This window comes from Azolla caroliniana, unplaced genomic scaffold (genome assembly GCF_043228905.1).
Source record: "Azolla caroliniana isolate FFs.n. ecotype wild unplaced genomic scaffold, voAzoCaro1.0.p SCAF_6, whole genome shotgun sequence".
Lineage (NCBI taxonomy): Eukaryota > Viridiplantae > Streptophyta > Polypodiopsida > Salviniales > Salviniaceae > Azolla > Azolla caroliniana.
The window spans coordinates 1,735,076-2,023,433 of NW_028230441.1; the positions used below are offsets into that span (position 1 = coordinate 1,735,076).

General features: G+C 37.2%; 24 protein-coding genes and 1 long non-coding RNA gene across 39 annotated transcripts; 18 read left to right on the plus strand and 7 right to left on the minus strand.

The window, feature by feature from the left end:
• The first annotated feature begins 386 nt into the window (after window positions 1–386).
• LOC147862471 (appr-1-p processing enzyme family protein) lies at window positions 387–9,229 on the plus strand. The gene is made up of 14 exons (XM_087321453.1): window positions 387–985; window positions 2,847–2,924; window positions 3,052–3,107; window positions 5,082–5,201; window positions 5,293–5,363; window positions 5,446–5,539; window positions 6,063–6,281; window positions 6,372–6,620; window positions 7,030–7,138; window positions 7,380–7,447; window positions 7,610–7,679; window positions 8,434–8,508; window positions 8,635–8,726; window positions 8,900–9,229. The coding sequence occupies exons 1-14, from the start codon at window positions 716–718 to the stop codon at window positions 8,970–8,972; spliced, it is 1,644 nt and encodes a 547-aa protein (XP_087177579.1). The 5' UTR covers window positions 387–715; the 3' UTR covers window positions 8,973–9,229.
• A 6,629-nt stretch (window positions 9,230–15,858) lies between these two features.
• LOC147862472 (calcineurin B-like protein 7) lies at window positions 15,859–24,501 on the plus strand. Of its 2 annotated transcripts, none has more exons than XM_087321875.1 (8): window positions 15,859–16,057; window positions 20,240–20,388; window positions 21,247–21,306; window positions 22,422–22,530; window positions 22,779–22,831; window positions 23,661–23,741; window positions 23,881–23,993; window positions 24,093–24,501. In XM_087321875.1, the coding sequence occupies exons 2-8, from the start codon at window positions 20,293–20,295 to the stop codon at window positions 24,157–24,159; spliced, it is 579 nt and encodes a 192-aa protein (XP_087178001.1). In that variant the 5' UTR covers window positions 15,859–16,057; window positions 20,240–20,292; the 3' UTR covers window positions 24,160–24,501. The 2 variants fall into 2 exon arrangements, with proteins under 2 accessions (XP_087178001.1, XP_087178002.1); XM_087321876.1 differs by lacking the exon at window positions 15,859–16,057 and adding an exon at window positions 21,081–21,163 and having other exon boundaries at window positions 20,241–20,388.
• Window positions 24,502–25,984: 1,483 nt separating this feature from the next.
• On the minus strand, window positions 25,985–27,579 carry LOC147862473 (uncharacterized). Its single transcript, XM_087321877.1, has 3 exons — window positions 27,165–27,579; window positions 26,388–26,533; window positions 25,985–26,266 (listed from the first exon to the last, which is right to left on the minus strand). The coding sequence occupies exons 1-3, from the start codon at window positions 27,369–27,371 to the stop codon at window positions 26,197–26,199; spliced, it is 423 nt and encodes a 140-aa protein (XP_087178003.1). The 5' UTR covers window positions 27,372–27,579; the 3' UTR covers window positions 25,985–26,196.
• Window positions 27,580–37,290: 9,711 nt separating this feature from the next.
• Window positions 37,291–39,163, plus strand: LOC147862474 (uncharacterized). The gene is made up of 3 exons (XM_087321281.1): window positions 37,291–37,440; window positions 37,606–37,681; window positions 38,293–39,163. Exons 1-3 carry the CDS (start codon window positions 37,399–37,401, stop codon window positions 38,925–38,927), a joined length of 753 nt encoding a protein of 250 aa, XP_087177407.1. The 5' UTR covers window positions 37,291–37,398; the 3' UTR covers window positions 38,928–39,163.
• A 1,008-nt stretch (window positions 39,164–40,171) lies between these two features.
• Window positions 40,172–47,481, minus strand: LOC147862475 (mitogen-activated protein kinase 4b). 2 transcript variants are annotated; one of them, XM_087321278.1, is made up of 7 exons: window positions 46,665–47,481; window positions 44,989–45,118; window positions 42,013–42,150; window positions 41,452–41,784; window positions 40,891–41,074; window positions 40,424–40,605; window positions 40,172–40,338 (listed from the first exon to the last, which is right to left on the minus strand). In XM_087321278.1, the coding sequence occupies exons 1-6, from the start codon at window positions 46,817–46,819 to the stop codon at window positions 40,430–40,432; spliced, it is 1,116 nt and encodes a 371-aa protein (XP_087177404.1). In that variant the 5' UTR covers window positions 46,820–47,481; the 3' UTR covers window positions 40,172–40,338; window positions 40,424–40,429. The 2 variants fall into 2 exon arrangements, with proteins under 2 accessions (XP_087177404.1, XP_087177405.1); XM_087321279.1 differs by having other exon boundaries at window positions 40,418–40,605.
• Window positions 47,482–69,565: 22,084 nt separating this feature from the next.
• LOC147862476 (BTB/POZ domain-containing protein) lies at window positions 69,566–78,882 on the minus strand. Its single transcript, XM_087320882.1, has 12 exons — window positions 78,499–78,882; window positions 76,635–76,818; window positions 74,935–75,003; window positions 74,623–74,721; window positions 73,892–73,971; window positions 72,944–73,805; window positions 71,890–72,575; window positions 71,696–71,780; window positions 71,545–71,596; window positions 70,251–70,300; window positions 70,091–70,138; window positions 69,566–69,891 (listed from the first exon to the last, which is right to left on the minus strand). Exons 1-12 carry the CDS (start codon window positions 78,783–78,785, stop codon window positions 69,715–69,717), a joined length of 2,679 nt encoding a protein of 892 aa, XP_087177008.1. The 5' UTR covers window positions 78,786–78,882; the 3' UTR covers window positions 69,566–69,714.
• A 4,206-nt stretch (window positions 78,883–83,088) lies between these two features.
• LOC147862477 (two-component response regulator ORR21-like) lies at window positions 83,089–88,630 on the minus strand. Its single transcript, XM_087320996.1, has 6 exons — window positions 87,250–88,630; window positions 86,203–86,355; window positions 85,432–85,773; window positions 85,033–85,109; window positions 83,611–84,642; window positions 83,089–83,529 (listed from the first exon to the last, which is right to left on the minus strand). The coding sequence occupies exons 1-6, from the start codon at window positions 87,416–87,418 to the stop codon at window positions 83,443–83,445; spliced, it is 1,860 nt and encodes a 619-aa protein (XP_087177122.1). The 5' UTR covers window positions 87,419–88,630; the 3' UTR covers window positions 83,089–83,442.
• Window positions 88,631–101,771: 13,141 nt separating this feature from the next.
• NSF (AAA-type ATPase family protein) lies at window positions 101,772–113,049 on the plus strand. The gene is made up of 21 exons (XM_087320815.1): window positions 101,772–102,121; window positions 102,597–102,692; window positions 102,779–102,863; window positions 102,935–102,985; window positions 105,363–105,530; window positions 105,620–105,774; window positions 105,873–105,981; window positions 107,328–107,427; window positions 108,129–108,184; window positions 108,775–108,840; window positions 108,916–108,998; window positions 109,106–109,239; window positions 109,403–109,613; window positions 109,699–109,830; window positions 110,441–110,501; window positions 110,583–110,642; window positions 110,805–110,863; window positions 110,940–111,027; window positions 111,114–111,236; window positions 112,269–112,334; window positions 112,426–113,049. The coding sequence occupies exons 1-21, from the start codon at window positions 101,922–101,924 to the stop codon at window positions 112,561–112,563; spliced, it is 2,241 nt and encodes a 746-aa protein (XP_087176941.1). The 5' UTR covers window positions 101,772–101,921; the 3' UTR covers window positions 112,564–113,049.
• Window positions 113,050–114,590: 1,541 nt separating this feature from the next.
• Window positions 114,591–118,095, plus strand: LOC147862479 (pentatricopeptide repeat-containing protein At3g03580-like). Its single transcript, XM_087321455.1, has one exon. It carries the CDS (start codon window positions 114,869–114,871, stop codon window positions 117,584–117,586), a length of 2,718 nt encoding a protein of 905 aa, XP_087177581.1. The 5' UTR covers window positions 114,591–114,868; the 3' UTR covers window positions 117,587–118,095.
• Window positions 118,096–119,929: 1,834 nt separating this feature from the next.
• Window positions 119,930–123,166, plus strand: LOC147862480 (vignain-like). The gene is made up of 5 exons (XM_087321393.1): window positions 119,930–120,533; window positions 120,708–120,949; window positions 121,101–121,241; window positions 121,447–121,998; window positions 122,883–123,166. Exons 1-5 carry the CDS (start codon window positions 120,017–120,019, stop codon window positions 122,994–122,996), a joined length of 1,566 nt encoding a protein of 521 aa, XP_087177519.1. The 5' UTR covers window positions 119,930–120,016; the 3' UTR covers window positions 122,997–123,166.
• A 2,095-nt stretch (window positions 123,167–125,261) lies between these two features.
• Window positions 125,262–127,832, plus strand: LOC147862481 (pentatricopeptide repeat-containing protein CRR2, chloroplastic-like). The gene has a single exon (XM_087321392.1). The coding sequence runs from the start codon at window positions 125,786–125,788 to the stop codon at window positions 127,676–127,678; it is 1,893 nt and encodes a 630-aa protein (XP_087177518.1). The 5' UTR covers window positions 125,262–125,785; the 3' UTR covers window positions 127,679–127,832.
• Window positions 127,833–135,628: 7,796 nt separating this feature from the next.
• Window positions 135,629–139,917, plus strand: LOC147862482 (putative L-ascorbate peroxidase 4, peroxisomal). Its single transcript, XM_087321394.1, has 9 exons — window positions 135,629–135,834; window positions 136,645–136,769; window positions 137,562–137,611; window positions 137,859–137,924; window positions 138,036–138,084; window positions 138,327–138,409; window positions 138,496–138,575; window positions 139,365–139,467; window positions 139,550–139,917. Exons 1-9 carry the CDS (start codon window positions 135,722–135,724, stop codon window positions 139,751–139,753), a joined length of 873 nt encoding a protein of 290 aa, XP_087177520.1. The 5' UTR covers window positions 135,629–135,721; the 3' UTR covers window positions 139,754–139,917.
• Window positions 139,918–141,956: 2,039 nt separating this feature from the next.
• Window positions 141,957–149,845, plus strand: LOC147862483 (pre-mRNA-processing factor 39-1-like). The gene is made up of 14 exons (XM_087321391.1): window positions 141,957–141,977; window positions 143,338–143,592; window positions 144,402–144,487; window positions 144,813–145,042; window positions 145,685–145,852; window positions 145,937–146,324; window positions 146,415–146,558; window positions 147,136–147,288; window positions 147,369–147,485; window positions 147,761–147,841; window positions 147,980–148,129; window positions 148,217–148,555; window positions 148,811–148,930; window positions 149,391–149,845. The coding sequence occupies exons 2-14, from the start codon at window positions 143,352–143,354 to the stop codon at window positions 149,490–149,492; spliced, it is 2,319 nt and encodes a 772-aa protein (XP_087177517.1). The 5' UTR covers window positions 141,957–141,977; window positions 143,338–143,351; the 3' UTR covers window positions 149,493–149,845.
• A 2,283-nt stretch (window positions 149,846–152,128) lies between these two features.
• LOC147862484 (pentatricopeptide repeat-containing protein At2g03880, mitochondrial-like) lies at window positions 152,129–156,944 on the plus strand. The gene is made up of 3 exons (XM_087321390.1): window positions 152,129–152,395; window positions 153,555–153,634; window positions 153,735–156,944. The coding sequence occupies exons 1-3, from the start codon at window positions 152,200–152,202 to the stop codon at window positions 156,678–156,680; spliced, it is 3,222 nt and encodes a 1,073-aa protein (XP_087177516.1). The 5' UTR covers window positions 152,129–152,199; the 3' UTR covers window positions 156,681–156,944.
• Window positions 156,945–159,077: 2,133 nt separating this feature from the next.
• On the minus strand, window positions 159,078–163,895 carry LOC147862485 (guard cell S-type anion channel SLAC1-like). Of its 3 annotated transcripts, XM_087321695.1 has the most exons (5): window positions 163,750–163,895; window positions 162,793–163,635; window positions 160,614–161,384; window positions 160,342–160,373; window positions 159,078–159,647 (listed from the first exon to the last, which is right to left on the minus strand). In XM_087321695.1, the coding sequence occupies exons 2-5, from the start codon at window positions 163,627–163,629 to the stop codon at window positions 159,374–159,376; spliced, it is 1,914 nt and encodes a 637-aa protein (XP_087177821.1). In that variant the 5' UTR covers window positions 163,630–163,635; window positions 163,750–163,895; the 3' UTR covers window positions 159,078–159,373. The 3 variants fall into 3 exon arrangements, with proteins under 3 accessions (XP_087177821.1, XP_087177820.1, XP_087177822.1); XM_087321694.1 differs by having other exon boundaries at window positions 162,793–163,895; XM_087321696.1 differs by having other exon boundaries at window positions 159,079–159,647; window positions 161,235–161,384; window positions 162,793–163,895.
• A 2,720-nt stretch (window positions 163,896–166,615) lies between these two features.
• Window positions 166,616–174,601, minus strand: LOC147862486 (uncharacterized). The gene is made up of 7 exons (XM_087320848.1): window positions 174,320–174,601; window positions 171,145–171,699; window positions 170,326–170,978; window positions 168,758–170,027; window positions 168,029–168,138; window positions 167,662–167,803; window positions 166,616–167,447 (listed from the first exon to the last, which is right to left on the minus strand). The coding sequence occupies exons 1-7, from the start codon at window positions 174,477–174,479 to the stop codon at window positions 166,669–166,671; spliced, it is 3,669 nt and encodes a 1,222-aa protein (XP_087176974.1). The 5' UTR covers window positions 174,480–174,601; the 3' UTR covers window positions 166,616–166,668.
• A 4,037-nt stretch (window positions 174,602–178,638) lies between these two features.
• LOC147862487 (histidinol-phosphate aminotransferase 1, chloroplastic-like) lies at window positions 178,639–188,502 on the plus strand. The gene is made up of 9 exons (XM_087321176.1): window positions 178,639–179,135; window positions 180,114–180,197; window positions 180,314–180,468; window positions 180,557–180,654; window positions 180,734–180,842; window positions 180,931–181,088; window positions 186,041–186,183; window positions 187,269–187,409; window positions 188,148–188,502. The coding sequence occupies exons 1-9, from the start codon at window positions 178,644–178,646 to the stop codon at window positions 188,280–188,282; spliced, it is 1,515 nt and encodes a 504-aa protein (XP_087177302.1). The 5' UTR covers window positions 178,639–178,643; the 3' UTR covers window positions 188,283–188,502.
• Window positions 188,503–189,438: 936 nt separating this feature from the next.
• On the plus strand, window positions 189,439–194,883 carry LOC147862488 (hypothetical protein At1g04090-like). Of its 9 annotated transcripts, XR_015529967.1 has the most exons (5): window positions 189,439–189,756; window positions 189,918–190,007; window positions 190,566–190,622; window positions 190,972–191,732; window positions 191,948–192,060. XR_015529967.1 is itself a non-coding variant. In XM_087321559.1 (4 exons), exon 4 carries the CDS (start codon window positions 193,043–193,045, stop codon window positions 194,768–194,770), a length of 1,728 nt encoding a protein of 575 aa, XP_087177685.1. In that variant the 5' UTR covers window positions 189,439–189,756; window positions 189,918–190,061; window positions 190,566–190,622; window positions 192,907–193,042; the 3' UTR covers window positions 194,771–194,883. The 9 variants fall into 9 exon arrangements, 7 of the variants coding, with proteins under 7 accessions (XP_087177685.1, XP_087177687.1, XP_087177682.1 ...); XM_087321559.1 differs by lacking the exons at window positions 190,972–191,732; window positions 191,948–192,060 and adding an exon at window positions 192,907–194,883 and having other exon boundaries at window positions 189,918–190,061; XM_087321561.1 differs by lacking the exons at window positions 190,972–191,732; window positions 191,948–192,060 and adding an exon at window positions 193,028–194,883 and having other exon boundaries at window positions 189,918–190,061.
• Window positions 194,884–196,547: 1,664 nt separating this feature from the next.
• On the plus strand, window positions 196,548–207,834 carry FTSH11 (FTSH protease 11). Of its 2 annotated transcripts, XM_087321122.1 has the most exons (18): window positions 196,548–197,547; window positions 197,638–198,028; window positions 198,989–199,142; window positions 199,227–199,319; window positions 200,909–200,997; window positions 201,131–201,257; window positions 204,155–204,274; window positions 204,437–204,487; window positions 204,586–204,647; window positions 204,953–205,010; window positions 205,092–205,217; window positions 205,295–205,375; window positions 205,479–205,608; window positions 205,715–205,863; window positions 206,201–206,482; window positions 207,008–207,106; window positions 207,197–207,250; window positions 207,521–207,834. In XM_087321122.1, the coding sequence occupies exons 1-18, from the start codon at window positions 196,746–196,748 to the stop codon at window positions 207,656–207,658; spliced, it is 3,006 nt and encodes a 1,001-aa protein (XP_087177248.1). In that variant the 5' UTR covers window positions 196,548–196,745; the 3' UTR covers window positions 207,659–207,834. The 2 variants fall into 2 exon arrangements, with proteins under 2 accessions (XP_087177248.1, XP_087177247.1); XM_087321121.1 differs by having other exon boundaries at window positions 196,548–198,028.
• Window positions 207,835–211,265: 3,431 nt separating this feature from the next.
• Window positions 211,266–214,947, plus strand: LOC147862490 (peroxidase 66-like). Its single transcript, XM_087321827.1, has 4 exons — window positions 211,266–211,516; window positions 211,888–212,079; window positions 212,486–212,663; window positions 214,361–214,947. Exons 1-4 carry the CDS (start codon window positions 211,304–211,306, stop codon window positions 214,762–214,764), a joined length of 987 nt encoding a protein of 328 aa, XP_087177953.1. The 5' UTR covers window positions 211,266–211,303; the 3' UTR covers window positions 214,765–214,947.
• A 7,346-nt stretch (window positions 214,948–222,293) lies between these two features.
• Window positions 222,294–226,830, plus strand: LOC147862491 (uncharacterized). The gene is made up of 6 exons (XM_087321123.1): window positions 222,294–223,093; window positions 224,572–224,752; window positions 224,880–225,045; window positions 225,776–225,946; window positions 226,030–226,184; window positions 226,414–226,830. Exons 1-6 carry the CDS (start codon window positions 222,541–222,543, stop codon window positions 226,661–226,663), a joined length of 1,476 nt encoding a protein of 491 aa, XP_087177249.1. The 5' UTR covers window positions 222,294–222,540; the 3' UTR covers window positions 226,664–226,830.
• A 2,411-nt stretch (window positions 226,831–229,241) lies between these two features.
• On the plus strand, window positions 229,242–232,133 carry LOC147862492 (transcription factor bHLH115-like). Of its 2 annotated transcripts, none has more exons than XM_087320891.1 (5): window positions 229,242–229,519; window positions 230,434–230,496; window positions 230,661–230,738; window positions 231,329–231,503; window positions 231,577–232,133. In XM_087320891.1, the coding sequence occupies exons 1-5, from the start codon at window positions 229,404–229,406 to the stop codon at window positions 231,826–231,828; spliced, it is 684 nt and encodes a 227-aa protein (XP_087177017.1). In that variant the 5' UTR covers window positions 229,242–229,403; the 3' UTR covers window positions 231,829–232,133. The 2 variants fall into 2 exon arrangements, with proteins under 2 accessions (XP_087177017.1, XP_087177018.1); XM_087320892.1 differs by having other exon boundaries at window positions 229,244–229,519; window positions 231,329–231,491.
• Window positions 232,134–235,648: 3,515 nt separating this feature from the next.
• LOC147862493 (uncharacterized) lies at window positions 235,649–237,297 on the plus strand. Its single transcript, XR_015529919.1, has 2 exons — window positions 235,649–236,050; window positions 236,102–237,297. It is a non-coding gene; the product is annotated as an uncharacterized LOC147862493 (long non-coding RNA).
• Window positions 237,298–237,595: 298 nt separating this feature from the next.
• LOC147862494 (uncharacterized) lies at window positions 237,596–250,211 on the minus strand. Its single transcript, XM_087320890.1, has 3 exons — window positions 249,874–250,211; window positions 249,090–249,223; window positions 237,596–239,790 (listed from the first exon to the last, which is right to left on the minus strand). The coding sequence occupies exons 1-3, from the start codon at window positions 250,062–250,064 to the stop codon at window positions 238,013–238,015; spliced, it is 2,103 nt and encodes a 700-aa protein (XP_087177016.1). The 5' UTR covers window positions 250,065–250,211; the 3' UTR covers window positions 237,596–238,012.
• Window positions 250,212–256,621: 6,410 nt separating this feature from the next.
• LOC147862495 (glycosyltransferase BC10-like) lies at window positions 256,622–260,770 on the plus strand. Its single transcript, XM_087320960.1, has 3 exons — window positions 256,622–256,692; window positions 256,951–258,111; window positions 259,614–260,770. Exons 2-3 carry the CDS (start codon window positions 257,512–257,514, stop codon window positions 260,250–260,252), a joined length of 1,239 nt encoding a protein of 412 aa, XP_087177086.1. The 5' UTR covers window positions 256,622–256,692; window positions 256,951–257,511; the 3' UTR covers window positions 260,253–260,770.
• Window positions 260,771–288,358: the final 27,588 nt, after the last annotated feature.

Consider the following 288,358-nt stretch of genomic DNA (forward strand, 5'->3'; position numbering starts at 1 on the left):
AAATCATGTGACACAACTAAATCCAACTTGCAATCGACATAAGATATATGAATAGATTAGTGTCTAGGAGTAAATCCTCTTCTATGGTGCTCAAAAGTGAGTGAGACTCGACGAGTACCACCACCAACACCTATATAATCGATCTTGGCACGACAAGGCAATGTTGATGTTGGGTTTGAGAAAACAACATTGGCCTTGTTTCTTAAAACACCCGTGGGAACTTCCAACTTACATTTATAATTTGACAGAAATAACTGAAGAAATCTACCAAATTCCTCACGATCAGCTTTGATACCATGGCCGGTCACTAAAGAAAAATTTCCCCGAACACAAGACCATGGTTTTGAGTTGTGTTACATGGACTTCTTTTTTTGGTAGACCAGACCATCCATAAACACATCACTAGAGAAGAGTCAGTAAACTTTCCGCTCCCTCAGTGGATTTTTTTTCCTTGGTTTCAAGTCTGAATCTTAGCGGTATTTTGCCCAAATCCTTCAAGCCCCACATCGATTTTCATCGGGCACATCGAGAAATCAAGGTCTCAGACTTACATTTTACCCCAGATGTTCAAATGAGGGGAGGATCTAGGGTTTCAGACATACATTTTGAGCTCACAGTTCAATGATTAGATTGAAGATCTCTCTGTAGGGGAGATGACCCTCGGCTTATTTTTACCGATAATGTGAAGATTCGTCATTGTCATCTTCTAGGTGACATGGATTCTTCAAGAGGAGTTTCTAGCAGTATAATTGATAATTCTATCGTGAAGCTAGATCAAGTTCCTCGGTGGAGCGATGCTGATTATAATGTTTCCGATGATGGATCGGGTTCGGGAGACCCTCTTTCGTCTTCAAATGATCATGATCTTACAGAAGTAACCACTTCACGATTTCCACTCGATCATGGCATCAATTCGAAGCTTTACCTATGGCGTGGAACCCCATGGAACCTTGACATCGATGCTGTCGTCAATTCTTCGAATGAGGTATGGACCAATCTGAACTTTAATGGTTCTCACTATGCATTATGGTTTTTATGTTATTGGGTTCTTTGCAGCATGATATGGTATGGTCAATTCATCTGTTGGAAGTCTGAATACCAATGAAATGGTGTAGGTATCTCCAAGATAGTTTTCATTATTGGACGTAGTGGTGCATCCATTGGTTATGGGCTGCATTATTAGATGCATTGGCTTCATCCATTGATTTGTGTCTATGGAATTTTGCGAGCATTCGTTATGGATTGAATTCCTTTATTGGATCCATTGGTTTGGGCCTATGGAATGGTGTAAAGATCCATTATGGATTTAATTATTGTAAACATTCATCTTTTTGGGGCATTCATGCCTATTGAATGGTGTAACAATCTCATTATAGTTCTCATAATGGGATTCATTGTTTTGAGGCATCAATCCCTATAGCATGGTGTAAGGATTGAGCTTTGGTTTTTGTTATTAGATGCATTGTTCTGTTCACTCGTAATTGCCTTTGGAATGGTGTGAGGATACATCATGATTTTCATATTGAATGCACTGGTTTCATTCATTAATTTGGGGCGTAAATGACTGTGGGATGATGTATGAATTTATCATGGTTTCCATTATTGGATTCGTTGGTTTCAATCATTGGTTTGAGGCATCCATGTCCCTATGAAACAGTATGATGATCCATTATGGTTTTCATTGGTTATATTCATTGATTTAAAGCATCAATGCATATGGAATTGTGTGAGGATCTATTGTGGTTTTCATCATTGGATCAATGCATATTCATTTGTTTGAGACATCAATGCCTACTGGTGTACGGATTCATTCTTATTTCAGTATTAGATACATCAATACATCCATTGGCCAGAGGCAGTAATGCATATGGAAAGATCTAATAATATATTATGATATCCATTGTTTGAGGCATTAAGGCCTATGGTATGATCTAAGATCAATTATCGTATCCATTGGTTTGAGGCATCAAAGCCTATGGAATGGTGTAAGGATACATCATAGTTTTTTTTAATGGGTTCATTCGTATCATTCATTGGTTTGATGCGTCAATGCCCATCAAATGGTTTGAACTCCATTATGGTTCTTTTGATTGGATGCATTGGTTTCATTTATTAATTTGATGTACTGCTTTTGTTTTCTTGAGGCATCAATGCCCATTGAATGCCATGAAGATCCATTATGGTTTTCTTTATCGGGTCCATTTTCATTGTTTTGAGGCATCAATGCTCATTGAATATTTTAAGATTCATTTTGAGGCAGTGGTTTCATCCATCGATCTGAGCCATCAATGCATTGATACTTGCCTCATTATAGTTGACACTCAATCAATCAATTTGTGATCATGTATGATAAAACTGAATGAGTTTTTGCAATCCTTTACCAGAACTGTCCTTCAAAAGGCATGATTGATTTATCCTAGCTGCCTTCTAGAGTGTTGTGAAACCATCGTGGTTTACTTATTTGTCTTTGCCATCTTTTCATTACACTTGAAATTTACTACAAAAATTACTATCTTTCATGTGTTATTGGAATAAAAAGGCCAACCCTATATTGTTGAAGCCCGCAAATATTGCGATTGATTTAGTTGCATGGCCACATTGAACAAATGTAATTACTATATACTTATGTCTGAGACCTATAGTTCTCAAATTCAAATTGAGAATGAAGAACATAAGTGTATTGGGAATTGGGCCATGAACCTTTTTCTGTTCAATGCTAGTTTTATATGTGGACATTGAGTACATGTACTATGACATATGAGAATAAATAATACATGCTAGCAACACTTAACGAATGACCACTAATTAAGTTTTTATATCTAATTTAAACTGTTCCTCGCTAACAGAATCTTGATGAGATGCATAGCAGTCCAGGATTACATGCTGCAGCAGGGCCAGGACTTGCTGAGGAATGTTCAACATTGGTTTGTTTCATTAGTCCTAAAGCCTAAGTTTATAAAAGAAATAGGAATAAATAGAGTTGTATGTATACTTTGTTTGCTTGTATTATAAATGTTAACCATTTTTATGAAATGTCTAATCTTAAAACAGGGTGGCTGTAGAACTGGTATCGCTAAAGTAACCAACGCTTATGACTTGCCAGCAAGGTAAAAGGTGTACGTTTTGTTTTTTTATTTCTGTCCACATCATAGACATTTTATTTTCCTTAGATATTGATTTTTTTCTTATCAAGTCAAAACATGAATTAAAAGTATAATCAGCTATGTTAGCTATGTTAGCTATGTTAGCTTGTGCCCATTCTTATATTCGACGAGGAATTTATAGAACTCTCCATGATCCTGCTCTTACTTGTCTATTAGCTGCATCCTCAGCTGAATAGGATGTATTTATATTCCTCTTAAAAGACGTTAATATATCTTTCTTTCGTTCAAACTTTACTTTTCCATGTTGCTTAATGACATGCTATTAGAGCATCATGCTCTTTTAATCCCAAATTGTGTTTTAGTATCTTTGGGCCTAGTCACTTTTTAGGGTTTCCTATTGCAGTTTTGCAGATCAGTCAACTGGCTGCGGTTTGTTCAGATTGGACCCATGTTCACTAGATTCTCTCAAAATTCTCTCAGCTTAGCTATTTGAACACACAAGCCATTATTCAGGCTCCGGATTTCTTCAGCTTTGTCCTCCTACAACTCATATGTTTGTCAGTTATGTATTCTGGAGGATCTTTGTTGAGTTGCAATTGTTGGACTTGAAGGGTGTACAGATTCATTAGAATTCCTTGTTGGAGGTTGGTATGTAGCATAGCATTGCTTCTAGTTGATGCTCATTTCTCATCGTTCCTTTTATATCCGGTCATGTTAAAACTTGTGCAGTCTTTTTTATACTTAGTCAGCAGAGCTGATTGGAACTTCTACAACACAATTCTCTTAAAAAAGAACCTAGATTATTCCAACTTAAATAGAAATTGCAGTGTGGTAGTTAACTGCCTGAGTTCAGGGTTTAGTTCTAGAACAACCTGCAGAACTCATCACTTCTTAAGCATAATATCTCACGCTTTTTCAATGGTGCATGTATGGGTGAATCGGTTGTATTATGTTTGGAGTTCTCTAATTGTTGCATGTATGAATGGATTGCTTGGGACATTATTGATGTTCTCACAAAAGAACCATGTGACGTTATTTTTCTTATGATCAACTAATCCATTTTAAGCTTTAAAGTGAATAGAAAATATGGTCGAGGATTAATATTCACGGTGAAATTTTAGGAGGGACTATATGTTCCAAGAACTCCACAATGAACTTGCTGTATGTGGCAAACCGAAGTCTGTTGAGAATTGAGATATTTCAATTTGACTGTTACTGAAGCTTCTCGAATATTCATGCTTTCAACCCCCTTGTTATTGAGTTGTAATTCTGTCACCATAGAGGTGTTGTGCCATACACCGAAGAAACCCACACCATTAAAACAGATATCACACACCCATGATGGGCCTAGTCATGCTTCAACCCACAATGCAAACGTTATGAAGCACAAGCTCTACCACTAGACCATCATGTGAACAGCCGTGGCCTCCTTGATCTAGATTGAAGTAAGCTAAGTCTTCCATTCCGTTATCTAGTGAGTATTGTTGTGGTCTTTACAAATAGAAAGGGAACTTCAGTAGTTTCTGTTAGAGGTTGACTAATCATTAAGCAAAATATAAGGAAAGAGAGACCAAAGAAAGGAAAGAGCGGTGCCAGACCACCTGACCACCCCCTAGAGATGGCGTGAGATGGACCCGAATCTCCTTGATGTCGCATGCCACTGAATGTTGATATGGTTGGTTTCCATGAGCATCGCATGTGCTTAGCCGAAAAGAGCCATAGCCACATTGACAGAGTCTTGACGTAGGGCCATCTTCCTCTCTTTAGAAGGTAGCTAGCCTTCTTATATAGGCATCAATGTACTTTTATCTTCAAAAACCATATATACAAAGCTAGAGTTTTTTAACATCTTCCCTCATGTTGATTGTGATAATCAATCTTTGTTCATGGGAAGACCTCATATATTTTACTTTCAAAAATGTTTGATTTTTGTGGATGCACATTTCTGACAAATTATTTTGCCTTACAAATAAACAGGAAAGTTATTCACACAGTTGGCCCAAGGTATGCACCAAAGTACCATACAGCTGCAGAGAATGCTTTAAGTCACTGCTACCGCTCATGTCTTGAGACATTAATTGAACTTGGCCTTACAAGGTTTACCTAATTTTATCTTTTGATAATTTAGACCGAATTTGTGAACATTTTTCTTTCTTTAATTGAATCTTCTAAGTTGTGCCATGTTCAGCATTGCCTTTGGGTGTATCTATACAGAATCAAAGGGTTATCCACGTGAAGAAGCAGCTCATGTTGCAATAAGTAAGTAAATTCATTGTATGACATAGAAACTATGGAGTTTGTTGAGTTATGCATTTGTAATGATTATGAAGAGTATTTTCAGGAACCGTACGCCGGATTCTAGAAAAATATCAAGGAAGAATCTCTGCTGTAGTATTTTGCACTTCCACAACATCAGATACAGAGATTTACAAACGGTGCTGATATGGAAAATAACTGGTTTAATCTCTTAAAAGTGTGCACGATCATACTTGTATGCACACATGCTTTATGACAAACAAATTTATAGATTCATTGAAGACATGGATATCACACCCACACCCTGCGGCTATCTAGATATTAACATATGAACACTCCCATGTGATATTTGGACTCTTGCATCTATATACATATGAATACATACATACATACATATGCACGTATGTATGTACGTATGTATATGCAAACATGCATTCATAATCTTCTATCTTATCCAGCTGATCAAGGCCCTGTGTTGCACATGTACTACACTAACACTCCCATGTGATATTTAGACACTTGCCTATATGTACATATAAAAACATACATACATATGCACATATGTATGTATGTATACCAAACATTCATTCATAACCTTCTATCTTATCCAGCTGATCATGGCCCTTTGTTGCACATGTACTATATCAATCCAAAATGTTTGCATTCATGGTGCACTGAAATGCCTTCTTTCAATATTTGCAGGCTTCTTCCTCTATATTTTCCCAGAAACAAATCAGAAGAAGAAATGGCTCGATCAAAGCTTCCCCAAGATGTTGGGGATGAGAATGGGGAGACCAATATCTCTGAGCGTAGAATCAGAATTACAGCTCTTCCAGTGCCCTTGACATCATTTCCAAGCTACATTCCAAGCATCAATGATCAAGAAGCTAATGGAAATGATACACAAATTGCTTCCACTAGGTCTCTGCTATCAGGATATGCTTAACAAAATATTCAAAATGGCAAAAACAATCAGTTTTGTGCTGATTATTAGTTCTTTTCATCATGCAGAACTTTATCACTGGATGCATTTATTGATCCTTTATTCATGACAATGATGAAGGATCCTGACCAGAGAAGGAAAGAGCAGTGGGAAAGAGTTGCACAAGCACAAGCTGGATGGACCTGGGCAAAATGGTTAGGTTTAGGTAATATCGGTGGACCGCCCCTCACGGTCGCAGAAGAAGATTCACTTCATGCTCGGTATCTTGCACGGTCCAATTCAGTAAACCTCACAGAGATTGCAGAAATGAAAATTCTGTGAGTTTTTGTCTCATGTGATGCCATTATCTAACAACCAATGATATGTTCCATACATGTAGGAAGAAACTGTTGAGTTTTCTTTATTTTGCCAAATGCTGCTAAATATTTTGGCTATTTGGTCCAAATGTCATTGGTCAAACCTCCCTCGAGCAATTATGTGTGCTATTTGAGCATTATGGTCTATTCATCCCTTTTGTCTCAATTATATGCTCAATTCATCCCTTCTCTCTCTCTCTCATACACACGCGCATCTTGACCAGGGTTGTTTGTGGAAATAATGAAAACTTAAGGTTTTTTTATGAAGTAAAGAAAAGATTGTGGGATATTTTGGATTTTTTTATCTAATTATATTTGTGATTGGGAGTTTCTGCCCCATTAACACACAATGGAGTTGATTTTTTATTAGGTATCGTGGTGGAGTTGACGCTGAAGGACGGCCTGTTATGGTGATTGTTGGAGCACATTTTTTGCTACGTTGTCTTGACTTGGAACGATTTGTGCTATATGTTGTGAAGGTATTATTTTCTTTAGAAAACAAAATCAATTGAGTATCTATATTTGCTTTGGGCCTTATCCTGATGGCATATTACTTGTCTCTATTGAATTAAATTATATTGTGACTCACTTCCATTTGGTTCTAATTGTTCTTCTATGTAGTGCATGGCTGGAATCTCCTCATATGTCAAGGGTTATACTTTGCCATTTGTTAATTCTTCGTTTATAAGTTTTCATTTTGTAATACATCTTTCCTTGCAGGAATTTGAGCAACTGATACAAAGGCCTTATTCAATCGTCTATTTCCATTCTGCAGCGGCATTACAAATGTAAACTTTAATATATATATATATATATATATAAGATTCTTTTTTTCCTGGATTGTCAAAGTCATTAGGATTTTTTTATAATTTGTTGTTTTTGGTTTTGGAAAAAAAAAGGTTGATGATAATGGTTATTTTAATTTAGTTTGCAATTTGGTTTTAAGACAGGCAACCTGACTTGGGATGGATGAAGCGCATTCAACAGATATTGGGTCGAAAACATAGAAAGAATTTGCATGTATGAATCTTTTACGTATTGAATTGGATAGGTCTTTTTGTTTCTCAGATGATTGTTTCCTCCTTTTGTTTTGTTAGCTTTATTCACGCAAGTCTGCAATAAGATAAATTGTTTTCTGGTAGCCAAATCTTAAAACTGAGGTCCTCTTTTTATCACTCTTCACATCTTATGTGTTTTTAGCACTAGTTTTCTCATTCTCTAATGTCAGCCACTTCTTTCCAAACAAAAGGTCATATTATTAGATTCACATATCTTTGATGATTATCTGCCTTATATCCAGACATTTTCAACGCTTGTGTGAAGTATTTTACTTCCCAGGCACTCTTTTCCTCTTCATACTCTGAATTTTTCTACATATATAGGTATTCATTGGTTCCACGTCTCCCTTGTGAATCCATAATCATCCCCTTTGGAGGAATCTTCTCTTCTAAATGACCTCTTGCTTTTGATGTTTCCTGAAGGCTGTGTGATGCTGATATGTGCTCACTCCTTTCATGTACAATACTGATGTGATGCAAGAACAACTCATGCATTATGTGATACAAGGAACAACTCATGCATTATGTGATACAAGGAACAACTCCTGAAAGTAGTTATTTGATACAAGGTACAACTCATGACAGTTGTGAACGTTATACAAGATGCAATTCATTAAAATAGTTGTCCAAGAGCTTCAAAATGTATAGCTAAGTAAATAAACCTCTGGTGTGGCCATATTAACCGCTCATCTCTGTCTTTTTCTTATTTAAAAAAGGCTATATATGTTCTTCATCCTACCCTTGGTTTGAAGACGGTTGTTCTGGCATTGCAGCTTTTCGTTGAACCGGAGGTAAGAACAACATTTGACGTTTTCCATTGAAAATGGTAAAGATAATGAACAAAATTCTCATTTTTCTATGGAAATGGTAGCAAATGATTTAATTAAAAGTCTTTTTCTCACTATGCATTGATAAAGGTGTGGCGGAAGATTGTATATGTGGAGCGACTCTTGCAGCTTTTCCGATATGTACCACGGGAACAGCTCACAATTCCCGATTTTGTTTTCCAGTAAGCACATTGTTTTCACATTTCAAAGAAATAAACGAAAACAAAATAGTCTTGAAAGGAATTTCAAATACTTTGAAAAAAAGAATCAAAAGAAAATAAATAAAATAAGTATATATATATAGTGGAAAATAATTTCAAAAGTAGCTGTTGACTTGAACTTATGATTGGTGCAGGCATGATTTGGAGGTTAATGGTGGGAAGGGTGTTATAGATCCTAGAACAAGATATATCACAAACAGGCCCTAGTAATTATTATATATCATGTACGGTTTGTCTCATATTAAGATTTTAATATTACTTGTTTTTTTTTTCCAAAAAAAATATTTTTGATTTGATCAGCTATATATTTGTTAGTATTCTTTATGACAAGGTTTTGATGTTTTATTGAGTTATCTCTTTATCATTATTCCTTCTTGTTTGTTACATACCAATGTATCAGGCAATGTTATGATATTTAATTTCATTCTTTATTCATTTAAAAGGCTCGTCATGTGTTTGTTTAATTATGTTCCGAGTCATGTTTGTATGACTGGTCTTTGATTTATTATTTTCAAAGTAATGTTTTTATGTAAATATGCCTTTCATAATTGTAGGAAATAAAATATGTTACCAAGACTTTCATCGCCTAGAAAGATTTCACTTAGTTAAATTTGCATTATTGGAAAAATCTCCTTCCGAAGATTCCTAGTGTTCAAAAAGATTCTGTCCTTTCCGGTTGAGTTTTTCATTATAATGGGTAATATGATTGAGCATTTTCGATTGTACTTAGTGGTAATATTTCCCCTGCACATTAGTAAGAGTGTTTGCTTTTTACTGCTTTGTTTGCAAGGCTCACACATGTCAATCACATAGATGTGTTGAGGTTACATTAATAGAACTCTATTTGAGTTCTCAATCATTGTAATCACTATAGAATCGGGGTGATGCTGACTATGGTCAGAGACTCTTAATGGTTGCTTTGAGTTCTCAATCGTTATGATGATTGTGCCGGAGTGGCACTCAATGTGGTAAGTGTTTATTCGTGGTTGGTTGCTTGCCCAACAATGCCTCCAAAGTTCTTGTTGATCAAGCTCTATGGTTGAGCTGGCTTGCAGTATTGCATTCTTGCTTATGGATGGTTTGCACTATATTGGTACATAATTGTAGAATTTCACATGTTGTACCTCTTGTTCACAAATTGGCATACATTGCTTGTTTACATGGAAGAGGACATTGTTGCGTCACACCACCTTTTGTTGTATTGAGTCCCACAATCAATAGCTAGAGTTGATGTTGATGTAGATAGTGTATCCTAAGAAGATACGTCGCTTGAACATTGGGTTAGTCAATATGTGTGAATAGGCTTCACATCCAAAGATTTAGAGACGATCATAATTTAGTTTCTTTTTGGACCATAACTCTTGCTATATCTATGGTTCAAAGGCCTTTGAGAGAAAAAATTCATCACATATATCATTGTAAGTAGTGCCTCTGCCCAAAACCCTTGTCCCAACCTTGTGTGTTTGGCATTGGTATGATCCATTCTTGAATTGTTTTGTTCATTTTTCAATTTCTTCTAATGTTGCATCCCTATTTGTTCAAGGAATTCAACAAAGGTTATTCTCCCCCGTTTTCTATGCATAGGATATTTTGTTGATATCTCAACTCATCAACATAACGCATCATCCATATGATGAAGGTGGGGAAAGCTTTGTCCTTTGTCTTGAGCAAATACATTGAGAATTTTTTTGTCATTTCGTTGATGAATGAAATGAATCCTAATGGTTCCTCCTAGAGACCAGTGTGGCATTTGTCCACAAATATCATAGCGAACCAGCTCTAGCAGCTTCCTCGATCTTTCGTAATGCAAGGTATGTGATGTCATCATTGCTTATCATATTGACAATGTTCGCAAAAGTTGAACTTAGAGTTGTTCAAACGGGGAATGTATCCCTTTTTCAATAGCTCCTTCATTCCATAATATGGCATGTATGTGATCCTTCCATGTTAGTAAGGAGGATTTGGTGGCTTGGTCACATATATCGTTAAGTCCCTCTGTAGAACTGTCAGTCCCTTTAAACCTTTAGTAGAAGTTGGCTTTGGTGGTATGGACTAGACTTTGTAACAGTTGGATGATAGTCCCATTCACACTCCACAAAGTTCTTCTGCCATGCTCCTACCCATAACTTCGTCCTATAAGACCATTTTTTATAGATTACAGTTGCTCACATAGATAGTACACCGAACATTAAGAATCCACAAGACATGGGCTTCCAATCCCACGATAGAACGTGAAGAGTGAAGTTGTCAACGGTCGATAGCTCACCTACATTGCGGTAAAGTAATCATAATGAGTTATAGAAGCAAATCTATAATGAAGAGCACCAATCATGGCCCAACCAACCTGGTCATGTAGGAAAATAAAGATTCGCGTCATACGAAGGGCGCCACAATGGGGATGAAAGAATTGGATGAAGCATATTTTCGACTGAGAAGGGCACTACCTAAAATCCATGTCATGGTCAAATCTATAATTGTGGTGCTCTCGGTGAGGCTATGACAACATGGTGTTCCAATGTGGATCCTAAAGTAGCTTGGTTGGGTGACCTACACGACATAATTCAACATGATAAGGAGCTTGTTCAAGCAACATGGATCAACATGACATGAAGGTCACTTGATTCAAGACAGATTTTCTCAATAATCTACATACTCAATACAACATGAATCCCCTCGATGGCCAACTCAATGGCACATCCAATTGCAAGAAAGAACTCCAAAATATCAATATCTTTGGGAACACATGGGAGGTGAAATGTGCAACAAGGTTTTTTGGCTCATGTTCCCTTTTCATTGTATCTAGACTAATCCCTTTAGTACCAATGCCAATTCAAATGTCAGCGAAACACATGAGAAACATCCACTTAGGATCCCCCTAACCTAATGAGTGTGCACCTCTTGGGTGAGTCAATTGGTAGACTAGTGGGATGGCAAGGTTATGTCTCCCATTATAGTGGTATTCTTTGCAAACTCCTTCTGATTGTCTTAGATCATGTCTTATATGATGTGCTATCTTAAATTCTCATGTGTAGTACGAGTGTAGGATTATAATTTGTATCTAGAGACCAAGCACTAGTCAGCTCGTGGGGATATTATTGAGTTCAAAGGAAAGTCTTCCAAAGTGGTCATATGCATGGGAATCGGGATGTAAGATTTAGGGCATAGTTCATAGAAACTCGGTAATAACGTGATGATTTAGATAGGGTTTAGGATGATGATTGAGATAGTGCTTTGGATGTCAAGGTCAAGTATATAACTATATTGGTTGGTCAATGTAATCATGACCCTAATAGTCATATGCATGGGAATAGGGGTGTAAGATTTAGGGCATAGTTCATAGTTCATGACCCTAATAGTTCATATGCATGAGCTACTTTACCCAAGACAATCTCACATTGAGCTTCGTTGATACAAATTCTAAGTCTTGTGTGTGTGCTATCTTAAATTCCTCATGTGTAGTACGAGTGTAGGATTATAATTTGTACCCAATATAGTAATTTTAATTAAATATGTTGTATTTAAAGTGTCAGCCGTATTTCATGATGTTTTAGATCAGTTTTTCATGTCTTGGAACATAGTAACTAAGATGCATACCTACTACAATTTTGTTAATGAAAGCTCTATACAAATTTTATGTGCTTTGGAGGTTATTGGAAAAATATCAATGAAGGTTCCAACTTTTGTCACTATGAAATTATACACATGATTAAAATAACTTATGTTCCTTAATTAAGGTAAGCCAAAAATCTATCCATCCATCGAGATCTAATCTTAATATTTAACCACAATACTTCCATGCCTTGGTTCTCAAAAATGTACATATTCTTATAGCATTACGTATTATTTTATGTGGCATATATTATTGTTGTGAATTAAACATTTCAAATTGAGTATATATCATAAAAGGAAGCACATGCTAGTATTCAAAGATGAGTGACTTGGTATGAATTTAAAATAGTATTCATGTTAGTGATCTATTTATTGTTAAAAGGCTTACACAAGAATCTGACAAAGGTTGTACACACAATGTGCTACTTTTCGCATTTACTATTGTAACATTATGTAAAGTGCCTCAAGTCATTGTACATAGGAGTGTTTGGATTTGGGCCTTGCTTTGCACTCATACAACTCATATAAATACACTACTTTAGGGAGGGGGTCACCCTATGAGTGGCGAACATTTACTAAGTGATAGGACCACAACAATTTATTTTTTGTTTGGGATATTTTCAATGAATTAATTCACTACTTTGACAAAGAAGCGTCACCCAACAACATGCTCCTCAAGTTACAAGGGAATTCTATGTGTGCCCATGGTTGAGCACATTCTCTTGAGGAGAAAATGTCATTTATAAAGATATTGCATGGAATATTATTTGCTATTTATAGTGGTAATTATCATGATAAGGTATAAATGATTGTAAAATATATCCTCCCAATTGGACGATATGACATAATTAATCATAGATCCGAAACCATATCTCATTAACATCCAAACTAAGTAATTGGCATGATGATGTCGAATGTGAAGTTACCTCAAGGTTTGATGTTGATCAAAGGTTACAGTAAGACTTCATTGGCTTAGACAGAGCTAAAGCTTGTTGGGAATCAAATTCACCATTTTTCATTGGGTCTACAATATCCACAATGTTGCACACATTTGGGAGGGTGACACCAAGCTCAAGGTCATACATTTTTAATTAGTGCTACAATATCCACAATGTTGTACACCTCTATAGGTTTTAGTAAGGCAATTTGCAACTTTCAATCCTTTCAACTTGCATGGAGAGAGTTCATGTACATGGACAATTGCTACTACAACTTTCACATTCATGTGCTACAACATTGACACAACTTTGTCCTAGATTAATTGGTTCATTTTCTTGGAAACATCTTCAGCTCTTGTTAGATTCCTTATTCTTCATAGAAGATCTTAAATTCATTGGAATATTTGTAGTTTAAGGGCATGTAGGAAACCAATTAAGCCCATACACATGGGACAAACCTATAGAGATGGTGGTCTGGGAGACTTAGGTGTTGGGCTATATTAAGGGTGCAAGCTACCTACCGTTGTCATTACAACATCTTCAAATATTGGTGAGAATTCTTCCTTTAAGTTATTATGCCTACAACATCCACCAATTTTTGGCATCTACTACTAAAAAATACACGTTTGTGACATGGTTTTAGATTGTCAACATCACAAGCTAAATTGAGATCCAATATATTGGGTCAAGTTGGTGGGTTCCTTCCTATCAAATGGGCTTCCATTGTCCTTCTAAATCAAAACATCTTGGATTTGATTTTTTGATAGGGGGAACTTGTTCCATCAAACTTCTAGACCTCTCAAGCTTCCTCTTCTTAGATATGTGAAGTCCCCTTGGAAGCTTCTTGTGTATGATGAACCACACTCAACGTGTTTGGTGTCATGGTGGATGTCTTCATGACATTTGGGTTCCACATTATCCAAACTCTTCCCCTTCTTCCCAACAATGAAATCTTACACCAAGACTACAAGAAGGACGAGATATACTCACCACATCGCTCCAATTTGGCACAACACGCAACGAATACAAAGAGATAGTACACTACATTTAATAAAAAAATGTTAGAAATGATGAGTTCACTAGTCAATAGAATAGATACAACAACATGTACAAGAGTTGTTGCTATCTCACTCTTCAAATCTCTACAACTTCATGAAGACGAACCCTCTCCAAGTCATACATCTCTCATATTTATGCTAACACTTGCCCAACTCATTCACCATTTATTTGTTTCATGTGTCCTTGGTATATCGCCCGTTCAACCAAAGCTAAGCAATTTAGGCCACCTAAGCACATTAGCTTCGGTGGTCTTTGGAGGATATGTTTTTTCTTCGATAGGAATAAAACCTTTGAAGGCGTAAAGTTAGCGTAATTATTTATTTCCTTATGCATGGGAGCAATGGTCAACGATACTCAGAGTTCATGCATACTTGATAACAAAGAGAGATAGATTATATTATCGTCTTCAAAGGTCAAAGAGAGAGAGAGAGAGAGAGAGAGAGAGAGAGAGAGAGAGAGAGAGAGAGAGAGAGAGAGAGAGAGAGAGAGAGAGAAATGTTTTGTCACCTTTTCAATGGGTTTTCATTGAAGGTGATAGAGTTTTACCATCCCCATAGTATAAGTTTGTGTTTGATTATTTGAGGTACTTGGGCATGTGGTATATTTGGAACTTGCAGAATGGTTTCTTATTTGATGGGCTTTCTGGAGTATCTCAACAAATATGTAGGATCAGAGGAATGTTGATTTGGCAGTTTTCACAGTTGTGTTGTATGGGAACTTTGTCCCCAGATAAGTTACATTTGTGTCGTTTTGTATTGCAGCACCTTAGAAGGTTGCCCTTGCCACATCGCTACTTTTGAAGTAGTTTTGATAGCAAGGTTTTTTTGTATTGTCATGTTGTTTGAATATAAAAATATATGTAGGAAAAAAGAAAGAGAGAGAGAGAGAGAGAGAGAGAGAGAGAGAGAGAGAGAGAGAGAGGTACAGATGGATGTGGATGTAGCTCCCTTGGTAAGGTTGCCAATGGAAACCAGGTGGTCATGGGTTCAACCCCTACATTCCACAGTGGCATCTAGTGAAATAGAGATATATATGAAGTGTATAATAGAGAGGTGAGGAAATTGGGTTTCGAACCCAAGACATAGTGCTTGTAGTGTTATCGACTTACCACTAGGGTAAGCTAATTACGATAATAATAATAATAATAAAAAGAGAGAGAGGTACAAGGTCAATCGTGTAAGGATGTTGTAACTTCTGTGACCTCTAATCTAATTTGGCCCAAAAGCTCATGGTGTGTGTCTATCATAGTGAAATCACGGGAGAGACACTGATAACAAAACCCGAAGACTCTCTCATTGGGCATGATTCATGAAGAAAGAGAGAGCGCGTGATATGGGCATGAGAAACATGTGCAAAAGAGTCCGTCCCATTGCGTTCATAGTGATAATGATACATTCATTTTCAATCATAACAGGTAGCTTAGCTAAAATAAGATATTTGATTTACATGGGATTTTTAAAAAGTTAAATGCTTTTTGGTGGTGACCTTTCTCCTTCATTCTCTTTCCTCTGTTCCCCCTCTCCTCTCTTTTTCTCTGATCTGAATCATATCTTGCTGTCTCGCGTTATGGGCATACGCCCAAATGATTGTCCACCACATGGCATCAGAGGTCGTGCCTTCTCTTCTTTCATCTAGATCAACCTTAGATGGTCGTCGAACCTCTTCCCCCTCCATATTCCCACTATGGTATGTAAAATCTTCTTCTTTTTAGTCTGGTTTTCTTTGTCTCTAATCATTACCTTCAATGTGGCTCTTTTTTGTTTTCCTTTTCAATTTTGATTTCTTGTATCTGATCATCTTTTTCTTTTCTTTTTTCTTTTCTTCCTCTTCTCTGTTGTGTCCGTGAATACTTATAAGAGATTTTTATGACCTGTTAATAAGGCATTTTTCATGCGGAATTAAGCATTTTAGGCTCGTTTTCGTTACACGTGCAATTTTCCTTAACAAAATAAATTACCCTAGAGAAATTTGAAAATTGGGACACATTGTTTGACACTTGAAACTGTGCTTAACAAGAAATTTCTGGGTAAAGTTTGAGATTTGGCCACATTGTAAAATAAATCATCCTAGAGAATTTTGAAATTTCTGACACATTGTTTGACACTTGTAACTGTGCTTAACAAGACATTTCTGGGTAAAGTTTGAGATATGGCCACATTGTTTCCTCTTGAAATTGTAGTTTCTTTTCTGGCTGTTTTTTTTCTTCTCTATGAGAGATTTGTAGAGAATTGAGATGCAGGCACATTATTTTGCTTGTAGTTTTAGGTAAGTTTTCCCTTACTTTTTGGTGTGTATAATTTATTAAGAATAGATTCTCAAGAGAGTCAAGATGGCGGTTGTATTTTTTCCACTTATAATTTAATTTTCTTTTGGCATGTATGATCAACTAACCATAGGATTTCTGAGAGGATTAAGATGGTAGAAATTTGTAATTTCCTTTTGTATAGATTTCCAAGAGAATTACAATGGGCACAGCATTTCCACTTGTAATTTCTTTTCTTTCGGCATTTATGATTTATTAACAATAGATTTCCTGGAGAATTAAGATAGTGGTCACATTGTTTCCTTTTGTAATTTCCGTATCTTTTAGCATCTGTGATTGATTAACCATAGATTTCCTAGAGCATTAAGATAGTGCCGATTTGTAATTTTCTTTCATCCATGATTGATTAACAGTATATTTCCAAGAGAATTATGATGTAAGCACATTGTTTCCACTTGTAATCTCATTTCTTTCAGCATCCATAATTGATTAACAATAGTTTTCCTAAGAATTAAGATGCAAGCACATTGTTTCTATTGGTATTTCCTTTCTTTCAGCATCAATGATTGATTTGTAATTGAGATGGTAGGGTACATTGTTTCTCCTCATAATTTCCTTTATTTTAGTTTGTATGGTTTATTAGTAGTAGATTTCCAAGAATTTTAAGGAGTGGGCACATTTTTTCTACTTGTAATTTCCTTTAGAATCTATAATTGGTTAACAAGGAGACCGAATTTGACATATGGAACCAAATCAACATATGGTCTTGTATGTGACTCCTTACTAAGAAGGGGGGTTATTTCTTCATAGTAAAAACTCTCCATGTGAAAATAACACGCATATGTGCTCACAATTCGTAGTGGAGAATAGGAGATTTCAGTATGACACTTAATTTATCATGCCCGTGTACATGTCATCATACTTTTCACGAATTACCTTATATGCCGAACATGCAAGAAGTAACTGATATCTTCATACTCTAGTAATGATGACATGATGCTACCCCAACACCTAACTTGTGTGATTGAGTTCAAAGAAGTGTTAAGGCACTTGGAGAGCAAAAGATTGTGGGGTTAGTAAGATGCAGTTGAAAAGGTTTTGGCATCTTTGCCTTGTATTGGACCCAACTTTGAGGGTTAACATTTGCAAAGTAATATTCCAATTTTGACATCCTTTTAGCATCGTGCAACTTCATCCTTAGTGCCTCTAGTAATCTATCCTTAATGATCACATACTTCATAGCATCACCAAGAGCTCCAAAAGATCTTTTGCTCCCCATCTTATAAACCATTTCACAATGGCAAGCACCTAGCTAGACGAGAGGATTTTGTTCTTGGTTTTTTGTACATTGCATCCTATGTTCTGAGCCTGTTTTGCCAATTTATGAATGGGTATATTCTTGACCTTTGTGGTATACTTGTATACTGTACACATGGCAAGCACCTCTATCGGTGGAGCATTTGTTCCTAATAGGATGACAAGATAGGATGTTGAGGATTTAACTCCCAATTGTCTATGTAAGAACAAAATTTGAATTTTCTCTATTTCATTCCATGCGCTAAGTGAGATAGTGTCACCCTGCACTTCCACGCCATGAAGCAACACTTGGACCACCATATCATTAAATAGCATCGATCTTACTTCCCATCCTCAGGTATTAATTTTGTTGCATTGATTCTCACACACATAATAACTATTCCAACCCACTTGAAGTCCAGACTCATAGCATACATTCCACCTATTTGTCATTGGGACATTAATACCAATTTGAAGCTTTGCACCACTGGTATTGGTTCTCCCTTGTATGTACTAGTGGGCTAGTATCTTCATTGTGTTGCCTTTATTACTGTCTACATTAATAGCTTGCCCGCTGATCCGACAGAATGTCTCCAATAATACATCAAGTAAATGTTGCTTAGCATCTGAAGTATATGAAATTAACACGTCATCAGCATATAGAAGTATAAAATAAGTTCTTGCATGATTTTTGGCCCATCTAATCCTTCTTCTGTTGCAGCCTTGTTTACTATTAATGTTGCATATCATCTCAAGTATATGAAATTAACACATCATCAGCATATAGTAGTATAAAATAAGTTCTTGCATGAGTTTTGGGCCATCTAATCCTTCTTCTTTTGCAGCCTTGTTTACTATTTCTTCTATTTTATTGATGAGTAGACCAAAGAACGGGGAGAAAGTGGACGCCCTTGCTTGACTCCTATTTCGCTCAAGAAATCCATCGAGAAACGACCATCCATTTTCAATTGGCATCTAACTTGCTCATATAATTGTGCTATAGCTATCTATATTCTAATGGCATTCCAATCTCTATGATTCTTTTCCAAAGCTCTCTCCTTGGTACAATGTCGAAGACTTTAGTGAAGTCCTCAAAACAACAGCATAACGTTTTCCCTTGAAGCTGACTTTCTTCCATAATTACTCTTAGTGTAACCAAATGATTCACATTTGAAAGTTTTGGTTAAAGCTTGCTGCTCATTTGTGATTATGTTCATACCATGAGCTAATCTTTTGTTCCATGATAGTGCCATATAACTTGCCCATAACAAAGTTAACCATGATAGTTCGATAGTTGGAAACCAAATTTTTATCTCCTTTATGGATTGGTTTTATCTAATTCATGAACCAATCTTCCGGAAACTTTGCTTGATAGCTTGACCCAAATAGTTGCTATTTGTTGGTGAGTTTGTGATCTTGTCCATTTCAAGACTGACTTGTCATTAAATTTGCATCTGCTGATTTTCCATTGGACATCTTCTTTGCCCCTCTATTGACTTCTTCAATAGAAACCAATGCATTATATGGTGTTTCCACACTCATTTTTACAGGTATTATCCTGGCATGCACGAAAAGGTTATGTACATATTCTTGAAGAGTGATAGGGCTAAAGAAAGTTATGATTGTTCTTTGTTGATGAGCTTGTGTGGTTGTATTATTGTCCTTGACAACTTCTCCTTTTGTCTTGAGTTCTAGCTAGAAGAGCCCCAAAAGCTGTTAGTCCTCACATTTGATTAGCTGCATAATCTTCCTAAGGTACCATTTACTTCCATTAACTAAGGCTGTGACATTGTTAGCTTAGATGGATTGAAACTTCTGCCGTCAAAAAATCTCCAATATTGGCTGTTCCAAGATGGAGAGGTCTCTAAAGCAAGGAAAGCACCTTCGTTACTAGGATAACGAGGAAATCTCCAATATTGGCTAATCCAAGATGTAGGGGTCTTTAAGCAAGGAAAGTGCCATTGTTGCCATGATCCACATGGATATGGCCTACGTACATGATAATTTGATATTGCCCAATCTATTGTGATCCCTCCCAAATTTTGTGGTAAGGAGTCTACTTGTGTAATTTTTTCATTGACTTCTGGCATGGGAGAGAAGGGAGGCAGTGCCAAAGAAGGCTATGATGATTCTTTGCTGATGAGGTTTCTTGGCTAGATTGTTGTTCTCCAACTACTTCTCTCTATGTCTTGTTGTATATGTATGCCATGTGATTGGAACCGTTCTTGCATTTTAGCATGTGTGATCAACCCTGCTTTTGGAACTATGTGTGCATGATATGATTACTAATATATCATGGATTCTGGCAGGTCCAGGTGCTGGGAAAACATATGGTCATGTTGTTACTTGACGATCCTCAGACATGCCATACAGCTTTTTATGGGTTGCTTTGGTTCAAGACAATTGCCCCGGCCTCCTGGATATGAAGATCCTGTGCTCTTGTCTACCGAAACATCTTGTAAGTCTGTTTTTAGTTCCATAAAAGTCTCAAATTTATATTCTAGATGTCCCTGTTTACAACAGCATCTGAACTCATCTGAATTAATTGCATGTGGGATGTCATTCTTTTGTTGTTTGTCCCTGTTTTTGTATGTTAAATCTAAGAAAAGCGCATTTGGATCTTGTGATTGCAATACGAAGCTTGATACATTGATGAAAAATTGGAATGCCCTAACTGAACTTGAACCTAAATGGGATTTAGTGCAATAGCATTAGAATGCAAACTGATCTCAAACTGAAGTATAAGCTTCTAATGGAGCTGGATTTCAGGGACTAGGAACTCGGATGCAGCGAGAATCTAATTATACAATCACATAGGTGGAGCATCAGATCATATCTGCTACCATGCAATGGCATCCATTCACCTATAAAGCCTAGCTAGTTTCATAGGAGTTTGGGAATGTTTTATTTGGTGATAAATATATATATATATATATATATATAAGAAGAGTTTTTGTTTACAGATTCTTACTCTGTATTCTTCCAAACCTATCGCCAGTTGCAAAACTGGTTATTTGCATTGGAAATTCTTTTTTAGAGTTTGTTTGATGGATTATATTATTGATGGTTTATGACTCTGAAATTTTTTTCAATTTATTTAAAAAGGTACTAACATCACATCATTTTTTCGTCTTTTCTTCTGTGTATTAGTTAGTGTCAGTGAGATCGAAGCACTCTATGAACTGTTTAAAAAACTCAGTAGTTCTATGTTCGATGATGGACTAATTCACAAGGTGCCTCGTATAGCTTTGTTTAAAAAAGAGTTTTTTAGTTGCCATTTTTGTCTGTTAAAACTTTGATTATTTGTTTTTTAAAGGAGGAGTTTCAGCTTGCTCTTTTCCGGAATAGCAGGATGCAAAATCTTTTCGCCGACAGGGTAAAAATATTTGTAAATACTCTTCGAGTTGAAACTTTTGATGGTCCATGTAATCAAACTAATCTAGATTAGCCTGGGAAAAAGTATATATATATAACTATTAATGAAGACTTAGTTTAAGTTGCTGGGTGAAAATACAATGGACCTCCAAAATCTCTTCATCAATATTATGAAGTTCAAAACATTGATTGATCAGCTTTAACCTTGTCCTTCTGTCCAAAATGGATTTCATGGTATTACAGCTTGGGGGGGAGGGGGATTTGTGGATATTTCATGAAGTCTGGAGATCATGAAGAGAGAAATTCTGAGAGTTCTCATAAGGATAATTGTGGTTGTGGCTGGTGTTGGTGTTGGTGTTTCCAGGAGACATTTCCAATAGTTTCCATAAGCAATTTCAGAAGAGATTGCTATTTCTAGAGACCAAGTATAACTTTTTTTAGGAGCTTTTCTGAAGGGATTGGATATATTTCTGATCCAAATCTGGAGAAATATGGTGGTGGTTGTCTTTGGGGAATTTAGAGACATATATTTGTTGCTTGTTATTATTCACTTACAAAATATATAGTAGTTTGAATGTGTTTTGGTTTTATGCACCACAAAACGCGACTCTAGAAATCTTATTATATGTTGAAATCTTGAAGCAAAATATTTCTCACCCCCATATAAATACGTCTACATTGTAATAGTGGCTAGGAGTGCATCCTGTATATTGTTTCAATGGGCCAGATCACAGCACTTGGTCGATCTTGTACCTTAGATTATAACATGTCTATATGTTCCATACTCTTGAAAACAAGTGCTGGGAAAGTCCGCTGACATACTATTTTGAGTTTAAATGGGGCAGAAATAGCAGGTGGGTGCTTCTAAAACAAACCAAGGTAGAAAATGAAGAACCAGATTGAAGCCAAAGATTTAGCTCTAGTAGATACACCCTACCGGGTGCTTCGGAAGTGAAAGAAATGGGATAATGTCATATCATATTTCAATATTTTGCTTATTTTAGTCGATAAAGATTGTAGAAATAACCCCATAAACTGTCTGTGAATTATGTGTATTATGGTATAATAACATTTAGTTAACATATATTTCTAGCTGAAGTCATAGTTTGTGTTCAGGTGTTTGATTTATTTGATGTGAAGAGAAATGGTGTTATTGATTCTGGGGAGTTTGTACGTTCATTGAGCGTATTTCATCCCAATGCTCAGATTGAAGTCAAAATCGATTGTGAGTCAATTTGTTTCTAGTGCTTCTAGTGATCTGCATTTTAAAGTAGTTCAAGGATGCATTTTGAAGGGAATACTGACTCTATTCAGGAAATTATTGAAACTTATCAGAGTTTATGTATTGCTTTTCTACTTACCTATTCTCTGGACATGTCATTTCAAAGCATTCTGAAATTTCTTTTCATATCCTGCACATCATGAAAAAAAATTACATTCAAAGTATTGGCATGTTTTTCCCCTTTTTGTCAGTTGCCTTCAGGCTCTTTGATTTAAGGCAAACTGGCTTCATTGAACGTGAGGAGGTATGATTATTTTGAGATCATAACAATTTTTTTTATTAAGTAGTGAATGCTGGCATAATTGTTGAGAAGTTGCTACTTTTGTGAAGAGTGAGGATTCAAGTCCCTCTTTGTACAATTTGAAATATTTTGTGATCTGGGGAAAATTCATGTTAATTTGGATCAGAATATAGCCAACATTTTTGCATAAAATTCTCTCAAAAAACTAGGCATAGGCTAGTGTAGGGCTTGCAATTGTGTTCGTAACAATAATGATCTATATAGGTTACAAAATTTGAAATTGTTCTCTTCTACATGATTGGTTTCAAGGCAAAAACGAAACTCTAACAAGTTGTATTTGAGAGAAGTCAATACAGGATATGATGTGGCATCATATCATCAGTGCCCTTCTTCATATTTAATATTTTCATTACAAAAAGGTAAACATGACATCATAGTAATCCATCTGACATTTGTAAAACCAATCATATGTACTTGGTTTGTTTCTCTAGTGTAATACACCTTTTTATGATCTCAAAGTATACAAAGAGTGAGAGTGAATGAGTGAAATAAGTACATATTTTTATTAATTTTGTGGTAGACTGAATGCCATCCATGGGACAGAGCTTATAGCCCACAGCAAGAAGTAAATTTGGATTCTCTCAAAAAAATTATGAATGTGAGAAGATAGAGATGCATGCAACAATCAGTCCATAGTATGGCTATAGCTACTGTGAGGTCATTATTGTGATGCATTGATATACTGTAGGGGCATGAAGGGATTTGGATCCTCTTACTACTACTAGGATAATTTCGTTAAGTTAAAGAGAGTCTGATGCATGAATGCATGCAGGTTGAGAAGATGGTTGTAGCGATACTATCCGAATCTGAAGTGCAACTGACAGATGATGTAATTAAAGCCATTTTGGATCAGGTGTGAACTCCAATGCTGTCATTACATTGTAAAAACATTTTTTTCATATTCATTCATGTAGTAAATTTATTATGGTGTTTTGTCATGGCATGACATTTGCAAAATATTTAGTTTAAAAAGATATGTTTTGTGATGTCAGACATTCGCTGAAGCCGACACAAAGAATGATGGAAAGATCGATCATGAGGAGTGGAAGGCATTTGTATTGAAAAATCCATCGTTGATGAGAGTGATGACTCTACCATATCTCAAGTAAGATATTGCTTTTCTTGTTTTTTTTACAAAATGAGAAAATAATGATGAGAATTTTTTTTAAATCCTTAGCTAAATCTTTTATTCCCCTTTCTACAGGGATGTCACAGTTAACTTTCCGAGTTTCGTTTTCAACTCTGAAGTTGAAGAAACTGAAGTGAATTGATATGGATGACATTGGTCTGTCCACAGTAGTATACAGTATTATTAAACCATCATTCTTTGTTATCATGTCGTACACGTAATATATGATAAATTCATTTTAGGAGATCCCTTCTTTTTGGGGAATTACACAAAAAGCTTTGTATATTACATTTTACTGGCTTGAACTGTATCAAAGTTTTATCAATTATTGACTATGACCTTACCATTCACTTCCATGTCAATAGATCCCTTTCAAAGAGAGCTTATTGATTTCTATTGGTTAGTGTAATGACATTGTAGCAATGCACAATTCTATGTATTTATGTTTGTTTGGGAATAAAAAATAAAAAATCTGGTTGAGAGTTTTGATGTGTGTTATGCTGGTTAGCCGAGAGATTATATGTTTGAGATTTCAAATCATATTCTTTTTCAATTGAGTTTTATGTTATGGTATCAATCAAAGAGATTAAACTTACACCAGCCATCTGGCCTGAAAAAAATTAAAAGTTAATAGATTCTACTTAAGAGGTAATATGAACAATGAATGACCTTGGTACGTTCTCAGGTATCATAGAATATATGACCATTGTATTTATAAGAGCCAGTATCAACAATACCCTGGGAATTTTCTGAGATTTCGATTTAATATCATAATGGTCACAATGTAACATAGGACCCCTTGAACATAACAAACGTGTCTTATTTAGCACAATCATGCTTTAAATTGGCACAATGAAGCCTTTTTGGAGGCATACTTGCCATTGTTTATTTATTAACAACACATCATTGGTGTTCTCTGATTTTTCTTTCCTTAACAATTATTAAGTTTATGAAAATAAACATTAATGCACCCCATCTATTGCATTTTTGGCATTCTAGAGTTATAATTTGAATGTCATTTCACTTATTGTATTATTTCCTCTTTTCCATTATACTTTGAACTATTTTCTTGTAGTTCTATTCATATGCGCCATGGAAGCTTTCAAATTCATCATTGCTAAGAAAAGATTGCCAAAGTTTTAGAACTTTTCCTTACGTGAATGCACATTCATTTTTGTTCACCTTTGTTGTATTTTCATCCCAAAGTCTTTTACAACAATCTTTTATGTATTGTTTCATTTTTTCCATTACATTTTGTGGTATTTTCTAGTCATTCTATCCATATGCACCATGGGAGCAGGAGCTTTCAAATTCATCATGCACAATAAATAAATTGTCCAGAGTTGTAGGTCTTTATCCTTGCATGAATGCACATCCATTTTGTTCACCTTTGTTGTATTTTAGTCCCAATCCTAAAGGCTTGTACAACAATCTTTGAACAGTTGAGATTGCACCAAACCTGTTCTGACGGGTTGGTAAACACACCAAGAGTAGAGTTTATTAGGCTTGAGCACCTGTGCCATTAAACCATACACCACCTGCTCCTGGCCATGTGTTTTAAAACGTTTTTTATTGGTGGTAGCATTTCGGGTGAGATTTCTATAAATGTGTCCTTAAGCCTATCTCATGAAGATTTTTGGCCATGTATTTTAAAATGTTCTTGATTCGTGTCAACATTCAGGGAGACATTCCTATAAATGTGTCCTAAGCTTATCCCATGGACATCCACCTTGACCTCTTGCTTATCCCATGAATATTTCACACGATGTCTTTTCATAGGGTTTCGGGTGTGTATGGTGTTTGCTAATTTCAGAAAACCTCTGCCACAAATAACATATAAATCATCATCACTGAGGATATGGGGAAAAAACCAGTAATTCAAATTGTTCGCTTAAAACATAAGTTTGATGTTTGAATAAACCCTTCTCATTAGATGAACCATTAAAAGCTAAAACATTACACTAGTAGAATGAAAAACATTACACTTTTCTCAGGTTTACCTTGAGATAAACCACAACCTTAAGTGTATATACAAGAGAGTTTATTACAACTTCACTAGGTGTTACAAATATAAACACCATAACAGTAGACACGTGCTCGTAGTATCCTTAAGATGGGATTCATAAAGTAGGTAGATTGATAGTAGACACTTTCATATGTTGCTTGGAAAGCATTGAAATCATATCTCATACATACCTTCCCCGAAGAAGGGCAAGATTGCGCTTGCTCTAGTGTCTGGCATGTAATAGCTATAGGGACAAAAAGTGAAACAATTAGAGGGAAATCAAACATGTGTTACTTAACATTAATCCTAAGAAATAAATCAACAACAATTGCAAATATTGAAATGGTATCAATTCTGACTCTTACTTTGACCTTGATGGAGGGTAAAAGTGAGGACCCTCGTCAAGGCCCTCACATACAACCTCACCACAATCAGTTCGGTAGCAAACAATCCCCGTTGATTCATCTATAAAGACGTTAGGAACATCGCTACAATTGTCATCATTAAGGACCTGAACAAACACATCAATATATCAGATGGTATACAACGGCTCATGGTTGTCTATTAAACGGTATTTCTCAGGCTTGCATCAAATAAAAAATTATTCAGATTGACCAGGATAATAGCATATGGAATATCATCACAATCAATGAACCAGTTTGCTATTCTTGCCCTCAGCATAGTTACTCTGGTGAAATTTTTGTTGCATGAGCCTTACTTTGTATATCATATATGGTCAAATGAACCTCAATAATTCACAATGTTACAGGGTCACCATTGCATTATCTTAGTACGTAGAAACCCTAAATGTTATAGAATGAAAACACATGGTATCAAAGAGTATAAACGACCCAAAATCAGTCAAGGGGCCTTTATCATGTAAAACAACCCTAAATTGTAGTTGGTATCAAAAGGATGGAGCATATATCTGTGCAATAAACCTGTCATCAAGAACTATATTATAGAAGACCCTGATTCTACAAAGTTGCTAACAGTTCTTTACCATGAGAAAAAATTCAACACCAAACTACCAAATAAAAAAACAGTAGCGAACAGCCAACAAATTTTTTAAAGTTCATTATATCATTCAAAACCACTCTAAAAACCATGCAACTGGAGATCTAGGGAAGAGAGTATCTAACCTTGGATGGGACTCCCTCAATCTTTGTTTGAGAATAGTTTGTGGCCGGGATGGAGGAGGCACTAGGTATAACACGCAAAGTGTGTTTCCCTCGAGTTTCTGATGTGAAATGACAGAACTTTGTGGCTGAGTTCCTTGATGGTTTAGATAAAGATGAACGACTGGTAATAATAGGGCATGGTGTGATGATACTTTGGATTGCCGCCATTTCTAATAATAATGATCAAAACTCCACTGTAAAAATTGATCTGCATAGAAACTAGTTCTCAATTCTTCGTAGATTAACACTAGATTATAAGGCAAAAATATCCAAACACTGATATCTACAGTACTTATCAAAACATCCTCGAGTTTCCCAAAATGACCAGACACTCCGGATGTCTGTAGTATCAGATTTATGTGCTGCCAATAGGTATTCAGGTACTTCTTGCAAAGCTAAAGGGTATTCCCGTAAATACACATGAAGTTACAGGCATTATATGGTTTTTGATCCTCTGGTTAGGTCATAAAATAGATATAAGAAAACCCTAGCTATCCATTTTCTAGACTCAAATACGCAATCTATAGAGTAGGAAACTGCCAAAACCCTAATTTCACAAAAGAAAAAAAAAAATGATAGATGCAAAAACCCTAGTTTGCCTACTTGACGCTTCTGTACACTCATGTGGGCAATTTATAAGCTCTATGAAAGCCCTAAACATAAAGGATGGAAATTAGGGTTTGATGAGATCAAACCAGGAATTATATAGCGCAAAACCCTAATTTACAGATTGGAGAATAGATGACCTGAGTATGAAAATCCTAACCCTAACCCTAACCATGAACATGACCCTATATATGGGGGGGGACAGAAACTAGCCCGGAAACTAAGGTGTGACGCGAAATCAAAACAGACGTCTCTAAGAGAAGGTGGAAACCTGTGAGCAGATTAGGAAATATATGAGCTGTCTCTGAAAATCCCAAACCTCACCGAGAGCACGACCCTGTCCATGACGACTACCCTAATACTAACTGATTATGGGAGAACAGAAACAGAAACTGACCTGGAAAGTAGAAGTCCTGCACCAGAAGACGGAGAAGAAGGGGAAGAAGAAGAAGAGATAAGGCAATTTTAACTTAAAACAAAGAAAACCTAAAAAACGCGGAAGAACGAGAGGAAGAGGAAGATAAATAAATAAATAATACATACATATATGCATGTGTGTATTATTTATTTATTTATTTATTTATTTATCTATTTATCTATTTATCTATCTATTTATTTATTTATTTATTTATTTATTTATTTATTTATTTATTTATTTATTTATTTATTTATTTATGAAACTGACCTGAATGTTTTGAGGTATTTACAAGAATAGGGCTCACCTAAAATCAAAGACGAAGAAGAAAGAAGAACCTTATGTCCACGAAAGCAAACCTCAATAATTTACTGAAACACACACACATACACACACACACACAAAATAAGGCGTTGCTTGCTCGGCACGTGAGTCTTGTGTTTTTTTTAAGTAAGGCATGCTCCACGAAATGTAAGGTTTTTTATACAACCCTTTATCATTCTATAATTAAGTTACTCTTTATGTTACGGATGTTGGAGGGCGATATATATATATATATATATATGTATAATATGAGTATGATGCGTTCGAAAGCACTCATTTACGAAGAATATAGATGTCATAGTATGATCCCTACATCTAAGTTAGCCACATGCCACAAACATTTGATTGAATGAAAGGGGATCCATTCTCCTCCTCACATACACATGAACCAAGAATATATTCATCATGTGTGTATAATTACCATCATGTTGTTGCGATCACCTTATCGACAATTCAATAAATAGGAACACCCATTTTCTTGAAAACTACTCGGGACCATAGGGAAAATCCTCAAGCGCGTCTTTTCACACTATCATACTCATTGGTTCCAATATATCTTTCATAGGAATATCGACATGCATAATCACGTTTTTGTCCTCAATACACTTTTGCACAAAACGTGAACATTGATGTTACATAAAAGAGTTTAAACTCTACATTTGTTCCAACCTCTCTAGGATGTCATTTTTATGCACCTTGGTAACCAACTATTTAGTCGTTGGTTAGTGTCACATCATTGTTATGTTAGTCCAATCCAAGTGGCATTCTTAATGTGGTTAAGAACAAACATGTTTTTGTGTGCAATGGTTGCCAGTCACAATTAAGAGGACGCAACATTCACAACAAAGCTTCTCACATAGAAGACACTACAATGGCTTACAACACGATTTTTGTATGATTTGACACACTAGTACTTTTGAAACTTGTCCTAATCTAATCTTTAGACAACGCCACTACATTGCAACACAATTATAGGTAATGACAACAAATTGTTTTCTTTAAAAAATATGTTAAGAACACATATTTTTGTACCAAACACTAGAATTTATACGGGTCCCATAAATTACAATGATGGCGTCCACAATGATCTCTAAGCTTACATTATCTAAGGATGTTGATGGAGGGAACATAATAATGATTAATTATTTGTATAATAAGGTGTTTTTCATGCTACGATGATGGTATTGTGCATCACTCTAGTCATCCATGGGTAATTGGTGAAGTGTGTTAATGATGTGTGACAATTTGGAAAGCACATATGGAGATAACTATAGGGAGGATATGATGATAAGCTACGACTTTTGTTGAGTTCTTTGTAACAAATTACAATAAACAATTTATTTTTAGTAGCACTTTACACTATTACAAGGAGCTCCATATGAGGTATAAAAATACCACAAAAAACCAATGGTGTATGAGGCTATGCACAAAAGCATTGAAAGAATATTTCAACAAGAGACGATGATGGAATGACTACTTGAGAGACTCCTTCAAGAAGAAGAATTCATTTAGAGTGAGAGTGTTGATTAAAAACGTCATGGAGCAAGAGACAACAATGCAATGGCGCCCAAAGAGAATGCTTGAAGAAGAAGAATTCATTTAGAGGGACATATCATGGTGCTAGAGATAATCATGCAATGGTTGTAGAAGAGAATGCTTGAAGAAGAAGAATTCAATTTAGAGGGACATGTCATGGAGCTATAGACAATCATGCAACGATAGTCCGAGAGAATGCTTGAAGCAGAAGAATTCATTTAGAGTGTTTGTTTGAAGACCTTAACAACATTATTTGTACACTTGAATGTCTCGAGAAAAGCAACATGCACTTCTCATTTGAGCTCATTGCTATTTTTAATGGAAAAGTCATTTCACCTTATTGGGGGTGGCATTCAATTGAGTGCTTTGTCTAATGCCCAATTTCCCTTCCTCACATCTCTTAATTTTTCTAATTTACTTATTGAAATTTAAGCTAATGAATAATCCACCACATATTGGTGAGGTAACAGGTTCACGCGTTACTACTTTTCAAATGTTCGAGAGATTCACGAGTAAAGTAAACATGCGTGCATTATAATCAAGTATGGAACCACATCGATTGAGACAAGCCTAATGAAGGTTGTAAGACTCCTAATTAGAGAGAAACTTTTGGGTCTAATGGTTACGCCTTTTATTCTCTTTCCCTATGTGCTAAAGTCCCATAATTTTGATTTGTTGCTTGCTATCAATTAGCATGGAATAAGGCGTGAAGACTAAGAACCAAGTAGTTTGCCTCTAATTAGATGTACGCCTCCCCAAACATGGCCACTATATCTTGCCTGCATTGAGTTTTCCCAAAATGACTAGCAAACTAGGATATATGAAGAAAACAATTTGCTTCTATTTCAAGGTTATTCCTTATTATATATGACACCCCCTAAAACTCAAACCTAAACCATAGATATTAGTTTGTGTAGAGTGCATTCATTAGTTATTCTCAAACTTCGAGATACTTATACTATCGTAGGAAATGGTACATTATCGTGAAGAAATGTTCAACCATTATAAAAAAAATACCAACATTGTCAAGGTGGCATAAAGTTGGTGTCACATACTTGCTACGTGAGAACCTAAGAGTGTTAAAATGTTACATCAATGACAAAAATGTAAGAGTGCTTATTGACGACCATGATAATGCTTAGTGTGTACAATAAATTGACAAAAAAACTCAAGTATAATTGACAAAAATTTGGAATATAAGTTTTTTATTGGAAACCAATTACAAAAAGATATTGCGTGCTCTAGCACAATGCAATAGCATTACCTTTATTCGTTATAGAAGCTACTCGACACATCCTCACAAATAATTTCTTATTGATTCACCACACTACCATGTTGAAATTTCGTATCTACACATTACAATGGTGTGATAAAGATTTTGTTTTCCAACATTAAGGTTTTGGGCTGATGGGTGGGGGTTCATCACAAGACTCTTATAGTTTAAGTTCAAAATCATCACGGAGGTATTTACTCCTACATAAACATCACGGGAGTATTTACTCCTACATAAACTCCTATAGTTTAAGTTCAAAATCATCACGGGGGTATTAAAATTCATTGGAGATGAAGGATTAGAACTCTTTTTAATATAGGATCATGATGGGCAATGGAAATGTCAGAGAGGAAAATAATGTTTGTCAAGTCCATGAAGCCAACTTAGACTTCGATTATTACATAATGTATTGCCTATATCATGGTGTTATCGAGAGATTATATATAACTTGATTGAAATAATTTTGTAACAACTATAATTCATTCTTGAAGATAAGTTCAATGTGAGTGAAAGGTTCCTTTGTGGGGTTCTATAAAATTAGGAGGTTTTAAGGTTCTTGATGACTTTGGATGTTTCTTTTGCATAATTTTAAATGGCCACACATAGGGATAGTCATTAGATATGACAAATACATTATTTAAGGGGATTATCTACTTCCGTAATTTGATAAAACTAGCTCTAGTAAAAAACCAAAGACAAGATAAATCATTAGGTTTCTTCGAATACTTGACGCGCTTGGGGAGAAAGTTAGGTTGGTATCGTGAGAAGTGTGCCAACAAGTGGGCCCATGTAGCTATCGATTCAGCCTTCATGGATAGAACCAAGGGCAGGATATGGAACTCATCCCTTCCCAAGCAGGTCAAAGTGTTTTTCTGGTTAATCACCCATCGGGCTGTTCCAACAGGAGAGTGGCTTGGGAATAGAGGTGGCATGAGTAGTTGCAAGGCCTGTAGTGCGAGCTTGGAGGACATCGCACATTGTTTGTGGTGCTTCCCACGAGCCCAAGAAAATTGCCTGAGGAGCTTAAGAATCTTGGCTCGGTTCGGGGTTGAGGTTCATGTATTGAGTGCATCAATCACTTGGTTGGCCACTGAATCGGCTTTGTGGTTTCAAGGGTGGAATGGAAATGGTCCTTCTTTAAAGGTGATGCAAGGAATTGTACAACCAACGCAAGGAGGTTCATTCTTCTTACATGAACGCTACGTGGACATATGGTTATTAGTGGTCAGCCTTACGGTTTGCCAAGTGTGGGTATCTAGGTGCAAGGAGACTTTCGCAGGTAAACGAACCCCACCGGCTAAGAATTTAATGATGATCTGGTTTAATCTCATTTCTACGTTACGAGGAGAGTTTGAAAGTCTTCAAGGGCCCTCTGACACAAGTGAAGAAGCTAGAGCTCGGTTCCTTCAAAATGGAGCGGTTCATCGATGCTGCAGATGGTGGATGGTAAAGCGAAGTGGAATTATCAACCACCACGGTGGTTGTTCCCTCCGAGTGTACCTAACATCTAGATGGATGCTGCCATGAGAAGTGAATGGAGAACGTCTATGATGAATTTGGGTTGTATGAGGCTCACATGGAGAGTATGCGTTCGGGTAATGCTATACACATCAAATAATGTGGTGTTTTGGAGTTGTTTTTGTTGTTTCCTCTACACATATTGTTTTCTTTTGACATGCAAGATGGCTTGTGAGATATGAGTTGAAAATTATGCTATGTACATTGCCTTAACTAATGGAAGTAGTTTTTTTTTTGGAAAAAAAAGGACCAAAGACAATACATACTCCCAGTTTAGGAATTGAGTTCTATTTACGTGAATAAATGTGTCACTATATGTTTCCATGCGATATGCATATGTGTGCTTGGAAATAACATATACTATAAACAAGAACAAAGCCATGTTTTCATTGGAAAAGGGGATAAGTAATAAATATAACAAAAGGTACATAATTATTCGAAAGAAATCAATGATTTGATCCGAGGATTCACAGGGAAGAGTGTGACATTACCCAAAAGGCACAATAAGGCCAATCCATACCCTTGGCATATGGTGGTATAAAGACCATTAGTTATGTATGTACCATGGACAAGCATACGATTTGTATGAATCACTTTGGTACGTATTGATACACCTATGCCATATGGTATCAAGTTATACACGTCATATTCTTTATTTTAATGTGTCTGAAACTTTTGCAATGTAATGGTTTCACATTGTACTTTAGCACGCAAACTCTGGGTAGCAATTGGAACAATGGTATGGGAGCTTGCATACATTTGAGTACTATAATTTCATGTTTTTTAATTTATCACATCATACAACTTTACACGATCCCCATTGAATATTGGATGGCCATGGGTGTACTTCAAATGCACTAGAGATGATACTGATACATTAACATGTAAGTGGGGCAACATGACATAGGAATAGAGACAATGAGAAAGAAAAAGACAAACAAGGACCGTGGGTTGTCATGTGCAATCCTTACATTATGAGTGGTGAGATTTGACCCTATGCATTGATTAAAATATGACTTACCAATAAGGTATGTGGGCTTAAGAGAGAGACTAAATAGGGGCCTAAGTACAAAAGTTGTCTTGATGCTCGTCTCCTCCTGAAGAAGGGATATTCATACTTTGAAGCACAAGTCTCCATGTGCAAATAAGGCAAACACATACGAGCTCAACCTTCCAAGTGTGGCACTGAAGAGAGAGATACATGCATGCATAGACACACACAAAGCTCAAACAATTTTGAGATAATGATAAGATTGTTGAGTAGAGAGGGTGATCAATCCTTACACTCCACAATGGCATCTAGTGAATTAGTGAACTTGGCAAGACAAAACCCCATGTATATATGTTACCCAATATACTACCAAATTTATATCTTATTTGTGCAATATACATTCCTTGACGTATATTTAGTTTCTTAGGGCTCTCACGGTTTATCTTCTTCTATAATAGAGGAGATCACTTAATTTGATCATTCAAGTTGGTGAGTGGAGCTACATTTACCAGACTTTTCGCTATCTAGAGGATAAACACTAAATGCATAGTTGTGGGAATGAACCTATGAGCCTATTTGGTTGGCATCTCACTTATTGAGGTGTATCATAAGGCATTTTTTTGGCACCACTTACCGAATATTGTTTAGTTCAATGATCCAAAAAGCAACGACTTTTAGTGAATTTTGACATTATTACATGAGTGTCATTGCAATGTCCCCTTCCATTCACAACACGTGAGATGACAACTTATTTCAACTTTGTAGTTGGTGGGTTCTTGGCATTTGGCTTATTGAGTTGTATAAGAAGGTCAATATTGCACTTCCAATATAGTCCACTTCAATGACTTACAAGTTACAACAACATTTGTTGGTGAATTTTGAGAATGCATAGTTGCTTACTAAGTAAATAATGGAACTTTATCTCAATAAATATGTTTGTACTCTAAGATCCCATTCAAATGTAACTCTCAATCCGTATATGTCCCAAGTACTATATTCTCCAAAGAGTCAATTCCTTGTGCAAATAGCGGTTGGTACACCCTGAAGCTCTCATCCGCCCAGTACTTGGCCATGCACACTTCTTCAATGTGGGAGTCACTAAGGGTGATGCCTAGAGACACTTGCTAAATTTAGCAAAAAAATCTATGCTTGTAGACATCAACAACACAACATTACACACCAAATCATATTGTTGAAATCTTGCATTGAAACAATGCTATACGAGACTTTAAACATCCCAATTAATTTGATCTAACATCTTCTAAGTTGATTTATAAACTTTATGATGTAGTCATAGAGCTTGACTATAAACATTCTTTCAAGATAATCCTCCTAAAATCAAGGTTTATGAACAACTTTACATAAACCCGAGATTGGAAACAATATCATTGCATAACTAATAACCAGATGTTACATATAAACTATGATTCTTATTATACATGTATTATATCCTCATTCTCGAGTTCACTTTGTTATCGAAGAAAATAATCACTGTAGCACAAGACTACTAAATTTGTGCACCAAAAGCATCATCGATGAAAATGCTAAATAAAACTCATATAATAACAATAAACAATCCTTTATGCCTATTATTTTTGTCTTCTTTTTTTTTCTTTCAAAAATAGTTATTTTTGTCTTATATCTACCTAGGCAAAGTTTGCATCGGAACTATGCAATGCACTCAAATTGACTGGCACATCAATCAATGAAACGATAAGCTTGAAACTTTGTTCTTGACAACATTATTATGAAAAAAAGTAAACTTGAAACTTGATCAATGAACCCTTCTCAAAATTCTACAAGAAGATAGAATATATAAAAGTTTACCAAGAAACAAGGGTGGAGAAGAACATGATGTGGCAATTGTCACCGAAAACAACTCATACATGACAAGTAGGACAATCGAAAAGAGCCGGAAACCTAGTGACAATGTGGGATTTGAACTTGGTACTTGAGTGGAAAGGTTCTCATGGATAGATAATTTCTACATGCAATTTTTTTATTTATGAAGTAGAGTAGAGTTCAAATGGGGGGGAGGGGGGATACCCAAAACTAGGCATGTTGCATAGCAAGAGCATCCCCAAGAGAAGAAGTCTTAGACCTTATGGGTTGTAAACTCATTGAGCTTTAGGTATTGGGGGGCCGACAAAAATGCACAAGAGATCGTCCACCTCCAGTTTTTACCGGACAAGTTAAAATGTTCGACCCCGAGTGGCGAAAGATAGAGGGGAGAGCTGCAGATGAAGGGGTTTCAAAGATAAGGCAATGCTTATTGTATTGAATGTGAGTATCCATCCATCTGCATATGCAAATGCAAGAGAGGAAAAGAAAGGAGTGAGAGGCATTGACTTTTTGATAGGGGGGGGGGGGGGGGGGGGGGGGGCTGGGTTGTCACCTCCTAGGGCTAACTAAGGCTTCTTGGAACTTGAGACTTTGCTTGGATTGTAGGGGTACTAACTACTATGTATGTATGTAAATATATACTACATACATATCTATATGTTCAGAATGTGTGTGTGTGTGTGTAGGAGTTGAAAGGAGGATATAGGGTTAGAGTTTAGAGTTTGGAGTTAGGTTAAAGTTAGTAAAGCTTAATAGTCAGGCCATTAATGTTAGGGTTACAGTAGTTGAGGTTGAGGTTAGGGTTAGGGTTAGGGTTAGACAGGTGGATTGGAGCTTTGGAGTTAGTAGTAGTATGGGTGGGGTGGGGGGGGTGCATGAATGAATGAGTGAATGATGGGTGTCTATGGCAGGCAGACATTTGTACAAGAAAATGAGAGGCAGCATGCTATGCTCTCTCTCTCTCTCTCTCTGAAGAGGATGGGTGAGGAACAAAGAAGCATGACTGCTACTTTAACTACTGCTACAGAGGAATTTCTTCTTCTTCTTCTTTTGAGACAAGAGTGAGTGAATATAATAATACTCTGTTCCACAGAAAAGAAGAAGAAGCAGAAAGCCAAACGTGAAAAAAGCTTCTCTTCCATTTGTATAGCACACACACGCCTTCTTCTCTTCCCGCCTTCTACCTCTCAAAGAGCCAAAAAAAAAACACCAGGGAAACAGAGAAAGCAAGAAAACAGCTCTTAAAGAGTTATTCTAATGCTATACATATCTACTGTATTGTAGTAATTTGTATACATATACTGCTACTACATACACACACGCTCGTGGGTACTTTTTTTGACAAGGTTTTTTTCTTCCTCTTCTTGAGCCCTGCTCCATATACAGAGAGAGAGAGAGAGAGAGAGAGAGAGAGAGAGAGAGAGAGAGAAAAGAAGAGAACAGGGGAGAGGCAGCTTTGTTTATTATCTTTTGGGTACTCTGCTGTCTCTCTCTCTCTCAACGATATAAAATTTCTTCATGACTTACTTATTCATGGCAGAAACCCTGTTCCTCAGATGTTGTTTTCCCTTCTCTCGTCTTTGAGTAAGAACCCTCCTCTGCTGCTTCTCCATTTCTTCTTTCTGTCTCTGTATCTCTCTGTCTCCCTCAGCCATAGAGGAAGCTCTCTGCCTTCTTTTCATTTACAACAATGACAAAGGCAGACTCCTTCCAATTACCAACCAAAAGAGAGGTCTCTGTATCATATACCACATAAATGCATTCAAACTGCATTCTCATTCATAGTCATATACACGTACTTATACCTAGACAACTTATATGCAAGCTTATACATACACATACATGCGTACTGTATCTGCACGTTGCCTTGTCTCAACCTGTTCTCCTTGGTTTGCAGAATGTAGTGCTGAAGGTATTCATACATTGTGAACAATGCCAGAAGCAAGTCAAGAAGGTCCTTAAGAAGTTGGATGGTAGAGTAACATCATTTTCATATTTATTATCCCATTGATTAATGCATTTAGCATCACTAGCAATAACATCATGTAGCAGTATAACATGGAATCACTGGAAACGTTTTAGAATCATTAGCTATAATTAATGGCAGCTTTAACTTAGCACACAACAATTAATGGATATGCCTCCTTGCAATGTTATGTTATGTTATGCTAAGCTTAGTCTCTGCATTTTCAATGGCTAGAACACTGGGAATTGTAGGTCATTCCATTCTTAGGAGTTATGATGTACATATGCCTTGCTTTATGTAGCATGGATAGGTAATAGAATTATTAGCAAATAAAAATATAATTAAAATAATCAATGACAACATCTAGATTCAACTGCCTTCATTAATGGAAGCATAATTATCAGCAAGCAATCACTGAAAATGGAAGGCTATGTCACGCCTTAACTTACCTTATGATTTCTCGTCATGTCATGTCATGTGATTTCATGCATTGCTATCTAATGTAATTTCATGCTATGCAAGGTCTGGTCATGTTATCTCGAGTGCCATGATATATGGTCTGTGAGCTATGCATCTTTCATTGGTGAGCAATCAGAAGTTATGTGACACTTTTTACAGGGATAGAATCCATTGTGATCGATGCCGAGCTCAGCAAGGTATCAGTGGTTGGGACTGTCCCTGCAAGCACCCTTGTTAAGAAGCTAGGTAAAGCAGGCAAATTTGCAGCACCGTGGAGCCCTATCCCTGCCTCTTCCTTCATATCAGCATCAAATAGAGATCAAAAGAAAGATCACTTCCCCAACATCACAAACATTAACAAAGTTTCAGCGAAGCAGCTCCTGGATTATGATACCATCGCCATGCCCAAAATGAGTAGCACCCATGAGAACATCCCGAGGATTAGCAATTTTGCCAACAACTTGAATGAACAAAACAACAAGTATCTTAACTACATGTTAGGGTCTGATCTGAATGATCTTAACAACAGTACTACTATTAACAGTAACAAGAAAGTTAAAGGGGGGAAAAGAGTTCCATTCGGAGGAGCTTCAGGTGTAGGGGTAGGAGGACCTTTGTTTCTTTCTCATCATGTTCATAATAATGACCTCTTCATGAACACTAATAATACTAATCATGCCATGGTATCTTCCAAGATCATGAGCATTTCGGGCTATAGGAACAGTATGGAGTCTGTAGAGTTTGCTACTAGCATGTTTAGTGATGAGAATGCCAATAATTGTAGCATAATGTGAATCTGCCTAGCCTCATCCATCTCATCAGTTCACATCAACAGAACACACTAGAAAAAACAAAATATTTTAGTTTTCTTGGGTGAGCACCGAGTGCTGTGGTCTTACCTCCTTTGTTATTCATAGCATTGTTTTATAAGTCTGTTTTTATGTAAGTGCTTTACATGTCATATTTGCTTGACAATGCTGAAACTTTACAATGTATACACAAGTAATTCAATCACTGATACTAGTTTCTTGTTTCAATCAGTCATAACATATACTAGTTAATGAGGGCTTCTGAGTAACAGTGTGTATCGTAGTAGTGATCTCAGTGGCTATCCTTGTGTAAGTTATATTCTCATAGATTCCCATGGGGTTGAACATATCCCTTTGGTAACGACCTTTATAAATTGTGATATTGTTGTATAAATCTATGGAGTGTGATACCAAAATCTAAAGAAGATTAAAATGTCAGTACTTGTTTAACAGCATTCATGATTTACAGATTCTACAAAGTAATTCTTGATGGGTACTCAAGGTACTATCAGAGAGGCCAGAGTTAAACTGTAATTGTGTTGACAAGTAATGCAAGTAACCCAGTTCTTGGCACTATTTTTCCTGTACCATTGCATTGCATTTCTCTTCTGACAGTGACTATCATAGGTCTACCTGGCTCAAGCAAAGTGATTACTCAAAAGCATAGGAAAAGGAAAAATTAAAGACACTTCAAAATCTTTACAAAAGTTAGTGATGTTCACATTTTTTTAATACATATACAAAACAATCCTCGGTTTTAATAAAACTGAGTCATGAAGTGATAATCTTTTCAAATTAGAGAATTGTCATGTGCAGTGAAATTATGCAGCTTATACTTGTCTTTAAAAGCAAATGTGATTGACAATTGAAATTATGCCTCTTACACTTGTCTTAACAGGCAATAGTGATGAACCAATAATGTTCATTGCAATCAATGTGGCTTGCTAAAACACTTGTGACAATGCAATGTGGCTGGGGAAGCAGCCAAAATCATCAATCAGTCTTGCAGGAACAAGTAGTGTTTATTGCATTGTAACCATACGTGCAGTGCAGACTAACCTTAGTTAGCAGTTTGTAAGGTCAAATTGAAGAAAGCATAAATCTGTCTAGAGAATAATCAACAATTAAGAGCGGTTCGTAGGTAGAATAGATAATTCAGTTCATTTCTAAATCACATGACAACCCACGCACATATGCACAAATCACATAGCAAAGATAAAATTGCCTGTCAGCAAATAAACAGAAGATTAATTGACCACCCAATGAAGCCTGACCATGTATTCTTTAAGTCAAAAGTAAATTCCAGGAGAAAATTTGGACCAATGGAACCCATTCGCAAAAAGTCTGAATTGGTCAAGGCCAATCAAATAGTCTCCATCAGGAAATGTACAAACTCCTGTTCGGAATTGATCAAATAAATTATTTTAGACAAAATATGACTGAAAGGGTCCAACTGAAGCAAGTGGCATCTTTACAATTACATCTCATCACTCCATCATGTTTTGTGTATTGTAGCTGACAGCTTCTTGCCAAATCAGTTCCTTGATGTGGTCCTCTGTGAAAGAAGGTTGCTCAAAATCAAAGTTGAAAGGTGCATGGCAACTGGGCTCATCATTAATGTCATGAAGACTAGCAAGATATGGGTGACTTAAAGCTTCCTCAACTGCAAAAACATAATAGAACATATGCATTAAATCTATACATATGGAAGGTTTAGCCAGTGCTAATAGATATAGACTGGAATGGATGTGGACATCCTTTCTATAACACTTGTTCTTAATACCGCAAAATACTTTTAGCATTTTTGGGATAGATTCCATAATATCTATAAGCAGTACTACAGTGTTGATTTAAAACTTTTATGAGAACTTGACAGTATTCTGGAAAATATCCAAATACATGGGGGTATTTTGGGCATGTTTTCTTTCCATTTCCTTAACCGCATTACCTGTTATACGTCTTGCTGGATCAAATAATAGCATCTTGTCAATGAGATCTATAGCTTCTGCATTAATGTGAGGAAACTTTTGAGAAAGTGGTTGACGATCATAGTGAGGGAGCTGCCTCACATACCTACGAGCATTGTCACTCCTCAAAAACCCAAGGTCTGCATCGCTTGGAGACCCAATCAGCTGCATGCCAAAAAATAATCATTATTATCCAAAACAACGAATGTGCAATGGGTGGAACAATCATCAATTTCTAAGAGTGCATTACGGTTACCAAACTTGAGACTATATTCCTCCAAAACCTAGTAATCATTATCTACCTAACATCATACTGCAAAACCAAGTAACGTTTTTAACTACTTAAGACCATACACAAGACTATGTATAAAGCTAATATATGGTTCAGCCAAAAAGGAATATTGCCCCTAATCCTAGTCCTCTTTTTAGCATTCTTATCGGGGGAACCAATGATTAACCTTTACAATTTAGGATTCTATACTCAAATATTCTGCAGGAGTCACCAACGTGAAACCTAGCAACCATATGTAATACACGCATACCTGTGTGATCAAATTGAGCTGCTGGACATAATCTCTTCCTGGAAAGAGGGGTTCTCTTTTCAAGATCTCCATAAAGATGCAGCCCACTGACCAAATATCAATGGCTGCAGTGTATTCAGAACAATTCAGGAGCAGTTCAGGGGCTCGATACCAGCGTGTCACCACATACTCAGTCATGAAGTCTGTCTCAGATGTTGTTCGTGCAAGCCCAAAATCACATATCTTTAGGTCACAGTTAGCATTTAGAAGTAAATTGCTTGGCTTCAAGTCACGATGTAGAATATTTGAGGAGTGAATATATTTCAGGCCACGTAACAGCTGGTATAAAAAGTACTGCCCAAAAAGAACACTAATGTAAGCTTGACCTTTGTACATCATTATGTTATGTTTAATGCAAACAAAGAAATGCTTGATTCCTAAGCAGCAAATGATTATCTTGTCTTGGGCAAGAAGTGTTGGGTGGCTGATGTTGTATGGTACCAACACTCATCAGTTTTTTGTGATAAGAGAAATTTCAGTAATCAATCATTTATGCACAAAAAGAGAAACAAAGACCCAAACCTGACAATGATCTTCTGTCAATGGCTGATTGGATTTGATAATTTGATGAAGATCTGTATCCATGAGCTCATAAACAATATATACATCATTGAAATGGCTCCTATCTGGAGGTTGAATGATGTCTCTTATCGCAATTATCTGCATCACAACACATCTGTCACTGGTCAGACTAGCAGTCTACTCATTGTGAATTTAATACTGGAGTTTGAGTGATTGTTTATATGTATAAACATACACGTAGGTATTTTGCTAACAAATAGTACACAATAGTCTCATCGAGGCATCGTCATCCCTCACAGAATACCACACTCACTAATTAGTAAGAAATCCATGAAGCTTCAAAATCTAATACCCCAAAACTGAAATCTGAAGCAATCACTATCTTCCTTGGACTCTATTAAGCATGTATATACTGCAATGAAACTTTATTAAGCATTCATGTGCACCCACCTCCAGAACTGTAATTGCAGATGAGCTCAACACACTTAAATGTTTTATCCTCTGAATGCTAATCTTTCCACACAAGACATCTAAAATGCAGAGACTTAATAACATCCAACTAACAACCAAAAAGAAGCTTCAAGAGAAGAAGCACAAGAAGGTGAAGAGCCTACAAGTAGAACATGTAAATTTAGACCTCTATTATTTGCAACAGCCCAACATTCATTTTGTAATATGCATTAACTCTTTTTGAAATCAATTCAAATCAACGTAGATCCAGTGTTTCCCGTTAAATTGGAGCGAAAGGTATCATACTTCTTTAAATTTTAGTCTAAATCTAGTTTCCGTAGTTGGTATACATGTCAAAATTCAAACATCTGTTTGATTTCCATTACTTATGGCTCAATTTTTCAACCAAGCTTATTGAGATAGGCCAAATTGGGAATGCTTCCTACCCGTCTATATGTATATCAAATAGCTTGAAATCATGAATAGATAATGTAGCATATTCGTTTCTAATATTCAAGGAAACTTGATAGTGTTAATAATTTTACCAGAAGGCCAATTATTGTCCCCTCCCCCACCCCCAAAAAAATCTTACCACATTAGCTGCAATGAGTCGATCGACCAGCTGAAACCTCGAAGGTTTTTTGAGCATAAAACCAGATAGGTGCTTTTCAGTTACTGGCCTTAGAAAAACATGGATGATATCATTCAACCATAAACTACTAGTGAACTACCCTTCCAAAGTTGTTCTCAAGGCAACGTTCAAAACTCTGTGATAAAGACGATCAAAATCCTCAAATTACCTACTCACCCCCTTTTAATGGACTAGGCTCAGGGGATACACCTTGTAAATAGCATCACAGACCAAGGACAGCTCAACTTCTTCTTTTTCTCTACGTTAGGACATAAAAATATAACGCACAAAATACCAGTTTTGTACATTCAGTGGTAGAACAACTATCTAAGCCGTGAGTAATGCCTACATGCTCCGATTGTCCTTCATGAAGTGACCCAAAGCCAGTGAAGAAAATAATAATGATTCCCTGAGCTGGCTCCAAAATTATTAACAAAAGGGAGGAAATGGACTGAGTTTAATTGTTTTATGTGCATGAGACTCTGCATTAAATTTGACAATTAGAAACTGTTAAAATTTCAACTTATTGGCCATTACATTTGGGGTTCTTATTGGCTCAAAGAGGTTTGAGTGCCACTAGAAACTGAAACTGTTAAAATTTCAACTGAACCCCAGAGAGTGGTGTGCAAGTGATCCTGGAGTCCTAAATCGAGAACAGGATTTTTTTATCTTCTCATTCATTCAGAAATGTAGTAAAAGATTCATACTTGCAAGGCTCATAGATTATAGAAAGTGTCCAGCTAGCCCATACGTTATATGTAATAACAATATCCCAAAAATATTTAGCTCCTAGAAACAACTCATTATTTAACATATGATCCACTGCACTCTTTAAGCTATGGTCATGACCCTGAAACCCAAAGGTCTACATTGAATCCCCTCATGATAACAAATAAAACAATGAAGATGAGGTTAGGACTGGCATGAGAAGGCAGTGCTTAGAGATATGATATGAGCTCCATTCATCTTCTGTAGTAAGTTCATGAAGCTTCTGCAGATCCTCCTTTGGATTGGACAATTATCCTTCTTAGTTGCTAGACACATACAACAAAGCAAACTGAATTTTGCTAAGCCTGGATGATTTTGGTTCAACAAATTGCTTGTATTGATCTAGATAGCTGCTGCGTCTTCTGCACTCTGATAGCTAAAACTGGGTGGGGGTCCACTTTTACCAAGCAATGCCACAAACTCAAATATTTACAAGGGCAGCAACTCCCTTACAGAAATTAGCCATAAAATCCACAACCTAGGTATGAGTCCATGATCACCAAAAATCATTCAAAGACAAGTGATTCACAGAGTTTGATTGCAACCAGTACCCTCCTCTCCTCAAGGGACCAACCATCTAGGAGAGTGATGCACCCAAGCATTCTATACGAACCCCCCCTCCCTCTGCATAATTGAACAGACAGAGTAAGCACATATGTCCATACAACCCAAAGTTACTAAGCAAAAGCTTTACTAAAATGGATGAGGAATCTTTGCTAAAAGCTAGAAGAGCTAGGTCAATTCCGAGAATGCACATAAGAAAAGGAGAAACAAACAGATTGGAAATTCAAAAAACCTGATTCGCATAGGTTGTTTTACACCAAACTTAAATGGGAAACTATAGAATCTAGATCTGAAAATTGTTGCTTCCAGTTGTCAGAAATGTGAAAGAGAGCCAGTAATATAAACTAAAAAGAACTGAATTGGACATCAATTAGAAAAACTCCTTGATGACTACAGGCTCCTATCTTTAGGGTACATGTAAAAAGAAATATAACTGGCTGAAAATATATAACATGCAATTATATTTATGTCATCACCTTTTAAATGCTTGTTCCTGTGAATATTGAGATAAAAATTTCACATAATGCAAAATAAAAACTTAGGGAATAGACAAACAACTGTACGTTTTCATGATCCATGTGACGTAAAAGCTTGATTTCGCGTAGGGTACGTTTTGCATCAATTCTGTTATCAAATGCATTTCCAATCTTTTTAATTGCCACCTCCTCCCCAGTTTCTCGATTGATAGCCGAGCTAAAAAGAGACAGAAGGCCACAATATTAAAAAAACAGAATTATGTTTTTTTTATTACAATAGAGAATAGACTTCAATAAAATATGTGAAATTATCAAAGACGTAATGAACCAAAAAGAAACTGAGCACATCCATACATCCAATTCTTAATTTCCTAAAATTGACAAAATTGATACAACAGCTTTAGTTTCATCATGCATCATCTATTTTGCAAAACAACTATATCACTCTGAATCACTATATTCTGTTTCTATAACTATCACAGTATCCCCATACAGCCCAACATCTTGAACCTTGCATAGTGTCCGCTTACAAGCTGTTATACATTACTTGTATACATGTCAAAACATCTATGTAGTTCTAGATTACTACATTTTTATTCTTCTATTTCTATCTCACAGTATCCGCATGATGCCAAAGCTTATTTACATGTCGAAATAACCACATAATTCCTAAATTTTACATTTAATTCTTCAGTTTCCCAAAGTTATCCACATACAAACCATCCTGCCTCCTTCACTTCCCGATTTAGCTGTATAATTCTGAATCAGTACATATTCGATTTCCAAAGTTACCCTCCAAAGTTACCCAGTATAGAAACCCATCAGGTCTCGTTTACTCATCGAAACAACTGTATGGTTCTGAAACACTACATTTCTTATTCTAAAGCATTACCCATCATGCCTTATCTTCTTGACAAAGCAACAGTGTGGTTCAGAATAACTAAATTTTCTTTTTCCAAGGTATTAACGATCATGCCAAATTTTATAGTCAACACAACTATATGGTTCTGAATCATTATATTTTCCTTCACTTTAAGTTATGAAATTTCTCCTTATTTGCTTGTCCAAACAACAGCTACTTGATAACGTACCATTTCACTTCTCCTTATTTTCTTATCAAGTATGGTTCTGAATCACTACGTACTTTTCTTCTATATTATAGCCCATCACAGCTCATTTACTAGTCAAATTTATTGTATGACTCTGAAGCACTGCATTTTCTTCTTCTAAAGTTACTTGATAACGTCCCATTTCACTTGTCAAAACAACTGTATGTTTCAGAAAAGCTACTTTTCCTTCCTCTGAAATTACCCATCATACCTCGCTGACTTGTAAAGAACCACCCAAGACATCTGTACAGTTCCAAATCACTACATGTCTTTCTCGCATACAAATCATCACAAAAATGAGGTTATAAATCATATATAATCTTTTTTACTTCTTTCTCACATACAGACCACTACTGTAAAAGAAGTAAAGAAGAAAATATAGTGATTAATAACCATATTTTCATGTTCTTTGGCATGTAAGAAAAACATTTATAGAGGAAAAGCACATAGTGATTCTCAGATACAAATCCCCATACAAAATCGCCACAAAACCATAGTGATTCTCAGCAATCTGGTTAAGGAATGCTAGCATTTCCAAATCCCTGCATGGTGTTACTGTATTTGTATTTCTCACATACAAACCATCATGAAGGAAAATTTATGGTTGCGAAACTGATCTAAAATAAGAAATCTAAAGAAATGGCAGAAAATTACCAAACAATGCCATAAGCTCCCCGGCCAATGGGACGAAGGGGCGGAACATACTTGTTTGTGACTTCGAAGAGATTTCCAAATATGTTATACTTTATATAGGCACCGCCATAGGTAGGCACACCTTGAATGTTACCTTCAGCAGATGAGGAAGCCATGTTATTGTGATCAAAAGCCTAAATTAATAAGGCGTAAATACCTGTGTGATAGAGCTGCAAAACCCTAAATCTCTGTATAATAGAAAGGAAACGGCCTAAGCACCTGTAATATAGTAGAAAAACTCTAAAGTTGGTGGAGAATAGAATGGCAAAACCCTAAATCTGTATAGGATAGACGAGTAGATCGAGCGCCAAGCTAGCAAAGCTGTGACTAAATCTGTATCGACTATAAGTGAAACCCCCTTAAAAATGCGTATAATAGAATAGAAAACGCCTCAGCCTGTGTATCATGGAACTGGAAATATCTAAATCTGTGTACGACAGAGTAGCGAACCCTTAAATCTGTGCAGAATGGACCACCACAACCCTAGCGGAAGCCAGCAGATCAAGTCTCAAATCGCAAAACCTGTGTAGAATGCAATTGCATAACCCTAAATCTGTGCAGTCTAGAGAGTGACAAGCCCCCTAGATCTTAGTCATTCTAGCAGAAGAGAACACCGTACTGATAAGCTACCTGAAGAATGGACAGACACCCTCTTGTCCTCTGCTATGGAGGGGGTGCCAGAAAGGAATGAATGGATTGAAGGGAAGGAAAACCCTAGCTAATATATGTCTGCAAACAGAGCTTGGCTCTGCAGGTATAAAAGAGGAAGACGCTTTCGTAGATGCTAAGACAGCAGAGCAAGCACACTAACAGTCAAACAGACGTGTATGTATGTATATATATATACATACATATGTATGTATGTATGTATGCATGTATGTATGTACGTATGTATGTATGTATGCATGTAGCTGAAAATGCACGTGGGCAATTTGTCTTCCATTTGACTAGTAGTGATAAGCCATAGCCATGGAGTCTAATGTTGTTGGCGGCTCCTGCTCCTGCTGCTGCTGATGATGATGGTGCCCGAGTGGGTCATGGATGGCCTCGATGACCTGCCACTCCCGACCATCTCCGGTCAATAAGACTCCGATCAAGAGTCTCCGTCTGGTCACTAGATAGCTCCCCTTGAGAGCGAGTTGTAGAACCGGCCGAGTCGAGCCCACCTCGTCCGCTACCCCGAGCCTTGTACTCTCTTCTTCATCGACCTCCCCGGAAGTTCCGCACTCGTATCGTAACAACTTGACTTGAGATTGTGGGTTGGGTGCCACATTGATTCCATGCGCACCCTCGAGTTTGCGCTTTGAACCCCCTAAAGCATTGACTCACTCAAGGAACGCATGCCTTGTCGGGTGCCCACATCAATCCCATCTGCACTCTCGAGTTTGCACTCTAAAACCTAAAACATTGACTTGCTTATAGGAACACATGGCTCATCGGGTGCAATATCGACTCGAGGTGTAGTCTCCAATCGATAGTTTGAACACCCTATATGTATTATAGGCTCGTCTAGTAAAATAATCACTTCGAGTTTTTTTTTTCCAAACAACATATTCTTCCATTAGTTTTAAAATGGCATATTAGATACAAAATACAAAATAGAGAAGCGACAATTCTTCCCAACCCGTCTTGTGTAAGACAATGGCTAGCCATTGATCTTTCATTTGATAGAAATGATTGAGCACTTCCTCAATTTTCCCCATTCTCAGCATCTCGAGTATCACCACAGACTTTCAAGCCAGAACCAAGTACAAATGTATTTGGCAAGATATTATGTGTTTGCATTTCCTTCATGAGGTTTAGTGCTTCCTCACCATGCTCATGGTCTACATCTTTGACTGGCAACTTGTCAAAAACTCGACGTGCTACTTCAATCAATCCAATTGCCAACAAGAAGATCTTTGTCAAATCCTTAATTGCTTCAAGTTTTGTGGGGTTTTAATCTTTATTTGGCGTGGTTTCTAATTTCAACTTCAAAAGGGATTTGATAGAATGATGGCATTCATTGGGTGAAGAATCAAAATTGGGCACGATATTGATATGAGTTCTTCTCTCGGGTGTAGTATCAATGCAAATTTCCTATTAGAACCGCAACATTATCAAACCTATTTCTTCTTAGGGTGTATTAAAAACGTGGATTCTTGTTTGGATACAATAGCAATACAAGCTCTCCATCGGATGACAAGTGCAATATGTATTATGATACAATATCTGTGTTGGTTAGTAAATGTACAACTATTCGCATGAATCCCTCCTCCTCGATGGAAGTGCCACCCATCCCAATCTACGAGCAATAGTTAGGATGTAGCTCGTATCTTTGTGAAGCGATTCATATGTCAATTAGCATGTAGTTTGGGTAACCGTTGGGCTCATATATGTAAGCAGAAGTGTGCTTTATTGCTCATTCTACTCTTCATATTCATTGGTCATGGATATGTCAATATCTACGAATGGGTTATATCTTACTCATGGGCTCCCGACCCATCAATGTGTTGTTACCATTGAGCATAGTTTGGAATATGTTGAAGCTTCCAAGTGTCTACTTGGTCTTGGATTGGGACATATGGTTGGGTTGGCATGACACATAAGTTTTGTTCCGTTTACTAACACGATTAGTTTACTGGTGTTAAGTACACAATTAGAAGATATTCCCCAAATACTTAATGATTATTCGTGTTGTGACCCAACTTCTGTCATAGCCTATGTTTATGTGCCCTTTGGATTCATTGACCAAAAGATTGGGTTTATGTGTTCTCTCATATGTTATATCCATTCTTGATTGACAATAGACACAAACCAATTATCATAGATGACGTAAGTGTTTAGTCTACACACTTGCAAATCATATGCTGTAGTGTTTTTTTGTGTCTTTGATGAATATACAAAATTTTATCATGTGGTCACGTGCATTGGAGGTTTTTATTGAGATGCACACCTACATGGCACTCTCTTTGTTCTTTGTTAGTGTTGCTATAGAGGGGCAATGATTTTGCATTTGGAGTGACAATTTTTTGGAAAGCTCAAACAAATATACTTAGAAAATACACGTTTAGGCATGACGGTGGTGTCCAAAAAATTGCTATTATTTTAATTGTGCACCGACCCCTTATAATATATGGAATCGAGACATGAATTTACAATCACACGCAAGAAGAGGAAATCAAAGATTCTTGTTTATAATTCACATTGTGCAAGGAGGTGTCATAGTTATAGTCTCCTCGATGAACTTAGAATCTACAAAATCATGGTAACATCATACAAGTAAGAAAGAGTGCAAAACGATGTGTAGAACTTAAAGTGCGTGCAAACCCCTCTCCCTCTCGTTCATTCAATTACATGCACATGATACTACACTGTTATGATCTTATGAAGGTATTGATTTCATGCATTTCAATAATTTATTAGGGTATTTTGAGATGTGTGGGTTTAGTAGGATTGATCTATAATTACTCATCTTGATCGCTCTACTTGCTTCTTAATTCGTTGATGCTTCTTCCTCATACTTATGCTACGTTTAAATGAGAAATAAAGGACGACTACATTGAATATCTTTTGCTCTTATTATTTGCATGAAAATAATAGTTAGAATTCACAATTAAGCTCATGAAAATAATGAAAATAATAGTTAGAATTGTCTTATGCTTGTGAGCTTTTCTAAACATGAGATAACAATACAATTATATTGAGTTAAATAGAATCCGTGTTCTGAATATTCACAATCTTTGCTAAATATGCCTACAAGTGTTTTGAGGTGAATAAGTTTTTTGTACTAATCGCGATGTACGTTATTGTGCTTAGATTAACAAACTTCATAGGTCAACGGAGGAATGAGGGGGAAAAGCTACACAATTTGATGAATGAAAGAGAAAGCTAAGGAAATATATTTTCGCCAAGTTTCAAGGAAGAAACCACCCAAAATAGTGTGAAGAGGAAAGGAAAACACAAGTTGAAGTCCTAACACGTAGAAACTCTTTGTCTTCATCATCATCGAGGAACAAGAGGTGCCGAGAAATAAGAAGAATAGTAGAAGGTCAAGGGCTACAAACGCGATAGCTCAATTGGGAGTTGATTGAGATCTAATGAATACGCGTGTAGCACGAGGTCATGATGTTTGACTTGCATTGCAACAAGCAAAAATCATTGAGGTATCTAATTCCAAGTTTGTATATATGGTGTCCCTTATGCTACTTTAAACCAATAAACTACTTCATCAATGTTCATCTTTTGTTACTAACGAGCTATTAATAATTATTAAGCCCATTAGTCAGCAACGAAAAATCAGGAAATGACCATTATTTGAAATCGAGAAATGATTGTAAATGGAAGAAATTCGACTTCCTTTGACATATTGGAAAAACCCAAATTTTGATTTTGAGGAAGGTCAAAGTGGCTATGGAGACACTTTAAAATAATAAAAATCAATGTTTGAGAAACTCAAAAGAGCAACTCTCCTCCATTGATGGAGGACTTGATAAAATACATGATGAATGTATTGTCACTTACTATGTATAGCACCAAAACAAACATAGTCAATAACGGAGGGCTAGGATGTCTCTTCATTTCTTGCACACAAAAGGGTTTAAATGGCATAACTAGTGGTTGATTGGCGTGAGGCTTGATACAACCATAACTAGTCACTAATTTAGTCCGGGCTAATATAAAACATTCCTCAGGTATAATTTATAAAGTTAACGTCAACTCTCCCTTGGATAGTTTTAAGAATCACAAGATATACTCTTGATAAAAACTAGAATAAAACATTCAAAATTTCTTCTACCCAAAGTTGTATTTATGATCGCAATTATCATGTGCTAGCCACATCCCATATGACTCGGGGCAATGTTGCTACTTTAAATATTAATATTTACATGTGAGCAACCTTTTAATAAAACATAAAAGGGCACATTGATAAGAGAGTCATCTTAGGAGGATGACTAATACTCACACGACTTGCAAATCACAAATGTGATGCTTTTGTCCATTATTTGTGGAAATGAGAGTCTCAATGTTTAGAAAATAGAAAAATAGAAAAATTGGCAAAAAAACTATCAATTTGTAGAACTACAAATACAACCAATTAAAACATGGTGCATGCGTTTTCCAACTCTAGGATTTTAAAGGCCCTTGATTTGAAACATGCCTAGAAAACAATAGCTTACTTGGATTTCAAATATTGTTCGAGATTACAAAGGCACAAATTGTGTAGTAATTTCAATTTAAGCCCATTGAGATGAAAGTAGGATAAAATATTAGGATACCATAAATGTGGTTACCGGTTTTGCACATGTAGCTTTTTTTTATAAAACTTTATCGATACCCACTTGTACAAACAAAAAAGCATATAGAGATTGCAACATGAGCAATTATTTCCATCAAACCACGACCATTCTACTTTGCCAAGGTTTGGCCTGAATGCCTTGATATCTAAGAAGTAAATGTTGCAGTTTTTTTGAAAACCACAATTTGAAACTCTGTGGTAATCAAATATATGGATAAAAAGGAGGTTCATGCACAAATACGAATCGTCAATGTATTAGTTTATCATGCCTTTATTTTATGTAAAAGATAGATTGAGATACGACTTCCCAATCATGTTTTTACCGTCCAAATTTCTTTACTTCTAAACACACAAGTGGCCCAAACTAAAACATAAACAAATATTTGTCTTAATTGCATACAATCAAATGCATAGTGAGAACCCTCAACAAGGAAAGATGTTGCAACATGAATATTGAAAAGAATCTTTTGTTTTTAGGAGGGTGGTGATCTCTTAATATCCAAAATAGAATGAAAGGAAATCAACATGCCCTATGCAAATGGTGGAGCCTATTGACTAATTTGGTGCAATGCGCAAACCTTTATTGACTGTTGATATATGGGTTCTAGTACAAGAATCTAATAATAAAGTAATGCTTAACATTGGATATTATAGTCCTTTAGCAATTCAATGCGCATATAGTTTCCCCGACTAAATTAGAGTGGTCGACACAACAACAATGCCTTTATGTTTAGGAATTAAAATAAGTTATTGATTGAAATGCCCATAAATAATGGGTTATGTTGAACAATTGGCTAACACTTGCACTTACTCTCACAAATGAAGGGTTTATTATAACAAACAATAACAATTGTGATGCTAATAAGCACCCTTAGTATTTGTGCCTAAACATTTACTTGTAACAAAGAATCATTGTTATCTATCAGACAAATCTAAAAAAATAACTTCATATTGGCCTCACTACATTACCAAAAATCAGTCAATGAGGATTATTAAATGAGAGAGTTGGTTGTGTCAAGTAAAATAGTATGATGTGATCCTATTGATGATCTGGACACATGGCCTGAGTTTGTAATGCATACATATAATGCAATAGGCATGATTGTAGTTAACATTTCAAGTCGTTAGTACTCCACGAGCCTCATGCTTCGCTACAAAGGAAAGAAAGTCTATGATGAAGAACAACTCATCATTGCATTGCACACTACATTTACATGAATCATAGTAAAATATTGGTACACATTTCTCTAGATTGACATGCCTAGACAATGGTAATTTCTTACGACTGATTGTGATTTCTCATAATGAGCTACTTTATGTGCAACGGGTCATGACCAATTTAAAATTTCTCACAGTGGCCAATGCTTAACATCGTACTATCTATAACCACACGACGATGTGACATATCAACTTATGATTAAATAGACCAAAACACTCATAATGTGCTTAAACTACAATTTCAATGCAATATCTTTTTACGAAATTTTATTGCATGTAAGATACCCCTCTTGCTTGAAGAGATTATTAACAATGTATTGCCGGTTTAAATTCCTCAAAGATTCATAATAGTTTCTTTCTTACGCCTTTGCAATGCACCAAACTTTAACCTTTGTAAATGATGATCACTTGGTGTAAGCATGTTTCTTCCTCGAACATGTGTCTTCCTATGGAGATATGCTTTTACATCAAAATCATTCTTTTGAGATTGAATTGACATGTACTCTATTCTAGGAGACATGAGTAGGAACAAGTGTCAATCATTCCTATGTCCCCTATAGTAAATGTTAATCACGACACAAATAAATCTTAACTACTCTTTACTCGAGGAATGTATTTGAAAGACCTTAATACTTCATCCATGTGCTTATTGCAATAGACACTCGAGTACTAAGGAATGAAACCTTGACATGGGTGTTTTGTTTTGGGTTATTCAAAGTGTTTAAAGAGACCGAAAGAGAGATTAGAAGATGTAAGTTCAAGGTCAGCTTTTTACTTAAATTTCAAGAAGGAATAGACAAAGCTTAAAGGTGACTCGTATATTCTTACATTTCCCTCGGGTCTTTTCACACCTAAGTCATCACTAAGTTCCATTTCTTTCATGTTCTTCTTTATCGTCCCTCTTTCCTTGTGCTAAGTTGTTTCTTGAGCATTGACATCAATGCTCTTGCTTTAGAAACAAGGAAATGATGTCAATGCCACACACTTAACAATAAGCTAACCGTGATGTGTTTCTTGTGCATTACTTTTTATGTATTGTGTTTTCATTGAAGATTACACAACTCCTCAAAGAGGACCACAGAAGGGCATCTTTTCACTTCAAGGTATAGAGGGACTCCTTTATTCAACAAATAGCTAAGGAGTAGTTGGTAAGAAGAACCACCATTTATGTCTTGCAGTCATGAGGTGATGTTGTGGAAGAGAGCATAATAATGATACACTATTGGATCATTAAATTCATCCTTTCAATGATGACATTTTAAGATAGCATATAGAGGTAAGTTAATTCCCTTGGCAAACCATGAGAAAAAAATAGATTAAGGCACCGTCTATATGGTGGAGGGAAAAATATCACATTTTATTGCTAATGCCATCAATGAAGGAACCCCGAGATCCTTATTATTGTTAGATAGGAATTAGATATGTCCTTATCACCCAAGGAGGGTCACTCAAAATGAAAGAGCTAAGTTTGTCTCTCATACATGCTATGATCACATATATATCAAATGACAAAAATCAAGAAAAGAAAATACCTCTTTCATACAAGGGTGCACATTCCCAGTTTGCTTATGTGGACCAAGCAAAAGTGGAACAAAGAAACATCAAGATGTTTGGCCAATACAAGCATATAGTTAGAAACACCTCAAACATGCATAGTATAAAGGATATGGGTTTAAGTTTAGTCATGATTGATGAGGCTAGATTCCTTTGTTAGTTTCTAACACATGTTACTCACAACATCCTGACTATCATATGCACAATATTGCTCTAACATTTAGTTAAGACATGACACAACCCCTTAAACAAAAAGATTGGGCCATTGCTCCTTAAGTGTATGATGCATTGCCAACATCTAGAATGTTGCAAAAATGATCATATGGCAAAGAACTAGATAACATAACTTTACGCAATAGATTACATAAATGATGTGTTATGTATGTGTGTGTGTTTGAGAGAGGAGAGGGAATGCCTAGATGATGTAACTTGGTTGATAATGTTGTTTGATAGAGATTAGGAGGTTGTGCGTTCTACTCGCACATTCCATAGTGGCACCTAGAATTTTTGTGTGTGTGTGTGTGTGTGTGAGAGAGAGAGAGAGAGAGAGAGAGAGAGAGAGAGAGGAGAAAAACGCGATGACGTTCCAAGAGTAGTGTTGAAACATGTTTTTGATGTAACTTTGTACTCAGAACTCCATTTTTTATGATTTTTTGCTCCTTGCGAAGCTCATTTAGAGGGCTTTTCAAGGATTATTTGGATGTAATGTTTCGTTATCGTTACAAGAAGATACAAGTAAAAGTGTCATCGTCTCAAGTTAGTTCTCTCAATCTCTATTAGGATGGCTGACACAACAACAGGAAGTGAGTTGATGATTGTGATGGATGTGGAAGTGATGATGATTATGAAAATTACAGGAGGCAAAAGTGTATTGATTCTACAGAACATGAGAAAACATCATATTTTGCTATTCTTGGTGGGAAAGATGTTATTGGAGATGATTAGGATATTGATAATCGTCGTGATTTTGTTAAAGCTTTGCTTTCCGATTTTATAGAAAAAAGTGAGAAAGATGCTAAAGATTGTGTGGAGGAGGATGTTGTCGGGATGGTGATGGAGACCAACTCTATGTTAGCAACTTTTGACAGATTGTATGATCGTGGTGTTATTTTGTATTTCACTAACAAACTTCCTTTGGTATAATGGATTAAGCAGTGGTTGAATTCATTCATAATCCCTAATTGTGTTGAGGATGTGTATGTGGGTCCAAAAGGTTTCTATGATGTAGTTTTTCGATCGTCAGAACACCGTACGGTTTTGATGGCAAAGGTACTAATCTTTTTTGATAGAAGATTAGTGCATGTAATAGAATGGGTTCCAGTGGTGGATTATAAAGATTTATTAAAACAACAATGTCCAATTTGGGTGACCGTTGATTGTAGTAACTCATTATTTTGGGATTTACTACCATGATTGATGCCCCAAATTGGTAAAGTTTTGGTTGCGCTTCATGTTAATTCGTTGAACAAATGTAGATTTTGCATGTTATGGGATACAAGTTGTAAACTTACAGGATGGTTGAGTATCTATACATCTCGATTTGGTCGATTTGGTTTTAAGCTTCAATGGGAAACTTTTGTAGGACATTGTTTTGATTGTGGTAAATTGGGGCATTTTATGGCTGAATGCCAATATCATGGTGAACTATCCCTAGAAAATAATGTCAAAGGGAAAAATAAAGAATATGTTGAGAAGAATATTGTCTCAATGGTTGATATGGTCATGGATGAGGGAACATCTCATGGGTTAGAGCGAGATCCTAAAGTTCATGGTCATGTTAGAGGTGTTGGGGAGGAGAATGGAGTATGTAATAATGATGGCACAAATGTTGAAGATGGAGAGTGGCATCAAGTGAAGCATAAGATAAAAGGGAAGGGTATTGTCATACAAAGGGAATCAAAAAATACTAATGGTACGACATTACCAAAAGATAATTTGAGATTGAAGGAGGGGTTTAAGAATAATCATTGGCAGAAACAAGTGCGTAATCAAAGATTGTCCAACCAATTACAATTCGATTCTTTAGGAAGGGTGGTACGACCTCAATTAAAGTCCTCGTAGAGCTAGACAAATATTGGTGGAAGGGATGTAGTACACACAAATCTTTATGCAGCTCTTGAACAAGTAGTAAGTACATTCATGAATACACTTGCTCATAAAGAGCAAGTTCTTACCAAAGGTGTTAAATGAAAGTGATATCATGGAATGTGAGAGGGGCATCTTCTCCTCATAAGAGATATATATTATGGAAAACTTTATTTGATAAAAATTGGGATGTTTTATGTGCTGTTGAACATAAGTGTCATGATTTAGCAGGATCTGTGTTACATTTGCGTGGATATTCCGCATATTATGTAGGATAGTTATCACATCATTATTTAGGGGTTGCCATGATTATTCGTGATTCGTTTTGTCCACATATAGTCTATAATGATCCATATGGAGGTTTTTTGGTGATGGAAGTCAAATATTTTGAAGAGTTGATATGGTTGGTAGGAATCTATGCACCCAATAATGTTAATCAGCGCATTGAGTTATGGTCTTCAATGTATCCACAGTTATTAGTGGGATGTGTTGGTTTGTTAATGGGTGATTTTAATATGTGTGTTGATGCTTCACAATCTACTTCATGATTCTCATTGATGGATTCTCTTGAGCAAGCAGTTTGGGACAAATTGGCATCAGAGGTTTTGAAGTTGGATGTATGGAAATGGTTGCATCAAGATGAGGTTGGGTTTACATTTCAGTTTATGCAATACAAGGAAACATGAAGTAGGTCAAATAGAATGTATGTTATGCATGATGAGTCCTTTTTGCCAGAGATGCTTAATATGTCAATTATGGAAGAGGTTGTGACATCAAATCATTTTTCCATATGTTTTGAGTTTAATAAACATGGGGTAGATATGTACAAAACATTGCTTCAACGAGTTCCTTTGAGGTTTAATTCTTCTTTATTATTACATTCTTTATTTTATGCCTATATGCAACAAATTTTTGACATGTTTTCAGAACAAGTTATTTCAAAAGGATAGCATGCATGGGATACAACACTACAAAACATCAATGATATTCATCGTATGTATGGTATGACTAATGTTAAAAGACGTAAGAACTTGATTGAAAAGTTTTCATATATTCTTACGCGGTGCAATGTATTATTGATGAATAATCCACATGATGAAGAGCTTTTGGATGTTCAAGTTCAAGTACAGGACATTGTGAAGAAATTGTCTTATCAAAGTTATCAACAGACAAGACCACGTCAATTAAAGGAGGGATTTATAGAAAATCAATCACAATCTCATACGTTTTTTCAAGGATTAAGACCACCATATGCTCGTTCAAATGTGGTACAAATTAAGATAGGGAATAACATTGTTGTAGACCTAGTCAAGGTTATTGAGTTATGTATTACTCATTTTAAGAATTTGATTGGGCTAGAGTTGATTATTAATGAGGATGTCTTGAACGCATGACAAGAGTTTTATAATGTAAGTGGGAGTGTTGTGAATACAAATATTTGTCAAGAATTGGATGCTGATTTTGAAGAAGCTGAGGTGGAAAAGGTATTGTTACATCTTCCAAATGGTAAAAGCCCTAGCTGGGATGGTGTTACAAATGAAGTTTTTAAGAAGTATGCTAACATGCTTAAGAGTTCATTCACACAAATGTTTCAACAATGTTGGGATTCTGGTTTCATGCTTGAGAGCTGGAAGGTGGGCTTAATCAAATTGATACCAAATGTACCATCTTCGGAGTCATTTCATCAATGGAGGCCTATTTCATTGATGGGAGGGTTGTACAAAGTGTTTGCAAAGATATTATCCAACAAACTTAAGAAGTTCTTACCTCAACTTATTTATCCATCTCAATATGGTTTTATTATAGGTAGAAATACATTGCATAATGTTTTGATTGTTCAAATGGCGACTGATTATGCTCGACATACACATCAAGAAATGGTTATGGTGCAATTAGATTTGGAAAAAGCATATGATCATGTTAATTGGTCTTTCCTTTCAGGTGTGATGTATAATATGGGGTTTGGTCCTCGTATGTGTCGACTTATCTTTTTGCTAGGGCAAAATGCAACCTCTCGTGTGATGCTTAATAGTACAGTCACTCTGGAAGTGTTTCTTACTAGATCCGTGCGGCAAGGATGTCCACTAAGCCCATTGTTATTTGCTATTGTTACACATCCTTTGTTACTAATGTTGTCAAATCTTGAGGCCAGTGGTGATATTGTGGGTTTGCATATTCCTTCTGGTGGACAGTTGGTGGCACAAGCATTGGCAGATGATTCTTTTATGTTTTTACAAGACGCACGCGCGAACCTTCGCGACATCATTTGGTGAACCCAACGTGAAGAGCAGCAGGGGAGGACGAAGATGGATGGCGAATATCTCATGGAGGCAATGTCAAAAAGGATGATGGAGTTTCTAAGAGAAGGGAAAAGACGAAATGAAGCCCAACAAGCCGTCGATAGCGTAGTCGAGCGAGTGAGCTATTTCAACGGCGCTGAAGTCCAAAGTTTCCTAAAAGTCTACAATGCGGAGATGGATTCAAGAGGTGTGGACAAATCTATGAGGCTAGAGTACTTTTGTTGGGTGGTGTCTCAACCGATCTTCAAAGATGTAAAAGAGCTTCTAGAAGCTCATGATTCATGGGCGACTTTCGAGAAGACTCTATTGGAGGAATATGGCTATGAGAGACTGAAGGGACGAGATCGATGCAACTTCGACCAATGGGTGACATCAACGAAGGCCCACCAAGGCGCGACACAAGCATTTGTAGACTTCGAGCATCATTTTTCTCAACTCTCAGAGCGGGAACAAAGATTAGTGGGGGTCGATAAGGTCCTTATGTTCGTGAAGTCAATCGATCGAATGGAAAGGATGTCCATCGGCCTCAAACTCGAAGAAGATGATGGTGCAAATGGCCTCATTGAGGATTGGAGCAAAGTGGAAAGTGTATACCGACTACACGATAAGGGGCGAGCGAGAATAGCGACGACAACAAGACGGCCCATGAGGGACGATCGAAGAGGGGTGAGATGCAGCAACGCGCCACAAACAAAAGAAATAAAGCTTAAAAGGGAGACAAAACCGAGGCGAATGGTGATCGAGGAAGAAGAGACCTCCCAACAAATGCGGGTTAATGAAGTGGCCGATACAAAGGCTCAGGTTCGGTATGACGGTACCGAGAGAGAAGGTGCGAAACAAGTCACCTTCTTGTCTTACGAAGAAACGACGGCCAAGGAGGAGGCCGATGACTCGAGGACGGCGAACGCCACTTCGAGGGAGGATAAATGTTTCGGAACACGCATTGTGTACGAAACATCGGGTGATGAAGGTGCAAGCATGAGAAAAGCTTGCATGATTGAGGGAGATAAAGTGTTTGAGTCCGATGTGATTGAGGAGTCGACGACGGATAGCCATGTCGACATGGCTATGGATGAGTCGACGACGGATAGCCATGTCGACACTTTCTCCACGCTTGTTCCAGAGATTTCGGCGGTTGCGCCCGTGTGCCAACGTGAGACTGGAGAGATGGAAGGTGGTGACGGGAAGACGAAGGCCCAACACAAAGAGGAAGAAGATCGAGGAAGAAAGGATATCCCCAAACCTATTCTAGAGACTTCGGCGGTTGTGCACGTGCACCAACGTGAGACCGGAGAGACGGAATGTGTCGACGGAAAAGCGGACGACCAGAAGGGTGATGAGGAAGACAAGGTAAATGTGCATGAACGAAGGGATTCCTTCACACTGGTTCCGGAGACTTCGGCAGTCGAGACTGTGTGTCGACATAAGACTGAAGATAAAGGAGGTGGCAGAGAGGAGACAATATGGCTAGAGGCGAGCATACACAAAGGGAAGGATGTGGCCGATGAGGAGGCCAAGGATGAAGCCCTAGTTGAGTTCGATGGAGAGGCGGCATGCGGGAAAGAAGGAAGAGTCGAGAACCGGTCGAACCGGAAGACGATCCGGCTAGGATTCCGGCCCGAACGAAGGAAGATCCACATGGGAGTCGATCGACCGGGGCCGACCCGACCGAAACCTGATTCGGCCGAAATTGATCGGACAATCCCGATCCAAAAGGGGGCCGACCTGGCAGGAATCAATCGGTCGAGCCTGACTCGGCGAAATGCGAATGCAAACGAAGGCCAACAGAGCCAAGAAGTGATCGGCGGAGACCGATCCGGACAAGGGCAAACCCGGCCTAATCAGAGATTGACACGAACGATCCACAATACCCAGTTGAAGACGGTGAGCGCAAGGAGTGGCCAAGAGTCCAATCGAAGGACACGTGCGGTGGACGAAGGAAGAGCGGTCGGATCGACGACATCGTTCGGTAGATCTACTACAACCGACCGGGGAAGAAGGTGTGAGCACCGGATATGGTGGATCGGGTGGTTACAGTGGTTTAGTTGGAAAGATTGGGCATACTCAAAGTGGAAGACGAAGTTAGACAAGGTCGACGAGCGTGCGGAGGAACTCGGTTGATCACCATTGCCAAAGATCTCACCTCTTCACCTTTCTTGGCACATACCGGAGGATGTGCGGGTTTGGTGGGGGTGGATGTCGTGACGATTTTCGGCTACAGTGTGAAACCGAGTGAGACGAATAAACCAAGGATGTGCATCATTGCACATACACTTAGCAAATAAGCCTCCTAAGGCCTAGTGGCACTTGAGTTCATATAGAGGGGTGCAAGCAAGGTTTGAACCTTGCACCTCTAAGATACAAGATAATTGCCTTACCACTAGGACAACTATCATATAGTGTAGATTTTATGTATTTACTTTTCATATATGTATTATAGATGAAACAACCATTAGAAAACCATGTGCACAAAACCATGGTCCTAAACCCATGGTTTGTGCATGACATAAGCAAAACCGTGTGCACAAAACCATGGTTTTAGCCCATGGTTTGTGCATGTCACAAGCATGGAAAGACCTATAAAAGCCTCTAGTTGGGCTTGTGTAAGGGGGGCTCAATATGTGATATCACCAACACCACTATCATCAATATAATTATATTTGTCTTTATCTTCTTCATGTTTTTCTACTTCTCAAGTGTACAATCTTTCTTCTTCTCAAGTGAACAAATTTCATCCAATCTTACATTAATCGTCATCTAGCATCGATAATTCTGCGAACGTCCTCCCCAGTCCAAGACCCCAGTGGTCGCTCGAGTAGCACACGCACACGCGAATCTTCGCGACAGCGTAATGCTTTCATGTTTGATAATAGAGATGGGGTGAAAGCCTATATAAAGAAGCTTAAAAGTATTCTCATGTGGAATTTTTGGATGTTAGAGCATGTGGGGATCATTTCCTCAAATGCATATACAGAACGTCCCTCTCCCTACATAGGCATATGATAGGTAGAGTAGACTAAGAAGTGTTGTAACTAAGTGGATTTTACATACAATTAATATAATTGTGTGCTTTTACCAGAGAGAGAGAGAGAGAGAGAGAGAGAGTATTCACATGAGTCTCTTGGATGGCTATCATCTAAGTCTGAAGAAGAATGGAAAATATACAAATATGATAATGGGTGGTGGCAGATCTTACAACGTAGTTGGCATTCTAAATTTCCACTTGTAGCAAAGGTCTTCATTTGGAGAGTTTGATGGGAGGGTTGCCTTTGGGATTAGCTCTAAAGCGTCGTGAACTAGCAACGGGTAATTGCTTTTTTTGCATTGTTCAAATAGAAGATAATACTTATCGATTTATACAATGTCCGATTGCTTGTCAGATTTGGAGTTACATTTCTTAAATTTGCCAAGTTTTATCGCAGTGTTATTTGACATTTAGACAGTGGGTGTTTGCACAATTTACACAGGTTGACCCAAAATCAGAGATGGAGATTGTTTTTCTATTTATGAGATATTGGGGATTGCGTCATAATTGGAACATGCGCAAAACTTTTTTATTCGATGGTAAACATGGAGTGAAAGCATATCTACGAAAGTTGAAGGGAGTACTAATGTGACAATTTTTTCTTTATTAGAGCAAGTGGAAATTCTTTCCTTGGTGGAGTGTTTGTCTTGCCTATTGGCAATTCAACATGTTCCACTACCCATGTAGTGTAGTTAATGGGTGACCATACTCCATTGTCACACCAATAATAAATAGTGTTTTTTACACACATTTATTAATATAATTGTGTGTTTTCACCAAAAAGAGAGAGAGAGAGAGTATTCACAAGAAAATAATAACTCACAACTAACAAGGGAGAGGAGAAAGTGTTTATCTAGTCACCTTCTCTCTATATTCTTTTACTACATCTACCTCATGGGAAATAGGAGGGAACTTAACTACCTACAAATCATGTGTCATACAAGTTAAATCTTATGAAACATTAGTTATATTACGTAGTGGTGGAGGTGTGTCAACACACTTTGTGGTCTTAGGGTGTATTCACACCATAGGGAAGTTGAGTTTGATTCTCAACACAATATGGTAAGTATTCTATAACACATAATCTCATTCTCAAATAATGCAAGAAGATCCACACACGCTTAAAATGTTTGATGAAAATATGGAGTGATGGACATTTGCAATCTCATAATTTTGATCCATTTTGCTCACTACACAAGTGCATTCAACACCAACACGGTTACAAATGTTTAAGACATGCCATTGCCCTACTAAGGATATTGTATTAGTGGGATAAAGTGTCTCATTCTGTTTTGTCCATGTACAGTTTTCAAGTAATATACTAAGGCGAATTTTTCAAAAAAGAGAGAGTATATTATGGGGATTGTCTTCATATACTAGTGTATGTCATTAAAGGCATATGAATTGAGAAGAAGGCATAATTAGTGAAATACAAGGCAAACATATGATGGGGATTGTCTTCATATACTAGTGTATGTCATCACAGGCATATGAATTGAGAAGAAGGCATAAAAGAAGCAAGCTTATGCGTATAAAATCAAATCTTGTTTTAAGGGTTTTGTTAATTATTGGTTGGACATGCTTGACTTTGTAAAGATCAAGAAGGAATAGAGGTCCTCTCCCTTTCTTGAGTCAATGGGCCTCCACATAAGATGGAACTATTACGTCCCTACTAGGATTCATATATAACATTCTCATATGCAAAATTTTATAACTAACAGAAGGAGTTTTTTTTGTTGGAAAAACGAAGAACGAACAGAGGTTTTCCCTATGCAATATTGAAATTATAGAGGTTTTCCCTTTATATACCTTAATTAAAAAGGTATTGTTAGAATTATCATTATATGCTACTTTATGTAAGGAAAAGCATAATAATCAAGGTGAAAAACGACAAAGAATAGATGAATGTGATGCCCCCTTAGATAAATAGGCAGATTGATAGTCGTCATCTTTGTAAGTTTGTATGACATGGGTGACCACACCATTCACTAAGGTCAACAACGTTAGTTGGACAACTAGACAAGGACATTAAAAGTTTATACCATATATTCTAATAGTTTAAAAATGTTTCCTCTCTTTCTCTTTTCCTTGGTCTTAGTGGGACATTTCATAACATACTCCAATTTTATTTATGTTTCTACACCAAAATTCACTTCATTACATACTCAATATTGTTTTTTGTCATGTTTCAACATCGATTTAAGTTATAGAAAGTTTCAAACCAAAGTTGGTGATCTTTGCTACATCTATGGTTTGTTTTTCTTTGTCCGAAAGAGGCTTGTGATGACCATGGGCGCTGACAGTGAGATGGTAAGTGAAGCTCTATCATTGATGTTTAACTAGGAAAGCAATTATCAATCTATATTGTCTACTTGACAATAATATATTGTCATTTCACATGTGATGATCTCTACCTCATTTATGTATACTCCATAAAGGCTTCTATCTTTAGATCACCTTGAAAGAATACTTCTAACAATGTGGTCATTAATGCATACACTGGCATATTCTTTGGTTGCAGTATCCCTATGAGGATTAATCATTCCAATCTAGAATATTGGTCATAGGCCAATTGAACTGCTCTTTATTATGTGGCATAACTAACAGGCAATGGCCTTGTAATATAAAAGAGATTTTTAAGCTTTCCAACCTATATAAATTGTGACACACTCATGTAAAAAGGGCTTTTTGGTGCCCCAACTTAAATCTATCATTTCGTTATCATTCTTTTACATTCCCATTAGTTAGGAGAGATTTTTACAGAAAGACTATAAAAGATGGCTTATATATAAATGGGGGAATCACCCCCTAGCCGAGTTCAAGAATATGAGACCGCCTATGTATTCTCTCCTACTACTTTTACTTAATGTAAGTAGGTATCTAGAGCTATAAACTAGTGGCAAATATCGACGACCAACATGATCCCAATCCTTTGGGCTTCAACGGAGGGAGAATGGGAGGTGAGTAGGAAACAACGAGCATGCGGGCTGGTAGTTCTAGCTTGGGTCATTTCCTCCGTGCGTCACCATCAATGTGTTCCTTCATTTCTGTCAAAAGCGTAAGCGGGCAGATACCACGTCAAAAGAAATGATTATGTGTGTTCGTGTTATGATGATAGAATATTGCTTAAGAGAGATGATGTAACAATGGTTATTATAACTTTTTACCTCATGACATGAGATTGCCTTGAGTATCGTATATGTACATAAGAGGAACAAAGAGGAAACTTCTATGCCATCTTTGATAATGTATAATCAAGTTTTGAGGGTAACACAATTATAACAGGAAATATTTAATATGGACAAGATGAAAAAGCATCGAATCATGTGGGATCATTGCAACACGAAAGCATCTTGCCAAATATGGTCACTTATTTTTTACCTAGAAGAAACATTCACACTATTTTCTAAGCAACATAATCGAGATGAGGTGTCTTACAACACAATGATTTCTGGGTATGTGCGGAATAATAAAGGTTTTTTAGCTTTGCACAACCATGAAGTATGATATGTGCATGTATTTTAGATGTGGAAACCTGGAAGAAACATTCACTGTCTTGCAGCATAATCCAGAGGTGGTGTCTTACAACGCAATGATTTTGTTGTATGTGCAGAATAATGAAGGTTTTGTTGGGAGACAGGTCCCTCCGGATGGGAAGGGAGAAGAACAATGCCGATGAACAAACTCGGCTGAGGCCAGAGCCGGATGGTGCAGACCCGGTGAGAACCGGATGAGGAGTACCCGGCTACGGAAAGCCGGATGGTGCAGACCCGGTGAAGACCGAATGAGGAGTACCCGGATACGGAGAGCCGGATGTTGCAGACCCGGTGAGAACCGGATGAGGAGTACCCGGCTATGGAGAGCCGGATGCTGCAGACCCGGTGAGGAATGCTCACCGGATGAAGAGACATATTCGTAAATATGTTTTTGAGAGTCCATCGAGGCTATATTTGTAAATAGCCGAAAAGTCATATCAGTATAAATATGACTTAGGGCAAACTTTTAGGTTACTGTTGTTGTTATTCTTGTCTATGCGAGATCAGAGTGCGTAACAGTATACAAAGAGTGAGAGAGAGAGGAAGAGGTCATTGCCTCTGATTGTAACCGTCGCCTGTGGCGAGGATCGTGACCACGAGGTCGTTGCCTCCGTGAACTCACTGTTGTACATTCTAACATAGTGATAGTTTGCAGCCTGTGGGCTGCCATGGTTTTTCCCTTAGTTTGGGTTTTCCACGTAAACATCCTGTGTACCCTTCTCTTCTTTGTGTTGTGTTTTATTTCCCATTTTCTGTGTATGATTCTAAGCTCGGTTGTGGCCGAGCGTTGCGCATAAGGAGCGTTTTAGTTCCCGTTAGGTTTTTCAGCTTTGAAACATTTGAGCAACAAATGTGTGTAGTTGGTTGACCTTATTGATAGCATGTACCTGCTTTGGCAATATAGATAGGGGGAAATTGTGCTCGAATGAAGCTATGAAATTGGATCTTGATACAATAGTAGGATATGCATTGATGTCAAGCATGAATGTTGAAAGTCACATAGTGGAGGCTATATATCTCCCAATTCATCTCTCATTTTTGTAAAATAAGTGGGTTGTATTTTGTAGCAGATATGCTTTTTAAAACTAATGGAAGGATATCTTGTTTAGAAAAAAAAACTTGTCTCAGGGGCGATTGATCACACATCCATCCTATGTGGTAGGTTGATCTTGTCCAAGGGACGTCATAGTTGCACATTGGGATCTTATGAAGAACTTCACAAAAACGTGTGCATTATGAATTGGGAGTGAGACAGTTTAGATAAACCTGGGTCTAGGGATAGAACGCATGCAATATACTTAAGATTCAGGTACATACATGTCAACTTAGGTCCTTGTTAGCTATTTATATGAAAAGATAGCATGCACATTGCAAATGCTATCTTTTCATATATGATTCACATGAAAAGATAACATTTTCAATATTCCTTGTTGGCAATCATCCTATTTTATTAGCCATAATGTTCATTTGGGTAATGTTTCAAGATAATGTGAGAAATAAATATAAAGAAGGTGAAAACAATGAAAGTGGATTGAAAATACAAGTTCAAATTACAAAGAAGATTTAAACAGCAAAAGTCCGTGCTAGATTGTAAACTCAAAGTCTCGATTAAAAGCAAACGTACATCCAAGAGGTTACGTGTCCCTTTACAACCAAAGACACCAATATATTCTTTGAAACAAAGGATTATATTCCACGTACTCATTGCAACTTACATGGACATGGTCTCAATAAAAAAGCCTTTCAATGATAATTTGATGTGTAAAGGAGATATTCCCAGAAAAAGAACAATATAGAATTCCATTTCCTAAACTATTATCACATTCTATATTGAATATATGCTTCCATTAGTTAAGCAATGTACAAAGGATAATTTACAACTCATATCTTACAAGACATCTTGCATGTCGAAGGAAAACAATATTTGTAGATGAAACAACAAAAAAAACAACTCCAAAGCACCACATCATTCGATGTGTATAGCATTACTCGAACACATATTCTCCACGTGAGCCTCATACAAACAGAATTCAGCATAGATGTCCTCCATTCACTCCTCATGGCAGCACCCATCTAGATGTTAGGTACACTTGGAGGGAACAACCACCGTGGTGGTTGATAATTCCACTTTCCTTTACCATCCATTATCTGCAGCATCGACGAACCGCTCCATTTCAGCAAGAAACGAGCTCTGGCTTCTTCATTTGCGTCAAATGGCCCTTGAAGACTTTCAAACTCACCTCGCAACGTAGAAATAAGATTGAACCAGATCATCATTAAATTCTCAGTCAGTGGGGTTCGTTTACCTGCAAAAGTCTCCTTGCACCTAGATACCCACACTTGCCAGACCGTAAGGCCGACCACTAATACCCATATGTCCACGCAACGTTCCTGTAAGAAGAATAAACCTCCTTGCGTTGGTTGCACAGATCCTTGCATCACCTTTAAAGAAGGACTCTTACATGTTTATATGTTTGCGAAATGACATGAAGTATAATTACAAGCTCTTATAATGGCTTAAGATTAAAAATAAACAAAAGACATTGTTACTTACTTCCCAGCTTGAAACTTGTGAAAAATGTCATAATTCGATAAAACATTATAGGTATTCCCATGTCGAATTTCAAGCTTTCCTTGCGATTGAGATATCTCTAGAATCACGTAGATGCCATACAAATCTACTCCGATGAGTCTGTCCTTCTATATTTGGATAGATGGCTTTTTGAATACGTTCTTTCAGAGGAAATTCCTTGGTTCGGACTTCCGCAATTATTTGTTGTGATTCGACGTATTGACCGTTCCTAATCGTAAGTAGACTTTGTGCGGGAATGGTGAAGCTTTGTAGATTACTACGACTCTTAATGAGGATGAGTAGTTCATTCCTCCATGTCCACATGTTGCTTTATATAAGAGAATGCATATGCTTTTCCACTAAAGCCTTTCCTTGCTCTTTGCCATGCAATACCAATTTGGATGCTAACAACGTGATGATGATGACCCAATCCATGGGATACTTTGCTCTAGTGTGAACTTGTCTTATTTATAGAGCCCTATGTCATCATCAACAAATCTTATTTTTTGTGCTCCATGCCATCATTAATAAGTTTGCAAGATTTTACATACCCATGGTTGGCCTTGGCGATACACAAGGCATCAAAAATGTTTCTTATGGACAAAGCAATTTGATTGATGATGATTCATCCATCTTTGATGCGTGAATCTAAATTGTCAATCGTGTTCCAGCATTTCAGCAAGATAATTTTGTTATCTTCACATGAATTCAATGTTTCCTCATTCAACTAATAGCTAATTGTCTCTCACATGTGGACTAATTTCTATCCTTTTAATTTAACAGAAAGTATTGACCCCAAGTTATTTAGACAAAGAAACAAAATCTAAACATGTTCATTAGAAAGATCATATTGCTGAAAGTGCATCATAACATAAGGAACATTTACCATGAAAAATTAACCCTTTTGTAGCTTTTATAACTTGTGGTCAATCAGGCTGTCCTTCCTACTAAATAGAAATGCTTCAATTTAACACAGGCAAGTAGAAGACATTTACCAGATTATAAGAAACTCTAAAATATTTTCTTTTCTTCAAACAAAGGGGAATGAATGACATAAAAATAACTATGTTATTTAACATTAACTGATGGTTAAATCTGTCCCTGATTATACATATGAGCTCCAAATGACATCCCCAAACTGAGCTTGCAAAGGCTTGTTTTATGCGAGTTGAAGTTCCAAAATTACATGATTAACTAACAGATGATCCGCTGCTTTTACTAGCCATAGAACTTTTCCTCAATCCTTGCATCTTTCAAATTGAGGAAACACTACAATCATTATTATACATCCATATACGAAGAGGAATCATAACAATATTACCATCATTAGGAAAATCATACAAAGGTACATAAAAGAAATGGATGTTAAGTTACAAGATGAGAAAGGGAGGAGTCAAACTCCATCGTATATGTCACTTCATAAGAAAGAGTTTTAACCCACACTCAAACTAGCTGAACCACTGCTGCAACTCGCAATGAACCACCTTGTAGAAGGTCTGGAAGTTCATCAAATAAGAAGGCTGTCCGCCAGCCCCAACCTTTCGGTGACTTTGGAAGTAATGTGCCTGCTTGAGTCAAACTGCCAAATATCATCACCTCTCTCTTTGCAGGGCATATCAACTGGAAAAGCAATGAGTATTATTTGCATAATTAGAAGAGATTCCTTTATATTGAAAAAAGAAGAAAAAAATATTCTTGGTCTGAAAAAATGTGATCTAGATTCCAAGCATATATAGATGGCAACTGCTCGCTTTTGTATTTAGCACAAGTGACATTGTTCATACGATACAAAATGCCTGGCAACATCACTAAACCTTACCTGGTATCGAGCAGTAACCTTTTCCCTAGTGTCTGTGTATAGGGAAACCTGAAAGGGAAGAAAACGCTTTTCAGAGACAAGCATAAAAATACCAGCCTTTATTCCAAACACATGTGGTTTTGGTATATCTTGTGGCACCCTCTCTAGATTCCAGACTTACTTTTCGATGGACATCCATATTTTCAGCTCGACGCCTATGAAGGAAAAGACCTGCATTAAGTCAACAGACAAATTAAAAACTAACGTTTGCCCAGTACTTGTAAGCATGCATTAAGATTTCTTGTAAATGGAGCACTTCTCCAAATTCTGCTGTGATGAACTTTTGATCCACAGAATGAAGAGATAATCAAACATAAGAAGAGGGACGCAAAATAAAGACTCTCCATTACAAGATGATCTTTGAATCATGAGCTCACATAAGGGATGTCTGTATCCATATCTTGGACGAACCTTAGACCTGGCACTGAGCCTCACAAGTGGGAGCTTTAGTGTGGTGTTGATGAGAAGCGCAAGGGATTTTGTCGGGAAAAAGAGTTCATAAGTGAATCACTGGATATTTATATCCTTAATTCCATGTCCTGACAGAGCTATGCTTAAAAACACATAATCATCCATGAACCGGGTCCAATGACTAGAGTATCCAGTTTCATCGATTCTTCTAATCTTCTTAAATTTACCTAAACCCAAGAACGTATTTTTCTGGAAGAAACCTTGAACACTTGCATTCTTCTTCTATTTCTCATCAGCATTTTTTTGGTGGGATTGCCTTAGATTTCTCCTATTAAACAAGAAAAACGTTTTTATATAATTTAATATTTTTTTAATTTTCTGATTTATGTCAGCGATGTACAGTCTTGTTTTCAGAACTGTACTAACTCCTAAAAGAATATTTTGTACACTGAATGGGATCCTTGGACACAATTCCCACTCAGCATTAAATACGTATTTATGAGGCCATGACTTAGCTGACCCATCAGGATTTAAGGCTCTTCTTCTACGAGCATATCCTATCTATCGTGAACAGCATGTGTGTGAGTATGTGCACTCCAACCTTGTAAATTTTTTTATAAGCAGTGGGCTTTTGTTTTGCAAACAGCTTTTGCTTTCTTTAATCTCTCTTGTGTATTAAACCCTCAGTTCCGATTGGGAGTCTCAAACATGCAAGTATGGCAACAGTTTAAACTTTTTGGCATACATGAAACATCCATTTATGGGCATGGAATTATGTTTTGCGATCTCGGACTGAACCAAGCATGGATGGATATACAGTTCTCAGATGACCAAGTATGCGATCTATTTTTATTCAACAAGACCCGGGATAAATTTTCCCTTACAGTGTCATATAAGGCCAGTTTTCTCCTAGGCATATCTTGCATCATTTAGTAAAAGCAGGGATACCCATCATTTGGTATATGTATGCTGGCAATATCATACAATGATAATTTTCAACTTACCGAGTGTTCGACGACCTTGTGGATCTTCATCGTGGAAAGCTTGGACACTGATCTGAAACATGAATATAATAAAAATGGGAACAGTTAGCCTTTCAGAAGTCCTTTAAAAGATATGCAACTGATAACTATTGCAGTTATACTTCATACTAACCTTCCAAAGTGATCCAGCATAAAATGATTCAGCAGAGTGTTTTGACTGACCATCAGCAAGTCGATGGACATTCTCGAATTCCACACTGAAATAGCGAAATAAATTCTTTATAATTTCTTTCTGAGATCTCTTTCATTCAATGGTATTCAGTAAATTGAATTTAGACTCGAGAAAGAAAACAGAAAATTAGATACCCAAAGCGAAAAGGAGGAAAGGTCCTCAAAGGAGTTTCTAAATCAAGAGAAATTGAGTCACTTGATTCCCAGTCTTCACCCCATGCTTGTTCTGATTCTACATTTTGAGAGGTATGGCCAGGGCTTTCAATTGCTCTGCTAGTTTCTCCCATCACCCGTCCAAATTGATCATCCATGTTTCCAGACTGATTACAATGCATTGGAGCATTACCATTTCCACCTTGTGTAAGGCTAACAACAGTGGGCAAACCATCAGCCGAATTAGCAGGCATTCCCATGGTATTCAAATCAATCCTTGCATCCGATTGATCATTTCCAGTGCTTGGTTGATTTGGACGATTTCCGAATCCAGTAAATGGGATCCTTGTGAACATAAAGCGCGATGGAGACCATGTACCTCCTGGAGGACCAAATGTTGATCCACGACCAATGCCAGCTAATCCATCAACAGGACCCCGGACATGTACTCTAGCTTGCACTGGTGCAATGTTGCCAACACCTGTTTGCATATCAATATGAAAACCAGCAGCAGCTGGATTCCTATCCTGATCTTCCCGATAAAAATTTGAAGGTATTCTACAGTTAGAATAGCTGTATGACTGCTTGCAAGTGCAGGATGTCGCAAACAAACTACATGTTTTGCATGTTTCTGAGGCAATTGTAAGCACATGCTGCTTGAGGAGTGTCTGTTTACACAAGTTAAACGTTAATATACCTCATCTCAATAGAAAAGCCAAATTTAGAGCATCGAAAACTGCAAAATACCCTGATTTTTTCTGATTTTCCCAAATGCCCCTTGATCCTTGGTCAACCCCTGAAAGAGCAATTACAGGTGCTATTTGAGCAAGTATTCAATCGAGCGATCCTGACTTTCTCAATCATTTGTGCTATTTCAGTATGGTATGGTTCCTTCATCTCTTATTTATCCCTTTCAAGGATTGATCAAGGGTGTTTCTGAAGTAAAGAAAAACTCAGGAGCGTTTCGGGAAAATGAAGAAAGATCCAGAGGTATTTTGGAGATTTTCTATGTAAGATAAAACATCATTCAACCTACTTGCAGCCAGAGTCCATCAGAAACAGCTTTACAAGGGAAGCCTAGTTCCTCTAGTCGAGCTCTGACATGTAATAATTCATCGAATCCCATGTGACAATACAATACACCTCCACCTTCAAACACACCTATGAAAGCTTCCCAATCTTCAGGGTTAGCCCATCCTGACTGATTTACATAGGCCTTCAAACGTCTTCTTCCAACCAACCTTCCACCCCAAGAGAGTCCAGAAAATGGTAGCACTTCCCTAGGCCAGTCACTTTGTGAGTATCTTCCAGCAGTGTTGCTTGAACCTTGGCTACTGGAGCAATTCTGTGGTTGATCCCTAAAGCTCACCGTTGAATAGCAATTCACAGGAGCAACAAAGTAATCACTTTCTTGCCCATCATGGCTAGAGCAAGCCTCTCCACGTGTGCCTGTTTGCATATTTTTCCTGGTTTCTCTTAATGGGGTGCATATATTCCCTACCTCCACCTCAATTTGAGATTTACTAGGTGATCCTGGCTTCTCACTTCTATAAACACACAGCATACCTGAAACTTGTCTAGGGTCATATTCTTGATTCCCTTTCATGCTAGAGTCAACCTCATTACAGAAATCTACAACTGCGTCTGCTAAATCTAATACTATGTTTTGGATTGCATGTGCATCATCACAAGCGCCTGCCTTTTTTTTCAAGGTTTTCGGTAACTTTGATGTTGATTTCATTCTATCTTCAACAAAACATTCATACTCTTTGGGCTGGATAGAGTAAAATGAATGTGGATCCCCACCATTCACAACTACAGTACCAGATAGTGATTGGGGCGGATCAATCTCAAACAATGTGCCCCTTGAAATAAGCACACTAAGAGCCAGCTCAAACCTGGTCAAGTTTCGACACAATTATCAGATTGAATTTATGCACGCCCATAGAAACTGAGTTATTAGAAAAAATGTTTCTGGCTGAACCTTTTCTCTTCGTTAGTCACCCAGAGTTCATCTGAAGTCAACAATGTGCGTAAAGTTTGTATTGAAAGCTTCGGAAGAATCTGATATCACGTAACGCACAAATAATACTGTAATGATTGTCAATATCAGGTATAATACAACCAGAAAATAAAATTGAAACCTATTGTATTTAGTTCTGCATGACTTGCTAGCTGCAATTAAGAATATCTGCAAAATATATGGAGGAAGTTCTTCATTTCAGCTTTGGTGAAGATCATATCAATACACTCCCGATATTTAGAGTTGGGGGACAACTAATCGTATAATATACAATCTTGATGTTGTTCAGATTGAGTACTTGATATGTGCAGGGAAAACCTAATACTGGGAAGTTATTGTAAGACCTAATAACAGCATAAGAAAGTAGCTGAGAGAAGTACTCTCCACATAACATTCATTTCAAGTTGTGCTTTTAGCTACTGGGACATACATTTAGACTTCCGCAGCTATTTAATATATGAGAAAAGCTCCATAATACTCCGATTTTTTCTTTATTTCCCAACAAATGCCCACACATTTTCATGGTTTTTTGTTAAATGTACTTCAGAATACCAAAAACTTAGTGGTATAAGAGGAAATAAAGGAAAACTTGAGAGTATTTAAGATTTTACTCTCTTTGTATTATATTTTCATATATTACAACTTTATGGTTTTGAATCCACCCAAATAAACTTCCAAAAACATCCACGTACTTCTTTCAGTTCAACAGCACCTCCTCGACATAGATATCCCCAACAAGCTTTCCGCACTCGTTCTCCATATATACCATAGTCTTGGCTTTCTGCAAATGCCTGTCAAACACAAGTAGAGCTTGATATTGAGAAAACTCCTCACTTTGAAAGTTTTGAATAGAAGAGCAAACAAAACTAAATATTCTTTCACAAGTATAAATTCAAGTTCCAAGTCGCAAATATTAGTAATTAAACAAAATCAGGGAAAATATGAAAAAAACATAGTAATACAATGAAACTTTTTTGTATTTCAAACTACTTCAATGTGATCACCTGATAAGATAGAAAATTGTCGGTCCATATCTCTGAGATAATGAATTCAGTACAAATTGCACAAAGATCCTGCAAATTGAGTTCAATTCCAATTAGTTAACATACAAAATCCTGGACTCTGAAAAATTTGCATGTGAAACTTATATTTATCAGTTTGAAAAAAACAATGCCTTAATGAGGCCAAAATAGTCAGACCAAAAATTATATTTCACAGCATGTGTATGCCTATCTCAACCTCTAACTGATGTGACAATGTCCTGATCTGCCCTATTACACTGCAAAGTGCATAAAATAGATGTGAGATAATTTTTCTTCTGATTCCATCCCTCGATCGCACAGTTGGCAGATCTGTTCTTCCAAAGATGTACATCTTACCCATCTCAATTTCTAACTTATGTGGCCCTCAATAGCTTTATCACATAGTGGAGAACATTAAAATAGTAAATATAAACAGCACAATGATAAATCGATCATATGACGTGTAAAAGGAGTGTTTTACAGTGGGCCATCTTCCTACTAAGAGGTGTTGTGGGGCTGGTCCACGCTCTTTCATCATCCAGTACTCAATAGCTCTATCACATGGTGGAGAACATTAAAAATTAGAGGTGTATAAATATAAAAGGCACAATGATAATCAATTATGTGACATGTAAAAGGAGTGCTTAACACTGGACCCTCTTCCTACTAAAAGATGTTGTGGGGCTGATCCACGCTCCTTCGTCATCCAGTACTCAATAGCTCTATCACATTGTGGAGAACATTAAAAAGTAGATGTGTATAAATATAAAAGGCACAATGATAAATCAATCATGTGACGTGTAAAAGGACTGTTTTACAGTGGGCCATCTTCCTACTAAGAGGTATTGTGGGGCTGATCCATTGTCTCTGAGCATCCAATTTAATGATATCAGTTCAGATGACCTATACTTCTCCACTTCGGTCATCGGTCATGTTTAGATATGGACAATCCAAGTTATACTGGAAAGCGGGTAGTATGTTTACACTTCTGCCACAAACTCTTGCATCATTCTTGCATATTATCCAATTTAATGATATCAATTTGGATCACCCCATTCCTTTCCACTTTGTCCATATTTAGACGCAATCCAGACCATATTGGAATGGGGGTACTGCATTTATACTCATGCCATTTTATTGGAATGAGCAAGTTGTTTTCATGACATAAGTGCCAACCTAAAGTACCTTTGTTAAGGAGCTCCCATAATTATTCAATTTCTTTAGAATTACAAAAATTCATGCAACTTCCTAGAAATAACTTTAATGACAACTTGATAATAGATCAGATTACATGATATGCACCTAAAACTAACAAGGGGGTGTCACATGTGTAGCCATAGAGACTAGAAACTGCTCTCCGTACTCGGTATGAAAATATTAAGACTAAGGTTTTCGAACTTCCTAGAAAGACAAACATTATAATCTTCTAGAATCTATAAATGATACCACAATTTTTCTTCTAGTAACAAGATGGATATTGTTAACTCTTGGGTCTTAGCAGCCACATTGTGTGCTGAAAATGGGTTCCTGTGAGCTCGCTGATTTCAGAACAATCACAAACTGACTTTACTCAAGTTTAGCACATGAAATGAACTAATATTTGTCACATGATAAACTAATAGCACAACATTTTTTCACAACAACAAATAGCAGAAAATTGTAGACAAAAGAAATAAAGATACCCGTAAATCAAGAAAGGACGCTGCTGCTAAAACTCTGAAAGCATTCCCATCATTTAACTTAGGTTGATGTCCATATAAATATGCCAGGGCAATGCCAACTGCCTCTCCATTGACATTTTCATCATCAATATGAAGAGTTATTTCCGGTGCACCAGCTTCTTTCCATGGACCTTGGAGCATGTTCCTGCATAGAAAAAATATATCATATAGCAACTATAGATGTCTATTTTTTCTGATATCAGTTACCCAACAGCCATGCACAGTGACCCACCAAAAATACAGTTTTGTACTACGAGAAAACCGAACTGCAAGAGAAGAGAGGATGAGGCAATGGTATGAATAGGTAAGTATTTCCAGAATCTTTGGCTATTTGGAAGGAACACAAACGCATCATTTGGAAGGGCTTGTATATGAAATAACAAGGTTGACATCTGTTTAATGGCGATTTCTTTGATCCATACAACATTTTAGGGAGGAAAAAACCAGGTATCTTAATGTATAAAACTTTCCAGATTGCACATAACAGATTCTTTCAGCAACAAGTGATCTATAAACCATTTTAGGCTCAAATAATAGATTTCATAATCTATAAGCCTTTTAAAGGAAAAAAAATGATTATTGATCAATTATTTCCACCAGCATATTATCTATTGCCCCTTTTAGGAAGAAAATAAACACACTCCTTACTCTTATAAGCATTTTCAGGCTGTAAAATGACATGTTTCTTTGATCTATAATTCCTTTTAGACATCAAGTACCGTATCACTCAGCCGCAAATGAGCTATTAACCATTGTAGGCAGCAAATAACCAAAAAATGTTAGCATTACCAGAAAACTGAGACAGATTATATCAATAAGCCCATTTAGACACCTAAAAGAGCAAACAAATTTCTTTCAACTATAGGCCACAACAAATAGTTTTCTTGAGCCACAAGTCAATTTGAAGTCATTCTAGGCAGAAACTGACAGTGACCTTCAGCCACACTTGATTTATAATCCCTTTTAGGCATCAGGAGACATGTGTATATTAGAGATTATATTATATACGTTTCATATAGATTTCTTTGATCTAACTTCTTAGTCATCAAACAGCAGTATTTGGAAGCATTTATCTACAAAATACGGTTTTGGAATGTATTTTGGACAAACTTCTTTAATCCAAAAGCCTTTGTAAGCAGTGAACAACAGATTATTAATGTCTAATCCCTTTTTAGGTATCAAGATATCAGATTTCTTCAGCCAAATTTTGATATATATGTCCTTGTGAATAAAGAAGTAGCTGATTTTTAAGAAATATATAAGATATTTCAGGTGGCAGAATAAACAACAGATTTCTTAATCAATAGACGGTTTTATGCATCAACCTACCAGAGCCAGAATTCAACTCATAAGCTCTTGTAAACAGATAATCAACTGATTTCCAATCATTCTATCAGCTCTTTAGTGCAGCGAAAACAACTAAAGTCCTTTTTAGACACTAAAATAGCAGATTTCTTCAGCCAAAGTTCGATCTATAAGCCCTTGAAAACAGAAAAAACAACTGATATCTAAATCTATAAGAGGGATGTTAAAAAACAGAACTTGATCAATAACGAAACAACATATTTTGTTAAATCTATAACCCCTTTAAGCATCAAAACAGCATATTTACTAATCTATAATCCTTTGTAGTAAGCATCAAAACAACAGATTCCTTACTGTACAATCCCATTGAAGCATCGAAACAACAGATTTCTAAATTTATGCTCTCTTTTGAACTTCAAAATAAAAGAATTCTTCAACCGAAGTTCGATGGATAACCTCTCCAAGAAGAACAGAAAGAACAAAAGGCAAAGGAAAACTTTATGCTAATGGCAGTTTCCACCTGAAAACAGAGCTACGAGAGAGGATGAGACGGTGCAGGGAATAAGAAGACCCCATGGCGTGGAGCAGGATGTCTGAAAAAGAACCAGAATTCCATCCTTCTGTTTGTACGTGTTCACAGAGGGAAGAAAGGTTGCTACAATCCAACGTACGATTCTCTTCGCTGCTTTCTTCGTCGGATATTGCCGAAGAAGATGATGCAGAAGCGAGTGTTAGCACAGCATTGTTGCTTGCCATCAGTCTCTGTGAGGCAGAAAGATGTGGCTTCATCGATCCATCTGATCGCATATTTTGGATAGATTTTCCGTGTATGTATGTTATAGAATTTCCGACAGATTCTTCTATCTTTCTCTCTTTCTTCGTGATGATGGGGATGGAGGCAATGGGGATGGGGATGTGGATGAAGAACGAACAATGAACAATGAACAATGAACAACGAAAGGGGTGCTAGGGATAGATCGCTGGTCTTGATCGACGCTAGGGTTTCCTGCGATTTGACAGTAGTCAGGTGGGGTTTGGCGATGGCGAAGAAGAAGAAGAAGAATGGTGATGATGGTGGTTTATGATATTTATGACGATACCCCTGTCCTACCATTCATGAGATTACTCAGAAAAAAATACCCCTCCCTCTTCTCCCACCATGGAAGGGCTACCCACATACATTGCATACATCCACTCTTCATCATGCCATGCTCCTCCTCTCTCTCGTTCCCTCTTCCTATTCTACTCGTGGCGATGGCAATGGCAATGGTGATGGCGATGGTGATAGTGATAGTGATAGTGATCGTCAAAGTGATAGTGATAGTGATAGTGGTGGTGATGGTGATGGTGGTGGCAGAGTAGAGTTGTCATTGAGGATATTTATCAAATACCCTTAACATTTAGATCATATAATGTAGAGAGAAAGAGTGTGAGATAGATAGACAAGATAAAGAGGAAGAAGAAAAAGATTGAGCATATTAACGTCTCTAAAGAGGCAAGTGTGGCCAAAAGACCAGAACAATATACATCAGAAATGGAATTTAACGAACACTAAATAAATATAAGAAAGGCACTGATTGTATTGTTCTGCATACAATTGATGCTTCCCAATTATGACTCTTATTTGTTTGTGTAGCATGTGCCTTGTTCTTCTCTCCAGTGGTGTGGATATCGTCTAGCCTTGAGGTGTTCAATTCTCGCCAAGGCAAGCCAAACTACCTCTTGTGTACTCCGTTTGGACCTAAGCGAGATGCAGGACATGAGGTATGCATACAATTGAAGTTAAGGTCAATGCTCATGTGTTGTTCTCGTTAGTTTACAAGTGACAAGTGCCTACCATTCATTCTTATCGATGCATGCTTCTAAAGTCCAATGATATAGATCCAAAAACTTTTAGACATCAAATTGTAGAACATTCAACATTGTACAATAGTTCGAAGTCAAACCCCTCTTAAAATAGGCATGGGAAATACATTTGAGAAAGTTTGCTTGGATCTAGGGCAACGACCCTCGAGGGATTGGTGACGGGTGTATTGCTTGAAGGATTGCTATTTTGATCGAATCACTTTATCTCTTCAATTTTAATTTAGGGTATTTGAAAGAAATTCACTTCTTTGTGGCATTTCAATGGACAATCCATTGATATTGTCTATTGTGGGCAAATTGGCAAACAAGTAGTAGGTACGCTTCTTCATTTAGGTGTCAAGCTTTTGTTGATATTCTTGGGCTTTTCCTCTCTATGGTCCATATATACAATTCTTTACGTTTCTTTGACATACCCATTACACACACTTAACACATCCTTAATATAGCACAGTCACTAATGACACCTAATCATTGCCCCAACACCATTAGCCATTTGAGAGCATTTTCACCTCTGAGAATAAGACAAGATAACGAATCGTTCCTATATACCATCAACCGAAACTAATTGTTATCAATACCATTAATTAAAATCAATAAATATCAATTGCTTTAAACTAATCACTTCTTGTACCAATCGTTAAAACTAACCATTGCCATTACCATGAACTTAAATTAATGGCACTAAGAATACTTCTAACATAAATAATTAGTTTTATACCATGAACATCATCCCTTAATATTGCAATTATGTTAAATATAAACCCCTATAATACTCAACAAGAAAGCAATCTACGTTATGATTGGGACCTATGCTCATTATAAAGCTTAAGTTAATGTACTACAAGGTATTATGTGGGGGGATATGTTGACAATATGGTGATTTTATATCACATAGGTTATAATACTTCACAAGGATTTTTAAATTAAGATATGAAATTTGTTTCTCGGAAAACATATGCAAACTAGTCGATTTCTAAAGTAACGAATCATACATAAATCATTTGATGGTCTCATTTATTCATTCCCAATTGCATCCAATTGGTGGACAAACATGTTTTCTAATTTTCTTGATCGGCATTCACAAGTAGGTAAGTATAGGTACTTATATGCACAATGCAAGATATGACATGCATTTATCCACCCTTCCTCAAAAACAGTGACTAGGTGCACCGTGCATGTGGGTTTCACTCAATCACAATATTGCAGCTAAAACCCAAAGTGTTAAAATGGAGCATGCTCTAAGAGCTAATAATACCCCTCTTCTAGGGGTATCATACCTATAATCTTCTATGCACGATTAATCCTATCAAATATCATATTTGATACATGGGAGGTTTAACATTTTTGGTAATACATAAAACCTTTTCTTGCTCTACATCAAAGGTAGCATGGCTAAATGTAGCCATCTCAATGCCTAACAAAGTTGAATTTGTTGGCATGTAGTAAATCAACTTCATTCATTGTATACAGACAAGTGGATGTATAGGGATGTTCCACTCATCAAAATCCAGCTTACATGTGCAAGTGACTTACACAACATGGGTAAGCTCTTTCAATTTGGAAATGATGTGCATATACTTCATTTGAATTCCCCCCTATGGTTCAGCCACATGTTGCACAATTTATAGTGAAACAGAAGCACCTCAATAACCATTACCTAACTCACTCTCATTTTATAAAAAACGAGGCTTTTTAAGCTGTGTTACTTCTAGACATAAATTGGAATTCCAACTATTATTCGTAGATAGTTGACATGGTCCGTTGTCATTGTTCCATCTTGTAGATCATCAAATATGTATTCAAGGCATGAATTTCTTAAATGCCATTTTCTTGTTATCTTGATAATTTAAGCATAATTCCCTATAAACCAACATGGAATTTAGCATCCTATATTGTAACTTGTAAGGCATAAGATATTGAATTGCATGTTGTGTTCACACCTTCATTTTGTGTGTGTTGTCTGTTCCATTTCCCACGTTGGTAATGTGTGCCTAGAGCTTTCCAGACCCACCAACATGGAATTTAGCATCCTATATTGTAACTTGTAAGGCATAAGATATTGAATTGCATGTTGTGTTCACACCTTCATTTTGTGTGTGTTGTCTGTTCCATTTCCCACCCTGGTAATGTGTGCCTAGAGCTATCCAGACTCATCTCTTTCAAAATAGTGATGATGTTCCATGGGCATTCAATGCACGAACTACATGCCAATGCTTCCAAGTTTCTTTTATGAGATACACAAGAATTAATCTACTAAAGTCCATGCACACAACACAACTAGACTTGTGGAGTTCTCACTCGAATGTGTCTACTAGCAACATAACCTTCATTAATTTGAAGAAATGACAAGTTCACATGCACCTAAGTAGTTAGTTGTACAATAGGCTCATTACTAAGGAATGTTGACATATAATTAGGTTTTCCCTATATACATAGGAAAGGCTAATTATGAGTATGATGTTGTCAAGGTGATACACATATTGATCCTATTGGGGTGAGATAAATAAAAAGAAAGGAAATGAGTGATTTAAGGTTTTCTTTCGAGAATGTTTGAGCAAGCACAACAATACCCCCTCTCCAAAGAGGGTATCTCATTTGAGTGTTCTCCACTAACATATAATTATTATATTCAAAATACAATGGTTTGTCGTGATAATGTTTGGTTTTTCAGGATGGGTGGCATTGTTGCCAAGCATATACAAACTAGATTCTTAAAGACTCTTAAGAGCCCCTACACAGTATTTTCAGATGCTTGATCAATTATAAGATGCTTTTGACTCTCTCACAACATTGTGTCGTATTTTACATCACAAGTGACAACATGCACTAATTAAATGTCATCTTCATAATGGCACAACGGACATTGACATACCCTTAGAATAGTACTTTAAAGTGCAAAGAAATTGATTCTAAACCCACTCACATCTGCTTTTAGAGTAAAATGCCAACATATGTTATAGAAGAATTTCTTCCTAAAGAAACTTATTCAGCTGCGATCATTTTATGCACAACACAAGGGGGGGCACAAACTAAATGGTGTCACGCGTATTGTGATGTCCAAATAAAACATTGTTTTACACTGTTCACTTTGGCATTTTGCCATTGATGTAGATAATTCAAAAGTTACATTACACTCCAAAAAAATATTTACCTGCAAACGACGCCCTCTTACAATGTATATTGTAATTTGTAACATTTACATAAATACCAGCAATTAATATTTTTGACAGTTATAACGCATATATGGTTACAATATATGTGCTTAATTCGCACTGTGAACCTCATTGCCTTTATACATATAACACTAGCATTATGTATCCCAAATATGTTCACAGTAGAAAGAAAAAGAATGTCCATGCACAGCTGTGTGTATCTTATCTGTTAAATGTAAGAAAGTTAACCATGGAAAAGAAGACGAAAATGTGTCCATAATGAGGATAGAGCATCAACTATCTAAAGATTGACCAGATGCACAACCCATGAGATTCGATCAATGAGCAACAAATTCCACTCCATCGATGCTTTTGAATATAGATATATATATTCCAGATTCGAGGCTAGCTATAATCAATTCAAAGAATATCTATCTATAGATAGATTACTTTGCATACATGTTATTGTTGTCCAAAGCATAACCTTGAGCTACTAGATCTCGCTCGGACAGGCCCATCACCTCGTGTTGTTGCTGCAAAAAAAGCAAATTTCGTTAGCAATACTCCAAATCTTTTGCAAAACCCAACAGTAATTTCATCCATCCTCCAAGTACCTGGTTTATGTAGCTTGACAACAGATCATCTATGGCTGCAGCTGAAAATGATCCTGACAACCCATTAACTTGAGGTTTTAAGTCCACAGCCCAGTTTGATCCTTTCTCTTGCAGTCCCCCTCCAACTTCCATAGCTGGATTGTTTGAAAGGGGGAGGTTCTGAATGTATTGTGAATTTGAGACCGATGTAATCCTCTGTCCACAAGGTTGATTGTATCCAGTATCATTCCATTCTTGCCAATTGTCCAATCCTGAACCTAATCTAGTCGAGAGAATGCTGTTCGATGATGCTGCTTGCAAATTGGAGTCATTGGAATCAAATAAAAGATGGTTTTGCCCAGGGATGTTTATGCTTATCTCATTCCCATGAGAAATAGATGTAGCTAGTATATTCGACGTCATCGATGTCATCGGAATGCTATAAATTCCGATATCGGATGATGAATGATAAACTCTAGAAGAATCCGGTTCAACAGTAGAAGCGAGCTCACAACATGATCCCAAATGAGGTGGTGGTGCATTAATGGTTACTTGACTTGGTGTTAGAGAACTCATCCTGCCAGACAATACCTTCTGCCCATTAGCATCTGTATCTGATAACATACCAGCAGAAATTTGTGAACTATTCTGTTGAAGCATTTGCATCATTAAATGATTGTTGGTATGAGCCAACATCCCGCCATCATTGGCAGTTTGTCCAGATGCTTTTGGTATAGAAGGTAACCTATTGTTGTGACTCTTGTCAAAGAAAGCTAATTGACCCGCATTGATTGTTGAACTATTAAGTAAACCATGGGGTATTTTTCCAACAGAGATGCTATTATTGGAACCATGAAGTGCTGCAATCTGTCCAAGTAGATGGTTTTTTGAACTTTTCCTATCTAGTAGACCTGTCTGGAGGGATGACGCCATTGCTTGTGTTGGAAAATGAGTTTGAAAATCCCCAAGCCCTAGATATCTTTCATCCATGGAGCCAAATTTTGTTTGTTGATGGGGAGGTCCACTTAGCCTCTTCAAGTATAAGCGATATTTCTGTAATCATGACCAAAAATTCATTCATGATCTTAGCCAGCACATAGACAAACTCATCTTACAACATCGACAAGTTAACACTTAAAATTAATTCACATTATCCTGGACTGTAAAACCAATTAATGAAAATGTAAAATCTACTTCATTCAAAGCTATAATGCAAAATCAACCATTAACAAGTCAATCTCAAGAATCATCTATTATTATGGAGGGGCAAGATGATGATTCTAGAACGTGAACATAAATCCATAAATGCACAATCCATATTAAAAAGAAGAAGGCATGATGAGTCGCCGAAGAATGCTCTGAATCCATTGAAATGAATGCACAGAATGCCGTTCAATGCAATGTGCAAAAATATTTACGTGGAAATAAAAATACTTCACAAACCTGCAAATGACTGGCAACGTTTTCCCTCGTCAAACCTCGAACATCCATCAGTTCCAAGATTCGTTTCGGAACAGCTTCTGTACAAACATAAAGTAACATTACAAGTCACCCTCGCACTCTCTCACATATGCACAGAAGAAAGGGTTTCTAAGCGTATGTTTACATATTAGCAACATCTAGAAGGGTACAACGATAAACCCTAAACAACAGATTTAGAGGTAAAGATAGCTTCAATGATAAAGCCTAAACCACAGATTGACTGCCTTCTGGTCATTAAACTTCCACAGATAACTTTCTAGTCGAAGTGTTACATCTATCTCTTGTTTCAAATGCATATACTGACAAAGATATAAACATTCCATCTACAATATGCAAATAGAGATAATAAAGGAAGCTTACTATCAATTCCTAGTTGGTCCACAGCACTGACAAATTTTTGGTGTAAATCGACAGACCATACTACTCTCTGTTTCTTTGAAGAAGATGGGTCCTCATTTTCTACTTCGGCCTCATCTTCTTCCTCCAGTGCATCCTTCCTCTTTTTGGAACACTTCAACGAATCACTCCCATGGTTATCTCCCCCGTCATTCACCCTATTCCTCCCGTCATCTTTTCTCTTCCTGACCACATGCTGCCAAATTACTTTCAGTTCCTCGATCCTTACGGGCTTCAACAAGTAATCACATGCTCCATGCTTGATTCCTTTCATTACCGCATTTGTTTCTCCATTGGCAGACAACACTGTTCAAACAATGTCCAATATATTTTGCATTAAGAGGGAAATTTTTACATGTTACTGCTGAGGCCCACACAATAAATATTGAATATATATGTGAATAATATTCAATATATTTTGTATTCAAATTGCATTTTTCCAAGTTTCCACTCAAGTTCAAAATCTCCACAAATATACATATCCAAACAATGTTCAATACATATTGTATCCCGTGCATTTTAGGTCAAATAATATGCAATGTATGTTCAAACCAATACTTGAATATGGTTTACATTTTATATTGAAGGGGTTTTTCAAGTTCCTACTGAGGGTTTTCTTTCCATCTTAAGTACAAATCACTGTGCATTAGTAATACCGATGAAGGTATTTTTCCATCTTAAGAACAAATCATGACAATTGTATATTTGAATACCCATGAAGCAAAGGTAACTTACTGATCACGGGAAGGTCCATTTCTAGACCCACAAGCTCAAGTAGTTTGAAGCCATCCATATCTGGCATGTGGACATCACTGATGACCACATCAAAACCATCTTTATTTTCTCGCAGGATTTTGAGAGCATCAGCTGCTCTCTCACATGTTGTTACTGCATATATACACATTTAGAAAAACCTTAGAAAAACCATTTTATAGATGAAAACAAGTGAGCAAGGGGTATAGTTATAGTCTTCTTTAGAGACCATCAATGATCGGCCAACCCCTTGGGGTTCATTCCAAGAACTCATCGAACAAATTTAAACCTTAAGCCATAGAAAAAACATGTGAAACAGGAAGATACTTATATACTTGACACAGTTGTAGAGACACTATCAAAAACACTGTTGGATTCATTTCAAGAGTGCCTCAACACAAATGTGAAACATAGAGAATATTGAAAATCAAACCTAGCCATAGTATATCAAACAAACCTTAGAGGACTATAGAATATTAAATAACAAAATACCCTTGGTTTCATCTTAATAAGGCCTCAAAACAAACAGAGCAAAAAAACCCTTGGAGGACTATAGAATATCAAATAACAAGTAACCCCTTAATTTCATCTTAATAAGGCCTCAAAATAAGCATATAAACAGAGCGACAATGAAAAAGAGTTCCTACTTTCATCACAATACTTCACTCAAAATTCTTTTCTAAGATGGCCATCCAGAGTGCATTTTCTTTTCTACGTAAATTGCAAAGACAAATTTCAATCACATAAAACAGACGGGGAGAGAGAGAGAGAGAGAGATCTATATACATATACACATTACAATTCTAGAAACCATATAAAAACATAAATTTATTGTATTTGTTCCTTTCTTGTTTTGCATAAAGTCCTCTTATTTCTACATAAGCACCTACAACATAAGATAAGGATATAAATATGGCTAGATATACACAGAGAAATTAGCTTCAAAACCTTCTTATAACATAATTTTTTTATTTGTTTTCCAGCCTAATTGCAAAAACATAAGGATTAAGTGTGCATTTGTATGTGTACCTTTGTAGTGGCACTGTTGTAGCATCTTTCCAAGAATGAGCAAACACACACGATCGTCATCAACTGCCAAGACACGCAATCCAGCAGGAAACACCTCCGTTTCTTCTCTGAATTTCTCGTTCATTTTTTTACCGTGGGTTAACAAGGCTAACTCCGTCTCAGCTCCCATAATTGCTCATTAAAGTTAAAGAAACCTTTTGATATGAGGTCAAGAAGAAACGAGACTGAAGATATATGTTACATGTGTAGATAGAAGTATTAATTCTTGATATGACGCACAAATGATCAGATAAGAAGGTTTTAAGCTGAAGCCTGAATCTAATCAATGTGGGCATTCAAGCATAAAAGCCTCATATTGATGAGGATGTGAGGAAATTTGAACTAAAGAGTCCAAATGATGATGATGATTTAGAGAGAGATAGAGGGAGGGATCATAATGCTCTTTGACGTGGCTAGTAAATTATATCAAGCTTTAATGGTGAAATAAATAAAAAGGCAGTAAAGAAAGAGATGAATGAATGAGGGAAAAGCACACAACAGGTGGAGAATGGGGCTCACTATCAGGAAGTGGTGGTTAAAGAGCAAAAAGAAAAAAGCAAACGCAACAGAAAGGACCATGTATATATTTAGACGCAATAATGGAGGAATAGAAGACAAAAAAGAACACAAAAACAAAAGTACAAAAGTTGGGTGGCACCTGAGAAGGACAAAACCCTAAAAAAGGTTCTCTATATCTCTGTCTCTCTTTGTCGCAGACAAACCCCTAAAGCAATATCCCTGTATCTCTAAAACCCTAAATTTTGATCTCTTCGTAAAGGAAACAAACCCTTATAAAAGGAAAACTCTGTGCGCCTCTATAATCCGAGAAAGTTTATCTCCTTATCTCAGGAGGCAACACTAAAAATGATGTTTCTGTCTCCCTAAAAACCCTAAAAAGGGAACCTTTCTTCATTCTGTTTCACCGAAAGACCCCCACTCTTTCGGTTTCAGAAAAACCCCATCAGAATGATCCTTCTATCACTATCATTGTCGCTCTTTCTTGTCTGTTTCAACTGCGCGAGACAAGAACCATAAAAAAATAATCATTCTGTCACTTTCACTGTCTCTCCTTCTCTGTCTATTTCATAGGGGAAGGCAAGACACTCAAAATCATATCTGTTTCTGTCTCTGTATACCTCTGTCTCTCTCTCACTCTCTCGACGGAGGAACCAAAAACCGAATTATTGGTAATCCTCTCTATCTATCTACCTATCTCTCTGTCTCTTTCTCGACTTAGACATGAAAACCCTAATTGTCTTCCTTTTCTCTCAATCGAGAACCAAAACAAAACAAAAACTCAATTCTGTCTCCTCCACTCTCAATTCTCAATCTCTCTCGATTCAGAGAACGAAAACCCTGTGATTGTATCCCCTCAACCGAGAACAGAGAGAATCCCTACAAATCAAAATGCTCTGCCGCGTTTTCTGTTTTCCTCGCTCGCATCAGCGTGGGAGAAACCAGAAACCCTAAAAACAATCAGTTACCGGAAACCCTAAAACTATTAGTTTTTGTGGGTGTGCTACTACTTAAATGAAATGAAAATGATTGAAGAAGAAGAAGATGATGATGATGATAATGATGATGAAAGAGTTACATGTTTTTTTGGGTCGCTTGTCTTCTTGGCTTCCCAAACGGCCAATTCTGCCTATGTGGTCTCTTTGATGATACCATACATACATACATACATACACACACACACATACATACATACATACACACACACATACATACATACATACACACACACATACATACATACATAATATGAGTGGAGTGCCTTTGTAATGTAACAACAAGTCGACATTATTAATGCCAAAGATTGATTGAAAGATAGAGCAATGGTAAAGACTGTCACCTTTTGACAACCAATGTGTTCGATCGATCACGATTGGCCATCCAATTCATTGTAACACTCGCAGATCCATCCATCCATCATTGCCCTTGACATGAGAACTGTCAACAACATTTCTTTCCCTTTTGCAAGTGGAGTCGATGCAACCCACATGTTTGCCCATGGGTAGTGTGTCAATCATCTACCTTGAGATGAGGATTCTTGGGAGCATGCTTTCTGTTTGCGGTCGGATTAGTGCAACAGTCCTGTTGAATATCTGTTGTGTGTGTGCTCGATCAATCATCAACATGTAACGTAAATCATATATCATGGAGAGTGGGAAATGCAAAGTGTGTGCTTTCAATGGGTCTCAATGCACAAACTCGAGCAAACATCGTCCTTTGTATACGATTGATCTTGATGTGAAAATTTAGAGAGAATTAGACATAGGTACATATATTTTGGCATATATCATTTTTGTGTGATCAATCGATTATCAATGTTTGATGTAAAACCATTTATCTTAGAGAGCCAGCTTTCTTTCTGTCTCCATACAAAAACTCGAGTGAAACTCATATGCATTTGATTAATCAGCAACACATAACGTAAATCATCAAGCTTCATGCATTATATCACATAATCTATGACATTTACTTGTCTCCCCCCCCCCCCCCCCCCACACACACACACAAAAAAGCACTTCATTTTTTTATGTTGTCATGCCATACCATCTCAACAAGCTCCAATTTTCATCGTTTTGATCCCTCATAAGTAATTGTGAAGGGTAGAGTTTTGCTTCGAGAACATCTCATATATTATTGAAGCTTACTTGTGTAATGGTAAAGTTGGTGTCTATGACCATAGGTAACCTTGGCAAGTTGTGTCCTCAAGGAGATGTTTGATGTTATGCTTGTTAAATAGCATTCAACTAATGTACTAACACTAACCATACTTTTGCTGCTCAAGGTTGCCTTAAATTAATTAAATATAGGCTTTTGTGAAATGATTACAATGTTTTAAAGAAGTGGCTTAAATATACAATTTCACTTTTGGCAACCAGAGAGAGATTACAGTGTAATTTGAAAAGACATAACATGCTAAAAGAAGACTATAAAAACAACAATTATATGATGTACGTAATGAGCAAATGCAAGTGCATGAGCATAAAAATACGCATCTATTATGAATTATTTTAGATACAAGCATTCACATAGATGCATTCAATGTGTACAAACATAGACCCACTTATTTCAGTGCATACAAACACAATACAAAATTCACTGGATGATAAATCAATTATTATCAGCACATCGTGATAAAAACACTTTTCTGATATACATAATGAGCAAGTGTTAGGTGTTTGTTGTACTCTTGACCATCTACGCTTCTCAGGAACGAACATTGACATCATCGTGGATAAACAACATTATGAGACAAAATATGTAGATCCTATGAAAGAGTCTTGTGACCCATAATGTGAAAGATGACAACGAAAATGGCTTAAATGTAATGGAAGTATAAAAACACCAACTTTTTGGTTTTTTCCACTTATTCTTCTCTTTCATAACTTAGACTCGAGTCTCTCTCCTAACTATCATGACACTACAAAATCTCATACATTTTAGGGGGACTTGAACCCATACCCTCCATTTTACATATATTTTATATATTCAAATGTGGAGATGATGGCAACTAACTCTTTGTCATATATAGGATAACTCACATATGGTGTCAATTGTCGTGATCATCTAATTGGGATATAATGATGCCTAAAGCAAAGTCATATATATGAGTTTTCATGATGAACAATTTTGTCATATCGACGTGCATGAGAACAATAGATGTGTTGGATTCTTTCTTGAGTTTGCCTAATGTTTTTGTGCATCTAGAATCCACTAGAACACTCGATATTTGCTAGTGAGAGAAATTATCAATTGAGAGAGAATGGAGAACGCAAATATGAACTAGCATACACATTTTGGAGACGCCTTGTTGCATGAAACAAAACATGTCATCTTATAGATGTCGACCAAAGGCAAATGTGCGACGTGATCGACTAATTTTTGAGACTTGCATTTGAATAGGGGTTGGAATTGGTTAAAGGATACCATTTCAAGGATGTTGGGGCACTCTCAAGTGGGCACGTTTATCATGTATCTTCACATGTTCTTCAAAAAATAATCCATGATGCGGACACCAACAGTTCCGCGATGCTAGTTCTAGAGTTTTTGAACACTTTTTTTATTCCCAAAAAATATCCTCCATTGGTATTAAACTTAAAATGGCCAAAGGCAATATACAAAATAGTCCACTATTACAATGAATATTGCAACATATTTTACTCGAAAACTCTTGAACACTCATGTAGTTGCAGCAATCTAGCCACATTTAACATCCATATCAAGCAAGGAATTACCACCAACAACATTGGTTTAAAAAAAAAAACCCGCTTTTTCCAAGCTGAATATGGATGTTAAGTGCTCAACCATTGCATTATCACAACATTTTGATGATATCTTGAGGGAACGGTCCATCCGAGATGTAGATCAACCTATTTTGGAAGAGGATCCTTTTTCAAACGTGAATCGATTAATATTACAATGCCTTGTTTTCTTCTTGGAACTTGTGATTTCTTCCTTAGCCTCTTTCGCCAATCATTGGAGGTTTTTGTTGTCACATGTTCATCTATTATTGACCCATCCATCAGGAATGTGTAAATTGTGCATGACTTGACACGAATGGGTTTTAAAAAGGCAGTGAATTTGTTGGCTATAGGCCTTGTTCCCTGCTGAAGTTCAAACTTTGCACACCAAGAAAGACCATATGCTTTCTCATGTTAAGAGCTTTACAAAAAAGAAAATTCAAAACTGTAGTCAGTTATGAAATTGGACCAATGGATATTGTTGATGATTTAGGTCATGGTACAATTGGTGGGGATGGACACCAAGTGGCTGACATGCATGACCATGTATTCTACAAAGATAATACATTCTCTCGTAAGAACCATTCCTATTCAAACTTTCATAGATGAAAGCCAAAACTAGATTGAATTGGAAAAGAGAGTATGAAGTAATAAAAATAAAAGGGATTTATATCATGAAAGAGGGGCAACAATCATATTTCAAATGAATGAATGAATTGCTTGAGCTCCTCCAAATTTATGGTAAACTATCTTTGGGCTACCTTCCATGAACTAATGGTCAAACTAAACGTGGCAATCAAACTACCAAGCAATATCCTCGTTGTTTCATCGACTACCAGAATATGTTGGGGTTCACTTCTCTACAAATTTTGGAGTTTGTGGGAAATATATTTGTTCATTTGTCAATAGGATATTCTCTGTTATTTGTAAGAAGACATTATTTTTGGAGAAAGATCAATCATCCTAAGTCTGCAAAAATCATATCAAAATTATCGGCTTCAAATCCAAGGCACCCTTTCTTTCTAGGCAAGAAGGTTGCAAATCGTCATTGACCCAACTCATAAACAGAAAACCCATCGTTTGCAAATTGTCATCGTCAAAACCCATAAACAGAAAACATTAAATTCACTTCCTTCTCCATCTCCACAAAAGGCCAACCACACATTGAAATTTTACTTCAACTTTCAACACGACATTGTTTATGAGGTTCGTAAAGAGCCTTGTACATCTTTACGAGCATATGAGCATCATTTGAACACATGTTGGAGCTCACTAACTCAAACCGATTCATGTTCGTGGATGCTCTTCAACTCTTGTTTTTTCTAGAGCTTCTCATAAAGCTAAAAGTTAGAAAAACGGTGGTGGTGTGGGTAGATACTCGGTGGCAGTTAGTTAACATGGTTGGACTGGATCGACTAGTATGAGAGGCATTAGAGCTTCTTATATGCATGTATGGAAGTAAAGAGTTGGGAAGATGTCAACAATTGGTAAGTGGCATCATGTGTGGTGTGGTATGAGGTAGTTCGAGCAGAAGCGCATCACGATCTGTGCCAAGCAGGAAGGTGATCTATCGATATGGTGGAGGAGCAACGACGTTCGGCCAACGTGGAGCGTGTGAACACGGCCAAAGACCATATATATTTTATGCCCATACATACATACATATAATATACATACATACATACATACATACATACGCGACGTGTCTATTATGACACAAATCATAAAGACGGTTGGTGAGGGAAACTTGGCCATAGACGATGTAGGTTGCTTAGAGAAAGCGTGTACGATCTACACCGTCGAATTTCGATAAGGAAGAAGGCGCGAAAAATAAAGTTGTGCTGAGGTCGCCCAACCTTGTCAGAGGTTGCCCAACCGAAATATATTTTTAAAAGGGTTGCCCAACCATCTCAATAAAAGATGCAGGTCGCCCAACCATTTATTTTTAAAATAGTTGGGTGACTAGTTTAAGCAAGTTGCCCAACTGCTTTAGGGTTTATATTGAGTTGGTCACCCAGCCAACTCAATAAAAGATGCAGGTTGCCCAACCGATGACTATAAAAGCTTGAAACCTGTCATTATCTCTCATATTTTCAAACGAGATTGACAGGTTTCTTTTGCCGGTAAAGAGTTGGGCGTCATGCGGCCTGCAATCGATATACACAACAATCAATCTCCTCCATCACTATTCCTAGGTATGTACTAAACCCTATTACATGACTTTTTATGTTTTTTTTACATGTGGTAGGAATAGTTGAGGGATTAGGGTTTGGAGTAGTTGAGGAATTTTGTTTCTTGTTGAGGGATTACAATGATAAGTAGGTTGAGTTGGTCACCCAACCAACTCAATAAAAGTTTATTCAATCATCTTTCTTTTTCATGTTTGTTTTTACAATAATCTCTCTCTTCTTAGCTGAAATATCTCTCTTTTTTTCATGTACTTCTACAACAAATTTTGTATTCATAAATCTCTAATTTGTTTTTGTTTATGTATTACTTTGTACACAATCTCAAGCATTCTGTATCATAATATTTTCTATTGTATTTCTTTATAAATCTCTAATTTGTTTTTGTTTATGTATTACTTTGTACACAATCTCAAGCATTCTGTATCAGAATATTGAGAGGATTCCAGGAAAAACAGGGATATTAACAATCTCTCCGTTCTTCACATTATGTTTGTAATAATATTTCTTGTCTTTCCATAATAATCTTTCTTTTCCATGTATGCGTTTTATGCACAATTAAATGGGTTTTCATCACATCGGGGTACAATATCCATCATCCCTGATGTGGGCTATGATGATGATTTTTGCTTGTTTTTTGGGATTCGGTTTGCATTGCTAGAAACTTAGGTTATAGCTGAAATTATAGAAAAATACTAGCCATTTTTGGGGGGATTTTGGGTTTCATTCGACATTGTTATAACTTAGACAAATGTTGAAATTCGAATTAATGTAAAACTATTCACCTTTAGGGACTAGGGCCTCATCCAACACAAACTTAATCATGTAAAAAGTACTCATTTTATAGGACATTGGGATTTGAGTCTCATTCATACTTAATCTAATTATTGCAACATGATAAGTAAGATATAACATATGGGGAGATTTGGAAGTGAGGGATTAGGGTTTAGGGTTTAGGGTTTAATGATTTGCTTGCTTAAACTTAATATTGTGTGTGTTTGAGTATTAAATTCAAAAAATGTTTGATTACTTGAATGGTGGTAGATGGCTTCCAAGTCCAAGTACAAAGATTGGTGGGATTTCGATAACAATGACATATATCAAACTCAAGAGCAGTATGTCACGAACCAATCTACCCTAATACTGGTTTAGGGTTTGATGCATGTATGTTGACTCGTGATTTGCTAAAGGGTCTTTGTTAGAAGACATTGGCGAAGTTCGTCAACCGACATGTGTACGAGTGGGGACAGAATGGATCAGAAACATGCACCTCAGATCGAGCCCATACATGCCATGGCAACATTCGACCAAGATGCTCCTCCAAATGGTATGTGGATTTGGTGTCGTTGCAATATGTCAATCTTTATGCCAATCTTAAATATATAACACATACATAAGGAACAGATGCTCCTCGCCCAGACTCATTGTATAAGGTTGGAAGAGATGCAAATGGGAACAAGGCATGTGCGTGTATCTATACTGAGTATTGCCGCCTCTCGCCAAGGTGGTATCGCAAAAAAGTGACATGGAATCACATTTACATAGGGAACATGGAATAGACATAATCCTACCACGAGGGATGCGTAGAAAGGAGGAGGAGGGTATTTCGGGGGCATGCTTTAATAGCTATGAGAGTCAAAGATCACTCAAAAGATTCATGGACCTTGAAATAAAGTACAACAGAAATCAGCAAACATATATCCGGAAGTTGAAGGTTAGGGTTGTTTCGAGGTACAACTCTATTCTTGCTGAACTCCGTCTTGACATAGAGGTAGAGTTCGTGGCGCGATTTATGGACAACGAAATGGTCGACATCACGTATTGCACATCCCACTCAGCCAAATTGTTGGGATTGTGGCTTTTACGTGATGAAGAGTATCCAAATGCTGGTGGGGGAGTTCTTACAAGGATGGATATCTTCGACTTTTGTAAGTGTAATTGCAATGCCTTATTCATGTGGATTGTGTATAGATGTGTTCTTATACATATTTGGTGACAAGGCATTGAGATGTGGTTCACCAAACGCGAAGTGGATTCACTTCAGATTCATGTGTAGGAGTGGGCACGAAGGGTACTAGGATTTGCACTTGTGACCGATGGTTCCATATTGTAAATTTTGTGAATGTTGTTTTCAACACAGATTTTGCTATAGAGCTGATGTTGTAACTATATTTTGGAATCCACACAAATTTTGTATAGCGAGAATCGACTCATTGTATATCACGATTACTTATTAATGGAAATGTTGTTTACAACAAGTGTTTATCTCAAGTTGATTTGTTGTTTTAAACCAATCACAAGTTGTGATCTAAAGTTGATTTGTTGTTTTAAACCAATCTAAGTTGTGAGCTAAAGTTGATTTGTTGTTTTAAACCAATCTAAGTTGTGATCTAAAGTTGATTTGTTGTTTTAAAAGTTTCTCAAGTTGTGATCTCCAATAGATTTGATGTTTTAACCAATCTCAAGTTGGTTTGTTGTTTTAAACCAATCTCAAATGTAAACCAATTGATTCGCGAAAAAGCTAATCTCTTCGAAAGAGCTTATTTGAAAAAGTTGTTTTAAACCAATCTATCTCCCAACCCTTGTAAAAAACATCAATGGGAATAAACCAAGTTGCCCAAACCTTTAAAATTAATTCTCTTTTGATATGGTCACCTAACCAGGTTGCCCAAACCTCTTAAAATTAATTCTCTTTTAATATGGTCACCTAACCAGGTTGCCCAAACCTCTTAAAATTAATTCTCTTTTAATATGGTCACCCAACTAGGTTGCCCAAACCTCTTAAAATTAATTCTCTTTTAATATGATCACCCAACCAGGTTGCCCAAACCTCTTAAAATTAATTCTATGTTGATATGATCACCCAACCAGGTTGCCCAAACCTCATAATCCAGGTCGCCCAACCTATTACCTAAACGGCCAAAAAACCGGTCATATTAATATGTAAATTAATCACATTTTAAGTCACATTAAACCCTTCACCATCATTTTAATTAGAGTTGATTCCATCTCCAATCAATTACCTTTTAAGATCAGATTCAATTAATCACATTCTCTGTCTTAATCAAGTTCTTATAATCACATTCTCTATCTTAATCACGTTCTTATAATCACATTCTCTATCTTAATTAGGTTCAATTAATTACATTCTCTAGCTTAATCAGATTCTTATAATCATCGTCTCTATCTTAATCATAATCATTGTCTTAATCAAATTCCCTTAATCACATTCTCTAGTTAAATTACCTCTGATTAATCACTACTAGAAAACCAAGTTGTCGAGATGAATCCAAATGAAATAGATTTCATCACGTCCTTGTATGATTCTGAGGATGGTTATGCATCACCATGCTCCGCAACCATCGACGAAGACTTGGATTCGTCTACATCCGAAGACTATGAGTCGGCTTCATCCATGTTGACCGGCAAAGACTTAAAAGCCGGATAAAGTCCATAATGGGAAAGGGATAATTATTTTAGAACCAGGAGTAGTTATCTATAATATTTTGAGAAGCAAACGGACAGACCCGGAATCGGTATGCCGATCAAGATCCAGACCGGTTCGTGGCCAGTTGCCGATTAGCACCGGTTTGTAACCAGAGTCGGTGACCTATGAAAGGACCCGGTTAGATTGTAATCAAATAACGGTTAATTAATGAAAGTGTTGTTGTTCTACATCTTGTTTAATCTTTGAAGCTTTAGTAAATTACCGTTTTGTGCTTAATAGAATCTATCTTACGCGTGTATTATGATCATTAACCACGCTGGTTAGGAATACGTTTGTATCACGGTCTATGCCTACCCCACTTGCACCACCCCTTTGGTGAAGTGTCCTAGAGGGACACCCTGTGTTAGGGCTAGTCTTGCCCCGAGGAGTAACACAATTTTTGGCGACCATGATTCCTGCTCAAGCACAGTGAACAACGAGGGGCATGGATGACTAGACCAACAAACGACCCAGTAACGGAGCAAGCGAGACGACTCACTGAAAGACTGCGGAAGCACGAAGCGTACCACCAGACGGTAGAAGAAATCCGCGCGGATCGATCCTTTTCAAAGGTGATCCGGCGAGTGGCCACGGAGTCACTCTGTTTGCAGCAAAATTCTCATCCAGACGAAGGAAGTAGTTTAAGTAGTTTGAAGGAAGAGGAATCCATCCTGCAGGCATTAGCAGCGGGAGAAGGTGATTCGGAACCATTTTCGGCATTTGAATCGGATTTGGACGACGAGTACAGTGCACATTCGAATTACCGCAGCAATCACGACACCCCGAACAGACCGGAGGACCAGGAATAAGATAATATACCGACACCAGAACCGACGATAACAGAACTGGAAGCTTTAGGAAGGCACGAGGCGAATCAACCTCCAACACCGCCACGTGAGCCTTTGAAGGAGGAGGAGGGAAGACCTTCAACGCCGAAAAAAGAGGAGGAAAGTCCTCTGACATCGCCTCCAAAAAAGAGGAGGAAAGATCTCTGACACCGCCTCCGAGAAAAGAGGAGGAAAAATCTCTAACACCGCCTCCAACAGAAGAGGAGGAGAGACTTCCGTCACCACCAGCTCGAGTTCTGACACCGGACGATGATATGCCGTTCCAATATCCCAGGTACCGGGATGATCCGGATGCGGAAGCCCATGTGTATGAATTTCTACAAACATGGGAAACAAACCATGTGTCGTAACGCTTAAACGCCACCAAAGCAGAACGATCGAAGATTGTAGGGTTCGGCATGACTTTGGAAGGACCAGCCGTGCGATGGCGCTTGACGCACCTTCCCGGCACCATCACTACGTTTGAGGACTTGAAAACCAGATTTTTACAATTCTTCCACAAGGAGGTGGATCAACGAGAGATGGTCAGCCTATTCTACACCATACGGTAGGAACCTACGGAAACCAGCAATTCGTAATCCGGTTCCAGCGGATGCACAACCAGCTAAGTTGGGCACCACCGGAAGCAAAAGCTAAAGCAATATTCCTAGCAACACTCTGTGAACCCCTACGTACGGTGTGCGCAGTCATTGATTTTCACACCAGCATGATTGACCAGGTCATAGACCGGATCGGGTCAAGGAGATGGAGAAAACAATCTCGTGGCTAACAATGGGGGCACTCCAATGTGCATTACCGACAGAAGAAGACCTACGTTTTCGGCAAGCTATACAATGTACGACTTGTCTCAATGTCGGGCACTCTGCAATAGAATGTACCATGCAATCACAATGCATGTTATGCCATTCTAGGTCGCACACAATGGACCGATGTGAATATAACTTACTGAACTAGCAAGCGGCACCAGTAAGACAAATCAATACCCGCAGCGACCGGGAAGAGGAAGAAGAACATTGGCATCGAGACGAGTGTTACCGGCCAGTACAGGATGTCCGGTATAGCGACAGAAGGGACACTTATGATCGGGACCGATATGACAGGTACTGGGATTATAATGGTGACCGTTCTGATCGCAATCACTCTCCTAGTTACAACCGGAGGAGAGAGGATCAACGCGGGGATTACGAAGAAAGCATTCATCTCGACGTAGAAAGCATTCGTCTCGATGTGGGTGTACTTTTCATGTGAACACTCGAATGAATGGCGGGGTTGACCATGGGACAATGACCCTTTCAATATATGGACCTCATACGGGTCATGTACTGGGAAGTAGACCATATGTGTACTATTTGCCAGTGGCCCCAAATGTTATAAGTTGTTGTAGAGATGACCTTTTTGATGTTGGTTGCGCACGACATGTGGCACGAATGAGCATGCGTAAGGAAGCATATCATAAGTCCAAGGCTAGTCCATTAGACCTTGTGAGTTATAAGTTCTTTATGATACCAAAGGAGGTCAATAACATGGCCAACAAGTTAAAATTTGGGAGTGCCATGTCAGGGGTTGATTGGTCTTTGATGATGCACGATGCCTATGCCCTCCGAGATCTTGGGAAGGTGGCTCATGTCCAACCCTACTTGCTTGGTGAATATGGATCTCCCGCAAGGCAATCGTTCATCTTGGTGCTCCAAGATGAATGGATGTTAGAGATGTGTGAGCAATTGTCAATAAACAACTCTTGGGCAATCGACTCCACGTTTAAAACAAACCAATTTGGCTTGCCATTATATGCAGTTGTGGCCCCAAATGCCATGGGAGTTGGTATCCCATTATGGTACATGATATGTAGTTCTGATAAGGGGTCTAACCATGAGCAAGTAGCTTTAGAAACTTGCTTGAGAGTCATATTCGCACGGATGCCCAATGTGAGGCCAAATGCCATAGTCATCGATAAAAGTTGGACATCATATAATGCCATAAGTAATGTGGTTGCAATAGACCGATTATCTTGGATAGTTACAAATGGGCAAAGGTCGCAAACACATTGTCGACTTTTGTTGTGTCACTTCCACGTAAAAAAAACATGGTTGGACAACTTGTTGCCAAAGGTAAGTGCAACTGAGAGAAACCATCTTTATAATTGGATGTGCCAACTCGTGCAATGCATTACGGAATCCACATTCAATGCCCAATGTGAGGAATTAAAGGTAGAATATGCAAACAAGCCAGGTGTTTGGCAATATATAGAAGGAGGATGGTGTGGCTTGACATGTGTGTCGAGGAAATTGTGGCCCAAATTTGGTAGAATGTTCAACTACGGACATGTTGACACTACCAATCTTGTGGAGAGACATTGGCAGTTTATCAAATATACAACCTTAAGAGGGAGGATAAACTGATCAATTACCGATATTGTGCATGTTTTAATCGGGGACAATCAAATTGGCACTTGCATCGGGGGTACTGTTATTGAATGGTACAAGCAACAACAATAAATATGTGAGAGTGGTAGATTTGCACCACTTGCAAATTGTAGGGATCAAACAACGAGACTTAAAGAGGCCGAAAGGATACTAGAGAGGTATGAAACTAATGATGCGACAATGCATATTGTGGACGAGCCCCGATATTGGTTAAAAATATTGAGCTTGACAAAACCGAATGTATGGTATAATGTATCGCTCCAATGTTCATATCGTGATTGCCAAGACCCTATGAGTAAATGTAAGCATATACTCGGCATCAGGATGATTATTGAGAGGCACATGCCACATCTAAGTGGGTTGTTGCCTTTTATAGATCATACAACCCGTATGCGCAATGACCATTTCAAAGAGACAGAAGTGGAGACAGAGGTAGAACCAGTCGAGGAGACAAACCCTATAACATCACAAATGGAGGAATGAGAGTTGAAAATACAAACGGTTGAGGAGGCTATTCAATGTCTTAGGCAAGGGTTACGATCCCTCGACTGTGCAACAATTTTGGCATGTATGGAGTCCATTGAAGAAATAGGTCAGACGTTGGTGTATCACCTAGGTGCACCGAAACCAACCAATGAAGAAGACCATGGATCCATAGGGTGTAAGCAAGCAATTGGTGCAAAAATAGCTTGAATGGTTTTGTGGACCGGTGCATTTGGGTTTACAATGTTTCAAGTGGATTTATGTTGATTTATGAGTGCATTTGGGAGTATGTCATATGTTGATTTATGTTTTAACATAAGTATGGTAAAGATCGTCGATTTTGAATCATTTAAGGTTGGATTTTGTGAGTGTTTGATATGTTATTGTAAGTTTTAAGGGTAATGAACAAGCTTATTTGAAGATTTTGGTCGAAATGATACATTTGGTTGGGCAACCTACAACGGTTGGGCGACCAATCGGTTGGGCAACCTGCAAATGTTAAAGTTGGGTGACCTAAAACGGTTGGGTGACTTGCAACAGTCAGAGTTGGGCGACCTCTGACAACTTTTTTTTCCGCGCGTTCTTCCTTATCGAAATCTGACGGTGCAGATCGCATGCGCCTTCCTCTAAGCGACCTGCACCGTCTGTGGCCGCGATTCCCTCGCCAACCCTCTTTATGATTTGATGCAGAATTGACACGAGCATACATACGTACGTACATACATACATACATACATACATACATACATACATACATACATACGTATATTAAGAGTCTCCTCCATCGCTGCCATTGCCTTCACTTCCACGTTGGATCTGAGTCGACAGCGGCTGCAGAAGAAGAAGAAGAAGAAGAAGAAGAAGAAGAAGAAGAGGAAGAAGACTAAGCAGAAGAAAGGAGGAGACGAACGAAGAGGAAAAGCATAGATTCATCGAGGCCCTATCCTCCCGCCATGTATACAGGATCGGACAGAAGATATGGCCACAACAGCAATGCGAATTCTTCTCTCACCCTGGCCGTGGTAAACACTCCCAGCTCTGATGAAGCTCTTACTAACTGTGGATTCTGCAACCCTCGGCAGGTTCCTTTGTTTGATTCCGGATTCGCACTTGTCACGTCGCCCAGTGGCTTCTCTACGGTTTTTACAGTCAGATATCCTTTTTTTAGTCCCTTTGTTATCCCAATGACGATGTGATCTCTTGATTTGTCGTTTGTTTTCGAGTATGCAACATATGTACGTGTACCTGAGTGATAGAGAGAGAGGGAGGGAGGGAGGGAGGGAGAAATTGCACGAAATGAGAAATCATTGTAGTGTAAATAAAAATTCAAGAAGGAGCTACTAGAGACAAATTGACCACCTATGGGACCAATGAGAAATGTTATCACATGGTGTGCATGTGTCAATGTCCAAGAATTACTAATTAAGGCTGAGATTGAGAGTGCACATTGCGACTGAGAGAGATGTAACATAAAACTCATTGATGTAACATAAAACAATGCTAAAGCCATATCACTCTACATATAAGATGAGGAGGACATATATGTACTTGTATCAATGTACGTAAACCAAGGCTAAACACCATCTCATTCTATAAATAAGAGGCTTTTTCCTTAACCATTCTCATACGGGGCATCCATCAATCGAGGAAGGCACATTTGGTTTAAACATTGCACAGCGTAAATGCCTGAAAGTTTCTCAAAGGGATTTGATCTCAGTGTCCAGGTAATTGACATTTGATATGTTTTAAATTCTGTTTTTTATTAAGCTTTTTGTTGTGGAAACCATTGATATATTGCATTATTTTCCAGATTCATTCCACCTGAAGTGGGATTCAAGTTGATTTTGCTTAATCTTGAAATAGACTTTGTAAAAAATCGTGGCAATAGGGAGGAGGTATGTTGTAGTGTATTTTTATGAAGTGAGTTTTATTATCGCATGGCCTGATCATTTGTATCCATCAACAGCTTGATGCAGTTAATCTGGGGAAACGGATACAACAGAAATTCAGTGGCCAGGTGGTTCCTCGTCTGATTTATTGTTTTCTATATAAGATTGTCCAAATGCAATGAACATGAAGCTATTTCTGATTTGCTCATTAATTTTCACTGGTAATTTCTCACTAACATTTATCTTTTATGTGGAAATTAGCATTAAAACATTTGATCTTTCAGAGGATCTAAGTTAGTCATAATTTCGTAATCCTCTTCCATATGAGAAATCAATTGGATTCACTTATTCTTCCACATCCATGGTGTGAATAGAGGTGACTTAGATTTTTTTCTTCTGCCTCTGACATGCTCTTAAACATACTCTTGGCCACTTAAGGATGTGAATAGGTATGAACTATTTCTTCTTTGATTTGCATGAACTATTTTCTATGCTGTGCATAGAGTTTATGGTATTTCATCCCTGAGAATGAGTAGCGATGCCATTGTATTATTTGTACATGAGGGCAAAACATAGAGGAGATGAGTGAAAGAGCTAGAAGGTAAAATCCTAGTTCAGGAAAATTGGTTCTCAGAGATATTAAAGTTTATTTTCAGCAGTAAGGGAGGATAGAACAAAGTAATAAGATGTGGGAAATTCTCAGACAAGGATATCAACAATATAGTGTGTAGCTCACGAGCATATATGCCTTTGTTACGAGTATGATCAAACAATTTGGAGCTTTATGCCTTTGCAACAAGTATGATCAAAAAATTTCGAACTTTCTATCTCCATAAGTAAATGATTCTACCAAATAGTATTACACATGGAGAGTCTATTCTTTATACTTGATTCTTGATTTTATGCACATTGGATGTCTGATTGTACACCCTCACCCACATTTTTCTCCCAATCCAAGAGTAGCATTTTCATCTGAACCCTTGATAGAATTTTACAAGTCCACATGCAACCAATACAGTTATGATGTAAAAGTGACCTATCACATTTGAAAACATCAGGAATTGAATGTGGTATGGCTAGTCCCACTAAAAATAGTGTGTATGCCGTTCATGATTGGTGGATTACAGGATCATGCAGTTGCCTACTTGTCTGAGTGCTTGATCATGCAATCAAGGCTGGGTCTGGTGGCTGCTCATTCTGAGTAGGACGAGCAGATAATGATGATAGTGGTCGTCTCTTCTCTTGGGTGATGGTTGCGAGCAGGTAGGTGAGCAAGAAGGAAAGAGGGATGTAATAGAGAAAAGGGTTTGCGGGGAATGAAGATGTAGGAAAACTTAGGGACAAAAAAGAAAAAGGTGAAATGAAAAATTTTGTTGACAAAAGGAGAAGGAAAAGATTCTGCCAAGAAGGGGAATTGTAAGGGGCAAGATATGTACATGTGCGCCATAAGCGTTATCGGCCATTATGCTCACAGTTTTGTTAGTTTCCACTCTTCATTTTTGTCTCACTGTTTTGGCTGCAGTGCTGGTAGGTGTCCTCCCTTCCTGCAAATTGAGAAAAGCATCAAAACTACAGAGGTTAGAGCACCTAGACTTAGACTTGTTGCTAATTTTTTGGGGCATTGACATTTTTTCGTCAGTAGATTGTATATGGGACAATCTCTTTCGTTGCCTCTAGTAGCCTAGGGAGGACTTCCAGTAAGGTGTAGGTGCAGTTTGTTTTGTGTTCCACTCTAACAAGAGAGTGGTGATGGTATGAATTGAGGCCCTCCTTAGATATGCAATGTTTCCTGTTGTTTCCTTCAGGGAATGCAAATTGCTTAGGCACCCATTTATGTACCATACCAACTGCCTTACCTCTGGGTGTGTGCTTGACTAGTTTTCATGTCGATTGTAGTGTTCTCGTTGTTTTCTCCACTTGTTGCATTTCCTTTGAACCATCTTGGGCTTTTATGAGCTATTTTGGGACCTCCCATAGTCCATGTTGTCTATGACCTTGCTCATTGCATTTGGGATTCTTCTATTTTTGCATTCAGGTTGACTTCGAGGGTGTAAAACTAGGTCTTCTCTCGGGGCTCGTGGGGTTGGGTTTCCATTGGCTTCTCATTTATGTGGCTTGTGGGAACTTGGCAAAGTTCCCTTTTCTCGAAGTGCAGTTTTAATAAAGTCAAGCATGCTAAAGCATCCATCTGATACTTGTAGGTTTGAATAGAAAAAAACTTGCAATTATTCACTAGAATAATTTAGACAAGTTAATCACGTAATGCCATTTTCTACCTGGCAGATGCATTTCTATTTGAAGTAAAGCCAATTAGAGTAGATGATTCCTGCTTAGACATGAAGAGGAATTCATTCAGCTGGAGTCGAGGGAGAATTGGTCTGAGAATAATGAATCTACTTGCATAGAAAATAAAAGATTATAAAGAGATGCTACATGGGAAACTTCAAAGGGAGCTAAGGTTTTCTTTTTCATATTCCTGTTCTGACTTTATTCATTTGTATGAAGGTTTTCACGGTTGGTCAACTGGTGCTCCTGGATTTTCTGGGATCTAACTACACCTTAACTGTCACCCAGACTGTTATCAATGAACAGTCTGAAGTTGAGACTTCCAGAGGAATGCTGGTCAATGTGACCTCTTTCTTTTTTGAATCATCTCCGTCATCTGGCATAAAGGTGCGAATGATTAGTATTAATATAATTATGGTTTGATGGTACAGATAAATTGATGGATCTTTATGTAATTGAGGAACTCTGTATTTCAGATCGTGAATCAACGTGGAGGTACTAATAGCAACTTGTTCAAGCAAAAGGATTTTAACTTCCAGAAACTTGGAATTGGAGGGCTTGATGCTGAATTTCAAGATATTTTTCGACGAGCATTTGCATCAAGGGTCTTTCCAACTCATGTGATACGGAAGTGAGTTTATTGTGACTTTTTACATTATCAATGTTTTCTGCTCATGTGGATGGTTGATTAATGGCTTTTGACTATATATTAATTCACGCCATATGCAGGTTGGGGATCAACCCTGTCAAAGGTTTACTTCTTCATGGTCCTCCCGGAACAGGAAAAACATTGATTGCTAGGCAGATAGGGAAGATGCTAAATGGTCGTGAGCCAAAGGTGATTGTGCTATTTGACAGTCATATATATGATATGAATGTCTACTGATATTTAATAGGTAAATCGAATATGTTTGTGTAGAAGTGCACTTTCTGTGCAACAAGTTAGATGATTAAAAATGTTACTTAGACCTAGAAAAAAGATAGAGAAGAGAAGAATGTTATATTATACTATTAGGGTAACAATGCAAACTTCTTAGACTCCAAATACAAACACAACTCCATAGAACTCCTTTTCTTCTTATCACTCTAAATGACAAGACTTTCCTTCTTCCTTCCTTCTACCAAGCCCTGTCTCACTTCTTGTAGACCTTCGATTCTTCTTTTTTCCCTTTTTCCTTATGGCTAAGAATCCTCCCATATTTACAGGTTTTTGGTTGCGTTATTCTTGCTTTTAACACTTGAGTCTATATGAGGAGTTTTTATACCCACTATTTCTCCTCTGTAATCCCAAATTTGTCACACAAGATATTTTTGGAAACCTCTCATTATCAACTTTTTTATGCATCTTTTCTTTTGAAATTTGGATATTGGATGAAGAAGTTATGAGCTTTTTATCTATCTAAATCTTCGTATCCATGCCTTGCTTTTTCCACTTTTTGACAAACGCAGCAAACTTTATCCCTTCAAGTTCCTTCCTTCTTTGATTGTTATCGTACTTGAACCTTTCATATCTCGCTCTATTCTTGGACATCTTAGCATCCAACATATTTGCAACAATCTTTTCTTACGAACAAAAACAGACTTCACAATATTCAAAATGGAATTAAAGTTAGGCCTATTGAGAGGTTTTCTGTTAAATAAATTACAATTGGAGAAGGTTTCTTTCCATACACATTTAGCTGGAAATTATAAAGCTTTTATTTCATTTGATAATCTTCAGAGATCTGACTTGAATCTGTAGCTGTGTTATAAGAACCTTATGGTAGATGTTCAGTGTGAGATGGACTTCCCTTGACGGCCTAAGCTGTGCATAATTGTATTGAGATCACAAACATCTCAAGGCATGAGATGCCAGAGATTGTGGGAATATAGTGCCATGTTCAAATCAAAAAAATAATGAGAAGAGTCATCATTTCATCAGGAGAGGACCATCATACCTTCTCCTTGCATTGCATTCACTGTGAATGTTTCCTCCCCATAATGGCAATTTGCGTACTTATGTCGTACTAACTGGTCTTTATTTTCTAGAAGATTGTAATGAAACCATAGGTATGTATTGTTTCTGTCATCTCTATACCGGTGCATTTATTTTTTATATATAGCAAACTAGAAATCCATAATATTTGCTTACTTTAACTTGTGTAATGCACAGCTTTATGTTACTATATGTATTTTGAATTTCAGGTTGTTAATGGACCTGAAGTTCTTAGTAAATTTGTTGGCGAGACAGAAAAAAATGTTCGTGATCTATTCGCAGATGCAGAAAATGATCAAAAAACCCGTGGTATGATTACCATCTCTGAATCATCATGAAACAATTCAACAAAAAATATGTAATCTGAGTTCATCTGATTCATGCACATCATTTCATTTTCTCATACAATATTATATACCCGTTTTGTGTTTATGTTGGCATGGGAATGTATGCTTTTGAAGTTTTTAAGTTGATAAATGTCACGCGACTTGCATCTAAGTATCCATTGCATTATGTTATCATTTAAAATCAATGTAGAGCACTTGTCTAATGACCCAAAGATGTCTATTGGTCTTGTTGTATAGATTTTCTCTAAGGCAGGGATGAAAAAACCGTTATGTTGTAGATGGACGGGTGTTAGTTTCCATTCTTGCTGCAAATCATCCAGATCATCTGAATCTGAAAGTAATATTATAACTGAAGATAGAATCTATTTAGCTAATGATTTTACAACCTAGCAAATTCACGATGAGGCATCTATATGTTTCACTTAGAAGGGAGATCAGAAAGTAATATAATAGTTGAATATAATCTCTAATAAGGTGATGGCTGTTTAGCATTTTCTGATATTGATGTGCACAACCTGGCAATGTATTGACAAAGCATCTATATATCTCACTTGGGAGGGAGGAATGTGATTCATCAAGGCATTTTAGCCTGTTGGATATCCTGTTGTATCTTTATTTACAGTTAAAGAGAAGTATTTGTAACTGCTACATTTGTGCTGACAGGTGATCAAAGTGACTTGCACATCATTATCTTTGATGAGATTGATGCCATTTGCAAGGTGATTTTTCTTCTTTTACTCTCTGGAATGGTTTTGAAGTAATTATTTACAAGGAAAAACATTCATTAGCAAAAATCATCAGAAATGTTTTTCAAGTTTAAGGTCATTTTAAGGTCACAACACATTTTAAGGTCATAGGAATCCTGCCATACACTCTACACATTAAAACAGGCATGCAAGTGAATTGGTTAAATGTGATTTGAGTCAAAATGTCTTAAAGCCCACAAGATGTACATCATTAAGATCTTCATGCACAAGCTAAGTACGTCCCTTATAAAGAAATCTACCTCATGAATCTGAATCGAGGAGACATTTAAAAATGGCATGCATAGTACGTTCTGTTTATGTACATCGCATACTGTATAATCACATTTGAGGCCAATAAGAACAGGTCATCTTTGCAATTGTTTGTTTTGATACACTGAGCTGCGAAGAATGCCATGTAAAGTATGATTTACATTTGGCTTTATTTAATATACTGTAAGGTTTTTATGCTTTCTTTTAAGAAAAATACAATTGTATTCCATAAATCTGTAAGACCTGGAGTTATTTTTATTTATTCACTCTTTAATCTTGGGTTTGCATGCCAGACCAGAGGTTCAACAAGAGATGGGACGGGAGTACATGACAGTATTGTAAATCAACTGCTTACAAAGGTAGACAAATTAGCACAACTATTATGAATTATATGCTATAGATTAATGACTAATTGTGTGGGCAATTGCTGGCAGATTGATGGAGTGGAAGCTCTGAACAATATACTTTTGATTGGAATGACAAACCGAAAAGACCTCCTCGATGAAGCTTTGCTGCGGTTAGTTTTGTGCATCTCTCATATTATGATGTTCTTTGCATTCTGTAAGATGAAACAAGCAATCATTTTGCATGATGTAAAGCCACGTTTGATGATTCTGTTTGTAGGCCTGGTCGTTTTGAGGTACAAATTGAGATAGGACTTCCTGATGAGCCAGGTCGTGTGCAAATCCTGCAGATACATTCCAGTAAAATGAAGGAAAACTCCTTTCTGGCTGCTGATATCAATCTTGAAGAGCTTGGTAAGTTAAGCCTACAAATTCATGTAAACATGAATGTTGAATAAAAGCTGAATAAGGTTCCCATATCTCAGATGGCTGTTTCTAGCTCCCTTCAGAATAAAAAAAATGTTAGTATCCCCTCAGAAAGAAAATGTTGACTGAAGTATCCTCCATGAATTTATAGCCGCAAGGACCAAAAATTTCAGTGGAGCAGAGCTCGAGGGCCTTGTCAAGAGTGCTGCATCTTTTGCCTTGAACAGGCAAATAAGCTTGGATGATCTTTCAAAGCCATTAGATGAGGACAATATCAAGATTACGATGGATGACTTCCTAAATGCACTTCAAGAGGTAAAACCAGCATTTGGAGCAGCAACGGGCAGCCTTGAGATGTGCAGGTACCCAAAATCTATATTTTATGTTCACTTCCAAAATTTGAAAGATTACCTTCTTGACTTTCATTGGTTGTTGAATGTGGGCCAGATTGAATGGAATGATTGATTATGGAGGAAAACACAGGCATATACAAGATAGTCTAATGATGCTTGTTGAGCAAGTTAAAGGAAGTGAGCATAATCCACTTCTTACTTGTCTGCTTGAAGGGCCTCGTGGAAGGTATTTGTTTGATGCCAACTCTTATGGTGATAGTGCGAAATGATTTCATTGATGCAATAATGCAGGAGAAATATTTTTGTCAAATGAATGAAATAGTTTTTTGTATATTAGAGAGGTGGATTTGTCATGTAGCTATATATCGCAGGCTGGGTTTTTTCTATGAATACGCACGCAGTCAACCATTGTTTGATGCTCTCTGATTTCGTTGAAGTACAGACCATGTCTATGTCAAGTTTCATTACTTTGCGTACTGGCAGTTGTGTATGTTCCCTGCTCTCCAAAACTGCACTCGAATGAAATGCTCAGATATATAAACAATTTTCTCAGTAGGATAGGAATTCATTCTCCAGGTGCTGGCTAAAATTTGTGGATATATAGATAAATTCTGAGTATCTAAACTCTGGAGCAGTCGATTTATCTTACTTACAAACTTTATCTTCAATATCCAGATACCATCGCTTATATGGAACATTTTTCTCCAGATCCAGTATCATAGTAGAGGGATTTGACCATTCTATAATTTTATATAACATTATGCATCAAGGCTTGTATACAATAGGGTTTTTCATAAGACTTGGCTTAACTTGTCTTTCTACTTTCCTTTTGGTAGTGGCAAAACTGCGATGGCTGCAACGATTGGTATCGACAGCGAATTTCCTTTTATCAAGATTGTAAGAATAGAAATTCAGTTTGGGTAACGTTGATTGAGAAGTGCAACAGTAAAGTCTTAATATCACATCAATATATTTCAGGTTTCTGCAGAGACAATGATTGGTCTAAGTGAAAGCACCAAGTGTGCGATGATAACCAAGGTATGGTTTAGTTAATAGACAAGTAATGCTGTTGTTTAGTTTTTGGATATAGTGATGTATGGTCTTTAGTGAAGTGTTTCGTAACATATTTGGAGCGTCAATGTGAATAGGTTTTTTATATTGAAGTGTATCTTAACATACTTAGGGTTTCAATGTGAATAGGTTTTTGAGGATGCTTACAAATCACCATTAAGTATCATAATTTTGGATGATATTGAACGGTAAGGATGATGATTTTTCATAGCCATATTTGCTCTAAAAGGGGTTGCATTGATGTGTAGTATTGTATTTATGCAGGCTACTGGAGTATGTAAATATTGGGCCTCGATTTTCGAATATTATTTTACAGACACTGTTGGTACTATTAAAAAGAATACCTCCGAAGGTGCTAATAACTAATTTTCTCTCATATTTTCTTCTGGACATATGTGCTATTTGCTCATGCTTAAATATTTACTGTTTTTCCTTCAGGGAAGGAAGCTCTTGGTAATAGGTACAACTGGTGCAGCAGAGGTGCTTAATGAGATGGGTATGATTGATGTGTTCAATAAGAGTTTTCATGTACCAGAGTTAAAAGCCCCTGAGATTAAAAAGGTCAGTTTTTAGCCTGCCAATGCAAATATTTTAATATTTTTTTTGTACATTTCCTTTGTTTAAGATGTGGCGTTGTAAAGAAAACTGACGACAGAAACTCTTCTGTAGTGTTTCTCTCACTTTGTTGGAAAATGGGAGTACTCCTAATGTACTCTACTCTAGCGTGTAGAGATGAAAATTTGTTCTTTATTTGCATGTAATCTCTGCAAGCCTTAAAGGTTATGCTTCTGTTTTGATATGTTTATGTAATTACATTATGTTTAGATGATCCAGAGGCAAGCTAGAGCAATGTAATATTACTTTTGTTGAGCTGCGAACAATTTATTGACCTAAGTTACTTATTTAAAACCCAAGGAAAACTCTTAAGCAGATAGTAGAAAAAGGCCACTTTATGGGTTTGAATAATGTTAGGAGCTTGTATAGGACAGATGTACTGATCACACAGGACCCTGTTAACGTTAGTGTCCTTCTTTATTAGCTTGGCTTCTTGCTTGTTCGAATACTGGGAGCCTATCCTCCATGGTTTTAAGGAAAGTTGGAAGACGAGTGAAAGATGAATACAAGAATACTAAAATGGCATTAAGTTCTGATGATAATGTCATGAACATCCCAAACAGAAATGATTGAGCTAAGTTCTGATGATAATGTCATGAACATCCCAAACAGAAATGATTGAGCTAACGTAGTATGTTTTGGAACTCTTTTGTGCTAACATTTCAAACTTTCCCAAAATTAAGCTTTATTTTCTGGCAAATAGTAATTCCTAATTTTATTGTAATATTAATCAACATTAAAAAGATTGTAGGTATAGCCGTAATTTTCTCTAGTCACTGAAAAACAGCCATTTTGCAATAAATAGCCCCTACGGTACATAGTATTGTGTTCATTATACACAGTCGAAATAGTGAAATTATATAGTAGGTAAGAACAGAAATGGTGCTGTGTAGTTTAGAATTTATCACCTTGTCAGATGTATCACCCTCTCTTTCTCTTTTCCTATGACAGAATTGCTGTGATTTTGTTGCTTTTCAGGTTCTTGAGTATTTAAATGTATTTTCTCCATCCGATTTAGACAATGCTGTTTCTACACTGCAGCAGGTATATTGTGCAAAAAGCAAAACAATCTAAAAATGGCTGAAAAAGCTTTTTTTACTACCATGAAAACTGATGCATTTTATGGTTTGTGCAGCTTTCTATTAAGAAATTGCTCATGGTGGTTGATATGGCTGCTCAAGGCAATCATAGACAACATGCAGAGGCTGTATATTCTGGCCAGAAAACAATTGACCTTATTACCTTCCATGAATGTCTCCGAGATCTCACTTAAAAATTTAAACTCGCAAAAGAGGTTACTGTTTCATAGTAGATGATTCTGGAATCTGTAAATACTGATGTGGAAGCACATTACTGGAGCAGTGGGCCCATGAAAACAATAACCGAAGTCAATTATTCCCTCCAGAAATTCTCTCATATCTCATATTTGTTTGTACTGTCAATAACTATTTCCAAACATATGTAAGGAAATGTAGATCCTCAAGGGAAGGCCAACATTTGAGATTTTTGGTATCGTCGCATCAATCAAATATTACTACGGATAGAAATGAGCTATGACTTATGCAGTGCTATATTTTAAGTCTGAATGTCGAGTATGGTAGATATTTGTAGAAGGTCATGTAGTGAGTAAAAAGTAAGTTATCTCGTTCCTTTACTTTTTGTCATTCTTTTCCTGAAGTTATTGAGCGTGGACTTCTAATTTAAGTAGTCCTTGAATAAACACATTTCTCTTTATTATTCAATTTGAATTTCAATGTTACCTGTAACCTGTGTTGATAATCCAAGGAAATCATTTAGTAGAACATTGTGCTGTAAGAACAAGAGACATTCAGGAAGAAATAATTTCAGATTGCGAGGATTTAGTTTAAGGCCAAAGCCTATGAACTGGTATGAGGTAATCTTAGATGGCCCTTCATGATGGGTAAAGATTATTCTGTCATCATCCCAGAATAATTCCTCATCCTGGTTAATCATTGTGACTATAAATACAGACCCAATGAAAAGACAGTTTTAAGTATAGGGAAAGAAGGAATCCATTGTCAGTATTCTTAGGAGGGTGAACTTAATAAATTTTGCTCGAACACAGACTGGGTTTACATGGCTATCCTTAGTGTGTCAGTTTCTTTGTATCAATCAGGAACAAACTCTACAGGGACCACATAATAGTAGCTGTAGAATGATTCTTCCATTATGTGTTGCCCTTATTTCGCTTTTTTGCCAAGATACTCTACTCTTGAAGACCATGTAAATGTGTATAATTTGGCATGGAGAACGATTAATTTGAGCATAATGATTAATTTGACGATTAGCAATCCAAAAATGCAATGATACTATAATGAGCTCTTTTTTCATAGAGATGTGTAGCCAACTACTGAAATCTTTGGCATCTTGTCTTTGACTTCGTTGTTGTTGCTGTTATACATTCTTGTGTTTGTCAAGTTTTTACTAAATCTTATGTCCTCTTTTCGTTATTGAGATTTATGGTTTTCACCCAATAGCCTTTGGATTGTTTGGTGTATCTAATTTCCCATGATAATAGTACTAATTGTATGTTATGTAAGTTTGTGTCAATGTATATTTGTTTCAAATTGTATTTTTAGTTGGGTTGGAGAAAAAGATAATTGGATGATTCAAGTAAGATTTCACATGAGTTGTTTTAGGATGTATGGTTGAATTGTATGTTCACTCAAGGTACAAAGATTGTGTAGGACAATGATAGGTATAATTGTTTGGCAAAAGATGTGTTCCAATTGTATTTTGTATGAATTTAAAAACAAGTTTGGACAATGCTGGTAAAGTAGACCATTTTGGTTGGGTGAAGTGTATATTCCGAGATATTGTTCGATTGTATGCCTTGAATGAGCTAGAAAATGCTTGGGACAAATTTAAGTGGGATATATAAGGAGGGAATTAAATTGGCCAGGCAAAGCATACATGTGTCAATAGATACCTCAATTGTATGGACAATGGCTATGTATAATGTAGATTGTGCCACATTTGCAAACAATTTGACCACATGGGTGGGCTAGTTTAGTGATTGAATGACTGTTCTAGCAGACAGATTTGGTATAGTAATCCCGTAAATCGCTACGGAAGTTATTGCAAATAGATAGAATGTACCTACGTTTTTGTTCGGACAATACCATACATTCATGGGGCAACATCGCAATCTCAGCAAACAAACATAAAGAGGGAGGGAGCTGTTCAATGCCGCCCCTCAGGCTTCCAGTAATATGTGACAATCATTTGTTATATAAAACTGTTTTCTTTCTTTCTCTCTGGGAACACCTCAATTGCTCAGAGCATTTGTGTCGACTAATTGTTCATGTGAGACAGATTTACATGCTCTGCTCTCCGAGAACAATTCAGCACATGATAAGCACATGAATATTTTTGTGGGTTTCTGTCATTACAAGCTATCCTGATGTTTTTAAGAAGTGGAAGATTATGGAAACATCGTACATAGCTCTGTAGACCTTCATTCATCCTTGGAGGATTTGGAAAATAGTTTTACATGCTTTGTTCTGCGAGAACAATTAAGCACATGATACGAAGATTGGTCACATGAATATTTTTGTATGTTTCTGTCATTACAAGCTGTCATGATGTTTTTAGGAGTGGAAGATTATGGGAACATTGCCCATATCTCGGTTGATCTTCATTCATCTGTGGAGGACTTTATACATGCCCTACAGCAATGTAGGAGAACAAAAAATTTGTTGGCTGCAAAGTACGTGCATACACTTGTCTGCAGTCGTGGCTTGGAAGCTCATGGATCTATCGGAAACTACCTTGTGCCCGTCTTTGTTGAGTGCAATGGTATATCACAAGCCTGGCAAGTCTTTGAAAGATCAGTGCATGTTAACGAGTTTTCTTGGACCTCCCTTATTTCAGCAGAGAGCCAGTGTGGTCATTTGAATAATGCTCTTACCTTTTATCACAAAATGCAAGAGGTTAATGTATGTCCTAGCTGCCATACACTTGTTGCCCTATTGAAAGCTTGCTCGATGGCTAAAAATATCATGACAGGCCAAGAGATTCATTTAGATGTTGCAGAAATGGGTTTTGAGGAAGATCCTTATGTCGGCAATGCTTTGATTGACATGTATGCTAAATGTGGATCACTTTATGAAGCACGTGAAGTGCTGAATGAGATGCCAGACAGAGGAGTTGTACAATGGACAACTCTTATGGCTGGCTATGTTGAGCACGGGCCTTATCTGGAAGCATTGCTATGTTTTGAACAGATGCAGCTTGAGGGTCTTGTGGCAGATGCTTTCAGTTTCACATGTAGTGTGAAAGCTTGTGGTCTATTAGGATGTATAGAGAAGGGTATGGTATTACACAAGGAGTTAATACATAAAGGCTTTGAAAAAGACCTCTTTGTTGGGAGCTCTCTAGTTGCTATGTATGCAAAATTTGGTTCACTCATTGAAGCACAAGAAATCTTTGATAAACTTTCTACTCGTGATATTGTGGTATGGAATTCACTTCTAACAGGGTATGCGGAACATGGGCTTCTTCAAGATGCATGGGGATGCTTAGAGGAGATGAAGGTTCATGGCATCTTCCCAGATGCTATCAGTCTTGCTTGCTTCTTGAAATGTTGCATGTACATGGGTGCAATGTCGAAAGCACATGAGATAGTTCATGAGATCAAGTTACACAAATTGGAATCGCATCCTAGTCTTATCAACCCCTTGATTTCTCTATATGCCAAGAATGGATTGCATCAAGAAGCACATCAAGTTCTTAACAACGTTCATGGTCAGGATGTTGCGGCATGGACAGCTTTAATCACAGCATATGTTGAAGGTGGGTACATTTCAGAAGCATTGGAAGGTTTCAGACAAATGCGAGAAGCTGGTATATCTGCAGATGCTTTTATCCTTGGATGCATATTAAAATCTTGTGGCATAATTCATTCTCCAGATATGTGTCATAGCTTATACATCGAGGTTGTAGAGAAAGGGTTTGAGGGAGATCCGTTTATTATCAGTGCTTTGATTTCTGCGTATGCAAATTGTTCCTTTCTTGTCGAGGCACGAAACATCTTTGAAAGTCTACCTGAGCGAGAAATTGTGTTGTGGAATGCACTTATCGGAGGTCACATTGAAGATGGATGTGAAAAAGAGGTATCGGCGTACTTGGAAAGGATGCAATTAGAAGGCATCGCACCAAATGCCATCACGTATGCTCTTAGCTTAAAAGCTTGTGGCAATCTAGGAGCCATGTCCAATGGTACACAATTGTATATAGAAGCCACATGTAGGGGTCTTGACACTGATTTCTGTGTTGGTGGTGCTTTGATAAGTATGTATTCAGAATGTGGATCTCCTTCAGAAGCAAGAGAAGTGTTCAACAAACTTCCATACCATAGCATAGTTGATTGGAGCCTATTGATAAAAGGTTATGCCATTAATCATAAAGGTAGTATGGTTATCGAATGCTTAGAAGAGATGCAGAAAGAGGGTGTGAAACCAGATTCTTTGATTTTAACTTGTTTACTTGGAGCATGCAGCCATGGTGGCTTGGTTTCTGAAGGCTGGAAGTATTTCAATTCGATGAAAGAAGAATATAACATCGAACCAACAAAAGAACACTACACATGCATGATTGATCTTCTTGCTAGGTCAGGGTATTTGTATGAGGCAGAGAGGCTTATAGAAATAATCCCAACACCATCTGAGGGAACATGGGCAGCTCTCTTGAGTGGGTGCAAAACGTATGTGGAGGAAGAGTTAGGGTTGAGATGCTTGCAACAACTCATTGAAAGGTGCCCGGATGATGCAACATGGTATGCAATTATGGCTGATCTATATGCATGTTCTGGCCAAGCCAGTAATGCACGGAGATTGGAAGAAATCCGCAAGCATGTGGGTGCCAGGAAAAAACCTGCTAGTGCTATGATAGAAATCAATAAAAGGTTGCATGAGTTCGTGATTGGAGATGATGAAGAACATCCTGAACTTATGGAGACGTTACGAGAGATTGGTTCACGTGCAAAAGGAGAGGGTTACTTTCCCGATTTAGAAAGTCACTCGAAACCTTGTCACAAGGAGATTAAGGATGTGGAGCTGTGTGGTCATGCTGAAAAATTGGCCATTGCGTTTGGGCTTCTGAATTCAGAACAGGGAGAAACATTGCGTGTGAGCAAGAACTTGAGGATGTGCAATGATTGCCATAATGTAAGTAAGATCATATCAAGAATTGAGAAACGAGAAATCATTCTTCGAGATGAATGCTGTATTCATCGGTTTAAGGAAGGTTTTTGCTCTTGTGGGGATTTATTTTGAATAAAGTATATTTCCTACCTCCATGCTTGTTTTAGATATTATGAAGATATATTTTAGTTCCAGGAAATGACAAATGTGGCTTGATAAGATGTGCACATTCTTATCACTTTCACAGAATACAGGCGTTGGCTTACTCAGGTCTCTGTCTATCTTGTATAGAGAACAGATAATGGAGGGACAATTGTTCATCTCTAATCAGCATGAAATGCCTCTTATTGGATAGGGAACAAAGTGGCACAATCACTTGCTGAGGTACTTCCCAAATGTTTAGTCTCCACAATTTGTGATCAGAGGCTGGAAACATATTGATTGATCTTGCTAATTTGGGAAAAATGTGTCCACTTGCGAAATCTGCAAAGTTTTGAGACATGCCAAAATGAGTGTTGTCAAATTTCGCTTAAACGCGTGGGATGTATGGAGGAAATTTAAGGGGAAAAGGATGAGATAATCAGAGATCGCAATTTCAGGGAAGTCTCTATGCTTAGGTATGCTCGATCACTATATAGCCACACCAAGTTTCTTTTCTGTGATTGACCATATTTAGTTTAAAGCCCACCATGATACTACATTATTTAGAAAGCTCATTCCTTGTAGATGGGATTGTTCCACTTTTGTCATTCTTTCTAAGAACCTTCCCTAGTGCCTCCATTAAGCAATCTGCATATAAATCCTCGAATGAAAGGGTCCATCCATTTGATGAACTCTCTAGTGCTGTTTCATGGAAGAGAGTTGACTCATGGCATACCAATTTGTGGTAGCACACACGCAAGGGTGATACATGTCGAAATTGCTGATTGATTCATCACATCTTGGAAGCAATCAATCCTGTGAGGTAAGTAAGGATGACCCTTGTGACCCACATTATTTGATATATACATAGATCATGCAAAGTGAGCACCACTTCATTTATCTTACTTCCAAATGTGGATGATGATGTGGTGTTCTTCTTATGGGATGTCAATATTCTTCCACAGCTCCGCTACTCCATGTTGTCGAAGATTTTTGCATAGACAAGTACATTTGTATATTATTAAGGAAAAGCAAATTACATGATAGTGAAAACCAAGAAGCTAGACGTGCAAACTCATCCTTGGATGAAGATGCTGAATATGTGATTTTCCTTAAATACTCATGAATCCATGTTCCAAAAAACCATAATTTACACGTGAGTGGGCTAGGTTAGCGACCATACACACACGTCAAATAAACATGAGACACACTTCAATGTAATAGTAATCCCCCATGTCTTCCCACATGTGTTGGAGGTTTAGGAGCACTATTCGCCATGTGCAACACGCCATCACCGTGGGTTCAACACGACTAATTCCTAAATTAATGATGCTCCTCGAAATAGGAGTGATACCCATTAGACTAGAGGGTCAATTTGATTAGTGTCCACAAGCTTGTGGCAAATGTGAAGGATAGAGAAGCACACCACTAAAATCCATGCTTGAGAAGCTAACATCAAAAGACAAAAGACAAATAGAATACACAATCTTTCTTTTACCTAGTTACACAAATTACACAAAATAATAACGAGATGGAATATGAATGGACTGCTTGAGCTATGCACAAATGAAATAGGTCACTCTTGACATTGATCATACCTTGTTGGTGAATCCACACCCAAATGCAATGACAATACCAAGCTTAGCTAATTGCAATACCAATACAATCACAAAAATGTTTGAAAACGCCATTTTCTATTACTCTTTGAAAGGGATACTATAGGCCTTATATTCATGTCTCACAAACTTTGATTTTGTCGAGTCATTTTAAATCGCGGGTGTTTTTTGTTCCGCGCTATGTTCTACACGTATTGATACTGGACATGACTGCGGTTTATGGTTGCTCGCCGCCTCATACTGAGGTTTTTCAACTAATAACGCAAGTTAGTGAATGTACCATATGATGGGTGGTGCATAAAAAAGAACACTTGAAAAAATCTAGCTTCAAATACACCCGCCAACTTTTTTGAGCATACACACGAGGTGCTATGCACAACTCGATTCTAGTTATCTCTCTGCCTTTTATAAGTGTCGACCACACCACGGGGCCAGATGACAAATGCTCGAAGTGTTACGTGGGACCACCGGGTTTTGGGCATGGGCCATGGGACAAAAGCTGAATGTAGACATTGGTAGGGACCCATGGGGAGGCCCCCCCCCCCCCCAACCCTCATGTGAAACAGTCCTTCAAATTTCCAAACACGAGAAACCACACCGCCCTCCCTCCTCCTTACAAAAATCCATGGTGCCCAATCAATCTATCAATCAATTAGGGTTCTCCCAAGCTCTCCCTCAAACCCTAAAAAAGAAAAACCTGCACCCTAATGCTGCATTGGTGATTCAGGGTTCCCACCCATTTCCCGCGGTGAATACCTCCCCATCTCGCCGAAAATCTGACTGAAACCCTAACCCTGCTATACTAATGGGTTCCTCTCCCTTCTTTCTTCTTGTGTTAGGATTACTGCTGTACACAATAACCGTAGCTCGATATATTACTACCGTCAATTCATCGATTCTGGATTACTCGGAGGATGATCTTCGCTCAGAGATTCGTCTTCTGGCCCTGTTTGAGAGATGGAATCACAGGCATAACAAGCACTACCCTGCCTCTGCAAGTGAAGAGAAAGAGAAGAGGTTCAATATCTTCAAGAAGAACTTGTATCACATACATAACCACAATCACATGAATGTGGGCTCTTATTACAAGCTCGGCCTCACAAGGTTCGCTGACCTTTCGAATGAAGAATTTAAGGCATCTTTCGGGTTCTTTGGTCTTCGGCTCAACAATTCCATGGAAGCTCGCAAAGCATTGAGCCTTTGGCGATTAGAATACCCAAAGGCAGGAGCCAATGAGGTTTGCAGAGGCAACGAGATACCCTCATCCTACGATTGGAGAGAGCGAGGGGTTGTCTCAGACATCAAGGATCAGGGCAGTTGTGGTGAGTCGCTTCTTCTTCTTCATCATCTAAATTATGCTTAGTAGAATATCTAGACTACTGCTCCCTTGATTATACCACATTTGAGAATACCATTACATTGATCGATGTTCCATCTGCTATTTGCCCATATATATATGTTGTGGATGGATCTGAACTAATATTCTGCTCTTTCAGGTAGCTGTTGGGCCTTTGCGACTATCTCAGCGATAGAATCGGTGAATGCCATCAGGACCGGACAGCTCGTGAGGCTCTCAGAGCAAGAACTGGTGAGTTGTGATCGTTCCAACTATGGCTGTGACGGTGGGGACATGGATCTTGCGATGGACTGGGTTCTTCGGAATGGGGGTGTAAATTCTGACTTCAATTATCCCTACACGAGCGCAGACAGTGAGGCAAGTTCTTGCCAATCCAATCAGGTAAAAGAAAAACCCCAAATTTGTCATCATTCTCTTTCCCATGGCTATGGTGAGCAATGAATGCTTACAGTGATGAGCCAATATCCATTGAATTAGCATTGACTGATTATACTAGCGAACTCTCCATAATTTCTGAATTATTTGCATGTAGTTGAATGAAAATGTGGTAAGGATCGATAACTATGTGAATGTGGAGTCCTACGATGAAGATGCCCTTCTGTGTGCAACTTATCAGCAACCTGTGATTGTCAGTATCAATGCTGGAGAATACGATTTTCAGCTATATGCAGAGGTACACCACAAGATTCAAAAACACAAGTCGTACTAGTACTACCCGCAATTATTTTTTATTTTTTATTTTTCAAATCTTAGGCAGGCTGTTATGTTAGCAAATGGAAAATTTGTGGATGCAACTATATATCGCTATGTTTAAGTAAGGCGAAGAAGAAAATTTAGATTTAAGAGCAGGCGTAATTAATGTTAAGGATTGTGGCTAGGGTATCTTCGATGGCACATGCGCAGGCGAGCCAGAGGAGTTGAATCACGCGGTGGTGGTGGTGGGCTATGGCACATCAGGGGATGGGCTGGATTATTGGATAGTCAGGAATTCATGGGGTGCGGATTGGGGGGCGGGGGGATACAGTTACATGGTAAGGAACAGCGGGGCGAGGGAAGGGGTCTGCGGGATCAACAGCCAGGCCTCGTATCCACTCATTCAGCTCTCCACCACGACGCCGCCATCGCGCTTCTCTGAGCCTGAGCTTGAGCCTCCCGCCCCGTCTCCTCAGCCCGGCGGAGAGATTCCGCCTCCATCGCCATCGCCATCGCCTCCATCGCCTCCATCTCCGCCATCGCCGCCGGATACCAAATGCGACCGTTTCTTCTCGTGCCCGCCGCACCACACCTGTTGCTGCAGGTTCGAGTTCTTCGGGATCTGCCTGCTCTGGGGCTGCTGCGACTACCAGGCCGCCGTCTGCTGCGACGACGGCGATTCCTGCTGCCCTCTCGACTTCCCCATCTGCGATCTGTGGGAGGGTGTCTGCCTGCAGGTACGTACGTACTATCTCAGTATGTACATATGTATATACGTATATCTATATGTATGTATGAATCTACCCTCTACGTATTGTACCTATGTGTTGTACGTACGCACGCACGCATTTGTATCTCTGTATACATATGTATGCGTATGTATGTATGTAACCATGTATGCATGTATGTAATGTAGTGTATTTATGTATGTATGTATGTATGTATGTATGTAATTTATGTATGTATGTATGTATGTATGTATGTATGTATGTATGTAATTTATGTATGTATTGTATGTATGTATGTATGTAATTTATGTATGTATTGTATGTTTGTAACCATGTATGTATACATATGTATGTATGTATGTATGTAATGTAGTGTATTTATGTAATTTATGTACGTACGTACGTATTTGTATCTCTGTACACATATGTATGTATGTAACCATGTATGTATACATATGCATGCATATGTAGGTGCGTAATAATGTATGTATGTATGTAATGTGATTTATGTATGTAATGTAGTGTATTTATGTATGTTTCTGGCCCCTATGGCAGACAGACTTATGAGCTAGGAACTTACGAGGACATTTCATCCTTGTAACATACTTACTTATGAGCTAGGAACTTACGAGGACACATACTTGTATGTATGTATGTATGTAATGTAATTTATGTATGTATGTATGTAATTTATGTATGTAATGTAGTGTATTTATGTGTGTATGTTTGTGGCCCCTATGGCAGACAGACTTATGAGCTAGGAACTTACGAGGACATTTCATCCTTCGCCTCAAACATATGTATTAATAACGATGTGTATTTTGTCACTGAAGTGATCAAAGCTATCAATAACAAGTGTGTTTCTTCTTTGTATGCACCTCGCTTTGTATCAGGACGATAGCCCCGTTTCTTTCGGAAACAAGGTTCCATTGTTGAAGCGTTCGAAGGCGAAATTTAGCAACCCATTAGGTTTTGATGACATGCTTTTGCCATTGGAGGATCAATGATATGTACTTGTGCACTCTTTCTTTACATGGCAATGAATAATGAATGAGGTAGATGATAATGAAAGGTGTTGCATATCCAAGCAGTGAATGCTATCCTCCCTCTATGCGACAATTGTATAAGTGCTTACTTCTTTACTATGTAATTAATTTGCATATTTTTCCCAAATGAATCAACTTGTCAATCAAAATGGACAAGGAAAAGTAATTTATTTTGAAAACACAATTTCAACTTGCTAAACAATGGTGACTAAATGCGACCAATAATGATCATAGCTTAAATCCTTCATTTGAGTAATTAAGATGCATATTTTGGTCCCAAAATGAATCGACATGTGAATCAAAATGGGAATGGAAAATTAATTGATGTAAAAAACACAATATTCCCTTCCTAAACATTGATGGTTAAGTCTTATTGATAATGATCATGAAAGTTGTTGCCAAAGTAAAGTTATTTGTAGAATGATATCAACATGTTAATCAAATTGAACAAGGATAAGTACTTGCTAAGAAAGAACACAAGTAGTAAATGCTTAGGAAGTCGTAGTTGTACACATGAGAAGCAAAGGGTCATGAAGTGTTTTATAGACAAAAAGGTACCCAATCGATTGCATGCTTATTGCGTGAGGACATTCGAATATTTGTTTTTACAATTACCATGACTTAGGATTCATAATTGACATCAAAAGTAGGTAGCGGAAACATATTTTCGACTTATGGTTAGTACCTTTTGGGTCTCCAATGCCTCGTGACATCAAGGATGTCGTAGTAGTTAAAGACTTCATATTATTAGTAGTCAAATATCTTTAAATCATAAAAGAATAAGATAGGAGCGAAAATACATTGGGTATGGCAGCCACAAACTACATGAGGCCACAAATAAACTTTGTTTGCTTCCTAGTTGGAACCCTTGTGCGTCTCATCTATTAACTTGTTCCTTTATGAAACTTCTATATTCCATACACATATCAAAATGTTTTTTGCCATTGCTAGAATAGCATTTTGAGGAGATATGTAGTTGTGTGTGCAATGTGGAAAACAATGAGCCATACATTTGAAATGATTTTTACATACCAACAAGGTAGTTGTAAGTCTTGAGCAACAAATTGAGGTGGTATTTATCATGACAATTTTAGTTTTAGCTCATGCACAGTAAAGAAATGGCTTGCAACATTGACATTCACAACACATAAAAGTGATCATTACCGTGCGAAATTTTGTTAGGAGTAGGGAATTGATATTATTCTCTTACATAGGAGCAAAGAAAATATGATATTATGGGGTAAGTCTAGGTCCAATCGTGGGGTATGATTTCCTAAATTAAGAAACATGTCGGCATGAATGGAGCTTTGCCAAACTTGGCACCGTTAAGTATCATTCATTTTCTAATGTAATATTGTTGTTTATACCATGCAAATCATACTTCTAGTAAACCCCAATAAAAGAACAAAAAATTGTACATTGTTGTTTGGTGCCTCCATGTGGGATTATCCAAGTTTGTCATTACTCACTATATTAAATGCCGCCTTTGATGAAAATATCATAATTTAGTGGTGGAATTGCATGGATTGAAGAGAATTGGGTGATTGATTGAGAAAAAAGGATGAATAATTCAATCAACATCTAGGATGCTACATTCGAAAACTTATGTAAATTTATCTAAGAGTTGAGTCATGGTGACTAATGATTTGGGTATTACTTTTATGTATCAAAATGAATTATAGGATCCCAAGGTAAGAACATAAGCATGACGGAATAAACCATTGTAGAATGTTAGAGGTACAATAAAGTTACATATCATCATAGAAGAGTCGATGATATGCATGCATATGAAGGTACTCTCGTCTTTTAGAAATATCTCCCCTTCAATTGTATGCTCTAAAGGATACCCTAAACCCTAAACCCTAAACACAGGAAAAGTGAAAGACAATGTGGTTGCCCAAAAGCTTGTTAGTTTAGGTTTGCGGAAACCTAGTCACATGGATGGAGGAATCCCCTAAGAACAAAACACCACTCTTTTAAGTACCAGAGATCATATGTGTCGTGCCATTGGCCGGGAAGATAAAAACCTACTGGTACAAGTCTTCTCGAAGGTAAGTATAAACAGAAGCGGAAGCTCGTGGATTGGCCTGACCCATCACTAAAAATCCACATTTGTCGAGACTTTATCTAGGTCTAGCCAAGGAAAAGAAGGGTGGTATTGTCTTAGGCATATGAAATGTTGCGACACAATATGATCAATGAATGTTTGTTTCCGTGAGAGCGAAGAGAGCAGCCTCCACACCAAAGACTAGATGGATCGGAGCCCAAGTTGCGATCCAATTCTATCTGTTTGTCTGTGTGTGCTCTGATGAAATTGCAGAATTCTACTGATAAATGTGTTTCGAATTCTAACACCAGAAGAAAAAGGCAGAATATGGTGCAACCAACTCGTCAGGCTCTGATGGAGAAACAGCGGAGGGTGTAGGATCAGAAGGTGAAGTCGATGGATCTAATGAGGTTTCTGTTGACAATAAAGGCTCCACCAAACCTGTTCTTACAGATGAAGAAAAGTTTGCCAAGTTTAATGAGGAAAGAGAGGAAATGTGTAAGGCAGCCAAAGAACAGGCTTCCAGAATCGTTGAGTACGAGTCAGCAATGCGAAGCCCTTACATCCATGTAAAACCTCTTGATGATGCCCAACTGGCAAACTGGCATAACTATCTGGACTTTATTGAGAAGGGAGGAGATTTTTCTAAGGTGACTTTTTTCATTGAACACTTACCTGAGTGTCAAGCCTATTGAAATAATCAATGGGTGCATCAAGCCTATTGTTAGGTACTCCCCTGTGCCTACAAAATCAATCACATGAAAGGGGCTATGTGAACACATCATTCTCAGCAAACCTAGATACGTTGAATCTGGATACAATAAAAATCACTACTTGGGAATCACTCTCTACTGAAGAGGTGATCAATTTCTTGGAAAAGAAGCATGTGGAACTACCCTCCATTAATGCCCTTTCAAAGATCTTGTATAAATGCAGAAAGGAAAAGGATATAGGTTATGCAAGGAGAGCGCACAATTATGTTCGGGAAAATGGTCTCGAATGTCATAAATTTCTTGGGAATTACCTCATCCCAATGTTTGTTGATTGTGGGAGTTTAGGTGATGCTCAAGATGTGTTTGATCGATTGGTCTATCGGAACGAGTATGCTTGGTCTTCTCTTATCCATGGATATATTACATCTGGAGACGCCCAACGGGTACTTAACTTGTATGAACAAATGCAAAAAAATGGTGTCTATCCTAGTGCCTACACATTTTTAAGCTTGTTAAAGGCATGTATTAGAGTAAAGAGTGTGGAAAAAGGTTGGGAATTGCATAGTCAGATTGTTAACTCGGGATATGAAAGGAACCAACTTGTGGGTAATACTTTGGTGGATATGTATGCGAAATTTGGATCACTCCTGGAGGCTCAATGTGTGCTTATGAGGATCCCGACTCGAGATGTAGTATCCTGGACAGCATTGATAGGTGGCTATGCTGAACATGGTCTCGATGAAGAAGTATTAATTTGTTTAGAGCAAATGAAGCTCGAGAATGTATCGCCAGATGCAGCTTTATACGTATGTAGCTTGAAGTCTTTTAGCAATGCTGGATCTGTAGCCAGAGGTAGGTATATACACTATGAGGTCATAAAAGTGGGATATGAAAATGACCTCCTGATTCAAAACATTCTGGTGGATATGTATGCTAAATGTGGCTCATTGATAGATGCATGGGAAGTTTTTCAAAAAATGCCTTCAAGAAGTGTCATCTCATGGACTACTCTCATTGCTGGTCATGCTCGATGTGGTGAATGTGAAATGGTCTTTCAGCTGTTCGAAGAAATGGTGGACGATGGCGTTCGTCCTAATGATACCACTTTCCTCATTCTTCTGTCAGTGTGTAGCCATGTGGGTCTAGTCGAGAAGGGATCAATGTACTTCAATGAAATGGAGAGAGAATATGGTATCAAACCGAGTTTAAAACATTATAATTGTATGCTTGACCTTCTCAGTAGAGCTGGCCAACTCAATGAGGCAATGATGATGGTAGAAAACTTGCCTTTGTCGCCTAATCTTGTGACATGGAAAACAATCTTGAGTGCATGTAAGAAGTGGGGCAATGTCGGGATTGCCAGAAAGACCTTTGAATGGGCTGTGAAGATGAATGAAAAGCATTCCTCGATTTTTATGCTGATGTCCAACATCTATACTGATGCTAATATGTGGGAAGACTTGAAGAAGGTCAAGGAGCTACAAGCTCATTTGGGTGTTGGTGAGAATATCGAGAAAAGCTGGATTGAGGAAGGAAACATAGTGCATAGGTTTGTGGAAGGAGACATTATGTATAATTGGGACGACAAGATTTGGTGGAAACTGAATCAACTTCAGTATAGTGTAAAGCAGAGGCAAGCAATGGATTCATTAAATAACGAAGATAGCCATTTGAGTCATTGTGAGGAGATTGCTATCACATTTGGTCTACTCAATTTCTCTGAGAAAACGCCTTTACGTGTTGTGAAAAATCTCTGGCTTCATGAGAAGTGCCATGCCTTTATGGCACTTACATCTGAGGTTGAGCATAGAACTATAATTTGCAGAGATATCTTCAAATTTCACGTGTTCAGGGATGGGAAATGCTCTTGTGGTGCTCGATAGAGAGAGAGAAGTGGGGAAGTATTTGACATGGACTAAAACAATCACTAGTAATATTATGTTTTATTGAACATCTATCATGTAGTCTTGTTCACAAAAATGATACAAAATATTTCCTTTGGGGTTGTTTCTGAATTTATGGCAATATTTGATCCCTCATCCCCTTCTCACTTCCTTGTCATTGGAAGCATTAACTGCTCAAAATCTTGCTTGCAATGGAAAGCATTCGTGGTGTATCGATGCACAATTACATTCCTGTGATAAAGTGGCCTTTGAAATAGGGCCATGTGGGAGAACTTGAAGAAAGAATGGACTGTTGTGTGTCGTCGAGTATATAATTTTATTAATGGAACTATAATCGTGGAAGGAGTCAGCAGGATGGATTACCCATTTGCAACTTAAAACCATGATGATTCTTGAAGTCCTTTACGGAGAGCCCGTGCCCTGTGCATTTTGTGGCAAACTTACACGGAACTTCAGTTGTCCAGCATAATGCTGCATGATAAAAGAGCTCTTAGAGTTAAAGAAAGTTTCACTCTTTGGTAGTACTCCCGTATTACGATCTTATGTCATAAGACTACAATAATACATCCAATTTCTATCTTTCATTTATTTATTGAGACTGCGTAATGTAATTACACATAATAACAAGAACATTTACAATAGTTAAAGAGATTCACTAATTTTTGGATTATTTAATGCAGCTTTTCTCATACTTCTCCACATTTGACTTTTACATGTTACTAAAGTGCAAATCAAATTTATGTTTTCTCCTACTTGTTTTGCGTATATTTATTTTCTATCTAATATAAAATATCATAATATAATAGCATGAGACTAACTTTGGTTGTACTCTTTGGATTATATCTGCCTTTTGTGGCTTTTGACACCGGTCCCAAAAAAATATTTTGTTTGTCAATAAATTTGGGGCAGTTGAGTGATATGAACCCATGTATAGTTTCAAGAGCCACTAACAAGGTTATGGCGTTTTGACAACATTTTCATGCCAACACTTCAAGAGTAATACGATGGATGAGATGACATAGAATAGTTGGTATCATGAATGATATTGTTCTTGTATGATCTAGTGAAACCAAAGGAACAAGCCCTAAACGGCAAGGAAGGACCACTTTTCTAGCATAGTGTGAAAACAAGGAAATGGGATGGAAAGGGATGCATGGGAGTGAGTGCATGCACTTATGAAGGGAAGTGGTGGAAGTGGATCAGAAGATTCTCCACATGCCAACAAGGGTCTTAGCTTTCAAGAGAAGGCATATAAACATGTAATGGCAAAGGCTTCCTCATCATCACAATAGTATGGGAGGACATTGCTCGAAGATTCTATAAAAGAACGGAGGCAAGCAAAACAAGAGTAAGAAAGAAAGACTGATATCTAAAATATATTAGAGGTTGAAATCCACCTATGAGACAAATTATTAGTATAAATTTGGGTGAATTTAAGTTGTACACATTGAAACAAAAATAAAGGCTCTAGGTTTCCTATATATCCATGATAAAAAAGCAAGTTGTAATGGTTCTTGAGATGATTTTACAAGAATGAAGTGTATAACTACTATTTATTAGATAAGAATGGTAAGGGGTTATAGAATCTAGTGTTGGTTGGTACAATGGAGTGAGACAAGCAAAGTTCACCAAGTGCATACGAGTGTCCTTGGGTAGATCAAACATGGTCGGCAATTATTCCCGTGATCTAGTTTTGGCATGACATATGTGGCTTGTATCTTAGAACTTATGGTTTCCATTGTTGGCAGTGTTCACTTACTTGCTCAATGGAACTCATTGGCACGTTGTCAATGAAGTCATGGGCCTATTCCCTATGCTTTTGAAGCTCAGACAAGTCTTGGCCAAAGTGGTGTAGGACAACCTTCTCCTTCATCAGTTGATTGATAAGTTGGGCACGTGGAGCCGAAGTGTTCTTAGCTTTTGGGCTTTCCTTCAAATGACTTGCAAAGTTTGTTTGACCAAGGTATATGAAGTTGTTGTCCTTTCGATCTATGTAAATGAGTACTATGTAGAATGGGGCATGTAAATGTCCATGTACCTTAGTCTCTCCGTAAATCCATCCTTTGAGAAACTGATGCAATGACTTTTGTAGTAGATTGTCTTAGTGGGAAGAGAATCCTTTCTTTTGGGGGAAGAATTTCCATAGGTATTGTCACAATCTTTTGTTTTGTTCATCGTTTTAGAGAGGTGTAGGGTATTGGAAGGGTTAGAAATTCTCAATGTCAAGCTCATTGTTGTTGAGCCCCGTCATGAACTATGAGTATCACAATCATTCTTCATGGTTTGTTGTCGCCAAAAGTCACTTTCTCCTTCAATGCTCCATACGCCGTCATGTCATTCTTTGATGTGGGATGATTCAAAAACCAGTTGATGAGGTTCACTATATCGATAATTGAATAATGTAATGGGTGAAACCAATGGTCCCACCATATTGATGTAGAAGAGGAGGACAAAAGGCATCCTTGCCTTAAACTTAATATGACAGCACCCCCTAAATCATCCATGTCGAATGCATCAAATGTCCTTCTCAACTTTGCATGGGGTAGTAGGGGAGACTCTAATGATTGAAGTATGGTGTTTGGTGAGGGACGTTATTCAAGCTTTTTGCATAAGAATCCCATAGTTGTGGATCCAATGCCCGGGTTGGTATTTAAGGTATTGTAATACATCTCCAAGCAATGGTCAAGGCTTTGCTCCTGAAGAGATAGTATAAATCCCAATATGTTGCTCTCATATGCACACCCTTACATGGGAGTAACATATTCAAAGCTCAAACATCCATAATGATAGCCAAAGTGTGATTAGATTAGCCAATAATTTGGTCTTTCACACAAAAACAATCATAAATAAGTCACTTAATCCATGATTGTGTAAAGAAATATTATCACTTTGCTAAAAATGTGCACATTGGAAATCACTAACAAAACTCTACCAGTAACCCTCTTTTGCAACTATTGCAAATTGTTGCAAATAATAAATCTCATTATGTGGCGTGCCCATAAGATGGGAGATGCTTCAAATATAACATGGTATGTACACTAGCAAATGGAACCAATTTGTTGATGGATACATACCATTAACTAGTTAACTCTTGGTTGTGTGTTGGGTTGTGGTCGGAGATTGTTGTTACTAGTACACACTTAATGAAAGCCACATAGGCCAAACTAGTGTGAAAGGAAAGCATGTTGAAGCTCCCTCTTGAGACTTGGGGTTTGGAAATTGGATTTCCAACAAAAGGGGCAATTCTCACATGTGAGGGTGGTTAATGGGTTTGTAAGAATCAAATAGGCTTGAATAAACCCATAATAGAAGTTTGCAAAAACCAAAGAAGGATTGTCAATGGGCTTGGATAAACCCAAAATAGGAAGTTTGCAAAACCTAAGAATGATTGAACTTCCTTGACAAGAGTTGGAGGATCCCAAGCTTGGATCATATTGAGCATCTTCCACAATGATGCCTTCAAGAGAGACTACATAAAAGGAATTTTAAACTCACCTCTAATTTGGCATAGACATTCGCAGAGTTTAGTTATAGTGAGGCTAACATGTTCGTTGTGATCCTCTCGAGTCTCCAAAAAGATCAAGATGTTGTCTAGATACACCACGATGAATTGATCCATGTACTCTTGAAAAATATATTTCATCATATGCGAGAAGAGAATTAAGCCACCGGTGAGAGTTAATGGCATAACCATATACTCAATATGTCCATATTGTGTGCAAAAGGCAATTTTCCACTCATCTAAGACCTCACAAAATATTTATTCCATTTTTTTACGAACAAGATGGCGAATGAGGGACTTGGAGTGGCAGATGAAACATTTCATGAGATTTTCATCATGTACATCTAAATAGTCTTGAGCTCAACCCTTGAGAGTCCATCGATTGATCCAAAGAGTAGAGAAGTGCCTTTCTAGAGGTGGATGAGGAAATTTAAAGCCAATATTCTCACTTACAATCCACATTCTTCTTTTGAACACATTGACAAAATCCTTGTATTTCTGTTGTGAGGGGTTCCTACATATGATAAAGACTAGTGTGAGATTACACCATGGCACCTTTTAGCACTACCTCTTGGAGAGGCAATTTATTGTGCTTGAAAGCCTTTGTTAAAAAGTAAGATGTAAAAAACTTATAGCTCATGAGACGAGAAAAACTAAATGTGTTTCACATTGGATGCTATTGTAGATTAAATCCCTCTTTGTGAATAATTATAGGTCCTATCCATAGTTATCTAACTTATTATCCATAGTCTCTGGGTGCGTTGGATACCCAGGTGGCCTCTCTGATTGCTTCACCAACACCATTGGCGTAAAACAAGGTTGATCCCTATCACTGACTCTTTTGGGGATCTACATTAATGAGATAACTGATTTTATTGCTCATAAGGGAGGCAACGGAGTAGCCATTGGGGGCATGCAAGTAGTCTCTTACTCTATGTTGACAACATCATTTTGCTCTTGGAGTCTGAACACGACCTACAAAAGCACCTTAATGCCCTAGATGACTTTTGCACACAATGAGGATTGGTAGTGAATCTAACGAAAACTAAAGCCCTTATCTTTCACACATCGTCTCGAGTTAGGAGTAAGTGTCACCTACTCTCTCATAAACCAGTTGAGGTAGTTGGATCATATGTATATCTGGGAGTCCCTTTTAGTGCTCATTCAAGTAAATTCTTGATGATCTAGGGAGCCAAAGATAGGCTAACGAGAGGGTATGCATCCCTATCACTCTTAGAGAGACAATGCCACCAAGCAGACTTTCAAGAGCCATGGACTAAGGGATGGCTCTTCGACTCATTCGTGACCCCTTCACTCATGTATGCATCAGTAGTATGGGCTCTAGGTCTACCGTCTTTCATGTGGATGCAATTAGAGAGACCTTTGGTGATGATGTTATCACGTCAACTCCGAAGCAACTCAACAATACCACATGACATTATTAGAGCAGAGTTTAGTCTACCCCCAATGTTAGTAGAAGCACTCTTCCAATTGGTAGTTTCTATTGCTAGGATAAATAGCCAACCACAAGATAGGATATCCCATCAAGCTTTTGAGGCATCCCGATCCCTATATGAGTCCAGAGAGAGTAGCTTTTGGTATAGCATTGTAGTGCGTTGGTTACTTGCAAATGGCATAGACATTAATAACCTACCTCCCCTTAAGTACAACCATGGGACAGATCAAACTTTAATCTCTCATGAGGACTATAATAAAGTAATACACCAAGAAATATGTCAAATTTATACACGGTATAAATGGATCATCCCACGAAAGTCACTCCCATCTAAAATGTTGTACTATAAGGAACACTTCATGCACTTCTCTAAGCTAGGTTTTATTACACAACCAAAATATCTAGATACATTCTTGACAAATGCACTAAGGCCATTGGACAACTTAGGATATCATCTAACCAACTTGAGAATGGTCGTACCAATGGAGTCCCTAGAGAGGAAAGGCTATGTAGGTTATGTCACATAGAGATAGAGGATGAGTATCACTTTACATGCAAGTGTCCAACTTATGTCGAGATAACGGTGAAATACCAAGACATACTAGGACCCTCTCCCACCCTCTCCAAACTATGATGCAAAAAATAAGATTTCCAACGGCTTTTGCTACTCCAACTTTCCCACCCACAAAGACTTTGGATTAGATACCCCGGATATAAAGAGACTAGGTAGGTATATCTTAGAGCTAAAACAACATAGGGAGGAAAAACTACAAATTGTTAACCATAATCATTTTAATATTCACCAACATGTAACTAATACAATTTTTCAGGAACAAGGGGAGACGATGAATGTGGACACACCTACACCACTCGGCCTCTCTGTTGAGGAAGCAGAAATGCAAAGAACAACCAAACACCCTCGGATGTCGAGCTTCAAAGCAACTCAACGTGGAGTAGAAACAATTAAGAAGATAAGGGAACGTGAGCTACACCGTCTAGCAGCTATGGTTGCGATATCTTTTACATTGGAACCATGGGCCACCTCCACATCGAAACCCTTTGACATCCCGGTTCTTTTCGAGAGACTTGGATGGAAATGAAACTAGGCCTAGTATAAAGTCATTTCCTTATAGAACATGGGTTTTTTTTTTGCTAGAACTCCTTTAACTTACGTTCGATTTTATTTTATTTTTATTTTTACTTTCGATGAATGGGTAAATACCCCATTTTTATCGTAAACCAATTGTTTCATGGGCCAATTTTGGTTTTAGAAGATGTTAATATATCTTTCTTTCTTTCTCACCAATGGTAAGCCAAGTTTTTTTTTCTACTGATACATACACATGGGTTCAAATCTCACTAAATGCATAAATTTACTAGATGCCACCGTGGTTTTCTCTCAAGCACACACTTTCTGTGCAAGGATGATAATAAAATATGCCCAGATGGATGTAGCTCAGTTGGTAAGGTTGCTTAATGGAGACCATGTGGTCATGGGTTCAACCCTTACATTCCATAGTGTCATCTAGTGAATTAAGTATGTACGAAGTATATATGTAATAGAGAGGTGAGAAAATTGGGATTTGAACCCATGACGTAACAACTTACCACTAGGGTAAGCTAATAATAATAATAATAAATAAATAAATGCCATTCTCACCCTCCCTACTACATGCTACACCTTTGTAACGAATCTGATACTATTGGTGGGTATTCCTGTTGTGAAAACAAAGCACATAGCATCCTCCCTCCCGAGTCCCGATACAAGGATCTAAGCTATGTATATTTTAAGTTTTCAACTAATGGAGTATATTCTTTTTTGGTAAAAAAAACGCACATAGTATCCTCTAATAGCATTTATGGATATTCGGTCTCAGATGTATTCTTGATCATTTGTATGCAATTTTATTTTATTTTATTCCAAAAAATATCATTTATATGCTTTGCTTATGTTGTTGTCGTGTGCTACAAGCATTCTCATGAAAAATACCTTATCTTTATCCTGAAAAAGGGAAGGCTAAATCAAGCGACATCTTACTAAAAATGGCGGAGGGAAAAAGGAGGTATGGAACCCTTAGAAATAGCCCCACAGATTGACATACACATATGTATTACTCATAATAATACATATTATGAACGGGAGATGGAGGACATATCCAAACTAAATCTGGGGACATATCTAAATCTAGGGCGAGAATGTTGTTTTATGAATATATTTGTATTTGTATTTGGATGTACATATATGCATACATACATATTATATGTGTATGTATTTGTTCCAAATACACATACAAATAAAATACATGCACACAAATACAAATAGCATATCCACACACAAATACATTATCACTACATGTTTCACACACATTGCACACAACTACAAATAACACACATACATACATACATGCATGCATGCATACATACATACAAACATACATACATACATACATACACGCAACTACCCACGAATATGATCCACACATACACACTAATAAATACAAAGTGTGAGTATATACACTTTATCACTATTTCTTCTTCTTTTCCCAAAATACAATTTACCTTACATACACATCCATACTTGCACACAAACGCTATGTGCCTCAAGTGTATGTAACAAGAATGATGGACACATGATACGACATACACACATACAATACATACATACATATATGATATGATGAGTATTTCACATGTATCCTCATGCCACACATACATGCAATGATAGGTATACAATCATACTCACATGTACCACACACAAGAGATACAATCATACAAGATATATGCCCATACCCATACCCATACCCATACCCATACGCATACGCATACGCATACACATACATAATTATACGTTTTACCACACATACTAGACATACATCTAGCCATGATACATGTATAGCATACGTGCCTACATACGTCTATGCCGTATATACGGAGAGGATGAGTACAAAAATGGCTATCCTGTTTTCCTTCTTCTGGGCCTCGTTTTTTCTTCCTTTTCCTTCTTCTATTCGCCATCGCCAGCTGAAGAAGAAACAATAGAAACAGAGAAAGGAAAGAAGACGCCATGCCTGCACCTGTGGTCGATCGCTCCTACCTGACCGCCATCGAGAAGGTTCGTCGTGACCTTCGTGCTTTCATTGCGGAGAAAAACTGTGCTCCTTTGATGCTTCGTTTAGCGTAAGCTCTTCTTCTACTTCTCCTTAAATCATCCTTTCGTTATACTGTCTCATGGGCCAATTTTGGCCTTAGAAGACGTTAATATATCGTTCTTTCTTTCTAGAATCCCGTTTTGGCGCATACTTCTTTACGCTGATTCTTCGTCAGTCTTACATCTTCTTTGTTATCTTCTCATTTTTCTAATTTATCTCATTCACCACCATCATTATCTTCTTCTTGGAAGTGTGCTCCTTTGATGCCATATTTGGTCTATCTTGCTCTTTGATTATTTATTTGGCATAAATTTTCATCCTTTCATGAAGTATTCATCACCTCGATCATTTTCATCTAACTTCTTTGTCCTCATTTTGCTCATCTTCTCGTTTTCCTCTCTCAACCGTGATCCATCCCCTTTTGATTGAATTGTGCATCCTTTGAAGCTTCTTATGACATAATTCTTCTCCCATCAGTTTTTGTTTGACATAAGTTCATAATCCTTCACATGTTCATGCTTTTGGTTTAATGTGTTTCCTTTCAGTCCATCTTGGCCATAATTCTTATCCTTCGATGCTTCTTTTGGCATAATGTTACTTTTTTCATGCTATTTTGACATAATGTGTCTCCTTTTGATATATGTTTGGCACAAGTCTTCTCATTCTTGTTGGTTCTGCTCCATTTAATGTAAGTATTTCTCTTCTTCTATGTTTTTGGTCTATATTCGTAGAGGCATATATATAGATATATTCCCAATCTGATGTTGGTTTCATACATTAATTTTCTCAACCATTTGTATGTGATGCTCGATTTATTTTCTGTTTTCTGTTTTTATAGTTGGCATGATGCGGGCACCTATGATGCAAAAACTAAGACTGGTGGAGCCAATGGATCAATAAGGACTGAGAAGGAGAGCAGTCATGGTGCAAATGCCGGGATTAACATCGCATTAGGGTTTTGTGGTATGCCATGAATGAAAAACTTATCGTTGCAATACATCAATGTGCTAGTCTATGGTGTTTTCCTGAATGCATTGTCCATATAACTTTAATATGAAATGAGAACAAAAACTCCCTGTTCTCCCAGGTTTTTTCTTTATCTCCCAAATGCCTCTGCTCCAAACCCTCAGAAGGGATGGGAAAATGGGGACGAGTTGATCATATGCTTGTTCAAAATATTACATAAATTTTTGGGTGGGCCATGGTTCTAGGGGGTAATGGAAAACCCAACAGTGTTCTGAATTGGTCTGAAAAATCTGTAGAAATTGATAATAGAGCACAAAATAATTTATTTTGTGCACCAATGATTTGGTTTTCAGTAGTTGTGACGCTATCCAGCTTGTGAAGTCCATTATTTTAGCTGTGGAATATTTCCATAATTGAGTCTCTTCATATTTTTCATCTAACACACTTTCTTATGTGCTAGTATTTTCAAATATCGCATTTATATTATTTAAATTTGTTTCACAGAGTCCAATGTGTTCTTTATGAAGCTTAGGAGTTGTTCCTACTATGTTTGTATCAACTCACGGGGCTTAGATTTACCTTTTTGCATTGATTATCTTAGGCATTATAATAGTCATGTTTCCATTTTTGTTGTAATCCTTCATTGTATATGTTTTAACCTTAAAATAATACTTCCATTAGCATATAAATTCTTCGACATTGCATCATTTTTTGTGAAGAAAATCATGTGTGATAGTAATGCTTTCATTCACATATTAATTCTTCAACATTGCACCATTTTTTGTATAGAGGATATAAAGGCGAAGTATCCTAATCTTACATATGCGGATTTATACCAGGTGTGTAGTCAATGAAGTTAATGGCGTTTTTAAATAACCATACAGTATTGTAGACAGCATATGTGGGATCTTTTTTGTTTAGGATGATTCTGCTCTTTAAATTCCTCGTTTTTGCTTTAGTCTTAATATTATCAATTTATAAATGTATTCCAGGATCTTTTTTTGTTTCATACTCATTTGTTTCTTAGGTTCCTTCAGTCTACTTTCCATAGTATTCTCCAATAAATGTTATGCATGTTGATTGTAGTTGGCTGGCGTAGTTGCTGTTGAAGTTACTGGGGGTCCCACTATTGATTTTGTTCCAGGCCGCAAGGTTCTCTAACACTTCTTTTGAACATACAAAAGTATCTTTACAGAGTTTTTTAGCGTCAAAACTATTTTGTAAGATGTTTTTTCCCTGTAACTAAACCTCTCCTATATCCAGGATTCTATTGCGTCCCCACCTGAAGGACGTCTTCCAGATGCTAACAAGGGTATGCTCTTCGCAATAGCTACATATAAAATGTGCTCAATGAAAGAATTATTGTAGTTTGTAAACAAATTCAGTGCTAGGTGCACAATATTATAATTGTCAAAAGCACGAGTTTGTTTTGTGTTCAATATTACGTAATCAACTTTCAAGTCATTGCTTGTGTCAGAAAGTTAAGACATCCAAATATACAGATTTAGAAATTCCTGATTAACCAAGCTTGTGTTTTTGTTGCCCATTTCAAAGGCCCGCAACATTTACGGGATATATTTTTTAGGATGGGTCTATCAGATAAGGACATTGTTGCTTTGTCCGGAGGACACACTTTGGTGAGTTTCATCTTTGTTTTAAGACTTTTATGTTTTTAAAATTAAGTGGCATGGACTTGTAATATTAATTGTGCTATCATATATAGGGGAGAGCTCATAAAGATAGATCTGGGTTTGAGGGAGCCTGGACTCGACAGCCATTGAAGTTTGACAATTCTTATTTCATGTAAGACATTGATATGTTTCATTTGAGGTTTTCCTAAGCACTGAAGTATTTGTATGTGATATATGCATGTGTTGTGTGTATGGTATGTTTGGATATGTAATATGCCATCCAACTTGGAATATAAATTAAATGGCTAAACATTTATGCATAAATTACCAAAAAAAGGGTAGTATTGAGTCAATCAACTGCTTGACTGAGGGAGCTTGGACTCGACAACCTTTGAAGTTTGATGATTCATATTTTATGAAAGATATATTGATATGTTGCTTTTGAGTTTTTTCTAAACACAGTAGTATTTGTATGTGATATATGCATGTGTTGTGTGTATGGTATGTTTGGATACGTAATAGGACATCCAAATTAGAATATAATGGAAAATTACCAAAAACAGGGTATTGAGTTTTTTTGGGTGTGATTGTAGATGTGTGTATAGTATGATGCAAACAAATTATATGCGGAAGGAGTAAGCATTTGGGCATAAATTAGCAAAAGAAGGGTAGTATTGAGTTTTCTTGGGTGTGTTATTGTAGATGCGGGGGTATATTATTAATACACATTATATACATTTGTCATCTTTGATTCTTGCATAATTTATTCATGTTACACTAAAGAGGACCATGGGTATTCATTTCAAGCATTTGGGCATAAATTACCAAAAGAAGGGTAGTATTGAGTTTTCTTGCGTGTGTTATTGTAGATGCGGGGGTATATTATTATACACACATCATCTTTGATTCTTGCATAATTGATTCATGTTACACTAAAGAGGACCATGGGTATTCATTTCAGTGAACTGCTCAAGGGAGAGTCTGAGGGTTTGCTTCAGCTACCTACTGATAAATGTCTACTTGAAGATGAAGTATTCCGTCCCTATGTTGAATTATATGCAAGGGTTAGTATTGTTACTGCAAAATCTTAAGTTATTGCACAAATTTGGGTATTGTGGCGTCCTAAAGTTGGGTAGTTATATACAGGATGAAGAAGTGTTCTTCAAAGATTATGCAGAATCACACAAGAAGCTTTCTGAACTCGGGTTTTCCCCAAGTTCTGCTCCAAAGGACCTTGTCAATAGCCCAACCGTGGTGTTGGCACAGAGTGCTGTTGGAGTAATTGCTACTGCAGTGGTGATTATCCTCGGCTATCTCTATGAAGCTCGAAGAAATGTTAAAGCTAAGTAGATCTATAATATGCATCCATGGTAATGCTTGCCTTATGTGAATTGATACTATATTCTGAAGGATGATACAATTTATTTCTATTTGGACACATCATTCGACTAAAGAATGGTTATAAATTCCTGGGGCCTAATGATTCTCCATTATAAAAAATTCTTGTTTCTGAAGGATTTGTGGTCGTAAGTAACTTATGATTATGTATCTGTGTCTGATGGTGATGTATCTTCTCATGTTTCTATTTCTTGTGTTTGATTGATAATATATGCTCATGTCATATTTTCATGTTTCAATTTTATCTTCTAAACTATTTTATCAATATTATATAATCTACTGGCTAAATATGAGATGAGTTTGTACCCACGGGAAAACTTTACCATTTTATGATTTGCATCAAACATGTATGCTTGGTTAATTGCCTCGTTAAGAATTAATTTAGCTACTTGTACAAAACTTAGTACTAATTGATGTCTAATTAGAGTGGGTATTATTGTCTTAATTGGATTATAGTGAAGTGCATTAATCCAAAGAATTAGAAATGTTATGTGCATACAAATACTTTCATGATTATGAGGTTTGATAATTTTGAACATATTAATTGTGTAATTAATCATATTTAGATGTGAATGTTTACGGTTGCTTAAATTACTAAACTATCAGTACAATTGCTTAAATTACTAACTATCAATGATAGATTGTTGAAATTGATCAAATGTACACTCATTTGATATGGACCACTTTGTTTATGATGGAATTAAGTTATTAAACTATCCTCCCATATTACATGTCATGGAGGAGCTCCAACATGGTACACATGTCTTTTATCGTTCTGGGTTCCGGGTGGAGTTTATGGTAGTGTAGGTATTGTAATTCTCTATTTGTGATATCCTTGTTCCATTAGGTAATGGCTCCCATGAATAAGACATACGGTTTATCGTTTATGTGTGGTGTTGCCATGTTAAACATGTGAAACCATTCCGTATGTGTGCATCTCTAATTAGAAGATAATATCATGAATAACATCCAATTCGGTACATATCATGAGCATATCATTAATCTGAAGCTCAAGTACATTTCCTAGGTTAAATTATGAAACCATTTTGCATGCATTGTGTGTTCAATTAAAAGAAGATACTGAAATGATGGAGGTGTTTCACCCCAACTCGAGTGCGTTCAACTATTTAAATGATTTGGCCTTTGAAAGAAAACCATCCAATTGTTATAAACCATTCATCAAATGAGCATCAAGTTATTACACCTTTGAAAGAAAAAGGAAAGTTTATATAACCAATACCTAGGAGACAATAAACGTCATTGTTGTCCTTCGCTTAATCTACCAATCTATAACTTCATGACAAAACCATCAAATGTTACAAAATCATTCATTCGAACATTTATCCCTTGAAAAGTTTCACGTTATATTACTTTCATAGTCTCCTTGACACAAAAAGAAGACATTGTCTTGCTCTCACCCATTGCCTTTTGTGTTAGACTTTTTAAAATAGAGTTTTGGATAAGGTATGTATGTGGATTGGATTATGACTAGAACTCGAACCATTATATTAAAAGCATCATGATTGTGATTGTGATTAAAGACGAGGATGAACATGAAGCAAAAGGGAAATCATCATGTGAGAATTGCCTCGGACCCGGTGTGAGATGAGAGAAGTGGTGCAAACCGTTGCAAGAAATGTAGGGAAAGGGATTAGAGCATATCGCTATACACATTTGTAGTTAATACGTTTTTGAAAGCACAAAGGGCACTTGGGCGCATAGATGGTAGGTGTCGAATAAGTGGGTGCTATGCTAGGGTCATGCCATGCCATGCCATGGAGATGATCATATGGATGGTGGCCTTCATTTTCCTTCCCTTCCGTGGCATAGAAAATGACTAAATGTGGTGGTGGTGGTGGTGGTGGTGCTAGGGTTTGGGGGGCAAGGGGCATTTGAGAAATAATGAGAAATGAGGGAGGGCATTTCGGGAAATAAGGAAACTTATGACGGGCATCACCGGGTTAAATAAATAGAGAATTAAGAAAACACGAGAGAGAGGTGAGGGGAGGAGGGAAAAGGAAAAAAAACCTGCTCTCTCCAACATTCAAGAAGAATCAGAAGAAGAAAGAGAAACCCTCGACTGCCTCCACTGCCAAACCCTAGAATCGCAGCTCTTCTTCGTCTTTCCTCTTCCCGTGGAAATACATCGATTACAGAAGAAGAAAGTCCCTTCAAGGTATTTCCTTCCTCCTTCCTGCATAGATTTGCATTTCCCTCTCCATTCCACTTTTCGCCTTAACACAGTTCTTGTTCGTTATTCTTCTTATGGAAATTGATCGATTGCAAAAGAAGAAAGCATCTGACGGACATTTCATTATTCCCTTTAATGTTTTACCTTCCTCTTTTTTCTGTCTTACACATTTTCTCTTCATTCACAAATGTCTACACCCTTCTCCTTTCCTTTTTCGTTGTCCATGGTTTGGTTTTGCTTTCCTATCTCCGTTCGCTAGAACGAACGCTGTGAATAAGCGCGGATCACTGTTTCATTTATCCCTTTTCCGGTAGAGTCATCATTGTATACAGCTTCAGTGATGTTATCGTTTTGTTATTTTTCTCTAAGTTAGAATGATATTTTCAACAGTCTTGATTCTTCTTGTATATTTGGCTTCAACTTCTTTAACGAGATTTAATTTCTGCAAGCGTCCTTCTGCCTTGTCAAACGGCTTATTGGAATAAATTTTCTGCACTCGTTTTTGCTTCCAGAAAACCATCCCAAGATGTGTCATTGTGTCGATTATTTTTATTCCATAGAATTAGTAGAAAGAGTGAAAGTGAAGTTTCTTCTATTTTAGGCGTGACTTTCTTTTTTTATATTTGTAATTGCCTACAGTACCTGATTTTTCCTTTCTCTGGAGGTTCTGACATTTTTAGTTTTTCATTTTAGTTTGAATATTTCTTTTTTTAATAATTACTGTGTCAAGATTTCGATTCATAGATTTCCTTTTTAGGCCCATCTTTTCTCCTAACCATGGTTCCTGATAAATCATTCTTCAAAATTTGATTGTCTTATTCATAGATTGAACCATGCGTGATATTTGTGGTATTCGCCATCCATAATATTCGAGAATACAAAATGACCCAAAGAATATTAACCATTCGTTTATTTATTTATTGTTTAAAAAAACAAATATGATTTATTATTTATTTAACCATTCGAGTAAAAAGTGGGGGATTAATGAACCTTTTATTCATTTATTATTAAAAATAGAACAAATACTTGTAAGTTTGATATATATTATAAAAATATTATTAGTGTGACGTCCCATTTTTAATGTTAGATAAAAATATCAAATTTTGTGGGAAAGTAAAAAGTGAGGAATCAATGAACCTTTTATTTATTTACTTATTTATTTATTTTTATTATTTTATGAAAAATAAAACAAATACTTTTAAGTTTTATATCTATTATAAAAATAATATTAGTGTGAGCTCCCCTTTTTAATAAAAATATCAAATTTTGTGGGAGAGTAAAAAGTGTGGAGTTAATGAAAATTGTATTTAAGAACTTTTGAAGTCTTATTTCATGTTAAATGCAGACATTTGAGGGATTATGGAGGATCAAATGGAAACAGGGGATGGTTATGGTGGTGGTGCAGATCAGAAATACACAGGAGTTGATGGCTCTGTAGAAGTCTTGACATCGGGAGTCCCTGCTGTGGTGATGGAATCATCAACTATTTTTCCAGATGATGCCACAATGACTGAGAACCAACCACAATTCGATGCAAATAATAGTACTCTTGCTGTCGATACAGGTGTTGAAACACAACCTCATCTTGAAGACCCTACAGGTTTGATTTTATGTTTTTGTATTTGTGTTTTACAGCATTTTTTCCATCTGTGTCATGAGTGTTTAGATTTATGGGTTTAGAGTTGTATGTGTGATGTGAAACGTGTCGTTTGGTTGTCAAAAGTTTATTATGTCATGAGAAATTAGGGAGTTTACTTTGTTATGTGATGAGACCCTACAGGTTTGATTTTAGGTTTTTGTATTTGTGTTTTCCAGAATTTTTTCAATCCGTGTCATTAGTGTTTAGATTTATTGGTTTAGAGTTGTATGTGTGACGTGAAATGTGTTCTTTGGCTGTCAAAGTTTATCATGTCATGCAAAATTAGGGATTTGACTTTGTTATGTGGTGTATTTCTTGTATACTTGGCTATGTTCTGGGCTGCGCCTAGGAAATTAGTTATGCCAACATTGATTTGACTTTTTTCATTAAGAAATGATTATGAGAGTGGTTAAAATAAGTAAGCATTTTTATTTTATTTGGAAAGTTGTATTATCTTTTTTCACAGCATTATTATGAAGTGAAATTCATTTTACCAACAGCAATTGCTGTATGATACTTTCCACAATGCTGATGAGTATGGATCAATTATAGCCTCTGGAAACTATAAATACCTATCCTCATATGTTTTCTGGTCCTATTCACATTCCAACACAAAGAACTCTGTCTATAACACAAAGCTCCTGGTGGACTGTTATTCAAAGCAACTGAAAGCTTTATCATTAGTAAAATATATCCAAATAAATATTACTTTTTCTATGTCTTCAAGTTTGTCCATGTCCTAACTGTAGTCTTTGGGTTTGTTCTTACAGAGGAGGAGAGATTGTGGAGCATTGTAAAGGTTAATACTGCAGACTTCACAGCTTGGACTGCACTCATTCAAGAAGTAGATAAATTGGTGTGGCTTCTTTCTTCTATGTAGTATGGATAAAATAGAGTTGAGATTCGTGGCCGAGTTTCGGCTTGCTGAACATTATATATAAGCCTGGCTGTGTTTTAGTTTATGGTATAATTATGTGTATGTATATATTCATTGTTGATTTGGAATAAGACTCTCGTTTTATTATGAATCTTGGATGTGCTAGATGTCTCTTGACAAAGTGGTATATAAGCATGTGATGAAGTCTTATTGTGTATCTATGTGGCAAATGTCATGATTTATAGGTTATTGTATCTTTTGTTTCTATGCTACTAATATCTGATTTAAAATTTTTCCATTGCAGGATATTATAGAGAGAATTCAGAGGGTGTATGACACCTTTTTGTCAGAGTTTCCTTTATGCTATGGGTACTGGAAAAAGTATGCAGATCATGAAGGTCGCCTTGGAACCCATGAAAGTGTTATTGCAGTGTATGAACGAGCTGTTCAGGCAGTCACTTACTCTGTGGATATTTGGACACACTATTGTTCATATGTGATTAGCAAGCAGGAGGATTCCAATGATGTTCGCAGGTATACTAGGCAAATTCTCATTGTCTTTGATGTTACTTGGTTTCTTCATTTGCTCATTGGCAGGCATGAAATTGTATTTTGACTTCCTATTTGGAAATGGTTCCAAAATCCTTGTATCTTGTTTGGAATGCCTGCCATTCTTTCTAACAAATGGTTGGTATTACTGCAGCTATTGGTTCTTCCTATTTTGGCTATCAGGCGAGACGGTTTGGCCTATTTGGTTGCTTTAGAACAGTTATTCTTTTCTTTTTGAAATACTTTTTTATGTGTGTTTTTATATATGTGATGTTATTAGTGCATGTTATGTCACCAAAGTAATGTAGGCTAGTCTTACTTGAATCTATAGAGGGTCTTTTTATATCGGACATACAACTGAACTATGGTGCTGTGGAAGAACGAACTCAATGATCCAATGAGGCTGTGAACACCATTCCATGTTGCGGATATAGTATATTTGTGCAGGAAGGTAAATGTAGCACATTTGTGCACATTTTTGGCAGTATCAAACTGATCTTGCAGTGTAAAATTTCCATCTAATCCAACTTGTAATCCAGGCTTTTGTGGTTTGAAACATGCCCTCAAACTTTTGCACTAATTTGATCACATCATAGTTAGATAAGTCTTTGCCTCCTTGATTTGCAGGCTCTTTGAGCGTGGCCTTTCGTATGTAGGGACTGATTACTTGTCCCACATATTGTGGGACAAGTATTTAGAATTTGAGACAAGTCTGAATGACATCAACCGTATTTCTCAAATTTATACAAGGATCATCCAAATTCCCATCCAGCAGTTGGATAGATATTACCATGGGTATGTGGCTTTTACTGATGAGTATTCCTTTCAATTGTATGGCTTTTGTCAGATTTATCACTTCATACATGTATTGTTTGTTAGGTACAAGCAATTTATATCTTTGCACACACTTGATGAACTTCTAACACCAGAAGAAAAGGCAGAATATGGAGCAACCAACTCTTCAGGTGCTGATGGAGAAACAGCAGAGGGTGTAGGATCAGAAGGTGAAGTTGGTGGATCTAATGAGGTTTCTATTGACAATAAAGGCTCCACCAAACCTGTTCTTACAGATGAAGAAAAGTTTGTGAAGTTTAATCAGGTAAGAGAGGAAATGTATAAGGCAGCTAAAGAACAGGATTCCAGAATCGTTGAGTACGAGTCAGCAATACGAAGGCCTTACTTCCATGTAAAACCTCTTGATGATGCCCAACTGGCAAACTGGCATAACTATCTGGACTTTATTGAAAAGGAAGGAGATTTTTCTAAGGTGATCTTTTTCATTGAACGCTTATCTGAGTGGCCTAAGTTACCTGATGTTAATTCTGATTGTTTGAGAAATATATTTGCTCGATTTCAGGTTGTAAAACTGCATGAGCGTTGTTTAATAGCATGTGCAAATTATCCAGAGTATTGGATTCGATACATTCAGTGCACAGATCTTGAAGGAACCATGGAATATGCAGCGGATGCATTGTGTCGAGCAACACAAATATTTGTAAAGGTTAGGAGTTGAGCAACTGGTTCTTTTATATTTCTTATGAGTAGAAAGGGATCAGGCTTAATCTTTCGGTGTTTGCTGATAAATTTCCATTTGTTTGAGCTTGGAAACTCAAAACAATGGTCACTTTGTTGACATAAATTTCAATTGGTTTGGGCTTGAAAACTCAAAACATTTCAAGGTACCATTCATTTAATCTCTGAGATATTCTAGGAGACAAACTTAGCCCTTTACCCAGCAACCAAGTACTTAATGTGATCTCTGCTTCTCAAATTGACTCATCTTTATTTAATTTTTGGGAACTTCGAAAGCCTGAGCTATAGGTTTAATGTTTAAAAATGAACAATGTATGATTGATTTTAGAGCCTAATCCAGTCAGTGGCTTTTTATTGTAACAAGCTGCATGTCGAGTAAACCTTCTTGTCTTCTAGGTATTGGTTATTGCCTAGTATATTTGTGAGTTGAACACAATAGTGTAGCAGCGATACTCTTTTCTGTTTGAAGTATGATCAAGGCAACAATCATGAAGTTTTAAAATTGGCTCGTGTTGATGAACTGAGCAAGAGTATTTGTTTGACAGAGACGTCCAGAGATTCACTTGTTTGCAGCAAGGTTTAAAGAAGAGCATGGAGATATTGATGGTGCTCGATTTGAATATGAATTATTAAATTCAAATTTAGCTCCTGGTCTCCTTGAAAGTGTAGTTAAGGCAGCTAATTTTGAGCATCGGCAGGTACATGATATCCAGTGTATATATAATTTATCATATCTTCTTTGGAAGCTACAGTTATTCTTATAAGCTTTATTTTTCAGGGTAACACAGAAGGTGTTTGTACAGTATATACATATGCCATTGAGTATGAAAAATCAAAAGGCGAGTCACGATCTCTACCGTTATTGTTCATTCAGTATGCTCGCTATCTTGATCAGGTATGCAGATCCATAGTATTCTTGCAAGTTAATATCTGGTGTGGGCATTATTTCTTTTAGGAAATGCTTTAGCATCTATATATGAGCATCAAATAGTAATTGTGGCTATCCATTGATAATTCGGGCATTTAAATCTTGAAAACAATTCATGAGTCAGATATATCTGATCTAATCCTGGTTTTCTTATGGTTTAGGTAGCAATGAATACAGAGAAAGCTAGGGAAGTCTATGCAGTCAGATGTATCTGATCTAATCCTGGTTTTCTTATGGTTTAGGTAGCAATGAATACTGAGAAAGCTAGGGAAGTCTATGCAGATGCGTTGTCTTTGTTACCTCTGTCAAAGATACTCTGGGAGGTATGAAATCATGCATTTATGTTCATTGCTCAATAGCTATATGCTCAAGTTCTCCTGTTTATAAACTGTGTAAGACAAATTTTGGTCTTTTGGCCTGTTCACTGATGTTAAAATACTTTTCCGTGTTTTTCATTTCAGGCATTGATTCATTTTGAAGCTTATCGATCAGGGCCAAAAGATATAGATCGATTGGATACGCTTATTGAACAAGCTATTAGTGCCTCCAAAGCTGATGCTTTGGTGATGAATCCTATGGACAGAGAAGAAATATCAAGTATCTACCTTGAGGTGAAGGTTTTTGCCACTTTGCTGTTTCATGTTATGATGGCATGAATAAACTCACATTCTAGTTCTTAAAAGTATACATGGTTACAGTTTCTTGATTTTTATGGGGACCTGCCAAGAACAAAAAAAGCAGAAGCTCGACATATGCAACTCTTCCCACTAAGGAAAAGTGGCAAAGAATCAAGAAAACGTTCTTTATCTGATGGTGCTGCATCTGAAAAAGCAAAGGTTCTGAAAGCTTATGGCACAGCTGTTTCACCCAGTAATGCGGTAACTCCAGCTCTTGCTAATGGTCAGGCTCAATGGAGTGCTGCAGCATATGGCCAACAAAGTTATGCTCAGCCACAGGGTTGGCAGCAACCACCTTCTGCTCAGCAAGCCCCTCAGACACAACCACAACAATGGAATGCTGGTTACAGTACTCAGCAGGTAGGGGATAAGACAAGCGTAGTATGTGATCAATCAATTCAACAAAATTTATAATGTAACTAGTTATTACTTGTCATCCTATGCAAAAGGATTAGGTTACTAGCCATGCATAGTAGCTATGATTAATATACAAAATCTATGATGCAACTAGTTATTGTTGTTATCCGAGGCTATCACTGATCGGGTTATTTGACATCAGCTATATGATGAATTGAATGAAAGCTATCATGTTGTAAGTTGCTACTGTCATTGTAGGCTGGCTATAATCCTTACGGAAGTTATGGGACATATCCGCAACAGCAGGCAGTGGCAGCTCCTACACAACTGCCAGCTGCTGCCGCATATGGTAGCTACCCACAGAACTACGCACCACAGGTACATTGCATTTTGTCATTATCTGTTGCTTATCAAGAACTAACAAAACTGTGCACTTCAAGATATGATATATGTTCAGATAAAAGAAAGCTATTCTGCGAATGCCCATGTATGAAGAATATGCACTTTCTTGTTATTTCCATTTAACAATACAATTCATTTATGAAGAATAAACGACACTGCTTTGTTTGATGGCATGTAGCAATACCTTTTCTTTACCGAGAATACGCAGCATTGTTTATTACATGTGGTATTATAAAGAATACTCTATTTTGTTTGATGGCATGTGAGTATACATCATACTTTTCAATAATACACTGGTTTGTTTAGTCATGTTCAAACACTAATTTGTTTATGAAGAAAGTGTTTATTTATTAGAATGTGATGATAATATAGTGTATTAATAATTATTCTTTAGTTTGATGGCGAGTAATAATCTGAAGGAATGACATTTGGGCAGGCATTTCCACAGCAACAGAGTTATGCTCAGCAGCCATCATATAGCCAGCAACAAGTAGCCCCAGCACAGCAGGGTTATTATGCTGCTCCTTATTATTCGTGACAATATTTCGAATCAGAATTAAAACACAAACGAGATGGGTCTTGGTCCATCTTTATTACATCATAGTGATGCTCTGATGCTCTTTAGTTAGCATGTTTGAGAGAGTTTCAACGTAGATATTTTCTATTGTAGTGGGATTCTTTTTTATGTTTTGGATGATGTATTGTAGCTAGTGTTTAGCTATATTTCTTCATTGTAGAACGTATATGTGTATCGTGTTTTAGTTTTCAGGTGGGAAAGGAGTTGTTAACTTAATGTTGCCTAGGTGAGGTTGGGTCCTCTTGTAAAGAAAATCCCAAAACCACTTCTCTGTACCTAAACCAATGATTATTTTATTTTAATTCATTGACATATGGAGGGCTTACTCTTATGTTAACCTTAATGATTTCATTATGATGACAGTTAAACACCACCCTTTCAGATTTGGCATCCTTCATGAGACATGATGTAATTAATGTCTATTGTTTTTCTGGGCTGAAATTCACCATAAACATTGTTAGACACTTTCAACTAATGATCAAGGGCCTGGCGGCATTTATACTGTTCAGATGGATTCATCTTGTGGCTAATTATTGTGTAATAAATAATTAGCATGCACAGCTAAGATACTGTTTGGTTTTTGTTCTTCACTATTATGAACAGCTTTGTAATAGACCCACCTCACTGACAATGTAATAGGACCATTCTAAGATGATTTTGGTAACCTGCCTAATTATATGCATGTGCTTGTAGTTCCTACCATCATGCAAACGTTTTTAATTATATACAGACCATATCAAATTTGAGATGGCTCAAGAATTTAAAGTAAACGTACTTCCAGTGTCTCATGAAATAATATAGTGACCCTCATTGTATTTTTACATGGTTCCTTGATTGTCTTATTGTATACTGGATAGGATTTGGTATTTGTCTGCACAATTGCTTAGGATGAAGAAAAAAGAATTTGGATTATCATATTGGTTCCTTCGTCCTGAGAAATTGAAAAATAATTGTTTATCAGTCCTCAATTTACATGCTTTACACATCTTCTAGACTAGAAAAGGTGAAGTAGGGGCAATCGGAACTCTCTCATTTAGTGTATACTATTTGGATAGGAGCTTTAGCACCAAAATATTTTTGTTTTTATTTTACATGGCATATGCAAGTGTGCTTTTTTGGCTGTGTAGCATAGGTTTATCTTGGAGCCGTTGGCCTTATTTATCAATCAACCCTCTCGAAGGTACTTATATTTACAATTGGAGAGTCTATTTGGTGATCTACAAAGTTGTTGAACCTTTGTTCCTTGTGCTTGTGAGTCCTTTTTTTATCCAAAACTGTTTCTAACTAAGAATATGGTTTGCTTACGTTCTTTTCGCTCTAGGCTCATGTTCCATCAGGAATAATTTGGAAGGGTACTCCAAAGAACCACCATCTCCTATTACCACATATAAAACACTGTCACCATTCAGCTCAAACAAAATTTGGGGGATTTTGAAAGTAGTTAACGTTATCTATATATTGGATATCATGTTGTCTTTGTAGATTTAAGTTATTTGGAGAAGTGAGAAAGTGATGAACTAACCATAATAATGAAAATAAAAACTCCGTGTTTTGGAGTTATTCCCCATAATAAATAACTACATGTAAACAATATATTATGTGCTGATGTAAATTAGTCACCAATTTACTTCTTAAGGAAAATTCATAAATACCCCTATTTGTTCATTATTTCCCTAATGTGATTGGTGGAGTGACCATATAATTGCTTGAATATCGTAGAGAACATAATGAAATAATAGGATCCACAGAAGAAAAAAATTGATTGGAGACATTAACACTACAATACCTCCACTTGTTCTTACAATTCCCATTAACACTACAATACCTCCACTTGTTCTTACAATTCCCATTAACACTACAATACCTCTACTTGTTCTTAGAATTCCCATTAACACTGTAATACCTCCGCTTGTTCTTACAATTCCCATTAACACTACAATACCTCCACTTGTTCTTACAATTCCCATTAACACTACAATACCTCTACTTGTTCTTAGAATTCCCATTAACATTGTAATACCTCCGCTTGTTCTTAGAATTCCCATTCCTCTGGACAATGGCCAAGGTGCCTATTAATACCCTTTGACAAGCTCGTGCACATCAACACTTGGCATGCCAATGAATGGGTAACAACAACGTTTCAGTGGGCACCCAATCTGTTCCCTCAGATTGTATAGCCCCTTCACAATGATTCATACACATATATGAAAGTCAAGTGTTGGAAAGATAGAGGACTGCAAGGAATTGAACTCCAAACCTCTTGAAACACGTGGGATGCCCATGACCTTACATTACGGTGGTTCGATGATATCGGATCATATTCTTTACCCTCAAACCATATAAATTCAATAATCATGGATGCCTTTGATAATAAGAGCCACTCAAGACATAGCATTCTCTTTACCTTCAAACCATATAAATTCAATAATCATGGTGAATGTGTCTAATAATGAGAGATACTCAAGACATTGCTATGTGTGTTGCCGGCATCACATTGGATGGAAATAAAAGAAGGAACTGAGGGGTGCCATAAGAATTAAGCGAAGTCTTGGGGGGTCATCGATGGAAATAAAGAAAAGGTCGGGGATTAAGCGAAGGATATGAATACTCATTTCAGTGCGTCCTCTGGTTCTCTCGTTCACACGTCTTCTTCTTTTCTTGTTTGATCATGCAGGGGCTCCATCTTTCCTTTGCAGTCTCATCTCAGCAGACAGTACTAGACCTCTGCCATAGCCAGCAAGATCAAAGCATTCAACTTCAGGAACACGCACGTCTGTATCAAAACATTGAACTACATCAAGATGACTTCGTCATCCTTCCGTCTAATAGGCTTGGAAATTCCCCCTTTCGCTTTGATACATCAGGTGCAAATTTAGAGTTAAGATTTTTCCAGTTTACTTTGTTTTTTGATATTGTAATCCACAAGTTTACACATATCGTGATCTCTAATTTGTCAAAGTATAACATTTCATGACCTCTAATTACACCTCAAAGTGAAACATTTCATGCTCTCCATATCCATTTTAGCTTTCCAAATTTGGCACATTTCATGGTTTTGCATTCCATAACCATTCAATTTATAATGTTTCAAATCATCCGATCTGTAATTTTGCAGAAATACAACATTTCATGTCATTCAATCCGAAAATTAAAATCCAAGATTTCATGGTCTTCAAATCCATAATAACCCAATGTTCCTTTTCAAATTCTCACATTTCATGATCTCAAAAACGACACCTTTTCAAACTGCGTCATGTCATGAACTCCAAAGCCATGAACTTTCAACATTGCAACATTTCATGATGTTTAGAATCCATGGAAAGCTACATGCATTTTCTAGTTAACTTTCAATGCTTGGAGTGTCAATGGATGTTTGTAATATGCTTTTATTAACCGCTACTGCATAATATCTTTAATGATGGCTTGCTAAACGCCATGCTTTTCAAAATGCAACATTCCACAATGTCCAAATCCATTGTCATGTTCTACCGTTTGATTTGCTAAAGTTGAATGGGTGTTGGTAATTTCTGGGGTAAGATGTTTTATTAGCATTACGCTCATAGGATCTAGAAGATAGCATTACGGTCATAGGATCTAGAAGATAGCATTTAGCTCATAGGATCTAGAAGATAGCATTTAGCTCATAGGATCTTGAAGATTGTAAGCTGAATGCAATGTTTTCAAAGATGACCTTAATTATCATCTTCATATTCATAGAAAGCCATCTGCATTTTCTTGTTAGATTTTGATTCTTGCAGTTTCAGTGGATTCTGTGATTTGGCTTGTAAAGAATGAGTTATAATCTTTTAGTAGTTAATATCTTAAAGATGGTAAGGTAAATGCTATGTTTTTTAAAGTACAATATTTCATTGTATTCAAGTCCCTGGAAATCTATTTCCTTTTCTTGTCAACTTTTGATTTGTGAATCTTCAATGCATTCTATAAGATGCAGCACAAACTTCTAGCAGATGATATCTTAAACATGCTGAAATAAAGGCTTTGTTTTTCTTATTTTACTGTCAGACGGAAATGGGGTTTTTCAGCATGCAGGACGCTTGCCAAAAGACTGGCCTCCTGATTCCTCTCAAACCGTCCATCCCCAAGTATAACTTGCTTTTCGAGAAAAAGAAAAAGAATTTCAAGATGATCAAGTTAAGATAACTTTGCTGAGTTGATCTGACAGTCCTGTAATGCCTTTCTCAGATTGATTATTCAAACGGTCGAGGTACTGTCAAGAATGATTGCGTCAGTGGACATATATCTGAAGATGGTTTGCATTTCACGAATGCAAAAAGCAGTGGAAGCCTTGGTTCAGTTTGCTTTCATGGAAATTCAAGCTCAATTAAGGATGTAGACCATCTTATATGGTGGAAAGAAGGCTCATATGTTTGTCCTCCTAAGCTACAGAACTTAGGTGAGACACATCATAACTTTACACTTGACCTTTCTGTTGATGCAACTCAACTAAGAATTATTAGTGATGCAAAATCTTCCCCGTTTTGTCAAAACATTGCATTGCCTTTGATCGATGATTATGTGCGTGCTATACAAGAACTTCGAAAAGTAAAGAATTTGCCCTTGGCCATGGATATATACGCACATATCTGTAATTATGGCTTAGAATCTTGCAATTATGTTGGTAACCATGTGGTGCCTATGTTTGTTGAATGTGGAAGTTTTCCTAATGCACTAGGGGTGTTCTATATCTTACGTTCGCCAAATGAGATTTCATGGACATCCATAATATTAGGATACATTGATTGTGGTCAACCGCAAGTTGCACTTAACATGTTTCAAAAGATGCAGAACAGTAGCATTCTTCCTAGGAGCTATACACTTGTAACCGCTCTAAAAGCTTGTGCATTTCTAAAAGACTTGAAACAAGGCCAAAAAATTCATTCCCAAGCTATGGAAAATGGATTTGAGCAAGATAGCTTTGTAGGGAACAGTTTAATCAGTATGTATGTGAAGTGTGGTTCCATTCAGCATGCACAAGGGGTTTTCAATAAGCTTCTGGATCGAGATGTTATATCATGGACTTCATTAATATCTGGATACGCTGAGTATGGACCTTGGCATGAAATATCTGTTTGTCTTGATCAGATGCAAATTGAGGGCATCAGTCCAAGTGTTGTCACAGTTGCATGTAGCTTGAAAGCATGTGGTAAATTTGAAGATTTAGGAAAGGGACGACAAATACATATGGATATCACAATGAAAGGATTTGATGAAAATCTTTATATTGGCAATGCGTTAGTTGCAATGTATGGTAAATGTGGATCACCTTCAGAGGCACTTGTAGTCTTCACCAAATTGCCTAATCGGGATGTAGTGTCATGGACAGCAGTTATTTCTGGCTATGCTGACCATGGACTTTGGCAGGAATCACTAGAATTGTATGATGGGATGCAACTTGAGGGAGTTGTTGGAAATTCTGTCACATTTACTTCCATCTTGAAAGCATGTAGTGGCATGGGTTCTATTCAGAAAGGTCAAATGGTTCATAAGGAAATAATTCTCAAAGGTTATGAGAAAGATCTTTCAATCAGCAATACCTTGGTGAGCATGTATGCAAAATGTTTTGCATTTCCGGATGCACATCAAATATTTGATTTGATTTTAGATAGAGATGTTGTCTCTTGGACCTCCTTAATTGCTGGCTATGCTGAACATGGACTTGGTCATGAAGCATTATCATGTTTTGAGGATATGAAATTTGAGGGCATTAAAGCTGATGCGTTTACATTTGCATGCGGCCTGAAAGCTTGTGCTTCTGTTGGAGATCTGGAAAGGGGCAGACAAATGCATGTAAATATACTAGATGAAGGTTTAGCTACAGATGTTGCCGTTGGCAACATGTTGGTGGACATGTATTCGAAGTGTGGAGCTCTTTCAGAAGCACGGGAAGCATTTGATGAGCTGCATCACAAGTCTATTGTATCATGGACTTCGCTAATTACAGGATATGCTGAAAATGGACCTTGCTTAGAAGCACTAAGATGCTTTGAACAAATGCAATCTGATGGTATTTCTCCAAATGCAGCCATACTTTCTAGTGTTTTGAGAGCTTGTGGGAGCATAGGAGCGATACATAAAGGGCAGTCCATACATAAGACACTGTCTCAATATGAATTTGGTAAAGACCCTTTAGTAAGCAATGGTTTGATCAGCATGTATGCTAACTGTGGCTCTCTTGTCCAGGCCCAAGAAGTTTTTGATCAGATGGAAGTTCAAGATGTATCTACATGGAGTACAATGATAAAGGGATATGGAGTGAATCATGAGGGTGAAATGGCCGTAAAATGTTTCCATGACATGCTTAAGCAAGGTGTAAGTCCAGACGCTGTAACATTTACATGTCTACTTACTGCATGCAACCACAGTAGTCTAGTTGATGAGGGATGGGCATTCTTCAAGATCATGAGACAGGACTATGGTATTGTGCCAATCATAGAACATGATGTGTGCATGGTTAGCCTTCTTGCAAAATCAGGCCATTTGTATGAGGCAGAGATGTTCCTTGAGAGATTATGCTCCTCCTCTCAGAGGACATGGGCTGCCCTGCTCAGTGCTTGTAAAACATATGGAGAAGAGCAACTAGCATTTAGATGCTTCCAGCGGCTCGTCCAGATAAATCCGAATATTGCTGCTTGGTATGTTCTCATGGCTGGAACTTATGCAGGTGCTAGCATGTGGGATGATGCTAACAAACTAGAAGAGCTCAGACGGTATGCGGGCATACTAAAAAAACCTGCAAGTGCTTCCATTGAGGTTAACAATCAAGTTCATGAATTTTTTGTGGGAAAAAATCAAAATGACAAAATTTCTAAGGTGTTGAGTACGATGAGTTCAGACATGAAAGGCGAAGGACATGTGCCTAATGTAGATTTTGTTCTAAGGCCATTTTCTGATAAGAGAAAAGAATCATTGCTCTGTGAACATGCTGAAAAACTTGCTATTGCATTCGGACTCATCCACACACCACAAGGAGCAACATTGCGTGTGACAAAGAGTTTAAGGATGTGTAATGATTGTCATGATGTAAGCAAAATAATCTCAAAAGTAGAGCACAGGGAGATCATTATACGAGATGACTGCAGCCTTCATCATTTCATCGACGGATCATGTTCTTGTGGTGATATGTTTTAACTGCAATGCTGTCTCAGACTACAGAAATTGATTAGCTCAACATTCATCTACACCCATGGTCTCTTGCATTGGCTAAAACAGATTCTCTGTATATATTGAGAGCTTCCTTTGCTCTTGACATTTTATTAATATATCTGAGGCTAAAGCTATATGGTCGCATTGACTCTATTGGAAATGTTGCAGTACATGGGTTCAAGTGCTTTGAGCATTTTCCACACACCCTGAGTCAAGTTTACTGTACTAATAAAATTTAGACATTTTTTTGTGCAAGTTTTTATCATGGAAATTGGCCAGAAATGATGCTAGCATCACAATGACGTTTTTATTGTTAGCACCATCCTCCCAGTATTCTTGCTTCCTATTATTTCTATTATGTCAACTGGCCTTTCTCTTATTTACTTTATGTGGCAGGATAGTGTCAAGAATTGTTCTTCAAGAACTAACATCAGCTTTATCTTGTATTTTTATTGTCATGTCATAGGTTCTATTTTGAAAAGTATATCACTAAGATTATCGCAAGCTTCATTTCACAAAACAAAGAGCATGTGCAACACCAAGAAACTACCAAGTTTCTTATTCTCTTCTAGGGCGAATATGGATTGAGAAAATTATGTTGAAGAGGGGAAAGAGAGAATGTATTAAGCTGAAGTATGTGGAGGTCTATCAATGTGAAATGCTAAGTAAATAAAATGTTGTTAATCTGAGTTGAATGCTCAAAAGCCTGGTTTTCGAATGAACTACACAACTAATTGCTTGCATGATGCTCAATACCAGGTACTAGAACATACAATGATGGATTTCTAGATTTATCGTTTTTTATCTCATAGAGACATCAAAACATAACTTCTTTTAAAGAGTGATACTATGAAGTAGAAAAATGGTGATATTGGCAACATATAGGAGAGATTGACAGTGATCGTCCCTTAGTCATTTGTCCAGAAGAAACACCATCTTTTGGTATGATTAGTATTTCTTGCATTGATGTTGTACCAAGTTATTGTCATAGGAAGCTACCAAAGATTCATATGATAGGGATTTCTAGAATGTTGTTTGTCTTTCTCACGTCAATGTTGTATTCAGTTAGTGTTGTCCAAGCAAACAACTAAAGGTTCATGCAATTGCTTCCAACACGTGAATGGTAGTTAAAAGGGTAGTCATGGCTGATTAATGACCACGGATAATAATAATGGCACCATTTATGTATCTCAAGCCCTGATTACACAGATACAACACACATTTTTCGTTTCTCACAATTAGATTTCTTTGAGTTTAATATTTGACATAAAATTCTTGGGTTGATTACAAAGTTATTATAATGATCTAATCGACCAACTCTACATAATGTCCCACAGTTAATTCATTCTAATTTAATGCTTCAAGTTATTGATGATCGATTCCAAGACATAATTTCTAGACTGTAACATTGCTACAGAGTCTGATGAAAGTTATTATAACTATCTAATCGACCTACTCTACATAATGTCCCACAGTTAATTCATTCTAATTTAATGCTTCAAGTTATTGATGATTGATTCCAAGACATAATTTCTACACTGTAATATTGCTACAGAGTCTAATGTAATTGCTTTTTTCTAGATACAATCTCTACACAATTAGATGCTAGCACACCTTCAATGGACATTAGAAAAAAGTGAAGACATTTTGTACATTTTGTCGAAGAAAATCGATGAGTCTATTATGAACAAAAAGCCATGTGAGTTTGTAAATGCATACAATCAATCTCAACCGTCAATATCATTTCTCGTCACTTTAGATAACTTCACCCATGATCCACCCATACTCGGATTGCTTCTTGTTTATTTTATAACAAAATACCCCATTTAACAATGCACCCACATGTAAATACCCTATTCAACATGGTAGTATCTCTAACAAACTCAAAAGGCAAAAACGAAATGCATTATAGAAATTCAATTTTTGATCCTCACTTCAAACACAACTGAGTTTCAATTTAAATATTCAACATATTTCATTGGATAATATGGAGTAGATAAAGCAATACCAGACTGTAAATCGTATCTAGAAAGTAAGGGTTAGGAAAAGTTTACCACTACAGTTGAGCCCTAGTACCACAGCAAAAGGATACATTCCAGTGCATGTGACCTCTGAGATGCATGTGACCTCTGAGAACCGTATATTAAAACTCTTCAAAACAACCAAGGTTAGCTTTGACACCAAATGCTACATCAATGTATATCTCGTATGAGTCTTTACTTGAAATAAAGAAAAAACAAATTGTATCTAAAATAGGTAGCTTCCCATGGCTTGTTCTTAATAGTTCCATTTTCGTGGGCAGAACAAGGCATACATATGGACATGTGTGGACATGTACGTATACATGCATACAAACACACACATGCATACACAATATGCGTAACACATACAAACTTGTGTGCATACGCATGCATATACATATGGCAAACCATCACTGTGAGAAATGAAAACCCACAAATGAATTAATTGCATGGTAATAAAATGGGTTTGTTGCAATAAATAGCAACCATTTAGTGATTGCCTTCAGAACTTGAAGCATCCGTGTGGATCACTGACAGCAGACACATACATACACACATCTATCTATAGATGCAAATTGTTAAGATTTGACTTTGGTATTAACTCCCTTATTGAACAAAGATGTCTTGATTTCTCTCTATCTAGCTTATTAATAGATTCTAACGGATACCCTCTTGCCTTTGCCTTTTCACGTGTCTTCTCTTATGACGTCTCCTTCTGATGGCAATCGCCAAATCATTCGGAAACAGCGTTCCCATGCAGGCATGAAGAATGGTGAAGACAAAAAGGATAAAAGTCGTAACAACTGAAATGAGAGATAATATAACCGCAAGAATCTGAGGAATCACATGGTGCACCTCCATTGAGTATTCGATCGTGGCAATGGCTGATGATGCCATTGGAAATGTATATGCCCACCAAGCAATTGAAAACCTCGAAACACATGCAAATAATTTATAGCTTCCTTTAAACTTCCATGCAAAACATCACAATGAGAATGATCTTTGATACAATAAAAATGAATTTATCAATATGCACAAGGTAATGCTTTCATATAGGTACCGGCAACTCTATCTAATATATGCTTGCAGACCATATTATGCAGACCAAATCAATGAAACCTATCATAATTCAATTTGCCAAAGTTATCGTTCATTAGCATATCTGTGACAGTTCTTTTCTTGCATGCCTCCATTCTACACTAGACTTAATGTTATATGCACATCATAATGACATCGAGATCAATGTGACACTAGAAAATATAACTACAACCTTACACCAAAGGCGAGCTGTGCATGAGAAAACTGGCTAGGACAATGATTACCCAATCCGTAAGTTCAAAACAATTGGGGACACATTAATAAGCCCACACTACTAATAGTTACGCCTAATCTTATATCCATTATACTTGGGGACTCCTGAGAATGTAGTTGTGCATATGTTCATAACCATGGATATGTATTCTGCATGAGCATAGCTTTGTTAGAGATTTGTAACAGAAAATTTATATATGAGATTTCAAATATTTGTACAAGGAAATCTACTCAACCCATTATGGAATCCACATAATATTGCCACTATTCATTGACTCCAACGCATATTAGTTTAGGGTTGGAAACACTTTCACCTGAATCCACAGAAGAAGTTGAATCGAGAAACCTGTTGCACACATCCATCTCGAAAACATTATCAAGCCACTTCCATAAACCCAATCTAAACTACAAGCAAAGAGCATACACGCACATACATACAGATTATGTCTTTCTTTAGCTCTTTTCCAAATTAATTATAGTTAAGACACCATAAACAAAATGTCGAAACTGAATCTAAATAGGACCAAAGAACATACATTCATACACACATTGTATCTTTCTTTAAAAAATATCCTGATGAACTCACCAAGGAAGCATAAAGGAACAATGCTATGAAGTATGGAACTCTCGAGACACGATCGAAGCTGCCGGAGATAGCTTTCCATGAAATGCTTGCTGCACTAGGGGCAGCAACAAAGAGGAAAAATATAGGGTGGAGCTCTTTGGGAAGAAGCTCGGCAGTCGGCAAACGTTGATAAAGAGTTACAAAGACAACCATATAATGTGCACAACCTACAGCCCATAAGAAGAAACCAGGCTCCTTCCAACCGACCACTGCTGCAAGCAATGCGCTCACAAAATACCCCGCTAGTGAAAGATGAATAGATGGATTTGCTACATTTGATAGCCTCCTCTCTCCCCCTGAAGGCCACTGACCATGTATTTTCAAACTTAATACTAACAATGGTGCCACTAATACACACCAAATAACTGGATGGATGGTCGAAGCTATTCTTGGAGGGATTCCCAAAAGTAGAAACATACAAGCTATCCATGGAGAAAATACGAAGTTTACTCTCACCGGATGATAGTATTCACGCCGTACTGCCTCGAAATATAATATGCATTTCATAACATATACAATAGAGATGATGACAACGGAAGCAGCAGTGATGCACCATAAAAGGAGGTTCACAATGAGAGGTACCTTTAGAAACCTCATGGATGAACTTGTGGCAAGTGACTTCCAAAGCATTGTCTGGCTTCCTAATCCAAGGCATATACCATAACATACTATCGGAAACCGTAGAAGAAATGGCCACTTCTCATCAGGTAGAAGTAGTGGCTCCTCTGGGTCCTATGAAAATACATAAAACATCATTCACGTGAAACGCTCATACTATAATTAGCAATAAAGGCTGACATTTCAAGTAGAAAACTTATACTACAATGAATAAGATACATTCCAAAGTTCATATCATAATCACCAAGAAAGGCTGAATAATTCAAATAAGATGACCGTCATACTACAATCAGCAAAAAAGGTTGGTTGTATTTTAGTAAAAAACTCGTACAACAATCAATAAGAAAAGCTTATCTATTTACTACACTACTAAACAAGATCATAAAACACATGGCTTATGATTACATATTGAAGAAATCCTGTTCATTGATAACTGCAATTCTGATTGTCATTGATGCAAGCTATATATGTATCCAAGCAGAATGTGTAATAATCACCTTTACCACTTTCAAAATGAGGGCCCTCCACTGCATCAAGGAAAGTTTTCATCAACACAAAATCTGTGTTTCTGTGTGGAATATCACATCGACTTATAGTAAGCTTTAAAACCTAAATAAATCAGGGCCTCCAATAAACCAAAGTCTCATTTTTTTGTATCTTATACGTATCTATTGCCAAATGTAATAACTTTAATTTACTACCTAAAAATTGGTGCCTTCCAATGTATTGAGTATCATTTTTCTATGCATATCTAGTCAGCTTTAATGCATCAACATTGACTCTCACTAATGCGCCAAAGTATCATTTGTATTGAAATACATCCTGACATGTATTTATGCAGAATGTGTGATAATTTATGGGTTCCTCAATGAATCAAAGTACCATTTCCTGTTGTGCAAGTTTGATATGTATATATGAAGAATGTAACAAATCACTTTCAATACTTCCAATGCATCAAAGGATCATTTTCACCGGTGCATGTTTTATATGTATATGCCAGGAATGTAACAAATCATCTTCCATACTTCTGGAAATGTGTCCAAAGATCATTTCATTGGTACAAGTTTGATATCCGTATATAAAGACTGTAATAACTAATCGCCTTCAATACTTCCATTAATGCATCAAATTGTTGTTTTCATCGGTGCATGTTCTATATGTATATAATCTCAAGACATAATATTTAATCTTGTTATCTTCCTTTAAAATAAGGACTCTCCAATGCCGTATTCTTTTGATGGATGCATGTTCTCTATGTAGCTATGCAGCATGTAAAATGCATTGCTCTTAATACTTCAGAATTGGACATCCTAATGCATCAATTAGTGTTAGTGATGTCTACAACTATCTGTGCAGAATATCATAAATCACTTTTAATGACATTTAAAAATAGCATCAAAATATCATTTTCTTCAATTCATGTTCTATACATAATGATGCAGAAAATGTAATACATCACCTTTCACACTTCCAATGGATCAAAGTACCATTTTTCTCAATGTATAACTTGTAATATAATCACCTTTAGAACTTCAAAGTCGGGGCCCTCCAATGCATCAAAGTATCGTCCTGCGGGCACAGAAGACATATTGTCCTTGTAAGGCAATCGAGAGTGCAACCTCTTGCTTTGATTTAGACTTGCCCTTGTCCTGAACATAAGGTAATCCTCTTTCTTTAATCCATTTGATGAACTATGTCGCCATTTGGCAGATCTTGTTCTAAACATGGCATTTTTCTCTCTATGTGATCTATCCCAATTATGTGAAACACATCTCCGTGCAAGTGGGCCTGAATAAGGAAACCCATCATCCTGTTGCATTATCTGTGAAATTTCAGGTGATTTCAGATGGTTTGCATCCTTTTGCAATGATTCCACATGTGCAGAATGATGTTTTATAGGTTTCTGCATAGATTCCACATGTGGAAGATAATTGTCTACACCAATTTGAATAGATTCAACATGTCTCTGATGGTTTTGTATTGTCTCAACATCACGTGGATCTTGATTATTCACATCTACTTTCTTAGATTCCGCATGTGGAAGATGGTTTTGCATAATCTCCACTTGAGGGGCATGATGATTTACATCTATTTTCCGTGGCAATTCCATTGGTGGGGCATAGTTTTCCGCAGATTCTAAAAGTGTAGGATGATGTTTAGCATCGTGTTTCGATGATGTTGATGCAGAGTAATTATCATTTTTCAGTGTCCCTGAGGTATTAACAAGCTTCTTCAATTTGACGCAATGATCAGATGATTCATCTCCCGAAGAAGAAGAAGAAGAAGATGATGATGATGATGATGATGAAGGGCTATAATATCTTGGAGCCACAACTATGGTTTGCAATGGAGAAGGCATGATACTCTGCTCAAAAGCCATGATGGAGTTTCAACCGTGGTAGTTTGATGCCCGAATGGTGGCCAAAGAAACATCATACCATAGTTTTGGTGATATTGATTTGTAAAAATCAGCTGATACCGATCATCAGAAAGCGTGGAAGGGAGGAACGGCTCCTGCTTCAACTCATCGGTTAGCGGTAGGGACTGACACAAGGATTGAAAGAAGAAGGAACCATGTCTTCTTCTTCTTCTTCTTCTTCTTCTTCGTTAATTTGTATTAGAAAGGAGCCACCGCCCAACAACAGAAAACTAACACTCCTTAATTCTCTAGAGAGACATCATTTTAGTTTTCTCACTCGTGTGAAACGAGATGTCTGTCCATGGATCATCAAGAATGGTCTTGGTCCTCCGATTGGACGGACGGGTCCAACGCTTCACGTTAAATGTATGCATAAACGGTCGGTGTTAAGGGTACGAGTCCACACATGAATGACTCTGAAAAATGTCATCCCTTGACCAATATCCCGAAATTGCTCTCGTGCTGAGTTTTGGGTCGCGAGTGTCCCTCCATAAAGGCCATTCCTGTTATTCGGAGACTCGTTTTCGGCCTTCAGTTCTAGGTTCATACTTTCTGAAAAAAGGCCATCCCTTTTGTCCTAGAATTTCTTTTAGTGCTAGAGTTTGGGCAATTCCATTATCCTACCATGATATGGAGCATGTCATCTAAAAACATGACACCTTCTTTTATGGCATGCCGGATACAATTCGCTTGAGACCAACATAAGAGTGAACACTTAAATATTTTCATTTTGACACGTGATACTAAAAATCTCAAATTTATGGAAATCAATCCACTACATATGTTTGTAGTTTTCACTGCAAGGTTGCTAATATACTATAAACACCATTCGTTCTAGTGGAAACATAGGTTCTCATGGACAATCATTTAGGAGACATGATGGAGAAGAAAAGGATCGCACTTAAATTTTCAGTTTTATGATTACAAATTTGGCAAATCACTTGGAAATGGAAGAATGTGTGATTTGCAAATTTTATTAATGACCTCACGTTAAATGGTGTTTTGCAACATTGACTCGAGGTCATGGGATCAAACCTAATAACTCCAATATTGACCAGAATGTATTCACATGTTTGCACGAGTTCTTCAAAGTAAAAATAAAAACTATCCCTTCATCGATTTACATTTCACAACCCTACGGTTGACAAAATTAACATTCCTTCCTTAGGCTTTGCCAAAACAGACTTCTCATACGGAAATTGATTGGACAAGATAATTTTATTCGAATAGATGTTGTACCTTAGGCTCTATTGGTATTGCATGTTGAAAACAATAACATTTTCCCCTTAAAAAGAAATGCTAATAAAAGAAGAGAAAATGTCTACTCTTAAGGATGTAGTTTTATCCGAAGCAGGTTACCCCACGATACACATCATACATTGATAAAGACAAGAAAGGAACTCCACCCAAGGTAATATTTTTTCAAAAAGGAAGGTAGCCCAAGAGTTCCACATCTTAATTAGTTATATCAATTGCTATTGCGGGTTGAAAAAAATTATCTTCCTTGATTAACTTGATTGTTGCATTCAACGGACTTCGAAGTAACCTTGGTAGTTAGTACTAATATTTGTGTGGCATTATGAGTTGAAAACAATATCATTGTCTTAGGTAACACTAATAAGGAATCGTGAGAATCTCGCATTTCAAGATGAGATTAGCTCAGTAAGACTCAACATCTTTACCATGATATAGTAATGACAAAAAGAGAGACTTTTTACTTCTAAGTTCTCTCTATTGTCTACTCTACAATGATTTCCATCATTTATTAAGTTGTTACTCTTCGGTAATGACTTGGTGGTTGAACCATTGCACCAAAGTCATTTCTCTGTACCTCTCTTTTAGAAAAAACATAATTATATTAATAAATGTGTTAAAAATAGTATAATGGTACCACAACTTAGTGGTGTCATCGTTACATGGGTAGTAGGACTTGTTGAATCACTAATATGCAAGACAAACACTCCACCGAGGAAAGAATTTCAACTTGCTTGAAAACACTTTCATAGAATATGCTCAAACTCCATCCTTACCATCAAATGCAAAACAACTGCACATATCCCAATTATGATTCTCTCCCTCTCTCTTTTATCTTCATAATTTCCTTGGTATAATTTGCATATAACTCCAACATGAACTACAAAGTGGACAAAGGCCTTTTAATAAACAACCAAACACACCATGCAATCTAAATTTCCCCTTACTAATTTCTCTTCTCTTCTCTTGATTAATATTTGTTGTGTAACAATAAACCTTACCAACAACCTAAATCTGTTATTTCCTCTTGTGCTTTATTTACCAAAATGCTTCACATTTCTGAAGTTGGCAAAACATTCCTAGCACCTTGATAGCTTAGTTTCCAACTTTTACCCTCTTTCTCTTTCTATAATTTCAAAGAGATCTAGCTTTCATCTTTATATGATTTCTGCGATTTGTACAACCAAATCTTTAGTGATATGTTGCCATTCTCCAATCTATTTATTGTGACGATCAATTATTGGTACATGTAGCATTTTGTGGGTGTCTTATGATCACTCTCTCTCCTAATATCACATGTGAATATGCTCCTACTAGTGAATCTTTCACTTGGCATATGGAAGTCATTCACATCATTGCATGAAAATTTGTCCATTTCTATTCTTTCACTACCATACCAATTTATTTCAACACCATCCTATCTATCGGTTACATTTGGTTTGTTTGTAATCAAACTTAAGAGGATAAAAGTCACTAAAGTTATGTGAGCTAAGACTATAGGAAGGAATTAAGTGTGCAATAATGATTATAGATTTACCATGGAGGATGAAATACTTTTTAGAGGACCTGAATCTTTCTTTACATGTTCCAAAGACAAATATAGCCTAAACACTTTTTAGCTTTTAAATGAACTAGAAGAAATGTTTCAACGTTTTTCACCATATTATGAATGAAATTCCAAACTAACAAAGAATGTAACAGATTATTACTCCACAAACAAACAAATCATGAGTCTGTCCTTGTGCTGCCCACCGCTAGATCTGAAATATCTATTTTGGAACCATTTTGCCACTCTTGTATAGTTCCACTCAAAGGATTCTCTCCATAACTACTTAATTGCCATAGTTTTTCTTCGACCTCATCCAAAAGTTGTTGCCAGCTCCAAGCCGAATGTCCTAAGAAAAACCAAAAATCGGAAATATCTAACTTGTTCAACTCTTTAACTGATTGCAAAACTTGCATCGTTGCTAATGTGTCTCCAAAGTATATACCAGGAACCACCTCTAGGTACCCCTCTACCCCTTTTAACCTAGTAAGGCTTACAAAAGGCTGTCCATTCACAAGGACTGGCCCTCCATAGGAAAGAACAGTGTTGTTAAAAATCTCCTCTACTACACTATCTACTATATTCCGCAAGAGCTTCCACGATGATAAAGGTTTGTTTAGAATCACTCCTTGGAACCCTTCTTGCCCATCTGCTTTAACAATCCAAATTCTCGAATTCTCAAATAGTTTGGATGCATTTGCGTTGAGCTTCTTTGTAGCTACAAGCACCGATCCAACTTCTGGGTACATTAAGTTTGTTGAATCATGGTTATTGACAGCAATATTATCACCTTGAGATTCCGAACTCTTAAAAGATGGGTTTTCCTTGGCTGTATTTGCTGTCAAGTGATATAAATGATGTGCACGTTCTGTACGAGCGTCAATCCAGACTGACTTCGATGATAGAGAAGTGGATGAGGATGTTTGAGATTTCAGTTCTTCATTGAATCTTTTTGTCCCTACTTAATCGACCACATCCATGAAGTTCAATACAATCAATGTTAAATTTCACCACCAAATTTGCTCACAAAACAAGATGCGATAAATGTAGCATTCTACGAATAATTTGACCTGTTTTGCAGCTGAGCTAGTAAAACTCTTGAAATGAACGCACACATATATATACAAACATACAGATACATGTAGAGAGAAACATAGAAATAAGAAGGTTACCTTGAAGCATATGAAGGATTTTTATGTCGATATTGCTTTCACGAAAAATAAATTCCAATGCTTGTTGCACAGTCGGTCCTCCGTTAAAAATGATTTTAGCTTTTCTTTTTGGTGAAAATAATATGATTGAGGGGTACAATTCCTACAAGATAAAGAGGAAGAAGATCAGGAATGTTTACATGTAGTTGGTAAAACACACATGACGTGATTACCATCTCATCATCAATTAATAAACCAAGATGAGCATAGACTGTACATTCTATAAGCCACCATGATAATCTTCCTATGATGACTGTATTCATCCACCTCTAAATGAAAGGAAGGATGAATATTTTTTGCTACACATATGTACAAAGCGATCGACAACCTGTTCAAGATCCTTGAAGAATAAACTGCAGTCATTCATCGTACAGTCAATCTGGAAAAGGACAGGAAGCTTGTCTTTCAATTCACACCAGCAATCGTGCGAATAGCTCACTGAAAGTATATAAATGTCTGAATAAGAAATTAAATTTCAATAAGCAATAAAAATCCACAAAACAAGAGTACGGCATTTCCCAGGGTTAAAATATGCATATCCTCCAGAGTCTACCGCAATCAGAATAATACAAACTCACAACATTCTTGATTCAATTATAATTTACATTAAAAACAAATTCCATGAGCAGCATTATCTTTGATTAGAGAATGCAGAGCTCGACAAATTGTCACGCAAACTGTGTTCTACAAGTGAATCTATGTATATATTCCCAGTTTGTTACAACTTTATGTGAGTACATGAAATTGGATATATTGGATCTAGGCTTCCGAAAATTCCAATTCTGTGGAGAATGTGTAACGAATCGATATTCTTGTAAAAATGGAAATGTGCCTAATATTCTCGAGAGTAAATTGCCTTCTAAGTTATAATTTCAAAACCAAAATGTATCTTCAAACCTTTACATTAAGTATTTATGAATTTCTTCCTCTTATACGCACAATTGTAAAGAGTTTGTTTACAGTTATTTTAAAAAACTAAAACAAATACAGCCTGTGAATGTGTCAATACATGCATTGCCACAAGAGTCCTATGATTAAATGGCAGAAATCGTCTCACCTTTATCTTGAAATTGATTCCATGCGCCAATAACACAGTCAGGTTGCTTTCCATTTCCATTTTGTCCCATGCCTCTGTCTTCAAGATGTGCACCCACATGCAACATTAATAACTGATATATCTCACGAAAGATCAATTCCATTCTCTTGCAAAAACCACATGCAGACAAGGTGAAGTGTACAAGGATTCCTCGCTTGCTTAAATCTGAAGCATTCTCTATCGGCTGAGAATCAACTAGCATTTCCAACAGAGTTTCAACTGTGATCTGAGGGACTCCATTCATTACATGGAAGTCCCGATTGACAAATGGAGGTTTGACCCGTTTTCGAGGACTCTGTGGTTCAGACCCTGAATTGTAAACTCTTTTAAGAGAGCCTCTAGAGAACTCATATATGAATTCCTTTATACTTGAATAGCTTATAGACTGATCAATAGGGAAAACAAAGTGTCCACCTTCAGATGGATCAAGTATCACAAGAGATGGATAGGGCACATTTTGCAAAAGCATGTCTTTCATTGAATCATCTCCATCTACACAAAAGTATGACAAGGAATGCACATAACTAAGGTTTGCAGGGTTCTCAGAAACCCTTTCTTCCTCAGGATCAATTGCAGATGACATTTTCATCCTCTGTCCGCTCGATGACAGAGAAAATACAGATCCTATGTCCACAAGGGATGAAGGAATATAGTCAAGATCAAGTTCTCCGACATGTCTCTCATTCTGAGCCTTATCCAAAACAGCATTACTTTGAGAGACAAGAGCGTCCTTAATACCTAGAGCTTTAATTTTTTCAGATGGCATTTTCAACAGGCTTGCTTTTAATTGCATTTTTGCATTGCCAAGCAAAACCTTCAAAACTATGGTAGTATCATGCCTATCAGCGTCTGGATGTAAATTTTGCTCTCTATCACTTGCATTATCTTCTATAACGTCTGCCTGATGAGTTGACGATTGTAGCACATTATCAGTCAAAGTGCCATAGTTTAACGATTCTTTCAACTTTGCTATAGCATTGAGAAGTTCATTGCCATCTACAGATTTGAGAACAATTTTGTTTGCTTGTAGTTCCTCAGCAACTGAATGTATATCTGTCACCTCAGAATTTGTTGGCTTTTGATACTCTGTGGCAACACTTAAAACTGCCCTTAAAGCATCCCAACTCTTCTCACGAACTTGAAGGGATGGGGATGTCCTATCAATAAAAAGGACTACAGATGGCGTTCCTTCCATCAAAGAGGAATAATGTTTGGCACTCTCACGGTTCAACTGGAAAGCAGATGTCAAATCAGATCTTTTTCAATTGTAGAAATTAATTGATAGTACACATATACAGTATATTGATCAGGAAATAATGCTATCTGCATATTAAATTACAGGTTCATTATACACAATGCTCTGGCTCTGTCATGCTTTGCCTTCCAGGCCTGAGGGCTAGTGAATCACTAGTTCTTTATAGCTACAGGTAAGGTCAGCTTAAACATATCATACAGTAAGAGTTTAGCATTTGCTTGATATCATAACACTAATTACATGATTCTATTATTTTGCATAAGTAAAAGCATACCTCTGGCACAAGCTGCGTTGAATCGGATATAAAAGAATCCATGGTCTCGGTTTCAAAGTAGATCTCTGGTGCATCAGGTTGACCCATTGTTTGAACCATGAGGAACCATGTAAAATTTTGCATTTTATCCATGCCCAGGTCTAAAACCAGGCTTTTATCTCTAATGATACCAAAATCCATGTAATCAGGTGTCAGAACATGGGCCCTAGCAATCCTTGACAAATTCTGATAGAGAATTGCAAAATGCTTATAATCCGTTTGATTGCAGCCATGAATTCGATCAAAACTGTTTCTGGTGAGCTGGTTTGCATGGTTGAAGTTTGTGAGCAACGAAGCACTTAACTGGGAGTCTAGCAGTGGATAGCTACATGAAGTAGAAATCTCAAACTTGATGCTCTCCTCAAACCTATCACTGCTGTTCTCCAAAATATCTTCAGGCAAAGAAGTGCCACAAGTTCTTGAAATTACCTCTTCATCAACATCAGCTTCTGAAATCTTTGAGGATCCACTGTCTAAGAAATCACTGTTGTTGTCCAAAAGGTTGCCACTTATAAAAGTTACAGGTGTTTTTCTTGAAACCACTATGTCATTTTCATCAGCAACTGAAAACTTTGAATTTAGACTGTATCTGAGAATATCCTTGTCCTGTGAAACTATTCACACGAGTAAATTTAAAGCATGCATAAGAATTTCTCACCCATGAAAGTGAGGTCATAAAACCAGGAAAAGGAAGAAATTGTATTAAGTTAAGATATTGATTAAAAGGGGGTGCCACATTATATAAAACATACCTATAATCCTAATGATATATGAACATACCATCTCCTTCCCTTGAAGAATAAGAATGTTGCAACTGAATTTCATGAATATTTGGTTGCAATACTTCGGCCTTCCCCATATTATTGCAATATTCATTTCTTTGCTTCTTAGGAAGAGAAAATGATAAGTCTTGATAGAATTCCTTTGGATTCTCCATGCCTTTCTTTACCCATTTATGCCAGCTTCTTTCACCTAGTTTCTCAGCATAGTTGCAACTGTCATATAATACAACAGCTATTTCTGTGGACTTCAGAAACTTTTCAACATCTGATGCAGACTCTAGCATTCGAAATGGAAAATGCCCTGAAGATATGGTAAGTCCACGATGCATGGCTGCCAAGATATTTTGAATTTTAAGTGCCCCATTATATTGAAAAAGAGTCGCATGTAAGTAGAACGTTAATATAGGAGTTTTCTTTCTTCCAATGACAGTAAGCCCCAAGTCCTTGTCAAGATTTACATAGATAACTCGTAGCTGCACCACAGCGTACAAATCTCGATCTGCTTCTATGGACTTCACAAGTTCCTTCATGATACTTCTTGACTCTCCACACCCTGAGAAAAAAAGAGCATATTTGATCTGCTTTTATTTTAGTTTCACCCATATTTGTATTCATCATTTCTATTCATATTCTGAATATTATATATCTGACTTGAGAAACTTACATGTATAGATGACGAAATTCTTTCGTCATGTCTTAATTCTATTTCTATTTTCTATTTACTTGTTTATTACATAGTTACTTTTATTTGGTTTGTTTTTCTCAAAGTCGAGACAACATTTTAAGATATAATCTCTTGTTTGGTCTTATAGGTCATCTTGGCCTCGTAAAAGACATTATTTTCACTTTGAGATTTTTTACTAGAGAGTAATAACCCCCTTCTTAGGAAGGCATCGCATAGAAGATGATATGTCAATTTGGTCCCGTAGGTCAAATTTGGCATCATCATTGACGATAAAATATCACTTGGTTGGAAGATGACCGATTATAAAACACAATTTTTGCACACATCAGAGCATGGATTCATCATCAGGCTATCATCTATCCTATGCGCTACGCAGTGTGGTAGGACAGCTGCAAGCTTCATCACATCAGAGATTGAGGTAGGCAGATATGCATGAATACCTCTAGAAGAAAGAATTTGCCAATTGTGTCATCAAGGAGTGGGACAAACACTATGTTTGTCATTGTAATGCTTTTTATGAATAAGAGGGAGATACAATTGCCTCTTTAAACAAAGCATCGCCCACTAATCAAGGTAATGGAATATGAGGAAACCAACAGTGCTTGGGGCTTGTCCTAGTAACACTCAAAAGAGATACAGAGAACTTGTTGAGAGACAACGATACAGCCATAAAAGCTTATCAACAAAGAGCATTCACAACTTTCTTTAGCCCCATCACTCTTGCTCATGCTACAAGTCAATCAAGGGTTACACAAATGGGCTCCCAATCAAGACATTGCAAAGGGATTAAAATAGATTGGGCTATAGCATTTGTTGTGCACGTAGAACCAGTTTCGTGGAGCATAATCTCACCACTTTAGTCATCAACAAATAAAAGCCAATATCTCCCACCATCTTACTTTGGAGACCTCTCCATTTTGGATCAGCCTATGCAAGAGATCTTTTGAGGACAAAAATTACAATATCTATGACTTGAACATCTTACATGTATAAATGACGAGATTCTTTTCTCACATCTTATTCTATTTCTATTTACTTTTTCCTTTAGTTGATTTATTATGGTTCATTCTCAAAGATGAGACAACATTTTAAGATGTAATCTCTTGTTTGGTCTTATTGCCATTTTGGCCTCTTAAAAGACGTTCATATTTCTTTCTTTCTTCTTTCTTCTTTCTTCTTTCTTCTTTCTTTCTTTCCTCTTTCTTTCTTCTTTATTTTTTTTCGTTCTTCCTTTCTCTTTCGTTTGACATGATATGAGTGACATAAATATTGTATGAGCAACTGTTGGGACATGTTAGGTGTGCACAAGGATTATCAGAGGTAATGACAAGCCCCATTGGTGTGAAGTAAGGAGTACCACTTTCCCCTACACTTTTCAGACTTTACATCGACGAGGTAGGCAACTTTACCCAACCCTCTTCCGAATTTACATTGACGAGGTTGTGGACTACATCAAACATGGATAGGGTTTTGACATATTAGGTACATCCATTCACATTCTTCTTTATGTTGATGATATAATCTTGGTGTTTGAATCTCGTGCATGTCTACAACATCGTCTCAATGCCCTCGAGGCTTCTGCCACAAAGAAGGACTCATGATAAAAGCCTCGGAAAGACTGCGTCCAAGATCTTCCACACATCCCCTCTGACTAGCCAACATGCTATTTTCACCATATCATGAGGGCAAGTTAGACTAGTGGATCTCTACATGCATGTCTAGGAGTTAAATTTACAAACATGAATTGGTGCTTCTCCATGATCCAAGCTGTCAAGGATTTACAGGGATATGCAGATCTAGCCAACCCTTAAGATGGAGATGAATTGTCAAGCTCCTTGATGATCAAGGCTGTACATGCATATATAAAATCATTGGACGTTCATTAAGTTTGGTTATGGAATCAAAAATATAGTCATTTTCAGATGCCTTTATTGATGTGCTGTAGGCAGCCCCATCTTGTCAAAGTCTTGCATAGTCACTCTATAACATAGCACATCGTTTTTATTTCAAATCTTGGCACCATTGCCCATCGTCAAAACGGTGCACATTCTAAAATTGAGTAGCAACGCACATGATTTGTACTCATTGACGCTTATATAAATGGAATAAGCAACGAGGAGGAAATATATACTTACAGAACTTCATACAGCTTGACACAGCCTTACATTATAAAAAAGGATTTGATATCCCCTTGCTAGGAAATCTTCTCAATTTGTTTACTATAATTCTTTGAAAAACTTCTTCTTGGATTCTCTGGAAGTCTTTGCTAAATTTATCCAAAGTTATTTTCTCAAATGCTTCAAAAGTTTCTTTTGCTGATTCTCGAAATTTATTTTTTTCGGTATTACCCACATTTTGTTTTCTCACATTCTTCAAAAGTTTCTTCCCGAATTCTTCAGAAGAAGAAAAAAAAATCAAATTTTCCGATAGTTTTTACCTTAATTATTTTCCCTTTGGGAAGATCTGTTTTAAGGGGAATAGCACTTACATGGAACTGTAGCAATGGTGACGACGAAAGAATGTCTGTGAATGTCAGAAGTAAAGTTATCTTGCGTGAGGCGTGCCCATTGCACATATGAAACGCATCCAACAGTCCAGATCAAAATGAAAAACAACATGACTGAGATGAAACGAATGGAAGAAGCCATTCCTTCTTCTTCTTCTGCTTCTGTCCCTCCTTCTCCGTCTTCTTTTAAGATCTCATTGACAAAGAAAGAACAAACAGCATAGAGCTGAGATGAAACGGCACGTGAGAAGCCTTTCGACTCCTGCTGCTGCAGCTGAAGCTGCTTCTTAGGGATCAAATTTCATCACCGATGGAAAGCTACCAAAAAGGCTTGAGTTCGAATCTAGACTCCCACAACATGTTTTTCTGAAGCTATAGAGCCTATGCCACCACCTCATCAAGTGTGTCGAGTCACCATGGTCTCCATATGGTCGATACGCCCATCTCCACTACAGCCCCCCCCCCCTCTCGCTACTTCTTGTCTCTATCTCCTCTTTCTCACTCCTCTCTTTGCCTTTTTGTAAAAATATGTACCGTGTAAAACTTACAATGAGAATAGAGCTCTCCTTATCTCCATAGAAACATCGAAAACAATAGCCCCCCCCCCCCACACACACACACACTCACGTGTAGGATATATCCTACTTTTCACATTGGATTTCAGGAATTTTGAGTCATGATTGTCGATGTGTCGAGAATTTTACGTATGAGCATTGCAATTAAGAGTGCACGTTGTGATTGCGAGAGGAATCTATGTAGGGAAGGAACCAACTTGACAATGCATGCGAGACAAACTTGAACGCGATCAAAGGTAGATTATCGTATCGAAGTGTGATACATACACTCCCAAACTTCTTTAGCACAACATATACATAACCAACAATTGTCCTTGCTTGTCCCTTAGGCCCATATTTGCACGAAAGAGACATATGGAATCAATTGTGTGAGTGTCAAACAAACAGATGGGTTTTGTCATGTATCAATGACCATGTTTTCCTTGTTCAACATATGGTTATTATTTTGTAGTATCAATGCAATATATGCAACATAAGTGTGTAAAACACGGGCTTTAAGTATATTTCCCATGCTTGAATTGTTGATAGAATCTGAATTGTTGTTAAATGTCTTTTGGATCCTTTTACTTGTTTCTCATGCAACTATAGGTTTTGGTTTTGTCTTTTAAACCTAAACACATACTCAACAACCCTTCCCATGGTTGTCATCTCAACAAGGTGTGATTCAGTGTCAATACATTTATGGAGTTTGTGGCTCATAGTTAAATAAAGGGAAAAGTACCATGATACCCATGGAAGTTCGTCTATTTACCATAATGCCCCTGCAAGTTCCAATTTTACCAAACTACCCCTATGTCCAAAAAATTACACTTTATAAAGTATACACTCAAATCTTTGGTAAATAGGGCTAGTTCGGGTCCATTTCTTCCATCTTTGCTAAATAGGGCTTGTAGATTTGAGTGCATAAATACTTTATAAAGTGTACTTTTTTGGACATAGGGGTAATTTGGTAAATTTGGAACTTCTAGGGGCATTCTAGTAAATAGACGAACTTACAGGGGTATCCTGATACTTTTCCCTTAAATAAACTTCATAAGAAAGTGATTTTGGTCATTTCCAAACTCCTCCTAAGCGGACTTAGGGATGCTAGTACCCCATACTTTAACCCTCGTAAAAAAGCAACATTGCTACTAATGCGTCGATTAGGCATTTCTTGAGAATCCAATAACTACTTTAGTAAACTTGGCATATGTTATTAGATGCACAATTACCCCTCCTCCCCACCTCCATGTGCTCTGTAGCACACTCATTCCATCTATATGATCAAGTAGAACCTCAAGTTCGCAATATTTGATATTTTTAAAGGTTTCAAGTGGCTTCTTAGTGTTAAAAAGCGTTGTTTATCCTTACATGTTTTTACGGGTCTTCACAACTTTAACCTTCATTTTAGAGCTATTTACACTCAATTATATCATATTGTCACAAACTTGTAGGCATATTGTCAAGGATTAGGAACCCCCCCCACATCATCCATGTGTAGCCAAAACATGTTAAGTACCTATCATATGTTGTATGACCTATGTAGAGGCACTAAAAGTATGAGAACAAGAAAAGGGGAACACAACAAAGTGGAGTCTATGCCTAATGTTTTCCCAATGTGAAAGGAGACCATCCAGATGTAAAATAGCTATTGAAGTCACTTTTTGTGCCTTTTTTAGCTTCTTTTAGAATATTTTGTTTTCTTCTCCTATTAATCCAAGCTAGAGCTCTCTTTACACCCTCCCCCCTCTCTACCCCCCAATACTCGTAAATTGAATGATTGTGTTGAATTCTATCTAGCTAAACCATATTTATTCCTCCTTTTTGTGTATGTTGTGGTGACTTTTTTATATCTTATTTAATGATATGTATTATGGCATGAATATATATAACTCCGATGACACAAAGACGTACGATCGACAAGAACACCTTGATGACATACCAAATGATAAATTCTTTGATGCCTTCTTGCTTCTTAGACTCATAAACCATTTGTTCTAATTCATTGATGCATGAACTAAGGAGAGTTGGTAACAATGATTATCCTTCTTTGACATCGATGATGATAATGAAAAAGTAGAAATTTCATATCCTATACGCACATGGCTCATAACTAAAATATTTGGTAAGGAAACCATGCTCAAAATATTAGACCTAAATCAAATACTATAGTTAAGTGTTAAAATGATGAGATCACAATAAAACAAATGACAATGTTTCCATTGATTATAATTGCACTAATTATAGGTTGCGCTTAAATCCTTCAATTTGTCATAGGCGTGGGTGATATAGAAGAGACCAATCACATTTGTAAATGTGCCTATTGTATAAACATAGAAACTCCATTACTTCAATTTGCCTTCCTGAATATGTGAAGATATATTGCCAAAGAATTAGTGTCGAAGATCATGGCCCTAGGCTTTCTTATATAGTAGTCATCTTGGAGGCTAACGACATGACTAATTAAACTCTATAGGGTGTAGTGAGTGTCATGCTTAGAAGTCAAGGCTAGTGCATTTTTCTCAAGGTAAAAAATGTGTCATGGAGCACTTACATCATGCACATGTTTGTAAGGAGCATGATGGTTGTATTTTTATTAGCTTCATTCACGAAGTAAAATATAGAGTACATATATACATGTGTTTGTTTGCATCTATATGTGTGTGAACATGCCTATGATACAAGAATAGTTTTTATTACCATTCTCCATGATAATATCCAAGAAAATACATGTGCATGTGTGTGCTTAAGAGCAGAAGAAATAAGAAAGGTATTAGTGTCTACATCATAAAGTCGGATTACGGTACATATCACGATTACAATATATGGTTGAATTCAAGTTATCTATATTGAAACAATAATTAAGATACGTAGGTTTACCAAGGATTCACCATAATGCATGTAATGGAAATGATTATTGAGATTGTTTACAAAAATTATTTGTATAAATAATATGGATGGGGAGAGCAATGGTTAAGGGACATGGTTTTTGAGGTTGAGCAAGCTATATTAAAGTTCATTGAGAACATATGAGTGTCCTCGTAGAGATTGAATATGGGCAATAAAAATATCCATGAACTGGTATTTTTATGCGCCACGTGTATTGTATGGCGATACTTATAGTCTCTATTGTCATCGGTATTCCCATGCTTGGTCTACGATTAATCCTTGATGCTTTGCTACTTAACAATAAATAGGGATAATAAAAGAGGGACTTTGGGGACTTGACACTACTAAATTTTTATAATAAATGTATAACTTATAAGTATTCGTTTTATTTTTAATAAATAAATAAAATAAAATGAAGGCTCATTAATTTCTCACTTTTTATTTCCTCAAAATTTATGGACATTTTTATCTTGACATTAAAAATAGTACTTCAAACTAATCATATCTTCAAAGTTCATACTAATTAGTAATCATATTTGTATAATAAATATAAAAATATTCGTTTAAAAAAAATTAATTAATTAAAATAAGTTTCATAAACTCTCGTCACACTATAATCTATAAATGAATAATTGTTTTTTTTTCGAAATACATTTATTTAAATAAATAAATATTTGTTTTATATTTATTTTACAAAACGAATGGGTTTTTTTAATATTCTTGGGGTAATTTTGTATTCTCGAATATAGAGAATGTTGCGCATGAAGAATATCACGAATATCACGCATGTGTCAATCTATGATCAGGTAAAATGGGTTTTAGGGTTTAGTGGAGCAGCAGCAGCAGCAGCATATTTCTCAAGGATGTATTCCTCACTAATTTCTTCCTTTCTTTCCACGTCTGATTACCTTCTTCATTCAACCGAGAAAAGCCTGCAGAATACGAGAACGTCTCTCTGTTCCTATTATTGTAACTCATACAACTCCCCCCTGCTCAGTTCTAGGAAGAATCTCAATTTCTCCTACCCGTCGAGGAAATGTCTCTTTACTCAGCATCAGACACAGAAATTAACTCATGAATCTTCTTTACTTGGCAGCTTATTTACGAGTACTAGTACTACCACAACACTATGTTACCAAGGTTCTGTTGATTTTGGTAAGGAGGAAAACCTGAAGGAAGAAGAAGATCTAATCGGTGATAGTAAACACGATGATGCCCATCAAGTTATGCAAGAAGGCAATGAAAATGGTGTAACTATAACTCTAACTGCAACAGAGACTATCTTGCGTGGGGAGGCATTTATTCGTCCTCACTTGCTAGAGTTAGCTCCGTACACACCAATTGTCCCTTTCGAGGCAAGTTAATTTTTTTAGAGAGATAATGACATAATATGGTGATATGACATACTAAATCTAGAAAGAAGTGTTATGAGTACCTCTCATCTTTCACTGGTGTAGGAGCCACAGGTGTCTCATGCAAATATTTTTCTTTAGGTTGAGTAATTGATTACGAGTAGCATTGTTGAATGAGAGAGAATAGAATAGATGTTCAATCGTCCATAAAGAGGCCAAATTTGACCAATGGGATCAAATCAACATATCAGCTTGTATGTGATTCCTTCCTAGTGAAAACTCTGTAGCGGAGAGAGAGAGAGAGAGAGAGAGAGAGAGAGAGAGAGAGAGAGAGAGAGAGAGAGAGAGAGAGAGATTAACATCTAGTAGAAGCCAAAATCATTCTATGAGATGAATCATGATTGCGAATGGGTGAATTCATGTCATATCCATACTATATAACAAATAAAACCTATTGGCTTCCCAAAGCTTCATGATCATTATCTTAATGCATGTGGTTTGAATGATTGTGGATATGGTTTACGAGCATCAAGAGTATAACAGTTTGTATGTTGAAGTAGTGGTGAGGAAACATTGTATCCGAGGTTGGTTGGCTGGCGTGATGAAAAGGTTTATGACAAAGTTGGTGCATCTGTGTGTCCTTGTGCATGTGGACATGGGAAGCAATGATCTCCATGATTTAGTGATTGTATGGCCATGTGCCTTATATCCCAGTACTCCCAGTCTCCGGTTGTTATCAGCATTCCTCATTGCACTCTGTAGAAAGTCCTTGGCACTTTGTCAGTAGAAATGTGGAGCAATGGAAGAAATCAGTGATGTGCAATTGGCACTGCATATTCAGGAGAAATACTGTGAAATATATGTGAATACAAAAAGGAGGGAAATATGCAACATTCTTGGTTCTCGGACTTCTATCACTGCATTTATTCATGCTTAGATCATGTGGTTAATTCATGTTCTTCTATATGTTCTAAATGCTAGATTCTGTCGGCGAAACTCGGAAGAGCACCACAGGATATTGTGAAGCTTGATGCAAATGAAAATCCATATGGGCCACCTCCTGAGGTACTCTTTATTGGATATGATGCATAAATATCGTAATATCAGACTCTGTTTAGTTTTATAATAAAATGTAACCAATCTTCCAAGGCAGGAGTTTTTTATGATGATGATGATGACAGGTTTTGGAGGCTTTAGGAAACATAGAATTTCCCTATATATACCCGGATCCAGAGTCTAGGCGCTTAAGAGCAGCACTTGCAAAAGATTCAGGTTTAGATGCAGAGCATATTCTAGTTGGTTGTGGAGCAGATGAGCTAATTGATCTTATAATGCGGTAAACAAAACTATGCGCTAAGTGCAGTTGGTATCGATGATTAAATGCACATTATATGCTCTGTTTCTCTTTCAATAAACTTTGGTAGGTGTACGATTGAGCCGGGCGATGCAATAATAGACTGTCCCCCAACATTTACAATGTATGTATTTGATGCTGATGTGAATGGAGCTAAAGTTGTAACAGGTGCATTTGTGGATTTCCTTCGTTATCTTTCCTGAATTTGATTGAGATCTTTCTGATCCACATTTGCTCCATTGGTTAGTTCCACGCAAGTCAGATTTCAGTCTGGATGTTGATGGTATTATCAGGGCAGTGAACCAGCATAGTCCAAAGGTTATCTTTTTGACATCTCCTAACAATCCAGATGGCAGGTGTAATGTCTAAAGAAGTCTACACGTTTCCTAATTAAAGCAGAAATTCTCGATATTGAATTTGAGATTAAGATTTGCTTGTGAACAGTCTGATAAGTGAAAGAGACCTCATGGAAATTTTGAAGCTTCCAGTTTTAGTGGTCTTGGATGAAGCATATATAGAGTTTTCAGGAGAGCCATCTCGTATAACCTGGGTGAAAGACTATGAGAATCTAATTGTGCTGCGCACCTTCAGCAAACGGGCAGGTTCGCATATAAAATAGTTCAGATAACTTGCATGGAACTAATAAAACTTAGAATTGCGTGTTTTGTGGGGACATAATGCTTAATCTGTCAATTCTTTCCAATTCTTTATCTACAAGTCTTAGCATCATAAAAGTATTGTGAAAAGAATTAAACCGTAGGGACATTTGGGTGGTGGTTTTGCTTTGTCAATGCTTCCTGATGAGTATTATTAACTCGAACTATTCTACACCAAATCATGACATAGCTTTAAATTTGATTGACAATAGGATATAATTTAGCGTATCCATGAATGTATGCCAGACCAGTCGTTTGTCTTTTTGGATTAGTGGCTGTAGGTCTTTGAGACTTTGTCATGTTGTTGCTGCATCTTTACTGATGAGGTGGCATAGATTCCAACATCTCCTGCTAGGCACATTGCTTCTCTTTGTGGCAGTCCTCATTGGTTTGCATGCAGCTCCTTCTCAGTGATCTCTTTGTTCATTGTATCATCTGGTTTGGGCCATGATAGGAGAGCTGCTGAACAAAGAGGGCTGGATTATAATTGAGAGCTGGATGATAAATGCTTGAAGGGTCTGTGATACACTGTACACTACATAGATTTGGGTGAGAGATGTTTGAAATGCCTCCCATATTCAGTCCATCCTTCCTTGAGTTACCGTTGGCCAGAAACCTCTGGATCCTCTAGGTCATGTTTAAAACAGTGAAGTCTGAATCATGAGGGCCTTTTGGGGCTAAAGTACAACAATATGTTATGTTCACGTTGCAAAAGAGGGATCATAGCTTAGGAACATTGTTGGGATGAGGGGTGCAGTGTTGGGTGGGCATGGTTTGTGTGACTGGTCACTATTAAAGAAGGCGAAAGCCTCACTTATGGTATGATGGCCACCACTAGCTAGAGAGCTAACATAGAGCCCCTGATGTTAGGATAGGTTAAGGTCATCCTAATGAGGTGAGGGTGGGTAGTAGGGAACACGATCATACAATTGCTATACCATGTCGGGGGATGCTAGGGCCCCAACATGGAGGGGCTACTGAGCAGTGGATATGGTTGGGAAGCCCATTCAGATTATGGTCCTAGCAGTTTTGTAGTGAGGGGGTACCTTCGGGTTTGTTTCAGTACACGACTACCTTAAATCTCTCTCCTCTTACTTTCCACCAGTCCTCTTTTAGTTTGCTCCTCTAAGGGAATCAGCATATAACCATTGTAGGAGGATATAAGATTTGCTAATATGGGGGATATCATACTATTATATGACTTCAATGCATGTACTGGGGATCAAAAGATTACTCTGTTTGACACAAATGAGGCCGTTATATTGCAGCAGAAGAAAGTTGCCTAAAGTGACAATCTGAGGATATGGGAGAAATAACAGAATGATGTGTTGTTTTGTTGCCAATGGCACATGATGGTTAACCACCTCCAAAGCAAGTAATTATCTATTTAAAAATGTTATTTTCATGTGAAGGTGAAGACTGAGTTCCAAACTCAACATCCTTCTTCCTTGACGGAATGTAAATATCACTAGGATAACTATTTTCTTTGTTAAATAAATATATGCTGAAAGATATAATCAATATAATCATTGTATGTAAGCTAAAGCATGCGTGCTATAAGTGGCGACATGCTCTTAGCGCTGAATGCATGTGAGACTCTATATAAAGGGTCTCTCATCTTATGCAAAGGGGGGAGGAGAAAAAGAGGAGGGGAAAAAAACCGTATCTATGTGTCGGGGAGAATAAAAGAGCAAAGTGCCCCAAAAATTCTAGTAAGGAGGGTTGAAATCTAAGGTGTAAGTTCATATCTATTAATACAATCACATACTGTTTCCATTTGAGGATGTTTTATGGGAAGTATTGAGTCATAAATTAATAGCTATATATAGATATATATAACATATTTTATTTAAATATATGTTGTGGTTTATTAATGGAAATGATTTAATCTGTCATGAAGTTCTCGGGTTCAAGACTAACTTGGCAAAAATAATCTTTATGAAGTATCTTTTTGCTCCTCAATCGCTACCTGTGGATATAGTCCTGGTGCTTGTCCGCCCACAGGCAACTTCATGATATCGTATCTATGCTTCAAGGTGAAGTATGTATATGATGAGAATGGGACTAGGCATATCTATAGCACTCTTGCATTCTTGCATTAGTGTATAATTAGTCATAAATTTACGGACATGAACAAGAGTTTTAGATGTATTGGGTTAAGTTGATCCAATCTGGATATTTTGTTGAATCAAATAGATTGTTATTGATTCAATTTCCACATCAATGGTTTCCTTTGAAGTTCATGTAGTATGTACTTTATGGCAGTCCTTGATTCTCTACGAATATAGCATGAAGTAAAACTAACTATTAATAACAAGAAAGCTGAATTCATTTTCTGTTAGCTAATTTAATTGCATATTGGCTTCACTGTGACTACTATAAATTTTGAATATATCATAAAGTTTGGGAGACAAACTATTCTGATTTAGACTAAATAGTAGGGTTGACCATGTTCTTTCAAGGAGTCTATACTCTAATAAAAGAGGTTATTGTGGACTTATTGCTACATAAAACATGTGAAGAGTTTAGGTGCGCTTTAAAAGCAATAAGATAATGGTGTGGATGTTGTCATATAAGTGATAGTCATCAACAAGCTTTCATGTCACGTCAGTAACCATGCGAAGAATTATGCATTAGCAGAAAGCCCTAAAATTTAGAAATTCTGGATACTCAATAATGTATTATTAAAAAGCCCTAAGGTCTGTCTTTCTTGAATTTTTGTTAGGTCTCCAATAATGATCTCAATTAGAATTATAGTTACAGATAGAGGAGCCACAGCCACAGCCACATTCTTCATCCTTCTTACGTTGTTGATTTTGCAGCATCCCAAGATGGCAATAGAGAATCCACAGAGTAAATATATCACCATAGCCTACCACCGTTGTACTGCTCTATTCTTCCATTCTGAATAACTTTCTCTCCTTATCTATTTTTAGTCACCAAATTCCCTATGAATTTCATTATCACTGTTTGTGGCTTTTGTGAAGCGAAGACAATTATTCATATTGAATAACATTGATCTGTTCAGTTCCATAAAATTGGATAATAAAGGAATGTGGAGCAGCCCCGCTATGCCTCTAGATAAGAAGCCCCACCTTCAGGCCTACCTTTTACCTTCTCTCACGATGGTCTTATCATCAGGTTCTCTTATATGGATGTACTCTTTCTCATGCGATTTATAGTGCAACAAGGAAGTTTGCGATATCTTCACATCAGTTAGAGAATAAGACAGGTGGATGTGCATGCTAAGTTATGGAGGAACAGATCTACCAATTGGGCCTTTGGGATGTAAAATTAGAGGAACACTCTTGCCTCTTTGTGAAATAAAGGGGAGATACATTGCCTCTATGAGCAAGGCTTTGCGCCACTGACAAGGAAATGGTTATTACTAGAAATCAAGAGATGCAAAAAAATAAATACAAATACATAACCTTGTCTTCAAAGAACAATAAGAAACTTCTTTAGCACCATCATCCCTTCTTCCCCTGCTACAAGTCAATTAAGTGGTACCCAAGTAGAGTTTCGTTCACAACATTTGGAAGGGGTTATTATAACCATGTATAGAATCCATGGCCGTCTAGACTATTGACTCGCCCAAGGTTGTTAGGTACGGTATGGATACCATACGTATTTAACGTATTAATACCCGTATAGTACCACCCAATTTAAAAATATGTTAAATACGTTTTCTTAATATGTTAAATACTTATAAAATGCGTATTTTACATATAGCACGTTAAATACTTCTAGAATTTGAAAATTATTTACTTTTCAAAAAAATATCTATAATATTGTAAAAAACATCTATGTTTACACAATTTTGTGATGTACAATATAGTTCTACATCCTAAAATGCATATAAGACATTTGAACATTTCACATCCTAAAATACTTGTAGTAATATGGATGTTGAGATTCCCTTATTCTATAAATCAGTGTAAGTGTGTATCACAATGTTCTACTTCAAATTGTAATTATTTACAATTATACCTTCATAGATTGAGGTATCGTCTACGATTATCACACTCATTATAGGTTTCTCTTTTCTTCGTTTTCTTCTTCTTCTTCTTCTTCTTCTATCTTTTGTGAATGTCTTCTTTTCTCAATTCTTCTTCTTCTTCTTCATCATCATCTCTTCTATTCTTCTTTTTCACTAAAATCTTTTTTTTTATCATCATCTCTTCTATTCTTCTTCTATCTTTTGTGAATGTCTTCTTTTCTCACTTCTTCTTCTTCTTCATCATCATCTCTTCTATTCTTCTTTTTTTTCTTTTGCTTTTTGTTAGGGTTTTACTTTCATTTTCTTTATAAATACGTATTATACCTGTTTTTTTATAAATACGTTAAATACCTTGTATTGAAAATCTCGTCATCTTGGATTGTCCCATGTAGGAGGTCTTTTGAAGGTAGGGGTTTTAGTGCACCAAAGTTCAGAACATTACATGCTTAGCTAATGGGAATATCTAGCATGTCAAGAAACTTTAATATTCTAGTTATATCTATTTTGCTTTATTCTCCAAGATGAAAACAAAATTTGAAGATGCTATCTCACTTAGGTCTCATAGGCCATTTTGGCTTTTTAATAGACATTAATGTCTTTCTTTCTCTACATCTCATCTGAGCTGGTCTCCATTTCCTGTCCATTGTCTTCTTGTCTTGCTCTACTATTTATGCTTGTGTGTGTTGCCCTCTGTTTTAAAACTTGTCATTATGCTTTAATTGGAGGTTTGAAATGGTTTACCATTGGCTGATGCGGCACACTATTTTGAAAGATGGCAAAACCAATATGTGTATTGGGGGCATGGATGAGCATGTGCATAAATTATGGGCCCCTAGGATTATTTTTGAACCCAGCTTGTCTAGATTCTGCATGTTGAAGTGTCATGAAATTCTGGCAGGCCTAGCAGGCTTACGTGTAGGATATGGGGGCTTTCCACTTGGTATAATCAAGTACTTGTGGAGAGCGAAGCAACCATACAATGTCTCTGTTGCTGCAGAGTTGGCTGCATGTGCTGCCTTGGAGAATCCTTCTTACCTCGAGGTGACTTAGAAGCTATTATCTTTTATTAAGTTTTAAGGTCACTTAAAATTTCATCCTAATCCAGTAATCATTTACTTTGTTCATAACTATCTCTTGGGCAAAAGAAAATTCCAGTCTTACAAAGGTGTTTATAGATTATCCTAATACATGATAATATGCAACTGAAAACAGATGGTGAAGGAGGCTTTAGTTACTGAAAGAGAACGATTGTTTGGGCTGCATTCCTTGTGTTGAAAATCTCGTCATCTTGGATTGTCCCATGTAGGAGATCTTTTGAAGGTAGGGGTTTTAGTGCACCAAAGTTCAGAACATTACATGCTTAGCTAATGGGAATATCTAGCACGTCAAGAAACTTTAATATTCTAGTTATATCTATTTTGCTTTATTCTCCAAGATGAAAACAAAATTTGAAGATGCTATCTCACTTAGGTCTCATAGGCCATTTTGGCTTTTTAATAGACATTAATGTCTTTCTTTCTCTACATCTCATCTGAGCTGGTCTCCATTTCCTGTCCATTGTCTTCTTGTCTTGCTCTACTATTTATGCTTGTGTGTGTTGCCCTCTGTTTTAAAACTTGTCATTATGCTTTAATTGGAGGTTTGAAATGGTTTACCATTGGCTGATGCGGCACACTATTTTGAAAGATGGCAAAACCAATATGTGTATTGGGGGCATGGATGAGCATGTGCATAAATTATGGGCCCCTAGGATTATTTTTGAACCCAGCTTGTCTAGATTCTGCGCGTTGAAGTGTCATGAAATTCTGGCAGGCCTAGCAGGCTTACGTGTAGGATATGGGGGTTTCCCACTTGGTATTATCAAGTACTTGTGGAGAGCGAAGCAACCATACAATGTCTCTGTTGCTGCAGAGTTGGCTGCATGTGCTGCCTTGGAGAATCCTTCTTACCTCGAGGTGACTTAGAAGCTATTATCTTTTATTAAGTTTTAAGGTCACTTAAAATTTCATCCTAATCCAGTAATCATTTACTTTGTTCATAACTATCTCTTGGGCAAAAGAAAATTCCAGTCTTACAAAGGTGTTTATAGATTATCCTAATACATGATAATATGCAACTGAAAACAGATGGTGAAGGAGGCTTTAGTTACTGAAAGAGAACGATTGTTTGGGCTGCTTCAACAAGTACCCGTGTTAACTCCATTTCCAAGTCATGCGAATTTTATTCTGTGTGCTGTAAAGGATGGCAGTATGGCTGGAAAGATCAAGGTAAAAATTCATTCTTTTTCTTTTTCACTTAATATGTGCAACTGAAAGGGAAGGCGATTCAAACTATAGGCGTGTGAAACATTAGTGTGGTTTAAAAATACTAGTCAATAGAGGCATGTGTGGTTTAAAAATACTAATCAATAGCCCCAATCTGGGTTGAAATCTCCCATACTTGATTACATGGAAATGACCAACATGCTTAAGATTTAGAAACATTGAAGAGAGAGGGCATCCACGATATGATGTGAAACACTACATGCATGCATATAACCTGCACTGACAGAGACATGCATATAAGGTTTTTGTTTCCTAGTAATGCATTATATTACTGGTGGAAAACTTCAACCTGAGGTGGAAGCCTACTAAATATGATTACGACTTACAAGAAAAATGACCAAGTTGTCATTGCATTAAATCTGTCTTTAGGTCTTATCATGTGAATCATAACAAGCACATATAGAACATTCACTCCCAAATCCTAGACACAGTTTTGGATCCCTTGGGTGAATCCCACTATGTTTGGAATGAAATCAATGTAATTGTTTCAAATGTATCTTTGATAAAGATATAAATTTTAGTCTCAAAGGATTTATTTAAATCTATTCATTGAGATTTTTCTAATGATATGTCATATGAGATACAAATTACAATCACATTATTGTAATGCATTTTTTAAGTCGGTTTATATATTGGTTGGGAATTTCTAAACTCCGCAACTTTCTAATATGGTGTTTTTAGAATGATCTTGTGGAGGAAGGAGTCATGGTACGCCACTATAACAAGAAAGAACTAAGTGGGTTTATAAGGATATCTGTGGGGAAGCCGCAACACACCGATGCATTAATGAAAGCCCTTGAAAAAGTTCTGAGGTGAAGAAAGTATCTCTATATTGATACTTTTACTAGAAAATGCTCAAAGATGAGCTCCAAGAGCATTTGTATAATTATCAATGAATGAATTTGATTTAAAGATCGGAAAGAAGACCTGATTTTATATGTTACGGATGATTTAGTTTTATGTCATTGAGGGGAAGGTTTAAACTTTAAAGAGTTCTCTTTCCTAAAGAAAATGAGAATTTATGTTTTGAGTAAAATTCTTGACAAAGCTTGTTAGGGCTTTATTCATCTTAAATAAGAGCCACCATTTTGTCATGGTTTACTTTGCTTGAATGATGGATCTAAGGTTTGCATTGTTGCATTGTTTTGCAACAACATTGTATCGTTACTTTTTTAGGGCTAAATAGGTTGGTGTGCATGTTTTGAGTAAAATTCTTGACAAAGCTTGTTAGGACTTTATTCATCTTAAATAAGAGCCACCATTTTGTCATGGTTTACTTTGCTTGAATGATGGATCCAAGGTTTGCATTGTTGCATTGTTTTGCAACAACATTGTATCGTTACTTTTTTAGGGCTAAATAGGTTGGTGTGCATGAATCCAGGCTATGATCATAAAATGATTTTGTTTACTTTGCATGATAGTGTGTATAATCTCAAACTAAAAATCTGAGCAAACTAACAATGCTGAAAATTGAGACCCTTTTGCTACAAAGTCACATTCACAAATTTAAGATTGCAAAGTAAAATCTCAGGTTATTCTTTAAAACATTGAATTTTCTCACTAGATTGAATAGATGAGAATGTTTAAACAAGTCTATCTGTATTGGATGCTGACTTTCTTATCATGTTTTACCTGTATTCAAATATTTTTAATTAAGATGTTTCAACTCATTATGGCTTGTTCTCTATTAGTTAGAGAAGGCCATCCAAACTAAAACTGATTGGCTTTTGAGAGTAAATCATGAGAGAAATGAAGTAAGGAATAGTAATGGGTGTCATCTCGTTAGGTTATACTTGAAGGATAACAACAATGTTTAACAAATTGCCTTGTTTTATATGTAAAGTATGCCTTGTTTTATACCTGTGTCTGAATCGGTGTGATGTGACATGGAAATAAAGCCAAAATTCAAAACTCAAAGCTTTAAGGTGTTGAGCTTCCATTGACACACAGTTTCTTCATCTTCGTCTTCATTCTTTCGTTGTTTCGCTAATTTGAAGCTTGATCAATTTACTGACACCATATACCATGCCATCAGGAATCGTGGACCACATAGAATTACAGCCTAAAGACGACGTTAATGGCAAGCAAACTACTGCTATCTTCATACTCTTCTTTCTTTTCTTTTAATTGTTTCTCATTTTGAAGCTTCATGCATTTCTATGTATATCGTTACTGAATACCATCTGTCCTGCGTACGGTTGAGAAAACGTTTCATTTTCGTTGCAGTAGCTTTCAATTATCTATCGGAAAAAAGGTCTATTTTATTCTTTGCAGATTTTAGACATCGAAGGTTTCTCTCTGGTCATAACATTTCTATGCATAGTAGAGGAATATCTTATTTTCTCTGATGTGCTTTAATTCACTATCCTATAAAATGACTTTTGATTCTTTGCAAATTCGCTAAGATTTCTATGCATGGGTTTAGGGTGCAAAATATCATCTCATTATCAGGAAAAAGCGTCTGGTGCAGATTTAGGCATTGGTGATGTGGCCTTGCCACATCAATCAGATTTCTCTTCAATCATGTCGGTTTGTTAACAAGTAAGCAACCTCAAGATTACAATGCCTTCCAAAATTTAGCAGCAAAAACTGAGTGTAAGTTCAATCTAAAGTTTGGTGTAACATATGGGATTTTTTTGGCTTTATATTATTTCTCTGAACCAAAGAGATCCTGAACTAACATAAACTAGCTTATTTTAGATCTTCCTTGGCCACATTGTAAACATAGCGAAGATCCAAAAAAAGTTAGTTGATCTTGATAGCACTTTGTGTCCCATGATAGACCTTTTTCTTTCTTGTTTTCAGTGACTGCTAAGATATATGATAGCGATTTGAATTCCTAATCCTACCCTCACGTATCCATGTGAAATTTAGTATTCTTCACGTAACTAGAATGTAGAGCTTTTTCACTAATGTGTGCACTCCTTTCCAGTTGGTGGCAGTTAACTAGAAGTTCTTCATGAGCTGTGTAAGAAATATAGCAATTGCTTGATCCAAGATGGGCTAATACATAATACATAATGTAAGAGAGTGTTATTTTCCTATTTAATCTGATTTTACTGATGTATTAGTGCTTCTGTTTAGTTGTTTCATTTATAGGAGTTTCAGCTAACTTTGTTCCAAGATGGCAACATAAGAAGATGCTTTTCAGATAGAGTAAGCTTTTCTAACTTCCTAGCACTAGTTAGAGGTAGATATACTGAGGCGTGGTCAAGCATCTTATCATCAATATCCATACATAATGATCGTTTGGGTTTAGTTTGTCTATTTTGTGATACATTCTGTAGTGATCCTATTTTTAGTGACTTTCATAATGCACATACAAGTATTTGCATTTTTTGATGTAAAAAGAAATGGTGTGACTGACTTTGAGGAATTTGTTCAATCACCATTCATCCTGAATGTGCAATTGAAGGCATAATTGAGCATAAGTTTCTTTCTATTCAGTTAACTTCAAGATTTTAGTTTGAAATATAAAGTTTACAGAGTGATTTTGTTGTCCCAGTTGCATTCAGATTGTATGATTTGAGGCAAACCAGTTTTATTGAGTCTAATGAGGCAACACACTAATCCATGGATAGGATTTTATGGAACCAAATTTCTTGTATAAGTATTTTTGTCAAATTAAGACATGATAAAATCAAGAGACAGATACGGGATTGTGTGTAAGAAAGAGTGTGAAATACATTCTACATAACTAGTAAGTGATCCATAGGAATTTATTTGTTCTGAAAAGCCTCCCTTGACATTGTTGGAAATCCGCTACAGTTGCTATTCCAACACTTCATTTTGTAAGATCCTCAAGATCTAACTTTCTATTTGTAGAGTTAACTTGTAGTTTTATGATTAGAACTTCTGATTGGATATGCATATTAGCTGGTTTGAATGCATTCTTTGTGTGGTTGAATGTGTTCTATGTTTGAGCATGTCAGCAATGAAGCATCCATATCTGTTGCACTCTTGCATCCTCGTACTATTGGCTAATTAGTCATAAATCTACAATCACAAACGAGTTTTAGATATAGTATTGGGTCAACCAACCCAATCTGGATCTTGTGTTGGCCCAAATTGACGGTTATGGATGTTATTTGCACATCAATGCTCCCGTTTGAAGTTTGTGTGCTATGTGCTTTACAGCAGGCCTTTGATTCTATATGAATATAGTATGAAGTAATAACGCTCTTCAAAAGCCCAACTATGAACCTGATAAGTATGTTATTAATAATAATAAAGCTGAATTCATTTTCTGTTTGTTAAAGAATTGCAGTAATCTGACTTAATTAGCTAATTTAAACATGTTTTTGCAACACCTTGAATCCTGTAATCATGGAACATATCATTAAGTTTGGATTTGCATTCTATTGTTCACAAAATAAGTTGCCTAAACATCAACTAGTTATGCTGATTTAGGTTAAATAGTAGGGTTGGTGGTGTTCTTTCTAGGTTAGTGTGATCATATTTTTCATTATTAATGCTAAGAGTGTAGTTCGGTCATCACACTAAATAGAGTCATCAACAACAAGCTTTCATGGCACCTCAACTACCATGCAAATAGTTACACACAGAGTGGAGAACCCTAAAATAAGAGGACTCAATACACAAAAACTTGCACAAGACAACACAAAACAAAATGTTTGCAAGAGCTTGCGTAGGAGGTTTGACACTCAGATTCTATAACACAAGAAAAGTTAGTACATGACAAAATAACATTGTATGGAAGCCATGACTAAAGAGAAGATGGGATAGGATAGGCAAGAGCTAGATCTATGAGATGGCTTAAGAACCTTGTGTGTAAGCCTTGTAAATGTCGGCAACATGTGAGGGCCTTGTAACCCCTCAGATCCCTATGTACACAACCTCTATGAATAGGTTATAACTTATAACTAAGAAGACCAGAACCTTCCATAAGGAAATTACTATAGGGGTGCGAGACAACGTTTCACATGTAGAGAGAAAGACTGCATGACACCGACAGTGACATTAATGGTAGTAAAAAATATAGCAGGCCCATGGACTGTGTGAAACATCAGAGAATATATTAATATAACCCCTGCGTGCGTGCGTGCGTGTGTGTGTATGTGTGCATGCATGTCTCCATGTTTCACAGGATTGAAACATTATTAGAGTAGCAAACAGGCAGGAAAAATGAACGAGGACTACGTATGCTCTCTCTATTTTGGCTGAGAAGTTGTTGCTTGGTCTGTGAACCTTACATCTTGTTGCCCCCATTTTTCTTCAAGGTAAGCTTGATCTCCTCCATGCATCTGTGTATGTACTATGTATGTAGTAAAAGTTGGATGGAATAGATCGTTATTAGACCTCGGGCAGTAGCACTCGTGAAAGTGCAAAAAACAGAGCATGAATCAATGAAGTCTTATCATTCTATGCAAACATTTGCACTGTTCCATTGGATTACATATTTGCTAATATGTATATGTAGGTGGAACCACCTTCATGATGAACTCTTATATACAACATCCAGAATCAGAATAAATCGCTCATGCTGTGATAATATGGAACATATTGTATCTTACATTTTGTCTGAAAATCCGATGTTGTAGAGGCAGTGTGCGTACATGGCCATGGGCACCATGGGGTTTGCACGGGGAAACATCTCAACCAGGGAACTCGAGATTGCTGAGGTTACTACATTCGAGGTCATCTGGAGTGACACAAAACATGATAGTACTGGAATTAAAGAATCAACAGCATTCTGCAAACCTATCAATGTTCCAGCGGAATTTCATTGCCTTGGATACTATTGCCAGAGAAACACAAGTTCTATGGCTCCAACTACTCCTACCCTGGGGACCTTAATTCATGGGTCCCTCTTGGTAGCCAAGGCTAGCAAAATTACTTTGGATGAGGCCATTGGAGAAACACTTGGAAATATAGATTTGAATATTATAACAAAGAAAAAGCCTCTTGAGAGACCCATTGATTACAAGTTGATTTGGAGTAACGACATGATCAGATGGAACCGAAAGTGTAGAACCTTGCCGTTCTTCTGGTTACCCCTTGCCCCAGAGGGCTATTCTCCATTAGGCTATGTAGTGACATGTACCTCAGTGAAACCTTGTATGTGTGAGGTCATGTGCGTTCGATCTGACCTTACAGTTTCATGTAAGATAGCCGATGAACTTTGGAGTACTACAACATGTGATTATTATCGTAATAGTACAAATAACACTTTCAGTGTTTGGGCTATGCACCCTTGTTCAATTGGTATGCATGAGAAAGGTATCCCAATCGGTACTTTTGGATGCTTAAATCATTCATGTAACGCTAGATATATCAGAAAGGGTTACATGCTTGAAGATGTTGTTTGCTTGAAGAATGATTCTCCAAATTTCACAAGCTCCATGCCTACTCATGAGCAGATACATGCTTTGATGTCCGAGTATGGGCCCATGTACTATTTTCATCCAAAAGAGAGATTCTTTCCCTCATCGGTTACTTGGTTCTTTGAGCAAGGTGCTCTTCTAAACACTAAAGAGCTGGAATGTGCACCTCAGGTGCTGGCTTTAGATGGTTTTAATCTACCGACAGGAGGTCTAAATGATGGAAATCATTGGATCAGTCTGCCTCTGGACGGAGAGGGAATAAAGAAAGGAAATCTCGCTAGTGCAAAAGGGTATGTGCAAGTTAAGCCCATGCTCGGAGGAATTATTACAGACCTTGTAGTATGGATATACTACCCGTTCAATGGTCCATCTATTGTGAAACTAGGGTTTGTGAATATACCCATGGGAAAGCTTGGGGAGCATGTCTCGGATTGGGAACATATCACACTTCGGATCAACAATTTCAGTGGACGTCTTATGAGTGTTTACTTTGCGCAACACAGTAGTGGTTTCTGGGTGGATGCATCAAAGGTCGAGTATGATCATGGGAATCATGTTGTTGTCTATGCATCAAGGCATGGCCATGCGAGCTATCCTCATTCAGGTCTTGTACTACAAGGAAATGCGAGAGTCGGGATTGGGCTTCGGGACGATACTTCACGCAGTAACTTTTCATTGGATGTAGGGAAAAACTATGAAATCATCTCGGCTGAGTATTTGGATGGAGTTGGGTGTCCATTAATGGAACCTAAATGGCTTCTTTATGCATGTGAATGGGGTCCAAAGGTCATATACAAGTGGAGAACCCAAGTGGATAAGCTCATCCAGAAATTCCCTAGGAAGCTGTCAATTACATTACAATCATTCATAAGTAAGTTGCCACGGGAACTCTCTCATGAACAAGGGCCCACTGGACCTAAGTTGAAGAATAATTGGATTGGAGATGAGAGAGTGAAATGAGGAGAATGAATGATGTGTGCAAATCATCTAATATATGATGCCTCATTTATGCAATAAACATGCACGTTGCTGAATGTTTTTAACTTTTACATAGTGTCTTTTTATTTTGTTGACATTTTGGTGTCCTAATGACAGATCCAAAAATGAGTCCAATTCTTTTGGAACTGCAAGCGTGCAGTTAATGAAAATAACTCTCCCCCCCCCCCCCCCCCACAGCTGTCTGAATGCATAGATAATTAATTAAACACATGCACACAATGAGAATCATGCATCTCTCAAACAAGTTTTTTAAAATAGTTGGTGTGTTGTGTGAACCCAACAATTGGTTTTATTGCAATGTCAAGCTTGATCTTTCTCGTCATATAGTCACGTGCTTTGGTCAAAAGGATTCCTTAATCTCGTGATAAGATATACCAAAAGATTTTGTATTGTAGTTTTTGCATAAGTGAATATGTTTTTGATCTTCAATGTTTGACAAGTATCTATATTGCAACTTTATGTCAATGTTTGGTCTCGAATGGTTCCTTGACTCACAAAGAAGAGATTCAAGATAAATTAGAAAACTCTTTGTACATCTCCCTTTCTCCTCTTATATGTGTGAAAAGAAGGCATTGCATGTTAAACTGTATGAAAACATCAAAGTTACAATTTACACATGAACCAATATAATATTGTTCATTTCACAATATTATATGTTTGAAATGAATAATTGGATTTGTTGTTTGGGTTCATTTCAAACAAAAGACACGTTTTTATTTGAGATATAGTTGCTCTTAAAAGATACGTTTACAAATTCACCCTTTGTAGCCATGGTTTGATATTATAAGGAATATAAGACATGGTGATCCTTTCACTGTGTTTTCCATTAAATATGATTCCATGGTCAATTCAAATCCTTAGTTCAATCATGCACACGAGCATGGTTTAGATTAAATGCCCTTCAACTCATTACATGAGCATACTACCACAAGGGATGATACAAAAGTGAAATTGCAAACCAAGGAGATGCAAAATCTACGAGCAATATTGATTATTATTATTACTACCATTTGTATAAACATACAAATTACAATGATACCAAGGGCAACTATGAAGGTGATGGAATTAAAGGGTATGGCTATTGCTACTCTAGTCAATGTCAAGAACCGAGTCTATATGATGTGACCACTCAAGGTTACTACCATTAGGATTGATAAAAAAACATGATCATATTGAGTGCAAGAAAGATGAGATATAGAACATGGTGACACAAAGTGCTCATTGCAATTGCAATGCGAGGAGATCTAGGGTTAAAAAGAACTTTAAGAAAAAGGTCACCAAATTCTCAAAGAAGTTGCAACAAAACTCTAATGCCCCCAAACAACGCCCCCCAAAGCTAACAAAAGGGAGATGAACTCGCCCAACATTTACTAAAGGGAAGGGATGAAAGGAAGATATAACTATTTAGGAGGGTTGGTTGACCGGACAACAAGTGGGCGAGACGATATTTCCAAAGGTTAAGGTTTCTCGTCATGTTGGCTAGAGTTGTTTTGGTAGATTTTCTGATGTGTAATAGTAGTGGTAATTTGGCTCTTAAGCAAGAGGAACTACCATGGCCATAGCTTGCTTGGGGTATCCCCAGGGATAGACACATACATACATAGATGGACCCTTCTCCACACACACACACACACACACACACACACACACACACACACACACACACACACACACACACACAGATAGATATAGTACATAATATGATGATATTATGTATTATGCATTTTTTTGATCTGTCTGCCTCTCTGCGTGTTCTGAATTGGGTTGCAATATCGTCTCCACCACACATAGCATCTCTCTTCTTCTTCTCTGCTCAGTGAACAATTCGCCCACAAACAGACCATGACTTAGCATAGCTGTTCACAGACAGAGATACAGGAAGAAGAAGAAGAAGGATTTGTTCCTATACCTATAATTTTGTGACTGTTTCCTCACCATGTGTTTCTCTCAAACTTCTTTTCTCTCTACAGGACCACAATCTGCTTTTCTTCTCCAGTCATCCGAGAAAAGCTTGCAGAAGAAGAAGAAGAAGCTCTGTTTCTATAGTAACTCATGCAACCCTGCCCTGTTCAGCTCAAGGAAAAAGCTCAATTTCTTCTACCTTTCAAGGAAAAATCTATTTATTGAACATCCGAACAAAAAATTAACACATAAATCATCTTTACTCGGCAGCTTTATAACGAGTACCAGTACCACATCAACACTCTGTTACCAAGGTTCCGCTAAATTTAGTGACGAGGAAAACCTAAAGGAAGAAGATGATATAATTGGTGATACTAAACATGATGATGCTCTAGAAGGTAAGCAAGAAGGCAATGAAAATGGTGTTAATTCAGTGTCTTCTTTGTCACCATCCTTTGTAGATAAAGAAAGTGGTGTTATAAAGTCCTTTACTTCATCTTTTGAAGATGGAAGCAAAGAAGAAGAAAATAATTTTAATAGAGTGTCGTTTTCTTCTCCATCATTTGGAGATGGAAGCAAAGAAGAAGCAAATGGTGTTAATGTAGTATCTTCTTTACCGTCTTTATCTTTTGGAAATGCAAACAATGAAGAGGAAAGTGTTGTCAATACAATGTCTTCTTCTTCTTCTTCCGAAGATGGAAGTCAAGCAGAAGAGAATAATGTCAATATAGTAGCGTCTTCTTCATCTTCCTCATATTTTGAAAATGGAAATGAATACGAAGAAAATGATGTTAATATGGTGTCATCTTCCTCTTTTGGAAATGGAAGCCAAGAAGGTGAGAATGGTGTCAAAATGTCTTCTTTTTCTTATGAAAATGAATGCAAAGACAAAGAAAACGTTTCTGATATTTGGCTCATGGATACAGATAATCAAATGGTGCAAGGAAAACATCCACAAGAGATGCAATTCATTAATGAAGATACCACAGGATCTCAGGAAGGAATCCCTTCGGTCATTGCAGATATTTCAGACCGTGTCAACCTTATTTTCAGTAATGGAAATAGCAAAGGTGTAGACCGAGATCATACGAATGAATCTAGTTTGAGTTCTACAATACCAAGATTAGTTCTATTCATGGGATCCATATGGGAACCAACACTGAAGGTCTTAAAGAACAATCCATTGGTAGAAGTGATTAATGGGTGGAGTGTATGGCAAGAGAAGCGACGATTAGAGAACCTTTCAAAACAAGCTGATTCGAATCCTATGGATGCTGCGAAGCAAACAGCTCTCCTTGTGGAGTTGAATAAGCACAGGTATTTCTTGGCAACTTAAGGAAAGTCTACATTCTTTATGTTCCAAAAGGATCATTATAATGGATTTAGATTCGATCAAAGAGACCATTTAATGGATCCAACCTTTCATGTTGTGGATGAGTTATGTACACAGCCAATGACAAGGAAATTATCCCCTACATATGATTTCATATATATACTGTCAACTGACTCACCAAATTCTTGGTAGCAACACACTGCACCAAAATTTTCTGGTGATGTCATTTTTTGGCTAGATGCAAAAGGGAACTCTATACCATTCAAGCTTTTACTAGAAATTGCATTACGATGAATGACTGTATTACTCATGCTATTCACTACTGTGGCTTTTGGGAGGTGTAGGCTTCTGCCACTCTTCCTATAGATAACGTCAAATAATTGGGACAAGCTTTGTTCATCAGCTTGTTCTCTTCTGGCTCACTTAGGATGGCCGAACCTCTCCACAGCGTGACTGTATGGATGCATACTTTCTTGGTTCTTGGTAAATAGCATGGGTTCAGTTTAGAGTCTTTTCACTTCTTTGTTTTACATTTCATTCTTTTTTCATACTTCCATTTCCGTTTCTTACATAGTATTAGAGTCGAGTTTGTAGACATAAGTTTAGAGTATCTCGATGCTAAATCTACTTGGTGGCTGGCCGAAATCCCAAGAATCCATAGTATCTTGAACTAGGAGTTTTAGCAGGAAAGAAGGTTGGCTAGGACTATCGATCTGAGTCTCAGTCTGGGAACTTCCATGGACTGACTGTAATGTTTCCTAACTTATAATTTTTTGTTGCATCAAATCTCAAACTTGCATACATCCTATTTCATTGTTTTTTTGCATGTTTACGATGTAAAGTAAATAATAAATTGGAAAACATATCATGGATGTTGTCGTAATCTGGTTGCAGTTCCATTCATTGAATTTGCTAATTTGTATGTGGTTATATTCATTGGACAGTCCAGGAGCAGTTATTAAACGTTTCGAACAAAGAGAACATGCAACTGATGCCCAGGGAGTTGTGGAGTATCTTCGTGCACTGCTTTTGACAAACTCTATTTCAGAGTATCTTCCTGATGACCGATCTGGAAGAACTTCAACACTTCCTACATTGGTACTTTATTTTGTAGCTATTTTCACTATATAGATGTCCAATGGATGCATGATCAATTGAAATCTAAGATGTTCTACTGGCCAGTTACAAGAGCTGAAACAACGTGCAAGTGGGGGTTTAGATGAAACGTTGACCGCACCAGGCATGACGGAAAAGCATCCTCTACATGTTGTGATGGTAAGTGCAAATGTCAGCCTTTATATACTTTGCATTGTCCGGTTTTATGGTTGGATGCAATACCAGAGAGGATTTATTTTATATGAAGCTTTCAAGTCAGTAAGAGAACTGTTTCAAAAGAGAACTGGTTGGTTGACTTAGAGAAATGTCATATTTTTGGATTTTTGAATGAGATGGCACTATTCTTATAACTTTAATATGTGCTCAACATACTTGCCATTGTAACTTGTTGTTTTAAGGGCTTTTGTTAAGCCTTTTCCTAGATATTGCGATCACGCTCCTTCAAAATCCAATGTATACACTACCATATTACTGGGTTATATCCTGCTTCTAATGGTGTTTCTCCACAATAGGGGCATTGTTCCTTTTCCGAAGGGGAGAGGGAGTCCAGGTGGCAAGTCCAGTCTTGTTCCAGATTCCTAGGTGGATCATTTTGCTGTTCAATGGAAGAAGATTGTCTGTCACTATGACTGCTTTTTAGAGTGTGCATTAACATTGAGTGTACGAGCATGTTTAGCTTCAGTTTCCCACCTAATTTGTTTTTTAGGTCACGAGAACCTTTAAAATCGAGATTCATTCAGGGATTGGCCTGATCCAAGATCCAACAAAGCACATTCAGGGATTGACTGATGGTTCTCAGACATCCTTGGAACAGTTGGAGAATCTGTCACAAATTTTCATGTTTTGAGATCCTGCCATGACAGGGTATATCAACCTTGTCACTTATTGAAGAATTATGCTATCATTCGTTGTTTCTCAATGACCCATTGTAAAAGTTTGATCTATATGTTTTTGGGGGTCTTGGCAATTTTGATGACATTCATCACTGTGTCCAGTCGATGCGGCCATGTCTATGCCAAGTGTTCTATTCCTTGATATACTTGATGGATACTATATTCTTTGATGAGGGCATCATTTGTTACCTTGGTGGGTTCCATTTATGTTTATGGAATAGTCTCTGAAACTGTTATTTTTTCCTCCTATTCCAAATGTTGCCTTCTTTATTCCAAGAATGATTCAGCACTTTTTATTCCAAGCTTTGCCTTATTATTCCAAGTCTTAGGTGGAGTCCAAGTCTTAGCTGACTGCTATTTTAGTTCATCAGTATATTTATGTGCTTTTCATTCTTATTCTGTGCCATCTCCTTGTCTCTGAGAAACATTTTCCGTTTTGACAGTTATTTTAGTTCATTGGTATGTTGATGTATTTTACTTTCTCATTCCATATCATCTTCTTCTTGTCTATGAGAAAAAATTTCATGCCAGGATGTGATGTTAGACCATTTGGAAGTACAAGTAAGATTTCATGGTTTAGGTGGTAGGAGGCTGTGAGGATGATATTACCTTGATGTGTCTGTGGGAGACATGTAAAAATCAAGCAAGATCTGTTAGTCTACGTGAATCATTGAATGCACAAGCTTTATGCAAGAGAACTTGTTTGCAAAATAGTGCAGTAGTCGATATACTTCATTCAAGTGATGCAGCTAAGAATAGTTAGCATTTTTTCTACCATCATGGGATTTTCTCTTATTTTCTAAGATGATCTCATACAGCTGTTTAACAATATGATTTACAATCTCTTTTTTGAAGGTTGATGCAAAAGGCTCAAATAAATCTATGCGTTTTGTTCAAGAGCTCATCTCCACCTGTCTATTCATGATATTCTTTAGTGTAATGTGGTACTTGCCATTCTCACTCTATTTCTTCTGTCTTGAATAATGACATTGATCGATTTCTTTAGAGTTTTAGTTCTAATGAATTGTTTATTAGACATTATGTCCACCAGTTCTAATTTTGCTATATATCTGGCAGGGTGATGTTTGCAGCATTATTAAGGAAGTACGTCAATAACATGGGTGGCATGGGTCCATCAACTAGTATTGGTTCTGCTGCTTCTTATGCCCCCAAAGAGTATAATAAAGATGCAATTCCTGAAAAGGTATGGTGTCCATGCGCCACCCATTTCTTGAAATACAGCATTCTGTGTATATGTTTGGCAATATTGTATCCACGATTCTCTATATTGTATGCATCTAAATTTTTTGTTTGCACTGAATGTTGTCTGATAGTTCTTCAGGTCATGGAAAGTGTCAATATATCTCAGAAATATACGGTCACACATTATTAAAATTCTTGAAACTGACTTTTAGTTCAATATGCATGTGCATTTTTCTAGAAGATTGGAAAGCTTCTTATGGATGCCATTAAATTTTAAGCATGATTTCAATTCAGATGTAATTTTGTTATCCTGTATGTTAGCTAAATGTATGTCACTGTAGTGCAGTATTAGCTTCTCCGTCAATTCTTTGTTTGAACTATGAATTTTTTATGTCAGATGAATCCTGATAATAGTATTTAGATAAGGATGGGATTCAATAATGAATGTATTCATCATGAGAATATATAGATATATTACAAAAGTCAAGGATATGCCAAATCATAGATTACCACATCTTGCTTGGAATGTTGGATGTAAACTGCAAAAGAATCACATAAGCAAAATCCTGTCATTGGGATGGGTAATTAACATTGAAAAATGATTCAAAAGATGGGGTGTAGAAGATCTCGTAGAGCTTTCAAGTGATGCTACGAAATGTCTACTTATTGAGGAAAGGTCAATGGAACCACTAAGGAAGAAGTGGGAAGATGCTCAAAGAAAGAAAGAAAGAAATATTAATGTCTTTTAAGAGGCCAAAATGGCCTATAAGACCAAACAAGAGATTACATCTCAAGTGTTGTCTTGTCTTTGAGAACAAAAAATCAAAATAAAATAAATATTACTAAGTAAATAAGATAAAAGGGTTTTCGACACATGTAAGCTTCTCAAGTTAGATATATTATAACTTTGTCTTTGAAAGATCTAGAATGGAGACGTTTTCGAAGCGAGGGAAGCACATGCAATGGCGGGAGATAATGGTGTTTATTTGTGGATAGCAAGGGTGGTAAGGTCGTTCTCCATGGGGCCGGGGCCCACATGCACAAAAATTGCTATTGCCCGATCTATTGTAACCCCTTTGTTATCTCTTGCACGGGAGCCCATTTGTGTAGCCCTTGATTGACTTGTAGCATTAGTAGGAGTGATGGCGGGAGATAATGGTCTTTATTTGTGGATAGCAAGGGTGGTAAGGTCGTTCTCCATGGGGCCGGGGCCCACATGCACAAAAATTGCTATTGCCCGATCTATTGTAACCCCTTTGTTATCTCTTGCACGGGAGCCCATTTGTGTAGCCCTTGATTGACTTGTAGCATTAGTAGGAGCGATGGCGGGAGATAATGGTCTTTATTTGTGGATAGCAAGGGTGGTAAGGTCGTTCTCCATGGGGCCGGGGCCCACATGCACAAAAATTGCTATTGCCCGATCTATTGTAACCCCTTTGTTATGTCTTGCGTGGGAGCCCATTTGTGTAGCCCTTGATTGACTTGTAGCATTAGTAGGAGTGATGGGGCTAAAGAAAGTTTTGATTGTTCTTTGTGGATGAGCTTATGTGGTGGTACCATTGTCCTTCAACAACTTTTCCGTATGTCTCTTGAGTTCTAGCAAGTAAAGTCCTAGGCATCGTTGGTCCTCATATTCTATTACTTTGTGTAGTGTGCCAAAACCTTGTTTAAAGAGGCAATGATATCTCCCTCTTATTTCATAAAAGACACCACAGTGACAAACATAGTGTTCTTCGGATTCTACTCCTTGATGACACAATTGGCAAATTCTTTCTTCTAAAGGTACTCATGTATATTTGCCTACCACAATCTCTAACTGATGTGATGAAGTTCGCAGCTGCCCTATCACACTGCGCAACGCATTGGATTGTATTCAACCCTGAGTCTTGGGTTCAATAAAAGACAATAAAGCCTTTTAATCGTAGTCAACCTTATGTCATTACCAACATGAGTATTAACTTTCATAGAGCCCCACCACTCCTTCATACTTGATCACACAAACTAGGTATTGAACTTGCATTATGACATTAAAATTTGTCAATTATAAAGGCATGTAAGGAATGCAAAGAAGGGCTAGTAGAGATAGAGTATGACTTGCTTTCTACATGCTCTGCATATAGTGCAATTCGTGAAAGCTAAGATGACATATTAAGAGGGGATGATGACTTGAGTATCACACTAAATAGAACATCTAGATGCTTGAGCTCATATGTTTGTGGCTTATTCATGCATCAAGGCATTGTGCTTCGAAGTACCCCTCTATGGATGCTAAAAAATATCGAGAATGATGGGGGCTTTGAGCTTCTGGTGAGGGTGAGTCAAGTGGGTTGTTGAGATGTCGACAACTATTGATGGCAATGGCTCCTTGTTGATGTAGTGGTCTTTGGCCACTTCGTGCTCCCTTCAACGACCACAATGAGCTCGATGGTGATGAAGACCACAATATTGTCGAGAAGAAAATAAGAATAAGAGTGAGAAAACCTTAAGCTCTCTAAGTGAGAGGGAGAAGGAGAATGGCACATCAAAATGCGGAAACGAAGAATGCCTAAAAAATGAAGAACGGAAAAACCTAAATGAGCCCTCTGCCCCTCCTTTTATAGAGAGAGGCAGCCCGCCAACCACATTTAATGCTCAGCCTCCTCTTTTCCATAAAGTGTGTAAAAGGGTAGCCCACTTTCCACATTGGTTAGGACTTGAATGCTGTACCCTTTTCACCACAGTCTGTGGCCTTAACCACTAGGCTGCTTACCTTTTGTTATTATATTTATATTTCTAACATATTCACACTTTGTAGCTTTCCTCCTTTTTTCCCTTTTTCCCAATTTCCACCTTTAAACAGGCCATGCATTTTTTTTAACCACATCTCATATTTATTGGATACTTCTGTCTGTAAAACAGAACACAACGACATTCAATGATGTAAAAGGGTGTGATGAGGCCAAAGAAGAGCTGGAAGAGATTGTAGAGTATCTGAAAGACCCTGGAAAGTTCACTCGTCTGGGTGGCAAGCTACCCAAGGTATGTGAGGACTTGAAAGTTAAGTAGAATGAAGATTAGCTAGAAAAGCAACATGCATTTTCTTGATACAAGAAGTATCAAGCACATTTGAGAATCAACTTTTAAATTCATTGCTTGTATTTCACACTCCTGATCTGTTTCATGATTTTCCTGGAATACCAGGGTGTTCTTTTAACAGGCCCCCCAGGGACAGGAAAAACTCTTCTTGCCAAGGTTAGATGTTTCTGAAACCCTTTCTGTATTTGCGCTTGTATATTATTCCCATGATTAAAATGCAATTTTTCCTTTCCTTTTGTGGGTACATGATGCAGGCGGTAGCGGGCGAAGCAGGGGTTCCTTTCTTCTATCGGGCGGGTTCCGAATTTGAGGAGATGTAAATGTTTCTTTATTGTATACTCTAGAGCTTAGATTCTTATTTGAATTTATATGCTATGCATCTGCATTAAGCAAAATTCATATGATCAGTTTAATCCTAAGATAGAAGCCTAGGAGTTGAAGCTGTTTAAGATTTGTGGGGACTTTAAAGTTAGATTCTTTACTACTTTGGGCAACGTATAGGAACATGATTTTATCAACGGGTCCTATCTGATCTTGGATGGGTGCATATGACGTAATATGCTTATTCTATTTTTCCATCATCAATCCTAGAGGTATTCTCATTCAAAGCACATTCTACAGGTTTGTTGGTGTTGGTGCGCGTCGTGTCCGTGCACTATTTCAGTCTGCGAAGAAAAAGGTGATATTGTGTTGGATGGTAGTTTCTAGGTTATACTTATTTGATGATTTTTCGTCAATTACAGTGATTGTTCCTATACAGGCACCCTGTATAATATTTATTGACGAGATAGATGCTATTGGATCAACTCGGAAACAATGGGAAGGTCATACAAAGAAAACACTTCATCAGCTTCTTGTAGAGATGGATGGATTTGAGTCCAATGAGGTCTGGATTTTGTTGTGTTTCTTGTAAGCCCTTTTTCCTGGGATAATGAGTTTATTGAAGTGTGGTTTCTTCTGCAGGGCATAATCGTTATTGCAGCTACAAACTTGGCAGAAATACTCGATCCTGCCTTGACTAGGCCTGGAAGATTTGATCGCCATGTATGTTTTTTAAGATGCGATCTGTTCTCAGATATTATCTTCCACATTATTAATAAGTCTTTGAATAGTATCTAATACCATTAAGTGGCTACTGCTCCTGCAGATTGTTGTATCAAACCCAGACGTACGAGGCCGGCAAGAGATTTTGGATCTTTATTTGCTGAACAAACCTGTGGGAAAAGATGTTGATGTGAATCTCTTAGCCAGAGGAACCCCTGGTTTTACTGGAGCTGGTAGGAATATGTGCTGAACTTCTCTGATTTACGACAAATATATAAAGAAGTCGTAGTATAGGGAAAGATTTTATAGTACATTCTTTGTTGGTTTCATCTTTTTCAGATTTGGCCAATCTTGTGAATATGGCTGCTTTAAAAGCTGCTGTTGAGGGAACGGAAACAATCACAAATGCTCATTTGGAGTTTGCTAAGGATAAAATTGTCATGGGAACAGAGCGCAAGTCTTTTGTTCTGTCAGAAGAGGCTAGAAAAGTAAGTTGAGACTTTGCTCCATTTCCTTGATGTTTCTCCTGCTTTTGAATTGTTTCTTCCTCTTTGGAGAGGTAGTTTCTTGTTTGCATCATTGTACTACAAATTCACATCTATTTTATTTGCTAAAACTGAACTCCCTCCCTCCCTCTCTCTCTCTCCCCCCAAAACCATCTATATGATATGTTTATTCATTATTCATCTCCAATACATCCTCAAATAGGAGGCAATGCCTCACATTGTGGTATGTGCATAATGTCTTCTTGTTTCTCAAATCGATTCAGACTCCCATGAAATCTATTTAAAATCCATTGACTGCCGTTGCTGTTTCGTTATTCAGTTGACTGCATACCATGAAAGCGGCCATGCTGTTGTAGCGTTCAATACAGTGGGTGCCTATCCTATTCATAAAGCTACCATTGTTCCCAGAGGAAATGCACTCGGCATGGTGGCACAGCTCCCTGAAAAGGACGAGACATCAATAAGCAGAATGCAGCTTCTTGCTCGTCTAGATGTTGCAATGGGTGGCCGTGTTGCTGAAGAACTGATATTTGGAACTGATCAAGTCACAACAGGAGCTCGTACCGATCTTCAACATGCAACCGCTCTTGCACGGCATATGGTAAGATCTTTGTTACTGCATTCTATGTAAATATATCCTATATAGCAGGCTTTTATTACAGAAGATGCTTTTATATCATTCTATGTAAAAGCATGTTTTTTAGATGCTTTTATATCATCCTATTTAAAGTTATGTTTGCATAAAAGCATCTTTACAGTATGCTGTTACCTCATGGTATGTCTAACCATCCTATACAAGAATGCTGTTACGTAGGATCGTAAGAGCATCTTCTACAAGATGCTTTTACTTCATCCTATATAAAAACATCATATACGATATGCTTTTACCTCATACTCTACATAAAAACATCATATAAAATATGCTTTTATCACCTCCTATCTAGAAAAACGTAAAAGAAGCCTATACAATATTCTTTCACCTCATCCTATGAAAACCTTCCTATGCAAGATGCTTTTAACTCATCCCATGTATAAGTATCATGTACAAGACTTTGTTTTTACCTAATCATACATAATGTGAAAACATCTGATAATGAGTTGAACCACATGCTATGGTATCATGCAGGTGTCGGAATGTGGAATGAGTAATGTTGTTGGACCTATATTTATTTCAGTTGATGATCAGAACAGAAGTAACGACATACAGAAAAACATTGATGCAGAGGTGATGATATATTATCATCTTGCAAATGTATTCTCCAGATATTATATTATATTTTTTCTTACATTCTTAGGAGGTTGTTTTGTAAAGCAGGTCGTAAGGTTGTTGAAAGAAGCATATGAACGTGTGCAATGCCTTCTTAAAAAGGTGCCCATTTTTAACTAAATTTGGTCTCTTCCACTTAAAATCCTCGTAAGATACGGTTTAAGAGAAGCCCATTTACAAGTAATATGAGTCCTTTATCTCCACAATATTGTCAGTAAGGTTGTTAAAAAGGTTGATTAATTAAGAGTGCTGATTATAAAGTTTTGTTTTCTAAGAAAGAGTTTAGGGTTTCTGATTGATTGATGATAACTTATGCTGTCCAGTGAATCAGTGATGCAATATAACATTAACATTCATTTGGATGTTGTACAGCATGAAGGTGCATTGCATGCTCTGGCGAGTGCACTTTTGGAGCATGAGACCCTATCATCAAAGCAGATAACTCAGGTCTTGTCTCCTTTCCAACAGACAGACATCATCGAGACGACTGAAGCCGAAGTCCCTAGCTAGCTTTCATGTATAGGTACACCTATTATCAGGTTCACTTGTGTCTTTAACCCTTTCCAAGGGTATTTGTAAGATGTGGAAGATATTTGAGGTCCAGTCATTTTTATATGTATATTGTCTTGATTGATCGTAAATTCTATCAATCAATCTTGAAAATCACGTGATCAAATGTTTTGAAAGATATGAGATGCCATTAATTGTCCTTTGTAGTTCCTGAGTTTTTTTCCCATTAGAGAGTTCAGCCTGCTTTGCCTTATGGCATCTAATCAATGCTATTTTGGAGATGTTCTAATTATGGTAGGATGCTTACCTGGGAATGGTAGGAGACACTAGAATTCCCTAATATCAACTAGAAACCTAGATATTATCATAATGATATTTTTTGTGGGACTAATGCAATCCAAGACTTTTGGCAAGACTAAGGTGTTCTCATACAAGACAACTGGGCCGGAGCCTCTATTCTTTCTCGAAGACACAAATCTTAATTCTTCCAGTTCATAGTCACCAGCAATTCCTCACTGATGATGTATAAGGTGATGTGTGAAACAGTTTTTATGTCAGTCTGATTGTAGGTCAACTCCAACCTCCTTCACATTGAATTGGGTGATATTGTCTGTTGCCTTAAATTAGGGTGAACTTTTATGTTCAAATCAGCAATTTCTGAGTAGGTATATTCATGATTGATTCTTTACCATGACTAGTGTTAATCAAAAGTTTCACCTTTTAAAAATGCATTTATACTCTTCAACTCTTTTACAGATGACTCTATTTCAAAAATATACTTGTTATTTCATGGTGACTATTTATGATACTGTGGTCATGCGAAGGCCAATTCATCCTAGTAGATACCTAGAAAATGACCCCCGTTGTTTAGGCTCATCAAACTCCCTACATATGTGAAAAACACAAAGTGTCAAGATTATGTGCTGTATAATTTCCTGTAAATATGATTACTCTCAATGGCAGCAACAATCAAAGTTATAGTCTGCTGTGTAGATTCAGCATTTAGGTGTTCCACAGGATATGTTTGCAAGTTATATGGTATTAGTTCTATTGGCTGATTATCTATCTATACCTTATTGCTATTTCCTCATGGATATTATTTTCCTTTCTCTTCTCTCTTAGTTGCTTCTAAATGTTAAAATATAATGCAATCCTTATTCTTATGTTATATGGTATTTGTTCATGAGCTATGTGGTATCTGTTTGAAAATTAATACAATGGTTGTTTATATGTTTTGTATGGGTTTTATGATAGCCAATATTTTTATATAATTGTCATTTCTTGTTCACAAGTTATACAATATTTGTTCATAGGACATATAAAGGTTCACCAATATTTCTATATAATTTCTATTTCTTATTCTCATGATAACTTCACGTTTCTCTTCCCCTACTTAGTTTGTGAAAGTTTATTCTTTGTGTATTGTCTTTGTCATTAGATACATTTGCAACAAAGAGATACAACATCACGTAGTGATTTGCATTGTTGGCATAGCTTTAAGACATTTATTGCTTACTAAACACCTCCTTTACGTTACTACATCTAGTACTACTATTTTTATTGTTTCCTATCTTTTCATCAAATATATATATATATGTACTTAACTGTTCATGTCACCTCGTGTGCTCTTCCTAAATCACCTCTCTCCACATTGCAAACAATTGGCTCATGTGGGTTCGGTTTGGAATGAATTTATTCACCAAAATCAGTTTGATACCTTAACACATTTGATACCTTTTCATCAAATATATATATATATATATATTAACTGTTCATGTCACCTCGTGTGCTCTTCCTAAATCACCTCTCGCCACATTGCAAACAATTGGTTCATGTGGGTTCGGTTTGGAATGAATTTATTCACCAAAATCAGTTTGATACCTTAAGACATTTCTTGCCAAATGTCTCCACATTGTCTTAAGGATTCATTAAAATATTTGTTTACATCAATGGGGTAAAAGCAACTTCCAAGTTATATATATATATATCCTTGACAAGGCAAATAACTCAGGAACTCTTGTGATTATTTGTATCTAGATAATGAATAGTATACGGTCTTTTGAGTGAAAAAGAAGGCATCAATCAAGGTATAAATAGTATATATGTATCTAAAACATAAAGAGGAGCAATCTAAAAGGAATCATATTCCTTGTAGATAGCTTGAGGGTGAGTTGACAGGTCTAACAACATTCAATGTCCACACAAACCACACAACCCGATAAAATTAGACCCAAAATTTCTCATGGTGGCTACTAGGTTGCTTGTTTTCTTATGGATTTAAAAGTTACAACCAATGTGTGAAAATTTTCTTTCCTTTTTTACTACTTTAAAGTGTGATGCTAAAGTTATGAAGTGTAACAAGTCTTCAGAAGGTGAACTTGACCTAGTCAAACAAAATCTCCCCCTTCAAGTGAAGTCTTCCATGAACAATGCGCCTTATGCATGGTTTGAGTCTTTAGTACAAACAAATTCAAGTATGCCCGAATTTACATTCATGTTCAAGCTTCAATCAACAACTTAGAATAAGCTCATGATGTTCTTTAATTACACGAAATTGTGTATGATCCTAACATTCAACCACATGTTTAGAAAGTTCTTTGAGTTCTTATCAGCACAAAATTGTCCATGAGCCATTGTGAACTATAAGACTATGTGTGTAGGCTTCCACACAATATTAAGATTTCTCACTAATAATGTAATTTACTAAAAGAGGGGTACGTGATGTAGTGCATGTAGCCATTCCCCATGACTACCATGATTTCGATTTGCACAAGATATAATTCCTCTTTTCAACATCATAATAAACAAACATTAATGTAATGATTGAGCAATCTTCAATCTCAGGAAAATTGACACTTAATCATACTCTGATGTTACCCTTTTGTTACCCCACCACCACCACCACCATAGTCTTAGATGCTAGTGGGTGGACTACACATGCATTTTCTTATCCCTAGATGATTTACTGTAAAATCTTTGGCAAATTTCTTGATGCATCTCGTGATGAATTTTTGGCATGGATCAAACATGTCATTGATCTTGAATTAGTTTTTGCTTCACCGCGCAATTTTTAATGGCAAGGTAGTACATCTTTCGATACAATGATCACGGAAAGTTGCAAATGTGCACTTGCCTCGAGCGCAACCCTCGTACACTCACTCTAGCATATTTTGGGAACTAACGAAGAATGTTTTGACGATGAACATTGGCATGGTAAGAATAAATAATGCACCTTGTTGCCCCTCACCACCAACCCAATCTTCTTACCAAAACACACATAATTAAACTTACAACTTATTAGTAATTTTCAGTTCATATCTTATGACAAAGACTCGCATCTTATTTTCATTTCGAATGCATGTTTTGGACAAATACCATATGACAAGTTTCAAACGGGGTTAAGTGTAAATTGTGAAAGGAGGCTCCTTGGATAGAATAGCTTTTCGGAACCTTCAAACTAGGGGATGGGCCAAAAACAATAGATTGATTTGAATGTGTTATGTAAGTAGGGACAATGCACAAGGAATACATAGAAGAATAATGTAAAAAATTGTCCCTATCAAAAAGACTTACTCCAACACAACTATAAAACCTTTGGTGGGCGATTTAGTTCCCAACCTTTCCTCCATAGAATTCTTAATTAGGATGACTAGTCCTGGATTAATGAAGATAATTACTCTAATCACAATGCTCGCCCCGCTGATCACTGTCACTCGGGCTATGGAGCTCCATTTCTATGATAAAACGTGCCCCTCTGCAGAATCAACTATCCATTCCATCGTCCAAAATCACTATAATCTAGACAAATCCATTGCACCCAATTTGATTCGATTACTTCTACATGATTGTTTCGTTGGGGTGAGTCTTAATCTTGATTAAAACCCCCCTAAGTACATTCAATTAAGCACACTTTAGCTCTACTCCGAGCTCCTCTCCAATTAGCCTAAAACTAGTTCTTAATTATTATTCTTTAGTTCAGTTCTAGACTATTTGTTTCTAGACTTAATTAGTATGGTCTTACTCTTATGCAGTATTTTTTACACTTAATTACAAATTGTTGAACATACATTTCATTAGCCTTTCTCTTTCCCTAATTAACATTTGTTTTTTTTTTTTACATACTTAGCATTTGTTTTAGTCACTAAGATTAAATATACACTTGAAACTTAGCCAAGGTTTGGTAGTTTCATTAAATTCCTTTAAAAATATTGTGGAAAACCCTCTTGCAGGGTTGTGATGCATCCATCCTATTGAGATCAACACCGACAAATGTAGCAGAGCGGGATGCTGAGCCCAACCTCTCCCTCACAAAGAGTTTTGACCTCATTGATGAACTCAAAGAAGCTATGGAGAGTATGTGCCCTCGCACCGTCTCTTGCGCCGACCTCATCGCCATCGCATCTCGGGATGCAGTCACTTTGGTAATAAAACAAATGCAAAATCCATGATTTCGTATGAATCAATCCTTTTTTTTTCTTGTTTTCAAATTACTTGGTTAAACCTAGTCCCGCTTTCTACTCCATTTTTCTTATAAGAATCGAGCATCATAAGGTTGGATTGTTCTTTTATGGCTCTATTTGTAGTGCATTGCAAATCTAGAATTGAGTCACTGTTCCAAGTGTTGTAAGCTAAAATAGCGCCATGCTATGTAACCTAGTGTTGTAAGCTAAATAGGGGTCATGGTATGTAACCAAGTGTTGTAAGCTAAATAGGGGTCATGGCATGTAACCTAGTGTTGTAAGCTAAATAGGGGTCATGGTATGTAACCTAGTGTTGTAAGCTAAATATGTAACATTCAATTTCTCATGTTCTCATAATGTATACTAGGTTGGGGGCCAACACTTTGAGCTCCTCCTAGGCCGACATGATGGCACAATGTCCAAAGCTTCTGACGCCATGACCATGCTCCCCGATTTGCATGTCGATGATCACAATTCGTTGGACATAGCCCTCCAAGCTTTTCATGCCAAGGGGTTCACCACCCAAGAGTTTCTGGCCTTGATGGGTAAGTTTTATGAGACTCTAGTTTTCTCATTGGTTTTGTTTCTAAATGTCTTCCAAATGCACCTTGGTTTATTTCTTGCATTGTTGATTTTTTGGAGGCTCTCCATACTAATAAGCAGGTTTTATGCGCACGTAACAAACAAGTATCTAGCTATTAACGAACAATTATTTCTATGTAGCTAACAATAAGTTCTATGGTAATAAAACAATTATGCACATTAGTGTTATGTTTTTGCCCAAATGGTCAAGAGTGGACATGTGTGAAGTTGTGGTTCAATAAGATGGCTACACTTGGAATAAACAAAGCAAAAAGCAAATCTAATGTTATGAGTGGAGATAAGGGTGAAGACTTTGGCATGATCAAAGAAATGCTTTACCCATCCCAATGTTCAAAAAGCATTCCCAAAAACATAGAGTTCTCGTCTTTTGTCTTTTGCTTTGAGGCTTGGAGTATGTTGTTCCTATAAAGGCTACATAAGCCTTGGGCCCTAACCTAACATCTAGTTAATGTCAACTTTATAGTTCTTTCTACATAAGCCTAGGCCCTAACCTAACATCTAGTTAATGTCAACTTTATAGTTCTTTTGTGTTAGGGATACATATCCTCGCTGATATTCCTATTTTACTTTTAGAACTTGCAAAAGCCTTTATGCCACACCACAAAAGCCTCGATACATACAAGTGAATCGAAAATCTACTTACACGTCAAACTTTCAAGTACACTCCCAAGTCCTCTTTTACCAATTTATAAATCATGAAGCTAGATATATGTGGGCTTTAAGTAACACCTCACACTACTGATGAACAAACGACCAGAGTAACTTGACCATTTGAGATTCAAATTTATATATAGGACTAAAATTTATATTGTTGCTCATCGAGCATGATACAAAGATATACATCATAGTACGTGAAATTCGTGTTCGTCTAGCATAACATTCGTTTTCCAACGTTGGAAAACGAATGCGAATGTTATTCAAACATTCTTGTGTTTTATTTTTGTTTTTCCCCATTTTTTTAATGTTTTTATTTTCATTTTTAGGCTTATTTACCTCATAATAAATAGTTAATCCAAAAGTATGGTATTTATCATTCGTTGAGGGTGTTTTTCTTACACGAATGCGAATGCACGTATGATTCATACTATGATATACATCATGGTGGGTTTCTCCCAAAGTCTTAAATGCAGCTAATTGTACTCAGTGCTCACCATTTTAGTTTGACACTCCCAAATGTTAGGCGTCAACCATACATGTGTGACGAATCAAATATGACAATTGATATTGGAGAAGATAAAATTTAAAGCTTAGGCGTCAAGGATAGTTTAACATTGTCGGGCAAGAGGGCCATATGTGAGGCATACGACAACACCTACACTATCTCTTAACAAATACAGGTGTCAACTAGACCCATGAGACGACAATAAGATATCAATATGTTCACAACCTGCGAACATGTTCTTTGGCTAATAATACATTTGCTCACTTGACCTTGGGCAAAATTTTTCCATGCTTTCTTGCCCCTAACACTTGTTGTATTTATCGTAAAACACACGAGAGGCAAAGACGAATAGAGGTTGGCGTTTAACAAAGGATAGGCTAGCTAGAGCTTGGGGAGAACTTTGCAATGTTTGAATAGATTAGTCTTCGCACATGTAAATTATTTTTTTCTAATATTGGGGATGGATATCATGCGCAGGCGCACACTCGGTTGGGACGACTGCATGCAAGTTTGTGAATACAAGGCTATCAAACTACCAAGGAACAAGGAGAGCAGATCCCTCCATGAAAGTAGCATTGTTGAAAAGGTTGAAGGAGGAATGCAATAACAATAGTACCAATCGAGTACCATTTGATGTCCATGGCACATCACAACCTTTGGGCTCTACCTATTTTAGTGGACTTCTAGCCGGTGATGGGGTATTATTGCTAGAGGCACAATTAGTGCACCACTCTAACATACAACCTACTCTTCATCATTGGGCACATAATGACTTTGTGTTTCAAACTTATTTCCAACACTCCTTCAAAAAGTTAGGCCTACTCAATGTTCTCACTCACACAGGCCAAATTGCTCGCACCCAATGTGGCTACATCAACTAGCAAAAGTTCATCAACTACCTATAGCTACGCAAGCACATTAGTTGCGCTTTGAAGTCAATCTTGTACGTGCAAGATCTCATACCATAAATACACTACCTACTTATAGCTAGTGTGGTTATATCAACTAATAAATTGTACAACATTGCAAGAACTCATATCATAAAATTCACTACCTACTTGCACCCAGAATAGACATATTAAGTAATAAGCTATGTCAGCTTTGAGAGCTATATGTACTCAAAAGGAATCTTAACTTTTATATGCAAATTGTAGTTATTGACTTACTCAATGCACTTCTAGAGACACAAGTGAAAGGTAAGGTTGCAGATAAATTAGCAACATTTTAGGGTAAAGCATGACATCAAGGTTTTAGAGCACTTTGTGTTGGCTATGGTAATATCTTTTTAAGGTGTGTCAAGACTCGGCACCACATGTGACTTGACCATTTGGGGGAATATAACGCGTTCTGACAGTTTTTTGGGGTGGTTTGTATTGCCTACAAACATGAATTTTTAATGAGAAGTAAGGCTTCTAAGTTCTCTTACTTTCGCAATTTCAAATCGTTGTAAGCATGATAATGCTTTTATAAATTATCCCTAAGTAAGGTCTTTGGAGGGCCTTTCTCCATTTTGTTAGGTATTGACTCTATGACAACCTTGTCTTGGGTAAGTTTAATTAAATGGAAGAAAAGAAAAATAAATTACCAAAGCTAATTATGTGGTTTTCGCAAATACCAAGAATGCCCCTCTTGATCAAAATCAGTACAAAAGGGCATAAATGTTTCAACCGTCTCTTGTTTTTTCCCTCTTACACACATGCTGAAGGGTTCCTTACACATAAATTCATGCGACAACAAGCCAATATGTAGTGGCTAACCACACCTGGTTTAGGGTTTAGTTTGCCATTCCCCAACAAATTGGTGGTCAATTCAGGTGTCGGCATTTCTCTTGGGTTTGATGGGTTGATGCTAACTCGGGGGTATCTTGGGAAATAACAGAAACATAAGGGCATCTCGGAAAATAACAGAAACGTAAGGGCATATCGGGAATTCAGGTAAAACACAACAATGTTGGCCTCGACGCGAAACCCTAATTCCTCAACCCTATAAATATGACTTAAACCTTCCTTGTAGACAGACAGGTCAAAATAACAGAGTTACAGAGAAGAAGGAGAAGCCTGATGATGTTTTTTTGTTCTTATACATATCTTTGAGATCTGAGTTCTTCTGCGGATAACATAAGCATGGATCTCTGAGGGCTTCTTGCTTCGTCCTCTCTTCTTCTTCTACCGGCGGAAAACCTGAATCTTCGATCGTGTGTCTCTATATCTCCCCGTGTTACACTGAAGTTTTCCAAGCCAGAAGATTCCCCTCTGTGATTTTGCGTAATTGATATGATCTTTTTTTATTTTTGAGGTAGTTGAGATGATTTCTTGCCAGAATTGATTAGGTTTCTGACAACTTGTTTGCCACATCTCCCAAGATTCTTCTCATTTTCGTGGAGACATCGGGTGGAAACAGAAAGATGATGGATGGATTGAGGAGTTCGATGATGTTTTATTCATAATTATCTTTGAGATCTGAACCACTGTGTGGAAAATATAAGCATGGATATCTGAGAGCTCCATATCCATAATATTTCGTATATGTCTGTCGCTGTGTGTCTGTGAACCAACTTAAACCTAATCTTAGAAATGGAAATTATAGCCATTGGTTATCCCTGTAGATAGGGAATGCTGCCCCTCATTTGAGTTTTGAGGAGCGTATACGCTGCAAACAAGACTCATTTCAAATGTCGCGTGTTTGATGCTTTTAATCCTTTACTGCCAGATATAGAATTGAGGTTGAAACTAGTACATAAGAAATACTTTCAACGAAATGCTAAAACGTTTATGAGGAACGATGAAGTAATTTTGCATGAAAATTTGATATATACTCAACCTGGGCTCTAATTACCCTAAATCAAGCACATTTACCTAGCTAAATCATTATCCTCGGGGCCATTGACACTGACGTATTATTACTTTGTTCCGCTAATTCACAAGACGCAACCAGTAGCGTAGTAATAATACATCCTCAGATCAAGCGGAATGAAGTGTACTAACATTTAACATCTCGACCCACAGTGCTATTACACAATTTAACTAAAAGAACTACGAATGTTTCTACCCACAGCCATGTGTAGCTCAGTGCTTTGGGAAACAGAAAGGGTTTTGTTTATCGTTGTAGGTCGATGACTATTGGTGTCTTGAGCACGCAAATATGCATTGGATTTATTTGGATTCACAGGAAAGACGATGGAGTGTGCAGGTGTATAGAGTTTGGTTGAACTAGGTACTTCATTGATATTCAGTCAGCCATGAATTGGTAGGCTCGGCTACCAGATTACATTGGCAACTTCCCGGATGATATCCAAAATCATGGACAGGGAGATGATTAAAAAAGCCATCATGCTGAAGCTCAAGGTGAACAGGTCATAGCTGAAATTATCGATGCGCAACTAGTTACTACCCCATCAAAGGGGATAACAATGGAATGGGAAACACAGACATAGGAAGCGGTCCGTAAAGTGGCCATGGAATGTGTGGAAAAGGCCAATCATCGGAACATTGATAATATGAAGCAAGAAGGGGCCAAGCAAACATCGACGCTCTAGTCGAACGAGGAAATCGACACAGTAGAAGGGGACCCAACATGGTAGGCACTAACACAATTCCAAATTATGTTGCCGCTAGGACGATTATTGCATTAGTTCCCCGATTCATCGAAGGCTTAAAAATAGTATTGGCGCCCAAGTGAAGGACCGATTGTTGTCGATGAGAACAATCCGGCAATAACAGTAATTGTCAAGGGGAAAGAGGTACCCGACACAATCATCGACGGTAGATTTGGAGTGGATGTGATTAGCACAAGAACGTGTGACAGATTGGGGATCTAGGAATGGGAACCGTGCCCATTTTGGTTACGGATGGCTAACACTAGCTCAATTTGGCCGACAAGGCTCATCCGGAACTTGGAGATCACCATCGGAGGCCATGCATTCCAGATATCAGCAGTGGTCTTGCAATTGAGCGCCCCAAATGCGTATCCCTTGCTGCTAGGTAGACCTTGGTTGAAGATGACACACATAAAGCAAAACTGGCAGAAGAATGTTCTGAATTTTCGGTATGGGAAAACTAAGGTCCGGGTAGGCACAAGCAATTAGCTGACGCCCTTGTATGTAGAAGCAATAAATATGCTAGACAGATTAGGTGATGAGATGGACCTTTATTTAGCAGAGAATCCAAAGATAATCCCGTTGTTCGATGTAGACTTAGCGGAGACAGCCACCCCGTTGTAGTGGCTTGGCTCGCTCAAAAGTGTAGCGTTGCACAGACAAAAGATAACGTGAAAGTGAGAAGGAATCACTGAAATTATGGACGGAAGAGATGAAAGAGTAGGTATGGAGTGAATAGAGATCAACATGATATGACAAGATTTTGAAGGAATATAAGAAATTTATTATTATTTGATGAAAGAGTTACAAATGGTTGCAAAGCATTGAACCTTTGTACTTTGTCTCTCAAGGTAACAACTCTTCTCTTTCTTGAATTTATAATTATTTGATTAAAGAGTTACAAATGGTTGCGAACGTCGTTGAACCTTTGTACTTTGTCTTTCAGGGTAAGAACTCTTCTCTTTCTTGATAGTTCACAACAATCGCCCCTTCTATCGTTCGATAAAAGCAAGACTCAAACCTCCTCCCTTTTGTTGAGAGTTAAGCACCACAACCGCCAAGTTAGAGCTTCGCTTGTATGTTGACCTTCTTCCCCTCTTTCTCTATTGTGGTATCTCATACAATATAGTTCTTTGATTTCGATTCCTTGATATCCCTTCTATCTATACTCCCTTCTCCTTTTGTAGGAAAGGGATGGTTCTACATGTGGGCCATGTGGCGCACATGTAGAGAGTATGGTTTAGACTATAAAAGGCTAGCTCAAATAAAACTTTTATATATGTTATAAGTATTGGCTAAATGCTAAGGTTTTGAGTTTTATGAGGTGGAGGTTGTTGGTTCAAGTCCTCTCTTGCCTATTTAATACAATATATATTTTTCTTTATTTGCCTCTATATATAATGTATAATATGATCATAGTGCTTTGTTCACATGATCCTTATGTATAACACACTATTAAGATTCTTTTTAGTTATGTATTAATCTTATTGTAGACTTTTAATGTGAAGTTTTTCTACTTCACGACATCCACCCCCTCTAGACCTGCACATCCTCTAGCATGTGCCTCTATATTTTATCTTCATGTTGATCTATTGGAAGATGTTCAAGCTCAAACATTTTCTTAAATACTTTTGGGTGAAAGCATGTGAATGGAAACACGATTATAACTAACATATAGTTAAAATGATTATAGCTAAATAGTTTTTTTTATAGCTAATTTTTAGTGGGAAAATCTTAAGTATACACATAATTTATTATGGGGATGGAAATATTGGCATTTATGATGGTGCACATCTTAGCTAGTGTTTATTTGAGATCACATTCTAATAATCCCTAAAATTGCCAAAATATGCAAATTACATGCAACTTTTTGCATAGCTAATTGGTTATGTTAAGGACACAACTAATTGTTCACATTCCCATGCTTTCACCCTTTTATCCTCTTTCCAACAACCACGTTTAGGATTAGTGTTCCATCCAATTCATTAACTTAAAGCTTATAGGTAAAGTTATCATATACTTTTTTATTATGTTAGGCCCAAACCATCTTTCAACAAACTTGCAAACAATGCTATGTTGATTATCTAAACTACTATCATACACAAGCACCCAATCCCCTTCTATTTTCTTAGGTCGAATTCTATGAGTTTTATTAAAACGAATTTTAATCTTCAATCGCATCTCCTTTAATTGTTGGGCTGCTAATTCTACATCTTCAGGTCGACACTCTAATTGTTGAATTCGCAAATCAAGCAATTCTTCCATGCTCACCTCTTCTCTCTATAGAATAGATGTCCATGACATAATTGATTCTTCTACCGACATGATGGGCTTTTGGCCAAGTATCAATTCGGCTTACATGTATCCTATTACCAAACTATGCGTTGTCCGATCCGCACATAGTGCATAAGGTAGCATGCATGGCCAATCTCTTATTTTTACCTTTACAACTTTTCACGATTGCCTTAACTATTGGGCGATGTCCTCTTTCGATCTTTCCATTGGCTTTTGGATTATAAGCAGTTGTAAGTGATAACTTGACCCCTATCCGACTGAAGAGTTGTCTAGCTTCATCAGAATTAAGTTCACCTCTATCTGCAATTATTTTACCAACACACCCATAATGACAAATTACATCTTTTAACAAAAATTTACATACAACTCTAGTTGTTTTTTGTCGTAGTGGTCTTCCTTCTACTTGGTTTGTAAGGTCTTCTCTTGCTAGTACTAAATCTCGCATTTGACCTTCCCCAAGTGGCACTGTCACTAGATTGACCATCCATTTATAATGCATTGATGCTGAATATGTTGGTTTTAGCTCATCTCGATACTGAATAGTTGAATACCTCTGGCAGACCTCACAGGTTTCCACAAATTTCATTATATCTTTATAGATATGTGGCCACCAATACTTTTCTTTTAACTTCATGAATGTCACCTATATGCCTCTATGTCCTGCGCACAAACTATCATGGAATTCAATAATTAATTTTCTCTTAATATCATCCTTACAAATGACTCAAAGAGGATTTTCGGTTGGCCTTTTTGGATGCCTCCATAAATGTCCTTCATGTAAAAAAAACTTGAATGCCCTTCTTTGAAATTCATTTAATTGTTTCTTCGATCATGATAGGTTGGCTTCTTGAGTCTTTAAAAAGTTTCCTAGTTCTAACCATTGACCTTCATACTCCGTGTCTTTGAACATTATGTTTACATTAAACTTATCATGAGGCTCAATAGATACTCGATGAGCAACTTGATGGCTTATAGTTGCCCAATTATTATCTTCAGTTTGCATTACCTTTTCATTTATGAACCTTGCTCTTGCATTACCTTTTCAGTTTGCAATTGGGTTTTCTTTGTCCTTTAGATGCCGTAATTATGGGTTCATGGTTCTGATGTACACAATCCACCAAAGCATTGCAATATCTGGTGTCGTGTAGCTTGTTATCATTCCAATGAGTGGCAAACAATTTGTTTCAACCACTACATCAACTCCAATCAAGTAATCTCTATTTGTTTTTAATGCAGTACGAAACCCCACAATTCACGTTTAACTTGTGCATCATTTCTTTGTCTTTCATTCAATATCTTTGCTCCAAACCTGATAGCATATCAATATTGCTCTTCATCTTCTTGGTTTATAACCCAACCAATCCCAATCGGGCTAGTATCAACTATCACTATAATTGGTCTTTCACCTTTGTAACTTGGTTGACAAAGAATTGGAGCTTTCAATAATGCTTCTTTCAATTGTTGAACAACTTGTGTATGTTCATTAGTCCAAATAAACTTCTTCCCTTTTCTTAAAAGTTGGTAGAGAGGATATGAGACATGTGTAAAGTGTGGTAACCAAATATGATAAAACACACATGCACCTAAAAATCTTCTCACCTCTGTTGCTGATTTACAATCCTCCGTCATATTTTTTATTGTATTAATTTTGATCGGTGAAGGGTTCATTCCATACCACCCACACATATGACCAACTATCAAAACTTCGTTGTGCCCAAAGCTTGACTTTGTTCGTGACAGTGTCAAATGTACTTGCTCAAGCTTATTTACAATCTTTTCACAATCATTAATGTGATCCATCATAAACTTTCTGCAACCATTTCCAACCATAATCTCATCTTTCTCTCTTTCTAAGCATACCTTAATAAGAATATCATATAAAAATGGCATAGTTACCTTTGGGATGTACTCATGTGGAACTTTGTTCATTGCATTCATCATATGAGCAAACTGAGTTTGTTGCACAAATCAAGTGAAACTATTGTGTACCTGCGTGTGAAACAAGTGTGAATTGTCTCTTTGGCCCATTTAATGAGGAAATTCAACAACCTAGATCTATCAAAGCATAGATGGTAAGAATGTTCTAGATCTATTAAGAATAGTCTAATGAAATAATAATGGTCATGGGGACCTCTCTTCCGATGGAGGACATCCGAAAATTGTTGTTGTCTTGTAGTATTTCATCATAGGTCTTGTTGGCTTGTCTCGTCTTACGATCTTTGACTCTAACGAGGCCTTGGAATGAAGCAAGCGAAGTCTCATAGGGTTGTGGAGCGCGAAATTTACGTAATGATGCATGCGATAACTTGCAAGTGTTCTGAGGGCAACAAGCATATGTGAGATGGATAATATTGTATATGAGAGCATATTCCTTAGTAGCAGAAAACTCCAATTGGATCAGAGAGAGAGAGAGAGAGAGAGATTGCCATGTAATTTTGTACTCCTATGTGGCAAACATTGACACTAGAAAGGATAAGGCCACTTTGGGTCTCTCTCTCTCTCTCTCTCCGAGGTGGGCTAATCCCCTGTTCCCAGCAGAAGAAGAAGAAGAAGAAGAAGAAGAAGAAGAAGAAGAAGGACAGAGGACAGACTAGAATAATATAATCCTCTGTTTCCAGAAGAAGGCTAAACTAAGTGGAAATTAGAGGAAGAAAGCTCGGGCTTTTAGAACCGCGCGTAGTCCTCTGTTGTAGTTTCGTCATTGCCAGTGCCAATCGGGTCTTGCTTCGTTTCTACAGGTTTTGCACATTTGTTTTTCCTGAATCAAATGGTTGGGGCATCCTCTTCTACTTCTTCGTTGATGAGTCTGCAGCAGAGTAGAATCTTGACTCCATACTACGCATGTAAAGGTACACCAACTTCTTCTAACTGCAATTTTAAGCTTCATTTTGTCTCCGTGAATAAGAAGAGGAAGAAGAAGGAAGGAAGCTTGTTTGGTAGCCATGGCGCAGTTTCTATCGCAAGGAAGAATAAGAATAATGTTGCATGGATCTTTCCATCGGAAGCTTCTTTCGTGAAGGATTTTAAAGAGAATGACAAGAGAAGGAATGTTACAGTCTCTCCATGTAATTCTTTGAAGGCTTCTGTGGGAGAAACAGAGGTAAATGTATCGAAAAGTTCATCAGAAGATTTGATTAGGAAAGAGTTGAGTTCTTTGGATGCTTATTTTGACAAGCTTCAAGGGAAAGATCAAGTGAACAAAGAGGTTGTGAAAATGAATGTAACCAAATCTACTCTTGCCTTAAATGATGCTTCAACAGAAAATGCTTTGAGAAGTGAACTAAACTCCTTAGAACAATATTTGGATAAGCTTACTCAAGGTGTGTCCATTCTCTCCCTATCCTTATATATGTACGAACATGTATATGTATATACATACGTATATGTGTGCATTTGTATATGTATATGTATGTATCTATGTCAAGATTCATTTAGTCATTAGTGTTTTCCATGTATGTGTGCATTTGTATCTTTATGTATCTATATCAAAATTCATTTAGTCATTTAGTGTCTCCCTAAACTAGATGGCATTTCAATTGTAACTTCGGGTTGCATTTAATGGCCAATTTTGGCCTGTAAGAGATGCGCCACATGTTTTTCGCTGTTAATGGAATCAAATTTTATGCTGATCTTTTATGGGAGGCATTATGAACCTTGAAAGTCTTGTGACATGTTATGAACATTATGCACAAATCTCATTAGAGTGATTTACCCATGTCTACACCGTAAGACATTAACAATCAAATGTGAACCTAGCATGTCACAGGTTAGGAGCACCCTACAAAAAACTCATTATAGTTGCATATAATAAAGAAATTAAGTGAGGACCTCTACCACCAGTAGCATTTAGATGTCACCAGTCATCGTCCCATGTGCAAGAATCCATCTTAATCACTGATGCTGCTGTACTTTATACCAACCTTGATCATGAGAAGGTACACGGTATAGATGATCAAGGTGTGGTTATGTGTGTCCATCTGTTTGGATGGAGTTGTGTTGGGAATGAACCTAGGCTTTCGTGGTGATTCAAAACTGGGCGAAATTCTAAAGGATGATTCATTATTCCCTTAGCCTGTTTCCTATCTGTATGATTTGTTATACCTGTCATGTTTGCAATGTTTTACAGTGATCGACTGAGCATATGCTTGTTGGCATGTGTAACTTGTGTATCTATTGCAGCCACTTAGCAAATCCAGTCAGCGTCCCTGAGTTTGCATCTCAATTTTCAAATAGATTAGGGTTGAAGTTTTAGTGATTTTGTGAGACTGGAAATTGGGCAACTTGGTATGTACAATAGATTGAAGCTTGTAATGGTTACAGTTTAAACCACACGGATATTGCTGGATATAGTATAGGGTATGGCATGTTCACATATCTAGCCAGCTGAGAACCTGTGCTCAAGAAATAGATTGTTGGGTGGATAGTAAGACTTTGTCTTCTAAATGTTTTCATTAATTATGAGGTTAATTATTTCATGAAAAGATTGTAATTCTGATATTGTTCGTCTAAATACACATTGGTTTAAAAAAATTTATGCATACCCTTTCTTATTAACCTGGGTATATGCATTAGGATTATGATTGATTTATGATCAATTATAAAACTCTGGAAACCACCTTTCTTTCATTTTATGTTGGAGTATTTTTGGAATTTACCAAATTTTCTTCTATGGTGGTTGTATGCCCTCCATTTTACCAATTTTTCTTCTTTCACATTTTATGTTAGGTATATGCACCTCTAAATTGACTTATATGCAATCGAATAACTTTGCTAGTTACCGGTATTTTTATCATTCTAGGGTCCAACTCTAAACAACCATCAATAGATTCTCAGCAACCATCAACAAATTCTATGCAAGACTTGGAAACCGTAATCAAGGAGATGACACCAAGCATGCAAATATCTTCATTTCAAGAAGCATTGGGGCAAGATTCAGAGCTTGAACCAGATGATTCAGTTGCCTCAGAATCCTATGTTGTGTGAGTGTTTTATTTAACCTTCACTTCATTTTGATATTTCCTTATGAGCTTTCTGAACATCCCTACTTGGGGGGCTTGATGAATCATGGAATTTATCACTGAGCCCATTTCTAATGTCTCTACAAAGGTACGCCATTGTTGCCATCAATATAGCTGTATATCTTTTCGGCCTTGCAAGTCCAGTTGATACTGTGGGAGTGGGAACTTCCACTTTGCCTGTGCTTTATGGGGCCAAAGTGAATGCACTTATTCTTGGGGGTGAATGGTGGAGGCTGATTACTCCTATGTTTCTTGTAAGTGTTTCATATCTTTCTTACTTTGGGTCACAACTAGTAACCTTAGTCTTTCTAATGAGAATCGCCATGTCAGTTATAAAGCATGAACATGGAAAGCCTCTTGAATTGCATATCCTGTCTTGAATCCATTCTTATCTTACATATTGAGACTCGACTTAGAGCAGTAATGTTGTCTCAAAAGTAACATCCCACTATCACCATTTAATCTGAACATGGAAAACCTCTTGAATTGCAGATCCATTCTTGAATCCATTCTTATCTTACATATTGAGACTTGACTTAGAGCAGTAATGTCGTATCAAAATTAACATCCCTATCACAATTAAATCTGACTCAAGGTATAAACAATCAATGATAATTTAGGTGAGGGTAATGATTCCTACCCAACTGCCTCCTTTAACTTGGGCGAATTATCCTTCTAGAAGGCTTATATAAGTGATGCCTTCAAATTTGCCAGATATTTCATCTCGGATCTTACGTCCTCAGCTCATATATCGAGAGAGAGAGAGAGAGAGAAATATTAACGTCTTTTAAGAGGCCAAAAGGGCCAAAAAGACCAAACAAGTGATTACATCTTAAGTGTTGTCTTGTCTTTGAGAACAACAAATAAATAAATAAAAAGAAGTAAATAATACTCCGTAAATATAAAAGTATATAAGATAAAAAGAGATGAGAGAGAGGGAGAGCTGCTCATTCAGTAACGTCAAATTATCCACGTAATGTGCAGCACTCAGGATTTCTGCATGTTGCTCTCAGCTCCTGGGCTTTGTTATTTTTCGGGCCACAAGTAGAAAGTGTCTTCGGATCTCTGGCGTTTGGCATGATATACTTTCTAGGTGGTCTATGTGGTAATACTTTTAGCTACTTCTTCACACCGGCGGCGACTGTTGGTGGAACAGTAAGGTTTTGTGTTAAGGTCTTGACGCTCTCTTTATGTGGACAACTTGTTTTAAAGCTTTGGTTTTGGTTTTGTATATCTAGGGACCTCTCTTTGCGCTTTTTACTGCCTGGGTTGCTTACTTGTGGCAGAATAGAAAGGCAATAGGTGAAAAATCTGCAGATGATGGGATTAAAGCAACCACATTCATGAGTCTGCTGGTTTTTTGTTTGAGCATCCTACTCCCCACTGATGAGTGGTATGCATATACATTTATCATCCCTTAAAACAATCTTCTATACTTGAATAGCATATACACACAGAGGTTGAATAATACTGAATCTTATCATGATGAATGAATGGTATATATAACAACTCTTAGGAGACTCTTGTATACATGAATAATACCATCACAGAGAATCATCATCCTCATCATAAAAAGCCATATGCATTGAAGCTGAACAGTGCTTACTTGATAATTAATACAGGATCCATGTGGGAGCTTTGTTCCCTGGCTTATTTTTCGGTGCTTTCTCATCTCCTGTTCTAGAAGTTGCGGTTGATTCTGAGGTAAACAAGAAGAAGGAGACCAAAGGGGGGGCTTATGCTATCTATGATAGCCCATCAATGTTGAGTCTGACCTTTGTGTTCATCATATGTACTGCACTCTGTTTTGTTGTGCTATCTCTCTTTGACCCTTTTGCTGAGTTAGAGCTTCTAGATACTCTACCTTTCTGATCATGATTAAATTCATTCTAGTGTTTCACCTTTTTTGGTTTGGTGAAGGCTATGCCAAATGTAGATATATAACTCTAGCTCTAGCTAGCCAGCTATACATGTACTATGGAGGAAGAATGTATGATTTTGAGGTATTATTAGGAAGGGTATATTGTGCTTTTTAACTATTATGCCCGATGCCCTTGGTGCCAAATCCCCTTCTTTTTCAGTGCTTAAATTCTGGTTATGATAACATTTGTGCCTTCAAATTGCCATCAAAATTTATTTATCCCCTCTAGTCTATTACTTATATCGTTAGGGATACATGTGTTCGCCTGATTAATTCTACACATTCTGAAGGAGAGAAACAATGCCATTGTGAAAGGAAAGTCGATCAGACACAAAATAGATGATGAACAAGAGGAATGCTAGAGAAAGGAAAGTGCATCTGCATCAATTTGTATACGGCCTTTGAAAAGGCAGAATTTTTCAGCTCTCTTCAAAGAAGAATTTGAGAATATTTGAGCAAATAATGATAATGATATCAATTGAGTTATTATCAGGGAGACATTATTATCTAATGTTTTCTACATGTGTACAAATTCAATACTAAAAATCTTGAATTGTGTCATTGAATGAACATTCAGTATCACAATGCTACAATATGTTTTCTCATCACGCATTTCTTCAAGGTTTTAGAGTTTTATATGCTGTAAGTGTTATTCAATTAGTTTTCGTATATAATTTCCAAAATTATTATTATTATTATTTCCAAAAAAATCTCCTTCCATTAGTTATAAATTTCCAAAATTATTTGTTTGACTGTTCACAAGATATATATACTCATGCAAAAAATTCCACAAAAAGAAACAGACATTATCTTGACTAAAAATAAGTGATATGTTGATTATGATCGAACTCATTATTACTCTTTTATCACATCAGCAAACAATTGCATGATGCTTGAGACTGTAATAATTGCTTAATACACGTCATGTCATTGTTTGAAGTGATATGATGGGTTCCATGATTGCTGAAAAGAAAAAGACACCCTTTGGTGATGTTGTTCAAGGTCAATGATTCATGAGCTATCCAAAACAAACAATCCGGCCACTTGATTATGCATTGACCATAATACCAATAGGAGCATGAAATTGTACATGCAGCCATGTTCTCTAACCTAAATTGCTTAAATTTCTTAAAAATCATACTCTCTTAACCTAAATTTGTAAAATTTGTTAAGGTTCATATTCAAAACTTCAAAAAAATTCATCGATGCATGCACACTTGGATGATCGTTTTTATGAAATTGTTGAACTTGTAAAACACATTTTTCGAATATTAAATATCTCATTCATGTATGGTGATTTGGAGGTTCATTTGGTTTCGTGGCTTAATAGATTTCTCCAAATGCCACACACCATCATGAGGCATTTTCTTTATGAATTTGAGAAAATGGTGTGGTGCTTCGATTTTAAGGTTCAAGAAGGAATATAACATTGATTATTGATTAAACGTTTTTTTATACCATTTCAGCCTACATCATCAACCCATTTGTACATTTTTTTCTTTCTAGAAATTCCATATCAACAACCACGAACTTTATTCATTTCAATCACAATCCTTAACTTAATGAATGGTGTACATTTGCAAACTTTTTCACCTTCCTTTTATTCACATTGAAGAGTCACAACAAAATCTAATCTTTGTGAGCACATGCAAGCATCTTTAGAGTCCAATTATATCTTGGTTTAGAATATATTGTTCTCAAAATGGTTCCACCTATTTAGCATGTCAAGCCCAATAACGCACACAAGTTTCACAATAGGTTGCTAAGAGATCTGAATATTTTATTTTTCAGTATTGTTATCGTTAAGCGTGATGAGGAACCTAGTGACACGAGTTCCCTTTACATACTCATGTAAAAGACATCCACCATGAATATGATAGTGCATTATCGCATGAATACAAAGTCAATTTTTATCAATTCAAAATATTCTTTACTTGAGATCTCTATCATCTTAAATTACAAAGTTCAAAGCACAACTTGGGCAACAAGAGCATCAAGACTTAGACATCACCAACTAGATGGATGTTGCAACCAAGACCATATAGCAAATATTTGTGGCCGAATCACTTTATGCATTCAATTCATCTACTCTAGGTAGTAAAAAGGATATTAAACAATAAAAAATTCAAAAACGGAGGCACCCACGATGATGACCAATTGTATAGGCTAAGAGGCATGATACTTCTATAAGGAGCTAGCTACAAGGCTCACAAAGTGATCCGTGAGAAACCGACAAAACCATCAATTGAAAGTCTCGATCATCTCTTATAATGGGTAGAAAAATTGCACACTTACAAAACAAGCTGGAAATACTACGAAGGTGTCGAGGAAAGCAAGCATGTCTAATTGATTTTACGGGAAATCAAAAGGGACAAGGTAATTTCTGGCAATGCAGTTAAATATCCCTCTAAAGATATCGCCATGACTTCTTTCCCATTGATCAATCAATCAATCGGAAGACTAAAAGGCATCCAATCCATCCATTTATCATTCATGTATATATATACACACATACATATATTGTTCCTTTTGTCTTTTGTACTATGAATCAATTGTCTGCTCCTTTAAGGCTTGATCAGGAGGTTAGCACACTCCCTGTCCTTTCTGTTTTTTCTCGTGCTGCCACACAGCTATGGAGCGATGAATTGAGGAGAAGAAGAAGTACACAGAACAAAGGAAGGAAGAGGAGCTATGTCTTCTCCAGCTGAGAGTAAGTGGATGGCTTCCTTATTGCAAGATAACTTTTTGAATGATGACGATCCTTCTCAGAGCTTCTGGTGTGGCCTTAACCAAGAAGCAGAACTGAGGTATATGAGAGAGAGAGAGAGAGAGAGAGGTGTTAAAGTGTTTCTTTGGTGAGAAATGATGGTGGGTTTCTTTTGGTGATGTTCTAAACGTGGACACATTTCATAAGGGACATAGTTTTTTCTATATGATGATTGAGGAGCATGCAAGGCTCAAGTTCTTTACCTGCCCAGTTGCTATAGCCATTTGAATTTTATCACAACTTTGGCATCATTAACCACAGAAACTTTTGTCACCCTTTCAGCGGGTTATATTCAGCGAGCCAGAGCTTTACCATCCTTCCATCATAGGGTAGATGTTTGATTGCTGTGGGTATTCGGGTCTATGGCACATTTGAAGAATGAGAAATGGGTTCTCCTTTGATGGTCTCCATGGAGTACCACAACATGTATGTAGGCTGACTGGAAAATTGATTTGGCAATTTTTGCAACTGATCCCTGCAGGAACCCTGTCCTCAAAGGAGTTGCCTTTGTGTCAGATCAGGGAAAGGAGAGAGATATGCTGTTAATAGACGAAATGGCCAAGAATGATTGATGGGGCTGATGAAGACGAGTATTAGAGAATAGTCTATTTTGGTAATATCGTATGTATCTTTAGAGAATAACCAAGAGTTTTCGGTGTGGTTAAGATGTTGAATAGCGAAGAATTCTTTACCGCGATTAAGAGAAATGAATCAAATTTTGAAGTTGCGTGTAGTTTAGTTTTATGGTAGTTTTTTTAGAAATACCCTGTGGATTCACAAATTGTTCGTGTCAGACTGGAAGATGAGAGGAGAGAGACTGGTGAGTACATGTAATAGCTAAGAATCTAAGATGAGATTGTCTCAATTTTGTGTTGCATTTATTTACTTGGAATGCAGGCCACATTTCTTTTCTTGTTTTCTGATATAATGATTCCTGTAAACGATGATTTACAGTGTTCATTATTCTTCTTCTTGCAAGAAAGACAAGGATTATGAGAAGGCAAGTTCAAAGAAAAGGTACCACAAGATGCACCTGCAAACAATGTGAAAAATAGTTCTCTTCTCTTGTGTTTCTTATTCAATCTGAGGAATAACTTATTATGAGCATCAGTAGGATATTGTTATCATGGTTTACAGTTGCTCTCTTGGTGTCCTCATTTTGATCTTTACTTTTATCTGAGGTTGCCAAATGAATTACACCATGGATCCTCCAACAAAGCGTGCCGGGAAAAAATGCGAAGAGATAAATTGAATGAGAGGTGATATATCAACCCACTGTTTATTCCATTATAGATTGGTAGGTTTTTTGTGCTGGTTACTTAATTCAAGGACTAAAAGACTGGAAGGAAAGTGGCCTGGTAGTGTATTATTCATGTTAGCAATGAAGGAATCACTCTCTTTGTGTGAAGGATAACAGGTTAAGACTAATAAAACTTTATGCTGATTTGGATTAAATGCAATTGAGGACTATAAAGAATGTAAATAAATGGGTAGTCTGTTTGAACTCTCACTAGCAATGATGGAATTTGCCTGCTTGTGAAGGATAACAAGTTTAAACGCATAGAAGTTCATAGTGATTCTGGATGGAATTTCTCATGGTAGTGTCCATGCTGTACCAGGCTTGTTTTGGTTGTTCACAGCACGATAATGTGTTTTAAATCTTTTTCTTCATGATGTTACTTTATGGAGCTGGAGATATGAAATGGAATTGCCTCCCAAATTACCCAGTTAAACAGTGTTCTTGTAAATTATGGTGTAAGCTTCTAAATTGCAAAAAGTTAGGACTATTTGGGTGTGTTTTCCAATCATATAAGTAACTGGAGAATATTAATTTAACAAACTTCAATAGGTTTCTGGAGCTGAGCGCAATTGTAGGGTCAGGGAAGACCCCTAAAACGGACAAGACAGCCATTCTTGCAGATACATTCTGTATCCTGAATCAGCTAAAATTAGAAGCACAACAATTGAGAGATTGCAATGAACAGCTCCTGAAGACAATAAAAAAGCTCAGAGTTTGTTTTGTGGTTGATTTTTTCTTATATGAGCTAGGTGTGGGAATACAATAAGAGTTTTATAGTTAAAACAATATTCTTTCAGGTGGAAAAAAGCAAGCTTTGGGAAGAGAAATCGAGGCTGAAAAAAGAGCATGAAAAGTTGGAAAAACAACTCAATGGTGTTAGTTTGCCGTCTATATATATGCCACCACAGATGGCATATGCGGTACCTATGGCTAACAAAGCTGCATATATCAGTAGATGTACTGGAATGACACCAGGAATGTGGCAGTGGATGCCTCCTGGAGTTCTAGATACATCACAAGATCATGTGCTCCGTCCACCTGTTGCTTGAACATTTGTAATATAAACACTGAGCCTTAAACACTAAATATCTTATGAACCAATATCTAGATCCTTATATTAACACTGGTACAGTAACTGTAGAATAATACAGGATCTTCATCAAAACTGGCACTATTTGATCAACACTCCATGTGTATGCTTCCGCTGTGATCCTTAAATTAACACTGGTACAGTAACTGTAGAATAATACAGGATCTTCATCAAAACTAGCACTATTTGATAAACACTCCATGTGTATGCTTCCACTGATATAGTAACCTAGAATAAATAATAGATGTCAGCAAAGGTTGCATCCGCTGTAATGAGAAACACGCAACACCTGACCATGTAACTGCCATCTTATTTGCCTTCATAATATTAGCACTTGGGCAGGAACCTACACAAATGGAATTTTGATCAACACAAGATTTGCTCCTGTTCCAACTGCTGTTAGAGCAATTGTATGATCTTTACTAATAGGACTTTGATTAAAACTGATATAGTGACTCTAGAATAAAATGGAAACCTGAGCCAAAGTTTCATCATTTGAGCCTCACTCGACTTTTGTTTGTGTTCAACGTTTTCTTGAATGTGATTTTTTGGGTTTTGTCAGTATTTGATCTTACCACCACCCAGGTATCCTGCAGGGCATTATCTGAGCATGAACGCCTGTGGTTGATTTGGCATGACAAGTTTCACATTTTTGTGGAATTTGTTCATACGGTTACCAATATTGAGGTTGAGTTTGATTAAGCACCATAGTATGTACATATTCCCCTCGATTAGCTTTGCAGATTAGAGAAGATATGCCTATGATCAATGTTAAACAAGATGTCCTCATCTTGTATAACACGTGTCTTTTTTTTATCTCCGAGGATGAGCTTTACTGGATAAGAGTTGACAATCAAGCTAACAGTTCTTCATTGAAAATTCCCATGTGCTCATGTAGCTCCATCAATTTCTGTATCTTTGCTTGAAGGTACTATTTCTACTTTATATCTAAAATGGATGCATATTATAATGCCCATTGTAATAATTTCATAATGCTAATATTCTTTTCCCCATCCTCATTTCAAGTGTTGATTTTATCGTCTGAAAATAATAAATTTTCCGAACTTTTCAGTACAGTAAATAAGTAGTTACCGTGAATGGATGGATGGATTTACTATATTATTTGAGAGACGGGAAAAGTGATTGGGATTCTTGAAATGATGTTTTTTGTTTCGACGATACATGATGGGATTTGTTGAATGCAGAGACATGGTACATGATGGAACATACAAAAGTCTTCGAAGGTGCACTTTTGTTGGAGCATGATTCCTGATAGTTTATTGTAATTTACAATAAATGGAAACACATGCCTTTAGATGGCCCTAGATTTATATGTAAGACAGCTTTCTCATTTAATAGATGCAACAGTGTTCCATGTAAAAAATGAGTGGTCATTAGGGCATGACCAAGATATATGCACATAAATTTAAGGTGGATTTCTCAGTTAACTGATTGTCCAGTGATTCTTGTGCAAAATGAGTGGTTATTAGGGCATGACCAAGATATGCACGTAAGTGTTGAGGGCTAGGAGCATCGAAGAGTATGATTTCAAAATATGCTTCACGTATGGCTCATATTTTCCCTTTAGATGAATTTTTTTGGAATCCATTTATATATTCTTCTTCTACAAAGAATATTACATCTTCAAATGCACATAAGCTGAAGCATATTCGTTAGATCGGTCCTATCTAAGGAGGGGGACAAAAAGAACCAAAAGTACTTTCTTTAATGCCCATACATTCATCCTTAATATAGATCATGTCTTTCATTTTTATAGATCACATTGGTAGGTTGAACTAAAAATCCTCAATTGTCAGTTACATGTTAATCCAATTGGTTGCTACCCTTTGATTCAAATAGTTTATTGGATTAACACATAGTCTGATTTTTTGTCATTTGAAAATTTGTATAAGATCTCAAGTTGCACACCACCTCATACTTGAAAAATCAATATCCAAATCTCATCGTGATAAATTGACAGTAACCACATTGTGATCCCATTTTTCAAGCATGTTCTTCTCTGTTGATTGTCATGCCATGGTTAAAAATTCAAGATCCAATTATAAGTATGCCTGGTTGACAATAACCAATCATTTGGGGCACTTATATAATACACAAAGATATTTAAATATCTGCCACATGTGTGCGAAGATTGATTTATATGTTTCCTTAAAACAAAAATTGATGATGATGTCATTTTATCCTATTGTGGTGTGCATTTCACACTATCAACATTGGCATTTATCGTATTTGTGATGTTAGAGCATAAATGTGATTACATTTTCCACACCATGATTATGCAAACAACATTATATATATGTGTGTGGTATGATGTTTGCCTTTTTGCCGCGTAGAAACAAGACACTACTTGCATTACCTCTATTATGTTAATGGATCAAAGGTGCATGGGTATAACAACAAAGGTTTGCATTTACTTCAAAAAAAGAGGAACTATATAATAGAAAACATCCTAAGGAAAACTCATCTTGTTATTTAAATAAAACTCTTAGAGTCTCTTGGAAGAAATGTCATTAAGAATACCAACAAGGAATCTCTTAATAGGTTTTTGAAAAGTCCTTTGATACACGTTTTGACATAGAATTATAACATTTAAGTTATATGAAATATGTGTGACTCCCAATAGTAATCTAGGCTTAAAGAGTGCTCTATGGGAAGTGCAAATAAAATATATTTAGATGGATATGTGGCTCTCATTTTGTAAGTTGTCTTCATTCACTTTGTTGTCCTCTTTGTCCTTCCACCCTCTTCTGTTCATGTTTCTTTGTGGAACTTTAAAAAAGTCGTGATCAAGGTATCAAGATGCTTAATTTATCAAGACAAAATCAAACAAACACATTGATACAAACATAGGGGAAACCACTACATTTTTTAAAATGTGATAGTTCAGGAATCTCCAATGACCCTACCAAACTAATTAGGATATTGTGGTAAGGTAAACCCTTAAAGATTTTGTAAGACAAGCTTACATAAAAGGTTAAGGGTTGTAATCAAGACCCTCACACACAAACCCATTTCTCACAATCTAATTGAACCACACTCTAATATCTAAGGTAGTTAAGTTAACTACTATCTTCATGATGGGCAAAGTAAAGCTCTAACTCCTAATCGAAAACCTAGAGAAAGGGTGACAAATTTATCTCATTTAACAAATCAAAGTTGAAGAAGCTTTCTCTCTTGATCTCTACTTGTCTAGTGGAGTTCCCTCAAATTCTAATCATCTCAATTGCAATAAGTTTCCGCATCATTATTGTCGCAAGTAGAGGATTTCTTAAAGACCACACTAGGTTATTGGCTCAACATAGTTTACACAACATCACCAAAGTCATAAAAATGAGAGAATCCATGGAACTCACAACGGGGGGTGGGCTTGGAGTGAGGCCACAAATGATTTTCTGTGTCGTGGTTGCGTCTCCTTTGGAACATTACTAACAAACAAACATAAATACATACATACATACATACACACATACATACGTACATACATACATACACACACACACACACATACATACATACATACATACATACACACACACACACATACATACACACATACATACATACATACATACATGTGTGCCTTTCGGTCTTCATGCATTTTCCTAGAAATGCAAATTAATAGTCAATCCTCTTGGTCTTTATCATTCTCTCTCTCTCTCTCTCTCTCTCTCTCTCTCTCTCTCTCTCTCCATAGACATATGTATTTATATACTTACATGAATTACATGCTTGTGTGTATATATATAAAACAAGTTTCTCCTCCCCTGTTTCTTCATTCCTTTCCCCTTCCCCTTCCTCTCCTTCACAGGTCTCCCCTGCTCTTCCTCTTCTTCTTCTTCTTCTTCTTCTTCTTCTTCTTCTTCTTCTTGCACCTCACCATTATTCTTCTTCTTCACCTCAACCTCAACATCATCATCAGCACCACCACCACAACCACCATCACCATCTCAGATACAAATATATGATGGCTATGGAGACATGCATGCCAATCTCCCTGCTTCTACAAGACACCTTGCTTGCTAGCACATGGACATGGCTTGCCCTCGGCCTCGCCACCATAGCCACCTTTCTCCGAGCTTTCTTCACCCGGCCTCGTCTCTATGAACCTCTCTCTCTCCCTCCCCCCCCTTCCCCTCCCACAAATCAATCTAATATGTTAGGTAAGGAAAATGAACCCGCTATAGCAGATAAAAAAAGGGAAGCCATAATAGGTAAGGAAAATGATTGTATTAAAGAAGAAGAAAAAGAAGAGAGTATGCTATGCTCATATGATGACTTGTTCTCTGGGGTTCTCCCTTTGGATAATAATTGTATACAAAACCCTGCAATGATTCAACCCAAGAAGCAACAATTGCATTATATAATTAGAGAAGAGGAAAGTATGTATCTTTCACATTCTTGGCTCTCAAGAAGTGTTTGCTTTGAGCAGCAATTTGGGTGGGATAAATTGCTGGAAACTAAGCTTGGCATGTCATGGGCATGCCAAATAGACCCAATTTTTGGCCGGATAAATTGGGGGAAAATATCAATGGCTACTGTCGAAGAAGATCATCACGGGAAGAGGTCAATGGCCATCATCAAAGACGATGACCATGATCATGTTGATCATGAAAGGTGTTGCGTGGTAAGGTTATGGTCGCCTAATCATTAGAACACGCTCTCAAGTAGACTTCAAAGTCGATAATGGGATAATGTAATGTTGTCTCCAGATTAAAGGGTTTTGTCTCTTAATATTGCAACAAATATAATGTTATAATGCCTTTGTGAGAAGAAAACCTGCACTTGGGCATCCAAAATCATGGAAAGTGAAGCTCCATGTTGTCAATCCATGGATATTACCTCAATAGCTAAAGCTAGACTGCTCAACTTGAACCAGAAATTTGTGCTTGCAACCTCAGGACTCACCGTCACAACCAAATTGTAACTGTGTATATGTCTCTGATAATAAAAAAGCTCATCGGAATAGTACAACTAATGCAAAGGTACTCCAGTGAATTCTTTAACTGTACCCAAAACATTTGGGAATATTGAGAATCAAAGAGCTGTATGCAATATGCGAAGCAATCTGTATATACAACACCTTGCAGAAAATGATCAGCAAGGAAAAATCACATCCCTAAACATTCTCTACATAGAAAACAAGTTGGCACTACACGTAACACAACAGAACAAATTGGGTAAGGCTTAATATGTATATACAAAAAATGGCTGAGAAAACAACTTGTCCTGATGCTTAAATTTGTACATACTGCATGACATCATTGTCTGATTCAAGCTTTTTGAAGATTCATTCACCATTCAGGATTGGGTTCTCTTCATGCTTAACCTTATATTTCTTGTAGCATTTTGTTTGAAGGTTGAATTGCTGGAGGAACTGTATTAATACGATGCAATGGAGTTCATTGTTTACTGAGTCTTGTGGACCTTTTTGTAACTCTTGAATTAAGTGGTCATATGAGGTAAGAATAACTATGTAGGTCCACTGCAGGAGCTTTATTCAAAGTGCCAATGCAGTATGAATTCCAGGTTCACAATATCTACGGTTGTTCCTATAATTGTTCTCACATACAAGTTGCTTCTAAGATTGATGTCCTGCGCATGATTCAAGAAATGCTCTGGAACCTTGGTTGACTCCAAGAGCATGATCTGATCAGTTGACATGTACAAACATTCCAATGTATATATGCTTACATATTTTTTGTAAATTGATGTTGGTTTTTAAATTTAAAACATAGAACTCAATCAAATAGTTAACTTCTCTGTATGTAGAAGGGCAGAAGAGGCTATCACCACATTTATGAGGTTACGATAGTTTGATATCAATTCTGTTGTAAAATCTCATAAATATCCCAGAACACATCCAGAGTTCACTCTAGTCAAGAGCCAATTACAGTCCTACTTTTATTATACAGTTTTCAGCTCTTGAATGTCTCAAGCATGTGTTTCCTTTCTTTTCAAGAGTTTCACATTCTGATCAAGACCTACCATCACTTTCACATGCCCCAGGAACCTCCTAAAATGGTTGTGGTTCAGTTGTCAAACCTACATTCCACATTGTAGATCTTCAAATCCATCAGATACCTTCAAAAGAGTATGTGTCCAATGTATGAACTGGATGAATCTCATTCAATTTGAATTCCATTGCCTAACGCTAATTGATGAAGCCCTTCAATCTTCTCGGCGTCCGCAATACGCCCCCCATTTGTCAAACCGAATACAACGATTCGATATGTTTTCCGTGTTGCTGTAAGTCCAAATTGCGACATTTCATGGAAACTAGCTAAAGCATCATCCAACTTTCCAGCCTTCATAAAGGCAGCAAGCATCGAATTCCAAACTACAACATCCAAACCACGTCCACCACTTTCTTTCAAATCCTGAAAAATTTCAGATGCCTCTTCTATATACCCAGCCTTCCCATACCCATCTATTAGAGCACTGTATGTAAATGGATCCGGCCCACAACCTCTTGCTTCCATGTCTTTCAGAAGACTCTTGACAATTTCAAGTTCTCCCACTTTTGCTAAAGCATGAATCAATGTGTTGAAAGTAATGGCATTTGGGTGACAGCCAAAGGAATCCATTTCCTGAAAGTACGAGTAAGCCTCTTTAACCTTGCCCACCCTTGTAAGACTGTTGATAATGGAACTGTAAGTAACAACATTAGGTACATGGCCTCTTGCTTTCATCTCCTTGAAGTATCGCAGTGCTTCATACACATTGCCTGATTTGCCTATGGCTGAGATGAGAGCTGTGTATGTCACCACATCAACCACACCCACTTTATCTTTAACCCTCTCAAACAACGCTTTCGCAGCACCCACCTTTTTCGCCTTCCCTAGACTATCTATAAGAATGGAGAATGTAAAAGCATCTGGATTGATTCCATCATCAGCCATTTGCTTCACAATCATCGATGCTGCCTCCACATGTCCTGATCGTCCGAGCGCTTTGAATAGTGTATTGTAGATTATAAGGTTTGGTTGTATACCCAATTCCATCATATCTTTCCATAGTGCATATGCTTCATCAATCAAGTTGGCCCTCCCCACATGGTTTATAATGGTAGAGAATGTGATCACATTAGGGTCAATATTCATTCCCTTCATGTCATGATACAACCTTAAAGCTTCTGAAAGATCACCCTTCTTGCCCAACATATCAATGAGTGTGTTATATGTCACTACATTAGGCTGAACACCTTGACCTTGCATCTCAAGAAAGAGTTTCATGGCATCATCTAATCTGCCCTCTGTTGCAAAGCCTTTTATCACAGAATTGAATAAGCCAGGTCTTAGTTGACCTGCCTTGGCTATAAGTTCTTGCAAAAGGTTGTAAGCTATCCCAGCTTCACCATTCTGAGACCATAAAAAAATCAGATCGTCAAGGATGGCTGCATCTGGATCTCTTCCTTGCGATTTAAGCTCCCAATAAAGGCCATAAGCCTCTTTGGAAAACCCAGCTTTAACTAGGCTTCCTATTAATGCTTTGAAAACTTGCATGGATATGGTTAAACCACGCTTCGCAGACTCTTCAAGAAATTTGATTGCTTGTTGTACATGGCCAGCCTTACTTAGGCTTGAGACTAATTCACCAAACATTGATTTTCTATAAACTCCACCTGTGCCGAGCATTTCAACAAAGATACCAATAGCATCTTCAAGATGACCTAACCTTGAAAGTCCGCCAACAAGTTCTACATGTGCTTCTATACTCGCCATTTCATCACGAGACTTCATCTCTTTAAACACTTTAAGCCCGTCCTCAACCTTAGCTTCCCTGCAAAGAGAAACTATCTGGGTGCTATAATGATCTGTTTCACTGTTAGGGTTTCCGGTTCTCCCTTTCCAGGTGGGAGCTAAGATCTTGTCCTTATCTTTCTTCGGGTCGTCAGAATCCCCTGAATTCAACAGAAGAAAACACAAAAGTATTGATGGAACATCTAAGGGGAAATGTACGAGCTGAGATGAGCCTTGTAAGAATTTATTAAGTTTATTATTAATTCTCAATCTCATTACCACTAAGGAGACATTAGCAATGGTATCTATGTGATATTCCCTAGGTTGTAGCCATTTTCAAGCCTTATATGTTTATTTAGTTATCAGGGTTTAGATATTATTAGAAACAAGGAAAATCCAATGAACTTATGGATTTTTTTCTATTGGTGTTACACATTGTAGGCTCTATATCTGTCGCATTATTAGCATGGAGCCTTTAAGTAATATCACTAATGCATCGACAGTTCAGGTAATCTTAACACTACAAATGATATTCATATTCATATGCTGTATGAATATTGGTATGCCAAAATCTCACATTGCAAAAAACATTTGCATCCTTTATCATTGTCACCTTCGATATCAAAGATCACAAAAATATAGATTTATGGATTGCTGAGGCTTTGATGTTTAACATTTTATTAGTGTGGAAACCCAGGAGAACATGTAGCATCAGGTTGGGGTGTGGACCAACTAATGCCACTACTTAGTTGAGGCACTGGGCTTCTTTGTTCCCCTTGCTCTACTTTGAAATCATTGCATCAATAACAGAGACAAACCATTACCATTTCATCTAGCACAAGAAGTTTTTTAACTCTTTTATTCTATACTTTCTAAATTAAAGTCATATTTAAGTTACATACTTATTTTCAAAAAAAAACACAATTCCAGAAAAAGTGAGTTTGGCTCAAACATCAACCAACATTTGAACCAAAGTCATTCCACTACCTTGCTAATATAGGATATACAGGCAATGCCAAGGCCACTTTTGGGGGAACATGTTGCCCTATAGCGTTTATCTAGCAGCATTGTGCATGCATGACAACAAACAACCTCAATTCTAGAATAGCGCAACGGTGGACCAAACATCGATCAATGTTTGAGCCATAAGTGTTCCAAAATTATTATCTTCCTTCATAAATCAGTAACTTAAATATGAATTTCTTTTACAGATCATAAAAACAAAAAGTTAAGAAAAGATGTATCAATTATATTACATGAATCGCTAGTGGGTTGGCCTTATTTTATATAATGAACTCAAATCTTATTTTTGCTTGTTATTACTTTACTCATGTATATTTCATGAAAGTTCACACAAACATTAACATGGGGCAAATGGAACCCTGTATAAGTAAACAAAAATAAGCATATTTCCTTATTCGCAATATTTTTCCAATTTTTTATTCTATGAGAGAAGGATGTAAAGGTTTTCTACAATGTGGAATTTAACATTACCAATATTTATAAAGTCTACAAATACTGACATCCTGTGTACCATTACATCACTTGAATGCTGATCGTATTAGTGACGCTCCATGTTACTATGAGAGGAATACAGCTGGTGTACATTACAGAAGATATCTATAAATTCATAAAAAGATAGGTAAATAAGAACATCATTTGCCCCATTATTTCATGTAATGGGTTCAAACAATTGTTGTATATGAATCTAACGTAGGGCATACATAAATTCATAAGGCAATGTTGAGAATCGAACTCAACTTCCACAATAAAATGGTTTTCACACTAGCCAATGGACACACTAGGCTAGTTTTGTAAATAACAGAAAGGGTAGTTGCCCTAGACTAGTTGGTATTTAAACCAACCTTTTGTAACTTAGTTACTGCTGGATGTAATTTTATTGTTCACTAATATAGCTTATTGTTCTAAGATCTCTCTCTCTCTCTCTGCTTGTCTTACGTACACTTGCACACACACAGTTTACTTCTGCTGCACAGCATCACCTACGCCTCTCATTTCTTTACATGGTATCAGAGCGTGTAGTTTTCTGATCGAGCTTATTCAACTGTGTTGTGCTACACACCGACAATCAACAAAACCGGTTCAACAACAGAGAAGAAATCAACACCATGAATACTCAGATTGGAATCGCTCTTCCTACGGAGAAGCTCGATAGGACAAACTTCGCATCTTGGGAATACAAGATGCATCAATACCTTGTCAAACAAGGTTATTGGAGCTATGTCGAAGGAGCTATGTCGAAGGAGCTAACGAAAACCAACCCAACCCAGCACATGCCGACTACCCAACATGGGAGCAAGCGGCCAGTCGTGTGATGTATTGCCTTGCATCATGTGTTCATGGTCACATGCTCGGCTACATTCGAGAGGCGAAAACGCCGAAGGAAGCTTGGGCCAACCTCAAGAAAATCTCCGCAGCCAACACAGTTGCACGTAAGCTCCAACTCCGACAGGAGTTGAATAACATGCAACAGAGGGACATGTCAATCACCAGCTATACATTGACGATCAAGGAGTAGTGTGATGCCCTCGGGTTGATCAATGTCATCATCGACGATGATGAAATGGTGCAAATATGCCTCGGCAGCCTAGCACCACGATTTGGCACGATTAGATCGGCCATTCTTGCAAGGGAGAATCCTCCTTCCTTTTTCGACCTTCAATCGATACTGTTGGTTGAAGAAAATCATGCCTGACAAAGGAGTAATGCACCCGATGGTCAGATGCTCTACCCCCAATCGGATGATGGAAGAGGATTCGGCCGAGGAAACAAAGACCGACAGGGTCAGCCAACCCGAGAATGCAATTCCCATCATTCGCAAGAGGCCAAAAACACTCCTAGGGAGTTCGGCAAAAGGGGGAGCCATCTTGCCGGACCAAGCCACCAAAACAACCCAATCAAATGCGAGTATTGTGGAAAACTCAGACACTACGAAGAATGCCGAAAGAAGAAACGAGAGTCGACTTCGACTCGCCGACAACTCACAAACTATGCCACAAATTCCAACTATGACGACCATGGCAGAATGTTCGTACTGAGGCACAAAGCACATTTGATGTCAGCACAAAGCCCAACAAGCACCTCTTATCAGACAATGTATGGTTTGTAGACTCTGGAGCATCCAATCACATGACGTCTCACGAAGATTGGTTCCGAGAGTTGAGAAATCTCGATCGACCCGGCTATGTCAAAACCGGAGATGACACAACCCACTCGATTCGCCATATCGGAAATGACGGCAAACAAACCTACCTCAAGAACGTCTTGCATCTCCTAACCATCACGAAAAACTTGGTCTCGGTTGACCACATTGTCGAACAAGGCATGCAAGTACAATTCAATAATGACGGGTGCTTTATTGAAAAAGAAGGTCAACTAGTAGCTCACGGTCGAAGAGAAGGCCGAATGTTCATCCTCAAATCGAACGAGGTGAAGTCGGCTATGTTCGCAAAAGGCCTCAAAGTCGAAACCGACTTGAAACTGTGGCACAAACGAATTGGCCACATCAATATCCAGAAGCTCAAAGGAATGTAGTCGAAAGGAGTTGTCATCGGACTCCCAACTTTTACCGGAAAGGAGATGGTAGTTTTATGTGAAGCCTGTCAGTTCGGCAAACAACACCGACAACCATTCCAGAAAGAGAGGAACGTGAGCAAAGGGATCCTGGATGTAGTACATTCAGATGTATGGGAACCAACCCAAACAGCAACATTCAGTGGTTCTCCAAGCATACCTGGATTTACCCTATGCGGCAAAAGAGTGAAGTGTTTGGACACTTCCAAAAGTTTAAAAACGAAGTCGAAAAAGCCACAAGTCAGCATTCGAACGAATTTACAGTGTATCTCTAAAAGGAAGGAATTCGACGAGAATTCTCATGCCGACACACACCTCAACAACATAGAGTAGCCGAACGAAAGAATCGGCACATAGTAGAGGTGGCAAGGGCAATGATGAACAAGAAGAACCTGCCAAAATCATATTGGGCAGAAACGGTTAACACAGCCATCTATGTCATGAACAGGTGTACAAGCTCTGGGTACACAACGTAACCCCTCACGAGAAGTTCTTCGGAAAGAAGCCAAATTTATCCCACGTCTAGATATTCGGCTCAATCGCCCATGTACATATTCCCGACAAGAAGCAACAAAAGCTTGATCCAAAGTCAAAGAAAATGTATCCTCGTACTCACTCAAACAAAAGGGGTACAAATGTTACAATCCGGCTACCCGAAAACTTCGAGCGAGTCGGGACATCGTTTTCGACGATTCCGACCCCAATCGACCCGAAATCGACCGAACAAGAGATAGAAGACGAAGATTGACTGAGGCACAAATTCGAAGAAAGTCCGATTACGACAAGGCTAAGTGGACCACAAGAGCCCCCGAGTGATCAAAGCACATCTCGGTCGAGTCCGAAGCCGGACAAAGGGAAAGCCAAAATGCCAAAATACGAAGATCTAATTGACAACGAGTCAACTCACTCCCTTGACAATGAGTTCGAAGGCCTTGACATCCCAATCATTCAGACAAATGGAGCAAAGAAAGCCTTAGCCTCTGCAAACGAGAAGCTTCGTCGCTCCACCCGAGAGAAAAAAACGGTTAGCCGATTCGACTACGATAAGTATATGGCATATCATTATGCCTTTATGATGAAGGTGGCGACAGTCTGAGAACCGGAAACCTTTTCCGAGGCAACCAAGGATCCACGATGAATCGAAGTTATGAACGACGAAATGCAAGCTCTATGCAAAAACAAGACATGGGATCTCATCCCCCATTCTCCACACAAGAAAGCAATCGGTTGTAGATGGATCTTCAAGGTAAAGTATAATGTCAACGGCTCGGTCAATCGCTACAAGGCACAACTCGTAGCCAAGGGATATGCTCAAACACACGGAGTCGATTATGAGGAGACCTTTGCCCCGGTGGCAAAGATGACGATTGTTTGGACAATCAATGCTCTCGCAGCTGCAAAAAGGTGGCACCTCCACCAAATGGATGTAAAGAACGCCTTCCTCCAAGGCGAACTAGAGGAGGTTTTCACGAATCAACCACCTGGTTTCGAATCGCCAAAACACCCGACAATAGTCTGCCAACTCAAGAAGCCGTTATATGGACTCAAGCAAGCACCGCGTGCTTGGCATTCGAAGATCACCCAATATCTTCACCAAATCGGCTTCCGAATATCAAAATCGGACAACTCCCTGTACATCAAAAACGAGTCAGACAACCTGATTATCATCATCCTGTATGTGGATGATTTGGTCATCAGAGGAAAGAATCTAGCCGACATTAATAAGGTCAAATCGCTCCTATCCGACAGATTCGAAATGAAAGATATGCAAGAGCTCCATTACTTCCTCGGTATCGAAGTAATTCGGACACCAGTCAGGATACTCATTCGGCTCGAAGGGTACACGGATGCAAACTGGGCCGGCTATAAGGCCAATAGATGATCAATGTCCGGATTCGTCTTCTCACTCAGTAGCGGAGCCATCTCTTGGATTAGCAAAAAGCAGTTGACAATCGCACTGTCGAGCACAGAGGCCGAATACAGAGGCACGACCGTCGCCACATTCGAAGCCGTTTGGCTGAAGCGTATACTAAAGGATCTGGGCGCTCCCATCAAGGATCTGATTCTCCTGTACTGCAACAACATGAGCAGTATTCATCTGGCTCGGAACCCGGTGTTCCACGCGCGAACTAAACACATTGAAGTACACTATCACTTCAATCGAGAAAGCATTCAGGCCAGAGATGTCGACCTACAACACATCAGCACAAACCTTCAGGTTGCCAACATCTTCACAAAGGCCTTAGGAGTTGACAAGCTCGGGCAATTTACATCGGACCTTGGACTCACGATACACGTCTTGCCGAGCTTGAGGGGGAGTACCGAATAGCAGCCGATCAATCAATCAAAGCCGACTAGAGAAGTTGAAGTATGATGATAGCAGCTGATCGATCGATCGAAGTCGACCAGGGAAGTCGAAGCATGATGATGAAAGTTGAGCCGAACAAGGAGCATGAAGCAATCGTACAGTCGAAACCGTTTTGACTGACCATCCTGACAACAGAGTTGAAAGCCGAATTTAGCCAAACAATTGAATCGGAATAACTCAAAAGTCAAAGCCGATTCAGCCGAATCAAAGTATTTCGAAGACCGAACCGAACCAATTTTTTGGCATCCGGGAGTTGTGTTCGAAGGGGCGTGTTGAGAATTGAACTCAACTTCCACAATAAAATGGTTTTCACACTAGCCAATGGACACACTAGGCTAGTTTTGTAAATAACAGAAAGGGTAGTTGCCCTAGACTAGTTGGTATTTAAACCAACCTTTTGTAACTTAGTTACTCTTAGATGTTCACTTATATAGCTTCTTGTTCTAAGCTCTCTCTCTCTCTCTCTCTCTCTCTCTCTCTCTCTCTCTCTGCTTGTCTTGCGTACAATTGCACAAACACACAGTTTACTTCCATTGTACAGCATCACCTACGTCTCTAATTTCTTTACAAGCAATAATTTCTAATCAGTCGTGTTTTGTGTAAATTGTACATTAGATTGGACACTTCCATTAACTTGATTTTAGTGGGATCCATGACAAAGCCATTTGATCAAATTCTTACACCAAGTCTCCACCAATAATGTTGAGTTTCATAAATACTACAATGTTTCTATAATCTATCAAGTATATTGGGCTTGGATTTGGAACCCAAAACTAAAACATTAATTTACAATCATAAAAGACATTAACCAATTATTATTGTAAATACAAGGCTAATATTGTTACATGGACTAATGAACCAATAATGTTAGTCACAAAATGAAAATCATGATGATTAGCACGAGGAACCAACAATTGAATATAAAGTCAAAACTCATGAACATGATTTTATTTGTTTGGTATAAACCTAATGAAAGTGGTAAGTAAAAAGTAAAGAATAGATCAATATTAATTCAATATAGGAATTAGCAATCAAATATTAAGTTTAATTCATTAAAATATATTTAAAAACATAAATCTAATTGGTGGATGCAAAGCCCAATAAAGAAGTTTAACCATGATCAATTACTAATCAAAATAATTCATAACAAATATTGAAAGACTAAAAAACATTCATGGAAATTAAAGTTAAATTATGAGTGATTATCAGTCAAAATTAAGGTAATAAAATGAGGAACTCGCTCAAAATTTGTTAGAATCATGAAACAATATCTGAAATACCTCTAAATAATAGAAAATGTTAATTAAATGTAAGTAAAATCACATACATAAAAAACATTAAACTTATGGTCAATGTAATGAAAAACATACAACATATTAATCAATTAGAAATAGTTTAATTAAAATTTTGGTTAAAGTGACAATTAATTAGCATCGATCTGGTTGACAAATTAGGGAGTGTGAGACGTTGAAAGTAAGAATGGGTAGACAACATTAAGGAAAATAATGTGACTTAAGGAAAGAATTTGAATTTGTTTTAATTCAAGTGTTTTTATTTTCACCCCTCTTTCTTACTTAGAAAATGATGCAACATTAAATGACGTGGATGTTCTTGATAATAATAATAATGATTGTGATATACATGAAAAAATTATATGTTTGATGTGAAGTATTTATAGGTAAAAATTTGGGGAAAGGAGGGAATAAAGAACAAATGCTCGAAAAAGTCTATAGAGGACTATGTTTTGCCCATTGATTGAGGGAATTCTTGACAATCAATCCGAACTGATTATTTACAACTCTCACTTTCCCTAATGGCAGCAGTGCATGAACTTACCTTAGGGAAATCTATCTTTAATTGAACCACATGTGTAATTGTACTCAAATACTCCTCCACCTTGATTGTGCAGGACATCGCTCATTTCAGATATCCTGGTTGCTATTATAATTAGTAAGTATTTTCCAACAACTGATCCATTCACCATATTTTTTCGTATTTTTCTAGTTCCATTCCCCTTTCATTCTTATCGTTGTCTCCATGTTCACATATACTTGGCAAAGGAGGCTTGAATAGCATGAAATCTGCATATAGCATCTATTATGACTTTTATGGCATTTTCGTTCATTGCCCCTCTTGCAAACACTAAACTTCCAAGTCATACATGATCATACATGTATTGTTGCTACCATCTTTGAGAGGTTACTATGATGGATTAGACTCAACAAACATCATCGTGAAGATGAGATTGATATGATGTCATCAAATCGAAGTAGAAAAGTGAACTTCCTTTACACATGAAAACTGCCGAGCATATGGCTACACAAACAATTACTTTAGTCTGAAAGTAATAACACAACCTCTTCAGGCAAAATATTCAGACATCTGGCACCCAACTTCGCCATACAGAGACCATAATTCTCTTAATGCTCGAATTCCCTCTTGTAACCATTACGTTATTGCATCCATAATTCAACCCCTTCTCTTCTCAAATCTCTATTAACTCTACTCTCATATATTCTCTTACCTGTTCAGCCATCAGATTCTGTGACAAAATGGGGGTGATGTATTACTATTCTTCAAACGTCTGAGAGGCTCATTACTTCAGTATTTAGCTATAAAATTAGAATAGCCGAAAGAAGCATTGACCGATATCATTACCATAAGCTCATAGAAAGATGAAGAAAAGGGCAAGCAGAGAAGACGCACTATCACAATCTCTGGGTCAAAGAATATAGGTAGTGTTTCATTGGTGGCTTCAACATAGATAGCTTTTTCAATCGAGGTTATTTCTAGATCATGACAATGGATTTACCCCTGTGACATTGTAAAGAGACTATTTACTACCTTTGCTCTTATAATTGTACAAATAATTATTTTTGGAGAACTTTATTAATTTTTAAGTAAAAGGATTATCCATGTATCACCATTCCATCCCAAATGCCCTAATTACTTTAGACTTGAAGGTATGGCCTTCTATTTCTCAGGAATCATCAATGGAACAATTAGATGCATTGGAGCTGAAGAGAACTCCCTTTCTTTGATTTTTTTCTATTCAAACACAAAATTCATTGCCTTGACCAGAAGTTTCCTTCAATTGGTCATTTGTGTGCTGACATATTGCAGCATAAAGCTGGGGATTCCCTTATTATTATAAACAACTTGTCCAAAGTTTTTGTCTAGTTTATCTAATTGGAATGCAGCAAGCATCATTCCTATATCACTACCACAGATCCCGTAAATACATGTTCTGTAAATAGTTATTCTTGGTTCCAATTGAGATTCCTATCATGAACATCCACGTAGGGACGCTTTGAGAACTCTTTATTTTCCATCTTTATTCAATGTACAAACATGCCTTTCCTCTTGGAGTTGAACATAGCTCCTTTCTATTCAGAAAGTTTGGATCATTTCGCTAGCCTACATTCTTTAACTCAAATTTTTTTCCCATCTTCAACTGAATAACTAACAAACAGAGGGAGGAGAAACGAGAGAACGTGCCTGAATGAATTGATCTTTGATTTGATGTTCTCGAGGATAGCATGTTATTGATGATACCCAAATCAAAAACTCTCTTTTGGATTTCTAAGAAGATCATATCAGTCAAGGCACCAGGTCCTCCAACAGTCTTCAATCTGCAGAATAACAAATGCACAGAGATTTTAAATAAACTAGCTTGTAAGCAAGCTCAAGGTTTTAAATTACTCAAAAATTTCTGTAAGATAATAAAATAAGAAAATATCTTGACAAGAAACTAGTTTCTGAAGAAGACACATGCTTTGAAATAATTAGAGAATGTTGCTGAATAACAAAAATAGCAAAGAAATGGCAAAGCAAACATACTGAGTTGAAAACATGGACCAGGTTTTAAATTTTAAATTAAAACAAAATTGAAAAAATCTAGTTTGTATAAAAGACCAATGCTTTTGATTCCTTAAAACAAACTAGCTTGTAAACAAGGGCAAAATAGTAAAGATCTTGATCAAAATAAAGTACTCCTTTGAATTACTTTAATTTGTCCAAAATAAAGCAAAAAGAGACACGATCCTGCCAGAAACTAGCTTATATACAAACCACGTATTTTCAGTTACTTTGAAATTGACCAAATATAAAAGAGATTTTGATAAAATTAGCTTGTAAACAAGAATTACGCTTCAATTTCTTAAAAAGAACAGCTAGGAAAGAAGTCGTGTTTTTTAAAATTAACTGTGAAATTGAAAAGAAATAAAGGCAGAGATTAAAGACAAAGTTCTCCTGAATTACTTAGAAAACCACTGAACATTACCTGATTGGGATACGAACTGAAGACCTCCATTGATACTGAAAAGAGCGTTTCAATGGACTTAGCTCTGGTGGTGATGATGATGACGATGACGATGACGATGACGATGACGATGACGGGAGTGATCTGCTATAAGTGCCAATTGTTAAGATAGAGGATAATTTTCTGTAGAGAAAAGGAGATAAGCAGGCCATAGAAGAGGCAAACGAACAAATTGGATTACATGGGTTCTCTCTGATGAGATCTTCTCAGGGAACAGAGAGAACCCAGAGGAGCAAAGGTTTTATTTAGTTCATCTCTGTGTGTGTGTGTTCATCTGTGTCTGTGTGTGTACACGCTCAGGGGCCAATTTGGGGTTTTAGGGTTTAGAAACAAATTTTGTAAGCAGGAAGGTTTATGGAGGGGTTACATTCTTCTTCGTCTTCTTCTTGATTCAATATAATTGATCCACCAAGGTTCAAATCTTGTCCGTCACCTTCTCCTTACCACAACATCATTATCAATAGAGCCGACTACCTCTACCTTACTCTTTCTCTTTCTCTCCAATGTCACTTGCGGCATTGAGGCACGCATGAGGAGAGTCATCAATTATGCACATATGTATGTTTGTCGCCCCTAGCACGACAGAGGATCGCACTTTGATACGATATTGCTCCATCTTCAACCACATTGCAGCTTGCTTTCCATACATTGTTGGATCCATATCCAATTCCAAATCTATCCTTGCATAAGTTTCTCTCACAGCGACAATTTGCATTCTCGATCGCGACATTCGTTGGTAAAATTCTTGAACAACTATTAACCCCACATCTACATGTGTGGAAATGTTTTGTTCTCGGTTTGGTGGATTGTATTTGACCTTCTATTACAAAAATAAAGGATCACTCTCTCTCAATGACTCCAAACGAAAAAAAGTGATAGCATTTAACTTTTCTCTTATAGGTCATATTTGACCCTTGAGGACTCTCGAGTGTATTATAGTGGTAAGCCATGTGTTTAGAGTCCTATACACTGGGTTTCAAATTTTGCAAACAATACATACTGCTTAGTAGTAGATTGCAAGGGTGGAACACATGAATTTGCAATCTCCGCCAAACAATTGCCTCACCAATGTCTATTTCTTGCTCGGTCTATGTGGTTATGAAGACTACTTCAAATTGAGTATTGATCATCTTGGTGGTTATATATGCCACCCCATGGATCCCATCTGTACTTAGGAGTCACGAATAGACTAGATCCTATCTATACATAGGAGTCATGTTTATAAGCATGATTAGGTGTCACTCTACGACCCATGATACAGTTGTAGCTTTAGTCACGTTAGGATGACAAAGCCACCAAGTGCACTTCAAACAACCCCATCCAAAGTATGGTTGCTCAACACCATGATCACTTATGCCTCATATATGTTGTATGCATATGGAGCCCAAGCCCCCCTGTCCACATGCACATGGACACAAATAGAGGATTTATGGGTCATGATGTCGTCCTCGATGATGTGTAACAAAGCATTCATCCCACATGCAATTAATTGTGCATAGAAGCATTATTCTAGGAAACCAAATTTCAACCATGACACCTCAAATAATTACAAGGCATTCGAAGCATAAAAAAATTGACGACAATTAAACATATGAAGAGATCATGGTACTTGCATGGCATCGAGTAGTTGAAGAACAATGGCCATGTTTTCAATGAGAACCTACCACCTTGTCAATGTTTTAGCCTCTATAAATGACGAATTGAACAAGGTTTGTGGCAATACTTATGGAAACTCCTTAGCTTGAATACTTGGACATCACCAAGGAAGCTACTTCCCCCTAAGATGATTTACTACAATATCATTTTATGAGCTTCTTAGATGGTGAGTTCATTCAGAGCTTGAGTTGAGTAGACATTACATGCCAACTCAAAGTTTTCTCTGACCAAGCATAGATCAATGTCGGACAACCACTTCACGTATACGAAGCCAAAAGATTTTGCAAATCATTGAATGAGAGATAAAAAGAGAGGAACATTTTGTGTGTTGATGCCCAATTTAAATGTATATCAAATGTAAGTGTGAATTCCACCACCATTGACAAATGATGACAAGGCTAACTCACGACACTCTGGCTAAATCTTGTTTGAGCTTAAAAAACATAGACATCCATCAAGCCCCATATTAGCATGCACAATGCACATTATTGTTTTCTTCCATTGCTCCATGCTTCTACATTGCACAAACAACATTCGAAGGAGTCACCATAGAATGAGCCAATGAATGCCAATGACAATGTAGATCGAAGTATCGGGATATGAGGCACATGGGCCATACCATTACCAACTCATGGAGCTTATTGCTCACCATCTTTGATCCGCACAAAGAAAACAATACATAGTTGTTAATGTTGTGATGCTAATTAGTAAAATTCTTGAACACTCATAGTCACTTTTGAGTTTCACAAGTACGCAAGTAAAATGTTTCATATTAGATCCCATAGGTCATTTTGTACTTCCAAGGATTATAGTAAAATTTCTCTCTTTTTTGTGAAAATACACAAATATAATAATAAATATTTATGAAAAATATTGCAATTAATTGGTGTTACCGGTACATGGGTAGTGAGACTTGTCGAATCACCAATAGGCAAGACACACTCGAACAAGGAAATAATTTCCAACTAGTTCCAACAAACAAAAAATTCAAACTTTCATAGATATGCTCATACACCATGTCTATCATCGAATGCAAAAGTGCATATCCCAATTATGAAGCAATCCCATTGTGCATGTGTGTACGTGCACATGATTAATGTTAACATCACAATTATTTTTATATTTTGTTGATTCACATCCAAGTTTAAGCAATGTATTATTTAGTTCTTTCATGGTTTAATGGGGGTTAGTTTTGATATTACGAGAAATGTTGAGTGTATAACCCATATCAACCATGCACAAAGAATATATTTTTATGATATTTTCCCAAAATCAACTATCCCAATATCTATGTTATAGAAATAGAGTTGGGAGGTTCACGTGATATGTGCTAAATAATGCTCAGAGTGTCACATGGTGGGTGCTAAATTATATAATAGTATTATATGATGCATGGACACTAATTTAGTGACAAACTTAAATATATTCAAGAATGTTGGAATGGGGAAGAATGTGGGAAAGACCATGTTTCTTTATTCAGTAAATGACTTAAGAAACAATTTGTGATACTTCCTTGTCAAAATCCTCCATGCACATAAAGGACACCTCTACATTCAAGAATAGTCTCAATGCCATGTCATGGCCATTCGTAGATAAATGTATATTTACAAGTTTGGGAGGACATATGCAATTAGAACTAACGACATTCGATGCCAAATAGACTTCCATTGGTCCATCACATATTGAACTTAGAAAGGTTATGCCTTCTACTAGCGAGTAGTTTGTCATACGTTTATCCATTCTTTCATACTACTTACTTCTTATGATATGGAACTAGTATGAACTTGCAACTTTCATGACTAATTGCAAACCATAACTCTACTTTGGGACCATGTCTATCTATATGGTGGCCACATGCTACAATTTTGCCATTTAAGCCTATTATAACCTTCTTAATAAATGATTATACCTTCGAATGTTTTTTAGTATGCCAACTCATACCTAAGAAGTCTACATTGCTTGCAAATAGGGGATCGATCCCTTTTCATATGTATGTAGTAGCTATCGCAAGAAGGATACCAATTGTTTTCATTGGGTTGGGAATCTTCCATGGCAAAACCTATTTCTCATGGAACCCAAATTTCTAATTCTGTGTCGAACCTTGGCCTATTTTCCCAAGGTAGCCGGAAACATTCGGTAAGCACAATCTCATGTTATGTTCCTACAACTTGATTGATCCCATAACCTTTGACATTCCTCGATCATCTCTCTCATGAGCTAAATATTGCAAACTTAATTGTCAATGTGGACAATTGGATTGGGCCAACTTGATCCTCGTATTGATTGGTGGACAATGGATATTTATTTAGTAAATAAGTACCCAATGTGCGGTTCATTTACACCACACCAATATTAACTTCCTAGTTGGGAATCCTTATTATAGCCAATCTTGAATTAGAATGTGGCTTGTGTATAGTTGATGTCATTTCTTCTTTTAGAGTTATACGAATCACATATCAAATATAATTAAAATAGAAGACATTTATATATGTGAAGTGATAATGATAAACAATTCCAAATTATCAACATAGAAGCTAGGGGAAGAAAACCGAGGGTGTTTTTAACAAATAAATGGCATGCTTAGTTCAATTTTATAAAAGATAAACTTAAGCTCATGAAAAATAGAAAATCATGATATGGTGAATGCCCTCCAAAAGTGCCATTTCCTAAGGTTAGTAAAGTCTTAGAAAAAGAGATATACGAAACATTTATTTTAAGAGCTTGAGTAAGTTGTACTTGGTTTTATAAATCTTAAAAGTAACATAACAACCCATCAAGCATCATCGTCACTTAGTTCCACGAGACACCCATGCAAACCACGTTTGTTTTTCTATTTCCATTAGCACAAAGATTGTGTCGGTTGTTTAGTGCAACATCAAATATGATTCGTGGTTTTGTGTATAGAGTGGTTTTGCCATTGCAAAAGTAGTTCTAAGTTCTAACTGCCATTATTGTTGAACTATCAAAGGGTAATATCAACATTAGTTGAGAACAACGAAGATCGAGTGCAATATATGAAAGTAGGTTCATCGGTCCATTTTTACTTAGTAGGCCCACTTACTTAATTTTTTTGGATCCTTATATTACTACAAAGTGCAAGGACTCGCTTTCTCCAAATCTCAAAATAGCTATCAATGCCATTCAACCTTGTGCAGCACCTCCACGTCACTACAATCATCTACATTTGTATTACAAAGTTAGCCTACCTCCATCTTATGGTTCAATGAAGCTAAGAGACTCATGAGCTCATGCAAAAATCCAATAGAGAGGAGGAGACATGACAAAGTTAGCAAGATATCAATCACATATCAGCAAGTTGTGATTGTTGCACAATAGATTCAAGTAGAGACATAGAGGAATACCAAGAAGCGTGAAATGAGCACGCACATATGTGTGTGAGGTTGTGACGAATTATTTCCTTGTGTAACAAAAAACAATTATAGGATAGGTATCTAGAGGCCATGTGATTGGCCCACAATCTAGCTTTTATCGATCAACCTTTTCATGTTCACAATGATGGTCCACAAATCTAGCAAGAAATGCAACCTTCATGGCCCACAACTTAGCTTCCATCAACTTACCCTCTCATTTTCATAGTGATGGCCCAAAATCTAGTTAGAAATGCAATCTTGTTGGCCCACAATCTAGTAGTTTTCATCGACTTACCCTCTCATTTTCACCATAATTTGCTCACACAAAGGAGAAATTTTTTTCCATGCCATGTCTAAGATGAACAATCATGTTCAAAATGCTAACATAAGATACATATTGCGTAATAAATGAAAGTCGTCATATAAAACATTCGTTTCGTAAAAAACTCAATCACTCATTTTTACATGTTTTGTCACAAGCTTCTAAAAATATTGTAAATCTTTTTTAACGTCTAATTAAAAGAAGGCTAGACTAGTAATGTTAATGCAAGAGATATGGCATGAGGTTGTACCCACTCTAAAGAGCCAATACAGGCAGACCTGATGTAGTTGAATGACAATGGCTAGCCTTCATCCAAATATGGTCGTCCTCTCAGTGGGCATCCACATAAGATGGAACTATCGCATCCCTACAAGGATTTGTATATAACACTCTCCTTTGTAAAATTTTATAACTAATGGAAGGAGATTTGTTTGGAAAAGAAGAAGAAGGCTAGACTGAACTTATATACAAGAAGGAAAACATCTAGAACATGCTTCTTAATAAAGTCCTCTTTTGATTTATGGTAAACATCTTGAAAGAGAAAAGAAAAGGATGTGAAGGTTAAAAATTTGAATGTGCTTTGAGCAACATTCTCATATGGTTGGTTGGCTTTGAAGACCATATAAAATCCAACATGTAGTCACACTAGAAAAGAGACATCGTGACTTTGAAGAATGTAAGCACAAATCATCATAAGTGCAAAACCAAACTTCCAAGCGTGACAAGCTAGCTTGGGGACGGACAACCTCAGGTTGAGGGCTGGTTCAAAGCATCACACCTTCTTTTTTACAAATGATAATTGAGAAGACAACTAGGGGGGGAGAAGCATACCCATCTTTTGGAAAGAGCAAGTTAAATTAAGTCTTGATTTAGGTGAAGGTAGTATGATGGCTTTACCCATCGTGGAGGCCCATGCGGGGGGGATGTCTCGGCCTACATTCCCACCAATGTAATGTCTATTACCGATGGACACATATTTTTGTCAGTAGATCTTTTTAATGCTAGGATTCGGCTAGCAATCAATCAACACAGGCAAGTAGGCAGGCAAAATGGATGCGATAGAAAAGAGAGGTGAAGCAAGGTGAGGGGTTTCAAATGTAGGCAAGGAGAGGAAGATGATGTGAGACTGCCTTCGAGGCTTGTTCGGTGGGGCTCTGCACGGTGCCACGTGAATGCACGCAGTTGTGTCCGGACACGACACTAGAGCTGGGCATGACAAGGTCAAGCAAGTCTTTATATTAGGAGGACCAAGACCAATGCCCCCTGGAACCTTCTAAAAGAAAAGAGGTGAGAAGAGCATGAAGATAAAAAATGGAGCTTCATTTTTAGCAAGGCCTTTACATTTATTTTATATACATATGTATGTTACATCATACATGTATATATTACTCTGTTTCGACTTTCTCCTCTGTCTCTCTCTGTTCTACCGTGGTACGCATTTCTTCCCCTCTTTTGTTTTGTTTTCATCGATTCCATTAATCCTAGTAGTAACCCAGTTCATCGAGGGAGAGAGCGAGACAGACAGTATGAAGGTATGGAGACGGGGTATTGGGAGCAGGGGAGAGAGATCAGGGGGAAGATCGAGAGGGAGTATCAGAGGAGGAATATGTCTTGTTTGTCAGATATGATATATACATTTTTTTATGTAAAAATTCGGAAAGAAAAGCTTATTATTAAGGTTTTTTGCAGGCTACGGATCTTGGAAGAAGCCTGTGCCGGTACTGCTAGGTAGATTAGGGTTTCTGGAGGCAGGGAATAAGGCAAGATTAGGGCTGATAATAAGGCAAATTTAGGTTTTGAAGATTTAGAGCGTTTTGGAGGCCGGCTGTGAGGCAAGATTAGATATTTTTGGAGGCAGACCATAAGGGATGGTTAAACCTTAAAGATTTGGGTATCTTTGGAGGCAGACAAGAAAGCAAGATTAAGGCTTAAAGATTAGCGTTGGAGGCTGGCTGTGAGGCGAGTTTACAGTTTTTCGAGGCAGGCAAGAAGACAAAGTGAGGATTTGAAGAATTAGGTTTCAATGGATAATGAATCGGGGTGTAAAAAACCTGACAAATATCAGAGGTATTATTAAGGTTTCCAAAAGGTCAGTATCATGGTTTCAAAAGAGCAAGATCAGATTTCAAAAGCACAAGGTTAGGGGTTCAAAAGGGCAAGATCAGGGTAGGAAGGATTTAGGGTTAGGTAGAATCAGGGAATTAAGTTGCAAGGATAGGTTAAGCATTCAGAAAGATTTTCGAGGACAAGATGCAGAGCAGGCCATCTCCTTCGACAAGCTCAACCCTTCTACCATCAACGGCACCATCTGCATCTTTGTCTGTTGAAGAGAATGGCATCCTTCTTGGCCTCAATACTCATCACAATCAAAATATCAATCACATTACTGCACGTGATTGGCCCGTTAAGCTCTTCAAGTTGCTTTTTGCATTCATCTTGCTTGGGGCTGGCCTCATTCTTGGTGTTGTATTCACACTACACGTCTCCCACTATGTGGCGCCAACGTCCTACAATTCCATGGGTACCTTGTACAAAACGGCCTCTCAAATGGCTGATGATGAAAATAATATCAGAGGTCTTTCAGGTCCTTCTTTACCACACAATATATCTGATTCTGAGCTTTTATGGCTTGCTTCTATGGTACCCCAACGCAAAGAGATGCCGATAACAAGAGTTCCGAAGGTGGCTTTTATGTTTCTCACAAGGGGACCTCTGCCTCTTGCTCCCTTTTGGGAGAGGTTCTTTAAAGGGAACGAAGGCCTTTTCTCAGTTTATGTCCATACCGATCCTAGCTTCAAGCTTGATGTGCCTCGCTCCTCAGTCTTCTATCAAAGACAAATCCCGAGCCAGGTATGTCACTTGTAGTAGTAATCTAAGTGAAGTGTGCTGAACTAATTTGTCTTCCATAGTGGTATTTTGGCATAGCTAGTAGACTGTATGGATGCTTCAGTGAAATATTCTAAAACATGGGAGTTTGTTCTTATGGTTACTGAGGTGAAATGTTCTATATATTGTCATTGGTTGGTCTTATCGCCATTTTAAATGGGGTTAACTTTCCAAATTAATATTCAGGTGAACTTAGTGTGCTAAATCATATTGCTGTAAACGGCACAGCTATCAGATGGAAAAGATGATTTGTTGTCCATAGAACCCTGTAATCGCTATATTGCCTTAGTTAATCTTAATGGCATGGCTAGTAGATCGGTAATTTTCCATATGAGTATTTGGTTTTTCTAAATTTCCTTAAAAGACATGGTTATTTAATGGAAAATATGATTTTTTTGTCAGCATAGTCAGTAGGTGAGGAAAGTAGGCAGTTGCCCATACTTCTTCTACTGAACAATTTGTACTAAATGTCATTTGATCATTCTTTTATCGATGTAGCTGGTAATTTTTCCACGGGATTACTTGTTCTATATTTTTAGCAGAGCTAGTAGGTAAGAAAAGATGGGCGATTTGTTTGAATACTTAAGTGAACCATATATGTGTACTAAGCTGCCTTTGATTGATTGTACCCACCTAGCTTGTAAAGAAATGGTGAACATTTTATTTATAGGATTACATAACTGAATTATGTACTGAATATCCATAGAGCTATGTAAATGATGGCCATTTTATTTCAGAGCCGTTTGTTCATTGGACCATTCAAAGGGAACTGTATTGCTAAATCACCATTGATAGGCACTTTTAATGGAGCTAGTGGGTGAGGAAAGGCACCTTTTATCCGAGGGGAATTTGTTCATTGGACTCCAAAAGTAAACTGAATTAGCTAAATTATGTTTGACTTTCTCATTGGTATGTCTTATGCACTGAAGTATGTGTCATAATACCTAGAAGATTAGAGGAGATGGATCTGCTCTTAAGACTTATTTGGTGAACTGTGTGCTAAATCTTCTTTATTGATGTAGGTAGTAGATGAGAAAAAAAACGACTACCAGAGATAATATTGAATGAACCATTCTGTACTAAATCATCTTCGATTAATCTTATTGACATGGTAGCCAGTAGATGAGAAAATATTGCCTTAAATCGTGCTTATTAGGGCAGCTAATATATGATAAAAGGTGACAATTTGTTGCTATGAAAATCTAGAGATAATATATAAACTAAATAGCCATAAAAAAGTTGTATTGACACAGGTAGTAGCTGGGAAAAGATGGACAATTGATCATGTCTATTGAGAGTACTACTATATAGTTAAGATGAGAATTTGTTCTGACTTTATTACTTGGAGACAATATCAAGTGAACAATGTGTATCATGTCTACCAAGTCACAATTAGAGATAATATTAAACGAATTATATTTTCTTAGTGAAGTTTGTCAACTTAAACAGCTTTATATTATTTGCAGGCAGCAAAGTGGGGTGATATATCTATGATTGATGCAGAACGGCGCCTCCTTGCAAATGCTCTACTTGATTATGCAAACGAGAGGTTCATTCTCCTATCGGAAACATGTATTCCCATCCATCCTTTGCCTACTGTATACAACCATTTAATCTTCTCAAAAACTAGCTTTATTGGTTCATTTGATGATCCCGGACCATATGGAAGAGGAAGGTACAATTGGAACATGGCACCATTGGTAAACTTAGAGCAATGGCGGAAAGGGTCTCAATGGTTTGAACTGAATAGGAAACTTGGTACCTATGTGGTTTCTGATACATCATACTATATGAAATTTAAGGACTTTTGCAGGCCTGCATGCTATGTGGATGAGCATTATCTTCCAACTATGCTGACCATAGAATTCGGGCCCGAAATTGCTAATCAAAGTATTACTTGGGTTGACTGGTCCAGAGGTGGCTCCCACCCGGCAATGTTTGGGAAAGATGATATAACAAAGGAGTTCATCACGAGGATACGAGAGCAGAGGACATGTATACACAATGGGCATCCTGGCGCTATTTGTTTTCTATTTGCTCGCAAGTTTGCGCCCAATGTGGTTGGCCCCTTAATGGAGATAGCTTCCGAAATCATTGACATTTAAAAACCCACCCACTTTGTTCTATTCGTTGAATGCCCTTCACATTCAATTCAAGGGGATCATCTGAGAGCCTCTCATTTTTGCAGCATTGTTGTAATTTGATTTATTCTTGACAAGATGAATGCTAGATACACAGCCGAATGACAGGAAAGCAACCCATTAGGGAGCAAGAGGTAATTTATACGTCATTATCATATATAAAGTTACCTCTATCTTCGATACAGTAGAGTTTACTAAGTGAACAATGGTTTTGTTTCTGACCTAGAATTTACCATTTATATTTGTTAAAAGTTAGAGTTGATAATAATGTAAAAATCAAGGTTTACGTTTGTACACTGATGGGCAACAATATCATTTTGTTTGTTGCAATATTAAACTTAGCAGTAATTGCGTCTCAAATGAAAGTCTTCGATAGTCTGCTTACAAGATGGCATTAACTAACTACTGCTCTATCAAAATTGAGCTATAATGTCGTAATAACCAACTTATGGTAAAGTCAATGCTAAATTAAAACATTCTCATTTATGCATTTGTGATAATTGGAAGCTATGAATAATCAGTTATATCATTTGGAATTAGGATATGTGTCCCTTATATATAAATGTATTTAAGTCAACACAACAATGATATAAGGCCTTCTGAATGATTACAATGTAGTGTGTAGTCATTGAACATTCATTTGTGGGCCAATAGTCTTATGTAGGCAGTTAGCTTAAAAGTGTTGGGTAACTTAGAATCCAGTACTGATTTCAAAAGCAAGGTCTATGCAGTGTCTCAATCGTCAAGTAAGTGAATGCTGTTAAAGTTGGAATTAAGAACATTTATGAAAATCATTAAGCCAGTTTGAGCTCACGTGGGAATTTGATATTATAATTACTTAAATGGTTTCTGGCCTGCATATTGTAAAGTCAATGCAACTTTATGGAAGGCCAGTATTAAAATATTTGTTTACAAGTTATGGAAAACTAGCTCAATAGTGAAGGAGCAATGGAGAAATATCTGGAGGTTTTAACAATTGTTTAGATTTGGTTATAAATGCTACAGGGTCAATTCTTAATGATTACATGCTCTTCATTAAGCTCCATGGTGGCGACCATGTGTCACTTTATGCTCCTTGGTCTAGTGCTACTTTTGATTAGAATCAAGCCACCCACCCATAAGGTTACATTGTCAGCTAACAATAGGGACAAAGCTATGTACATAAATCGTTTGACTTATATTTTCAATAGATGTAAGCAATCCCTAGGGAATGAGCTGTTTACAAAAAAGGTTAAAAAACTACGCACAAACATATCACTCTGCCAAGCTTGGGAAATAAACTAGCTCCCATGTGGGGGATTCGGGAATGTGAAGGAGTTTTGTGGATAAAATATATAGTGAAAGATTACTTCCTTGATGTTAAGTTTTTATTATAGAATGGTACATGCTGCACTATCATTTCCACCCTTTGGTTGTACAAAAGGTCAAGTTGTGTCATAAGAGATATCTATCATCTCAAAGAAAACTTCTTAGTGTGCAATATCTCAAAATAAACATGGGAAAAATACGTACAAACATATTTTAGGAGGAATGTGTTAACATGCATAATATAGAATAAATGGCCATTTCTAAAACCATGTTTTAGGAATAAATATTTAGTATGCACAATCTTAGACTAAATACATGTAGAACATGTATAGATGAAAATAGTATTAAGTATTTGTGATCTCAAACAAAACATCACATGGAATTACATGAGCGCATAGTAAAAGGTATGTGTGAAGAATAGGACATAAAAGCGAACACAAGAGGGATTCCAAGAATGACCATTTCACACTTTTGTACATTTTTTATATTTATTTATTTTTTATATAAGATTTTCTTCAATAGTATTAAGAACAAAACGCCCGAAGGCTACAACTTGAACCTAGCAACCAAGAAGGTTACAACTTTCTTTATACACTGATATAAAATATGAGGATGTTTACATTTGTGATATTCAAAGAGTCCATGGAAGTCGATATTGCCATTGAGGCTCTTGAGCTACCATTGTAAACAGGGGCACCTTTTTCCATAAGTGAAGAAGCTTTTTCCTTTTCTTGATCATAGTATCTGGGGAACCCTACATATTGTCATATTGACCACGGACTACAGCCAACAAGTTCTCCCATAACTCAAACAACACACCTGAGACATGAATGTCTACCCCATCATAAGGTCGTTTACATCGATATTTCACACTTTTGTACATTTGATGTGGTTGTAATGTCAAACTTGTGGACAAAAGAAGAGAATGAGTATTTTACTTGAGATGGAAGAATCGATCATGTTCCCCACACATTCCTAATTCCGATCATCATCTTACTTTACTAGTTCACTTAGGGATTGCCATTTGAACATGTGTTTTTGAGTTCCATTATCACCTAGAACCAAGATGTTAAGTTGGTACTCTCAAGGTAAGGAGAATACAAATACATGACTTACATTTATTTTGTATGCATACATGTTGGATAAACTTATAAACACTATGTTGTGCATTGCACACTATAGATTTATGCATTAAATGGTGTGTTTGATCAAATATATGTGATCGTATAGGAATGTCTTATTTGAGTTATGATCCTATAGGAATGTTCTTATTCGAGTTATGCATGCAGGAATGGATGTGCTATTTGATGCTTTGGAAGTTTCTCCACAAATTTTGAAAGTGCCCAAGTTTTCATTGAAGATATCCATATATTTTAAGGAACCACTCCTTGTTTATATCAGGATCATGTGTAAAACACAAAAAGTTAGGATGTTTTATTTACGCCAAAGAAGTATAGATAAATCCCATGACTTTTTAGTCAGCCTTGAACACATGCAATATCGAGGGTATATAAGTATATATAAACTCAAACACCTGTACGCCTAGCTAACATGTTTATGTATTTATCAAGTTCAAGAAGTGTATACGAATGGTATTATGGCTTATTTAAAAGTCATGAACATTATCTATACTTATTTGGTTTCATCAACTTTTATGTTTTCAATTGGGCAATCCCCTCCGAATGCCTATCTTTCGTGTGTGAAGCACATGCACAATGTGGATTTAAGAACTGTCTCTCTTATGAACCGATACACTTTACACACATATCTACGATTATTGTATATCCTCCCCTTCCCCCTCCACACATACACACAAAAGAAAAAACGAGATCACTTAACATAAGTGATGAACTAACAAAAAACATTGTCCATGTTTGAAAACAATGTTATGAGTACCAGAAGCATGCTCCGAGAAAGTGCAAAGAAGTAGATATTTAGATTGTTAATGTGCAGCTACGTAGAAACAAAAGTAATACTAACTATATTTTCTTATACAAAGGCACACCCGCACATGTTTCTATTGGTCATATGACATTTCATCTTGTTAATTCGAAATGGATCCAAACACACACAATCACACCCCAAAAAAGAAAACTAAACTTAATAGGATCATTTTGCAAGAATCTAATGTTTGTAAAACGAGTCATTGAAATCAATTCATAAAACTAAATTAAAAACAAGTTTGTATCTTAGACAGTATCCATCATATGAAGTCCTTTTTTGCGCCACTTTCACCCACATCACATGGTGGATGTGTAAAGGTTAAACATTACATGAGCCTCCTCTAATGCGTTACAATAAGTTAAACAACCTCGTTGGTGAATTCGGTATTAAAATAAGCTGGTTAATGCAGGATATAATGCTTGAAAGGTGTCTGTCTATGTTACATCCAAGGTTGTGAGATTAACAATATGAAGATAGTATGTCATGGTGTTTCGGATTCTTAACAAGACAATAAATTTTAATGGCAACCATATTCTGAAGAATTATGGAACATCATCGCGTAATCGGGGGATTAAATTGGGCCATAACCATTAGTTGACACATACAAAACTACAAATTCCAAACGTATTAGAGCTTGAGACATCGTGGGACTCATGGAATGTCATAAATTTGGAGCTCACTTCCCTAATGATCATCATATGTCAACCACATGATGAAGAAACACAAGGAAATTCATTACTCTCGCGATCCTTACTTAGTATTTAGGCTCCATTTTTTCATTCGCGGGGCATGGAAGTGTGAAAAAGAAGACACTAGAGAACTTGAGGTATATAGTCATGAGAATATGGTGACACAGAACAATTTATAATACATTGGACAAATGTATGGGAAGTTATGGATAACAATGACAAGATAAAAACAAAATATTTAAGGAACTAATGAATGAATGATGGATGTGGATTAAGATCCCATTGGCTTGATCAGGAGAGGTTAATCCAGATGGATGGATGACTTCTGGCCTAATGTCCCATGTAAGGTCAAGTTGATTGCTCAGGTGGGGAGAGGTCAAGGTCAAGGTCAAGGCTGGAGGTCAAGAATGAAGGTCAAGCTCCAGGTCAAGGGCCTTAAGGTCAATTTGCATCCATGCTATGTAGCTAATGGGATTATGATCCATGGGGTGATTTATAGATTGTAGCATTGTGATGGTATTGGAAGGAAGTTATGATCCTTGGGAAAGCTATTTTAAATGGGAAATCAGTCAGAAGATATTGATTTAATCATAGTGGTGATTAGGAGGATGGTAACTATCCATGAGAAATCATTCAGAAGATCTATTTGGCTAATCATAATGTGATTAGATGCTGGAAGTTAAGTGTCCATGGGAAATCTATGGTAAAGAATTTCGGCAGATCAAGACAATTGATTATCGCCATGGCTTAATTTCATTCTGGGATGGGCAATTCTGAGATTAATTAAGGAAGACCCAGCTCTTAACTGCTGAAAGCCTGCAGAAAATTATCCATGGGAAAGCTGTGGGGAATTATGTCAGAAGATACTAACTGGCCCCGGCATGGTATGTATGTAATTAAGGAAGATTTGACAGGCTCCAAGGCCTCCAGGAGATTATCCATGGCAAAGTTATTGGAAATTTTCTGAAGAAGATATTACGCCCTTCCAATGTATAGCTCTGGGTATGGGGAATGTTCACGGAAGAAGCTCCATTAAGGTCGAGGAAATTATCCATCCCAAAGTTATTCAGAAGACAGTCATTACTTCCATGGCATACTCATGAGAAATATGTGTGGATCGATGGGTAGTTAACAATCAGTTCTGCTAGCGATTAATATAGAGGGATCAGATCGACAAGGTTATGATTATAGTAATCATGAGTGTTATAGAGGTTATCCTCAATCAGTGCAGAATCGTGGTAGTACGAATCCACCGAGAATGGCTCTGAATCGAACTGGAAATTGGCCGCAGAAGTTGCCGTCCATTCGAATTCCCCCGAATAACCAACAGAATCATCACAGGCGGAAGAAGATTCGAGGGCATGATCGCTCGTGGTGGAATCATAAAATTCCAGGATTAATTGGTCACCCAATCCCCACTGATTACGGTCCGTGATTAATCGGTGGTCATTAGAAGCCGTTGGTCCTTGCCATTTGGTCAGTGGATTCCCGTCAGAAATCTGAACAGGGGAAATGGGGGGATGATTCGGGGCGATAAATCCTTGATTAAGGAATAGATTATTCTGATGGCCGGCCTGTTTCGGAGCCAGAGTGTGGGTATCAATCTGAAAATGAGCAGATTCGGAGTTCTGAGTGGGATTGGGGATTGGATGAATCTGAGGGGGGGGAGAAGGAGGAACGGGCAGGACGAATCCTACATCATGATTCACATCGGGGCCATGGATCGGGGGATTCTGGTCGGTACGGCGGCGGCAGCTTTCATGGTGAGGGGTAGGATCAGCTTTCATGATGAGGCGCCCATCCTCGATTTCATCTGATTCTGCGGAAGCTTTCATCTGATTCTGCGGCAGCTTCTCGATCTGATTATGGTGATGGTGATGGTGATGGTGATGGTGATGGTGATGATGGGAGGCATGTTGATGAACCGCCGCCGTGAAATCTCCATGGCCGTGAAGGATGTTGAGGTGAGGCGATGGCGGAGCGGGGGTGCGGCCGGTGAGGAGCTGGACAGTGCGCATGAAGTCGGAGAGGGGGACCTGCAGAATCTCAGGCTCGCAGGTGTGGATGATTCGGGGCGGTTTTGCAGGGCGGCAGGGGCCGAATCTGCTGCCTTCAGGCGGAGCAGGAGCAGGATCAGCAGAGAAGGAAGACGAAGACGAAGATGAAGATGAAGATGAAGATGAAGATGAAGCAGGGGAATCAGGGGAGGAACCATGGCCAATTGGCGAGGAAGACATGTCAGGCATCTTGGTGATTAGGTCTCGAGGATCCATCTTCTTGTGGCTGTGCAAGCACCTTCCAGACTGTGATCTTCTTCCTCCGAGTCTGCCTGATGTTTTGCTTTTCTTCAGCTTCATGGTCGTCGTCACGGCGCAGCCAAGCTTTCCATGGAAGCTGTGCAGCCTCTGGTCGTGGCACGGCACTGCGCCTGCCATTGTAACTAACCCCAAAAGGAGAAGAGAGAGAGATCAGAGACAGAGACAGAGACAGAGACAAAGGAGCAGAGCAGAGCAGAGAGCAGAAACAGAGGCTTAATTAGCAGCTAGCAGGACAGAAGGAAAGACTGTGTGTGTGTGTGTGTGTGTGTGTGTGTGTGGAAAAGATAGAGAGAGAGGTCTGAAGTCCACACTTATATACATGGCCATGGCCATGGCCCATGGCCCATGGAGACATATATGTATGTTACGTGTACATACATTCATGCATGCATGCATGGGTATGGGCATGGGCATCTATGAGCATGTACGTATGTATGTATGCATGCAATACATATACATATGAATGTGATGTGTGTGTGTGTGTGTGTGTGTGTGTGTGTGTGTGTGTATTTTCAATGTTTTCTTATTGTATTGTAATACATATACATATGTGTATGTATTCGTCAATTTATTGAGTAGTAGACTGTAGGAGTAGGAGTCCCAATTCTCACTATGCTCACTACTAGGCCGTTTCTTTTGGATTGTGTGTGTGTGTGTGTGTGTCAACTTGTATTTTTTTTGTACCTTTACTTTTTTGTCCGCTAGTCTCTTGGTACAAACGTGGGTTATATCACTTATAAGTTATATGTATATGTATATCATATATGTATACAGTATATGTATAGAATGAACCATACGTTCATTCGCATCCGGGAATGTTTCAATCATTCGAGTATGGTAAACACCCTCGAACGTATGGTAAATACCATACTTTTGTATTCATGATTTATTACAAGGTAATGTTTTTTTTTAAAGGTAAGAAAGTTAAGGTAAAAAGTGTAATAATAATAAGAAACATAAGAATGTTTGATAACATACGCATTGTATGCATTCGTATGAAAAAGAATGTAACTATGTGTATATGTATATGTATTATGTATTATGTATTATGTATTATGTATTATGTATTATGTATTATGTATATATCGTCGGGTTTCAATCCACCGCCCATTCCACTCCCCAACATGACAAAGGATTGTGCACTTTGCTTTTGCTTTCGATTGCTAGCTCCTCTTCTCATACTCTCTCACGTACCTACGTTATCGCATTGCCATAAAACATCGTGTGTCTTATGGATAGATGGACTGTATACATCATCATGTCTTTTAGCATGGTTGTAACTTGTGAGATTTCAATGTGCGTATGTGTAGCATTCCTAAAACATCGGGCGTCTTTGTGTGTAGCATCACTAACACCATTGTCTTGTGTCTGCAAGAGGATATTTGGTCAACTTGCATCTTATCCTTATTGCCTTTTTGTGAATGTCCTCCTCACCACACTCTCGTGTTTACATACTTATGTCACACCCATGGGTAGTGACGAGCACATTCATCATCCCTCCCTTTGTTTTATTACTTTTAGTATCCTTGAATGTGCCAATAAGTTGTTCACCGTGTTTATACCTCATGTTTGAGGTTTCTCAATTGTATGGGGTATTACTATTGGAGGGGAAAGTGTGTGTTTGTAGTGTAGCAAGGCTAAAAGAGAGTGTTTGGGTTGTTCGGGAGATACGCGTAACATGTTTTCTTGTCTTTTATCTCACTTCACGAACCAATTCATAGAATACCACTAAGCATGCCCTTTTTCCTTCTTGTATCTAATATTATGTCCATTGATTACATCACTAGTGCCGATTCCTTTTTATTATGTGTAAACAATTTGTTTTCCATTATTTACTCATTCAATGCAACTTACTCATCCAAATTGAAGGACCACTAGAAGGTGCTTTTGACGTACACACACATACCATTTGCAGCATCCTTCTCTAAAGTAAAATTTTCACCATTACACTTTATTCACAATATGTCTTGCTTTACTCACTTAAATCTACTTGGAATCACTAGGCTTGTACACGAATCCTAGGGAATTCAACAATCTCTCAAATATTTACTCGTTGAGCTTATCATCCATTTGTAGGCCAACTTTTATTGTAATAAATTTTGTCTTGACTCTCAACAGACATTGACAAAGAAGTAGAGAGAGTTACATTTTGACAAAGAAGTAGAGAGAGTTACAATGCAGCTTAATGAGGAACAACTCATAAAAGTCATAAGAGCAAACATAAATGGCCCCATGAAAGAAATAAAAAACATATTTGCAATTTAAGCACTTTATCCCACACTTTCAGGTTGACATTATTGTTTGATGATTATGGGTCCTAGATTCCATATGCTAGAAACTCATTACAAAGTCGAAGTTGAGACACTCTTCTACCCATGGGACAATACCCACATATTACATTGTGGATGATGGTCAAAAAAGAATATGTTACAAAGTTGAATTTTGGAGGCTCATCTTTAACCCTGGAACAACACCTAAATGATTGTGGAAAACTACGATGTCGAAATCGACCTAAAGGACATTATATTAAAGGTGAGGTAGTTGACCGCTACGAACAACACATTAATATTATGTGGCACCTACAACATGGGTGCTAAACGAAGGCCACCTCCTACCAAATAGTCTCCCTCTTCATTATTCGGCTACTTTCTTTGCACCTCGACAATCCACCAACCACAAAACAACGGGTCCACGTCGTTGTTTGACTTCTTCACTTTGTTTGATCCTAAATATCATGTAATCTCCAAACTCTTGAAACAAAATTTGACCCTTGTCAATAGGCGTGTTAGTTACATCACATATCAATCTTCTTGACCCTTCAATATGCATTGCATTAGTTGCTACTAAAGGTCTCTACATGTACTGCAATGTTGACTTCAATCCATTCCCAGATGCACCAACTTGCAAGTGGTCCAATGCTACATACATAACCCCCTCATATATTCAAGCCAAGAAATACTTGAAATATCACAAACTCCTCACACTCGCGCCAATTATTCTACCTCAAAATGTAACATCTTTGGTTCTATCCGCATGAAGAGCACAACAAACCAGCTCCACAAACATACATTCATGATCATAACTTCATACCTCTTTCCCTCTAAACAAATGTATTGTATGCATTTAATCCAAATCTTCTTGCAATTGACAAACTTGCATCACCCAGATTATGCATGATAAAGAGTCTCTAATGTTGCAGAGAAATATTAGGACTCGAGAAATGAAAACCACCCAACTATTGTGCATTAAATTAAGCCCATGATCAACACAAGCGAAGAACTTGCAAGAAAAAAGTGGAAGGACAAACAAGTCCATCTTTTCCGGTAACTATATTCTGGTCAGGCAAGTGTTAAGAAGTGAGTGAAGTTTTGGATTTTCCTCATCCAATTCATCCAATTCTATGCTTCTTAACATCCGTCAACGAAAAATTTTGCTACATTGTTCTACTCCTTCAATGAAGAATGTATTCTAAAATGATTTGAAAACCTTGTGTGATTATAATGACTGGAATTATAGTGTTAATAATGGTGTTCATGTTCGATTTTATACAACTTGAAACAAGAATGTTTTGCTTGAACACACAACATAGGTGTAAAGTTATCATATGGAACCATGTGGTATCACATTCATTAAGTAGCAATGTGGTTATTATTTGAATCACACATTCCAATATGATCATGTTCTGATTTGCATGTGAAAACTAGTTTATAATGCAAATTAAATATAAGATTTAAGTGAACAATGACTTGATCCTAGTTTATTTTTAAATACATTGATAGATGACGCCTTCTTTATTGGTGATTAAACATATATCTTGAAGGTAGGTGACCTCATAGCAAACTCAACACTTTAAAAGATAGGCTGTCGAAAAAAACGTGCATAAGCTAAAATATTTTTGTGTAGTGTGTTACATGAATATACCTCAGGGAATAGACAAAAGGGATCATTTCTAAGTTTGTGATTTTTTATTATGAATCCTTCTATCTAATTTTGAGGAGAACTCGCAAGTGAAATAATACCAACGATCGCAATTTGATTACATAATTACATAAAAGCAATGATTTTTAATAAGCCATATATGGTGCCCGTCCACATCACTATGGTTTGATGGTCAATAAAGAGTATGATAAGGCGATATATGGAAGTTGGTACCACAAAACTTATAAATGGATATTTTTGTGCATATCATGTAAGGTTAAAGGGGTAGTGTCTAGGTTTTTTGCTGCTAAGATTGTTTTTATAAGCATCAATATGTACATGTGGCCCTACAATGGTCTTGACACATATTACAAACAAATTTCAACTGAAGAATACATGTGACAAGAGCTTGGGTATTCCATGTAGACATATATGTACATGCACACCTAGTGGTATGTGAAGGAGCACAGGCATGGGCTGAATGTGGTTTGAAAGGATGTCGTTGGGATATATAATAACCTTGTAATATGAACATATCATAATTCCGTGGATTGGCTAAATGATAGGAACACTATTTTTTAACAAAAGGTCCTTATATAATAACTCCATCCAACGATTTAACTTATTAAAACATATGAAAATACGACGGAAGTTGCTAGAGAGGAAGTTACGACAGATTTGATTCCATTTGATTTATGAGTATGCTAAAATAATAGTTCCAATGTGTACTCAACCAATGGATAATGGGATAGTGTTTCAAATTATAGTTTTGAAATTCTTAAGAATGTTGGCTATACAACTATTTGTTACTAATTATGGATCCCACAAACCCCTTTTTGTTGGAAAAAATGACATGATTTCACAATAGGAGCATTTTTTTTCTTCACGATAGGAGCATATTACCACGAGACGTGAGACAAGATGTCAACGTATGAGCATCAACAAATTGCTATTATTCATAGTCATAAACAATGGTGCCCTTGTTTATATGTTGTTGTGCTTGAAGTTTTGTTTGACCATGCAATTCTTTAGGCCAAAAAGGTCAATGGGTAGAAATCATTCACAAGTTCCTTTTTATGTTACATACTCAAGAAGGCAATATATAACATCATGGAAGGTGCCTTGGTTGTATATGATTACGATCCACACTTGGTCATTTACTCTTGTGATAAGCAATTGGATTATACAAGGAAAATTCTCTTGGCGTTAACGTATTCAATTTATATCATAAACATAGTTGGATGTTGTGCTTCATATTATACAACATCTCAAGATCCATATAAGATGTATGCTTACAAGAAGCAGAAGACTACAACATTCAAGCGTGGAAATTTGTACCTCGGGGTTTATTAGAGCCATAGTTGTTGAGGTGTGAGCATGGTATTATGGACCTCTAGCCAATTTCAAGTTATTTGGGTAAGTGGCGCATAAATTGGATGTACCTTTGCATAATAAGGTTCATCGTGTTACTTGTTGTTGTTATTCAAATATTAATGTTGTGGGAAATTCCATACACTTCTTGACTCTCAAGAAGTGTATGGTGCAAGTCAATGCATGAGTTAGACGGCAATGACATTTTAGACACATGCAAAAGAAACACATTGTAAAGTAGCGAGGTGCCATAAAGTTAACCACTACTTTAGATTACAAGAGTCAACTCATAAAAACTCTCCCAACTGATAACATAGATAACATTTCAACAAGGAGGAAGTAATGTTCAAACAACGATAGTCCCACATCACAATCGTATGTGTGCATGAAATATTAATGTGTAGCTCCATATACAAAACCTCATAATAAAGTTAGGGCATGGGTAGATGAGTGCATGCTGGATGCTTGGAAGGAGAGTCAAAATCTCGTTGTTGTGGTCTAAGATAGAATGGCATTATAATTTTAGACTCGGGCGGTACGTTTTTATGACCTATATCTTTCTCGTTCTTTAAGAGGCCTTTTGTTTTAATGACTTGTTAACTTTTGCATTTCTTTCTTGCTATAAAGTGGAAGAGACACTTTGCAAGTTCACATGTTCAACTTGGGTAACTAGAATATTATATTTTTCCTATTTTGTGCATTACAAATTTTTTTGTAGTTTTAGAAGTGTTTAGGTCTCCACATTCATGTAATATTATTGTCACTTTACTTTTTGGACAAGTTGAAGATTGGAATGGTGATTGATTCGTACATGAAAGTTGTGCTCATTACAACGATTCATTGTTTGCATGTGCAAAATGCACATTTCCAGCATGTGTTGTTTTATTGAGCAACAATTTCACTCTTGCTGACTATTTACTTCTTTTTGTCTTTACCTTACCCACTTGCACTTATAGGTCGCAACTTATGAAATTGAAGCGAGATGAAATGTTTCCTTTTGTTTTCTCTATGTATAGTTTTCAAGTAATATATGTATACTAAGGTGCATGTTTCTTTAAAAAATTTTAAAATTTTAAAAAAACGTATGAAATTGAAGACAAATAGTTTGTGTAAGTTGGCATAGACCCCCTTTCACACACTCATTATTTAACTCGTTAGATTTCAAGATCCCAACATATAGGACAATATTTCTCATATGCTTTTTTATCTTGGTGTAATCTATAATTCTTTCTAGATCTTTATGTTTGGTTGCTATGAAATTTGTTCTTGTTGTTCTTTGAAAGGTGTAAGGCTTTGACGTACTTCATAATTTTAGGTCACTTTTTAGGATGGGGAGCAAGTGCTCGGAAAGTTGCCAACCCGAAATGTTATATCGTGGAATGCATTAATTTCAGGTTATGCACAAGAAGGCCGAGTTTATGAAGCTTTACAAGCTTTGAAACAATGCAAAACGAGGGCATCTCTCCTCATACCATCAACTTTATTTGCATCTTCAAAGCAGGTAGCATAGCAAGCGATGTAGAAATGGGCATAAAAATTCATGTAAAGATTGTTTCTAAGTGTTTTCCATTAAAAGATATCGCACTAGTGGATATGTATGCCAAATGTGGTTTGATTATTAAAGCGGAATATGTACTTGAAGAGCTTCCAGTCCAAGATGTAGTTTCTTGGAATATTATGATCGACGGATATGTGCAAAATGAACAAAATAACAAAGCATTGAGAATCTATGAACGAATGCGAAGTGAAGGTCTTGCTCTAGATTCATGATGAGGTCATGAAAAGGAATTTGTTGGAGAATAATGTTTTCTTGCCACTGCTTTGGTCCATATGTATGTTACCTATGGTATGCTTGAGAAAGCAAGAAAAGTACTGGAATACCTTCATCTTCGATATGTGTTTGCTTGATCAACCCTTATAGTTGGCTATGCTCAACAAATCGGCCATGATGAGAGTACAAGGGAATCGGTTGGTATTTGTTTATCCAACACACATTTTGTATTTCTTATGATTTCATAATACCAAGGTGTATCTTTTTAGGAAGAAAATAGAAAGAAAGTGGGAGCACAAACTACACTACACCAAATTGTGATATGTTTTAGCATAGTTAGTCCTAAGTTTTGCGCCCATGTAATCCATACTAGGTGCGCAATGGTGGGATTGTTTTATGTCCTTAGGCCATGACTAACTATGCCTTCATGATTATGTTTCTAATAAATAACTAACCATTCTATCTAAGTAAAAACCTTCTTAGTTATCGTGACTTTTTGTTATATGCTAATTATATGGATCGTGTCCTTTTTAACTATGTCTACTAAGTCATAGGTCAATTATTTGTTAACCTTGTTAAGACGTATTGAGTCATGGGACGTCAATGTCAATGTGCTTTATTTGTAGTTTAAGAGGTTTTTTTAATGTTTCCAATAGACAAATAGACCAATCATCTTGGAGGAGTAAAAACATTTCTCTACCAAAATGCAAGTGATTGATCCTTATGATAAACTCAACTTTTTCTGACTCGGTGATGCACAAATATGTATTGCTCAATTCTTGTCTACCACAATTCATAACTAAAATTAACATGGATTGTTGAAACTCATACATCATTATCACCGTGATTTTCAGTTAAGTTCCTTGAAAATGCTACAAATATGGCAAAGCTCTAACTTGAGATTTACATCTAAGCTTAGTTGATGTTCTCTTCTTTTAATGTGACAATCTTGAACCACTTCTCCAATATATTTTGCACTAGGGTTTAACCACTCATAAATTGTTTCATGTTACGAACTTGCATGGTCCCACATGTACATTGAAAAAAAAAATGGCCCTTCTAATCTAAACTCAAACAAGGTTTTTAAGATTGATAACCTAGGCTTTTAGATCCTTATACTTTAATAAAAGTAGCACCTTTACTACAAAGTCAATACAAATATTATTTAGATAAATACTATGCAATATTATTTGGTGGATTATAATCATAAGATGTTTAAGCCACGGAATCGTGTATGCATTATGTATTGAATCTTAACAAATACCTCAAACTGTTAAGATACAATATTCCGAGGTTTTACATGTACACTACAAGAATCGATTCGTAAGGTCCATGCAACTGGATATTATTTTCCATCTACTAGTACCATCACAAAATAATGTCAAACTTCAATATAAAAACATTGTTACATTTGAGAATAACTCCTCACTTGGAGGTGCATTTAGTATTAGTGTGTGTGCGTCAAAGTTGTATTGCTTATCAATACCTCTAAATATTATACAAATCTTCATATTGGACCATGAGAATTATGTCTGACTCATGAAAAGCTTATGCTTTAAATGTTACATGATATCATTTCAACAATTTTGTTTGTGAATTATCCTTCGCGTTAATTCAAATTTATTATGTAAATGGATCTGAGTAACAATTCTTGAGAATTCCCTCAAGGGGTGCTATGATAACGATCCATAAAAATACATTACCTTATATTTAGTCAGATACTATATCCAATACATGTTTGTTTATCAACATTGGATAATGCATTATCCACATCAATAATTTAAAACAAAAACAATGTCATTATTTCATTTCACATGCTATTAGCTAACATTTCAAGTTTCAACCATAGCATGTATAAGTTTTCAACCACAATGCACGTGTTTTGAAAAGTGTGATCATGTGTCTATGTGTTAATGAAGGCAATGTTGTCTTAATGGACTTATCATCATATGGTCCCATACAACGACTTTACAACTATAAAATACACTCGATGAATTATTTTTTGTGTGATCAAAACAAATATACTTAGCTTATAACATTATTAAAACTTCAACAACAAGAATCGATTCATATTTTCTTAAAATGAACTACGTGCATGTAATAAATACACATATATATTATATGTTTGCTTTGAAATTTCGAGAATTCTAACCATATTTCATATATGCACAACATGCATAAACTTGTTGCACTATTATATTATGTTATGGGATTAAGAAGAAAGCAGTTTTTTAGAATCGATGCACAAAATGTGTATCTTTTAGAGTGAGGGAACAAGATACAATGACGTGAAGATGATGTTTTTGGACTTACTTCATCGTACTTTCCATGTAGATAGAGTTATTGAGTTCGCAAAGGTTTCAAGTGAATAATTGGGAAGATCATGAGATTGTAGTTCTTCAAACACTATAAGACCCCGATTGGTTTGAAAAGGGCTATCTCATATATTTAATCACTTGCAATTTCATCCATCACAACATGTGTGTGGTACATACAACGCCACTTGGATACTATGCCTATTGCCGAGTTGTGGGAGATTGATTTGATATGAAGCCAAAATTACAATTAAATCATTGTATCTACCTTGATATATCCCTACACCATGGGTCCAAACGTTGGAACAATGGGCTCAGAGATTTCAAAGATTGGCAATTACAATAAGTTGATCGAGAATCGTGAATATTGTGACCATATTTAATAGAATGAATATTAATCAATTTAAGCTTGCAATTTTATTTTATTTTATTTTCAAAAATATACGCCTTGGTATTATAAAATCATAAGAACTACAAAAGTTGTGTTGGATAAACAAATATACCAATTGATTCGCTTGTACTCTCATCATGGCCAAATTGATGAGTATATACAATAACCACACATAGTTTTTTGTACATTCCTTGCTTTCTCCAATCCGTGAGCTTGGGTTCATGACCCTTGATTTGTGAAGTCAAGTTTCCCGAGATGTTTGCATTATGGGCAAAAATTTCCTTGTATGCTCATCAACATCCATGATATATTCATGTTCATAGGTTTGCAATTTCAGGTTCCCTTATATACAACCACCACCGATATAGAAATCCTTGTTAATCTCATTAGTAAAAGCATCCATGACATGTTCATTGATATAGATATCAATGGTATGTTCATGTTTATGAGTTGTCAGAACCCACCAAATTCATCAATTCATCCATGATCATTATATGCAACCATAGTATGCTCATTAACATAAACATCCATGGCATATTCATATTCTTGTTTTCGCCAAGAATAATGTTTTATTCAAATCATGTTACTAGCACTTCCAAATATATCAACCATGAGAACATATGACACCATACCATTATTATCTAGTTGTATTGCAAAGATAATCTCCAAAGCTTCTCATTTCTCCATTTCCTAGAAGCACCCAATAGTGAAATCCATATGACTAAATACTAAAAAAATGGCATTACCTTGATCACTGAAATAGCCTTATCATATATTACCCCCCACATCCAAATACTACAACCAAGCAATTAAGATGCTCTAAGTTTGGAGAAGTACAATATTTTGTGGTCATAATCTGAAAAGGCATTTTGGCATCGTTTACGAGCCCAATGTGACCACATGCACTCATCACACATACTAATATTACGTTGTCAGGAGATATGCTCTCCACTTTCCCCATGTTTGAGACACTTTAGGGCTTCATGTGCTTGTCCTTGTTGAGCATAGCCAGCAATAAGGGCTGACCAAGCCAACATATCTCGAAGATGAAGCTCCTCCAACATATAAGATTGCATATTGGTTCCATGGGTTTAGTTTAGGTTGTGCATTCCAAAATACATAGGTAGGTTGAAATATTGTCTTCCAACACTAAGATATTAAATAAATGGCTTAAAATGTTTGTAGGGTTTGGAGACTTGCAGATATTCTAAAATCAAAGAATATAAACTTGAGCACAAGATAAATCAAAGACAACATCCTTAACAATTTCATGCATATATTTTGTGCAATGGCTTATTTGTGACACTTCATTTAACTTAAAAGAATTTACATTTGGGCTAACTAAGCCATCAACCTCCATGTCAATTAAGTTGGATCAAGATCATCGAGTCAAATGGACATTTGTAGTCATCCAGTGGGATATATTTGTTAGGGGGGGTTCTTTTCATCACCCCATGCTTGCCTCATGTTAGTCTACACTACAAGTCAATTGGTGTGAGAACATAAAACAAGGGCCAATTTAATGTGAGGGTGACCCATTTTTGTTTGAGGTTGAATCAATGTTCATATCTCCTTCAAATGATGTGTAATTATCCTCATCTACAATGTGGGAAGCGCTTCATTTGCACAACATTTGGGTCACCATTCTAAATAATTAAAGCGAAATATTTAGAAAAGGCCCATTTTGATTAAATTAATAGATGTTGAGAAAGTATTATAGCTACAAATTCATGACCTTGTTGCAAGATTCAGCCCTCGAGAGTCGAGGTACTACATTTTTATCATAATAATATCAATAATAATCATTCATCTACTTCTTAATCAATTTCATCTAATAATATACATATCCCTATTTAATGATTATTAGGTTAAAAAGGGTTATGTCCCTCTTATCCGATGTTACACATGAGAACTAGGGAGGGTCTTTACATGTCTCATGATGACTATGTTCTTATAGGTTGTATGTAGGATAGTTCTTTATGTATGTAGGTGGGTGAGGTTTCCAAGTGTTGCTGAATTTTATAGTGAGTGAGTTTGGCATTAATACACTATTGGAAAAGCGAACCAAAATATCATTGTAATTTGTGACCCTTGTTCAAGTGGTTCATCCCTTCAAAATTTGTCGACAAATTGAAAAACAAATTCAATATAAAGGTTGCCCAAGATCATCAAAACAAGTCCCCATGACATTCATAAATGGTTTGCCAATGTATGGATATTGCTCAAGATTTATGTGCACGTGCGGATACATGAATATAAGGAAACTGGACAACTTGCAAGGTATGATTTTGTCAAGAGATACTTTTAGAGATGACTATAATCATGATATTGGGATCTTTGATAATTGTAGACATGATCCCAATATCTAGTGGACGATTACGCTTTTCCTCTAAAAGTTCTAATGGTGGGGTCTTTCTTATCATTATCACAACTTAAACGCCTTATCATAACAACAACATGAACTTGCAATGTAGTACCTTTTGGCCACTTTTGGTGGAATACACCTTATTACTAAAGTGCACAACAAACTGGGAAGAGTTATATGTGTTTTGTTTGGAGAAATATAGACATGATTCCATATCCAAATATTCCATTAAAATAGGAAAGATAAGGAGGAGGCATTTGAAAAATCTAAAAGTATGAAAAGGTGAGGGCAATAATTCACATGACCAGATTTACTCCCAAACAAGGGTAAGAAAAACACCATGAATATATTATTAGAGTTTTGTTATGAAAACAAATTGGATAGTTCGAGCACACTAAGCGTCTGAAATCACGACCACGACGGGCTGAAAAATGAGGTCAAACAACTTTGCATTGTGATATTAATGCCTCCTAACCCCTGATTGAAGAAAAAACAAATCAATTCCACGCGTAACATCAGACCATTAAAGTCAACAAAATAATCTTGTTTTACAAATTTTTCGAATAATTATGGCTACGTATTTACTATTGCCAAAAGCCTCTACCACATTATTTGTATCCTTATTCTAAATAAGAATAACAAGTTTGATCATAGAGTATTTCATATTATATGCCCCTACTCACATAATCTAGGCGAAACATTAGTTGACTTACTTGACAAAGGTTATATGTGTTGGTTAGTAGCCTCAACATTCATGGCTACAAGTTTATAGTAAAGTGACACTATCATAGTTACCCCTCCCCCCTCTTTTTTGTATGCTACGGTACCTCGATGTCTGGATCTCATTAAAGCATAATGAGATATGTACATGTCTTAGTCTATTTTCTAAAAAAAAACTATTTACGAAATTTAGGATTTGTAATAGGAACATTTTATATAAATTAACAGGTGGGAGAATAATAAAGACAAAAAGGCAACTTGTTAACTTAGAAGTGCATGTGGATAATCCTTCCGTAATCCAAACATACGAACCACGTGGGTTCAGACATATGTTGATTTCTTGTTTAAGGAAATAAAGAGTCTCATAGATAAATGCAAAAAACACTTTAATAAACAATCATTTTTGAAGAACTATAAAGAGAAATGTTATTGAGTTAACTACCAAGTGCATGTGGACAACCTTTTGCTAAACCAAACATACAATACATGTGGGTCCAAACATTTTTTGATTTCTTGATTGATCAAAGAAAGAATCTTATTGATAAATGCAAATTACATCAATGCTATCTTTTCAGTTTTTCATGTCAAACATTGATGTACAAATGCGGCCATGTAGACAAAACACAAAGTCAATGGATGAACGCTACAAGAGGTTCTCTCACAATGTCAACTAGCGATAATACTAGCAAAAATAATTTCCCAGGCATGTTTTTTATTTGTCGTTGTTTGAACCAGGACTCCAATAACTCACACATCATACATGACAAGATTAAATCTCTATAAAGTTGCTCTCCAAATGACCCTTTCTTTTTGCCAAGGTCAATAGGTAAAGGCCAAAAAGAAAGACTTCTAGTTGTCAACTCGTTTGTTTAAACGTCCCAATAAAGCAAAATAATTTCTTATGCCCGAATGTTTACATTTATTTCTTGCCTAAGGTCATTGATGCCAAGATTTTACATCATAAACGTGGAGGTATTTTTTATTGTATGATGTACCTAGCTACTGATACACAACTAGTCAGAAGTCTTAATCAAGGCTACGTATAGATCTTATCTTGGGTATGGACAAAAACCAATGTATATGTGTTAAGATTTTGAGCTTATACCAGTTAATGCACAAGTTTCCACTTGAATTATTAGATACATGATGGGGCATCACAATCATATACATGTTGCTTTGACATATTTGCTCATCACTTTTTGTCGATAGACAAAATATCGATTGTTACATTCAGTATTCGATTATATTTTATCATAATAGAAAGCAATATGTCATTCTGGCCATAATTATTATGTATGCATACAACATCTGGTAATATTATTGTAAACAATGTTAGCAACGTAATAGAGCTTCCATTAAAGCTTCAATATGTGTATATCTTTGCTTATCTTTTTGTGCTTCTTTTTGAGTATGAACTGAGACAGATCCTCATACATTTCCGCATACACTTACGCTTCAACTGGTATCAGAGCGATCCGCTGCTTGACGGCAACAGACAACATAAAAGGTTGAAAGAAAAGACTAGGTTAGTAAATCTCACCTCCGAAAGAATCATGGCATCAACATCCGGTACAAGAGTTGAGATCCGAAAATTCGACAACAAAAACTTTGCCCTATGGAAGGAGATGATGCATGACGTACTGATTATTCGAAGACAGGTCGAGGCCATTCGACACTCCGAAAAGCTTGCTTCAATGTCAGCCGATGAGTGGAGATCAATGGATGAAATCACACGCTCCATCATCCGAATGCACCAAGCCGAAAACGTCTACTTCAACATGGCAAAAGAGACGACAATGTATGTTCTCACTATGGGAGAAATTACAAGCCATGTACGAGAAAAAGTCCTCATTGTCAAAACTTATTTTGATCAAACAATTGTTCAACATGAAGATGAGAGAGACCGATCCGACTACCTCCCACAACAACACCTCTAGTCGGATGTTGTTAGAACTCTCCTCACAAGGGATCAACTTTGAAGAAGAAGTGAAAGTCCTTGCCCTCCTATCGAGCTTGCCAACGAGTTAGGAGGTATTCTGCATGACATACGCCAATAGTCGACCGATCCTAAATTTGGATGAGACGATTGGCCAAGTCCTCACCGAGGACATTCGGTGAAAATCGATGGGACTTGCCATCGATGAATCGGCATAAGCCCATCACTCGACTGAGTCGTTCGACCGACATAGTTGTATGAGAGAACAAGCTGACAAAACCAGTCAGAATATCAACCAATCAAATACGAGGGGAGACCGACAACGGTTGAAGTCAAGAACGGGCAGATCAGGCGAATTTTGCACACACTGCAGAAAAGTTTGCCACAATGTTTCTGATTGCTGGTCAATCAAGAGGAAAGAGAGTGGTCGGCAATCCAAGAGGAATCAAGGACAACCCGACTTGGACCACTCTCCAGTTGGCAACCAAATCAACGTTATCAACTCCCAATTAGGAGAAGTTCTCTCCTTAGAGGATTCAGTGATCAGAGAAGTCCTCTACAGTGCAAAGGATGCTGCACACATGTGGCTACTGGATTTCGGTGCTACATTCCACGTGACCCCCAACATTGAATGGTTTTCGAACTATTCAGCCGACGCAAGTGGCATAGTCCGACTAGGCAATGGGCAGGAGTGCCGAATCGCAAGGACTGGAGAGGTACCCATTTGATTGTCAAATGGCAACACAATAACCCTACACCGAGTTCAACATGTACCTGATCTAAACAAGAATTTGGTCTCCATCGGCATGCTAGCTGAGGACGGGTACAAAACGACTCTAAGTGAGTCAGTATGGATGATCAACAGAAGAAACCTGAAGATAGGAGGTGGGCACAAGTACAACAACCTGTACCCGCTAATGACGATCAATCCAGAAGGGTCGTGAACGTAGCCGAAAAGATTGACCCAAACCTATTGCATTACCGACTTGGCCATATGTCTCAATCCAGATTCGATCGACTTATGATGGTTGGCTACATCCCGAAACCCCAAGCAAAGTCAGACTTCTGTGAACATTGTCGATATGGGAAACAGACCCGAAGTCCGTATTCTCTCCACTACGAGACAATACAACAACCCCTAGAGCTCGTGCACACAGACATATGTGGGCCCATGCCAGAGCTATCATTAGGAGGCTTCTGGTACTTCATCACATTCGTAGATGACTCCATCAAGTCCAAAGATGAAGCGCTCGAGGTCTTCACTCGATGGACATCTGAAGTGGAGAACCGGTCGGGATACAGAGCGAAGACACTTGGATCCAACAACGGAGGTGAGTACACCTCCAGAGCCATCAAACAGTACTTGTCTGACAAAGGGATCCGACACCAAAAGAATGTTCCCTACACACCCATGCAAAATGGAGTGGCAGAACGGTGTTGCGGAATTCTACAGGTATGTGTAGGATGTTAGGTGGGACCGCGGGGGTCTTGGACTACGGAGTAGAGGGGGAATGGGAGCTTAACCTTTACGGCCTTTGAGCTCAAGAGGAAAGGAGAAAGAATAAGAGGTTAGCATGGTAGAGAAAATAGAGACAAGACAAATCAACAAACTATATTAAGAATCCACTAAAAAATTACAACCATGGTCGTGTAGGCCAAATCAAAACCCTAGAAGAAACCCTAACCGGATAGGTAAAGAAGAAGAATAATAAAACCCTACGCGAAACCCTAAACCGAAACCCTCAAAATGGTGACTCCCCAAAGAAAACCAAAAAAAAGTGGAAGCCCGTCAAAAGTGACCCCTCACTCCCTTTATAGTAGTAAGGGGTGAGGCACATTACATAAAGAGGAGTCAATTCCCCTTTCCTTTAATGAGGCATATATCCCGTGATCTTAAATCGGTGGGCCTTTAACTCTCTCCCTCCATGCTTTCAATGCCCCTGCCCATCATATTTGTACCCCCACGTACTCCCCTTTTCTACGTGCCCATGTGCACACAAGTCCACATCATCATATTTACACTCAACGAATTTTCGTAGAACACCTTACACTTTACATTTGCTTATTTACTCCTAGGTTACGAATTTAATAAGTATATGTGCTACGTTGCACATCTCGTATTATTCGTTCCGCTCAGGTTTTCCCACCATGGCCGAATATCCTCACGACAACAGATCAACAGAACGATCCAAGAGAGGGTGACGGCAAAGCCCCAGCAAGCCGGACTAAAGCTGGAATTATGGGCCGAGGCATTGCAAACGGTAGTATACCTGATAAATCTGGCGCTGTCAAGAGAAATCAGGCTCGAAGTGCCCCAAGCACTATGGTCTGGCAAACAACCTACGCGTTCATCCCCAGGGGAAAAGGACCAAGTCGGTACCCCATGCAACGAAATGCATATTTCTCGGTTATGGAACCGATGGGGAATTTGGCTACAGGCTATGGGACCCTAAGAACCGGAGACTGATCCGGAGCAGTGACATAGTCTTCAATGAAAACTCTATCTTCTCTTGGCGGAACCAACAGAAAATAGTTGGTAAAAAGGTATCCTTCAATGACGACAAAGACGTCATAGAAGGACCGACCCATCGGGCCGACTTAGAGATTTGACAAACAGTCGAACTTGACCAAGCTGATAACATACCTGCCAACTTTGAATCGGTAGGAAGTTCACTAATCGAACTCGAAGACAAAGCCATCAACAACAGAGCCGATTCGACAAGAGTCAAAGCAGGCAAAGTCAACAAGATGCAAGTAGGAAACAGAACCGAGTCGACAACTTCCATAAGGGAGGACAACGTGACACCACCGAAATCCCGACCTGGGGGAGGGTCACCTAACAAGACTCCTGACACAAATGGTTCAACAAATACTGATCGACCAACCGAATCGATCGAAGAATCCAAAACACTTATCTCGGCACCCAAGAGATCTGGACGAGCTCGAAGGCCAACCGAGTTTTTTTTACCCTAGGCGTTGACTACGTCAGCTACACTAATGCAAGCGAACCAAACACTTATGAGGAAGTTATGGCCGCAATGGACGCCAAAACATGGCTACAAGCCATGAAATCCAAAATGGACTCGATTCACAAGAATCAGACATGGGAAATACTAGCTGGAAGGAAGCCACTACCTTGCAAATGGGTTTTTCGATACAAATATGTATCTGACTCAAAGAAACCCAAGTACAAAGCTCGGCTTGTCACGAAAGGTTTCAAACAAGAACACGGGGTCAACTACGACGAATATTCTCACCAGTAGTCAAGATGACCACCTTCTGACTCCTACTAGGAGTTGTAGCGACAGAACACATGGAGCTCGAGCAAATGGATGTAAAGACGACGTTCCTACATGGAGATCTGGAAGAAGACATCTATATGTCTCAACCGGCAGGCTTCACAATGACGGGGGAGGAAAATCACCTCGTATGTCGACTGAAGAAAAGCCTTGATGGATTGAAACAAGCGCCGAGTATGTGGTATCAGAAGTTTGACTCCTACATCAGGCAACTTGGATACCACCGATCCAACTCGGACCCATACATGTATATTCGGCAACTGGCCGATGAGTCTAGGATTTATTTGATCCTATATGTCGACGAAATGTTGATTGCAAGAAGCAATCAAGTAGAGATTGGAAAGTTGAAGCGGAGCCTTCACGACAAGTTCGCGGGCATGAGGATCGACCGAACTCGGACGACCAAGACTCTCTGACTCTCCCAATACGACTATATCCGGAAGGTGTTGAGGCGCTTCAACATGCACAATGTGAAGCCAAGACCAAGACCGCTTCCGACGTCAATCCGACTATCGGACAAAGACTCTCCTTCAACGTACAAGGAGAGAGAGCTTAATGGGAAGATGCCCTACCCATCGGCCGTAGGAAGTATCATGTACGCAATGGTGGCGACCTGACCCAACCTAGCCTATGACGTAGGAGTGGTCAGCCGGTACATGTCAAATCCAGGACGGAAGCATTGGGAGGCCGTTGTCGTGAAAATCCATCACTATGTGCGGATCGTGAGGTGGAACTGTCGGGGTTATGGACAGGAAGGAAATAGGGCTCACACGCACAACACAAGGAAGTTTTACACAAACAAGTCACAAGTATTTGAACGCGTTTGTGAAAAGGAGAGGTGCATGGGCAAGCCCAAATAAACCGCTAGTCACAAGGCGAACGAATGCACGCGAGAAAGGCTTACACACGAACACACAAGGAAAAGGCTTACTTACACACACGAGAGACAAGGTTTCGAACGCATTTGTGAAAAGGAGAGGTGCATGGGCAAACCCGAATCAACCCCTAGTCACAAGGCGAACAATTCATGTGAGAAAGGCTTACACATGGACACACAAGGAAAAGGCTTACTTACACACACAAGAAACAAAGTTTCAAATGCCTTTGTGAAACGAGAGGTGCATGGGCAAGCCCGAACGCTCCCTTGTTACAAGACACGCGAACACACAAGCAAGGTTTACACATGGGAGACACAATTTTGAATGCCTTTGTGAAAGGAGAGGTGCATGGGCAAGCCCGAACGCTCCCTTGTTACAAGACACGCGAACACACAAGCAAGGTTTACACATGGGAGACACAATTTTGAATGCCTTTGTGAAAGGAGAGGTGCATGGGCAAGCCCGAACGCTCCCTTGCCACAAGTCACACGATCACACAAGCAAGATTTACACTAACACGAAAGACACGAAAGTTTGAATGCCTTTGTGAAAGGAGAGGTGCATGGGCAAGCTCGAAACGCTCCCTTGTCACAAGACACACAAACAGATAAGCACAAATGACAATAACATATAAGACACGTAAGTTTGAATGCCTTTGTGAAAGGAGAGGTGCATGGGCAAGCCCGAAACACTCCCTTGTCACTAGACACACAAACAAAAAACCCCAAATGATGATAACATATAAGATACGTAAGTTTGAATGCCTTTGTGAAAGGAGAGGTGCATGGGTAAGCCCGAAATGCTCCCTTGTCACAAGACATACAAACAAATAAGCACAAATGACAATAACATATAAGACACGTAGGTGAACCCAAACATTAGTTTATTACAATATAATAGATTCTTTTATAAAATAAGAATCAATTTTACAATGGGTTTGATATGAATATGAGAGATAATTTATAAAGGAAGGGGGAAGAGAGGTGAAGGAAAGAAGAGAGTGGAATATAGAAGAAGGTGATTCTTTGTTGATGATGCCTCTCGATGTTGTTGATCCTTCTTCTTTTGCCTTCCAATTGAGTAGAGCGTCCGCGTTCCTTCTCCCTCCCCCCCTTCTTCACTAGAATAGGCTCTTATTGATAGGTTTAGGATTGCTTGCCTTTTTCCCCTAAAAAAATGCTTGTCTATATGAGTTGAATTTTCTTTTCCTCACTATTTCTGTTTTCTAGCCCCAAATTTCACATGCAAGATATTCTTAGAAAGCTCTTTGGGTTAGCTTTCTTATGCATCTTTTCTTTTCTAATTTGGAGATCTAACGAGAAAAGTATATGAGTTTTTTTCTCTATTGTGCTCCTCATATCCATGCGTGTTTTTTTTTTTCTCCCCATCTTTTTCTCTACTTTTGAAAACCGCCTCTAACTTAATATTCATCATTATTTATTGTAAGGTTCAATCCTTTGACCTTTTATTTATAAGGAATTATCTTTCGCAAAATGAAAAAGTATTTTTTGCTACAATAAAGTTGACTTCACAATACTAGTTTATTTAAACTACTATTTTGCTTCTTTTCGAGGGTGGTTTTACACTATGTGTTAGAAACGTCATGACACCGTCAAGCACATCTTCAGGTACCTGAGAGGGACCAAAGATACACAACTAACTTTCGGTTTGACAACCTCGGCTGAAGTCGAAGGCTACACTGACTCGGACTATGCCGAAAATACGGACAATCGAAAGTCAACATCAAGCTATATTTCCACCTATGGTGGCAGTGTGATATCATGGAGGTCGAAGATTCAAGAGTGCACGACCCTGTCGACCACAAAGGCCGAGTACATAGCAGCATCGGAGGTAGCGAAGGAAGCGATATGGATGCACCGACCTCTCAGCTACAAGCCGAACCGAACGACCAATGCCAACCATCTATTGCGACTCGTAGAGCGCAATACACCTCATCCACAATCCTATCTATCATGCAAAGACAAAGCACATTGAGGTGCGGTATCATCACATTCGGGAGCTCATAACAAAGAAGAAGCTCAAAGTCCGGAAGATTGACCGGAGTGAACATCGCCGATTGCCTGATGAAACCACTCCCAGATCAAGACTTCGGAGCACTAAGGACAGAGATGGGACTACGACAAGCGACCAAGCAGGAGAAAAGCCGAACGAAGAGCAAAAGGTGAGAGCTAATCGGATCAACCTTGACGACACATTCTACACCTCTGCCGATTCGGCCATATGACGACCGACTTGTAATATAAATTTAGATTAATTTTGTAATCTAGGTTTACAGGGGAGATAATCCCAAATACATGTACGTGTAGAAAAGAGTAGCCCTTTTATGGGGGAGTTTGTTGGAATAAAAGGCCGACTCCTTCCACTTTGTATCCTAGTGTGAACTCGTCCATATAGTTAGGGCTTAGTATATAAGCGATAACCTAACATTGTAAGACTTCTTCTTGAATATAGATGATATATTGACTCTCTAAGGGAGAGAGACAGAGAACGTAATAGAGCTTCCATTAAAGCTTCGATCTGTGTATATCTTTTATTCTCTTTCTGTGTTTCTTTCTGAGTACGAACTAAGACAGATTCTCATACACTTACGCTTCAGGAAACCCAATCATCATCACAACCGACGCGACACAAACTTAAAAAAGTAATGGGTTATATCAATAACATATTGTATGGCTGTCAGGCTGGATTTAGGTACTTCTAATGTAACAATTGGTATTATTGATATTCTGTTTCTGCAAGAGCATCACCTGTGCATGGAGGATTCAAAAATATGGCTCCATTTTATTAGGATGGTGGACTCATTTCTGGGTTCCTCCCTTTGGCCCT

Coding starts and splice junctions, on each gene's coding strand:
- LOC147862488 (XM_087321555.1), top strand. CDS start 192,629: ATGCTCTCTCTATTTTGGCTGAGAAGTTGTTGCTTGGTCTGTGAACCT. Junction 192,707..193,027: donor TGCCCCCATTTTTCTTCAAG/GTAAGCTTGATC, acceptor CCGATGTTGTAG/AGGCAGTGTGCGTACATGGC.
- LOC147862482 (XM_087321394.1), top strand. CDS start 135,722: ATGCCTGCACCTGTGGTCGATCGCTCCTACCTGACCGCCATCGAGAAG. Junction 136,770..137,561: donor CATCGCATTAGGGTTTTGTG/GTATGCCATGAA, acceptor TTTTTTGTATAG/AGGATATAAAGGCGAAGTAT. Junction 138,410..138,495: donor TGTCCGGAGGACACACTTTG/GTGAGTTTCATC, acceptor TATCATATATAG/GGGAGAGCTCATAAAGATAG.
- LOC147862490 (XM_087321827.1), top strand. CDS start 211,304: ATGACTAGTCCTGGATTAATGAAGATAATTACTCTAATCACAATGCTC. Junction 211,517..211,887: donor TACATGATTGTTTCGTTGGG/GTGAGTCTTAAT, acceptor ACCCTCTTGCAG/GGTTGTGATGCATCCATCCT. Junction 212,664..214,360: donor AGAGTTTCTGGCCTTGATGG/GTAAGTTTTATG, acceptor TATCATGCGCAG/GCGCACACTCGGTTGGGACG.
- LOC147862485 (XM_087321694.1), bottom strand. CDS start 163,650: ATGGCTTTTGAGCAGAGTATCATGCCTTCTCCATTGCAAACCATAGTT. Junction 161,385..162,792: donor CCGACTTTGAAGTTCTAAAG/GTGATTATATTA, acceptor GTATTTTCATAG/GACCCAGAGGAGCCACTACT. Junction 159,648..160,341: donor AACTTCTTCTGTGGATTCAG/GTGAAAGTGTTT, acceptor ATGTGTTTCGAG/GTTTTCAATTGCTTGGTGGG.
- LOC147862474 (XM_087321281.1), top strand. CDS start 37,399: ATGACAAAGGCAGACTCCTTCCAATTACCAACCAAAAGAGAG. Junction 37,441..37,605: donor AATTACCAACCAAAAGAGAG/GTCTCTGTATCA, acceptor CTTGGTTTGCAG/AATGTAGTGCTGAAGGTATT. Junction 37,682..38,292: donor GGTCCTTAAGAAGTTGGATG/GTAGAGTAACAT, acceptor CACTTTTTACAG/GGATAGAATCCATTGTGATC.
- LOC147862494 (XM_087320890.1), bottom strand. CDS start 250,064: ATGGCCTGCTTATCTCCTTTTCTCTACAGAAAATTATCCTCTATCTTA. Junction 249,224..249,873: donor TCAGTTCGTATCCCAATCAG/GTAATGTTCAGT, acceptor GTTATTCTGCAG/ATTGAAGACTGTTGGAGGAC. Junction 239,791..249,089: donor TCAAAGATCAATTCATTCAG/GCACGTTCTCTC, acceptor TGTTGAATTCAG/GGGATTCTGACGACCCGAAG.
- LOC147862495 (XM_087320960.1), top strand. CDS start 257,512: ATGCAGAGCAGGCCATCTCCTTCGACAAGCTCAACCCTTCTACCATCA. Junction 258,112..259,613: donor AAAGACAAATCCCGAGCCAG/GTATGTCACTTG, acceptor TATTATTTGCAG/GCAGCAAAGTGGGGTGATAT.
- LOC147862491 (XM_087321123.1), top strand. CDS start 222,541: ATGGTTGGGGCATCCTCTTCTACTTCTTCGTTGATGAGTCTGCAGCAG. Junction 223,094..224,571: donor TTTGGATAAGCTTACTCAAG/GTGTGTCCATTC, acceptor TTATCATTCTAG/GGTCCAACTCTAAACAACCA. Junction 224,753..224,879: donor GCCTCAGAATCCTATGTTGT/GTGAGTGTTTTA, acceptor GTCTCTACAAAG/GTACGCCATTGTTGCCATCA.
- LOC147862484 (XM_087321390.1), top strand. CDS start 152,200: ATGCAGGGGCTCCATCTTTCCTTTGCAGTCTCATCTCAGCAGACAGTA. Junction 152,396..153,554: donor CTTTCGCTTTGATACATCAG/GTGCAAATTTAG, acceptor TTTTACTGTCAG/ACGGAAATGGGGTTTTTCAG. Junction 153,635..153,734: donor CTCAAACCGTCCATCCCCAA/GTATAACTTGCT, acceptor TGCCTTTCTCAG/ATTGATTATTCAAACGGTCG.
- NSF (XM_087320815.1), top strand. CDS start 101,922: ATGTATACAGGATCGGACAGAAGATATGGCCACAACAGCAATGCGAAT. Junction 109,240..109,402: donor TATCAATCTTGAAGAGCTTG/GTAAGTTAAGCC, acceptor ATGAATTTATAG/CCGCAAGGACCAAAAATTTC. Junction 109,614..109,698: donor GGCAGCCTTGAGATGTGCAG/GTACCCAAAATC, acceptor AATGTGGGCCAG/ATTGAATGGAATGATTGATT.
- FTSH11 (XM_087321121.1), top strand. CDS start 196,746: ATGTGTTTCTCTCAAACTTCTTTTCTCTCTACAGGACCACAATCTGCT. Junction 200,998..201,130: donor ATATTCTTTAGTGTAATGTG/GTACTTGCCATT, acceptor TATATCTGGCAG/GGTGATGTTTGCAGCATTAT. Junction 206,483..207,007: donor CCGCTCTTGCACGGCATATG/GTAAGATCTTTG, acceptor GGTATCATGCAG/GTGTCGGAATGTGGAATGAG.
- LOC147862479 (XM_087321455.1), top strand. CDS start 114,869: ATGTTTCTGTCATTACAAGCTGTCATGATGTTTTTAGGAGTGGAAGAT.
- LOC147862480 (XM_087321393.1), top strand. CDS start 120,017: ATGGGTTCCTCTCCCTTCTTTCTTCTTGTGTTAGGATTACTGCTGTAC. Junction 120,950..121,100: donor GTTCTTGCCAATCCAATCAG/GTAAAAGAAAAA, acceptor ATTTGCATGTAG/TTGAATGAAAATGTGGTAAG. Junction 121,242..121,446: donor ATTTTCAGCTATATGCAGAG/GTACACCACAAG, acceptor GATTGTGGCTAG/GGTATCTTCGATGGCACATG.
- LOC147862472 (XM_087321876.1), top strand. CDS start 20,310: ATGGGTTGCTTTGGTTCAAGACAATTGCCCCGGCCTCCTGGATATGAA. Junction 21,307..22,421: donor AAAATCTTTTCGCCGACAGG/GTAAAAATATTT, acceptor GTTTGTGTTCAG/GTGTTTGATTTATTTGATGT. Junction 22,531..22,778: donor GATTGAAGTCAAAATCGATT/GTGAGTCAATTT, acceptor CCTTTTTGTCAG/TTGCCTTCAGGCTCTTTGAT.
- LOC147862487 (XM_087321176.1), top strand. CDS start 178,644: ATGTATTCCTCACTAATTTCTTCCTTTCTTTCCACGTCTGATTACCTT. Junction 180,198..180,313: donor CATATGGGCCACCTCCTGAG/GTACTCTTTATT, acceptor TGATGATGACAG/GTTTTGGAGGCTTTAGGAAA. Junction 180,655..180,733: donor TGGAGCTAAAGTTGTAACAG/GTGCATTTGTGG, acceptor TCCATTGGTTAG/TTCCACGCAAGTCAGATTTC.
- LOC147862476 (XM_087320882.1), bottom strand. CDS start 78,785: ATGCGATCAGATGGATCGATGAAGCCACATCTTTCTGCCTCACAGAGA. Junction 73,972..74,622: donor GTGCTGTTGAACTGAAAGAA/GTACGTGGATGT, acceptor ACGTGATATCAG/ATTCTTCCGAAGCTTTCAAT. Junction 73,806..73,891: donor GTGACTAACGAAGAGAAAAG/GTTCAGCCAGAA, acceptor AAACTTGACCAG/GTTTGAGCTGGCTCTTAGTG.
- LOC147862473 (XM_087321877.1), bottom strand. CDS start 27,371: ATGGCGGCAATCCAAAGTATCATCACACCATGCCCTATTATTACCAGT. Junction 26,534..27,164: donor TTGAGGGAGTCCCATCCAAG/GTTAGATACTCT, acceptor GTGTTTGTTCAG/GTCCTTAATGATGACAATTG. Junction 26,267..26,387: donor TACCCTCCATCAAGGTCAAA/GTAAGAGTCAGA, acceptor TTGTCCCTATAG/CTATTACATGCCAGACACTA.
- LOC147862475 (XM_087321278.1), bottom strand. CDS start 46,819: ATGGCTTCCTCATCTGCTGAAGGTAACATTCAAGGTGTGCCTACCTAT. Junction 45,119..46,664: donor GGAGCTTATGGCATTGTTTG/GTAATTTTCTGC, acceptor GTCTCTTTTTAG/CTCGGCTATCAATCGAGAAA. Junction 40,606..40,890: donor TCCAGCAAGACGTATAACAG/GTAATGCGGTTA, acceptor ATGTTTTTGCAG/TTGAGGAAGCTTTAAGTCAC.
- LOC147862492 (XM_087320891.1), top strand. CDS start 229,404: ATGTCTTCTCCAGCTGAGAGTAAGTGGATGGCTTCCTTATTGCAAGAT. Junction 230,739..231,328: donor AGAGATAAATTGAATGAGAG/GTGATATATCAA, acceptor AAACTTCAATAG/GTTTCTGGAGCTGAGCGCAA. Junction 231,504..231,576: donor AGCTCAGAGTTTGTTTTGTG/GTTGATTTTTTC, acceptor ATATTCTTTCAG/GTGGAAAAAAGCAAGCTTTG.
- LOC147862481 (XM_087321392.1), top strand. CDS start 125,786: ATGGGTGCATCAAGCCTATTGTTAGGTACTCCCCTGTGCCTACAAAAT.
- LOC147862477 (XM_087320996.1), bottom strand. CDS start 87,418: ATGGGAGCTGAGACGGAGTTAGCCTTGTTAACCCACGGTAAAAAAATG. Junction 86,356..87,249: donor ACAACAGTGCCACTACAAAG/GTACACATACAA, acceptor GTATATATGCAG/TAACAACATGTGAGAGAGCA. Junction 83,530..83,610: donor TGTCAAGCTACATAAACCAG/GTACTTGGAGGA, acceptor CTTTTTTTGCAG/CAACAACACGAGGTGATGGG.
- LOC147862486 (XM_087320848.1), bottom strand. CDS start 174,479: ATGGCTTCTTCCATTCGTTTCATCTCAGTCATGTTGTTTTTCATTTTG. Junction 170,028..170,325: donor CAACGCAGCTTGTGCCAGAG/GTATGCTTTTAC, acceptor TCTGCTTTCCAG/TTGAACCGTGAGAGTGCCAA. Junction 168,139..168,757: donor GAATCAATTTCAAGATAAAG/GTGAGACGATTT, acceptor ATATACTTTCAG/TGAGCTATTCGCACGATTGC.
- LOC147862471 (XM_087321453.1), top strand. CDS start 716: ATGGATTCTTCAAGAGGAGTTTCTAGCAGTATAATTGATAATTCTATC. Junction 3,108..5,081: donor GCTTATGACTTGCCAGCAAG/GTAAAAGGTGTA, acceptor ACAAATAAACAG/GAAAGTTATTCACACAGTTG. Junction 8,509..8,634: donor AGCTTTTCGTTGAACCGGAG/GTAAGAACAACA, acceptor GCATTGATAAAG/GTGTGGCGGAAGATTGTATA.
- LOC147862483 (XM_087321391.1), top strand. CDS start 143,352: ATGGAGGATCAAATGGAAACAGGGGATGGTTATGGTGGTGGTGCAGAT. Junction 143,593..144,401: donor TCATCTTGAAGACCCTACAG/GTTTGATTTTAT, acceptor TTGTTCTTACAG/AGGAGGAGAGATTGTGGAGC. Junction 148,931..149,390: donor CACAGAACTACGCACCACAG/GTACATTGCATT, acceptor ACATTTGGGCAG/GCATTTCCACAGCAACAGAG.